We start from the raw sequence: 264,055 nt of genomic DNA on the forward strand, positions 1-264,055 counted from the left end.
AGGAGCTGAGACAGCACTGAGTTTTGCACCCTCTCTCACTGTTCATGCAACTCTGCAATCAAGTATAGGAGGCTGACTGGACACAGGGGACGCTGGCCAAGGCTCTTGTTATTTGATGGCGGAAGATACAGATTGGCTCCCGAGGAAGTCCCGACTGCGATGGGACGAAACGCAGTGAGCAGAAATATTCTGCAAATGGACTTTGGCACTTTCACAACCACGAAATTCTGCATTCTAAGGTATTAGTAGCCTCCAGAAGTTGCGACCAGTGGGGCTTACTACTGTAGTTGTTCCAGGACAGTAATGGTTGGTTTGGGATTTTGGTTCCCTAGTGGAATTATTTAAACTAATATTTTTGGTTTGTGGTTTTTACATTGATTCGGTGTTATAGTTTTTCTTTTTAATTCTTTAATTCGTGGATAAAGCATGGTGGTTACATTATCACATGTTAGCATAACTTTGAACAAATAACATTAGTCTGAGAAACAGTTATAACATGTTTGCGGGCCTATCCAATTTTTTAATGTTGGTAGCCTTTTCTGCCCTCTCGTTCCAGGGAGGGGGGGGTCAGTGATGTGCTGGGGGGGGGCGCATGTTTATTGCGGTGGGTGCCCATTAGCTCAAGAGGTTGCACACGGCATTATTAAAAGGCACATCTAGGGGGGGGGGGTAAGGTGCTGGAGGGCGCTCGCTTAATGCTGTCAGTGCCCATGTGCTTTTTGGCTAAGGGCACGTCTGGGTGGGTCCTGCTGGACCTGGGCGGAGCATACACTCAATACCATAGCCTTGTGATGTGGCCTAGCTCGCTAGCCAAGTGTGTGAGTGGCTATCGATTTTAAAACTTGTTTTCACACTCATAGTACGTGGGGGGGAGGGGAATTAACTTGACCGAGTAATTTGGACAGTAGCTTGCGGAGCCAGTGGGGGAGGTTATATAAAAAAATTTACATCTTTGGGAACTATTAGTGCGCCTGTTGTAACAGGTAAAAGTACATGGAACTTGCGCAGCTGTGCCTGTATCAGGTAGGTAGGGCAGCCATTTGCAGAACCTCTCCTCTGGGCACGAAGGGGGTAATATATGCAACAGTCCAGGGTGGTCGGGCTGTTGCTTGAGTCGTCTATACCTGTGTGCCTAGAGATTGAAGGAAGATCGGTATTTCAGACGTATGTGTTAGCTTGTGTATCGTGCCAGCCTTGTCCGCTTGCAGGCGGCGTGGTCCCCACTTGTATGGGATGGTTGTTCCCATAGAAGTTGCGTGACCTGGTGAAAAGATTTCCTGGTGTGTCTTGAATAGTCTCCGTAAAAGGCTAGTTGTGCTCCTTCAAACTGCACTGTGGGAGAACCTCTTGTGGCCCCCATAAGTATTCCCCGGTTTGAGTCTCTCACAAATCTTATCAGTACATCACAGGCTCCTACACGCGGCATGGAAGGTGCCCTGGAGAGTCTGAAGCAGGAATCAATGGTTACTTGCTTAGCTTGCCGTGGTGTCAGCAATGTGGCTTTGAGCCTGCGGCAGTAATAAGGCAGTTCGGTGCCAGAGATTGTCTCCGGTATTCCCCGGACTTTTAAATTCTGTGCCTTATGCCTGTCTTCAATATCAGCTAGTTGGCCTTGTTGATCGGCACATTGCTGGCACAGGGAGCTTAATGCAGCATCCATGGCGTTTTGCGCTTGGTAGTACCCCTTATGCCTTCCTCCGCCGCCGCCACTCTGTTGGTAAGTGTAGCAACGTCTTCCCTCACAAGCGCCATGTCTGCTTGGAACATGGTCTTTATTTCCTTTACCAGGGCTTTTATATCAGTTTTGGTGGATGGTCCTGAGTCCCCCGGATCCTGGAGTCCCTGGGGTGTCCGTCGCACTTGGTGCAGTGTAGAGGGCTTTGTGTAGCTGCTACCTTCATCCGAGGATTGTGAGGCATAGGCCTCGGGTGACCTCTTGGGAGGTACCTGCTGTGAGGCTGCACAGAGAAAAGCCCCGATATCTCCGGATCCCGCGCTTGGATCTGCCTGTTGTTTTTTGCTCTTTTTCCCCATGTTGTGGGGAGCCCGTGTGCCGTTGGTAACGCTCGGTAAGTCGGGTTTATGGCGTCTCCGGACGGCCGGTTTCGGTCCAGTGCACGGAGCTGCAGTGATGTGCGACTATCCTGCTTGGGTGCTGGCTCCGCCCCCTCGGTGTTATAGTTTATGCAATTGTGAATAAATTGTGTGAGTTCCATTTTAACCTCCGTTTCCTTAGTTTCTTTATTTTTAAGTGTGATTTAACAGCACAGCTTCAAGATTGATAACTATTCTTTTATGCCGGGTATCAAGCGCCATTTAGTGTTTTTTTTTTTTTTTTAACGATAATGCTTAAGGCCTGTTTGGAATGGAAGTATTTACCTAGGCAGTCACTTGTGTTATTTCCACCTTTTTGTTTCCTATTTACTCTGTTCATCTTGATTGAGTTATTTAGTGTTTATCCACTTTTTAAATTTTTCATCCTTCCTTATTATGATTAAAAGAAGGCCTCTAGTTAGCACTGTATGAACAATTTTTCTAATGCCCCTTCCCTGCTCTGGGCAGTTGCTGCCTCTTGAGTTTAGCTCCACGGATCTGTTATGGATGACTAACTACCTTGTGTAACAAGATGGCGCTGGAATCCGGAGTAAAATCCCGTGATAACAGTGACATCACGCCTTGTAGGATGTGCATTAGATAAAACACTTAACACCTAACCAATTATTGATGTATTTTCTCTGTTATCTATAATTTTGCATATGATGTATTCTTGCTTTTTAAGGGGCATGCCGCCCCCCTGAATAAACATTCCTGAAGTTCTTTCATCAACCAGAAACTTGTGTCCGGTGTGAATTTACTTTAGAAGCGTGCACGCATTAAATAGCAATAATTTGGCTAAGGGCAGATATTCAAATCATCAAACACTTGGTTTGGTCCACAACATTTGGCGCCCAACGTGGGGCATCGAGCTGTGTCCCAACGGACAGCCGTCCTCGAGGACACCGGAGAGCAGACCTCCAGAGATGGGACAGAGATTGATCAACTCTGCATATACTGTAATGATCGCGGTAGCACCTTGCCTATATCTCCTGTCTTTGTGATTGGCCTGGCTCCGTGTCTACGCCGGCTGCCGGAGGGCACCAAAGACAGGTAAATAGCTTGCTTGATGTCCCCTTAAAAGAACCTATAAATTGACTATCTGCCTCCTAAGTGTGAATGTATTTTGCATGAGAGGAAGGAATTTTGTATTTGTGTTTTTTTATTAGCTTCTACTGTCCGGTGAGAGACAGTGTACGCAGTTTTATTAGCTTTTACTGTCCGGTGAGAGACAGGGAACATAGTTTTTTATTAGCTTTTACTGTCCGGTGAGAGACAGGGTATGCAGATTTATTAGCTTTTACTGTCCGGTGAGAGACAGGGAACATAGTTTTTATTAGCTTTTACTTTCCGGTGAGAGACACATTATTAATAGCTTTTACTGTCCGGAGAGAGACAGGGACCGCAGATTTTATAATTGTTATGCAGGATTCGTTGTTAACCTTTGTTGTAGTGTGGTGGTTGCTCAGTTGGGATTTCATTGTTTGTGACATGATTGCATCCGCGTGCGTGGTGTGGTTTATCCTTGATTCGTGTTTGTGTGCACGTATTTTTGTTTGTGATTCTTGTAAGTGCTTTCTCATTGACATTTTCAATTTCTCTTTCTCTCTCTTCCTCCTTTCCTCCTGTACCCTTTGTCCGGAGAAGTGTTAGTCATGCACTACTTGCCTCGTTCCAATCAGTGGCCACCTCGGGTGGGCGGACTTAGTGACTAGTCTACGTTTCAGGAAGACGCACGCAGATTAACCATCTCGTGGCAGTCGAGTACTGTAGACGTTCTTTTCCTGTTTATCTCTATTAAATGACGACTTGTGTAGTGAGAATGGGACAGGAACATGTGAAGCCCTCTAAGGGCCAATTGGCTTGTGATATTGTGCAGGAAAGAGCTGGCGAGGAAGCTGTGAGTAAGGTGAAGAAGATTGCTAAGATATGTGGCGTTACTATGTCTCCAAGCGGGCGATTACAGCCATAGAGTTGGAGAAAATTGTTGAAAGACAATGGAAGGATTACTTGATAATGGGTTAATGAAGGCAGCAGAAGCTTGGTATTGAGTAGCCAAAGGGATTAAGCGAGAGGGGTGGATAGAGGAAGAACTAGAAATAGAAGGACAGAAAGTTTATGTGTATCATGAAAATGTTTGTACTGTTGAATCCACTGCAAGTGTGTTCCAGCCACCGCCCTATGATTGCACCTGGCACAAAGAGAAGGGGGCTAGTCCAACCCCCGTTAGCCCCGCCCAAATACCAGCTCCTAATAATTCAGCCCCATCAGTCCCCGCCCCCTTATATCCCATCCTCGGAGCAGACGGATCTTACTATTATCCTGCCCCCATTTTGCCTTCCCTATCCGCCCAGTCACACCTCCCCTCCCTGTCTCTGACATACTGTCCCCTGGTTTGCCCACTTCCTATCCGCCTGTCACTCCTACCCTTGCTCCACACCCATTTCCGGTTAGTGCTACCTCCACCCTCACCCCTTCCCCTGTCACTTCCGCCCTGGTTGTTCCTCCCCCCGATCCTGTCACTTCTGCCCTTACCCCACCCTTCCGGCATCCGTCCCACCTACTCCTACCTTTGTTGTCACTTCCCCTCCTGGCATCCCTCTGGCCGCTTCCTCCATCACCTCTACATCCGCTTCCGTCCCCGCCCCTATCATGGCCGCCCCCAGTCGGTCTCTTCCTATTATGACTGTTGGCTCGGGAGAATCCGTAGTCTTGTCCCATTCCCCAAGCCTCCCACAAGCACCTCACCAGTCACCGTCCCAAGCTCAACCAGCCCTTCCTGCACAAGATATCGTTGCTAGCGCAGCGTAAGCTCCGGGTTCCTCTGATACAGTTAGTTTCCATGCACCACAGACTGTGTCCCCTGATGTTAGCAGTGTACATGGGGAAAGCCCACCACTGCCCCTGGCAAATAATGTTCCTCGAGCACCTCCGACTGACAGCGAAGTTGCCCAACTTACCACAGATGGTGCACCTTTAATGTACGTCACATTCTAACACATCCCAGGACGCAACCTTGGTGGCCTCCCTCCCAGACCCAGAGAGACAACCCATGCCCTTCTTCCGAAGGATCGCTCAAATCCGTAAAACATACTAAATAGGGCTCTCTTTACAGGAAGTGTTTATGGAAGGCTGTGCAAGTCACATGCAGGGAGGTGTGACTAGGGTTCATAAACAAAGGGATTTAACTCCTAAATGGCAGAGGATTGAGCAGTGAGGCAGCAGGGGCATGTTCTATACACCAAAACTGCTTCATTAAGCTAAAGTTGTTCAGGTGACTATAGTGTCCCTTTAAGGGGTTTAAAGCCTATTATATGCTGAACGTCAGAGAACGCTGTAACAGCGTTAAAGGGTTAAACTGTAGCTGTTCTGGTTACTACATTGGCCTTTTAAATCAGATTTAGAAAAAAAAATCATGAAATATAAAAATGCTAAGCAGATTTCCCCCATCTGTCTCACATTTTCTTTTTCAACATTTTCTATACAAGCTTTAAGAGATAATACACTTTTACTGCTGAGTCAGCTGACCCTTTTACTATGTAAAAAAAAAAAAAAAAGAATGTGACCCTTAAACTGTGTGGAAGGGATTAAGTCCTAGAAAATAGTCCTTTGTCTAAGCCCTTGTTTAGATGAAATAGAAGCTAGCGTCCTGAAGGCCTCAACAATTCATAGGACACCCAATACTGCGTGGCCTCTGTTTGGTAATCAATACTGCATCATTGCTTGGCTTAGTGTGCTTGATAAATTATTGTTCCCACAAATCACAGATATTATGGAAATAGGTTTTGTCATTCAGAGTTTTTATTCAGCACACTTTTTCATGCAACCATTTTGGATTAATGCTGCAATAGCAGATGATGGCAGCAGTACCATATAAAATTTGGTATTTTGGCAGCCTGTTTCCACTTCTAACTTTAGGGAAAATGCTTTTTACTCCTTACTTAAAGAAGGGAAACACCGTTGCAAAGTAATTTCATGATACTATAGCAGAAAATAAAACAGAGAGAGGGTGAATAGATAGGGAAGAAAGAGACAGTGGGAGAATAGAGAGAGACAGAGGGGGAGGGAGCGTGCCACAGGGAAAGGAGGGAGAAAGAGACAGAGGGGGGGAGTGAGACACAAGGGGAGAAAGAGGGGGAATAGAGAGATGGTAGAGAGGGAGAGAGAGACAGGGGAAAGGGGGAAAAAGAGACAGAGGGGAAGTGAGAGATACACAAGGGGAGGGGGAGAAAGAGGCAGAGGGGGAAGAGAGGGGCTCTATATATGACTGGTGGATCCAGGGGGGGGCAACGGGCAATTGCCCCTGCTGGCCAATGCAGGGCTGGCACTGTCCAAGCACCATGTGCCTTCACAGACCGGAGGGGAGATCAGAGATCTCCCTCCCCGTTCTGGAGGCACCATGCAGGCAGCCGGCAGGGGAGGTAGGAAGAGAGGACCCGGGAGCTCAGCCTGCAGCTCCTCAGTCCTTCTTGCGCAAATACAGAGCGTTGCCGCGGTTACAGTGGCAACGCTCCAGCTCTCGCGAGAGTGAACTCTAGCGCTGGAGCTACGGGCTAGAGTTCACTCTCACCACTGCAACCTCTAGCCCCATACATACACTGCCCCCACATACACACACACAGACCCCCCATACACACATTGCCCCCCCCACACACACAGCCACCCAAACACACATTGCCCCACACACCCTACACACTGAACCTTTCACACAAACTGCACCCCTCACAGATTGCACCACTGCTCCTATACCCTACTACAGCCCCATACCCCAGGTAAGTTGTCAAACTGTTCTTAAACGGTTTGACTACTTACTCTGGGAGCGGATCCCGGCACTCCTGGCACCATAACCACTACACAGAGCAGTAGTGGTTATTGTGCATGGATTATTTATTTAAATAATCTATAAGTGCCCCTCCCGAGATCAGGCTCTGGATCCGCCACTGGTGTGTGTGTGTGTGTGTATATATATATATATATATATATATATATATATATATATATATATATATATTTGTGTACGGGGCAATTTGAGGACGTACAATTAAAGGTATGTAGTTCAATAAAGACCAAAGTCGGTTGAGGTGTGCCGAAACCGACGAGAGGTCAGGCCTGCAAAAGAGGGCAAAAATATAAGACAAGATTAATTTCACAATTAGTAATCATTTAATCATATTATCGAAAGACAGTCTGATTAGTTATATACCGTATATACTCGAGTATAAGCCGACCCGAATATAAGCCGAGGCCCCTAATTTTACCCCAGAAAACTGGGAAAACGTATTGACTCGAGTATAAGACTAGGGTGGGAAATGCAGCAGCTACTGGTAAATTTCTAAATAAAATTAGATCCTAAAAAAATTATATTAATTGAATATTTATTTACAGTGTGTGTATGAGTGCAGCGTGTGTGTATGAGTGCAGCGTGTGTGTGTATGAGTGCAGCGTGTGTATGAGTGCAGCGTGTGTATGAGTGCAGCGTGTGTATGAGTGCAGCGTGTGTATGAGTGCAGCGTGTGTATGAATGCAGCATGTGTGTATGAGTGCAGTGTGTGTGTGTGCGTGTGTGTATGTGTGTATGAGTATGTGTGCAGTGTGTGTATGAATGCAGTGTGTGTGTGTGTGTGTGTGTGTTGCAGAGCCTTGGTGGGGAGTGGGCAATTTTTTATTTTTTTTTTGAAAATTATTGTAATTTTTTTATGATTCATTTGTATTATTTTATTTAATTACTATTATTTTTTTTAATATTTATTTTTTTATTATTTTATTTGTAATATTTATTTATTTATTTATTTTCGTCCCCCCCTCCCTGCTTTATACATAGCAGGGAGGGGGGCTCCTTCCCTGGTGGTCTAGTGGCATTGGTAGTTCAGTGGGGGGGGAGGAGGGGTCTGTCAGAGAGTTTACTTACCTCTCCTGCAGCTCCTGTCAGCTTCCTCCTCCTCTGCGCCAGTCCGGTCAGCTCCTCTATCAGCTCCCACTGTAAGTCTCGCGAGAGCCGCGGCTCTCGCGAGACTTACAGTGGGAGCTGACCGAGGTGCTGAACGGACGGCGCGGAGGAGGAGGAAGCGGACAGGAGCTGCAGGAGAGGTAAGTAAACTCTCTGACAGCCCCCACAGCCCCAGTCTGTATTATGGCAATGCAAATTGCCATAATACAGACTATTGACTCGAGTATAAGCCGAGTTGGGGTTTTTCAGCACAAAAAATGTGCTGAAAAACTCGGCTTATACTCGAGTATATACGGTAATAATTATGCCTATTATATTTACACATATATTAATGTACATTTATATATGCGTAATACACAGAGAAATGTAATTGATATGTACCATGTGTAATGAGCAGATATTGGCCCAGTCTTGTTGCTTGGTGCATACTCCAGCACAATAACATATTTAAAGTGAAGAGCGCACCCACAGGACTTCAAAATAAACAAGATACCGTCATTTTTTACAGTTGTGCCCTACATACATTCACCATTTCAGTCCCATTACCAAGCTTTTCTTAATATGTCAAGGTAGTTGGACTGAAACATTTGTTATATGCAAAGGCACGTCTGCTTAAAATAAATCTGCACTCTTTTTTTTTTTAAGCCTATATGTCCTTTTTTTCACGTTGGAGTAATAATTTTTAATCTTAAGTTATCTTTTCTAACTCTGTATTTGCACACTATGCTGGCACGACGCATTATGGGGCTGGTAAATAATTTTTTTCCAGGGCTGCTTTTAATTCCAAGTCCGGCCCTGGGCTGCAGGGGCATGTTCTATACACCAAAACTGCTTCATTAAGCTAAAGTTGTTCAGGTTACTACAGTGTCCCTTTAATCTGGAAGACAAGGGGTTTCCTTACAGCGACGGGCACGCCAATCAAACATGGTACAGCTATCAAAGAGCTAATGGATGCCCTGCTGCTTCCTGAAGTGGTGGCCATACTGAAGGTAAAGGCCCACGGGAGACTGAATTCAGAGAAAGCGTGTGGCAACTACCTGGCTTACCAAGCTGCTGAGGATGCTGCTTGTGCGCCAAGGGAAGTGGACAGAAGAGTGTCCGCTGAGGAAAACCCCATATTCACTATGCAGACTTTGCCTACAGACCTCAAATTCCTGAAAGAACGGCAAGCGTCTGCTAACCCCGAGGAAGGACAGAGCTGGAAATAGAAAGCAGCAACTCTCCAAGATTGAAAATATACCATTAACCTCAAGTTCTGTTTACCTAAAAACAGCAGTGGTCCAGTGGGCCCATGGAGCAGCACATCTGTCCAAGAACCTTATGAACTCCCTGATCAACAAATACATTGAAGCACCAGGCATAACTTCCCTAACCAAGAAATACTGCAAGTCCTGTACCATCTGTGCCAAGTGCAACTCCGGGAGAACGGAAACAGCTCCCCTCAAGCATCTTGCCAAGCCTCAATATCCCTTTCAGAGGATCCAAATTGACCATATTCAGATGCCTAAAAGTGGCCGGTACGAATATGCACTAGTTATAGTGGACATGTTCTCAGGATGGCCAGAAGCTTTTCCCGTCACCAACATGACAGCCAAAACTACAGCCAAACGTCTACTCACTGAAGTTGTGTGCAGATATGGAGTCCCAGAATTGATAGAAAGTGACCAGGGCCCATCCTTTACTGCATTGATGACTAAAGAAATCTGGGCAGCCCTAGGGGTGACCCTTGCATTCCACACACCCTATCACTCACAGAGTAGTGGCAAGGTAGAACGCATGAATGGCACCTTAAAAGCCAGAGTGCTTAAAATGGCCCAAGAAGCTAACTTACCCTGGCCAGAGAGTCTCCCCATAGCTTTATTTAGTGTGAGGTATGCACCAAGAGGGAAGTTTGGCCTATCCCCATACAAAATCTTGTTTGGTTCAGCCCCCAGACTAGGCTGCTATTTCCCTCAACAGCTCCAACTCCAGTCAGATGTGTTGGTTGAATATATAACTGCTCTCTCTCGGGCTTTGACCAAAATCCATACACAAGTGTTTTCTTCCATTCCAGATCCAGAGTCTGATACGGGCACCCACAAGCTACTTCCTGGTGATTGGGTCCTGGTTAAGAGGTTCCTGAGGAAAAGCTCTCTTGAGCCAAGATATGATGGTCCTTTCCAAGTCTTGCTGACCACATCTACCTCAGTGAAATTGGCTGGGAAAAAGACTTGGATACATGCTTCACACTGCAAGAAAGTTCCAGCTCCAGAGGAAGCAGATCACGCTGAGTCATGAGCTTCCTGTGCCTTTTTCTGCTGCTAGGTCTTATAGAGGCCCAACAAGTTGCTATCACTAAAGATAATCATGTTTACACATTTTGGTATAAGTCTTCCAACACACATGTAGCTACATTTACATTTGACTACTGTGATATTGTCACTTGTACATTCCAACAATCATTGCTGTCAACAATCTACGAAGATATACCTACTAAAAAGGACCTATACATATGTGTGACAGATGACTATTGGGGACATGACTGTAGTTCCTAGAAGGCGGCAGGTTGGAACACAGGATTAGCATGGGGTTATAAGCCACGAAGTGCCCTAAACAGAGTGGACAAGAATGGGGAATCTTTACTACACCCCAATGAAACTTACCTTAAATATAGAGCGCCCCAGCCCCGGAGATACTGGTGAATACGTAATGAGAATGTACAACAAATTGGGAACTTTCTATCTACAAGAAATGTATCAATCACCTGAGTGGGTAGACACACAACACATCACGGTTAACCCTCTTAAACCACACATCAAGACCCTCAAAGACATGGTAGCCATAGCTAACCTCACATTCGAAGACACTATGGCGGTAGAAACAGGCTTCTCAGACACTAACCTATGGCTTGAATGGATGAGATATAATGCTAACTCTCATAATAGAACTAATTGTTATGTATGTGGAGGAGCACAACCCCATTTGGGTACCATGCCTTTAGACTTACCCCCCGAAGGGGATACTTGTTTTTTGAGTCTTTATGTTTAGCAGAAAACTACGGTAATTGGTCAGCATGTGACTCGTGGAAAAAGGAATATCCCCTAAGTACCAGGAATGTTAGGCCGCCTGAAGGTGTTACCATATATCCCGGGAATTACATCTGCTACACTATACCCAGTGGGCCAGGTACATTTCTAGGACATCTCCCTAAAGGCTTTGGTGCTACATATAGAACATCACCTCCAGTTGACCTCTTAACGAGACAAGTCAGATCACTGGGAGACATATTTTGGCTGTGTGGGGACATGCAACTCAGATCCAGATTGGAAGGTCTCTGGTGGGGGAAAGGTACCCTAGCTAAAGTTATCATGCCCATACACATAATATCAGATAACCATCAAGGTCCTCTCGACACACCACATGCCTATCTCAGAGCCAAGAGGAGCACATCTGTTAGAGGCAGTTTTGACCCACACATATATATAGATGCCATAGGAGTGCCTAGGGGAGTGCCAAATGAATTCAAAGCAAGAGATGAAGTTGCAGCAGGTTTTGAATCAATCATTCCACTACTCACTGCCAACAAGAATTTTAATTGGATTAATTATATCCAACATTTTGTTAATTATACCAGAGATGCCCTTTAAGGGCTGGCTGAGCAATTACAAGCCACTTCCCAGATGACCTTCCAGAATAGGATGGCCCTAGATATGATGTTGGCAGAAAAAGGAGGAGTATGTAAAATACTTCCAGACACTATGACATGTTGTACCTTCATCCCTGACAATACAGGCCCTAATGGAAAGGTGACCCTGGCAATAGAAAAATTAGAAAACCTCTCAGAAGAGCTAAAGAGAAATCAGGGGTCACTAACTCATGGGATAGATGGTTCGGATAGGTGAGTGACTGCCAGAAAGTGCTTATCCAAGTGGGTATGGCTGTCTTAATCATGATGCTTCTCCTTGTAATTTTCGTCTGTTGTGTGTTACCATGTGTTCAGAAATACCTGCAGAAGACAGTCGACTAGACAATTGACCGAACTACCCCAACCTTCCTCCACCAGGAGTTAGATGATGAAGATTGTGATAAACTTCACTCACCCCACTCTCCCTTGCAGTCCCTCCGCACCAATCATACAACTACTTCCTTTTAGGGACAGTAGGGATAGCGTCTGTCTTTACGGGTAAAGTCTGTAGCGGGGGAGGTAGTGGACAAGTCACTGCCTGCCTAATGCGCAGCACCCAGAAGAGTTTGAGAGGCCTGTGGGACAGATGTGCAGCAGCCTATTAGGGACAGTATTAGGGATAGTTGACTTGCTGCTTATTGTAGTTGTTTAGTAAATAGTCATTTTAAGGGGGGACTGTTATGGACGTAAATTAGAATTAGTAAAATGCCTATTTACTCATACATACTCATATTCAATATTTACTCAATATGGCTACTAGAGGCAACCCCTCCGATCGACTAACTACCTTGTGTAACAAGATGGCGCTGGAATCCGGAATAAAATCCTGTGATAACAGTGACATCACACCTTGTAGGATGTGCATTAGATAAAACACTTAACACCTAACCAATTATTGATGTATTTTCTCTGTTATCTATAATTTTGCATATGATGTATTCTTGCTTTATAAGGGGCATGCCGGCCCCCTGAATAAACATTCCTGAAGTTCTTTTATCAACCAGAAACTTGTGTCCGGTGTGAATTTACTTTAGGAGCGTGCACGCATTAAATATCAATAATTTGACTAGGGGCAGATATTCAAATCATCAAACACTTGGTTTGGTCCACAACAGATCTAAACAAACCAGAAAGAAACATAACTTGTTTTCTCCTTGAAGGGAGTGTGATCCTAAATTTATAAAAGTGTTGATTTCTTTTGAAATCTGCACTTTGTGCAAATGAAAGAAGAGGACAGATTCTATACACATAAAACACTGCAACAAGCTTAAGTGTTTTAGGGGTCTGTAGTGTCTTTTTAAATTTTAAAATGACTTCCCCTACTAAATTTCCTTGTGAATAGGAATACAGGGCTATGTGGGTTTATTGCCTTACATTTATTTATTTATTTGCTGAAGATGGTACACCGATCATCACAGAGACAAGATGTTACTGTCAATTAACCAGTGGGCAATCAAAATTCCAATCCCTGGCATACTTTTTCACATTAACAATGTAGAACATGGAATATATATATATATATGCAAGTGTAGGTTAAGAAGAGAAAAGGTAGGAAAAGCATACAACAGAGGGTGGGTAGAGAGGGCGCCCACAAGAAAATTCCAGTGTCCACAAGGGCATAAATCAGGACCCAAGACTCTGCTCCCAGGGCCCACAAACCTTATGAAAAGTTGTCATGGTATGCCTTACATAGGTAGTTAGTTTATGCATGAGATAGGTGTTTTTGATTTTAAGTATGACCATATCCTCTGAGGGTACTCCATTCCCACTTCAGCTCTGGGCTAAAACTTGAGTAGCTGCTAGGAGTGTTTTGTTGAATAATTTGTGATTGGAACGGAGGCTGTAGCGGTTACCCCGTGTAGCAGAGGGGTTTCAACCGCTGGAGGGTGTCCTTTTCCCGATTAGTGAGGAGGATTCTCAGCATCCAGTTGTGATCCAAGTGAAGAAGCTCTTACAAGAGCTAGTGTAAATAGCTGTATAGCGGTTACCCCAATAAGAGACAGGACTCTAGATTGAGGGTGAAGTAGAACTGATTTTTAATGGCAGGTAATCTCCTTTTATGCAGTGCTCCCATGCAAGGGAGACACCCACAATCAACGGTAAGGTACATCCTACATATTCCCTCATCTTAGATAAACAGTTAACCCAATTAAAAAGTACACAGTTTTCTCAAGTTTCTGGATGTACCCCAAATATATGGGGTACACCCCTAACACCGACCTGGGTAAACAACATATTCAAAAATCACCCAGATCGGACCAGGGGTTCGGGAGTTACAGGGACTTAAAGTTTTGACCGACCGCACAGGCAACAGTAGCCGAAAACAGTTCCATAAGTTTTGGCCTTGCGGTCGGTCTCTGTTCGTGGAATACAAAGTCCCTAATGGCTTGCTATCCGTGGATATCCTGGTGTTCGTTAGAATCCCCATGTTTAGCTTAGTCTTTCCTTCCATCGGTTCTGGCACTCTGGAGGTTTCAGCGGTGTTTGCTTGGTCGAGTGTCCGATTTGAATTCCAGACACTCGACGACCAAACACCGCTGTTCAGGAGATTAAGATGGCCGCCGCCACGTGTTCGTCTCCCGAAATGGCGGCCACCCAGAGAACAAAGCATACGTGGAATTAAGTACTAATTATGAACCGGCAACATTGTTGCAAACATTAATGGGGAACACACTTATCATCAGGGTGGTTGGTACGTTCGGGTGATAATTCGGGACTTTTAAATAGATTGTATGGTAGTCTATGGCAGTCAGTTCATACGAAGGTTTTGAAACAAATGAGCAGTTCACATACAGATCCCGCAGTACAGATCCCGCAAACGAAGACAGAGGGGATATGTTACAACATATATTACAGATCCAACGAAAAAGCAAGGGGGATCTGTTACAGAGGCAATCCCTCTATTGGCTTGGAATGCAGAAAGGACAAAGGCTAATCGGTTTCTAAAGCTTTGCTACTTTACCAACAAGATTGAATAGCTAAAGAAAGAATTCTCCCCTCCTTGCCATTCTCTTTCTCAACCACACGTAGATCATGCCTTTCCTACCCTTCAGACTTTCTCCCCAGCTACTGAACAAGAGGTGGCTGCCCTTCTCTAATCCTCTTGCCCCACCACTTGCCTGCTCGATCCTGTCCCTTCTCACCTCATGAGATCTCTCTCCCCTTGTCTTGTGCCTTCCCTAACACACATCTTCAACTGCTCTCTCTCTTCTGGCATTGTCCCTGCTGACCTTAAATGTGCCACTGTAGTACCTACCCTGAAAAAAACATCTCTTGACCCATCCTCCCCTTCTAACTACCGTCCCATATCCCTGCTCCCTTTTTCCTCAAAACTTCTGGAAAGACTTGTCTTTACCCATGTGTCTCGCTTCCTTAATTCCAACTCTCTCCTTGACCCTCTTCAGTCTGGCTTCCACCCTCTCCACTCTACTGAGACTGCTCTTATCAAAGTTACTAATGACCTAATCGCTTGACCTCTCTGCTGCCTTTGACACCGTTGTTCATGCTCTCCTCCTTCAAACTCTTCAATCGCTCGGTCTCTGTGACTCTGTCCTCTCGTGGTTTTCCTCTTATCTCTCCCAACGCTCATTCAGTGTCTCCTTTTCCAAGGATACCTCCTCCCCTCGCCCTGTCTTGGTTGGAGTTCCCCAAGGCTCTGTCCTTGGTCCCCTTCTATTTTCTCTTTATACTGCCTCTGTTGGCAAACGTATTGCCTCTTTTGGATTCCACTACCACCTGTACGCTGATGACACCCAAATATATCTCTCCTCCCCGTACCTCTCCCCTGCCATCCTGCAACGTGTCACTGCTTACCTTTCTTCCATCTCTGACTGGATGTACTCCCGCTTTCTGAAAATCTCTCTAAAACTGAACTCCTTGTCTTTCCTCCTCGTAATACTGATCGTCCTCTCTCCTTCTACCTTCAAGTCAGTGGTATCCACATAAGTCCATCCTTGCAAGCACGCTCTTTTGGCGTCATACTTGACTCTGGCCTCACCTTTGAGCCTCACATTCAGTTTGTTGCCAAATCCTATAGACTCCAACTTAAAAACATAGACCGCATTCATCCCTTTCTTACAAAATATGCTACCAAGGAGCTTGTCCATGCTCTAGTAATTTCCCGCATGGATTATTGTAACCCTCTTCTGATTGGTCTTCCCAAAAGCCGTATCGCCCCACTACAGTCTGTAATGAATACCGCCGCCAGACTGATTTTCCTCTCTAGTCGGTCCTTTCACACCTCACCCCTCTGTCAGTCCTTACATTGGCTTCCTGTATCCTATAGAAGTCAATTCAAAGTGCTAACCCATACATGTAAAGCACTGAACAATTCTAGCCCCTCTTATATCTCTTCACAGATCCACAGGTATGCCCCTCCTTGTTCCCTCCGCTCTGCCCGTGACCACCTCTTGACCGCTGCTCGCACCTGTAAGGCCAACTCGCGCTTGCAGGACTTCTCGCCGGCGGCTCCCTTCCTGTGGAATAGCCTGCCTACCCCCATCATACTCTACCCTAGTCTTCAATCCTTTAAGAAGTGCCTTAAAACCAATCTCTTTAGGAAAGCTTAAGGCACATTTATAGAGTATGCAAGGCGTTTTTACCAAATCTGAAATGCACATACAGGAAATGAGAATAAAGTTTGCACGAAGGATGGGGGGGCGAGTTCCCCAAAAAATCAATAGAATAGAAAGCCTAAAAAATGACACTATTACGCACATAACATGCGAGCATGAGATGTCACTTCTGCTCTTTGGTTTGAAGCACTCTGACCATCTCCACCTGGTGGGTTAGCCTTTGTGTATTGTTTTAATTGATTAAATATTTTCACTATAAATATATGGGTTTTAAAAGGGTAATTAGGCTTGATAAAGGCTCATGTATTGAACCAAAAGTTTGCTGTATTTATTCATAAAATAACTTCTGCTATTATGGATACCACCCAGTGTGCCCATGCTCTCTATTCTAATCAACTCAAAAAGGTTGGAGTGGAGCAGCATTTTTCTTCTTCACATATCCGCTAGTGCCAAACTGAGCAGTCAGCACTAACAGTGATTGTTGCTCATGGTGGATGGTCCTCCATCCACTTGTGACAATGCTGGGAGGAAGTGACGTTAGATTATTTCCTTCCAGCACTTGGCCCTTTCCTTCCAGAACTGGCACTTTACCTGGCCAGTTCTGGAACCCAAGGAAGCCCCACACTCATGTTGCTAAATGGTTAGCAAGTATGTGTGTTTAGCAGTGTGATTGTGTATATAGCAATATGTTTAGCTTTGTGCTTGTGTGTAGCAGTTTGTGTGTGTCTATTGTTTGTGTGCAGGGCCAGCTCTTGGCAGGTGCAGAAGGTGCACGGTACCCGGCCTCATGGTTGACTGCCCCCAAGGCAGGAGGGCCACAAAACAGCCACACCACCCCAACCACATCATGCACACAGTAGCATGGAATAACAGCTGTACTGCTGTGTGATTTTGTTTGCAGGGAACTGTCTTCAGCCTGGTAACAGTAGCTCTAAGTTTCTCTGTCTTCCCTCTTCCACTACAACACTGGGAGGAAGTGATCTAACATGTCACCTCTATAGTAGCCATGAAAGAGGAGAGAGGCAGCAGACCAACTAAGCTCATAACACAAATAGCTTGGCTGCAGTGGACAAGTGGACCTTTGTCATTCTGAGGTTGAGCGTGAAGCCAGTAGGAACTCTCCCATATCCCCCATATCTGCAACATCATGGTGATGATACGGGACACAGTTTGGGTTATTTCACAGTCTCTTTGGGATTTTCTGCTACATGGTTTTATTTGAGTGTACACTGCCCTCAAAATCCCTTTGATGTTGAGAAGTGTACTGCAGATAATAAGGTTTGTAATAATTACTATCTATATATATCCCCCCTACTACACTACAGCCCCCTGCACCCTCTATAGCTCATATTCCACCTGCACCTATCATAGAATCTACCCCCTGCGACCACTAGAGCAACTAACCTCCATGCACTAACCCCCATAGCCCCTGCACCCACTACTTGCCTTAACCCACACAGACACCTGTTACAGTCCCTTTCCGTCACCTGCATCCACTATTCTTAATGTACTTGGCATCCAATAGCTCGCATTTGCCAGCATTGGTATGAAAAATGGTTTCTAAGAAAATGAAAACAAGAACGTGGCCCCATATTTTATCTTCCACCTAGCCCATAAACACTAGAGCCGGCCCTGTGTATGTGGCAATGTGTAACTGTGGCAGTATGCATTTGTGGGTCTGGATAATGCATCAGGCAGTGTGTATCAGAGTGTGCAAGCGTGTATCCCATGATGTGTCTGCAATGTACACCCTGTTCCAAATTATTATGCAAATTCTATTTAAGTGTCACAAAGATTAAATATTTAGTTTTTCAGTTTAACTCATGGATGGCATTCTGTCTCAGACAGCCACTAGAGGAGGACTTAACCCTGCAAGGTAAATATTGCAGTTTATGAAAACTGTAATAATTACACTTGCAGGGTTAAGTGTGATGGTAGTTGGCACCAAGACCACTCCAATGGGCAGAAGTGGTCTGGGTGCCTGGAGTATCCCTTTAATACCATTGTTAAATATTGCAATATATTTGGCGACCACTAGAGGTTGCACACTACATCTATGAAACTCTATGGCACATATACAGCCGTTTTGATATCTGTGGCTCACATCACTCAGCAAATGGAACGCGGAAGTGTTCAATGGAACACACTTCTGGTTCCGGTTTCCGGCAGATGTCTAATTACCAGCCGAGACATGGGAGATAATTCTTTAAAGATCTACAGGTGATCCAGTGCAAGAAGGGAACCAGTAGGACCACGGAGGAGAAACAACGCCATCTGAACCACCAATGAACTTTTTAAAGGGACTCTAGGGTGGGACTTATTAGGCTGTTATCTTTGTATAACCATCTGCAATTTACTTTGATTTAATGGTCTCTGAGAAAGTTCCAAGAGTGGGACGAAACGTGTAATACAACAACTACTGCTGTTTTACCAATTTTATTTGATTTATAATAAAAGCTGCTATTTTATACTACCATCCGGAGTCCTGCTATCCTGCAGACAGCAGCGAGGCTTTTACATCGATTACATTGGGGGATGGCGAAGCACCCTTTGAGCGCATAATATGTCTACATCTTGCATTTTTGCACAACGCACATTATTTGTTAAAATTGTATTACACTATGTTTTATCTATGTTCTTTTTAGATTCCACAGCTGTATCCCATATGTGTTTTGCTTGTATTCTGGTCTAAAGATCACTACCTGGGAAGTGATCCTTGGGAGGCTGTCCACTTGATTTACCCGATAAGTATATTGCATACTTATTTCACACTATTCATATGTGATTGTGGTGATAGTATTGTTTTGTAATGAGCAGCTACAGGCTGCTCATTGTTTAGTAGACATGCCCCTACTCGCGGCATAGCGAGTAGGGGCATTCGAGAGATTTCAATCTCCCTTATGCTAATATGGGGGTCATATTGAAAAGACACATCCAACATATTACGATTCGCAGATCTAAACAGGAGACCACTATATTTTAACCCTACAACAGTCTAAAACAAATCCAATGGGACCACCTATAGACATACAAATATTCCCCACAGGTAACAAGTTGTGCCCTGTTCATTTACTTGACCAGTATCGACTAACTCTGATAGGTTATGCAAAAAATGCTCCTCTAGTGAGCTTACATGGTAACCCGTTAAAAACATCAAAATTCATTCTATATGCAAGGACTCTGTTTACAAAAATTGGTTCCGATCCCTTGGTTTTCACTGGCCATTCATTTAAAAATAGTTTCAGAAACAGCAGACTTGAATTAAAAAATTTACCTGTACACATTATTTTTTTGTCAATCTTTCTTTTATTATGGCATATGCGTTATGGGGTACAGAACAGAAAAGGGAGGTACATAGGGATAACATATGTAAATGTCAACAAGATGGTTCACATTACACTCCCAAGAAAACCTGCCATATTTTTCTTTTTTCTTCAACATGAATAATTGTGGTGGAATCTCGGTAAAAATAAATTTAGTAGGCCGAGATTACCACGTGGCATGTGTACGTGCATATGCTGACGTATCGATCAGTTGGTTGCACGTGGCAAGATACGATCAGTAGTGTACGGAGCATGTGCAAGAATACAGGATATAGTATTCCCCCTCCTCCATTGTGCTGGACAAGCCATGCGGTCAAACAGGAAGTTAATTCTTATTTGTGTTGATTGGTTAAGAGAATGTGCGGGTGGAGCTTAATATGGGAGGAGTTATATGCCTATATAAGGAGCCTGCACTATTGTCCGGGGCTCAGACTTTGCTGTATTTTGGTGACGCTAGTCCCTCTGAGTCCCGATCGGTGATCCAATAAAGAATCTCTTCCTTCCTGAAGAAACCTGTGTCCATCTCTCTGTGCTTGGCTTCCGTCAGTTTCTCCGGTATCATTTGGTGCATTGGCCGGGAAGCTCATCGTTCAACGGTAGCTGAGAGGCAGAGGCGTGAGACGGTCTATCTTTGCCCACGTTCTCTACGGCTGCACCCCTGAACTTCTGCGTGGACCTCCCTTCGTCTCGGCGCCACTGGTCTGTTGTCCAGGAGATCATCGGCCTCTACGTGAGAAGTGCTGGGGTGTCCCCGTCGATGAGTGTGAACTCAGGTTCAGGAACGAGGAGGTAAGATAACTGCTGTTTTAGACGGCAGGACCCGCTAGGGGTATACCGATTGTGCGGTAGGCCCAAAGGGGTTTTTGAATCTGTATCTGCCCCCTCTGTCGGAGGGAAGGAGCGAAGGCGCACCGCTCGATCGAACGCTCTTTAGTCAGACCGTTTGATTTGGTTAGTCAGGCAGGGCGCTCTGGTGTAAAATAAGCCCTAGCCGGACACCGGTGTCTTGTCTAGACTAGCGTTCTAGGGTGTATATTTTGTTCGCTAGGTCGGAGGGACCGGGAGACTAAGCGGCGTCTGTGTAAATCCGGTTCGCTAGTTCTCATCCTATCTGGGCTAAGTGGGAAGGCGTGTAAATTTGGAACCCACTAGACTTTTGATAGTGCGACTAAGAGGCGTCTGTGTAAATTCGGTTCTCTAGCTCGCTATATATGTGGTGATTGGGCAGTGTGGCTAACCAAAACGTATGTAGATTGTTTTTAGGTAGTCCATTCAAGGTACTGGCCAATAGTTTAGTTGGGAATTGTAAATGTGTTAACGATTGTTTTAGTAAAGTGTATATCTTGTTAGATAGCGCGAGCTCAGCCGTCTAGCGAGAGTGTTAATAGTGTGTTGCTGTATTATAGTGCACGGTACCATAACCCTGTATATTTACTGACATTGTATAATAAGTACTAATCATTGTCGTCCATTGCATGTTTAACACCATAACCACTAATAATTGTATTGTGACCTTAACTTGTGCTTTGACCTATGCTAACCGTACTGTAACCGCTATTTGTAAAAGACGATGTTACTGGGGTGTGTTATAGACGGGTAATTCGTATATAGAGAATTATAGCGTGGGTGACTGTATAGTTACGCCAAAGGGCATAATATTGATTATATAGTGACTGGTGTAACAGCTGTGTGTGTACGGGAATTCCCTGAGTGATTATTGTTATTGTGTACGTTTCACTTGGTAACCGTACCACGTGGTGCTGTTGCCAGAGGAAACGGGTGTGACTGTTGAATAAGTACGCGTGTATAGTATTCGTTGTCGACGACGTTCCATTGTTAAATATGGGTGCGTCGCAGTCAACGATTCCGGATCCCTTAGGATGTATGGTTAAGAATTTTAAAAAGGGATTCAAAGTTTGTGATTTTGGGGTAAAGATGTCTCCTGTACGTTTGGTCACTTTGTGTACTAGGGAGTGGCCTACTTTGGTTGCGGCATGGCCGCCACGTGGCAGTTTGGATCCAACTCTGGTACAGCGCTTACACGTGGCTGTATCAGGTAGGCCTGAACTTTACGGCCAGTTTCCTTATATTGACTGTTGGAGACAGGCCGTAAATGACTCGCCAAAATGGCTCCAGACATGCCACGAGGAGCAGTGTCGCCTCATGGTAGCTAGGACTTGTTCGTCCACTAGGACTGGTGTTAGGCCCATTTTGGACACGCCCCCTGAGTCCGAGATCCCTTTGCCGCCCCCTTACTTTCCGTTAAGAAGAAGTGACGCAAACGCAGGAAGTCCTGCACCCCTCCCCTCATTACCCTCATCCACTTCCGCTTCCTCCTCCAGTACAGGATCCACCCCCCCTCGTACTAAATCTCCCCTTCCGGAACCAGAACCCACCCCCATTAGAAACGAATATCCTGATTTGGCGCCACTTCAGACTTCCGGTCAAGCTTCATCTAGCTCGGCCCGAAGTGTTCTATTCACTACCTTTTCCCAAAACCAACCTCCCACATCCCCATACCCTATCTCTCCCCGACCGGAACCCATGACTGACGCTTCCCTACGTAGCCCCATCCAAACCCGACAGTTGACTGGTGCCCAACAATTAAAGCACTATCAGATGCCTCTTCGCTTAAATCCCGGGTCAGCTTATATCGATGCCGCAGGACAAATGGCACACGCTGACCCAGTCTTCGTATATGTCCCATTTACCACTACTGACCTTTTAAACTGGAAGACCCATAATTCCTCGTATACTGAGAAACCACAAGCCATGACTGATCTGTTCACCTCAATAGTACAGACGCACAATCCGACATGGGCTGATTGCCAGCAGTTACTAATGACTTTATTTAACAATGAGGAAAGGACAAGAATAAATCAAGCAGCCATTAAAGCATTAGAAGATAGAGCCCGTGCTTTGAACCAAGCTAATCCAGCAGCATGGGCCGCAACACACTATCCCAACACTGATCCCGATTGGAACGTAAATGGTGCTGATATGGTTCAACTTAGAGCCTATAGAGACGCTATAATTGCTGGCATGAAAGCCGGAGGAAAGAAAGCCATTAACATGTCGAAGACAGTTGAGGTGATTCAGAAAAGCGATGAAGCGCCCAGTGTCTTTTATGACCGATTATTGGAGGCGTACCGCTTGTACACCCCCTTTAATCCGGAAGACGCAGACAATTCCCGAATGGTTAACTCCGCCTTTGTCAGCCAAGCATACGGAGATATTAAGCGCAAGCTACAAAAGTTAGAAGGGTTTGCAGGTATGTCCATCACCCAACTAATGGAGGTAGCAAATAAGGTCTATATGAACAGGGATACAGAAAGTAAGAAAGAGGAAGAGCGCAAGATGCGTAAAAAGGCTGATATGCTAGCGGTAGCGATCGCAGGCGTAGATAGACGGGGCCCAGATAGAGGCGATAGTAGATGGAATGAGGAACCTCTAAGTAGAAATCAGTGCGCTTACTGTAGGGAAGAAGGGCATTGGAGAAATGAGTGTCCGCGAAGGGAACAGTCTGAGAAAGACAGACCTAGGACAGGTTATGGAAACTTTAGAGGCAGAGCGAGAGGTAGAGGAGGCCCCGGAGGGAGTAATGGTTATAGAGGGAGTAATGGGAACAGAGGAAGTGTTAGGGAAGACAGGTATATTCCAGCAGCGCAAAGGTCCCGCGATAGAGAAGGTAGGGACTTCGTAGGATTGGCTGACACGGTCATGGAGGACTATTGATACCGACCGGGCTCCATCCCCCTTGGTCGAGCGGAGCCTATGGTCGATGTATCAATAGGGGGAAAAAGGAGCGCGTTCATGATCGACACTGGTGCTGAACATTCAGTGGTGACTAATCTAGTTGCTCCTCCATCTGGAAGGACTATTACTGTGATAGGAGCAACTGGAAGAAGTGCTGAAAGACCGGTTCTTAAAAGTCGACTCTGTACATTGGGAGGCCACGTAGTAAAACACCAATTCCTTTATATGCCTGAATGTCCAGTCCAATTGCTGGGACGTGATATGCTATCAAAATTACAAGCACAGATTACGTTCCTACCAAATGGAACAACATCCTTAAAGTTTAATGGACCTTCAGGTATTATGACTTTATCCGTACCAAAGGAAGAAGAGTGGCGACTTTATACAGTGTTGACTAGCCAAAACCCTAGGAGTGATGAGACATTATTTAACATACCAGGAGTTTGGGCAGAGAACAACCCACCAGGACTGGCCCGCAATATTCCACCTATAAAAATTGAACTAAAACTTGGGGTTTATCCAGTAAGCCTAAGACAATACCACATCCCGCAGAAGGCTAAGAAGAACATCCAATCCTATCTGGATAAGTTCATACGGTATGGTATCCTAAAATTCTGTACTTCCCCCTGGAACACCCCATTGCTGCCTGTTCAAAAGCCCGGTACAGATGAGTATCGACCTGTGCAGGACTTGAGAGCAGTCAATGATGCGGTTGTTAGCATACATCCAGTTGTACCCAATCCATATAACCTGCTTGCTTTAATTCCGGGCGGGGCTACTTACTTCACAGTCTTAGATCTCAAAGATGCCTTCTTTTGCCTCCGAATTGCCGCAGAAAGTCAATGTATTTTCGCTTTCCAATGGGAGAACGCTGTAACGGGCTCAAAACGCCAAATGACTTGGACAAGACTGCCCCAAGGGTTTAAAAATTCACCTACCCTATTTGGTTCAGCCCTAAGTCAAGATCTATTGGATTTCGAGTCCATCCCAGGAGAGTGTGTCTTGTTACAATATGTAGATGACTTGTTGATAGCAGCAGTTACAAAAGAAATCTGTCAGCAAGCAACGCACGATCTACTACACATTCTCTGGAAGGCAGGATACAAGGTGTCCAGAAAGAAGGCTCAGTTGTGTTTGCCAACTGTCAAGTATCTGGGATTCCATATCTCTGAAGGTCAAAGGATTATGGGGCCAGAGAGAAAAGAAGCTGTCTGCCAAATACCAATACCCAAGAATAGAAGACAAGTGCGAGAATTCTTGGGGGCAGCAGGCTTCTGTAGGATATGGATTCCCAGCTATGCGATACTAGCAAAACCTCTGTACGCAGCTATCAAAGGTACAGAGCACGACCCCTTCTTATGGACCCAAGAACAGCAAACGGCATTTGAAGATGTGAAGAAGGCTTTGATGAGTGCCCCAGCATTAGGTCTACCTGATCACACACGACCATTCTACTTATATGTACACGAGCAAAGAAGAATGGCTGTGGGAGTATTGACACAGTACTTGGGATCATGGCAAAGACCTGTTGCCTACATGTCTAAGCAACTGGATGCAGTGGCCAGCGGACTTCCACCTTGTCTAAGAGCCGTAGCTGCAGCCGCCCTGCTAGTAGCTGAAGCCGATAAACTCACTCTGGGTCAAGAACTTTATGTACGAGTCCCACATGCAGTACAGACGTTGTTGGATTACAAAGGAAATCATTGGTTTAGTAACAGCCGTATGACCAAGTATCAAGCAATGTTGTGTGAAAACCCAAGAGTGCATTTAGAGACTGTAAACACCTTAAATCCAGCTACCCTTTTGCCACAACCTACTGAAAGTCAACATGATTGTTTGGAAGTAATGGATGAAGTATTTTCAAGTAGACCCGATCTTCGTGATTTTCCCATCCAGAACCCCGATGTTCAATATTACACCGACGGCAGTAGTTATGTGAAAGAAGGGATCCGCTATGCAGGATATGCAGTAACAACAATAGACAAGGTGATAGAAGCTCGGCCACTGGCGAAAGGAACATCAGCACAAAAGGCAGAATTGATAGCACTAACACGAGCGTTACAATTGGCTGAAGGTTTAAGAGTAAATATCTATACGGACTCTAAGTATGCGTTTTTAACCACTCATGCCCACGGAGCTTTGTATAAAGAAAGAGGACTACTGAATTCAGAAGGCAAAGAAATCAAGTACGCAGCTGAAATCCTACAACTATTGGAAGCAGTGTGGGAGCCGAAAGAAGTCGGTATCATACATTGTCGAGCGCATCTGAGAGGAGATGGTGATGTAACCAAAGGAAATCGGATGGCAGATAGTGCAGCTAAGCGTGCTGCTGAATCAGGAAGACAGGAGTATGTGGGGCATATAGCTGCTCTAATACCAACTCCACTGTCCCAATGGACTCCAGTTTATACAGCTCAAGAAGAGGAGTGGTTAAAGACTGAACCGGGAAAGTATCTGGAGAACAAGTGGTATCAGCTAGAAGATGGAAGAATAGTCATACCAGCATCACTAGCGGTAGAAATTGTCCAAAATTATCACAACGGGACACATTCTGGGAGAGACAGTACTGAAGAATCTCTCAGGAAACATTTCTACATACCAAGATTGTCCAACTTGACTCAGGCCATTGTACGCAGATGTGTAACGTGTGCTAAGAATAATGCAAGACAAGGACCAGTAAAGCCACCAGGAGTCCAGTTTATGGGGGGACTCCCCATGTCCGATCTACAAATAGACTTTACAGTGATGCCTAAATCGGGTGGACATCGTTACCTGCTGGTAATTGTGTGCACCTATTCAGGCTGGGTAGAAGCATGTCCTACTCGTACAGAGAAAGCAGGAGAAGTTGTAAGATTCCTGCTACGAGAAATAATACCTCGATATGGACTACCCTGTTCTATAGGATCGGACAATGGTCCAGCTTTTGTTCACCAGTGCCTACAACAACTGACTCATATGCTTGGTATAAAGTGGAGGCTTCATACTGCATATAGACCCCAGAGTTCTGGTAAGGTAGAGAGAATGAATAGAACTATAAAGAACCAGTTGGCTAAAATGTGTCAGGAAACCCAACTTAAGTGGAACGTTCTCTTACCTATAGCTCTATTGCGAATCCGCAGTACCCCTACCAGAAGGATGGGCCTCTCTCCTTTTGAAATTATGTATGGGCGGCCACCTCCCGTACTTGGTAACTTAAGGGGGGATTTGAGTCAGTTGGGAGAAGGAATTACCCGGCAGCAGGTTGTAGAATTGGGTAAGACTATGGAGGAGGTACAGAAATGGGTACAAGATAGATTACCTGTGAATATTTATCCCCCTGTTCATAGTTATCATCCAGGAGACCAAGTGTGGATTAAAGAGTGGAATAATGTACCGTTAGGGCCCAAGTGGAGAGGTCCTTATGTTGTTCTTTTGTCTACCCCTACAGCGATAAAAGTAGCAGAAGTGACTCCGTGGATACATCACTCCAGGGTTAAACCAGCAGCAGTCGATTCTTGGCAAGTTACAGCAGATCCAGAGAATCCCTGCAAGATCCGGTTGAAACGCACTACTCAGTCGGAGTAACGAGGAATTATTGTGGATTACAAATTTTATTGTTACAGGTGTGAGTGAGAAGGCCATAATAAAGCCTGTCCTCTTACCAACACATAGTGTATAAGCCAGGAAAGTCTCGAAGGGACACCTGTGAAGACGAGCAGGACTCCATTCCCTGCAGCCCTCACATCCTGGAAGCTGAGGTTCCATCGCACGGACGAAGACTGAGGATGACGGCGAAAGATGTGCTTTTGATTGTGTTTATTTACATGTGTTTTTATATTCAGGAAGGTAGAGGTACCGACACTCCTAGCTGTGAGGTATGCATTAAGACTACGAGAACAGGTAACCATATTTCCCAAACCCTAATTTGGCATTCACAATACGAGTGTAAAGGAGATGTATCGAGATGTAGATACTTAAATATAGACTATAGTGTGTGCCATTTAGGAGTAGGAGAACCTAAGTGCTTCAGTCCGGAGTATCAACCTCGTACAATTTGGTTGACTCTCAGGAATGGAGATCCTCAGGGGACCCTAATTAACAAGACGGTGTTAGAATCCGTACATTCTTCGGGTGTTCTGCTATTTGATGCGTGCAAAGCGATATCGAGTGGTAGAAAGCCGTGGAATGTATGTGGGGATCTTAGATGGGAGAGGACGTATGGGTCTAATGATAAATATATTTGTCCCAGTAGTAAAAATAAATATGTGAGTCCTAGATGCCCAAATAAAGACTATAACTTTTGCCCATATTGGTCTTGTGTGGGGTGGGCGACTTGGGGACAGACAGTAGACAAAGACATGATAGTGACTAAGTTGCCGACTAGCCCTTATTGTAAGTCTATGGAATGCAACCCAGTCCATATACTTATTAATAACCCCGACAAGTTCCTAGATAAGTATGGCAATTTATTTGGGTTTCAGATATACGGGACGGGTTTAGATCCTGGGACATTATTGTTTATAGGAATAGAGACTGATACGGTATCCTCCCAGACTCATCAAGTATACCATTCCTTTTATGAAGAGATGAGTATAGATAATAAGATCCCCCATAACGCTAAAAACCTGTTCATTGATCTAGCTGAAAGTATTGCCGGTAGTCTTAATGTTACCAACTGCTATGTGTGTGGAGGTACTAACATGGGAGACCAATGGCCTTGGGAAGCAAAGGAGGTAATGTCCGGTTCTGAGGCAGTTGACCAATTAATATCTACACAAGCCGATTATCATATGAGTGTTAGAGGTAAATCTGAGTGGAGATTAAAGACCTCCATCATAGGTTATGTTTGCATAGCAAGGAAAGGAATAATGTATAATACTTCTGTAGGAGAATTAACTTGTCTAGGGCAAAAAGCTTATGATGATGATACAAAGAATACAACTTGGTGGTCGGCTTCAAATGTCTCAGAACCATCTAACCCGTTTGCTAGATACGCCAATTTAAAGGATGTGTGGTTTGATCTATCCATCACATCTACCTGGAGAGCCCCAGCAAATTTGTACTGGATCTGTGGTAAGAAAGCCTATTCGGAGCTGCCACAGGACTGGGAAGGGGCATGTGTGTTGGGTATGCTCAAACCATCCTTCTTCTTGTTACCGATTGAAACAGGTGAGACTTTAGGTGTTAAAGTGTATGATGTGAATCATAGGAAGAAAAGGGGACCCATAGAGATAGGTACCTGGGAAGATAATGAATGGCCTCCCCAGCGTATCATAGACTATTATGGGCCAGCCACGTGGGCTGAGGATGGTACCTTTGGTTATAGAACCCCTATTTATATGCTCAACCGTATTATAAGATTACAGGCGGTGGTTGAGATTATCACAAATGAGACATCACAAGCGCTCAATCTTCTAGCGAAGCATAACACCAGGATGAGGACAGCAGTCTACCAAAATAGATTAGCCTTGGATTACCTTTTGGCAGTAGAGGGAGGTGTATGTGGGAAGTTTAACCTAAGCAATTGCTGTCTTCAAATAGACAACGAAGGGCAAGCAATAGCTGAGCTTACTAGCCATATGGTTAAACTAGCGCATGTGCCTACTCAGGTATGGAAAGGGTACAATCCAAGTAGTTGGTTTGGTAGCTGGTATGAGTGGTTTGGAGGGCTTAAGGCAGTGGTAGGTGGAGTCCTACTGATTTTACTGTTGTGTCTACTCCTACCGTGTCTTATACCCTTAGTAGTTAGGTCTGTGCAAAGCCTGATAGGAAGTATAGCAGAGAGGAAGGCTGCTGCACAGATAATGGCGATATATAAGTATAAGGCTCTAGATCAAGGAGAACCAATGCAGGAAGATGAGTGTTAAAAGATTCACATCAGAAGATAAGTCTGGTCTGGTTCAAGGTAACTTGCGGTGTAAGCAAAACTAAGGTTATGTGATGCCTCAAGTAATTGTAAAATATCAAGAGGCATCAAAGGGGGGAATGTGGTGGAATCTCGGTAAAAATAAATTTAGTAGGCCGAGATTACCACGTGGCATGTGTACGTGCATATGCTGACGTATCGATCAGTTGGTTGCACGTGGCAAGATACGATCAGTAGTGTACGGAGCATGTGCAAGAATACAGGATATAGTATTCCCCCTCCTCCATTGTGCTGGACAAGCCATGCGGTCAAACAGGAAGTTAATTCTTATTTGTGTTGATTGGTTAAGAGAATGTGCGGGTGGAGCTTAATATGGGAGGAGTTATATGCCTATATAAGGAGCCTGCACTATTGTCCGGGGCTCAGACTTTGCTGTATTTTGGTGACGCTAGTCCCTCTGAGTCCCGATCGGTGATCCAATAAAGAATCTCTTCCTTCCTGAAGAAACCTGTGTCCATCTCTCTGTGCTTGGCTTCCGTCAGTTTCTCCGGTATCATAATCACAGCGTTTCAGGTTAGGTTAAGCGTCACAAAGTAAAACATCATAAACTAAGGTAAAAGAGTGAAGTTTAGCAGGTATCATTATAACATACGTTAATGTTGACAAGCCGGTTAGTGTTTCACACTTAGGAAGGTCTGCGATCGTTACTTATTAAAACATGAAGAGACATAGCGTTACTGACAATACGGGGAAACTGTTAGCATACAATGATGCATTCGATTAATTATAAGAGATTTATAGGCTATTCAAGCATCACAGTGTTCCTAAGCTATGCATGGATTTACAGGCTTTAAACAAACATTCCCAGTACATATACAAGATTACGATTAGTTACAAGCTGGAGACCAAATGCATGGGGGATAATCCCCTTTAAATGCTAGGGTCAGGCTAGGGACACTCAGCAGAGGCCAGACAACGGCCCTTATGAGATCTGCCCAGGGCTTAGAGTGCTTACCGGGCTATAGCGTGTCTAAAAAGAGGGGAAAAGCCAGGGTGTGGATATGGTACAGTGTGGGTCCATGTGTAATGTGACAAGGTCACTAAGAGTCTATGTCCGCCCGGGTGTTAGGCAGTACTCAGCTGTGGAGGAGCTTGTCTCTCCTGCCGGCCGTCCGTGTAAGATGGTGAGAGGTCTCGTGTGCCGGCCTGGTGTTCAGGTTCTCTGTTTCATCCAATACCTGAGGTAGGAAGCGTGGCGGTCGAGGCATGGGTGATCTGGATTGAGCAGGGTCGTCGCGAGGGAGGAGGGACCTCTCCCCAGCCCCAAGCTTCTTGGTGGGTCGGCTTCGGTGTGCCACAGGCTCGGGAACGCAATTGGACCGGGCCTTTCCCTAAACGGGCGCTGCAGATAGCCCCGGTGTTTCGCCGCCGCCAGCGGCGGGCGGGCTTCCGGCGAGGTGGCAGAAGCTTTAGAGGGAGCCCCCTAGTGACCCGCAGCTTGGGTGGGCAAAAAGCGGCAGTTGCAGACATATGGGTACAAGCGTTACCCGGGGTCGGTCTGCTCCGTCTCCTCATCGCCATCCCCGCTGTCTGTACTTCGTGGACAGGGGAGGCTCTGGCGAGGCGTTTTTCCAGCCGATCCCAGAACCTCTGAAAAATCAGATCCAGGCTGGTAAGTTGGGATTGTGTCGGTGGAGGCCTTGGTGTGTCGTCCGCCAGGTTGTTGGGCTCTATATTGGCAGGGCCCCAGCCAGGGTGGGCAGTCGTAGGCCTTGTTGCAGAGTGTGTCAGATTGGTGAGGACCGGGATAACCCCCGCCGGTCCATAGGGGGGGGAACGGTGGCTTGAGCCTTGTCTCCCACCGCGGTGGGATGGCGGGAGAGCGGCCGTCTCCCCCGCCTCCGCCACGTGTGTAGGCCTCAACGGCTGTGTGAGCGGGAGCAGTGCGGTGAGCCTCGAGAGTGGTATCATTGTGCAGGTCTCGGTGCCCCAAGTCGTTTGGGAGTCAAGAGGGTTCGGTTCACGGGTTCTGCTCCGCTGGAACCGGTTCTTGGCGCTGTAGAGTGCGGGAGCAGCAGAGACCTGCGTCCGTCCCGCTCTGCAGTCAGGCCCCGCCCCCCCCCCCTGTACACATTATTAAAAGACTGGGACGATGGAAGTCGTCAGCATACAAGCGATACATACCCCAACCTGAAAAAGAACTTAGACAATCTCTTTTTGCCCTCCTAATTTATAGGCCTGATAAAACGTCGGTTTCAGCACATCACAAGCGACTTATAATGTACATATAATGGTTAATACTTACGTAGCCTTACTTGCCTGACCACAAATGGGAAGGCGGAACCTGGAGTTGTGGGACGGGTTGAACCCGGCATATAGAAACCCAAACCTACCTCCATAACTGGCTGACGTCAATTGGTCACCCCACCCACCTCTCCCAATATTACAAATTCCATCTTGGTGGGGCCTCTTTATTCACAGGCCTGCCCAAACGTCAGTTTCAGCACACCACAACCGACTTTAGCACATATAATGGTTAATACTTACTTACATACTCGGCTGTCTTCCCTGACCACAAATATACATTAAAACCACTGACAGGAGGGAGGAGCCTAACCTCGAGCCGGAGCGGTCGCCATCTCCCAACGCTCCGTTCCCGACACGGAAAAACTGCCGATTCTCGGGGGAATCACCCCACACTGGAGCATAGAAACGCCGGCTCTACCAGGGGAGCCCACCAAGAGGCGACCTATGCCATTTTTACAAGCCGCCAAACCGAAACGCCAGAAGCGGAGATCTGGGGCCTACAGACCGCACACAGGCCTGGACCTGTCGGCGCTGCTCCAAGGCCTTGAACCCCTGGCTGACTCAGACTCTGAAGCTTACCTGCCCACCCCGCCACCTACCCGGACACCGACTATGGGGCGTCGGACGCAGAAGCAGAACCCAGAGGCACCCACGGGGTCCAGAGACATTGGGTCCATGCTCCAACGGCAGCCACTGACAAAAATGGCGGCAAGGGAGCCTGAAGTCGAGCAGGCCGTAACGGATGGGATACAGGCCGACCCGGCCCCTGACCAGGTACCTCACCCTGCAGGGGACACAGAGGGATCAGCCGCGGTCACACAACGCGACTTCCGTAACTTGGTCGCAGAGATAAAAGGCCTATTAGCAGCCGATGTGGCAGGAATAAAGAAAGACCTACAAGCGGTAAATGACAGGGTGGCAGTGTCAGAGGGCGACATCACCGACCTCCGTAGGGATCTGACGGTCCTATCGGACACGGTTTCCAACATGCACGCGACTCAACAAGCCCTGGCACTCCATTTCACAGCATTAGATGATAGGTCAAGGCGCAATCATCTTAAAATTCGGGGCATACCCGACCCAATCACGCCTGACGAACTCCCGCATTATCTCCGGAGGCTGGTAGCCTCGGTGCTCCCACCAAGCCAGGCAAAGAAGTTCTCCCTTGACGGAACATATCGCCTGCCGTTATCGAGCAACGCACGCTTGCCTGGGACAAGAGATGTCATAGTCCGCTGTTCAACCGCGCAAGATAAGCAAAGCCTGCTGACAGCACTACGAGGAAAGACACCGCTAGCATTCGAAGGCGCCACACTCTCCTTTTATCAAGACCTTACCAGGTCGACTCTGCAGTGGAGAAGATCTCTGAATCCTGTTACCAGCCAGCTGCGAACAGCCGGGATGGAATATCACTGGAGATCACCTAGGTTCCTGGTGGTGTCTCACGAAGGGACGGTACATAAAATATCTACTCTGGCAGAAGCACCACAATTCCTGCGGAAACTGGGCTTAACGGCCCCGAAGACAACTCCTGCTCAACAATCAAGCATTCCAGCACGGGACCTACAGAACACCGACCCCTCCACCTCAAGGAGGCCTCAGACCCCCTCAGCGGGGACTTGAATATAGTGGACTACGTCAATCACGATGATGTAGTCTGAACTCTTAGTGATTTGTGCCACAGCGCACACAGTATGTCTCCCATGTTTCACTAGCAAAGTTTTATTGGACTATAGTTTGACCAGAAATAGCTCCATTGCCCACCCCAGTCCAGAACGCTTAAAGGTGCCTAAACACCCTCCCACCCATAGTGAGAAGCTCCGGCTCCCTGAAGCTAGAGTGCCCACCCGTACGGTGGAGTGCACTCCCACAATAAAAAATCCCCCGCTCTCCCCCCCGCTGCCCCGTAGGTTAGGGGTACATTTAGAAGGCAGCTGAACCACTCATTTGATCCTTACTCGCAAAACCGTAGATACGGACTATGCTGCTGCTCTCCCTAAGCTATATTACCCTCATGTCAAAATGTCAATGTATGGTTGTTGTTTATTACTCTTTTCACCAAATTGTCTTTTCATGACATATGTTGTCTCATGTAACGTATTATGCACCCTACCCCTCTTTTATTTTTGTATCCAACCAAACGCTGACATAACAAAAAGAAAACCTTCAATAAAAATTGATTGACAAAAAAAAAAAAAAAAAAAAAAAAACCACTGACAGGTAAGGTGAAAAACATTGACAGGTGAGGTGAAAAACATTGAGTATACTGCTACAATGGCACCTGTGTCAAGATTGGGATATATTAAAGCGGCACTGTCATGCCGAATCCCGTTTTTTTTTTTAAACCCCCTCCCGCCTCCACTACATCCAATCGACCCCCTAGTCACCCCCAAATGCCCCTAAGCCCCCCACATTACCAATTTTTTATTCTTTATCTTCTGCCCCGATCTATATTCAGGGCGCGGCCATCTTTGTGTGGGTAGGTGAAGTCCCTGTGGGACACGTCATCTACCCACACTACACAGACTGTAAGATTCCCGCACATGCCCAGTGAAACACCTGGACATGCGAACGGGAATTTCATCTATTCATTCATTCATCAGACAGACGAATGAATGAATAGAAAAAAAATCAGATGAACAAACTAACACTGAGTATCAGTGTTCGTTTGTTCGTTCAGTTTATTACAAGGAGGGAGCTACCGGCGTGCAGCTCCCTCCTTGTAATATGTAACTATAGAAGCGGCAGGGAGCAGAGCTCCCCACCACTTCATAAGCCCCCCAGGTCCCCCCCTCACTCTATGGGGGTCAATATGACCCCCATAATAGCACAAGGGAGATTAAAATCTCCCCAATGCCCCTACTCGCTATACCGCGAGTAGGGGCATGTCCACTAAACAGTGAGCATCAAACCATCAAACCATCCAATCACAGTGCTCTGTGTCATTTTACAAGCGTGGGAAAGTTCTTTGGAATTTTCTCATGCTTGTAAAATGACACAGAGCACTGTGATTGGATGGCTTGAAAACCATCCAATCACAGTGATCTGTCATTTTACACAGCGTGGGAAAGTTCTTTTGAATTTTCCCACACTGTGTAAAATGACACAGAGCACTCTGATTGGCTTAAACCAACCAATCAGTGTGTTCTAAGCCTAATTGCAGGGCGGAGCAAGGCTTTATAAGCCTTGACCCGCCCTGCGGAGCTCAGTACGCGGCGTGCCCTCCATGGGTGAACATGGATTAATTTTTGTTTGCGCTCGTTTTTTTTTTTTTTTTTTAAAGTGCGACGGGTATGATGGATTTTTATTTGGCCTTTTGGGGGGCGGAAGAAAGAAGAATTTAGAAAAAAGAAGACGTCAAATGGTAAGTTTAATTTTTTTTTTTTTACAGGTTAGCTATTTTATTCCCCCCTCACTATTTTTAGGGTGAGGGGGGTAGGTAGGGGATAGAATGTTTTGGGTGGGGGGATGACTAGGGGCTTGGGACCCCTAGTCACCTTGATGGGGGGGTGGTTCATTTAGGGCCCCCACCCACCGCGCAGGGGTGGGGGCCAGGGGGGGAGGACAGTAGGTCCCCCCCCTTATTGTTTTATTAGGGCCCCCACCCACCGCTCAGGGGTGGGGGCCAGGGGGGAGGACAGTAGGTCCCCCCCCTTATTGTTTTATTAGGGCCCCACCCACCGCACAGGGGTGGGGGCCAGGGGGAAGGACAGTAGGTCCCCCCCATCTTTAACCCCCGCGCGGGGGGGGTTTATTAGGTTTTGTGTTTTTTTTTACAGTGAGCAGCCACAGGCTGCTCACTGCTTACTAGACATGCCCCTACTCGCGGTATAGCGAGTAGGGGCATATTATTTACTAATACTAAGTAATCTTTACTTAGTATTAGTAAAGTTGGCTGAAAGACCAATTTAGGTCTTTCATCCTTTTAGTAGATAGCTCCCTGATACCGTGGGAATTAGGGAGTTATCTACTAAGCGGCTGCAAGATGCAGCCGCGGCAATGAATAGGATCGGAGTTTCATTCATTAGATCAAAGTACCGAATTGCATCCTAACACCAATGGAGAAACAGTGCTCATTCTGTTAGGATGCAATTCGGCAGTTTTGCCTGCGTTCTGTCTAAGTGACAGGACGTTCGGCAATACTGACAGGAAGCATTGTGGGAACAGGGAGGAAAGCTAGGGATCATGGGAAAATTGCTCTGACCAGCGGAAATGAAGCACACTTTGCTCCTCCGCTGGTCTGAGCTGGTCAAGCGGAGAAATCCTTCATAAGACAAAGAGTCCCTACTTTGTCTTATGATTTTAAAGAAAACTAAAGAAGACAGGAAGAAAAGAAGAACAGATCCTGAGAGAAGGGGAGAAGAGGAAGAGATTGAGGAAAGGTAAGTTCGGCATGACAGTGCCGCTTTAAGCAGCAAATAAGCAAAAAAGTTTTTGAATTTCATGTGTTGGAAACAGGAAAAATTGGCAAGCAAAAAGATCTGAGTGACTGTCAGGATTACAATTGATCCAACACGCAGTATTAGTATCACACTTAGGAATAAGGATAACGTTTAACCGGACCTTAGAATGGACAGACTTAATGTACCAGAGAATAGTCGTAATACGAGCCAAGGTCAGGAACAAAGAACGAAACACAGTTGCAAGGAATAGCCAATAGTCAGGGATACCAGAATTCAGGGAAGTTAGAACAAAGCCAAAGTCAATAACCAAAGAAACACGATCAGGAACACACTCTTGGATAACCAGCAAAGGGAAACCACGACAGGGCAATGAGTAGAAGAAATGAGTGAGTTTAACCCCTTAAGGACCAAACTTCTGGAATAAAAGGGAATCATGACGTGTCAGACACGTCATGTGTCCTTAAGGGGTTAAATATCCCTCTTGTGAATCCGATTGCCCGTACCTGGCCTTTGACCCCAAAACGTCTGCGTGACCCTCTGCGTGACGTCACACGCACGTCGACATCGCTACCACAGTGGAAAGACATGGGTCTACATAACAGTGTGGATCTGCAGCGGCCGGCGTCCCACCAGCATGTTGCAAAATCCCAGCCTTATGGCATAGGACCGCCGAGCAGCACTTCTCCTACTACTGGAAAGGTGATTTATGTTATGCATAGCATATGGAGAGGATGTATACTTGACAGTGACTTTGATAAATACTATTACGCAGAGTGGATAGTGGGAACCGCACTCAATCCCAACGGCTAAGGGTGCTCCAGATCAGGACCAGCAATCCCAGGATAATGTACAAAAAAGAGAAGACCACAGGCACTCCAAATTAAAGCCGTATGCAGATTTATTGGGAAAAAAATGCCAAGCAACGAAAAAGTCCTCTGTTGGTCGAAACGTTGCTTGGCGTTGCATTTTTCCCCAATAAATCTGCATACGGCTTTAATTTGGAGTGCCTGTGGTCTTCTCTTTTTAGTGACTTTGATAAAGGCCAAAGTGATGTCTAGACTAGTAGGTCTTGTGGACTGTTCCGTATACATTGGTTAGTACCTACTAAAAGTGGTGCAAGGAAGGACAATTGGTGAACCAGCACCAAGGGGTGTGTGTGTATATATATATATATATATATATATATATATATATATATATGGCGGGACCGCTACCTGCTAGTGAATTGCTGTGTGACAGTCCCCGTGTTTTCCCCTATATTGTGTGTATTCTTATGTTTTACCTATTCGCCTCCCGAACGGGGACCACCTCGATACCCCATTTAGAATGTTTGTTTGGAACGTTTACACCTAGTTAGAATGTTCGCACCTAGTTAACGAGGTGTGAAAACCACAAACCAAAAGGGAAGCCTTGGCGTTTGCTGACCCTGCTTCCCCAAACGGGGACCTCCCCAGTGCCCCTTGGAGTGTTCACGCCAAGCAATTAGAACGTTGGCAATGTGCAACATAAATGCTGGATGGCCGCCGTTCGTATAGACGGACGGCGGCCACAGGGGGAATGTGTCCCGAACGAGGATGCTTCCCTTGCCTGGTTTCACCCAGGGATCCCACGAACGGAGGCAGTTATCGTTCGGGGGGGATCCCTAAAATTGGTGGGGACACTCTCTTGGGGACAATGGCGGTTTGGCGGGCTTTCTGGGCCTGGCGGGAACAAGGGACAAAGAGACTGGGGTTCCGGCTCTGTTGTGCGACCCCCGGGAGTGGGAGGACCCTGGGAGGGAACATTGTATTCATGTATGTTCCACCCCTTGCATGGGAAAAGTATAAAGCCGCCTGTGGCAAATAAAGTTGTTGTTGTACCCCTGTGTGCCGTCCAGTTACTGGGGAAAATGGGTCTCTCCCTTCCTTACTAGCAAGGGTAACCAGCCGGGTTACCCAGGGCCCGCTACAATATATATCAATATATATACACACACATAAACACCACTCACTGGTGGTTTTTCATGTGAATCATGCTGCTTTTATTCAAGCAGACTTCGTGACAAAGCAAACAAGTCAACGTTTCAGTCATATGTTGGGCTATTATGTCTTGATAAAAGTCCAGCATATGACTAAAACGTCAACCCGTGAGTGCTCCCTTTATTTGTTTATTTATTTATTTACTGTCCGGAGTTAAGTATCCAGGGAAGGAAAAATAGCAGACTGATCAAGTGCCCTGCTTGTCATTTGTATATAAACAAACATATTTGCTGCTATTTTATATATATATATATATATATATATATATATATATATATATATAAAAAGATAAGAAGGTCATGCACTACCTTTAAATGTATCAGCTCAAATTGACCCCGGTACTGCATAGCGTAGATGAATATGCAAATCGATGAAGATATTTAAAGATACATTTCTGTAGAGGCAGATTCACAGCCAATGTTGCCAGACTCATCATGTATTCCTGGACACACATCATGCCTGCATGCTGATATACAATAATAGCATGCAGATAAACAGTGTATGAAATGTGCTGCCCTACATAAAGTACAATACATAGGATGCAGAGAACAAATTAATTAATCCAGAAAATAGCCTTATAAATTAGATTAATCCAAAAATCATCATAGTAAATCTGGCAACCTTGCACTGCCCAATATCAATCAGCTAGTTAAAGGTTACAAGTATCAACAGAGCCAGCACAGGAATGAATTGGGTCAATTTAAAGACGTCAATAAACAGCTCAATGGTAATCAGAGGCTGAAAAGGATCTCCTACCACCCTTATCACACTGAGTGCCAGGAATGTCTTATAATAATTGAGTTACATATGTCTATCACGGTGTCTTGGCATGAAGGTTACATGGAAGCTGTATGTTTTCATGCACCGGTCACAATACTGTGTGAGATCCCTGAGCGTGCGCAACCCCGCATGTATCGCGCCCGCGCCTTTAACACAGAGGGGGAACGAGCACTCACACGTCTGCCGCGTACACGAGGATTTTTCAGAACCAACCAATCGAAATGCAAGACAGCCGGGGGCTGAGCTGTCAACTTGCTCAGTGTTCGGCGGCGCAGAGGGATTAAAAGGATTTACCAATCGGAGGAAAGCAGCATGCATATTAATGAAGGCTCTCCAGGACGCAATTCTGCAGGTAAAAAATAAGAAAAATCACAAAATCTAGAGCACCGGCAATAACTTTTTTCACGACTGCGTAATAAGGAAGTGATGTAGGACCGGTAAAGCTGTTATCGCGATTTTTCACTGTAGTGTTAAAGGGACAGCCTGACAGGAGACATATATAGCGAGCGGGCTCCTTTAGAGAGTTGGATGTGAGGGCGATCTGGCTGCGACATCTGTCACCCCATTGATCGCTAGGGTTGATTCGGCTGATCTGGCTGGCTAGGCGGGTGTCCCCTTCCTCCCTCACCGCTCCATGTGCGTCCCTCCCGAAGCTGTGCGCTCGGTCGAAGAGGATGGCCATCCCCGGTAGAGAAGCACCGATCTTCGGTCCAGGGTATACGAGTAGCTGCGCTCCCCTGCTAGAACCTCCAAACAAGCACCAAGGTCCCATTGTAGGAGAGAAACGTAGGGTAGTCAAGCTCCAACAAGACTTCAGACACATCCAAGTGTGGCGCTGCATGTGGCAGTATGCCTTTCTTTTATCATTTTTTTTTATTCATTTGTTAAGTGAGAGAAAGTTTCCTTGGTTTAGCATTTAGCACTTTTTTAGCATGACTAAGATGAATGATAAAGTAACGTTCTGTCAGTTTTCTGCTACTGACAATTGCACTTTCCCTCAACACCAATAAATGTCGCTATTTACTGGCTTGAGTAATATATCCCCACAGCACTTAAAAGACAACTGTCACCTAAATGTTTGGCTTAGCACAATGTTTTCCCTAATTATCAAAAAATAAAAACTGTAGTGTGACCTGGCTAGAAATTCCCTTTGGTTAGGATAGGTCAGACCCATTTCCCCAGTAACTGGACGGCACACATTTCAGGATACAATGTTTATTTGGGCACTGCCTTTTATGCACAGACACCCGCAGGGGGTCTCCATCCAACCCAACACAAACATATCCAGGAGAGGGCTGGGAAACAGATAACCATCTCCCGCTCTGGGAGATATTAACAGGACACAGGGACACGCATGAGTACATTACATACAGGGGAATAAACTTTGGTTACATTTTATATAGATGAATAGCCCCGGGTCCCCCCTAGAACCTCTGCATAAAGCGGGGTGATCGGATGTACAGAGCCGGAGATATCAGCGTAGAAAATCTGGGTCTCAAGGCTCTGTACATACCTGAAATCAGTTCCATGGTGTTGCTTGGTTTAGTCCGGCGAATTCAAACTTTGCGCCTAAACCAAGCAACAACCAATCAGCCGAAATGGCGCAAGCCAATCAGCGTTAGGGGGGAGGAAGGAGTTTCGCCGTCCAATCCGAAGAAAGGCCGTGAAACTTGGCTACACCAATCAGTGCTCAGGAAGGATAGGGGTTTCGCGGCCCAATCTGAAGATAGGGTGCAAAACTTATTCGCGCCAATCAGCGCCCAGGGACAAGAGGGGTATCGCCGCCCAACCAGACGGAAGGGCGCGAAAACCCAGTTTGAATAAGCACTCCTTCTCAGATTGGTCGCTCGCTCCCTGCGGCGACCAATCAGCGCTTTACTCATGCTGACCAACCAAGAGAATGGCATGAACACAGTGTGAATAGGCGCTCCTCCCATTGGTCGGCACGGACTTCAGGGACTTTCAGCCCCAGGTACTTTCTGCTGGCACGCTCTGGGGACTCTCTGCTGGCACGCCTCTCTCCGGGGGATATCCCCACACAGGTATCCACTGGAGAGAGTGCTCTCCTGGGCAGCCACAAGTGTAGCCTCGTAGCTCTCAGGTAAGGGAAAGGGATAAGGGATTATAGCTCCATTGGGAAGCAAGGGAAAAGGGATGAGTGATTATAGCTCAGTTGGGGAACAGGTAGGATGATCCCTGTGACCGGGATCGAAGACAGTGTACACAGGCCAGTTCGGGAAACGAATGCTCCCCCTGGTGGGCATTCGGTGATACGAACAGCGGCCACCCAGCAGAAGCACGCGCCACTCGTTCCCTTGTGGTCTACGGTTTTCACACCTCTTTAGCGAGGTGTGCATGTTCTAAATGAAATGCCAGGGTGGTCCCTAGTCAAAAGGTATATTGCAGGATTTTATGGTCAAAATTACAGAAAGAGGAATATGAAAGAGGGGAAACACACATTCTAGGAGGGCACATCCACTCGTATAAAACAAGGCAATTCACAGTTTAGACAGTCCCGCCACAAAAACTATGGAAGACAGTATTCAGTGTGAGGTAGAAAATAGAGATGAAGCCAATGTAGACAGGATGCACTATGGACCTACATGGCCTCAGAAAAATAGAAGAGGATGAGGGAGGTAAGTATTTTTACTAATCTTTTACATACACAGGATTAAAAAATAAACCAGCGTTTGTTTTGTTAGTTATAAAATTTATTGTAATAAACTAAACTTCATTTTAGGTGGCAGTTGTCATTTAAGGGTCCATCTTCCCATGATTCTCTGGATATGTTCATGTATAATCTTCTGAAGTGCCACAGGAGAACATGCATTCTTGGGCTTGAATTTTGCCATTCGGATATTAATGTGGTAATGTTTTGGACTACATCTCCCATAATGCTCTTACACCTATAATGCTGGCAAAGCATCATGGGAGGTGTAGTCCAAAACATCTGAAGTGCTGAAGGTTGCCTATGCCTGCACTAGAATAAATTTAGTGTAGGGGAGAATAACACCCTTTATTGTCACCAAGGCATGTTTATATAGGCAACACATCAGCAAAGGGCCACAAGAACAATGGGTTACTGCCTTGGAATCTGGAAGGGCTGCCGAATAATAAAACAATAAAAAAAACATAACCTAAACATAACCTAGACACATAAATCATACATCACCAGATAAGTCTTTCCCCCAAGCAAAATGTCCAGTACCCGAATACGATGTACCTAGTCCTAGAAATTAGCAAATTAAGTTTGACCAAGCTGAGGCGACATCGCAATCCAGTGTGGAGTTCTAGGCTGTTCGCGCCTAAGTGCTGGTCACTGAAATAGTCAGTTTACTTCTTGGAAAAGGGGTCTTTCACTGAAGTGTGTGTGTATATAATGACTGCAGAGTGTGTGTGTGTGTAGAGTGTGTGTGCATTTGTGTAGTTTGTGTATATAATGAATGCAGAGTGTGTGTGTAGTGTGTGTGCGTTTGTGTAGTGTGTGTATATAGTGAATGCAGAGTGTGTGTGTGTGTGTGTTTGTGTAGTGTGTGTATATAATGCAGAGTGTGTGTGCGTTTGTGTAGTGTGTGTATATAATGCAGAGTACGTTTGTGTAGTGTGTGTATATAATGCAGTGTGTGCGTTTGTGTAGTGAGTGTGTTTGTGTAGGTATGTAGTGTGTGTAAAATGGGGGTCATTTACTTTTTTGACTTTTCAAAAAAAAATAATTAAAATATTTTTTTAATTGTTTTTTTGTCCCCCCCTTACCTGGCCAGGGAGGGGGGATATGGCATTCCCTGGCGGTCCGGTGGCATGGACTGTGCAGTGGGAGCCTGCAGCGAGCTCTTACTTACCTTCCCAGAAGCTCCCTTTAGCTCCCCTGTCTAACCCGTGGCAACGCTCTGATGGCCACGGGACTCGTGAGATTTAGACAGGGGAGCTGAAGTGAGCTGCTGGGAAGGTAAGTAAGAGCTTGCTGGGCCCCCCCAAGACCTCCGGGCTTGTCATGGGCCCGGCGGTCCTGATCGGCAATATCGGGATCTTTATTTGCCGATACCGATATTGCTGAAAATACAGAATATCGGCTGATAATATCGACCAGACCGATAATAGGCCAATCCCTATCACTCATCCAAACAGCCGAAAGGAGCTAAAGTTATTCCTTCACACTGCTCCTCCCTTGCTCACAGCTCCAGCAGACACGGTTGTACCCTTTTCGGGTCAACTTGGGGCTGTCCAGACACACAAGAAACAGGTCAACCTGCCAGCTCAGTCTGGCGGGATAGTCCATCTGCATTCCCGTTCTGTTTGCCAAGTCGGTAATGTATGGTGAAGTCGTAGGACTGTAGTGCTAGACTCCACCTCAGAAGACGGGCATTATCTCCAGCGACTTAATTGAGCCAAACAAGGGGATTGTGGTCAGTGACGAGGGTGAATGCGCAGCCATACAGATAGGGGGTTCATTTCTTCAGTGCCCACACTAGGGCTAAGCACTTTTTTTTGCATTGGCCATGTAACTGACCTTCCGAGGTAGTAGCTTCCGACTCAAACAGGCAACTGTGTGCTCGCCTCAGTCCTCACCGACCTGGTTTAGAACTGCCCCTAGTCCAAATATTGAAGCATCTGTGTGGACAATAAAGCGTTTGTCAGGATCTGGGGCAGCCAGGATAGGTGCGTTTACAAGAGTTTGCTTCAGAGATTGGAAAGCACCTCACCTTCTGGGGACCACAAGACCTGTCTCAGTCTCTTTAGTCAGGTCAGTCAGGGGTTTGGCCATGGCCATGGTTTTACCCATAGTCGGGTACAAAGCATCTATAGTAGCTGGCTGTCCCTAAAAAAAGCCATGACTAGCGTCTTGGTACGGTGAGTGGGCCAGTTAGCAATGGCCTCGCTCTTAGCAGGCTCTGGCTGTTGCTTACCACATCCTACACGGTGTCCCAGATACTGTACCTCCGCCATGCCAATGTGACACTCGTCTGGCTTCAAAGTTAAGCCGGCTACCCTAATCCTGTCTAACACTATCCCTATGTGGTCTAGGTGAGCCTCCCAGGTGTCGCTATAAATTGCAATGTCATCAAGGTATGCACAGGCATAATCCTGGAGACCATCTACGAGGGGGTTCACCATCCGTTGGAAGGTGGCTGGGGCGTTCTTCACCCCGAACGGCATTACCCTGAACTGGTATAGGCCGAACGGGGTGACGAAGGCCGACTTGGGTATGGCCTCCTCGGCTAGGGGAATTTGCCAATAGCCTTTACATAGGTCTATAGTGGTCAGATACCATCCCCTAGCTATCTGGTCTAACAATTTGTCTACCCTTGGCATCAGGTAGGCGTCAGTGACCGTTTTTCGCTGCATCTCCTGTAATCCACACAAAAACAGGTTGTACCATGCCGTTTTGGCACGAGAACTACAGGAGAAGCCCAAGGACTTTTGGAATGCTCAGTGACCCCTAATCAAAGCATCTCGTATTTCTCTTTCCGGATTCCTTACCGGACGGCCTTGGGAATGCGATAGGGGGGCTGTCTCAAGGGGGCCTGACCTGGGGTGTCTACCTTGTGGGTTGCTAGGGAAGTATACACCAGCTCTTGGGAGAAGGTGGCTTGTTTGGCCTCCAGCAGTTGGATCGCTTGAGCCCACTCCTGCGGTCCCAGTCGCTCCCCTAGCTTGACCAACTCTATGGCCCCTTCTCTAGGGTCACCTCCTAGCAATAGGGCATCTGGGTCCTCGGATGCTGGGGCACACACGGAAGCTACCTATTCCTCTCTAGCCTTATACTCTTTGAGCATGTTGATGTGAAATGACCCTCTGTGCGTCTTCCTCCCTCTTTCAGTCCTCTGTGTGCCTCTTCCTACCCTCAATTCTCTGTGTGCCTCTTCCTCCCTCAGCCCTCTGTATGCCTCTTCCTTCTTCAGCCTTCTGAATGCCTCTTCCCCCGTCAGCCACCTGTGTGCCTCTTCCCACCCTAAAACCTCTGTGGGCCTTTTGCCCCCTCTCAGCCCTCTGAGTGCCTCTTTCTCCCCTTAGCCCTCTTTATGCCTCTTCCCCCCCTCAACCCTCTGTGCCTCTTCCTCTCTCTTTCAGTCGTCCGTGTGTCTCTTCCTCCCTCAGTCCTCTGTATGCCTCTCCCTCAGCCACCTGTGTGCCTCTTCCCCCCTCAAACATCTGTGTTCCTCTTGCTCCCTCTCAGCCTTCTGTGTGCCTCTTTCCTCTTCAGCTCTCTTTGTGCCTCCCTCTCCCCCATGGTCTCTCCTCCCTGTCCCATCTAACCTCCTTCATGTAGTGTGATCGAGCCACTACATATGCACAGTCATATACTCAGATACAGACATACAATCACACACAGTCACAACAAATAATTACATGATTATACACACAGTCACTTACACATACCTAGACACACAGATGCACACAGTCACATGTACAAGCATATAGTCAAACAAAAATACACAGTCACATACGCACGTACATAGTTACATACACACATAGTCACACTTCCAGATGCACAGAGTCAGATAGACACGTCACCATAGTCAGGAACACACCATTAGGCATACACTATGTTACATATAGCAGACACATGCACACACCACACACATTAAAGGGCACACAGTCATACACCCAATTACAAGCACACACACATTCACAGGCACACAGTTACTAACATAGTCACAGTCACTGGTACAAGGACACACAATTACAGAATGGTAAAAACGAATATATATATATGTGACGAAAGTAACCTTGTCACTGGCTTTTGGAGGGGCTGTTTGCCAGCCTCCTACCCTGTGATTGTGGCCCTGTGACAAACTGAACCTCGTCAAGGGTTCTTGGAGGGGCCTGCTGGTCAGCCTATCCAGGCGATCTTACCATCGAAAGACAAGCAAAGATGGACCAAAAGTTCCTGCTGGCTAAAGCGAGGAAAAGAAGTCTCCAACAAAAGGAGAGAGGCAGCCGGAGGTACCCGAAGTAGGGGACCTCATAGACTGGTCCTGTGAGGAACCCCAACAGGCAGGTGGAGAAGTCTCTCCACCGGCCCCACAGGGATGCTGGGCAGCCGGCCAGATCCCCAGCTGCAGCCAGAGCTACCGGGAGAGGATGCAGGTGGTTCTTATTTCCAAGTCCTGGGGGACTGCCATTTGGGAGGAACCTCAAATGGCAGGTGGAGATGGGACCGAGGTCTCTCTACAGGCCCTACAGGGATGCTGGGCAGCTGGCCCAGATTCCAAGCAGCAGCTGGAGTTACAGGGAGAGGAGACAACTGGTCTCTCTCCCCAGCAGCAGGGCAAGTTATAGGGAGTGATGACGGGCGGTCTCACTCCCCAGCGGCAGGGTGAGTTACAGGGAGTGGAGACGGTCGGTCTCACTCCCCAGCGGCAGTGTGCAACACAGGGAGTGGAGACAGGTGGTCTCTCTCCCCAGCGGCAGCCGGATATACCAGAAGGGGTGACAGCTGGTCCCTCGCCTCAACTACAGAGGGACAGCCCTCCTGACCCCAATGGTGCAGATGGGACCGTGGTCTCTCCACCAGACCTACAGGGCAGGGCAATTCCTCCTCTCCACAGCGGAGCCTCAACCAGGTCCTGGGGGTAGTATTCACTGACCCCATCCAAGCAGAGCTGGCATCAGGGCAGAGCAATGCTGGCCTTTGCCCTCCTCTTTCCCTTTGTTCCAGGCCTGCATACCCACAGGCCACCCCAGCAGAAGTGCTGGCAACAGGGCAGAGCGCAGTTGGCCTCTGCCCTCCCCTTGTCCCCAACTGCAAACCGAAAAGCAAACGAGAGACCAGGAGTACCAGACGCCCCCTCTGCAGCATGGGACAGGCAGGACAAAGCTGGACACCCGAGAGCTACAGGTCAAGTACTTGGTTGTGGGTGGGTTGCTCAACTAACTCAGGTACCGACCGACAGGAGGTCAGGTACCTGGTTAGTCTCCCCTTGGGAGGGAAGATATGTGACGAAAGTAACCTCGTCACTGGATTTTGGAAGGGCCTGTTTGCCAGCCTCCTACCCTGTGATTATGGCCCTGTGACAAACGGAACCTCGTCAAGGGCTCTTGGAGGGGTCTACTGGCCAGCCTATTGCCTCAGGACTATGGGCCCTACAATATACCTTGCCCAATGCACTTTAAAAGGCTCTGTTCATGTGAAGTATGTACTTTTGTACTCCAGACAGAGAGACCGACTTTTAGCCCTAATTCTCTGGAACTGTTTTGGGCATGGGACCATGTGCACGGTGGGTCAAAAATAAGACTTCCAGGAATTTCCTGAACCCTGCTCTGATCTGGGTTATTTTTGGATATTTTGTTTACCCAGATCAGGGCTATCAGGGGATGTAAGATGTGGGGATATGTGTTTGTAAAATATGTGTTTTTATGCTTGGGGATAATTACGTTAATACATTACCTACCTTAATTGTATCACAGGCAGAGGGGAGGGATTGTGTGCTCTATGTGGGAGTGTCAGGCATTGTTACATTGTTTCTATTGGTCTGTACAATTTGTGTCTAGTGGGTGTTCCTCTGGCCTGAAAAGTTGTATAAAAACCCAACCTGTACCATTAAACTCTGAGATTATCTTGCACCTTCATGAAGTCTTGGCTCATGTTTGGGGAATTGGAGAACTAAACTCTGGGGATTTCTATATCACAATACTGAGTATAATCCCCAGCTCTTCTAAGAGCTGTTCCTGCTACGCTTTCAGGACTAGGAGAGGTCTACCTACTGGAAGCTGGATCCTGGTCTTGGGTCTGGATCCTGGTCTTGGGTCCAGGGTGGGTGGAGGACTGCAAGATCCCAACCAAGCTGCGGCAGTTCGGGGGGTTTACGGTGGTTATGGTGTTCCAGTACAGTGCTTATGGTACTCACAAGTACTAGGAAGCAGCGATTGATGGAGGTAGCCGGTTGGGGTGCAGGCGGTCCATCACAATATATATATATGTACACACACACATATATACACTGATCAGCTACAACATGCCTACTATTGTGTGTAGGTCCACCTCATGTTGCTAAAACAGCTCTGATGCAGCAAGGCATGTACTCCACAAAACCTCTGAACGTGTCCTGTGGTTTCTGGCACATTAGCAGCCGATGCTTCAACCCCTTAAGGACACATGACGGAAATATTCCGTCATGATTCCCTTTTATTCCAGAAGTTGTGTCCTAAAGGGGTTAAAACCTGTAAATTGTAAGGGGGGGGCCTCCATGTATCGGATTTGTTAATCTAGCAAATCCAACAGATGCTCAAAAGGATTGAGATGTGAGGGATTTGGAGACCAAGGCAACACCATGAACTCTTTGTCCTGTTTCTCAAACCATTCCTTAACAATGTTGTAGTGTGAATGGCAGGACCCAATATTTCCCAGCAGAACATTGCCAAGAATATAACACTGTCTCCTCTAGCCTGACTTCTTCCCATAGTCCATTCTGCTGCCATCTCTTCCCCAGGTAAACGACACATATGCACCCGGCCATCCACCTGATTTAAAAGTAAATTTGATTTATCAGACCAGGCTACCATTTTCCACTGTTCTTGAGGAAAGGGATAATGAAAGGGAAAAAAAAACATGCATGGGGGCTGGGAAAGAGATACACAAAGGGGCTGGGGGGAGAGACACAAAAAGGGACTGGAATTATAAAGAGACACAAAAAGGAGCTGGGAGGAGAAAGATACACACAAAGGAGGTGGGCGAAAAAAAGAGACACACAAATGGGCTGGGGAAAGAAAGGGACACACAAAGTTGGCTATGCTACAATGCTCGCCATGCTACATGTAGGTAAAAAGGTGGGGGACAGATGGACAAAGAGACATACTGAAGGGCTGCGGGGGACATAGACACACAGGGGTTGGGAGGGCATAGAAACATACAGAGGTGCTAAGGGGGACAAAGAGACATAAAGAGGGACTGGGGAGGACAAATAGATACGCAGAGGCCTTGGTGGACAAAAAGAACATAGTGGAGCTGGGGGAGAGACAAAAAAGGGCTGGGGAGAGACACACAAAGAGAGACGGAGGAAGAAAGAGACATACAAAGGGGCTGCGTGAGAATAAGAGACACACAAAGGAGCTGGGGGGAGACCCAAAAGGGTGCTAGGGGAAAAAGACCCACAAAGGTGGGGTGTGTGGGATGGGAGAGAGAGACCCACAGAGGGCCTGGCGGGGGGAAACACACAAAAAGGGTCTAGTAAAATAAAGGAACCAACAAAGGTACTAGGTGGGAAGAGACACACAGAGAGACTGGAAAGGAAGAGACACACCCCTATGGGGCTGGGGAGGAGGAGAGACATACAGACGGGCTGGGGGAGAGAAGACACACAGGTGCTGGGGGAGAGGAGAGACACAAAGAGGGACTGGGGCGGAGGAGAGACACACAGGGGCTGGGGAAGAGGAAAATGAGATATACAAATGGGTTGAGGGAGACACACAAATTAAATGGGGAAGAGACACACAAAGGTGCTGAGGGAGATAGAGAAACAGAGTGGCTGGGGGAGAAAGAGACACACTGCCAATATTTGTTGGGGGGGTGCAAGTAGGTGATCTTACCAAGGACGCAAAATCGTCTAGCACCAGCCCTGCTGTCAGAGCAGGTAGATGAAGCAGAAGATCCTCCACTGCGGTCTACACTACATGTAGGTAAACAGACGGAGGCCGCCGGACAAAGAGACACAAAGAGGGGCAGGGGGGATAAAGAGAACCACAGAGGGGCTGGGGAGGGCAAACAGAACCACAGAAGGTCTGGTGGAACAAAGGGGCACAATGAGGAGTTGGGGGGGCAAATAGCACAGAGGGGCTGGGGGTTATAGAGAAACACAGAAGAGCTGGGGGAACAAAGCAACACAGGGGGTCTGGAGGGGCAAAGATACAAATATGCTATATAGCTGGAAAAGGGAGCTGTGATACACACAGATGAGCTGGGGAAGGGGAAAAAGAGACATGTAAAGAGGCTGGGGGGAAAAGACACCAGAAGGGGCTGGGAAAGAAACACACAAAGGGCATGGGGTATAAGCATACAAAGGGGCTGGGGTAGAGCTTTAAAGAGGGGCAGAGGTGGAGAAAGATACACACAAAAGGACTGGAAGGGGAAACACACAAATTAACTGGGGAAGATACACACAAAGGGGCTGAGGCAGAAAGAAACAAAGTGGCTGGGAGAGAAAGAGACACACAAAATTGGCAATTTTTCTTTGAGGTGGGAGTGCAAGTAGGTGATCTTACCAAAGGCGCAAAATCGTCTAGCACCAGCCCTGCTGTCAGAGCAGGTAGATAAAACAGAAGATCCTCCACCACGGTCTACACTACATGTAGGTAAACAGGTGGAAGCCGCCGGACAAAAAGACACAAAGTGGGGCAGGGGGGACAAAGAGAACCACAGAAGGGCAGGGGAAACAAAGAGGCACAATGAGGGGTTGGGGGACAAAATGCACAGAGGGACTGGGGGTCATAGAGAAACACAGAAGGACTGGGGGGACAAAGAGACACATGGAGGGACTAAATATACAAATACACTGTATGGCCACCAGAAGGGGGCTGTGACACACACAGAGGGGCTGGGGAAGGGGAAAAAGTGACATCCAAAGAGGCTGGGGGCAAAACACCAGGAGGGGCTGGGGGAGAGACACACAAAGGGGGTGGATATAAGCATGCAAAGGGGCCGGGGTAGAGCCTTAAAGAGGGGCAGAGGTAGAGAAAGATACACACAAAAGGACTGGGGGAGAAAGACATATAGAGGGGCCAGGATGGAAGAGAGACACAAAGAGGGGTTGGGGAAGAGACCCACAAAGGTGCTGGGGGAAAGACACAGAGGAGCAGGGGAAGGGGAAAAAGAAGCACACAAGGGGGTTGGGGAAGAAAAAGACACACAAAATAGTTTTTGGGAGGTGCAAGTAGCTGGTCTTATCTAGGAAACAAAATACTCTAGCACCGGCCCTGCATACAGAAAACACCCCACTAGACTTGCCGTTTTGAGATGCTCCGACCCAGTCATCTAGCCATCACTATATGGTCTTTGTCAATGTCACTCAGATCTTTTTACTTGCCCATTTTTCCTGCATCATGAAATTCAAGAACTGACTGTTCACTTGCTGCTTAATATATTCCACCCCTTGATAGGTGACATTATAACAATATAATCAATGTTATTTACTTCACCTATGTTGTTTTTTTATTTTTTTTAAATGTTTAATACAGAAAAAAAGACACACCCCCAAAAAGACCCCAAAGTAATAAAAAAAATACATAATTTTACAACACTCATACAAAACAATACTATACAAATATACATAAGGATTTGGGAAAGAGCGCAGGTAAAAAAATTTCTTTAGTTTTTACTATATGTATTTTGGCTGATGTGTACTATGGTCATTGCTGCCGCCCAAGATTAGTGGGAGTTTGAGAGCAGGACTTGGTTTTTTGTATTTGTATTCACTTTTTGTATTTGTATCACACAGCTATGTTACAATTCTGCCGCCCACCCCACGTGTTCCCTATTAAGGGTTAATAAGCATGTAGGGGGTGTATATAAAAAATACCCCTCTCTGTCTCATTAAATATATATTTGCCAGAAGCTCAAGGAAGCAAGGTGAATGGTTAGTGTAGGACCCACCTAAGAGGTTTGCCTTGACGTAGCAGGTGGGCATTTCAGAGGTAGGGGTCGGTCCATTTCGGGAGTTCCAAACCGAACAAAACCACGAACGATTCTCCTAGCTCATGGGCAACGTTTGTTCACCTGGTTCGTGTGAACAAACCCGCCGAACAGCGAAAATGTTGTTAAAGTGGCTAAAATGTTTGTCCTCATTAGGTGTTTAATCAATATATAACACTCTTTTGAAAATTGCCTTTTACCACTCCCACTATTGCCTGGCAAACAATATTCCATAAATATAGTGCATAAAGTGCACATTGTGGAACAATGTTCAAAGTACACATTGTGCCATCCCATGAAATTAGTCTCTCTAGGCAAATTATAATCTTACACTTCTTGGCTACATAGTTAAAGGGAATCTCCAGTGCCAGGAAAACGATCCGTTTTCCTGGCACTGGAGGGTCCCTCTCCCTCCCACCCACCAATCCCCAGGTACTGAAGGGGTGAAAACCCCTTCAGTCACTTACCTAAGGCAGCGGCGATGTCCCTCGCTGCTGTCTCCTCCTCTGCGACGCTCCTCCTCTCCATTGCGTCGGCCGGTGGGCGAGACTGATCCCGCCCACCGGCCGAGGAGACCTAATGCGTATGCGCGGCAATGCCGCGCATGAGCATTAGCGCTCCCCATAGGAAAGCATTCAAAAATAATTTCAATGCTTTCCTATGGGGATTTGAGCGACGCTGAAGGTCCTCACACAGCGTGAGGACGTCCAGCGACGCTCTAGCACAGGTTTCCTGTGCTATAGAGCAGGAAGTGACCTCTAGTGGCTGTCTAGCAGACAGCCACTAGAGGTGGAGTTAACCATGCAAGGTAATTATTGCAGTTTATAAAAAACTGCAATAATTACACTTGCAGGGTTAGGAGTAGTGGGAGTTGGCACCCAGACCACTCCAATGGGCAGAAGTGGTCTGGGTGCCTGGAGTGTCCCTTTAAGTAAAGAGCTCTTGGCTAATCCAGAGGTTATGATGCTTTAGGCTGTCCCTAGAGACAATGTTAAAGGGAACCTGTAGCCACTTACCTTGACCTCCGCTCCCCTGCCTGCTCTCTGGTACGGCTCTGCTCCTCCTCAGACTATCATTGATTTACCCTGCATGAGGACACTTCCTCCTGATGGAGGTCTCTTCTGCCCTCTCGGTCTCTCAATTCCTAAGCATTTAGTGTCTGCTGAAGAATTGAGAGATAAATGCGAGATAACACTATTTTTAAAAAGGTTATTCTCCCAATCTATACATTTGCTAGCAAAACTGCTAGCACAATGTAAAGATGGAATAAAATGCTTTCTTTAACCCCTTAAGGACCAAACTTCTGGAATAAAAGGGAATCATGACGTGTCACACACGTCATGTGTCCTTAAGGGGTTAAAGAGCTAAAGTTGTTTTTGGCTCTACACGTGCCCTTTTTTTAAATCATTCTTTATTTATTGGTTTTGTATATATACCAATATTCAGGGTAAGGGATACAGAAAAGAAGAGGGGGGGTGGGGGTGGGGTATAACAGTGCCATCCGTTCAAATTTGTACCATCGCAGGGTACGCTTTAAAATATTGTAGTACAATGGTATATGTTAGCAGTTTGACAATGGGTATCAGTCCAGATTTCAGACGTTGTCCCGTTGTCATTTATGTGTCTGTGGCTGTGTATACCTGTATTACCTCAGTGTGAGGATACTTTTGGGGTGGGGAGGGGGGAGTCTGTTCGGGTCATATGTTCGAGTGGGGTGAAGGTGTATTGTCCCGTCAAAGTTGCTATTGATCTCTGATCTATCGCTTCATTCTAGGCTAGTTGGCTTGTTCGAAGGTGTGTCTCCGGGTTGTGCCCGTTGATTCACCAGGTTTGGTGGTGTGCTCTATGGGTGTCGGGAATGGGTCCCGAAGGCGGTCCAGTTGTAGGTCCTATTGTCGGGTCCGTCAGTCTCCCGTTGTATGGGGGGTACCCAGGGGGGTCTCTTTTGTGTTCTATCCATTGAACCCCAGTGTTGGGCCCCTTGTTTCGGGCTTGTTTTTCAGGTGTTGGTTAAGTGTTCGTCTATGTGTCTCCCTGGTTCTTGGGTGTGCGTTGCTTCTGATTGTGTTGTGAGTGGCTGGAGTAGTAGGGCTGGGTAGGTTAACTGGCGTGAACGTAGGTAGCCTAAGTTTGGGGGGTTGGGGTTTAGGTTAGGGTTGCAGCCTGTGGACCGCCCGGGCTGCGGCGTCCCCATTCTCGGACCGAAGGGGGACCGAGGGTGTGTGGAGTTGAATGTTAGGGTTGTGGTGTGTCTGTTAAGAATCGTGTGTTAGCCTCTTAGGTATTTGTCGTAGTATCGACTGATTCCCTGTCAATGTGGGCAGGTTACTAGGGGATGGTTGTGTTTCCCTCTAACCATGGGTCCCAGACTTTGTGGAATTGTTTGGGGGTTTCTCTGAGTTGTGCTGTCAGTTTGTCCATCTGTGAGCTCTCTACTATCTTTCTTGTTATTTCTTGTGACGGAATGCGGGTCGTGGACCAGAGCTCCGCTATGGCTCTGCGAGTTGCTAGCACGATGCGGGAAAGATGATAGGTCGTATTTGTCTTTCGTCTTATCCCACAGGTCTAGTGCGTGGTTGATTGCGGGTGCCGTTGGCGGTGGTAGGGGTCTATGTGGTCTGGGTGTCCACATGTATAGGGACGGGTGGTCCCATCCAAAGTTCAGGTGTTCCAAATTTACCCATCTTTTCTTCCCAGGTGGTACATGCCAGTGCTAGGTGTGCTGCTGTATGATAGTGTATGAAGTTCGGTAGGCCTAAGCCTCCACCGATTGTAGGGCTTTGAAATCTGGTTTATGTAATGGGATTGGGAGGGTTTGGAAGAGGTAAAGGAATCTAGGGAGGAATCTAGGGAGGAGATTCATCTTAATGGAGGTTACGCGTCCTATCCACGATATTCCTAGGGGTTTCCATTTGATCAGGTCCTCATGTGCCTTAAGTAGTAGGGGGGCGTAGTTCTAGGGATGAAACATCCGCTGGCAATTGAATCCCAAGGTATGGAATTGCCAAGTGGCAGATCCTGAGTGGGAATGTTTGACGTATCCTCTCTAGGCTCACGGAGTCTATTTGTATAGGGAGTAGTTCAGATTTATTTAAGTTGAGCTTATAGCCCGAGATTTCGGAGTATTCTCGTACAATGCTTAAGAAGGGACTTAGTGAGTGTTCCGGGTTGATCAGAGTCAGTAGGATATCGTTGGCATATGCAGAGACCTTGAATGTTTCTCCCCGTACCGTGATCCCCTCCACCTCTCCGCTGGCGCGTACCGCCTGGAACAGGGGTTCCAGGGAGAGGGCAAACAGCAGGGGTGACAAAGGGCACCCCTGGCGCGTGCCATTGGTAATGGGGAAGCGCGGGGGTGGTATGTTGGGCAGTAGGAGTGCTCCTTGGTGGGCGTAGTACACCGCCTTTAAGAATGAGATGAATTCTGGCGGTAGTCCTATGTGTGTTAGGGTTTGATGTAACACACATAGGCGATCGAAGGCCTTTTCGGCATCGAGTGATATAACTGCAGTTGGAATTTGTCTATGGTTGGCGAGCCATATGAGGGCTATGGCTCGTCAAGTGTTATCCGCGGCCTGTCTATGGGGGATGAATCCCACCTGGTCCGGGTGTATGAGTGATCCTAGGTGCGGATTCAGTCTATTCGCCATGACCTTGGTCATGAGTTTAAGGTCGACGTTGAGTAGCGAGATCGGCCTATAGTTAGAGGGTTCTAAATGGTCTTTTCCGGGTTTGGGTAGGAGGCAGATATGTGCGCTAGTCATGTCAGATGGGAGGGTTTCCCCCCTTAGTGTTGCATTGAATACCTTGCATAGGTGGGGGAGTAGGAGAGGGCTAAATTCCTTATAGTATAAGGTTGAGTAGCCATCAGGACCCGGGCTCTTGTTGGGTTTGAAGGATCCGAGAGCCAATGCCATCTCCTCCACTGTAACCTCTTGTCCCATTGCGGCTTTCGCCTCCTGAGTCATAGAGGGGAGTGTCGCATTTTGTAGGAATTTGTCTATGCGAGTGCGTAGGGACTCTACGTTATGTTGGGAGTGTCAGGTATGGTTGTATAGGTCAGTGTAATAATCTTGAAAAATGCTACCTATTCGTGTTTGACAATCGCTAATATCGCCTTCTGTGGTGCGTATAGCTGAGATGCGTTTGGCTTCGATTCGTTGTTTGAGGCGGCGGGCCAGCATGGTATCAGCCTTGTTCCCTTTTTCATAAAATGTTCGTTTTAGCCACATCAAAGCTTTGGAGGTGTTTTTCTGTGTGAGGCTTTTAAGTAGGTCCCTAAGTGCTGTCAGTTCAGTTAGCGTGGTGGGGTGAGGACTTTTTGAGTGTAGGGTTTCTAGACGGCGGAGTTCCGTCATCGCATCGGTGAATTGCTGTTGTGCGCGTTTTTTCTTATAGGAGGCTAAGCTGATGAGAGTACCCCTAATGACCGCTTTATGTGCGGCCCACAATGTCGTGGGTGCAGTATCTACCTGTGTGTTTAGGTCAAAATAGTCTTTTAGCGCCTTGGTGATTTTATCCTTAATTAGTTTGTCATGTAAGAGGAGAGGATTCAGCCTCCATGTCCATTGTTTGTATATTGTCGGTAGGGTCAGGGTAATAGCTATCTCCGCATGGTCAGACCATGAGATGGAGCCAATTTCTGATTTGGTAATCTGGGGCACTAGGTTAGGGGTTACAAGGAAGTGGTCTATGCGTGAGTACGTGCCGTGTGGATGGGAATAGAACGTGTAATCCCTGGTTGTTGGGTGTTGTGCCCTCCATATGTCGATTAGGTTTTGTGATGTCAAGAATTGATAGAATAGAGTGTCGTTCTGTGATGGGTGGGTGCGCGTGGAATTGAGAGTTGTCCTGTCAATGAGAGGGGTGTGGACTGCATTGCAGTCTCCTCCTACTACGAGGCGCGCAGTGGAGGAGGTGTTAAGGTGTGTTGTCAGTTGTTGCCAAAACGAGGCGTCTGGTATCGTAGGTGCGTAGATAGAGGAGAAGGCGTAGGCTGTGGTGCCCACCTTCCCCTGTATTGTGACGTAGCGTCCCTGTGGGTCCCTGTTGCATACAACGTCTGAGAGGGGACAGTTGGCTTTCAGAATGATGGTGACCCCCTTTGTTTTGGAGTCTGGGGAGGGAGCCATGTAGCTTTTCGTCTAGTACCTGTTTCTCAGGGGGAAAGCGCGGTGGGTCGTGAAGTGGGTTTCCTGGATAAGTAGGATGTCTATGTTTTGTTTGTGTGCCCATCTTAGTATGCCGTGTCTCTTGGTGGGTGAGTTCAACCCTTTTGCGTTAATGGATACGCAGTGTAAGTGCGTTGGCATTGCGTCATGCAGGGGTAGGAGGTGTGGGCGAATGTTGGCCGCGCACCCGAGCGGTCCAAGGCTGTGGGGCTGAAGGGAGGAGAGGGGAGGGAGGGGGTATCAGCGTCCTTGTCCGAGGGGGAAAAAGGTGGGGAGGGAGGACCGGTATGTACAATAAGGGGAAGGCAAGAAATTAGAGGGGGTGGGCTACTGGGCTTATCTCGTGGCCAGTAGTAAGTGGGGGTGAGCGTCTAGCCGCTCCATGGGTAGTCTCTTCCGAGTGGTGTTGTGTCGTCAGGGGTTGGCGGTCTCTCCAACAGAGTCGCCAGCAGACATTTTTGATGCTGGTATGTATACTTTGGAAGGTATTGGTCGGTCCGTGTCTCTTGTGTTGCTGTTGGTTCTAGTGTCTCTCACCTTGTGTGAAGGTTCGGGTGTAGTGGGTCAATGCCGCCAGGTCGTGGTTAGATAGGTGAAGCGTCAAAGAGGTATCTGTCAGATCTGCTGTCTATGTTGTCCCTTGTGTGTTGTTAGTGGTCACCGTCCATGGTTTGGTCTTTGTGTATTCCAGGAGGGAGGGTGCGTCACAGGAAATAAAACAGTTATATCATAACAAACATAACATTAAAAACATGAGTATACCATAACTCGGTTTGGCTTCATAATCACTGTGTCCTAGTCGTTAAAGGATCCTTCAGGGGGTTGTGAAAATGGGGAGAATGGTATGCAGGGTTGTCAGGTGGTAGGTTCCCAAGCGTCTGCTCAGCTTACACCGTGTGGGGCAATATCTAGTTTGTGTAGGTTATATTGGGTTATGCATTGGTCAATGTGTTCATGCATTCCCCAGCCTGGGGTCAGCGGTAATTCGCTTGCCTGTCTACTCTTTTGTCTGGATGGAAATCTTTATGTATGCCGGGGATCGGGGATCCACCCTGAAACCCGTTACTCGTTTGCCTACTTGGGTCTAGTCACTTGCAAGGAGTTATTGATGTGCTTCATGTCTTCGTGTGTGAACCTCTATGCATATAACCATGTGTATGTGTGGGGTCATCAGTGTACATTATCCTTAGTGGTGCATTTAGCTATGCGGCACTCTGGCCCCATGTATGGGATCCGCGACTCACATTGCGTCTGTTTGCCCGTTTGAATGTGTGCAGTTTGAGTCGCACATCTGGGGTCAGTGGAGGACCTTGTCTCTAGGTGCTTGTTTGCTTATGGGTATACTAGTGTCCACGCACGGGGCCAGATGGGCGTGCTCCTTCTGGTCGTTCGGTTGTTACCTTTGTTATCTGTTTCCATCTATGGGGTCAGTGACATATGTTGTCTGTGTGTGCATAGGTCTGTGCCTGCACCCATTGGGGTGTGTAGGGTTAACGGGGCCTAATACACCATGTTGCTAGGTAATTTAGGCACGTACTAATTTCCACTGGTGGGGTCAGTGATGGATATGGATCTGTACCTGTGAACTTGGACATTGTATGTATAAATATATATTTTTTTATTTTTTCTCTTTTTTTTTTTGCCTTTCTTCTCCCTATCTTTCCCCCTCACTTCTGAAGGAGATGCGGGGGGGGGGGGGGGAGAGGGGTTCAGAGAGGAGTTTTAGGGATGGTGTGTGTAGCTATTGGTGATGACTGAGTAGGGTGTCCCTATTCTAGGAGTCAGTGTTGCATATGTGAGGCCTAAGAGAAGCCAAAAGGAGCGGTTGGGGCGTCCTAATTGGTATACAACATTAAGATGAAAACTTGGATTCAAACATGTTACTAAAAACTGTTACATATTCAGGAGAAATGTATATATGGTTGGGTTAAGGTTATATGTTATTTGTTGTTTCTTGGTGGTAGTCATTTCAGCTAGTTCGTAGCCATCTGGTGGGTGAGTCCATGGTCTCGGCAGTATCAAAGGTGTGTCTCCAGTTGTCCTGGCGGCAAGCATGGCGTGGGTGAGGGTTGTGATGAGAGTAGCAGTATTTCCCATAATTCTGTGTTCATCTAATCGTATTTAATTGCTAGTTGGAGGGCGAGGTCTGCTGGAAGCTGAGGCCCCATTCATGTGCGGTGATGGGCCTCTGGTTGATGGTCTCCCGTTAGGTCACCTGTCGGTCGGTTCGGCGGTAATGTCAATTGTGGGTAGGCCCAGATGTTCCGCGAAGTCAGCCGCTTCTGAGATATTGTGCAGGGTGAGTATGCAGTTGTTCTGTCTGACTTGTAGCTTGAAGGGATGCCCCCAGGAATATCTTATGTGTCTTCTGGCGAGTTCCAGGGTGAGGGGTCTTAGTTCCCTCCTTTTGCGAAAGGTGCTTGGGGCTAGATCTTGATAGAAGAATACTTGGTGCCCCTCTATCTGAAACGTCTCTGGCCGCTCGCATAAGTGCTTCCTTAATGTGGAAGTAATGCATTCGAATAATGATATCCCTGGGCTGGGCAGCGTTAGGGCGGGGGGCTTTAAGGGCCCTGTGGGCTCTGTCTAGTAGGAGCTCTGCTGGTGAGGCTTCTGGGAGTAGGCAGCAAAATAATTCTCTCAATGTGGAGGTCAGTGTGTCTATTCCAACTGTCTCTGGCACGCCGCAAATCCGTATGTTATTACGGCGAGAGCGGTTATTGAGGTCTTTTTGGGCCTCTTCTAGCTGGCGTACCTGCTCTTGTAGGGCTGCAATTGCATTCTCATTTGCCTGTGACCGCGTGGAGGTTCGGTCTAGGTGCTCTTCAATGGCGGTAGTTCTGTGTGTGAGGTCATTGAGGCTTTCTTTAATGGGTGCCAGGTGTCTGGTGAACTCAGCTGCCATATTCAATTTGATCTCCTGCAGCAGGTGCCAGAGGTCTTCCTTTGTGAGAGGTGTTGGGGCGGCTATGCGGCTTGCCGCCGAGTCAGAGTCCTCATCGCGGCCATCTTCCCCACGTGTGGAGCTCTCTTCCCTGCGGGCACTGAATATCGGCGCTACCTCCGCTCCGTGCTTTGTTTTTTGTCCCCCTCCATGTCAGGTCGGTTGAGCGCCGTGGCGGGAGTGTTGTGGACCGAGTGGGGAGTTTTTTGGTCGGGTATACTTGCTTTTAGTAGCTAATTATTTGCCTGCTGGTACGGAGCTCTAGAAGAAAGCAGCCATCCGCACTGGAAGTCAGGTGCCGCCCCCTACACGTGCCCTTTCAAGAGACACTGTACCACTACAGCTTAATGTTGTGGTTCTGGGGCAAGGAGTCTTTTCTCAAAGTTTGCAGGATGATAGTTCAAAGTTCACCTTTAACCCCTTAAGGACACATGACATGTGTGACATGTCTTGATTCCCTTTTATTCCAGAAGTTTGGTCCTTAAGGGGTTAAAGATTATTGATCATACATTACTGATATTTCACCTGTGACATGTAAAAAATACAATAAAAAAATGTCTACTGCAGTAAATTGTTTGCCTTAAGATAGGTAATCTTTGAAACATTGGATTGTCCTATCCTCTTGTGTACTCATGTGAGTTGCAAATTCAGATTTCTGTAAATAATCTTTCAAAAATGTAATCCACCCTCCTCAAGGTACTCAGCCTGGTCTTTACTCATTCGGCTTGCTTCCTCAAATCCAACTCTCTCCTCGACCCTCTTCAATCTGATTTATGCCCCCTACACTCTACTGAGAGTGTTTGACAAAACTTAAAAATGACCTAATTGTAAGCTAAATCCAAGGGCCACTTCTCCATATTAATTCTTCTTGACCTCTCTGCCGCTTTTGACTCTGTTGCACTGTTGATCAAGTTCTTTTCAAGACTCTTTAATCCCTGTGTCTGTGACACTATCCTCTCCCAACATTCGTTCAGTGTCTCCTTTCCCAATGACACCTCCTCCCCTCGTCCTGTCTCGGTTGGAGCCCACCAAGGATCTATTCTTGGTCCTCTTCTGTTCTCTCTTTACACTGCTTCTCTTGGCAAATGTATTAATTCCTTTGGATTCTGCTACCACCTGTATGCCGATGACACCCAGATATATCTATCCTAATCTCTCCCCTGCTGTCCTACAACGTGTCACTGCTTGCCTTTCTTCTATCTCTTACTGGATGTCCTCCCGCTTTCTGAAACTCAATCACTTTAACAGAGCTTTTTAATTTTCCTACTCAGAAAGCTGATCCTTTTGCATTGTCTTGGTGTTGTCTTTGATCCTGGATGCACCTTATATCCAGTATGTTGCTAAAACCTTCCATCTTAAAAACATTTTCCGCATCCGCTCCTTTCTTACACAAGATGCTGCCAAGGGGCTTGTTTATGCTCTGGTAATCTCTGGATTACTGTAATTCTCACCTAGTTGGTCTCACCAGAAGCCGAACTCCCCCGCTACAATTGGTAATGAATGCTGCTGCCAGGCTATTCTTTTTCACCTAGCGCTCCTCCCATTCCTCTCCCCTCTGTCGATCCTTACACTGGTTTCCTTTATCCTTTTAGGCATCGATTCAAAATGCTAATCCTTACCTATAAGGCTCTAAACAACTCTAGCCCCGGTTAAATTTCTTCACTGATTTGTAGATATGCCCCATCTCGGTCTCTCCGCTCTGCCAGTGACCTTCTTGTATCCGCTGCTTACACCCTTACTGCTAACTCACGCATACAGCCTGCCTACCCCAATCTCTACTAGCAGGCCCGGACTGGCCATCGGGCACACCGGGCAAATGCCCGGTGGGCCGCGATGGCCGTGGGGCCGAGGCCGGCAGGGGAAGGTCCCAGGACTTCCCCTGCCGGTTTATGCAGGGCCGGCACTATCCGAGCGCCGGCCCCGCTGTATTCCATGTCGGGCCGGTGGGGAGATCAAAGATCTCCCTCACCGGCCCACATGCTATCCAATGCGGCCGCCGGCGGGGAGAGAGGGTGGGAGCCAGCCTGCACGGAGAGAGGACCCGGCGGAGCTCTAACTTGCAGCTCCGCCGGGTTCCTCTCGCGAGATCCGGAGCGTTGCCATGGCAACGACCGGATCTCGCGAGAGTGAGCTCTAGCCCCAGGCTAGAGTTCACTCACCACGAGGACCACCAGGGAACACTGCCACTCTGCCTCCCAGTCCCAGGAACCAGTCCCCCCCTCCCAGGCTAAAGGTAAGAAGGGAGGGGGGACATAATGCCTGTTATTTTATTTGTTTACCCCCCCCCCTACACACAAAATCCATTCTAACATTTATACATCACTCACACCCATCACACTCAGCACTCTCACACCCATCACACTCAGCACTCTCACACCCATCACACTCAGCACTCTCACACCCATCACCCACAGCACTCACCCACAGCACTCACCCACAGCACTCTCACCCACAGCACTCTCACCCACAGCATACACAGCACTCTCACACCCATCACACACAGCACTCTCACACCCATCACACACAGCACTCTCACCCACATCGTACACAGCACTCTCACACCCATCACACACAGCACTCTCACACCCATCACACACAGCACTCTCACACCCATCACACACTCACACCCATCACACACAGCACTCTCACACCCATCACACTCAGCACTCACACCCATCACACTCAGCACTCACACCCATCACACTCAGCACTCTCACACCCATCACACTCAGCACTCTCACACCCATCACACTCAGCACTCACACACCCATCACACTCAGCACTCACACACCCATCACACTCAGCACTCACACACCCATCACACTCAGCACTCTCACCCACATCACACACAGTACTCTTACACACATCACACTCAGCACTCGCACATTCAGCACTCTCACACACAGCACTATCACACTCGGCACTCTCACACCCATCACACACAGCACTCACACCCATCACACTCAGCACTCACTCAGCACTCTCACCCACATAACACACAGCACTCTCACAACTATCACACACAGCATTCTCACACACAGCACTCTCACACACAGCACTCTCACACCCATCACACAAAGCATTCTCACACACATCACTCTCACACACATCATACACAGCACTCTCACACACAGCACTCTCTAACCCATCACACACAGCACTCTCACACACATCGTACACAGTACTCTTACACACATCACACTCAGCACTCTCACACACAGCACTATCACACTCAGCACTCTCACACCCATCATACACAGCACTATCATACACAGCACTCTCACACACATTACAAACAGCACTGTCACACACAACACTCTCACACACCACATTCTTACACACATCACACACAGCATTCTCACACACACCACTTACCGCACCCTCACATACTGCACCCTCACACACAGCATCCCTCACACACAGCATCCATCACGCACACATACTGCACCCCTCACATACACACAGAACCCCCCCAACACACTGCACCACACACATACACAATAGTTCCAAACACACACATATATATACATACACACAGCACCCCTCACACATACTGCACCCCTAAACACATTACATTCCAGACACACACTAGATCCCTTACCCAACTCTGGATCATCTACACACATATAAACACTAGATCCCTATATACACTCTGAATCCGTTATAAACACACACTCACTAGATCTCCTACACATTCTGGGTCCTTCAAACACACACTAGACTCCTATACATATACACATACACACACACACACACACACACACACACCACTCTTAACATATACACTCTGAATCCCCTATATACACACACACACACACACTAGATTCCTTGTAAGCAAACACATACTACACCCCTAAACACACACTTTCTACAAACACTACATCACCTATACACACACTCTATAGCCTGTTTGCACACATGCTACATCCCCTTTACATACATTCTCTACAGCCCCTAGCCACATATGCATCACATTACACCACAGGCACAACATGTCTAAAACTAACCTTATTACACAATACCACACCACAATCAGCTCACTCTACACACACGCAATACCACAAGCAGACTCCAAACACATGCACAATACTCTTTCCTAGCATTTTTGTCTCCTGATATCCAGTTATAGAGACACCAGATACAAGTTGCAAGGAAACACAGTGCAAGCATGTTATTAAATTTGCTTGCACTGTGCAGAACAAATACAGTTTTTTTTTTCTCATGCTAGAGCTCTTCAGCAGAGCTCTGCGCATGGTCTGCCCTGGAAGAGCATTGAACCAACATGCTCACTTTGAGAGGGGGCGTGCTTGTCATTAGTGATGACAAAACACACCTCCTCTGACCCGCCCCCTTCTTAGTGGGCCGCTGGGATAAAAAAATGCCCGGGCCGAATTTTTCTCCCAGTCCGGCCCTGTCTACTAGTCTTCAATCATTTAAGAAGTCCCTCAAAACTCATCTGTTTAGATATGCTTATGGCCTCCCAGAGTAACTTCTATGTCACATATCTGTCTCTTGCTCTCTCCTAAAGAGCCACACTACACTCTCACCTCCAGTTCTGCTACTTTTCCACCTTGTTTGGTTGCGGTCCCCTTTGCTGCCCTATTGTGTTTTTATACTCCACCTCCTGTAGACTGTAAGCTTGTTTGAGCAGGGTCCTCCTTTACCTATTGTATCATTTTGTAAATGTCTCATTTATTGTTACATTTCCCCCCTTTCATATTATTGGTGCTATATAAATACCAATAATAATCCAGGAGCATATTTTAAGTGTTCAGTTCATTATGGGATTTTTTTCAATTCAATTGCTTCCACACAGGCTACAGTCAAAATTCTGTCTCAAAGCCAGCACTGCAAAATCATGATATTGGTTAATAGCATGGACAAAGTGCTGATTTTGTGATCTGGGCGACCTTGGATGGATTCACATGACTTTTACACTTGAATTAATATCCCTACAAATGTATTCTATGCAACCTGTGATCAATTTAGAAGTGTCTAAATGCCATTCTGATCTCATTTGTAGTGTTTGTCAGTGCAATTCCTGTGACTAATGTGTACAGCATTATAGTACAATGTAATTTACTCTGGATGCCTTCATAAAACAAACATATCCAGTATTATTTATTAAAGGGACATCTGAAGCACTGGAATAACTTATGCATGTTGCATAGATCACTGTGCAAGGCAGGTGCTTATAACTGCAGCAGTTCCTTTTAGTCCTAATGAACAAGTAAAATTTCAGACTTTGAGAAGAATATTTGATAATTCAATTGCATTTCATCCTTTCCTTTTGAACAAGGAATATTGCTAATCAAAAAATATGTACACTATTGGGCATACTCCCGGAACACAACGTTGCAGTGAAAGGAAAACCCTCTGGCAAATTTCAGGCTAAAAAGAGCTTGTTGTGACAGTAGGTGGACATGCATTTAAAAAAAATAAAAATAAAAATAAACAAATTTAGTCTAAAAGCTTTTCAGATTCATATTTAAGTTCTATACAATTTGCTATGAAATTAATAGTATAGGCACCAGAACTGCTGCAGTCTAATGTAGTAGTTCTGGGGCAAATAGCCTGTCCCTAAAGCCTCAGTAATGTAAACACTGCTTTTTCTGAGGAAAGGCAGTGTTTATACTGCTGCCTTATAACTTCCTTGTTTTTGTCGTCAAACATTGCAGTAACGATGTTCAGAGTCTCAATGCGCTGCATGACGCTGAACGCTCTTCATAGGTTTTGACAGAGTCAATACACCTCTATGAGGAGATGCTGAGGGGAGCACTTTATGCATTTGCATCCCAATGCTTCCTTATGGTGAAGCATTGCTTTGGCCGTGACCATCAGGCTTGAGGCAGGCATGGCAGGGCAGCAAACATAAGTAAAAAGTTTTCATTTTATTAGTTCAGGTGGAGCCCAATAATATAAGTCTTTAATATAACATCAAAGCATTAGGAATACATGCTATATTGTCTTTAGAGGACAATACCATAAATGTCTTTTTAAAAGTATGTACGTTTACTACCGGAAAAAAAAAAAAAAAAAGTGCATTTCATAAATACAACAAGGGACTGAAATAGAAAACTATTCAAGGCTACATAGAATAAACCAGAAAAATAGAACTTTTAAATACAGAGTTCATATGACCGAGTTTAAAAACTAAACACAGGGTGGCTAGAACAGAAATCCATTCTAAGTGCTCCTGACCTAAACAGATTAAATATGTTACAACTTTTAGAATATACCCAATTAAACACAATAAGAAAATACGAGAAATAAAAATAAATTAGCAAAATGGCAACCATTTGATCGTATACAACATTTAATGTTTGTTCAAAGCATAACCATTTTACAAACTAGTAAAAGTATGAAGAACGGTTTTAAAATAATGGAAATCATTTTGTGCTCTACTTCTTCCATCAAATATGCCGCTGTTGGATATGAATTTGCACAAACTGAATGCGACCTTAGTACATGCGGAGGACCTCCCTCACGGTTGTCACGTATGTATCATCGGGTTGGTGTTTCCGCTTACTCCCAGGCTGCAGGAAGGCCTTGATAGTTGGGATTTCACTTATTCTCTCTTTAAAGGCCTAGTTGATCAGATGTATATTTAAAAGAATGAGAGACTAGATCAGTAAAATAAAGTACATTACTCTCTGCAGGGTCAGTAAATGGACATTTACATCTAAAAAAAAAATAATCTTTAGTGTTATTGGAAAGTTTGGAAAGTTGAAAAGACCACCATGAATAAGCAAACATTACAAAAAATTATGCATGATGATATTTAGAAAACCACTGCTGCACATAATGCAACATCAACACGACTTAACATGTACATTTTTTAATACAATAAAATGCTGATTTACAATCATGGGAAAACGAAAGTACACCCCCTTTAAATTCTATGGTTTATCATATCAGGACATAATAACAATCATCTGTTCCTAAGCAGGTCTTAAAATTATGTAAATACAACCTCAGATGAAAAACAACACATGACATATTACACGGTGTCATGACTTATTTAGCAAAAATAAAGCTAAAATGGTAAACGCCATGTATTGAAAACTAAGTACACCTTATGATTCAATAGCTTGTAGAACCACCGTTAGCAGCAATAAAGCAGTGACGTTTTCTGTATGACTTTATTAGTATCTCACATCGTTGTGGAGGAAATTTTGCCCACTCTTCTTTACAACGTTGCTTCAGTTCATTGAGGTTTGTTGGCATTTATTTATGCAGAGCTCTCATACTGTGAAAAACACTATCTAACCCCCCCCCTGCCGCCTCTAAATATAGTAAACTCAACTTTATTCCAGTCTGACAGCTATTGGCTCTACCCCTGATCTGCCTCCTTGCTTGCCTATAGGAAAGCATTTAGTTGGCCAATATTGTCAATTCTGATGATCTCAGACAAAAAGGCAGGATGAGGGCAGAGCCAAACACCGCCCTCGCCAATCAGCATCTTCTCATAGAGATGCATTGAATCAATGCACCTCTATGAGGAATGTTCAGTGTCTCCATGCAGAAGGTGGAGACACTTCATGTCAGTGCCCCAGCAAGAGCCTCAAGAAGCCATCTAAGGAGTGGTCATTGGAAGTGTACCTACCTCAGATGAACAACAACACATGACATATTACACGGTGTCATGACTTATTTAACAAAAATAAAGCTAAAATGGTAAACGCCATGTATTGAAAACTAAGTACACCTTATGATTCAATAGCTTGTAGAACCACCTTTAGCAGCAATAAAGCAGTGACGTTTTCTGTATGACTTTATTAGTATCTCACATCGTTGTGGAGGAGTTTTTGCCACTTCCAATGATATGGTCATTGGAAGTGGTGAATTTGTTGGGGCATCCACTCCTGGAAAAATTGGCAACTGTCTTGAATGTTTTCTACTTTTGAATAATCTTTCTCACCATAGAATGTTGGACTTTCCTTAAGGACCGTGGACGCTTGAGGTACGTCCAACAAAGAACAGTCCTTAACCCCTTAAGGACCAAACTTCTGGAATAAAAGGGAATCATGACATGTCACACATGTCATGTGTCCTTAAGGGGTTAAGAACCACGGACGTACCTCATACATCCGCGGCTAATTTGGGCAATTGGTCCCCCTGCTGGTGAAAAAAGTAAAAAAAAAACACCAAAAATAAAGTTAATAAATATATATATACAATGTACCCCCATCTTAGCCTTGTACTGCAGAGAACTTGAGATGGAAGGATTTCCCCAAGTGAGTAGCTCATTTAGTAGACAGTTGGTTGTTAGAGTAGGACCTGCCAAAGATGGGGTACATTGACATTGTGGCAGGCTTATGCAATGTATAATCATTTAATGTAACTAAACCCCCATTATTTTTTGCCTAGATTAGGTGTTTTTAATAAAACTAGCAAAATCTGTCAGCACCAAAGTAGCCGTTTAGTAGATAAGGGAGTGCGCTGGATTTTCATTTTTACTGCACTTATTGGCCCCCAGTAGCACCCCATTTAAGCATGTTCATGTGAGTGCAGCCAGCCCCTTGTTTTCCCTAAAATTTTATTCCAATCCATCCACACTTGGAGCCAGTATTCTATGGGCTCCAAAACCAGGTGAGCAACTTTTCCTTTAAATTACTAGTTGTGAACCTTTATCAACACTCTACACTATCGTTTTTTGCACTTTATGTCTCCTGTATATAAATACTACATTGGAGTCTGTGAAAGAGTACAAGGAAGAAGGTCTCTGATGCTACCTTAAAGGCACAGGAAGCGAGTACGTTCAGAGCCATAAAGTTGAAAAGGCTCTTGACTTGTGAGCATTCCCTCTTTTACATTTTTGCTTTATTTATATCAATTTACAAACGATATTGTACTATTGTGTATTTCTTTTTATCTTGTTTTTCCGGGAAATATATGAAAATGCCCCATGCTGTATGGGTAAGCCTTTGAGTTTCTTTAGCGCTGCACTATACACTGCTGTGTGTGAGGGGTAATATCACCTAAACCTGGTTTTAGCACATTGCGTGTTCATTTTCTCACTATTGGTTTTCTGTGTAAATAGGAGAACCCAAAGAGTGCTACAGCTGCTAGTAGATAGACAAACATCTCCTTTTTTCTATATAATCATATTAAGCGCCCGAGTATCACACTAAACACTTTTTTTTTTACTAAAATCTATTCTCAGTGATTTTCGTTTCTGTTCTCCCTTATTTAGATAATTTGTAGTGTATAGTATCTGTATAGTGAATTTTTACTAATTTCCCTCACTGGTTTAGAGGTCATTTACCTCAACTTTGTAATCATACTTAATAAATGTTATATTTTGTATCTTTATTATAACAGTGATATTATTAGGTCAGATCACATTCTCTTTATGGCATTTATGTTAATTTAGATAAGTCCCAAGAGTGCTGACCGGTCTTGAAATTCTCTTGGCACTGTAAATAATTGATCCCCATAATTGCAAGCCCAAATTGTATTATTAGAGATTGAGGATACTGGATAATGTTAAACATATATTAATCATTTGTTGTAGGGTGTGTGGAGACTATTGAGATAATGCAATAATTTCCATATAACTGTTCTGTCATATCTAGGATTTCACTACAACTATGGCCATTTTCACATTTCCCCCAAAAAATGTTTTCAGCATAGCATACCTGGAGCGAAGGGAACTCAGAGAGGATATCAGCAGATTTTTCTTCCACCATTAAGATTGCCTCCAACAATTGTACATCTGCAGAGCTCAACTTCTTGCCAACTAGAAAGTTTTCTCTGTGATCTTGTAACACCTGCAACATGGACACACAGAGGTTTACTTATATTTATTATACAGATATATTCGCTCTGCATTGCACAACATTTTTATGTTTTTCCAGGAAATATGAAATTACTGGAAAACAGAACAATGGAGCAACGCTGACCACACTGATATGGAAACACAGCTACTGAGCAACAAGTAGGAGAGCCAGTCTTTAATATACAAGGGTCCAAATTTGTACAGTCATTTTACATCCGTGATATATGCAGAAAGTGTCTCACCAAAAAATGTCACGTACTGCTTTAGTTTAAGACATGGACCAGGCATTTAAGATCATGGGATGTTGCTGAATGATAATGGCAGAATTAGGAACTTTACAAGCATAATACTGATAAAAAGGATCAAAAGATTGCCAATTGAGTCCCACCAATAAGAGCAGGATCATTCATATTGTGACCGCCTTCAACCAATGATTTAAGCTTACAGGCAGAGTGTGCCCCGGTCTTGCCCAGCTCATAATTCAGCCAGTTCTAGGCAAACTGGATTGTAATTTCTGAAGAGAGGTCATATTTAGGTCAACTGAAAAGTAAACATTGATTTAAGTGTTATAAGCATAGTAATTGCACACCAGTCCTAATCAAGCCTAAAGTCTTCCAACTTTGAACAATAGTGATCATAACAAGGAGGAGTCTGATTCCTGAACATTATGAAAACTTTACCATCTGTTGTTGAGGTTTGCTACAGTTTCAGTAACATACCAAAATACCAAAAAGCAGCATGGGCAAGAACACGGTCAATACCATGAGGTTACCTGGACCTGGTAATCCCAATCAATAAATAAATATATAATCTTAATCATAATAATAATAGTGACAGAAGTCACCATCAGTGGGTGCATAAGACCGACACTTCATATAGGTGCCCGAAATTATTTTATCATGAAGTCACCCTGTGCCCATTATATGTGCATGACTTGTATTATTGTTATTTGTTAAAAGTTTGTGTGCTCTTCCGTTTTGCTGATGCTCTCTACTAACTAGGTGAATTTGTCTGTACAGTGTCATCTGTTGGTTGCAACTGTTATGTGCACTAGCTGAATAGCAAGGCTGGTAATTTGCATATTCCATTAGATTTACATATTATGGTTTCTGCAGGCTTGGGAGATATTTCTTGTAGATATTGTCTTCCCCAACCCTTTATAAATGTTTTATTGTGTTATTATGAGTGTCTGTATGATTTCCCATAAGATTTGGTTACATGTATTGGACTGAGTGTGTCACCATGGGTTTAATATAATACGGATAGGGGCTAGTCTTGAGTGAAAATAAAGGATTGTGTGTTAGTTCCATAGGAAACTGTGTGTCCTGTGTGGTTTATCAAGGGATGCCATTAACAGTTTCTTTACCAGTTGACTGGCTGCACACGTCCCTGATTTCCCAGACGAATTAACAAAGAGTTAGGCCTGAGAGTCATAAATGCCTTCGTCAAGACAGTAGTTGGAGACATTATAGGCAGAGGTGTCAATACCTAGCAGTAGAACAGAAGTGGAAAGGCAGAGGAAACGATACCAGCCTGGAAGAAGAGAGCTGCAGCCCGGCACGGTGGAAGAGGTCTTCAGAGTTCCAAGTCAAACTTCACTTAGTGGGTCTAAAGTGCTCCGAGATCGCTGGTAGCAGAGAGGAAGGTGACTTGGCAGAGGTACTCTGTCAGAGTACAGGAGCTCCGTCACAAAGAATAATCAGGGTAACTGATTTCTTTCTTCATGTAGGATGAGAACTATTTCATGAACATTGCCAAAGGGAAGCTCATACCAGGGCTAAACAAATGCCAGGTGCCAGGTTGCCATGGCGACCATTAAATATTTCCTGATATCTGGAGCCTCCGATGTGACTGGCTGTCTCAGAGCAGAGGGGGGCAGTCGGCTCACGGAGGGCTGAAGCAGTGGGAGAGAGGCAGGCGGCTAACTTACTGCGCTGCGAGGGAGCTGTAATCTCCCTGCTCTGCTCCCTCGCTCGTCTTGCAGTGATGCTGAGAGCCTATGATGTCACTCCGGCACAGCATCACTAAACAGTGCACGAGAGGGAGCTAACAGAAACCCCGCTGGACCCCAAGGTAGCTGATACACTTCAGCTCTCCCAAAGGTAGGAAGTGTTTGTGGATTTAAATTAAAATAAAAAAGTAATTATTTGTGAGTGTATGTGTTGGTCTGTGGGTGTGTGTGTCTGTGAGTGTGTGTATCAAATCAGTACGTTTGTCTGTCAGTGAGAGAGGTGACCTGCCCCTCTCCAATAAAATGGGAAAGGTGTTTTTACTCAACCTTTTTCCTACGCCATGCTGGTGACAGTGTGCAGCACTGACATGAAGTGTCTCCACTCTCTGCATGGAGACACTGAACTTTCCTCATAGAGATGCATTGATTCAATGCATTTCTATGAGGAAATGCTCATTGACCAGGGTAGCGTTTGGCTGTCCAACCTCCTTGGCAATCTCATCCGATCCAATGCTTTCCTATAAGAAAGCATTGTGATTTGCTCAGCTCTTCACTTTTGATAAAGTCAGCCAAGGAGGCAGATCAAGGACAGAGCCAGCAACAGCAGACTAGAATAATGGTAAGATTTTGCTATATTTAGGGGCAAGGGGGGCCACGAGAGCTAGATAACGATTTTAGCTTTACAGGTTTGTGTTCCTGACCATATAGTGTTCCTTTAAATCGTTGGCATATCTTAAATCCACATAAATATACGTAAACTGGTTTTAGAAAAAGAAAAGTTAAACCACGCATCTGTGATTCAAGACAAAACTAAAATAAGACTTTGGGAGACTGAACTGCCTATATATATAGCATGTGCCTCCAGATACCTTGTGTATATATGTTTCAATGAGATTAAAGTGTGTACAATATTACACCAACATCACATAAGCAGCCATAAATAGTATTAAAGAAGAGTCACCTTTTCATAGACTGGGAAGTATCTTTTCTTTGCCTTCTCTATAATGAGCTCAATGTTCTTCTCTTTGTCCTCTGGTAGTAGGAATGGATGAGACATCATCAACTCCATGAGATCAGTGGTCCCTTCTACATACATATCAATTCTCAAAAAAACAAAAACAAAAAATGAAATTAAATTCTGGTTTCAAGGGTAGAACCTAAAATGCGTTCATGCTTGTGTTTACTAAGCCAGTTCCATTCTGTAGTGTAACATGCAACACGGTACCAAGATACTGTTTTTTTTGTTTATTTTTGAGTGTCATAGGAGTAAACAAAAGAATACACTTGTCATCCCTTTGGGACTTAACTAGCTTACTTGGTGTTTTCTAAAAACACTGACCACCATTGTAACTCATGCATTCAACCCTGTGCATTTTAATGCATTTGTAACCTGCATAACAAAACTCATATTGTGTATGCAGCCTGACAGCCACTGCAAATGAAGTTAACTTAACTCACAAACATGAACATACAGAGGCTACTATTGATCGGTCAAAACTAGTCAATTAATCTCTTTGAGTGTGAATCTTATTGCTATCCTCCCCCAGTCTGGAATGGACGGAGGAAAAACGGTAAAAGTACAATCCAGTTCAATAAAATGCATCCAAGAAAATGTATCATTAGATGCAGGTTTACTTTAAATAAAAACAAAACAAAACAAAAAAAAAACCTCTTGCAACATAGCTTCAGCCATTGTGTCTCATTTATAGAAGGAAGCTGTGAGATATCAAGCAGAAGTTGTATAGCTGTACATTTCCCAAAACACCGTGCTCAGTGTTCAGATTCAGTGATACATGTGTGTATTCACAATACAGCTCCTCGCAGCCTCCAACTTGGAAAATTAAAAATAATAAAATTAAGAGAGATTTTCAAGTCAAGCAAACTTATATGCTCACTATCTACTCACAGATAGCTTTGGGGGATGCAGGCATTTCTCAAATCAAATTTCAGGGGAAGCAAAAAAAAAAAAAGTTTACTTTTCAGAAGAAAATGTTTTTCATATTATTTAGTGCATTGCGGAGTATCTGTCACCACACAGATTCCACAGCTGACATCCAAGGGACCTGTGCTTCCATAGCCCCTGATGCACTCACACAACCATTTTCAGACGCTGGCTTTGCTTAGAGCTATTTACGGGGGCTGGTTCCTCCACATCTTCTATGCGCTGTCATCATCCAGAAATGAATACTCTGCGAATAACTGGATGTGCGCTATCTGAAAGGGGCGTGCTGCTGCGCAGGGGCGGACTGACCGGTCGGGCACTTCGGAGTTTCTGTTTCCTGTACCCGGCCGGACTGACAGGAAGGTGCACACTCAGTGTGCACCTTTCTATCACTCCGGCCGGGCACCGCGGACCGGAGTGCAGCTCGGCCACGCTACAGGGGAGGGGGTAAGAACAAAGAGGGGGGGGGAGGGGGTAAGAACAAAGAGAGGGGGTAAGAACAAAGAGGGGGGAGGGGGTAAGAACAAAGAGGGGGGAGGAGGGGGTAAGAACAAAGAGGGGGGAGGAGGGGGTAAGAACAAAGAGGGGGGAGGAGGGGGTAAGAACAAAGAGGGGGGAGGGGGTAAGAACAAAGAGGGGGGGAGGGGGTAAGAACAAAGAGGGGGGAAGTAAGAACAAAGAGGGAGGGGGGTAAGAACAAAGAGGGAGGGGGGTGGTAAGAACAAAGGGGGGGTGGTAAGAACAAAGAGGGAGGGGGGTAAGAACAAAGAGAGAGGGAGGGGGGTAAGAACAAAGAGGGAGGGGGGTAAGAACAAAGAGTGGGGGGTAAGAACAAAGAGGGATGGGGGTAAGAACAGAAAGGGCTGGGGGTAAGAAGAAGGAGGGAGGGGGTAAGAAGAGGGAGGGGGTAAGAAGAAAGAGGGGGGGGTAAGAAGAGAAAGGGAGGGGGGTAAGAAGAAAGAGGGAGGGGGTAAGAAGAGGGAGGGGGGTAAGAAGAGAAAGGGAGGGGGTAAGAAGAGAAAGGGAGGTGGGGTAAGAAGAGAGAGGGAGGGTGGTAAGAAGAGAGGGGGGTAAGAAGAGAAAGGGAGGGGGTAAGAAGAGAGAGGGAGGGGGGGTAAGAAGAGAGAGGGAGGGGGGTAAGAAGAGAGAGGGAGGGGGGTAAGAAGAGAGAGGGATGGGGGTAAGAAGAGAGGAGGGGGGGAGTAAGAAGAGAGGAGGGGGTAAGAAGAGGGGGAGGGGGGAGTAAGAAGGGAGGGGGGAGTAAAAAGAGGAAGGGGGAGTAAGAAGAGGGGGAGGGGGGAGTAAGAAGAGGGGGGAGGGGGGTAAGAAGAGGGGGTAGGGGGTAAGAAGAGGGGGGAGGGGAGTAAGGAGAGGGGGGAGTAAGAAGAGGGAGGAGTAAGAAGAGGTGGGAGTAAGAAGAGGGGGAGGGGGGAGTAAGAAGAGGGGAAGAGTAAGAAGGGGGAGTAAGAAGAGGGGGAGGGGGAGTAAGAAGAGGGGGAGAGTAAGAATGGGGGTAAGAAGAGAGTGAGGGGGGATTAAGAAGGGGGGTATGAAGAGGGGGAGGGGGGAGTAAGAGGAGGGCAATTGCCCCCTCCCCTGTCCGCAGGCACCGTGCGGGTAGGGGAGGGAGGAAGAGAGGACCCGGGAGCTCAGCCTTCAGCTCCTCTGGGTCCTTCTTGCGCGAGCACAGATCGTTGCCGCGGTTACCACGGCAACATTACGGCTCTTGCGAGAGTAAACTCTAGCCCTGGAGCTACGGGCTAGAGTTCACTCTCAACACTGTGACCACCAGGGATTCCTGGTGGTCGCAGTGGTGAGAGTGAACTCTAGCCCCATAAACACACTGCCCCCACACACCATACACATTCACACACTGCCCCCATACACCCACACACACCATACACATTTACACACATTGCCTCACACACACACACACACATACACTGCCCACCCATACACACACAGCCCCCCATACTAACATTACCACACACATACACAGCCCCCTCATACACACATTGCCCCACACACCCTACACCCCCTCACACACACTGAACCTTTCACACACACTGCACCCCTTACACATTGCACCACTGCTCCTATACCCTACTACAGCCTCATATCCCAGCAGACCCCAGGTAAGTTGTCAAACTGTTATTAAACGGTTTGACTACTTACTCTGAAAGGGGGGCCCGGCCCTCCTGGCACCATAACGACTACACAGAGCAGTAGTGGTTATTGTGCATGGATTATTTCTTTAAATAATCTACAAGTGCCCCAGTAGCCAGCAAGCCAGCCAGCCCACAGGCCGGCCAGCCAGCCCACAGGCTGGCCAGTAGCCAGCCAGCCCACAGGCCACCAGTTAGGCTTACAGCCAGCAAGCCCACAGCCTGCCAACCACAGCCAGCAAGCCACAGCCTGCCAGCCAGCAAGCCACAGCCAGCAAGCCAACAGCCTGCCAGCCGCAGCCAGCAAGCCCACAGCCTGCCGGCAGTAGCCAGCAAGCCCACAGCCTGCCAGCTGCAGCCAGTAAGCCCACAGCCTTCCAGCAAGCCCACAGACTACCACCCAGCAACAGTAATTAAGGTAAGAGGAGCCAACTTGGCCTAGGTATCAGCGAGCTATGTTGTGTTGCTATATTGTGAATAGGAACCAGAGTGTTGGAGAGACCCCCCTCCAGGCCCCATTAGACTCCATTGTAGTCTCTAATGGGACCTGGAGGAAATTCTTTCTAACACACTCTCTAAAGGACACTGAGATAGCCTCTGCTAGAATGCTCCCCCCCCTCCATGGCCCATTATCCCTCAATTGTAGTCTCTACTGGGGCCTGGAGGCGACTGTTTCCAGCAGGGACACTGAGATGGCCTCTGTTAGAAAGACCCCCTTCCAAGCCTATTAGACTCCATTGTAGTCTCTAATAGGGCCTGGAGGGGATTCTTTCTAACACACTCTCTAAAGGACACTGAGATAGCCTCTGCTAGAAATACCCCCCTCCATGGCCCATTAGCCCTCAATTGTAGTCTCTACTGGGGCCTCAAAGGGATTATTGCACTTTTGTTCCTTGTGTCTAAAGATTGTGTAGGGTGTGGTTGGAGGCGGTGCATGGAGGCGGGACATGGGTGGCGCTTGCTGCGGAGTATGGGTGGGACCTGTAAGGTGGCCCTTGATTTATTTTGCCCGGGGGCCCTGAGGGTTCTCAGTCCGCCCCTGCTTTAACCCTTTGTGTCACTATACCCCACTCCCTCTAGCATGTGAGCTCATCGAGCAGGGCCCTCAACCCCTTCTGTTCCTGTACATCCAGTGGTCTGATCTCAATTATGTGTCTGTTAGTCCACCCATTGTACAGCGCTACGGAATTTGTTGGCGCTATATAAATAATAATAATAATAATAATACCCATAACTAGGGACAGTGGAACTGGTTGTAGGTAATAGGAGCTGTCCAATAATCTAGTACTAATTAATACAATGGTCACGCAAGACCAACCCCTAGGTCAATCGCCCCAAATCATCGCTAGTGCCTTGCCTCACCCTCTCGCAGGGATTATCACCTCACCTTTTACATCCAATGATATATGGATCTTGAACAGTCACTGAAAGGTCAACACCCTGCCACAATGATTAGTGGCAACAACAACACGGCCCAAATCATAGATAGAGCCTCTCTCAGCCACTTGGCACCTGATAAGGCATCACTTTCCTCCTGGCACAGTTAGTTTTTTGCCACTATGCAATAGCTATTAATCCAATTCCATCCTACTAATGGTGTGTTTTAATTTCCAGTTCTCATTTCAGGTACCTTACTTAACACCTTAAGGACCGCCGACGTACTAGGTATGTCTGACAAAAAAACGGTCCTAAAGGACCGAGAACTTACCTAGTACATCCACGACATTCCTTATTACTTACACGATCGCCGACGTTCCCCCGCCGGTGATCGGTGTTGCTCCATGTCTGGGGGGGACTGCCTGACAGCCCAGACAGTCCCCCCTCGGCAAATTAGGCCACGTGATCGCTCTAAAAGAGCGGTCACATGGCTGCAATAGGCGTCCATAGTGCTGCCTGCAGGTGGACTGCCTGAATGGACATGTTAATAAAAAAATATATATATAAAATATGTCATACTAAGTGTATTTTTATATTAATATATACATATATGAATATAAAAAAATACACTTATAATTAAATCACACACACACACATATATATTATTATTAAATATAAATAATAAGTAAATAAAACTAAAAAAAGCATACACCCCACGAAACCGACACCTCTCCCACACAACTCACCCACACAACTAAGTGCCTGAGTCGGCTGGACCATTAAGCTCCACAGAGTGATTTCCCAGCCCACACCACTCAAAGCCTTAAGCAGGACGCACAGCATGGCGACACCCCCACGACATAACTCACTTACCCCTTATCACCCTTAGGTACTTTGTAAAGCAACATTGCTCACCTTCACTAATATCAGTACCTAACGGCACGTAATGTGGTTTTTAACCCCTCAGAGCTGTATAGAACAACCACAATCACTGCAACTCTTACAGACTTGCTACACAGCTTGGTCCCCACCCATTGCAAAGGAAACAGCTAGTCCGCATTATATGTTTAACTGCAATATAAAATGGTGCACGCTATTCAAACCACATGTATTGTACAACTAAGATGTCTTAAGAGAATCACACATGTGATAAAATGTGTATAATCCCCTGCATTTGCACTACAAAAATAAAGAATTTATAAATAAATGTGTTTTTCATTTGTAGTACATCACAGGCACGTAACAAGGTAAGGGTTTATTACTTATCGTACAGTTACTTCATAAGCCTAGACTCTCTATAAGCATACCAAGAACATCAAACAAAACTATTAAAGAATTTCACAGACTTTCCGATTAATGTATATTTATCAGGACTAGGGTGGCATTCGCTCCTTTTTTTTTCACATTAATTAAATTAATAACATAATACTACAAACTTTAATGGATAGGCATTTAACATAATTATTATATTTTCTAAACGCAACTATTGCCTATTTAACCAAACAAACGTTCAAGGGCATACAACAAGTAGACCATTCCTTAATACCTTGATAACCACTCACACCATTCAGAAATATTAAGTCACCTGTTGAAAGTCATACTAATAAGGCAGCCATGTACATGTATTTTGGTTTCTTACGCCAAAGGAATTACAATAATCATGTCATCGGTTTCATCCAGTGAAGCGAATATCAATGACCTTATCACTATGTGGGATCATCAAGTATCATATTAAGACCAATGATCCTCCAGTAAAATTCCACATTATCCCACTAAAATATATGGTACCCAGTAAACAAGAGAACATTATTGCTGCTAATTACAGATTATACAGGGTATGCGCCCTTGCAGTCATACGCTGGAAGCCACTCACGTCAGCTAATTCACATAACGTCTCTCTTATTGGGACTTAGCTTTTACTCTTCTACGCTGCAGGACATTCTGTATCAGTGCAGCATTGGCTGATTCTAGCGCAGAATTTCAGTACGTATCATTAACGTTTAGGGCGCTTGTTATTAAGTCCGGATATGTAAAACCACAGAATTTACATATAAAAAGAGACTGTACATTTTTTTCCCCCATGACTATAAAACATTATATATATACACACACACATAAATACATACACACACACATATATATATATAAATAAAAATGGATAATCAAGATAGCACTCACAGGATTTGAATAAATATAAAACTTAACTTTTAATCTTCCAAATCAATTTTTTTTTTTTAAATTGACGTTTCAGTCTGTTACACACAGACTTTCATCAGGACTAACAAGTAAAATGCACAAACATACATACCGTGTTTCTCCGAAAATAAGACCGGGTCTTATATTAATTTTAGTCACACAAAACACACTAGGGCTTATTTTCAGGGTAGGGCTTATTTATTTACGGTACCGGTATGTACATTGAACCCCCACTTTAATTAATCCACCCCCTTTAATAAATCCACCCCCCTCTAATTAATCCACCCCCCCTTTAATTAATCCACCCCCCCTCTTTAATAAATCCACCCCCTCTAATTAATCCACCCCCTTTAATTAATCCACACCCCCTCTAATTAATTCACCCCCCTTTAATTAATTAAGTCCCAGACATAAAATACCGGTATCTACTCACAGTTCAAAGAGTCCGACCACTGGGTGCCTCACCGCCCGGAATGGATCCTTCCGCTGAAGATCCGTGAAGGCAGACTGACGGCGCTGCCCACGTCGTCATCACGCTGCGGACGTCGTCATCACGCTGCGCGATGCCGCGGCCCGCAACGCTCCTCCCCCTCCTCATTGAAGAAGTAAGTCCCGCCGGGCCGCAAAGGTAAGATGCCTAGGTCTTATTTTCGGGGTAGGGCTTATATTGCAGTCCACCCCGAAAATTCGGCTAGGGCTTATTTTCGGGGTAGGTCCTATTTTCGGGGAAACACGGTATATATATACACCAAAATACAAATATACAATTAACTTACCCACCATCGGAATAAACTGTTACTCCCTGATGATAAGCATTAAATCCAATGAACACTTGTTCAATACTGAGATCCATCTTCTACAGACCTGTGGTTTAAGTCTGCCAATAGTGGGAATATTTCTTACACAAAATCCTCTTGGGATCTGTAATTTCCGATGATACTCAGATAAAAAAAAAGGCCATGTAGATCTAAATCAGTCTCTCGTTTTCTTAAACGCAATAACTCAAAATATACGTCCCTAAGGGATGTAGTGCTAGGCAATTCCGATGTAGATGCTGCCCAGCTTTGGAATTATGCAGTACTTATGAGAGAGTTTGATTTGGGCTGTATATTATTATATATTGATTGCCATGTTTCTGTGCTTTCAGTCAAGGGGTTAATGTGTTTTGTTTTAACTAGGTGGCTATGGGTTACCATAGCGACGAACTCCCAATGAGGCCGTCTGACGGGCGATCACGTGACGTGGTAATGACACTGACGCAACGTGATGACGTCACGTACGCACACGCTGACGTCAGCTGGAACCCGCACGATTTTCGGACCGGGCTGACAGGGAGTAACAGTTTATTCCGGTGGTGAGTAAGTTAATTGTATATTTGTATATATATGAATGTTTGTGCATCTTACTTGTTAGTCCTGATGAAAGTCTGTGTGTAACAGTCTGAAACGTTGATTTTTTGATTTGGAAGATTAAAAGTTAAGTTTTATATTTATTCAAGTCCTGTGAGTGCTATCTTGATTACCCATTTTTGTATTTTCGCCTGACAAGCACCGGGCAAATATTTATTTTTGTATGGAGTGCAGGATTATTTTATATATATATATATATATATTTATTTTTAAACACATACACACGCAAACACACATGTTGGCTTCTAAAAAGTCAGCCATATTAAGTAGAATAAACACATCTAATAATTTCATACATAAATTTAACAATCATTTAAAATTAGTCACAACAACATTTTAGTAAATGGACAGGACATACAATACTCTCTCCTTTAGATCCTTCCCATAAAGGTTATGCTTCCTAGCAATATACTGCAGAATGGCTTTAGATTGTACCAACTTCATGCCATCAATTTCCACCATTGGCACTTGCTGGAAAAGCAAAGCTCTCTCTGGGAATAAGAATCAAACAAAAAAACGTCATTCTCCTATTGACTGTATATTTATATGTCACATAATTACATTATAAGTCACATTAATGAAGACGACATACCTAATTTAGTACATTTTGCATATGAATGAGTCATTGTGAAAAGGAATTGTAACTGAGAATTTTTAATATTCTGTTAATTAATCCCCTATAATTCGCACATTTGTTTTTGTGAGGTCTGAAAAATAAAATTAAATGTGCAAATCCACACAGAAGACGTGTTCACTGCTATCCTGAACTCGGCAACTTCATTTTGGCATCCAACCATCAATGTAAATGTTGCCCTCTTCTTCAACTGACATTTTTTGTTTTATTTGCACTGTGTGCCCTAGCTGTGCCTGAACGGAACTGGATTATGATGCTTTGAAGGGCATTTGTACACTGAGGAAGAGATAGGGGTCCCAAAATGTTTGTCTTTCATATTCTCTTCAAATAAAAGTATGGTTCCACACATGGGCCTGATCTACTAAGCTGCTCATTGAGTTACCTCCTACTTTTGCTAACCCTGTACATTAGGGTGTGTAAACCCAGCTGTTGAGTGACATGCTAAGCTAGATGGGTTAATCTATCTCTGTGCCTGTTGTGGCAGAAGACGTGTAAATGATGACAGTGCAAACATGCAGTATTTCCACCATGTACAATGCTAAGCATCTTAAAATTTAAAGCTGCATAAAACTGGGAGAGTGGCTTACAATTGGATCGATAAAATAAACCTGCAAATCTAAGACGGCCTCTCAGAAAGTTTTGGATTTCCTATATCAGGTTTGTCCAAGTACAGACACTGCATGCAAAAACGTTGGCTGATCTCACTAAGCATGCAAATTAGTGGTAATTCCACCAAGCCTATGCATGAGTGAAACATTTTTTGTTTATGAAGAACCTCTCCCATTAACATCAGTCCAGCAGATATTTATGGGATAAGAACAGCCCCTCATAGTCCAGAATGAGATCCTCTTTATTTAAGGATTCGTCCTAAATTATGATTTGGCTGGAAAATTCTGTAAGTATATTTTTAGTTTTATTATTTTATTTGTTGAATATTTTTATGCTTTATCAACATGATATAAAAAAAAAAAAAAGTTGGTCTAGGGTGTTACTACCATACCTTTAAGCAGAGCTTCATACTGTTCCCTCTTTTCTAAAAACACTTCTTCAAACTGCAAAAGAAATCATAAGATTTTTTGACATTTTTTGTAAAGGTTTTTACAATTACAAAGTGTCGGAAACAGTAGGAAACAAAATGATAACAATTCCAGCTTAACATCTAAAAACAGGCTCATAACTACAAATGTATAAGATCAATGGGCAGAAAACAACCATAGGAACTGTAGAGGATCTTCAATAAATCATAAGATAACACTGAGTAACACTTTATAAACAATATAAATTATAGAGCCCCCACACAAAACAAACAAACACAAAAAGCTGATCTAATAAGGAACAAAGCTTAAGCTATTCACTTATGTTCTTTCTCTGCTTTAAACCTGAATTATACAACAGACCTACTCATTGAAAAATGCATTGTAGTTTCTCTTGTGCAATGCAGTCACAAGGTTACATACTTAACCCCTTAAGGACACAGCTTCAGAAGCTTGTCTTACCCTTAAGGACACAAGCACTTTTTACATTATTTGTTGTTTGTGTTCAACTGAAATTTGCATCTCTCTTATTTTTGTACCAACACATATTATATACCGTTTTATTTAGACGACAAGAAGGGCTTTAATTTGATGTGACATATACATATATAAATCCTCATTTATTACAAAAAAATATAAAATAATAGGGGGGGGGGGCAGGGGGAGAAATGCATTTTTTCAAAGTTTTGGCAATAATCACAAGTGGATAATATGTCCAGCTTAGAAAAAGTAATTCAAAATCAAATCACTTATGTTTCTTGATTTACAGAGTACATAATATGTGTAGGATTTTAGTTTACTTTGAAAGTTACAGGTCACAAACTACAAGGTCTAAAATAAAATTTCAATGAAACTATTTTAGAAGTTGGTAGATTTGTCTTGGAAGTTTAAAACCCATCACAGAATACAAAATTGCCACACAAAAGTATATATTTATATAAAGTAGACATCACAGGCTTTTTACCTAAGGTTATTTTAACACTTTTTACGTAGCCATTTCACCGCCAATCTCTTCTAAATATTGGAGTAAAATTTTGTTTTTTTCCCCTCTATTTTGGCATGTACACATATAACAAGGTTTTTGTAATATGTATTTCGTAAAGCTGGTGTGTACTATTCCTGCACATAACCCCATATGGTGTATAGCTATATCAACAGAGTACAACGTACCCCCATTGTATGCATTTGCCACTATTCTGTGAAGCTACAATGTCATATAGGAGACCATGCTATTTCTGTTTCTATAGTTCGAATTTTCATAGATGGTCCTATGTCTGATTTTGTGGCATTATAGCAGTTTGACTTTTCAAATAACCCCACAAAGGCCCTTCATTTGAGAAAGCAGACACACTCCAGGGTATCTGTATTTATTTATATACATTTTTTTGGTTTTCAAAATATAAATACATACATTATTCATTATCATATATTATATCAAGGTTACATATAAAATGTACACTTAGACATACAGTGTGAAGATAACTACATTACTTAAATTACCTAAGTGCTGTGTGGGAGGGCAGGGCTGTATGATGGGAGGAAAGGAGAATATTATATACTCAACTCAGGTCATCTCAGGGTCTCAACTAACCTTTATCACGTCGCTCCCAAGATCTTTAACCAGTTGTCCTAAATACAGTATTTAGCTTGATTAATACAAAAATTAGAGGCAATTTCTCGTCCCATTCTACACTGGAATTTGGCACGTTCTTTAATTTGTTGCCACGATTCAACCTTAGAGGTTTTCTAGTTTATGGCCATAGAGCTTTTAAAGGCCATTAAAATATGGATCAAAAAACATCTTTAGCTTTTCGGTAAAGATGGTAAATTCAGATGTAATATTGCCATCTCTTCCATCCACACCCGGTTCAATCATAGGGAAATATTGATATAATTTCGAAAAGTGTTTCCCACCCAGATTTAACAAGAGGACATTCCCACCATATATGTATTTCATCGGCTATTTCAGCGCCACATCTCCAGCAGAAATATCTATCCTGGGGGTACATCTTTAGTTTTTGCGGTGTTAAATGCCACCTTTTTAAGATCTTATAATGGGATTCCATTATATCAAGGCAATGAATTGATGAGTATACTGTTGGTAATTCAGCTTACCACTCTGTGATAATTTCTTTTTTGAGATCTCTAGTCCACCTGTCTTTTGCCTTGGGGATAGTGACACCTTTAATAGCTTGTATTATAGCTATAGATTTTGAAAGTAATTTTGTATCCTTTCCAAGTTCAATTATATTGTTTAATTTGTCCACTATTTCGTTTAATTTTTTTTCTATATATTGAGGTCTTTAAATAACTTTTGATTCTAATATAATTAAATATCTCCTGCTGTGGAATATTATAATATTGCTGTAAATTTTGGAAGGTTTTAAAGCTTGATTGATTCCAGAGAATGGAGATTTTGGTAATACCATGTTGGACCCATAGTGACAATTCCAAATTTTCTAACATTCATCAGGTGTGTAAGTGGAAACGTTTTTCCCCTGCTAATTTGTTTATCCATGGAAGGATCTTGCACACAATTAAAATCACTCATGAGTAACACTAATCCCAGTTTCATTTTTTCTAATCTTAATACAAATCTATCATGGTATCTGACCGGTGCGTGATTTGGGGCATAAATGTTGGCAATCGTGTATTTACCTTTTATTTCACATATTATAATCCATCTTCCCTCTTTGTCAATATCCTGATATTTAATAATTGGATCAATATCCTTTGAAAAGAAAACAGCCACCCCTCTTTTCTTTTTATCTAGCAAAGAGGATGTGATAATAAATGGGAAATTCTTACTTTTTACATTAATCTTATCCTTTACACTCCAATGAGTTTCTTGAATACATCCTATCTGGACCCTTTTTTTAAAATTAAAAATTCAAAAAAGATTTCCTTTTTTTGAGGGGAGTTGAGACTCTGAGTGTTAAGAGACAACAATCTCACCATTGCCTCTTTTTCTCCTCCCCCTAAAACCGTACACCCCCACCTTCTGCCTCCAAATAGCTTGTATCTTCATACACATACAAAAGACAAACAAAACAAACAGTCCGACTATCATTTTCCACATCTAAAAGATAGGAATTTAGAAATGGATTCTGAGGCCATCCCCAGCCTCTGAAGCCTTTTGATAGTATCTTCTTTACTGTGATACTATTGGTGTGGTGTTGCAGCCCAGTAGTAAAATAACATTACGGCGTTAGATAAAATTAGGCACGTATATGAGTGAGAAAAAAAAATAAAACAATTCTAACCAAATGAAAGAGAGGGAAATATACAACTTGCCCCTAACATGTAAATAGTCGTAGTATATTAAGGTTTCTCAACTTAAGTTACTTGGAAAATGATTTGACCAATAATGCTACACATTATCCAATATCTTAGTAGTTTTCAAAAGCGATATCGATTGATAAAAAAAATATATACCATGACCATTGTTCTAATGTGTCTCATAATACATTTCTATTCCTATTACAATCCATTCAAAGTTTCCTTCCTTTTTTTAACGGGAACGGAGAAGAAGGGGAGCGGGAAAAAAATTTAAATCTGTGAAATCCCCATTTTTTTTTATTTCTTTAACCCTTATTTTTCATTAGTATCTTGTCATGATTTCTTTCTTTCAAATTATATTTATCACTGTGCCCTTTATTCATTATAAATAGTAGTAATTACCTTTTTGTTAATCAAACTTGATGCAGGGGAATGAGATAAAAACCATCTCACAACTGCTGCCTACCCAGCCAGCTACGGGAACCCAACATCTACACCATGCCCAACTTATCAATTTCATACGTAGCACCAACCTCATCCCAAAGGGGAATAGGGACCTCACGAAATTCGAATTGATATGTCAGGAACACACATTAAAAAGGAAAATTCTACCAATTATGTTCTCTCTTCTGGTAAATGCGAATTCCCAGGCCATACCACACTTTGCCGTGAGGTGGGTGGAGGAATTACAGGTGGAAATCACTCCGAGTCAGTGGAAAGCCATTCTCTTAAGGGCACATAAATCTTCAACTAACTTAGGCACACAAGAAAGCAACTATAAACGCATCTCGAGATGGCACTATACGCCCGCGAAAATCCACAAACTTCACAATAACGCCACAGACGAATGCTGGAGATGTTACCAACATAATGCCCACACAACACATATATGGTGGCAATGCCCAGAGATCCAAAAATACTGGAAACGTATCCACGCAATGATCTAGACAATCTCATCCACAAATATCCCTCTCTCTCCTGAATATATCATACTCCTAGCGCCCATCCCAAATCTCAAGACCAACCCAGCCAGGTTGATAGTCCACCTACTGACAGCAGCGAACCAGCTGATACCCATACTATGGAAACAGGAACCAATACCCACATTCAGGGACTGGATACACAGGGTAGAACTTGTCAGACAAATGGAGGAGATCACCTTCTCGATTAGTAAGTTACTCAAAATATGCCCAAACACAAACCTTTATCCAAACACAAACAATCCCCCCCCCAGGAAAATCAGCTCAGAACCAGATACATGCAGGACAGTACACTGACGTAATACAGGTATCCAGCTACAGAGATGTCCTACCTTCTCTTAAGCAGTGATGTTGGGCGGTAGGGCTAGCAAGTTTATCTTTGAGATACATCAGAGGCGGACCCATACGAGCCCGGAGGTGACAGAGTATTTGTACAACCCTGAGCTACTAAAGACCATGTCAGGTTATCCCACAGCTAGTACGGAGACCGCCCCCCCCTCAAATACTTGCCAAATCCTTTGTAACCCTGTTTAGTCACTGTTACTGAGACATGGTATAATGAAAAAAATGACTGGGACATAGAAATACCAGGGTACTCTTTATATAGAAAAGACAGGGAAGGCAAGAAAGGGGGAGGGGTGGCCCTGTATGTGAAGGATAGCATAAAATCTAGCCTAATAAAGGTTAGTGAGACAAACATAGAGTCCATTTGGGTTACGTTAGAATTTGGTAATCACACAGTAGTTCGTGTAGGTGTGATTTATAGGCCCCCAGGACAAATTGAAGAGTTAGATAATCTACTAGTTGAAGAAATAGCTAAAATGACAATGAAGGGGGAAGTTATCACCATGGGTGACTTTAATCTTCCTGATGTGAATTGGAAAACAAAAATAGCTACTTGTGCCAGAAGCACACATATTCTAAACTCCCTACTGGGATTGTCTCTAAAACAAGTCGTTGAGGAGCCAACTCGTAAAGAGGCCATACTAGATTTAGTGTTAAAAAATGGAGATTTGGTATCAGATATTACTGTAGGTGAAAGTTTAGGATCCAGTGATCATCAGTCAGTGTGGTTTAATATAAGAACAGTGACTGAGTCACACCACACAAAAACAAAAGTTTTAGACTTTAGAAAAACAGACTTTTCTAAAATTAGAATATGTGTAAAGGAGTCATTATCAGACTGGAGCAACTTAAATGGAGTCCAAAATAAATGGGATTATTTAAAAGCTGCACTACTGAAGGCAACAGAAAATTGCATTAGGCTTGTCAGTAAAAGCAAAAAATTCAAGAAACCACTGTGGTACTCCGCAGATGTGGCCAAAATAGTAAAAAACAAAAAGTTAGCATTTAGTAATTATAAAAAAACCCAGAGTGAGGAAGACAGAATGACCTATAAGATTAGGCAGAAAGAGGCTAAGCAAGTTATAAGAGCTTCCAAATCACACACAGAAGAGAAAATAGCACAGTCAGTAAAAAAGGGGGACAAAACTTTTTTTAGATACATAAATGAGAAAAGAAAAGTAAAACAAGGATTAGTTAGATTAAAAACAAAAGAAGGAAGGTATGTAGATGAGGATAAAGGTCTAGCTGACTGCCTCAATGAATATTTTTGTTCGGTATTTACAGCTGAAAATGAAGGAAAGGGACCTCTGTTAAAAAAAAGGATAAATGAGTCATTTATTACATGTGAGTTTACAGAGGAAGAGGTTCTATTGCAACTGTCAAAAGTAAAGACAAATAAGTCAATGGGACCTGATGGAATACACCCAAAGCTATTAAAAGAGCTTAGTGGTGTACTAGCAAAATCATTAACAGATTTATTTAACCAATCATTGTTAACAGGAGTAGTCCCAGAAGATTGGAAGTTAGCGAATGTTGTGCCCATTCACAAGAAAGGTAATAAGGAGGAGTCGGGCAACTATAGGCCAGTAAGCCTTACTTCAGTAGTGGGGAAAGTGATGGAAACCATGTTAAAGGATAGGATTGTTGAACATCTAAAAACACATGGATTTCAAGATCAGAGACAACATGGGTTTACTTCAGGGAGATCATGCCAAACTAATCTTATTGATTTTTTTGATTGGGTAACTAAAATTATAGATCAGGGTGGTGCAGTAGACATTGCTTACCTAGATTTCAGTAAGGCTTTTGACACTGTTGCACATAGAAGGCTTATCAATAAACTGCAATCTTTGAGTTTAGATTCCAATATTGTTGAATGGGTAAGGCAGTGGCTGAGTGACAGGCAACAGAGGGTTGTAGTCAATGGAGTATATTCGAAGCTTGGGCTTGTCACCAGTGGGGTACCTCAGGGATCTGTACTTGGACCCATTCTCTTTAATATTTTTATTAGTGATATTGCAGAAGGTCTTGATGGTAAGGTGTGTCTTTTTGCGGATGATACTAAGATATGTAACAGGGTTGATGTTCCAGGAGGGATAAGCCAAATGGCAAATGATTTAGGTAAACTAGAAAAATGGTCAGAGTTGTGGCAACTGACATTTAATGTGGATAAGTGCAATATAATGCATCTTGGACGTAAAAACCCAAGGGCAGAGTACAGAATATTTGATAGAGTCCTAACCTCAACATCTGAGGAAAGGGATTTAGGGGAGATTATTTCTGAGGACTTAAAGGTAGGCAGACAATGTAATAGAGCAGCAGGAAATGCTAGCAGAATGCTTGGTTGTATAGGGAGAGGTATTAGCAGTAGAAAGAGGGAAGTGCTCATGCCATTGTACAGAACACTGGTGAGACCTCACTTGGAGTACTGTACACAGTACTGGAGACCATATCTTCAGAAGGATATTGATACCTTAGAAAGAGTTCAAAGAAGGGCTACTAAACTGGTTCATGGATTGCAGGATAAAACTTACCAGGAAAGGTTAAAGGATCTTAACATGTATAGCTTGGAGGAAAGACGAGACAGGGGGGATATGATAGAAACATTTAAATACATAAAGGGAATCAACACAGTAAAGGAGGAGACTATATTTAAAAGAAGAAAAACTACCACAACCAGAGGACATAGTCTTAAATTAGAGGGACAAAGGTTTAAAAATAATATCAGGAAGTATTACTTTACTGAGAGGGTAGTGGATGCTAGGAATAGCCTTCCAGCTGAACTGGTAGAGGTTAACACAGTAAAGGAGTTTAAGCATGCGTGGGATAGGCATAAGGCTATCCTAACTATAAGATAATGCCAGGGACTAATGAAAGTATTTAGAAAACTGGGCAGACTAGATGGGCCGAATGGTTCTTATCTGCCGTCACATTCTATGTTTCTATGTTTCTATGTTTCTATGTGCCTAAAATATCGGGCGTTCATAACGGGAATGAAGGCTCTAGTTCTTAAATAAGGCATAAGAGGTGAGGGTGTGGAAGCAAGCGCGTATTTCTGCAGAGATGCGTCCCAGATCCTGAGGGAGTTCAGAATCACCGGGCAATTCGTCCGCAACAGCGGTCTATGTTCCTTTAGGACCCATATAACACATTGTGGCAGATCTGCTCCCATGAGGAGAGACTCTAAGTCTATCCATTTACTTTCCTCCAGTGGGGCGCTGCCAGGTAATAGTAATAAAGGCTGGGCAGTCTCAGTCCCCTCCTTATTTTTGGCCTGTACAGTATGTTGCGTGATATCCTAAGGTGTTTTTTTTTTGCCATATAAACTATCGATCGCTGTAAGGCGGCCAATCTGGCTTTAGTTCTGGGAATCGGCAACGCTTGAAATAAGAAGAGGATACGCTGAAAGAGACATTCATCTTGACGGTAAGTACCCTTCCTATCCAGGAGATAGGTTTATCCACCCACTGTTCCAGATTTCTACTCAGTTGGTTCAGTAGTGGAGTATAATTGGGTTTGTATAGTTTGGTTGGGTCCGCTGGTAATTGGATCCCTGAGTAAGTGATTGATCTGTGCGCTATATGTATTCCGTAGGCTCCCTGTATGGATGTCGTATCAGCCGCAGACATCACAATCGGCAGGGCGCTAGATTTGGACATATTTGCCTTGTATCCGCATATAGTGTTCCATAGTGGGTCAAAACCTCACACAATGCAGCCATCGATGTTGTGGGGCTCGTGACAGTCAGCAAGACGTCGCCCGCGTAGGCGGAGATTAGGAATTCCTGTCCCCCCACTTTTACCCCCTGAATAAATCGGGGTGTAAACACACCACCTGCAGTAGGGGTTCAAGAGACTAGACAAAATGGTGAGGGATCAGGGGGTACCCCTGTCTAAAAGGTCGGGGAGGGGCTCCTGTAATCCTCCCCTATGCCATAACATTGCTACACATGGCTTTGATTGCAGTTTTGCAAGGGTCAGGGAAGCCAAGATGTGCTAGAAGAGTAAAGAGATAGGGCTATTTGACCCTATCAAGAGCTTTTTCCGTGTCAAGGAAAACTACCATAGTGGGGGTGTAATTTGTCGCCTGTCACCATATCACATCAATATTCCTGCATGTATTTTCGAACCACTGCTTACCTGGTATAAAACCAACTTGGTTGGTGTTGATTCATTTACCCAACAGGGGTGACTGTCTGCTAATATTTTTGCAAAAATCTGTGTGTCATGGTTAATGAGTGATATGGGTCTGTAATGTTCTGGAAGTAGTGGATCCTTGACGGGCTTAGGAATCAGCACTATGGTAGCTAAAGACATCTCTCTCTCTGGGAGGCCCCCCTTCACTGAAGTCGTTAAAAAGGATTACTAGTTGTGGAGTCAGGTCCTCCCTGAAGGATTTACAGTAACTGTGGTCGAAACTGTCTGGTCCCGGAACTTTATTTCCTTTAAGACCAGGTATCGCTACGTCAGTTTCCTCACTGGTTATACTAGAGTTTAACACCTCTGTCGCTTCTGCACTTCCTAGCTTAACAAGGAACATGCACGTCCTGTCCTCTTCGGTCGTCCGTTGGGCCTGGTCAGTAGGGGAGTTGTTGTACTACTATTTGTAAAAGTGAAGACTGAGGCGATCTCCATCGGTTCAGCTTTGACTGAGCTGTCCTTATGTTTAATGGATGTAATAGGTGTGTATCTGTGTCTAGGTCGCAGTGACCGTGCTAACAATGTATCCATTTTATTTGCTTTGTCATAAAAAGCACGCTTAGACCATGTGATGGACTGTGCCGTGTCATCTAACAGTAATTCTTTAATAGTTCGCCTCACTACTTCTAATTAGTGTTGTAGTTCGCTGTTGGGGTTCGTCTTGTGTCTCTGTTTTAAGGACCTCAGGGGACTTTTTCTTAGTCGCTAGTCTAATGAGTGTGCCCCGTATCACTGCTTTATGTGTGGCCCATACAGTGCTCAGGCTCACGCCTGTGGTGTAATTTCTAATGAAATAATCTTGGATTTTCTTCTTAACAGTTGTCATTTTGTGAGGGTCCTGCAAGAGGGATACGTTACGCTTCAACGTCCATGGGGACGCTATGCATAGGTTGCCTAATGTTATACTTGCCTCCGCGTAGTCAGACCAGGTAATAGATCCCACCGCCGACCCAGTGACCCTAGCCATTCCCACTGTGATCACTAAGAAAAGGTCAATACACGAGTACGTACCGTGTGGCGCCGAATAGAACATGAAGTCCTCGTCGCTCGGATGATGTGCTCTCCACATATCAATGAGCCCCGTTTCCGTCATTCAGTTATGTAATAACTTGTCTTGCCTACCTCTCCCTTAGGACCTGAGTTGTCCACTCCGAGAGCGCCTGTCTACGGCCAGACACGGCACCGCATTGAGATCTGCATTGAGAGTGCCAATATCTACGATTTCAACTTCCTCCAGAACTCCTCATCCGGTTCATTAGGTCCATACACGTTAATGAAGTGGATGGTATGTGAATAAAGGGTACCGGACAGGACAATATACCGTCCTTTTGGATCAAGGTTAGTCGCCGTGACCTGTAAGGGGCATCGTTTATGGACTAGGATTGCCACGCCATTGCGCTTGCAGTGTGTTCTAGCCTCCCACGAGTTATTGTAGGTATGAGCCTACCCTTTTCAATTCTTGAAACACAAGGCGCCGCTTTTTAGGGTTTTTTAGGCCTTTGACGTTTAATGTAGTGATTTTCATAGCCATCGCTTCTGACGTCTAGAGCTATTGTCAACTCTCCCCTCCCTCAGAGAAGACCCCCCACACCGATGACCTTTAACCAGGTTTGCCTCTAGACTCTGGTCCTCATGGAGGGCCCCTCTGCGCCACCGTCGTTTGCTTAGTGTGGCTGGTAGCATTACCCGTGGATTGTACAGTACTTTCAGCACCCCCTCCAACTTTCCTGCCCCCCTTCAACTTTTAAAAACGAGAGATAAACACGTTAGGTACGTTGGGACCCTTCTGAACCGTGGGTAGTCTAATACCCTGTAAGTGGTTGTTGTAACTGGTTGCGGAGGGGTACAGTCTCTGTGAGTCCCGGTTGTGCCCTATGCTGGGCAGGTAGGTGTCCCACTCGGGTAGGAGCTTTTCCTTGGGCTGGAGTGGGAAGCTAGTCCCCTGGCTATTTGTATGCATCCGGGGGGGGGGGATGTTTGGCAGCATGATACTAGTTCCCCTTATTGTTGGTACACCCCTCCATGGGCCCAACTGTCCCTTCAGTAGTAGCCAGCCCTCCATGCCCCTATCAAAAGGTCCCGTGACCCCTTTCCTCCACCCCAACAGCATGTGTCTGTACCCCTGTTACTGCCGATTTCTCAAAGATGTGGACCCGGGTTCTGAGTTATCGCATCATACCACCCTCTGAGTAGCAGTCAGAGTTCTTTCCTTGTAAGTACAGCGGGTTAATTGAGCGTTGGTTGAATACTCGGATCCCGAAACAGCAAATCAGCGTCTCCGCCTGATTGAAGCACATGGGTGCGGTTCTCCTTGAAAATCACAAGCTTGAAAAGGGACCCCATGCTTATCTCAAGTTTGCCCACCGTAAGGCATCTGTGATCGGCTTCCACTCCCTGCGCCGTTGACGGTGCCAGATCTTGATATAAGTGAATGTCCCTGCCCTCATGTTGAATGGGACCCTCTCTTCTATTCTTCATTATTGCTTCTTTAGTCTGAAAGTAGAAGAACCGAATCACAATATCTCTAGGGACGTTAGGGTCGGTCCTCCTGGTGCACAAGACTCTATGGGCCCTTTCAATGTGCCATAGGTGGTCAGGCAGGTCTGGTAAGAGAGGCCGCAGGATCTTTAACACCATCTCTGTTGCAGGGCCCTCGCCCGGTCTCTCGGGTAAACCCCGCATGTGTAAGTTGTTCCGGCGTGATCTATTCTCAGCACCTTCCAGCGTCAGCTCTGATGCGAACATGCGTGCCGCTAGGTGATTTACTTGCATGGTGGCTATACTATGTGCCATCGTGATGGCCTCTAACCACTGCTCTAATCTCTTGGTTCCCTGTTCCAGTATTTCACCCCGCAGGACGTTGGTAGATTTGAAAATCTTCCCTGCCAGTTAGGTTCGGACCTCGGCCAGTTTTGAAAGGATTTGTGCTAGGTCACCCAGCTGGCTATCCGTTACGGTCTCGTCATGCTGTGGAGTATCGGGGACTGATACTCCATAAGCCAGGGATTTCTGTCACAGAGCCCTTTAATGTTATTCATAAAACCACAGCGATCGCTTGGCCATGGTTTTTCTGGGCTGCAGACTTGTCAATGGGGACATCACCCTCCCCCCCCTCCCCTGGGAAACAGGACTCCATTGATAATTTAATGAGTGACAGACTGCTATTTACTGTGTAGAATTGGAAACCCATTTTCTAATCTCAGGATTGCTATAAGCACAGGGTTTCGTTAGGGTTCGGGTTAGATTTAGGTGTAAGAGTAGGGTAGGGTTATTGTAAGGTAAGGGTTAATGGCTCACTGCTATTGCAGCGTTAGGGATAGTGTAGGGTTAAGGTTATGATTATGGTAGGCATATGGTTAGAGTCAGTGTAAGTAGTGGGTAAGGGATATGGTTGGTATAGCGTTAGTGTGAGGGTTGGTATAAGGTCAGCATTAACTATCAATAACTAATTTATATCCTAGACAGATTATGCATTTAACATTCAGAACTGATCTATGAATCTATTTTGAGTTTGTTTTAATTAGTTGCAGTGGACGTGTAAAACTTATTATAAGAAAATAATTTTTTTTTAAATTAAAAAGTTCCTCTTGTTAACATTTTATGCACACATAATGTTGTGTTAGGTATACATATAAGATACTAAATAAAAATACTTCTTTCCTTAAAAAAATTAAACACAATATACAATACTTATAGGACCCTTGAAGAGAAACCCTTATATTACGGTGGAACAAGCCTCAAGGTTTTGGTTCCGAATGTGAACAATTATTGCCTCTGTCCTTAAGGGGTTAAATGCACACTCCACTGCAAAATACAAAATAAATTAAAATCACAGTTTAGAAGATTTAACCCAAATTAAAACTTGCATATATTTAATTATGCATTATATTAATTGGTGGGTATATATAAAGCAGCTAGCAAAACCTGAAGCTCTCTTGTCTGCTGCCTTAAACCCTCTCCTTGTAACCTCGCTCGGAGTTTCTGTGGCTGTCCAATCACAGACTCTGCAATGCTGCTGCAGCAATTGCTGCCTCGAGTTTAGCGAACAAAAATAGGAAGTAACAGGACCGGTTGTCTAATTTAAAGCCAAGGGGGTGTAATCAACTTAAGTTAGAAAAGTGTCAGCTTCTATTGAAATCAGCACTTTTTTGCAAAAAAAACCCCAACAACCTGTAACCGACTGTGTGTGTAACGGTCTGCCTATAACTGTGTGTGAATGTCTGCATGTAACTATGTGACTGTGTGATGCTGCCTGTAACTGTGTGTGTGTGACTGTAACTATGTGTATGGCTGTCTGCATGTAGCAGTGTGCGTGACTGTCTGCCTGTAGCAGTGTGCGTGACTGTCTGGCTACGAGTGTGTGTGTGTGTGTGTGTGTGTAACTCTCTGCCTGTAACTATATGTGTGACTGTATGCTTGTAACTGTGTGTAAGAGGGTGCAGGGATTTTGTAGAAGGGGCAGAGGTTTTGTATTGGGACAGGGGTCTTGTATAAGGGGGGCTGAGCATGGGGATTTGTAGAAGGGGGGCAGGACAGCGGGTTTAAAAATCTGTGCAATACATTTAAAAAAAAAAAAAAGAGAAACACCTTTTCAAATTTGGTAGGTTTTTTTTTTTGGGAGGGGGTGCCAAACTCAAGATCCGCCTGGGTGCCACATGCTCTAGGAACACCCATGATCTGAAGTATTCCTTTAAATTGCATGTTTTCATTTGAAGTATATATAACTAAACAGTGATTATTTTTATTTAGGCAGTGGAGTGCCCTTTTAACTAAGTCCAAACAATTTTTGTCCTGCAAAATATGTTGGATAGAGATAGATATAGATATAGATATAATAAAAAGCATAATAATGCTAACAGTATTTGTTGACATGCTATTTAAAATCAAACTAGTTCTGCTGCAATACAATCGTGACATAATGTGCATTTTAGTGCGGACTGTGTTATGTGCAGTTAGAAATGACAGACACAACAGAAGCCCGAACAATCCCCCCCCCCCCCCCCCACAAAAAATAAAAAAAAAACAGAATATAATTTTCTAACTATATCTTGTTATCTAAAACCATTGATCTTTTAACAAACCTCAACACCAACTGTAGCCAGGAGCCAGCGTATGGATTCCATTTTCCCTCTTCCATTGAAATAATATAACTTTGGTTTTCCAGCCATATTTAGGATTCTAAAAATAAAACATATGCTAAGTGAATCATACATAATGAATGTAGTTGCAGATTGTAGTACAGTATAGACCCCCCCAAAAATGATACATTTATTAACCTGATGGTTTGCAATATAGAGGACACAAAATCCTTATTTTAGGAATATGCTTTTTTTAAAAAAAAATTATAATTTTTTTTTTTTAGCAATTTACTCCTTGCACCCACGAGTAAGCTTTTCAAGCAAGCCACAATAAATATGGAAAGTTTGTTGCTCCCTGCGCTGCATTTAATGTGGCACTGTCATGCCGAACTTACCTTTCTTTAATCGATTCCTCTTCTCTCAGGATCTGTTCTCCGTTTCTTCCTGTCTGCTCTAGTTTTCTTTAAAAAACACAAGACAAAGTAGGGACTACTTTGTCTTATGTATTTTTCCTATGCCTGACCAGCTAAAACCAGCAATGTGTGCTCCATTTCCTGTGGTCAGAGCAATTTCCCACAATTCTCAAATGTTTTTTTTTTTAAATAGCCCGACCACCCCCACAATAAATGGCCCCATGGTGGCGCATCTATTAACTAGCAGGGGGGGCATAGTGCTCCCCTACCCCCCTCCCCAGGCCTCCATCCGTGCCCCGCGAGTGGGGGCTATTCAACTAAACGGGGACATAGGGTCATGGCTTGGAATCCAACCAATCAGAGGGTTATGAGTCAAATTAGACAGCATGGAAAAATTCCAAAGAACTTTCCCACGCTGTGTAAAATGACTCGGAGCACTATGATTGGTTGGATTCCAAGCCAATCAGAGTGCCGTGACAGGTAAATGTAGGGTCCCCCCCCTTATTGTAGTTTAGGGCCCCCATCCACCGCTCAGGATGGGGGACAATATGTTCCCCTCCCCATTTTGACTTAGGGCCCCCACCTGTTGAACATGGGTGGGGGTAGGGGACAATAGGTTCCCCCATTTTCCTTTATGGCCCCCACCGACAGCTCATGGGTGGGGGCAGGAGAGAGCGGGAGCTGTCTCCCCCCCCCCCCCTTTTTTCATTTTGAGCCCTCACCCGTCACTCATGGGTGGGGGCACAATAGGTTCCCTCCTCCCCCCCATTGTCTTTTAGCGCCCCTATCCGCCGCTCATATTGACCCCCATAGAGTGAGGGAAGACGTGGGGGGGTGGGGAGGAGAGGGCTTTGTAAAAAGCGGGGAGCACTGCACCTACCTGCTGCATCTATTTTCCCCATTTTACAAGGAGGGAGCTGCGCGCCGGTAATAAACTCCTTGCAATAAACTGAATTAACGAACAAACGAACACCGATATTCTGAGTTTGTTTGTTTGTCTGAAATTTCTATTCATTCGTCTTTCTGACAAATTAATGAATAGACGAAATACACAGTGCTATCTAGTGTGAGCAGATGACGTGTCCCATAGGGACTTCATCTACCCACACAAAGATGGCGGCGCCCAGGACCTAGGTCCGGGCACAAAATAAAGATTAAATAATAAGTAATATGGGGGGCTTACAGGCATTTGGGGGTGACTAGGGGAACAATTAGATGTAGTGGAGTCGGGAGGGGGGTTAAAAAAAACAAAAAGGGGGGCGGAGTCTGACCGCCGAGGCGAACAGACGTGCGGGGAAGGAGCTCCCAACGAGCGAGGAAAACTAAAGGCAATATTGGCAACTATAACTTGATTTACAAAAAAAAAAAAAAAAAATATTGGCAACTATATGGCCCACCAACCCCCCAAGGGGTGCTACCCACGTCGGGGGCACATCGGGGAAACGGGAGATACCCGTCCGAAGTCGATTGGGGCATCCGGCCCAAAAAGCGAACTGAGGCCTGCGGGAGCTGAGGCCGGGGAGAGGCGGCCGCTCTCTCCGGCGCCGGACACCCCAGCAACCACAACTGATCTCCGAACCCCCCCCCCCTGGACCGGTGGGGGTCATCCCGGTCCCCGCAAGACATGCGGATAAGCGACAACAACCGAGCAGGTACACAAACCTGAAAGAACCACGAGGCAGGCGGAACGCGTCCAAGATGGCCGCCAGGCGCAGCTCACAGAAAGGAGCCACGAGCAACCATACACAGCCTCCCTCCCTAGAGGCCCTGGACCGGCTTTGCTCAGCCTTCTACGAACTGCAGTGCAGCAGGGGTATGCCCAACCTTCAAGCGGCTCGAGCGGTGGCCGGGTGGATCCGACCGACGACCCGCAGGCGCCACTATGGTGTCCCCCTACAGGTATTTCAGGCGGGCATCCGTACACACAAGCACCGACATGTGCGCGCCAACCCAGGCGCAGGCTCCTGCGCTCACCCAAGCGACAAGGAGAACGCCAGACAACCCCAAAGCCCTAGCAGCACTCCAGAGCACTGCACGTCTGTCTGGCTGACCACCGAGCGCCAAACAGCAACACGCGAGACAACCAGGCTACACGGAGCCGGGAGCAGCCGCCATAATGGGCTGAAGGCCAGACGGGTTCAATCCCGAAAGCATCACCCACTCCAACGGAGGTTCAATCGCCGCAAGAAGAAGCATGCCATCAGACCTCGCGCTACCCCCACGTGGGGGGATATACCGGACTGTATTAAGCGCCGAGTATGCGATCAAGAGATGCAGACCTACCTACCAGCCTGGGGCAAGGAGGATACCCTCACGAGGCCTGGTGAATCAGCGGCCTCCCGCGGACCACTAGCGGGCACCAACATACTCCCACCAAAAGGCGTTGGCTGAAAGAATCACTGACAAGTTCATCGAGTTCTCATAGCTCCAGTAGTGAACAACCAATGCAGCGGAGCTGTCTGGAAGGACGAGAACTATTTAGATTCAAGAGTAGACTAACCTGCTTTATCACTGTTACAGCAAGCTGTTTATATCAATGTTTATAAGTTATTGGTTCGTAGCTGTCATATCTGACTTGCATTTTTTTTTTTTTTTTTTTGTGTTTTTTTTTTTTTTACAAGTACCTAAGACGATAACACAACCTAACAGATTACAAGTTTAGCTTACATACACTGTTAGATTGCAAAGCGATGCTGCCTTATTTAACAGCATGACATAGTAATGTCTCTTATTTTTCGGAGCCCTGCGGCCTATGTAGGTACAGCATACCATACCTATCACTAGCCCAGCAGGCCTTACACAAGCGAGACACACGATAACTCTAATGTCACAAAACACTAGACATGCAACATAATGCTTTCTTTATAATATATGCACGACAAGTTAACCCCGTCTATCCCCATACTACCAGCTTAGGTACAATCTTATACATGCCCGAGGGAACTACTGATTGTTTAAACTATATGCATAACCGTATTAACTTGCGCCTATCTCATGTACTCATTTTTTGCATAAACTACTCGCAATAGACATGATCCCGCATATTAATATAAAAAGGTGCAAGTGTTCCATGTACCCCATTGTTATTACTGTCGTTGATACTCATGTGGATTGCCGTTGGGGTACCACATAAGCGCTGTCAAACTTTCTGCACTACAAAAATAAAGAATAAAAAAAATATAAAAAATAAATAAAAATAAAAACTTTATTAAAAATAAATACATAAAAACCAAACATATGCTCAAAATAAAAATAATATTTTTTAACCCCTTAAGGACTGAGCCAAATGTACACTTGCCAAAGTTAACGTTAATATTTGTTGTGTGTGAAAAATGCAAAAAAAACTTATTTGAACGCCAATTTTGCCCAGTGTTTGTGGCTACTAAAAAAGACTGGACATACCCCATTTGCAATACCTTGGGTTGTCTACTTTTGCAAATGGTATGCCATCGTGGGGGTAATTCTCATTCCTGGGCTACCATACGGTCTCAAAGGCAACGTAACCAATCTGGCGAATTTCAATGTGAAAAAAAGTGAAACACAAGCTTTATATTTGTGTCAGGGTACCTGCTGTCTCTACCTCTGTGGAGGTGAGACACTTGGACGTTCTTCCTCGCAAAAGGGTTGAATCACTCGTTCCTCGCGGTTCCCTCGGTCGTTTACACGCCGGCCGCGAGGGATCCACTTCCTTTTATGACGCGGCGTTCAGTAGCCGACGTCATGACGACAACCCAACCCGATCTGTCAATCAAGCCCCAAGCACGAATGAGGATTCGTCGGGGGCGTGATTACCTGTTTAGAATCAGGGTATAAAAGAGGGCTTTCTACGTTTGTTCATTGCCCTGTCGTGGTTCTAGCTTGTCTAGTCACTCAGTGCTCTTGTATTCTGTTTGTTTCTTTGGTTTTGACCCGGCTTGTCTGTTCTACCTCGTTTACCTCTATTACCCTTTGACTCGGCTTGTCTCTCGTTTACCTGCTCTCTCGTTCCCTCGACCTCGGCTTGTCTCTAGACCATTCTTTACTACTACTTACGTTAGTCCGGCCATTCTAAGGTCCGGTATACGTACCCTGTACCTGTTTGTACTCTGCGTGTTGGATCCCTGTCCCGATCCTGACATTACGACAGGGCCATGGATCCTGCAGGTACAAACACTCAGGTTGGTCCTTCCAATTCTAGATTTTATGCCATGGATCACAGAATGGACCAGATGGCTCTAGCGCTGCAAGCTTTATTATCTCGATCTAGTAATCCACCGGAAGAGATGCGAGCTACGTCCATCTCCCCTGTAAGTTCAGGTCTAGAAGTAGCCACTGTAGGTGCTTCTTCCCGTATTACACCTCCTGTACGTTATGGTGGTTCTCCGGAGAAGTGCCGTGGTTTCTTAAACCAAATTGGTATTCATTTTGAACTACAACCTCGCTCTTACCCTACAGATAGGGCAAAGGTTGGATTCATTATTACACTCCTCATTGATAAGGCTCTGAGATGGGCCAATCCTCTGTGGGAGAATGAGAATCCGTTAGTCTATAATTATAATGCCTTTGTCGCTGCTTTTAGAAGAACTTTTGACCCTCCAGGTAGAAAGGTCAATGCAGCTAGATTACTATTGCGCCTTAGACAAGATAACCAAACCCTTGTGGATTATGCACTAGAGTTCAGGTCTTTGGCGGCAGAAGTGGAATGAACAGGCCTATATAGACGTATTTGTAAACGGATTATCTGATGTAATTCTAGACGAGGTGGCTACTAGAGAGCTCCCTGAAAATTTGGAGGATTTAATTTCTTTTTTTTCTCGTATTGACGAACGTTTAAGAGAGAGACAGAACACTCTCTTAAACTATTCGTAGACCTTCCTTTAAACTAGCTCCTTTATTTCAAAGTCCTCAAACCACTATCCCAGTTTTTTCTGAACCTATGCAAATAGGCAATACTCGCCTCTCAGAAGAGGAGAGACAGTACAGAAGAAAGGAGGGATTGTGTATGTATTGTGGAGTAAGAGGGCACCTTCGCCTAAATTGTCCTAATCGTCCGGGAAACGCTCGCACCTAAGTTTCTCTAGAGGACAGGCCTTGGGTGTTTCTATTTTGTCCTCTATACACAATTATAAAGATCACAGGCTTCTACTACCGGTTTCTTTAGCATGGGAGAAGGGAGTAATAAAGACTATGGCATTGATAGACTCCGGAGCTGCTGAGAGCTTTATCGACCAAGTTTTTGTTTCTAAACACTCTATCCCATCTCAGCTAAGAGATACTCCCTTGGCCGTTGAGGCCATAGATGGTAGACCATTATCTGAACCTGTGATTTCTCATGAGACTATACCTGTTATTTTGACTGTTGGTATCTTACACGAGGAGGATATATCCCTTATGCTTATCTCTTCCCCTTCTGTTCCTATAGTTCTGGGGTATCCATGGTTAAAGAAACATAACCCTATTATTGATTGGGAGCTAGGGGAGATAACTTCATGGGGTCAGGGTTGCCAGGACAGGTGTTTACAGAAAGTCTCACCACTTTGCGTAGGTAATACACCGGTTAACTCCACCCAGTCTACAGACTTACAAATACCATCTCGATACATAGATTTAAAGGCAGCCTTTGACAAGAAGAATGCTGATACTTTACCTCCACACAGGTCCTTTGATTGCAAGATTAATCTCCTACCTGGTACTATGCCTCCGAGGGGCAATGTATATCCTTTATCCACTAAGGAGAACTTAGTCTTAGAGGAGTATATCCGTGAGAATCTAGACAAGGGATTCATTAGGAGATCATCCTCGCCTGCCGGGGCCGGTTTTTTTTTTGTGAATAAAAAGGATGGCACGTTAAGGCCTTGCATTGATTACCGAGGTTTGAATAAAATAACTATCAGAAATGCATACCCAATTCCCTTGATTACTGAGCTCTTTGATCGTTTAAAGGGTTCCAAGATTTTCACCAAGTTAGATCTCAGAGGGGCGTATAACTTGGTGAGAATTCAGCAGGGAGACGAGTGGAAAACAGCGTTCAATACTCGATATGGGCACTATGAGTACACGGTAATGCCTTTTGGGCTCTGTAATGCACCGGCAGTATTTCAGGATCTGATCAATGAAGTTCTTAGGGAATTTCAACAGGATTGTGTTATTGTATATTTAGATGATATACTAATACACTCTAGAGAAATTGAGACCCACCACAGACAAGTCAGAAGGGTATTGCGCAAACTCCTACAACATGGGTTGTACTGCAAATTGGAGAAATTTAGTTTTGATCAATCTCAGATAAACTTTCTTGGTTACGTGATTTCTGGGGAGGGCTTTAAAATGGATCCGGATAAACTCCAGTCTATTTTAGATTGGCCATTACCTAGGGGTCTCAAGGCCATTCAGAGGTTTATTGGATTCTCCAATTATTATAGGCGCTTCATTAAAGGATACTCTTCCATTATTGCTCCTATTACCAATATGACCAGACAGGGGGCTGACACTAAGACTTGGTCTACTGAAGCTCTCGTTGCCTTCAAGACACTTAAGGAACTTTTTGCTTCTGCACCAATTTTAGTTCACCCCGATACAACTTTACCTTTCCTACTCGAGGTAGACGCCTCAGAGACAGGTATAGGTGCCATCTTGTCTCAAAGGTTAGGCGTGGATAAACCATTACATCCATGTGTTTTTTTTTCCAAGAAACTATCTGGGACTGAAAGCAGATATGATATTGGTGACAGGGAACTACTAGCTGTTATCATGGCCTTAAAGGAGTGGAGACATTTATTGGAGGGGACCTTGCATCCTGTTACTATTCTGACGGATCACAAGAACTTGTCTTATATTGGGGAGGCCAAGCGCTTATCCGCCAGACAAGCTCGTTGGTCCTTGTTCCTCACCCATTTCAATTACGTGCTCACTTATAGACCTGGTTCTAAGAACTCTAAGGCCGATGCTTTGTCTCGCCAACATGAACCTTCTACTATATCTGAGACGGTTTTCTCTTCTATAGTTCCCAAGTGCAATATTATCGCCAACACTAGCCTCAGGATTCATTCTCCGTTGCTTGCCGAGATTATGAAGCTACAACATCTGGCTCCTAGACAGAGTCCTGAGTCACGGCATTTTGTTCCTGCTGAACTCCAACTAGAACTGCTACAGTGCTTTACAATAGTAAGGTGGCTGGGCATCCTGGCATTCGTAAGACATGTTCCTTAATAGCCAAAAATTTCTGGTGGCCCACCTTACGTAAAGATATTAGGGATTTCGTCGAAGCATGTGAGGTCTGTATGAAGACTAAACGACCTCAGACGCTTCCATGTGGGCTTTTGCATCCCTTGGAAATTCCCGAGAAACCATGGACCTGTTTGGCTATGGACTTCATTGTCGATTTACCTGTTTCTAAAAAACAGACTGTGATTCTCACGGTGGTTGACAGGTTTACTAAGATGGCTCATTTCGTGCCCTTACCTAAACTTCCATCTTCTCCTGAATTGGCTGAGATATTCGCTAAAGAGATATTTCGTTTACATGGGATACCTTCCGAAATTGTTTCTGATAGAGGTTCCCAATTTGTTTCCCGTTTTTGGAAGTCATTCTGCTCTCAAATGGGTATCAAATTGAATTTCTCTTCTGCCTATCATCCCCAGTCTAACGGAGCTGCTGAACGCACTAATCAAAAGATCGAACAATATTTGCGTTGTTTCGTTTCCGAACACCAGGACGATTGGGTTGGTCTGATTCCTTGGGCAGAGTTCGCACACAACAATCTCGTTTGTGATTCTACTCGTTCTAGCCCCTTTTTCATGAATTATGGCTTTCATCCCTCCATTCTTCCCTCGGTTTTTCCTTCCCAAGGAGTACCGTCGGTTGATGTTCATGTTGCCAATCTGAGGAAGTTGTGGGATCAGACTCGACAAATTCTTCTGCATAATTCCATGTTGTTCAAGAAACACGCTGATAAACATAGAAGGGCGGCTCCAGTCTTTGTTCCAGGGGACAGGGTATGGTTGAGTACCAAAAACATTCGCTTGAAGGTTCCTTCTCTGAAATTCGCTCCTCGTTACATTGGACCTTACAGGGTCCTGACTCGAATTAACCCTGTTGCGTATCGTCTGGCTCTTCCATCTGCCTTACGCATTCCAAACTCCTTTCATGTTTCCTTGTTAAAACCCCTAATATGTAACAAGTTTTCCTCCACTGCATCCTCTCCTCGCTCTGTTCAGGTTGAGGGACAAGAGGAGTATGAAATCAATTCCATCATCGATTCTCGTATCTCCCGGGGGAGGTTACAATATTTGGTTGATTGGAAGGGATATGGTCCTGAGGAGAGGTCTTGGATACCCCAGGAGGATGTGCATGCGCCTCGCCTCCGCAGGGCTTTTCACTCCCGTTTTCCATCTCGTCCCGGTTCCTTCCGCCCGGTGGGCGTTTCTATGGGGGGGGGGGGTACTGTCAGGGTACCTGCTGTCTCTACCTCTGTGGAGGTGAGACACTTGGACGTTCTTCCTCGCAAAAGGGTTGAATCACTCGTTCCTCGCGGTTCCCTCGGTTGTTTACACGCCGGCCGCGAGGGATCCACTTCCTTTTATGACGCGGCGTTCAGTAGCCGACGTCATGACGACAACCCAACCCGATCTGTCAATCAAGCCCCAAGCACGAATGAGGATTCGTCGGGGGCGTGATTACCTGTTTAGAATCAGGGTATAAAAGAGGGCTTTCTACGTTTGTTCATTGCCCTGTCGTGGTTCTAGCTTGTCTAGTCACTCAGTGCTCTTGTATTCTGTTTGTTTCTTTGGTTTTGACCCGGCTTGTCTGTTCTACCTTGTTTACCTCTATTACCCTTTGACTCGGCTTGTCTCTCGTTTACCTGCTCTCTCGTTCCCTCGACCTCGGCTTGTCTCTAGACCATTCTTTACTACTACTTACGTTAGTCCGGCCATTCTAAGGTCCGGTATACGTACCCTGTACCTGTTTGTACTCTGCGTGTTGGATCCCTGTCCCGATCCTGACAATTTGACTCTGTAACTTTTAAAAAATACCATAAAACCTGTAAATGAGGGGTACTGTAATACTCAGGTGACTTCGCTGAACACAAACATTAGGGTTTCAAAACCGTAAAAATGTATCACAACAATTAGATTGCCAGTACAAGTACAGTTTGTGTGTAAAAAATGCAAAAAAAAAGCAAAAAATAAATAAAAAAAAAACACCACTGCATTTTACTGATGATATCATTGTTGTAATACATTTTAAAGGACCACTATAGGCACCCAGACCACTTCAGCTTACACTGCTTTCCTATGGACGCTGGCGTCTTCTCACTGTGATTTTCACAGTGAGAAGCACGCAAGCGCCTCTAGCGGCTGTCAATGAGACAGCCACTAGAGGTTTTGGAGGCTGGATTAACCCTCAGTATAAACATAGCAGTTTCTCTGAAACTGCTATGTTTATAAAAAAAAAAGGGTTAATCCTAGAGGGACCAGGCACCCAGACCACTTCATTAAGCTGAAGTGGTCTGGGTGCCTAGAGTGGTACTTTAATGTAGCCTCTACCGGCTGTCTCATTGACAGCCGCTAGAGGCACTTCTCACTGTGATTTTCACAGTGAGAAGACGCCAGCGTCCATAGGAAAGCATTGAGAATGCTTTCCTATGGGCTCGCTGAAGGCGCGCGGATTTTGCCGCGCATGAGCATTCAGCCGATGACGGCCAAAAGAGGAGGAGAGTCACCAGCGCCGAGGGAGCCCGGTGCTGGAGAAAGGTGAGTTTTTAACCCCCTTCCTCTCCGTTCAGCCCGGCGGGAGGGGGCACCCTCAGGGCACTAGAGTGCCAGGAAAACAAGTTTGTTTTCCTGGCACTATAGTGGTCCTTTAATGTATTGAAACACTAATATTAGTGTTCTGCGAAGTCTCCAGAGTAAAACAGTACCCCCCATGTACAGGTTTTAACCCCTTCAGGACCGGCCTGTTTTTGCGATGTTTGTACGTTAAGGACCAGAGCAGTTTTAACACTTTTGTGGTGTTTGTGTTTAGCTGTAATTTTCCGCTCTCTCATTTACGGTTCCCATACAAGTTATATATTGTTTTTTTCAAGACAAGAAGGGCTTTCTTTACATACCAGTATTTATATTATGTCATATATTGTATTTAAAAAAAATAATGAAATATGGTGAAAAATAAAAAAAAAAACATGTTTTTGGACTTTTACTTGAAAAATCTTTTACTTATCTACAAAAGCTAATGAAAAAAACTGCTAAATAGATTCAAAATTTTGTCCCGAGTTTAAAAACACCCAGTGTTTACATGCTTTATTGCTTTTTTTTGCAAGTTATAGGCCTATAAATACAAGTAGGAAATTGCTGTTTCAATATATATATATTTTAAATGTATCAATAGTGACATTGTTACACCGTTATCTGTCATAAATCCCCGAAACACACCTAACATGTACATATTTTTTAAAGTAGACAACCCAGGGTATTTACAATGGGGTATGTCCAGTCTTTTTTAGTAGCCACCTAGTCACAAACACTGGCCAAAGTTAGCATTTATATTTGTTTGTGTGTTAAAAATGCAAAAACCGCTAACTTTGGCCGGTGTTTGTGACTAAGTGGCTACTAAAAAAGGCTGAACATACCCCATTTGCAATACCTTGGGTTGTCTTCTTTTGTAAATGGTATGCCATCATGGGGCTAATTCTCATTCCTTGGCTACCATACGCTGTCAAAGGCAACCTAACCAATCTGACAAATTTCAATAAAAAAAATCAAGCCTTATATTTGACCCTGTAACTTTCACAAACACTATAAAACCTCTACATGTGGGGTACTGTTATACTCAGGAGACTTCGCTGAACACAAATATTAGTGTATCAGAACAGTAAAATATATCACAGCAATAATATCCTCAGTGAAAGAGCTGTTTGTGTGTGAAAAATGCAAAAAACTTCACTTTCACTGACAATATCATCGCTGTGATATGTTTTACTGTTTTGAAACACTAATATTTGTGTTCAGCGAAGTCTCCCGAGTAAAACAGTACCCCCATGTACAGGATTTAGGGTGTCATAGAAAGTTACAGGGTTAAGCACAGTGCTAGCAAATTAAATTATCTGGACTTTTGGCCTGGGTTGGCAGGCAGGTCCCTCAAATTGCAATCATTAAAATTACTTAATTAGGTAAAAATATTACATAAATATGCCCGTAGAATTTTAATATATATACATATTTATATATTTGACGTCTACGTGTATATTTATGAAATTAATAATGTAATTTTGTATGTGGACATATGTATATTTCGTATTATTTTTATTTATTTATTTATACATAGATATATATATCATTACATTCTAAGTGTATTTTGATATAAATATATATATATCAATATCAAAATACTGTTAGAATAAAATTGAATATATATATATAATTTTTTTTTAATTATTAAAAATTATTTTTATTTTTTGTTATTTATTTTTATTAACATATTATTTGTATTTTATAATAATATATATATACCATATATATAGTTATTATATATATTGTATATATTCGTGTGTAATTTAAATATAAATGTATTTTTATATTAATATACGTATATATAAATATAAAAATACACTTAGTGTGACATTATATATATGATACATATACATATATTATATATATAGATATAATACATGTATATATATCATATATATACACATATTATAATTTTTTTTACACTGATTGTTTTTTTTTTTACTTTATTTTATGATTTTACACTTGCAGGGAGACTGCCTGTCAGCACAGACAGTCCCCCTGCAGGCAGATACAAAGACCCCTATTGCGGTCATGTGATCGAGTGATCACATGGCCGTGGGGTCCTGATCTGCCGAGGGGGGACTGCCCGGGCAGACAGGCAGTCCCCCTGGACCGGGAGGAGAGCTGATCGCCGCCGTGGGACCGACGGCGATCAGGTAAGTAGCCCAAAACCGTTATGACGGTTCAGGACCGTCAGCGGTCCAAACGCACGTTTTACCGCTGACGGTCCTGAACCGTCAGCGGTCCTGAAGGGGTTAAGTTACAGGGTAAATTAATTTATTATTTTTCCATATATATATATATATATATATATAAATAAAATACAAGGTAGTAAAAGCACTGAAAAAAAAAAAGTGTAAAACTGTCTCCTTTAGAAATGAACATAGAGGTGTAGTAATATAGTTATAAACACACTATTGTAGAAGTCTATTCAATAATGCAGCTACACACTTAAGTGCTAAAACCCCCATAGGTGATCAGCACAAATATAGGTAAAATACAGATGGAAGATATAAGTGGAGCGCATAAGTGGATAATATTCACAGACCCATAGTGCAGGTAAAGTAAAAATATAAATAAAAATACTTAATATTACTGAGATGAAGTCACATGTAGAGTCATGTACATAGAAAAGAATCAAAGGGTAGATAGTAGTATAGTCTGTATGGCAGATATACAAATATTTAAAAATGTATAATAACAATTTATTCAAAACAAAGATAAAAAGCAAGTAAAAACATCAACTGTGCAGCTGTTTACAGAATGAAAGTTAGTAAGTGTATGCGGTTTTAAGACACCACTACTCACACAAGCCGATATGGCAAATAGCCAAGTGCAGAAGGATGTCACCAGCGATGTACACCCTGTCTAAACATGGAAAAAGGATTCCATGTGCTTGTGTGAGTACCCTCTCTGCTCCTCAGTCAGCAAACAGCTTATTCAGATGACAGACTCTCAGTGAAACGTTTGCGGGATTCAAGCTCCACCCACAGCGTGACGTCAGTGCATCTACGCGTTTCGCCTTTGTCAGGACGTTGGTGAGTATCGGCCATTAAACAATTGGGCATAATTTTTCCTTGACAAATGAGTCGCTTGATAGTAGTTCAGGAACAATGGTAGTCCCAGGCCTCCTTCATGCTTAGAGGTCATCAACTGCTTCATACATAGCCGAGGTCTACGTCCCTTCCAGACGAAGGCCACCAACGCTGAGTTCAGGGGCTTAAAGAGGGCTGGTGGGAGAGTGATAGGAAGCGTCCGACATAGTTAGAGTATCCTTGGAAGCACATTCATTTTGACAGCGCTTATACGCCCCATCCATGAAAGATGTGGGGCCATCCAGGCTTTCATATCCACTGTTAGGCGGGACAGCAATGGTTGGAAATTGAGATTGTATAGTTGCCGAAGGTGTCGGGAATCCAAAAGCCAAGGTATATTATGCAGTTGGCGCACCACCGAAATTTAAAGCTGTCCGAAAGGTGTTCCAGGTCTCGTGGAGCTCCTGTGATGTTGAGGGCCTCCGACTTATCAACATTCAGTTTAAAGCTGCTCAGCACGACATACTTCCTAAATTCCTCGATGATATTTGGAAGTGTGATTAGTGGTTGTGTCACGTAGAACAGTAGATTGTCCGCAAGCGCTGATATTTTGTGTTCTTGTCCGGGATATCGGAATCTGCGGATGGAGGGGTTGGTTCTGACCACCGGACAATCAGGGAGGGAGACCACTGAGACACCAGGAGATCAATTACTACATAAAAAAGACTGACACTCGCCTGTCAGATAAGTAGAACTTACCTTTACTTGCCCCCATACTTCCAGCGGTGATGTCAAAATGGTAACAGTGCCGCTTTAACTTATCCTAGTTAAAGCACAAAAATTGTGAAATTCTTGCCCCTCGTGAGGTCTGGTTAAAAAAAACCACAGCAATATATGAGTATCAATCCCTTCCCCTCAAAGCAGGTTCCAGGACTTTTTTTCCTCCCTTCTGTGTTAGAAGGCTGACTGTATCATCATACAAAGCACAACAGAAAAGGCAAAATCACCATGGAAACAACTGCAATCCTTGCCAGATTGCAAACAAGAGCACTAAGAACTTTGACTAGGTAGGTGACTGTGCCAACAATTAATGTACTAAATTAAACGGCAATCCACAAACATATCCAAAAAAAACTTACTTCTCTCCTGTCTAAAATTCTCCAACACGGTCTATCAATACTTTAACATTGATAAACTAAAGGTTTTAACAAATTAGCAGAAACACTGTCTTGTTGTCTATATTAATCAACCACAGGAGCCTCCGAGTTTATATCTCTTATCAAACAATGAAAGATCTCTTGTATTCCAGGCAGCTGGCCAACTCTGGCTGGAGGTTTTCAATACTCAGCACTAACTGCAAAGTACAAACAAGGACTTGGATATAAGAGTGGCATACAATCACGGGGATATTGCAGCTCAGCTATGTAAAAAGTGCCATTTTTACCAATAAGAGACGTTCCTGCTTTTCGGCACCCCACACTTCCAGAAACTCAATAGAAGAAGCAGGATGCCAGTGGGGAAAGAAAGATCCAGCACCTGAAGCAATTTTTGGGGTTAAAGGACCACTATAGGCACCCAGACCACTTCAGGTCCATCTAGGATTAACCCTGCCTGCTCTAAACATGGCAGTTTCTGCTACGTTTACTTTAGGGTTAATCCAGCCTCTAGTGGCTGTCTCGCTAAAGGCGCTTCCGCGCTTCTCACTGTGATTTTCACAGTGAGAAGACGCCAGCGTCCGTAGGAAAGCATTGAGAATGCTTTCCTATGGACTGGCTGAACGCGCGCACGGCTATTGCCGCGCATGCAGCCGATGACGACCGAAGGAGGAGGAGAGACTCCAGCGCCAAGGGAGCCTGGCGCTGGAGAAAGGTGAGTGTTTAACCCCCTTCAGCCCGGCGGGAGTGGAACCCTGAGGGTGGGGGCACCCTCAGGGCACTATAGTGGTCCTTTAAATCGCCCTAGAAAAATAAATAAAATACATTTTTTAAAATGGCAAGTTGAAGAATTTTTCTAGTTCAGCGATTTTGGTATCACGGGGATAGATTGTGAGAGAGAAATATATGGCAGTACATGAAGAGAACATTACCAAATAGCTGCAGAATTCATGAATGAGTCATTCTCCCTCCCACATCAATTTAATTTTACACACAAGAGCACTCTGGCATTAAACCGTTTGTAAAAAGACCAGTTGGGGCAACATAACATTTTCATTAAAATTAAGTTGTTATGGTGCCAGGAGGTCCCAGGCGCGGCAGATGTAAAAGTGAACCTCTCATGACAGGTTCACTTTAATTGCACCAAGGACCGGCAGACATCATTGAGATGCAGTCATTATGGTTCCAAGTTTATGCCTTTAGTACTGCCTGGTTCACTAAATAGTAAACAAGGCTATGGTTACAATGACAGCAGTAGTAATAGGGTTGCTATCAGCATTCAGAGCAGTTCCACTCACCTTAAGTAATGAGTGGAAATTCTTTTTGAGGTAAACCTGTTGTGTAGAGAGATGTATGGGGTATGAATTATTCTTGATGAAGAAAGGGCAGACCCACTAAATAATGTACCAAGGACCATTTTATTTTTGTTAAAATATATTATCTTTCAATGCGCTAAAAAAATGGGGCTTTATCCCCCCTACTCCATTTTCGTTTTAAGGAACACTATAGCGTCAGGAATACAAACGTAAAGGTCCCTGGGCTTTGAACCTACCTTTTTTACAGCGATGTGCGGGATTGCCGGTGCTGGCTCTTCCCACGTTCTGCCTCCTTGGCAGAGATTGTCAGGAAATCATTGGGAGGCGATTGCGCATGCGTGGCAAAACGTAGCGCTGGCCAATCAGCATCACCTCATAGAGATGCATTAAACCAATGCAACTCTTTGGGGAATGTTCAGCACCTTCATGAAGAGTTTCGAGAAGCTGAATGTCAGTACCCAGAAACCAGTATTCTAGTGGCCATCCGAGTGACTGCCAATGTATATCTTATGGGTTATGGAGCAACACAATTTCAAAAAGCAACTAATAATACAGAAATGAGCGTAGCAAAATACAAAGAAAAATTTAATAAATAATACCTCTTCTAAGTTAAGAATTTCTCTATTTGTAATAAAATATAGGATTTCTTCCATACCTAAAAAGTTGTCTTTTTCACAGCCTCAAATGATATAACAGCAAGTGTTCCTTGCAGCCAGTCATTTCAAGTTAACCCCTTGTTCAGTCTCCATGCTACTTTCACACAGTTTTTAATTAAAGCCAAATGCCCCAATTTAACCAAATTTTTCTGATCTGAACTGCATTCATATTTTAGTGAATATCCTTAAGTTTAAAACCATATTAAAAAAAAAATGTAGGCCAAAATAGCAGTTTTCATTCAAATTCTCTAACTCGACTATATTAAAGTCACTGCTTGGCTATTTTAGCCTAAAACGTATAATCTAGTCTACATTCACTATTTAGTAAATAAACACTTTAGCATGCATTACAGTTGTTCTCTAACATTGTGAATTAAAAGCAAATATCAGACCAGGCTAGAACAGCAAAAACTGAAACAATTCTCACAGATGGCTATATCTCTGGAATTCATTCTTCATTCTCAAAACTAACACTATGGCCAGGGTGTCCAAAATACTGATGCCCAAATATTGTAAAACTACCTTAGGCTAGCATAATGGGAGTAGCAGATTTACAACTTGGGGGGAGGGGGGGTGAGAATCTACCTTGTGGTAGCTGTGCAAAATTAACAAGGAAAGTCAAAATGTAGGTAAAAAAAAAAAAAAAAAGCTGAGCTTGAAAAATGGCATAGTTTCAGAATATTTCCAGTTTGTATATTTTCTTCATGAAATGTGAATAAACCCCTTTACAGAATGCCAATGATGCCCGATTTGTTCCGTTTTCTTGAGTGCAGCCTCTGAGATTGAGAAAGTAGTGAGCGCAAACATTTTATCAGGGTTATTTACCAAAGTGAGAATTCCAAGTGAGTTTCAAAATCAAGGTGAAATTGGCCAAACTGGAAACATTCTCTAAATAAACTGATTCCAGTTTGGGGACATACTAAAAGGAATGACAGATTGGAATGCCCATAGACTTTAACAAGGCAGTGGAATGCCAATAGACAATAATGGAAACAAAATATTTCAATGAGAGACAAAACTATTTTGCTGACATACTCTCCAGATTCAGTGGCATTTTTTTAAATTGAGATTAGGTGGGATTATTAATATTTTCTATGGACTGAAAAGATTAATAATCCCACCTAATCTCAATTTCAAAAATTGCCACTGAACTCGTAGAGTATGCCTGCAAAATATTTACTTGATATGTTTCAGATTACCAGATTCCAAGTCACATATTGCTTCCCATTATACTGTATGGGCATTGTGTCAATTACCTGTCATTCCATAGAAAAGAGCTATAATCCCAGTTACTTTTAATTTTATAATCTGCTGCTGTACTTGGGGAACACCTGTGGTAAAGCTTAATTTGCTATGTAACACAGATTTACCGGCAAATGAGTTTATATTTTACGTCCCATTATACTCTATGGGCATTCTCTTCAGTCATTCACCCTTGTCAGTCCATAGAAAATATTAATAATCCCACCTAATCTCAATTTCAAAAATTGACACTGAATCTGGAGAGTATGTCAGCAAAATATTTATTTCATATGTCTAATAGTTTTGTCTCTCATTAAAATATTTTGTTTCCATTATTTTCTATGGGCATTCCTTTTACTTCCATTATTGTCTATGGGCATTCCAATCTGTCATTCCTTTTAGTATGTCCCCCAGTTTGGCTACTTTGGCCTTAAATCTGAAATTCACTTTGAATACTAACCTTAGTAAATAACTATATATATATTGTTGGAGCACCACCTCAGCAGACAGCGATTTTGCTCTCAATGTTTAGTAGGAAACACATATCAAGCAATCTATTTGAAGCATTCCAGTGTAAATGAAAATGGCAAGGCACTTACTTGAGCAGGGACTGTAGTTCTTCAGTATCGTCTTGAGAGATAAGATGGACTGCCAGTATATATACTGAGTACACGGTGCTGCCAGCAGGAGGGTCTGTGTGTGAGAGGCACAGACAGGGGGTGTGTCTCTCCAGCCATACAGATCATATTCACTCCTGGACAAAAGCTGATTTACCACAAGCTCTGCACAGCTAACACTGTGTTATAAAAATGGAGTAAACTGTGCCCCATACATAGAAGGCCTTCTGTGAAGCCATAGTTCCTAACATAAAGTGCTTGTTTTAGGACAGGAGGCAGACAACTGAGGAGAGATTTGTTAGAAATAGGGGTTAGTGTTAACAGTCAATGCAAATCAATTAAACATTTAACATCTCATACAGAGGGCTGAGGGGAGCAATTGCACACCTTTCAGCCATTTAAAGAGCTTATAACTATAATTATGTATGCAGTTGTCCCTCTGTTTTCCTTAAAAATAAAATAGTGATTTTACCCCTTCATGACTAAGGACAGATAGGGCTTTGCTAGTAAAGAAAAAAAAGGAATTGGGAGCATGCCCCGATCATGCATCTTGCAGGAATGGTGCTGGCCTAGAGACCACATTTTATATAATACAGATTAAGGAGCACTGCACACATAAAAATAAATTTTTACTTTTAATAAGGCTACTTAAAATCACCTATCTCAGCTAACAAATATGAGGATTCAGTTCCACCATATAACCATATTGTGTTATAGGGACACTGTATGCAGAATAATAACGATTCAGGCACCCCGGGATAACAAAAATAGCAGCTTTAGTGGGCAAAAACACTTTTGGGTGCCCCAATAAAGCTGCTATTTTTGTTATCCCGATGTGCCTGAACCGTTGTTAATTCTGTATAATTTGGAAGGGGGGCCTGCCCAGAGCACCTGGTTTACTTGGTGAGTGCGGTATCCAGTACGTCTTTACTATATAGGGACACTATAGACACCCAGACCACTTCTAACGTGTCCTTGGAGGGGGCTGCTTGCCCGCCTCTTGCCTTTAGACTATGGCCACTGTTCTTTTTCCATGCAGAAAGGCTGGTTTGTTCCTTTCTGTGGACTGTTAAAGCCATGCTACCCCAGACAGCTATGCCATGGAGCCCAGCCGTATACTGAAAGACTGTATGAAAGACTTTGGCTCCATGGCGATTGAACTGTATGTATGTGATCTGAGCGCCATCTGGTAATAATGTGCGCTCAGATCTAAGCTATCTGGGGATAGGTAGAATGTCTGTATTTTATGTAATAAATGTAACCTTGTGTATTTTATTGTATTTTTATGTCTTTTATTGTCCTTTGTCTGCCATGTGGCTAATGGAGTTTTGCCTCTGTCCTTGGAGATCATTGGATTACTTCTCAATTATCTCCAGGATAGAAGACTCTGTGGAACTGGTTTTGGGCAGTAAAGCCATGCTTCATTTGGTCACAAAGGACTTTGATCTATCTTTTGAACCAATGGACCAATTTGGATGATTTTGACACATGTTTGTATTTGCAGTATGCTGCTTATGAAAATGTGTGTGACATGTATATTTTAGAAGTTATAAATATTGTGTAAAAACTGTATTCCTCTGCCTGTGATAATGAGATTACCCATTGTGTTCAGTAATCATATCACATGCAGAGGGGAGGATTTTGTGTGGGAGTGTCTGTGTGTATTGTACGGATTGATTGGTTGTTCTGTAATACCCTGTGGGCTGTACTGTGGTTGTGGATTGGGAATAAAAGAGACTGTATGTGCCAGGACAGTCAGATTCTGCTTAACCCTCAAAACGAAGTGTCGTCTCGTTATTGGGGGAATTGGATTGTATGCTGACTGCCAGGAGTGTAAACCTTTCGTATGGTTTTTCCTGTTCAGATATTTCCAGCATTCGTGTAGTTTGCAGTTCGGGAGATTGGTGCTTACAGTAGCTGCCTGTGCATCTGGAAAGGGGAATATCACCTAAACGGTTTTTAACCTCTGGTGAGCAAAACGGTCCATTACATCGTCCTTATTGGGGTGGTCCTAAATGCTACAGGATGGCATAGAACGTCCCCACTGTCCCTAATACTTACCGGGTCCCCAACGATCCACCACCAGCAATCAGGATCCTGGGGACTGCCTGGAAGCTCAGGCCAACCCCTCTGTCTGATCCGGCCCTCCCGGGTCATGTGATCGCGGGGTCCTTGCCAGTGGTGTATTCTGTTTTTTTGCTGCCCTAGGCATGACAAAACTCGGACACCCCTCCCCACTTCCAAATTTTGCTTACTGACAGACACACGCCCTCACTGATGTATGCACTTTTATACACTCACTTACAGATACACAGTCATTGCCACACACACCGTTTAACCAACACACACTTTCACTGAAACATACACATTCACAGACAAGACACATATGCACACTCACAGACCGAAATGCATATACACACTCACTCAGTGTCAGATACACACACACTGAGACCAACATATACTCACTGACAGATACACACTGACAAACACGCATAAACACTCACTGACAGACATATAGACACTAAGTGTCAGATACACACATTCACTGACAGACACACATAAACTAGCTGACAGACACACATTGGCAGACATACACATTTACTGATAGCCACACACTCAGGGACAGACATGCATACACACACTAACAAACGCATACACACACTGACAGACACACTCAGTGACTGATACACACACACTGACAGACACACATACACACTCACTGACAAACACATATACACTCTCAGTGACAGACATGCACACTTTGTGACAGACACACACTCTCACTAACAGACAAACACACACTAACACTCACTAACAGTCACACACACTCCCTTACAGAAACACACACTAACACACTCACAATTTTTTTAAATTTTTGTTTGCATTTCAATCCACCCAACCTCCCTACCTTTGCGAGTGCTGGAGTGGATTCTTACCTAGGGTCCAGTGGGGCTAGCTGTAGCTCGGCAGGCACAGGCGGGCGGTCGGGCAGAAAGGCGAATGGTGGAGGCGAGTGGCGAGGGAGCTCTGATTCTCCAGCTCAGCTCCCTTGCGTGACTCTTAGTGGGGCCGGAGTGACATCATATTCCGGCTCCGGCATCACTGCGCACACGTACAAGGGAACTGAGCAGGAAGAGATCAGGGGACAGTGCGCCCTTGCCGACTGCCTCCTACATCAGTAGAGGCTAGCCTCGGGGGAGGCCCTGAGGTTGCCAGCCAGCCAGCTCCTGGGCCCCCCGGGACAAGAGGCTGGCAAAGCATCTGCCAGGGTGATTGGGGTGGCTTTTTTTGCCACCCTCCTGAAAGTGCCGCCCAAGGCAAATGCCTTGTCACCCTTGCGCTAAATACAGAGCTGGTCCTAGGGATCACATGGCCGGAATAGCCGATTTATGCAGTGTCTGCAGGGGGACTGTCTGAGCTCACAGGCTGTCCCCCTAGAGCCTGTAAAAAAGTTTAAAAAGTTAATAAAAGTTAGTAAAAAGTTTAATAAAGTAAAAGTATTTAGATCATATATATATGTATATCCCCTTAAGGACCAAACTTCTGGAATAAAAGGGAATCATGACATGTCACACATGTCATGTGTCCTTAAGGGGATATATATATATATAAATTTATATACAGGTGGTCCTCATTTAGCGACCTACCTGATTTACAACTGCTCGCACTTAGAAACAGGCGTAAGTGCGACATGCTCTGGTGCACATGTCTATGTTCGGGGAAAGTTCCCCGAACATGGATAAATGCGTGAGAGCAGGGAATCCGTGAAATTTTGGGGAAGATTCCCTGAACATAGAAGAACGCACCAGAGCAGGGAGTACCTTAACGCCTCACTTACTAACCAATTCGTTCTACGACCGAGTCATAGAAACGGAACCCGTCGGTAAGTAAGGAGTATCTTTATATGATTTTAAGTACTATTATGTGCATATATACATGCATACACCGTTATTAAAAGTGTAATTTAATATTAATATATATAATATATACTGACACTAAGATATTGGGAATTTAGAAGTGTTAATCTCTCTTTTTTCCTCTGGCTAATCAGATACTCTGTTTAGATGATTAATGTCTCTAAAAATGGAGACTTTGTTTCATATTCTATTTAACAGCATATAACATTGTAGCACATAGGGAATTAGACATTACCTTTTCTGTTTCTATTTAGTAGTATATCAGAGACAATACTTAATATACGTATTTGTCCTGAGCTAGGTATTTTTCCAGCTTTTTTAAATTTTGAATCTAATAAAAGTTAATTTTTAAGCACAATTTTGGTCACTGGACAGTTTAGTTTCCTTCTGTTTGTTAGTTCTATGGGTTAACCCCTTATATTTCTGTCCAGCTACTTTATATACTGCTTCATCAATTTTTCTCTAACCTATATAATATATATAACTTATTTTTTATCTCCCCTCCTCAAGACTATCCCCTAAATTTCCCCTTTTAATAATGTTTCTTAAGAAATCACCCCCCTTCACTTCAAATCGCATTCCTCTTTGTGGAGTCAGATCCTCATTCCTGGCGCTGCCATCTTCTAATGTAAAGTTGCTGACTTCTCTTGCCTACAGTATGCGACGGGGGAGCAATTTGAAGGTGGCCAAGCATGCTCAGTATGCCACGAGTGATGAAAATGCATTTCGGTATGCGCAGCGCTTGAAAATCTTGCGAGGCAACAGAGGAATGACAGGATGGAGGTAAGCATTGTGGAAAGTTACCTTAAGAGTTACTTCTTGGGGAGGTGCATCTCCTGCACAAACACTTTTTGTTTTTTTATTTCTCTTTAGAGAAGGCAAAACTTAGTGAATGAATTCCGCCCCACTGTGTTTAGTTAAGGACTTTTTAGAGTCATGCTGCTTATCTTTAGGGGGTATTGCTTACATCCCTGCCCCTTGTCTCAAAATTGTTATGCACTGAAAGATATCAAGCTGCCAGTGATTCCATTGTAGAGGCTACATCCCTCTTCCCGTTACCCAGTCCCCACAGCATGAAGAAAAAAAATAAGAGAAGAAAGTGAGACAGATTTAGAAGAAGAAATACAATCTAATATCTAGAACTTTACATTCAAACATTGAACGATTGGGCCATTGGTCCAAAGGTAACGGTTTCCTAACATGTACAAATTACACTAATGATATACAGAGTACAGCTTTTATTTAATTTGCTATTATTTACCTATTGCCCAAAGGCTTCACTGTCTATCTGGCATCACTCCATCTTGTTAGTCAGTTGACTCAGGGCAATACGATGCCAAGGGTCATAGTCCCTGCCGGCTGCAGGTATCTATCCTCCACAACATACATAAGTACACTGCTAAATTAAAGATAACTATGTACATTATTAAATTAAATCACAAACTGCTTTACAAAACACCCATTCGTGGGTTCTCATTTCAGGACACGGTGTGTTGGGCACAGCCAAGCACCAAACAATGCGGATGTAAGCCCAAACCACCTGGGGAGGCTCTAACCCCCCTCCCCCCCTTTAACCCCTTAAGGACACAGCTTCAGAAGCTTGTCTTATGCTTAATGACACAAGCAATTTTTGCATTTTCTTGCTGTATGCGTTCAACTTCAATTTGCATCTCTCTCGTTTATTGCACCGACGTATATTATATACTGTTTTTTAGAGGACAGAAAGGGCTTTAATTTGATGTAACATATATATATATATATATATATATATATATATATATATATATATATATATATATATATAATGCTTATTCATTATTAAAAAAAATACAGAAAAATGCAAAAAAAAGAAACATTTTGTGTTTTTTGTACAGTTTTTGCAATAATAATGTGGGCCTAATTTGTGCAGGTTAAAGAAAGTAATTAAAAATAAATTAATTTAGTTGTTCTGATTTACAGAATATATAATGTGTCTGGGATTTTCAGTTTTTTTTGGTAGTTACAGGTCACAAAGCACAAGGAGTAAAATAAACTTTTAATATGGAGCGATTTTAGAATTTGGTATGTTTGTCTTGTAAGCTTAATAGCCATAAAAGAAAACAAAAGTATATATTTATATAAAGTAGACATCACAGGCTATTGTCCTAAGGTTGTTTTGACACTTTCTAAGTAGCCATTTCACCGCCAATCTCTGCTAAATATTGGAGTAAAATTTAGTATTTTGGGGTTTTTGGCACACTAACTTATAACAAAGAATTTCTCATGTGTATTTTGTAAAGTTGGTGTATGCTATTCCTGTACAAAGTTTTATTATGTGTTCAGTTACTTCTGCTGAGTACAACGGTACCCCCATTGTATGTCTTTGGCACTATTTCGTGAAGCTACAGTGCCATATAGGAGACCTGTCCGTTTCAACATTTACAGTAGAATTTTGAGAGGCGGATTTAATGGGCCTATGCTTCAATTTGGGGTACTATAGCAGTTTGACTGTTCAAAAAAACCTCACAAAGGCCTACCATTTGTCAAAGTAGACACCTCAGGGTATCTCATATGGTGCATATTGTGCTTTAACATGCCCCCATTTTTTCACCAATATATGCCAAAGTATGTGGTAAAATATAATTTTGGGCATTTTTTACATATGGATTACATTTTTGCTGGGCATTTTGTACATTTCATATGTGCCACTAAGTTCAAACCCCCCAAATTATGCTCAGCTAAGCCTTCTGAGTAAAACAATATGCCCAATGTATGACCTAGACACTATTTTGTGAAGTTACACTGCTGTAAAAGAGACATCACAAGTTAAGTTTTTTAAGTGTGAATTTTCATGGAGGGTTTTGATGCGTCCGTGTCCCACTTTGGAGCACTTGAGCAGGCTACATATTACAACTACACTATAAAGGCATACCATTTCTTAAAGAAGACATCCCAGGGCAATTCAAAAGGCATATTTTGAACCTTAGCGTGGGATAATTTTTCTGCTAGCTTGTACCAAGTGTAGTGGTAAAACGCATTTTTTCTGCCTTTTTGGCACACAAAGTGAGTTTGCGCAGTATATTTTTCAAACCTTATGTGTACTACGACTGTATAATACTTAATATGTTGCTCAGCTATGTCGGCTGAGTACAGCAATATCCCCGTATGTACCTTTGCCAGGTATATGTGGACATTAAAGGGGCACATTTGAGACACAGCCATTCCAGTTTTTTTCAAACTTTGAATTTTTACGCTGTGTCCATGTCCCATTTTAGAGTATTTTACAAGGCTATATAATCCAATTACTCCATAAAGGCATACCATTTCTTAAAGAAGACATCCCAGGGTAATTCAAAAGGCATATTTTGAACCTTAGCGTGGGATCATTTTTCCGCTAGCTTGTACCAAGTGTAGTGGTAATGAGCATTTTTTAATGTATTTTTTAACTTTGTAAATCTTTTTTTTACTTTGGAAAACTTTTTTTACTTTGTAAAACCCGTTTTTAAACTTTTTTTTTTTACTTATTAAATGTTTTACATTTTCTTAACTTTTTTTACACTTTTACATTTTTTTCTAAACTTTTCTTTTACCGTAAACCCCAAACTAGCAGTAAGCAGCACTAACAGTAAATTCCCATAACTCCCACCCACCCCAGCTAGCAAAATATATAATTATAAAATATATAAATAAAATAAATAAATAAAAGTTAATCCTCAGGGGTTAAAAAAAATTAGATCACAGTATAATACTGCGATCTGTATGTTGATCACTGTAGGCAGTGATCAACTGGCAGGGAAGGGGTTAATTTTTATTTAGACTGGGTAAAGGGGGGTGGTATTTTTTTTTTTTTACTTAAACGTTACCAGGGGTCAAGTCCTGGGGAATAAAGTGTGGGAACTCACTCGAGTTCCACCCCCACCCCACCACCAAAAAAACCCCCAAAACTTGTATGCATATATAAACACGTACACACACACTCAGGTGCACACATACACTTACAGACACACACGTACACTCACAGACACACACAAACACACACACAGACACACACACACAAATTCACAGATAGACACACACACACTCACAGACACACACACTCCCAGACACACACACACACACACACACTCCCAGACACATACACACGCACTCCCAGACACATACACACACACACATACATACACTTACAGACACACACACTCCCAGGCACATACACACACTCACAGACACACACACTCCCAGACACATACACACACACACACACTCCCAGACACATACACATAGTTACATAGTTACATAGTTACATATTTACATAGTTAGATAGCTGAAAAGAGACTTGCGTCCATCAAGTTCAGCCTTCCTCACACCTGTTTTTTGCTGTTGATCCAAAAGAAAAGAAAAAAAAAAAAAACCCAGTTTGAAGCACAATTTTGCAACAAGCTAGGACAAAAAAATCCTTCTTGACCCCAGAATGGCAGTCAGATTTATCCTTGAATCAAGCAGTTATTACCCTACATTGAAAGATTATATCCTTGAATATTCTGTCTTTGCAAGTATGCATCTAGTAGCTGTTTGAACATCTGTATGGACTCTGATAAAACCACTTCTTCAGGCAGAGAATTCCACATCCTGATTGTTCTTACAGTAAAAAAACCTTTCCTTTGCCTTAGACGAAATCTTCTTTCTTCCAGTCTAAACGCATGGCCTCGTGTCCTATGTAAAGTCCGGTTTGTGAATAGATTTCCACACAATGGTTTGTATTGGCCCCGAATATATTTGTATAATGTTATCATATCCCCTCTCAGGCGACGTTTTTCTAAACTAAATAGGTTTAAATGTGTTAACCTTTCTTCATAGCTGATATGTTCCTTGAGTTTGAACACTAATCTTTTGTGTGGAACTGTATCAAATGCCTTGGCAAAATCCAAATAGATCACATCCACTGCAACACCCTGATCTATACTTCTACTTACTTCTTCGTAGAACGCAATCAAGTTAGTTTGACATGACCTGTGCTTCATAAAACCGTGCACATACATTCACTCACAGACACACTCACTCACAGACACATACACACACACACATACACTCACAGACACACACTCACTCCCAGACACACACATACACACACACACACACTCCCAGACACACACATACACACACACACACTCCCAGACACATACACACACACACACACACATACACTCACAGACACACACACTCCCAGACACATACACACATACACATACACTCACAGACACACACACACACTCCCAGACACATACACACACATACATACACTCCCAGACACACACACACACACTCCCAGACACACACACTCCCAGACACATACACACACACTCCCAGACACACACACTCCCAGACACATACACACACACATACATACACTCCCAGACACACACATATACACAAGAATTATTGCATATTTTTTTAAAAATTAAAAATGTCCACCCAGCCTCCCTACCTGGAGAGCTGGCGTGGACCTGTCCCTGGGGTCCAGTGGGGCTTCAGTGCGGCCGGCTCTTGTCTTGCTGTCAGACGCGGCGAGGGAGCTGTGTTCTCTCTGCTCCCTCTTGCCGCGCGGGCTGTCTACTGATGCCGGGAGCCGGAAATGACGTAATATTCCAGCTCTCAGCATCAGCAAACGGCGCGCGGCGAGAGGGAGCAGAGAGAACACAGCTCCCTCGCCGCGTCTGACAGCAAGACAAGAGCCGGCCGGGGGGGTCCTTCAGGTGGCCATTAGGCCACCTTTTGGGCCCCCCATGACAGGGGAAACACAGGGGCATTTGGGGGCGGCTCCCAAAAAGTGAATGAACCATATCTTGCAATTGAGGCCTGCGCGCCAAAAAGCTATACACCTAACCATGGACCTGCGAGTCCACTGTAAGCCAAAAATTAATGTATACCTATTCACATCTCATTGTTCTTAACCTTGTATTTTCAGTTATACTGCATATCCCTTCCTCCTACAATGATGTAATTGGAACTTACAAAAATGCTGATACACTATAAAAACAAAATCTTAATAAAAACGAAATTTACAACAAAAAAAAATCTACAGGTGGAGTTGAAATAAAGTTCATGGCATGCGCACAGTCGTTATTTGGCATGTGCAATACCCAACTCTAAACTCCCTTTAATAAGACTTGGACACCAGCTTTTATGTTGGAAATATATATAGTCCACAGCTTTATTTAATTATCATAAAATGTAACAAATTAGGGTCATTGCCCAAATAGTAATGATATTTAAAACCAATCTCACTTCATACATAAATACCCCTGGCAATCACCCCATACCAATATAACCAATATAACCTAAAAATAAACGAGATAGTGACACAGCAGAAACAACTCTAACCATCCCCAACCAACCCATATTACACCAGCCTGTCTGACCTCAGCTACGAACGGAACCGAATAGACTCCCACCTCCCGATTCGTTTAATCAGCTCCTCCACCAGACCAAGGCGTATTGCCTCAGTCGCCGCCCCTATCCAAAAGGAGTGGGTACCGAACTGCATCGGGTCCAAACTCAAACGGAAAATCCGAAAAAACTGACAATGCCGAACAATCAGCATGAATCAAACCCCAGGGCGGATTCCCAGAAAGCTGGCCGCACAAAAAACTGGGCAGACCTCCGACCCCGGCAAAGAAAACAGTACAACTGAACAACCCCTCTCAAAAACATCCGTCTTGGAGCAACCCAATTGGATCTCCACCTTATCCGACTACAATGTTCTCGCACTGAATCCCACTTATTCCCGCCCGATTAGCACTCACCAATTCCCCAATCCTAAAAGTCCCAAAAACGCCCAAATGAAGGCCACTGAAAATAACACCGCCTCATACAGAGAGAAACATACCGTCGGCAGTACCCCTACCAACTTCTGTAAAATAGCAAAGGAAACCGTCTTTCTCGTGTCTACCGACTTCCTCCCTGTACGGAAACCCCATAATGCCGGCCAAACTACTTGGTGACATCCTCCCAACCGTTCAATTTAAACAAAAACACAGAGGCCGACATATACCGGTCTATCACTGACAGTGACGCTAGTCGTGCAAACAAGCGACATAAGATCCACAAAAGAGCATCCAGTCGACCCGCAGGAGACTGCGCTACCCCTGCCTGCTCCACTATCCCATCCCACTCGTTCCAAACCTTTACGTAGGAAGCCCATGTGCACGGTGCCAAAGAACTTCTTATGAATCCCCCAAGCAAGATGTCCCGAGTTGCCACATCTCCTCCGGACAAGCCTGTCCCACGTCCTGCGCATCCGGAGCCACTTCCTGAAAATGTTACCACTGCAAATGAGATAAAGAATCAGTCATCACGTTCAGAAACCCAGGCACATGCCGTGACCTGAAAAAAATGTAAATGACATACATAATAGAACCGAACGCAGAAGTAACCACGCCACCGCTGTCGAGGATGCCGACAAACCATTAATCGTCTGAACCACTGCCATATTATCAGAGTAAAAGACCACTTTCTTATTCGCGAAATCCTCCCCCCACAATGCCACTGCCACCAGCACTGGAAAAAACTTGAGAAACGTCAAGTTCCTGATCTGGGAGCTAAACTTCAACGCCTCGGGCCATGGCTCCGTGCACCATCGGCCAACCATATAAGCCCCAAACCAGATGCTCCCAGGTGCATCCATGAACAACCCAATGCCCTCCGATGACGCAGCCGGATCCCAAAAGAAGACCCAGCCATTGAAATCCCACAAGAACCGTTCCCATACTTCCAAATCTGCCTTCATAGCCCCAGTCACTCTAACATAGTGAGTTGGGAACCGCACCCCGCCCGTCACCCGGGCTAATGAAAAACCCTACATGCAAAATTGAGGCTGCACAGCAGGGACTGCAATCACTGCAAAGTCACCTTCCTTGCACCCTTGTCCATAGGCAACTTGCATTCCCCATTCACAGAGTCAATTTCCAGCCCCAGAAAACGATGGCAATCGGTAGGGCCTACTGCCTTATCCACCGCCAAAGGAACCCTGAACGATCGAGCCACCCACTGTAAAACTCTCAACGTCTGGCCGCACCAGTCAGAACTAGCAGGGGCAACGCATAAAAAATCATCAAGGGGAGGGGGCATCAATGCCGGGGCATGGGGAATCCTGGGAGAACAAGAGCAGGAATACGTACCATTCCACAATGTCCTAGGCAACGCCACCCTGAAAACGCTCTCAGAACTCATCAATACACAAACCCCGACCCTACAGGAAGTCTTCCGCTATTCTCAACTAAAACATTTCTACCATTCATTCAGAGATAGAACAGCCTTACATAGGCCCCAACGCCATTTGAGAGATCTCATACCTTTACCAATACGTCCTCACAGGTGACCGCACAGAAATAGTCACATTCAAGACGCAATGGGAAAGTATCACAAATCAGGAATTTACCCCCACCCAGTGGGAAAAAATACTCATCTTACACCATAAATCTTCGGTCAGCACCCGATATCAAGAAGTCAATTACAAACTCTTATCACAATGGTACAAAACTCCAACACGTCTCCATAGGATATTTCCCAATGTCTCATCCATATGCTGGAGGTGTGCAGAGGAGGAAGGTACCCTCAGCCACATATGGTGGAACTGCTCAGTCATACAGCCGTTCTGGTCTCAGATCAGCACAAAAATCACTGAGATCCTCCGAGAACCATTCCCCCTCAACATGGAACAATACTTACTACACTCGTCACCACAACCAATCTCACAATACAAAAAATCCATACTGCGACATATGCTGGATGCAGCCAAAGCGCTCATACCCACGATGTGGAAACAGACACAGCCACCAACGTTAACCCAATGGTACGACAGGGTTGAGGAAATCCGCTGCGCAGAAAAGATGAGGGCATCCTCATGGGACAAAGCGAAAAATATGTGGAACGATGGGGGCCGTGGGTGAGGCATGTTGCCAAGAGACGGGAGAGCGGAGGCCCGAGCCGCTGCGCCGGCGGGGAGGGGGCGGGGGGGAGATAGGGGCCAGAAGACAGGACATCCACAAGGAAAACCACCACATGACCGACCAGACACTGGGAACCAAGCCCACTAACGGGCATTCAGGACCCGACCACATGGGGAGGACTAAGGGAAACGATCGACGCGAATATACACACAAGCCACCTCTAGAACATACTAAAACACACAGACGTTCATGGGCGATAACACAGCGCACGTGCCATACCCTTAGGTTAAAAAGACCCCAACGACCGGGACACAGTGAGCCAACCGCCTAGACAAGGGGGCACACACACGAGAAGTTATACTTACCCTGACTCTAGTACCTTCACCACGCATACCACGCCACCTCAAAGCAACTACCCGGGTCAAAGCAGAACTTTACTCCCACATGTTACACAATAAACACACAGGGAAGCTAAGTCAATACACCCCACAAACGAAGGGACACGGCCTTGCCCCAACCACACGGACACACGCATGCACCACAATATGATGGCTTAGGGCGCCCGCATGCTACTATATTCACCACCTGAACTCCGGCAAGCGACTGCAGACAGGATTGGGGACCGCCTGACGGCCGCAATCCCACTAGCCCGACATATTACACAACAAACTGACACTACTGTATCGAAACACAATGTTTTCCTGTCCACTCGATACTAGTTTTCTTATGATTGCTTACGTTTTCAAGTTATGGGTCACCTGACGGGGATACCTAGGGACCTTCGTATCTCATTTCATGCCTTTCTCTCGAGAATCTAGGCACTTCACAAGAACTAATAATGTAAAGCAGGTCGAAAACCTGCGAGTTTCCACCAACCTATTCACATGTTATGTTACGAAAACTGTAACAAATTATCAATGAAAAAAAAAAAAAAGCAACACAGGAGACAAAGGCACTCACTATTAGCTGTTTGACATGCTTGGGACCTGCGAATCCGCATCGTTCATTAGGGCCTACGAGCCCAAATGCAAATACTTTATGTTGTTGTTTCAAGGGACCTGCGAGTCCCCCCCCCCCCTTTTTTCTTTTCTTGTTGAAAAATACATTGCAAATACATTAATAAAAATCATATTTACAAAAAAAAAAAAAAAATCATCAAGGTAATGCACTACGGAACCCCCACCAGTTTCCGCCCGCACTACTCACTTCAAGAAGGTGCTAAACTTATCATAGTATAAACAAGAAATTGAACAGCCAATTGGCAAGCATAAATCCACAAAATAATGCCCCTCGTGAAAACAGCTCAAAAGATGATGACAGTCCGGGTGAATGGGAAGCAGCCGGAATGCCGCCTCCACATCCGCTTTTGCCATCAGCACCCAGTTCCCTGCCTTCCGAACCAGTTGAATCTCCTTAACCAATTTTTCCCGACACACCCCCGGGTGCTCCCTGACCGACTTAAGGTTCTTACACAAACACCCCGGCATTTTATTCTTAAACGGAGTAACAAAACCCTTTGAAAACCTGTCAAACAAAACCTTTGCGTCCCCTTGCATAGAGTACCACCTTAGCCAAGGCAACATCTCGACGACCCTCACTGGGGTTGCCCCCAGCGGAAGTCGAGGGGGCTGATACACCAGCAGCTCCCCCGGTGAAGGAAGTTTTTCCTCTCATGAAGCATCTGTTGACTCTATGCGTGCCACTGCAACCGGAACATTTGTGTCTAAACCTACACGACGCCCCCCATTTACATTGGCCCTCATTGAAGAGCCAACAAAACCCCCTCTAATGTCCGACCGACGCGGAGGCACCCGATCCCGCGCAGGCCCCACCTGGAAAGGGCGCAGCCTTCTGCGCCATCTTCAGCTTCATCCAGAACAGTAGGTCCATATGGTCCCACCACATACTAGGATTCGCCGACAACCTTTGGCGGAATTGTTCATCATACTTCCACCACGCTAACCCCCGTAAGTCCGATAAACCTCCCCTATCCCATCCAGGTAGCAAAATAATTGTGAGCAACGATAGGGGAACTTCTCCCCGAAAACACTAGCTAAAATACAAAATGCCCAGAGCCAATTCCCAAACGCTTTTCCTCCTCCTCCTTCTTGGCATCTTTTTTATCCTCCTCCTTCAGATCAATAAATTCTTCCAAAGCAAGGAGCGAAAAGATATTCCCCCTTCAAAATTTTCTCCTTGACCTCCGTTTCCAAATGACACCCCAGCGGCCCTGCGAAAGACACATGGACGTTTTGTCGCGAGTCCGGAATATCACCGTACAACTCTGCCTGCTTTCTAGCCACTCCCGACGGACCCAACACTGGGATGGGAACCACTGTCAAACTGGGCCCCAGCCTTACCCACTCCCCCCCCCCCGAGGGTCCCACACCCGGTCTGTCGCCAGAACCCCTCCAGGTGATCATGAATCTATAAATGATTTCAAGCAGTCCAACAGATTCCCTGAGACTCACCGCCAGAACCCACGGCCGAGGAAGACCGTGGGGCCACCGTCCGTCCCTCCACCTCTTGAGGTTCAGGACTATCCATGTCCCGCCGGCTCCCAGCTGCCTGGTCCTGCTTCAGAACCGTAAACAAAGAACTCCTCGACCTGCAGGGAGAAGACAACCTGGGTTGTCTGTTCACATGAACTCCCACCCGCCCTTCCTCCCTACGCCCCTGCCTGTGATCCCTGTCCACGCTGCGCCCGTCTGCCTGACCCGCATGGCCGTAAGGGGTAAGCCTCCACCCCCGCGAATTCCTACCAGGCGACCTAGATGCGCTGTGCCAACTCCTCCTACCCCTGCTGTCAGGATCTTCATTTATTCAGGTTCCTTTAAAGAAGTTACAGCTCTCCTCCACTAGTGGCCTCCCTAGCCACTAGTCAACTCAGTCCTCACCTGCTTCGGACTAATTACAGATCCTACAAAAGGCCACACCCGAGAATAGGAGAATCCTCCGGGCCACCATCCTTACCTGGCCAGCACTGCATCGAACAGACGGTGCCGCCCGCTCACCTGTACTCTCCGGTCCTCCTGCCGCTGAGCCAACAGCCCCTGCTCCTCCCACGGAAGGGCTCCAATGCCTCCTCAGGGCTGGCCGTCGCTCCGAAAGCAGAATTAGCTGCAGAAACTTACATCAGCAGGCAGTAGAACAGTTAAAGGCCGTTCTGTTTTCAGGGGATTGGAGGGATCAGAGTATTGCAGAGGTTTCGGTACACAGACATTTACAGTAGGGAGCACAGACGGCAACTTTGTATCGCTTTGCTACAAATTTACTGTGCGATTTCAACTACAACATAGCTGCATCTGACTTTAGATGCATGGGCAGAGTTCAGTCGGCGACACATAGGCACTTGCGTGTACATCGATTTGAGTCCAAGTTTGAGTGTTCAGGTAAGGTTGATGGCCATTTGTGTTTTCCTTCTATGCCTTGGGCTATTCAACATTGTATAAGTGGTGCTATTCATTAAAGGGGCAATGCAGACCCCTAAAGCACTAAAGCTTGCTGAAAATCTTTGTGTGAAGAGTGTGTCCTTTTTTTCCATTTTGCTAAATATGCAAATTTCAAATAGAAATTGAAACTTTTATAAATTAACGTGGATTTTTATCTATTTTGTATTTGTGCAGTGGAGTGTCCCTTTAATACTACATTGTTATGTTTGCTCCAGGGAGCTCCAGATCCATTGCTTTAGGTCCATGTCAATCAACTGGAGCATGCCAGTCTGTGCTCGAGAACACCCAGGCCAGCTGTCGGGCTATATGTGCCAACATAGAGGGAAAACTCAGTTGGCCTTTATCCAGAATAGTGTGCAGTACAGATATTAGTACAAAACAGCAGGCTTTCTTCAGTTAACATAACACAGGACAGAGTAGTCCATTACACATTAACTGGAGACTTACCAAATTGTGTAATGGGTACTTTCCGCACTGCAGTTTTACTTCTTCTCTTGTTTCTTCTCCTGTCAGTACTCTGGACACTGCTAATACACTACAATGTACTAACAAACAAAATAGCCTCTACTGTAGCATGATATAAATAAAGAAGGTTCAAGATACTAGATTATACAAAAAACTGAAAATGTGCAATTGCAATGGTGCTAAGAAGGTGCCGCCAATCCCTGGATGGGAATTAATCACCCAATTCCCCAAATACAGAATTCAAAACACAGAAAAAAACAGTGGGTGGCGCACTCCACATGCAATCAATAAGTGCAAGTGCAGAATAACAGGTGACGAAACTAATATCTATTCAGGTTTGTTCTCCACAAATGGCTGTAAGGAATAAATAAACTTGACATAGAGTAGTGTAGTCAAGGAACAACCAGTTCAATGTATATATAAGAAGATATATTCACATTCCACTCACATTTATTAGAGCCTGTAAGAACTGGCGTAAGTAAAAGCACTTGTGCGCCGCCCACTGTTTTTTCTGTGTTTTGCAACATACCAGACTCTTTTGAGCTAATGAAATGCCCTAGAACTAACTGAAATGGATGATGTGTCCATTTACTGAGGAACCTACTTTACATTTTCATTTATAAATGTGTTACAATTAAGTTTAATGACCTCCATGTTCTTAATATTTTTCTAGGCAACACTGTAAATCCACACACATACAGGGATGTATTTACCACAAGGCAAACAAGGCATTTGCCTAGGGCGGCACTTTCAGGGGGGGCGCCAAAAAATGCCACCCCAAGCTACCAGACAAATGCCTTGCTTGCCTTGTGTTCTGGGGCTGTCCACCTTACTGTGAGTGAGTGTAGCGGTCAGTGTGTGTCTGTGAGTGAGTGAAAGTGTGTGTGTCTTTCAGTGAGAATGGGTGTGCCTGTGAGTGTTTGTCAGTATGTGTATGTTATTTTATGTGTATCTGAGAGTGTATGCATGTCAGTGAGTGGGTGTGTCAGTGTGTGTCTGTCAGTGAAAGTGTGTGTTGGTTAAACAGTATGTGCTTATGACTGTATGTGTGTGCCAATGAATGTGTATCTGTCACTGAGTGTATATCAGTGCATGTATCAATGAGGGCATGTGTCTGTCAGTCGAAAAAGTGGCCTTGACACGAATTGGGGGGTCAAATTTAGATTTTGGGGGTGCACGAATTTAGTCGTGCCTAGGGCAGCACAAATCCAAAATACACCACTGCACACATACATGTAATAAATGCACATATCATGCTCATAGATTCAGGATTAAAGTGGTTTAGTTGAATAGAATGTACTTTGAAGATAAAAGTGAATAATGGGGGGGCGGGGCCGGGCCGCCGAGCTGAACAGCAGCCATCTTCCTCAGCTTCAGTCCCCACTCAGTAAAAACGAAGATATAGGGCCAAAAGAGCCCTACTAACAACCAAATACCGCTACACTCATCTGTGGGAACACATCAGTGGCCGGGGGATCCCGGCCCGGGAGCTGCAATACCGGAGGATCGGACCCGCCAGCACCTCAGGCCTACCTCCACGCTTCACGACGACGACAAGCTACACGCAACAGAGGAGGAAAAGGCCGGCCCACTTTTAAGCATGCCCATGGCCCTGCAGGGCAAGTAACTGCCGACGGACAGGGGCCCGGCCCCGCTCCCCCCCTCCCCCTCTTCCCGGACGAGGGGGTGCACAAAAGCCAAACGGTCGTAGCTGACCAGGAACCTGACCGCAGCCTAACTCACAGCCAAAGATGGCACTCTCCCTACCATATCTATAACATGCGCACTCAACCTGGATGTGGCGGTATGCAGGATCGCACTCACATGTAGGATTGCGGCGCGGCGGCCTCGGGCCCCGGGGAAACGATGCCCCGGAAAGGAGCCACCCGGAAAGTCTACCCACTGGAGGCATGCTACCCTCGACCACCGGGTTTGTGGGGGACCTGGGAGGACTTGTCCCCAAAGCCGTGAGCCCGGTGGAGCCAGTCTGTGTGAAGCAATGGAGTACCGGTGACCGTAAGTGAAACACGGCGGATCCACGTATGTGGCCAGAACTGGGAGAGACATTGGAGGGAGTGATGCCTCACTGAGCCTCTGAAGGTGCAGGGGAGGTGCAGGAGATAGATGGGCCATGGACCTTAGGTGGGGGGGCCCAGCGGACTGTCTCATTTTCCGAGTGCCCACTTCACCATAGGATACTCTGCCGGAGGGCTAGGACTGAAGGGGGGCCTGGAAGAGGGTCTTGGTGCCTCTGGGGGTGGAGGCTGCTGGGCTGCTGACAGCCTGCCATTGTTTGCCACCTTCTGTATACCAGCGACTGCCGTATCTGAATGGGATGAGCGGGGGGAAGACTCTATAACTTTCTTACCTTAGTTTAACTGCTCTTAATTTCTCCTACTATTTGAGCTTGTTATGCTCGGCTGCGCAAGCATTCGTCAGTTGACTAGTTTAACCACTCTATGTAACCTTGTTATAAAAATGAATACTCTGTTAACGCTACAGTTGTTATATATGGCCTATCGCTTAAACACAGCACAAGGATACGAGCTGAGACACACATTGTACGTAAAGATACACTGTTTGTTTACACCTGACTGTCATGGACGGCCATGCCTGAATGGGGAAGGGGGGGGGGGGGGGGAGGGGGGAGACCTGTTCCATATCTGTAATGCATCACCTTACTTTTTTCCTTTTACTACTTTACTTCAGGGTGTATTACTTTTCCCGGCCGCGCGTGCACGGCACAAGGCCCTTTTAAACCGCTGGGAGACACTCCCACTGGTGATTAAATGGGGACTTCATGTAGGCCCTTTCCCTTTTTATGTCTCCCCCTTTTGGAAGGAGGGAACAACTTTGTTAGTGACTACTACAACTTATCTAACACTTTAAAATTAAACAGAGGTTTCTACTGACTTAGGCTAACAAATCGAGGACGTTGACATAGACCGAGTAGGCTGGATATTCTAGATAGGCACCTTAAGATGTAATAGGCTCTGTTACAATGCCTAAATGTACCGTCTTACTATTATGAGCCAACAGCACCCAGCAAACAAAACATAATTAATCCCTAACTACATGTAACAGAATGCAACGGAACCTCTCACTTTTACCTCCACCAACACCAGAACTGCCTGACATAACTGGCTATTAAACCAATGCCACGATTTGACACTGCTGTGATATTCGGACCTAAATTAAAATAACGTATTGAGACTGACATACACGGAGACATACTCAGGTTAAATGTGCTGTAGCCTCATATTATTTTCTGTTATGTTATCAAATAATGTGCTATTCCGTGTCATTGTAAAGCTACAGATTACTCTTGATACACATATTTACCTTTACTGCTGTATGTAAAAACTATGACTTAAACTTGCTTGTAAACTGTCCATGCACGCTTAATAAAAAACCTTTGGAATGAAAAAAAAGAAAAGTGAATAATGGAATGTTTAAAGGGACACTCCAGGCACCCAGACTACTTCTGCCCATTGGAATGGTCTGGGTGCCAACTCCCACTACCCATAACCCTCGCCACCTCTAATGGACTTACAGCCGCCTGCCTCACTGCAACCCCACTGGACCCCAGGGACAGATCCACTCCAGCTCTCCAGGTAGGGAGGCTGGGTGGGCAAATTAAAATAATAATTTAATGTCTGTCATTGAGTGTGTGAGTGAGTGTCAGTGAATGTGTGTGTGTATCTGTATGTAGTGTGGGAATCTGTGTGTTTGTATGTGTGTAGTGTGTGTATCTGTGTTTGTATGTGTGTGTTTGTATATAGTGTGTCTATCTGTGTGTAGTTTGTGTATTTGTAGTGTGTGTATTGTGTGTGTGTCTGTATTTGTGTAGTGCGTAGTTTGTGTATACTGTATGTGTGTAAAGCAAAGTGAAGATGGGAAGCACTCCAAGGACTTCTTTAAAATATAACCTTTATTCGATCCAAAATAAAACGGTCAACGTTTCAGCCCGATATACTCAGGCTTTCCTCAGGACTGTATGTGTGTAATGTGTATCTGTGTGTGTATCTGTATATCTGTGTATCTACATGTGTGGCGGTGTGTGTATCTGTATGTGTCTGTGTGTACGTCTGTGTATCTGCAGGCGTATCAGTGTGTCTGTACATCTGTATGTGTGTCAGTATCTGCATGTGTTTCAGTTTTTGATATATATACTGACACACATACAGTTGCACAGACACACTGATACACGTGCAGATATATAGACACACAAACACTACCACACATGCAGATACATAGACAAACAAATACAATCACTGACACACATACAGATACAGACACACAGATACAAACACTGAGACGCATGCATATACACCGACACAGTGTATAGGTAAGTGTATTGGCTGCAGTGCACACACAGACACAAGCTACAACCCCAGCATACACACAGACACACGCTACATCCCCAGCACACACAGACATGTATTACATCCCCAGCACACACACAAACACATACTACATCCCTAGCACACACATAGACACACTACATCCCCAGTACACACAGGCACACACACTTCACTCCCAGCACACACACTTCATCCCCAGCACCCACAAAGATACACTACCATTTCAGAAGCATATATGTTTTTTATTTATTTATTTATTTTGGGGGAGGGGGGACAGCATTTCATATCTGGATCCAGGCAGCACAATGCCTTAGGCCAGTCTTGCTGGCTGAGACTGCAGTTTGCAGAGGGACTGAGGGAGCGAGCGGAACGGACACTTCAGACATTACTACTTGAAGTGAAGCTTTTGAGTGAGTTATACATATTTACCCAGGATTATATATTGTTTGCATGAGAATGATACAAGTCATTTTAGTTTTTGTTGTTCTAGGTCAAACTTTTTTTTTTTTTTTTGCGGCCCACATAAACGTAAGCCTTGTTTATTTGGCCCCAGTTAGCCTTTGAGTTTGACATGCTTGCTGTAGACATTAAAGGAACACAGTAGGGTCAGGAACACAAACATGTATTCCTGAACCTATAGTGAAAATCCACCATTTAGGTGGCTTGCCCCCTCCCCCCTTAATCCCCCTCAGAATGGGTTAAAACTCACCTAATTTCCAGCTCTCCACATATCCGCCGGCGCTGGCCCCGCCCTCTCGGTGACATAATCAGAATTGCAGATTTTTAGCCAATCCAATGCTTTCCCCTGGGGAAAGCATTGGATTGGCTAACATCGGCAAGGGGGAACAGCCAAACGCCGTTTTGGCAAATCAGCACCTCCGCATAGAGATGCATTGAATCAATGCATCTCTATGAGGAAAATTCAGCGTCCCCATGCAGAGAAAAGGCAGTGTTTGCATAAAAATGCCTGAAGGCAATGATTATACTCACCAGAACAAATACATTAAGCCGTAGTTGTTCTAGTGACTATAGTGTCCCTTTAAGCTGAGGTTGAATATTTAATTTTGTACACTCAGGTCATACTTGCCAAGCAGACAACAAACTTGAATATGGTTTCGTAATTAAATCTGCAGTTCATGGTCAATACCTAACAATAATTCACTGCTCAGCAAATAGCTGATAACGGTATTAGACAAAACAATTTGAAAGAAATTTCACTTTTAGTGAATCACCTGGTATAATGATCATGAGAATTGTATTAATGGTACTATTGGTACTTTGTTATTTAAAACATTTTGTATATGATAAGATGATTAGACTCTGAAATGTTTATCTACATTAAAATAATAGTTTTACGTATTTTCATGCATGTTTGTGACAACATTTCAAGATTTAAAACTGCTGTTTTGTTGGACACAAACTATTTTACACTGTCAATGCTGGTCATTTTCTTTCCTACATAACACACCACATCAAATTAATTCTCTGTTGTAGAAAAAAAAAATGGTGAACAGAACAGATATTGTTCTAAAAGGAGGTTCTAACATGTTTTATTCCAGTGTGGTACTTTGTGGATCCTTTATCACAGATTTTCACACTTACAGCAGCCCTGTCTTTTTTTTTTTTTATTCTTTTTTTTTGCTGTGCATGAATTAACATTCCCATATCAGCAATGCCACAACAGCATGTCTTTTTATTTTACCACCCTTTGTTTTTTCCTTTCCTTATGCCTCCTGTAACTTAATGATTTATACACCCTTCTTTGAAACTATATTTTATTTACTTTCTTTTGTTACTTGTGCCAGACTTCAATATCTGGGTGCTCATCTGCCCCTGATGACTGCTGTTTGCCCTTCTGTAGGACTGATTTTACTGATGGATTGTGGGTAAATGTGATTGGCAACTGAAAAAAAAATCTTGCTTTAAGCTCCACCCATTGTCAAGTTTTGTCATCTTGACTGCTAAACATACGGAACAGTAGCCATTACCTTTCTTTTTGTTTTTTTATGAAAACTAAAGCGCCCAGAGGAAAAAAATAAATAAATAAAGAGATTCGGACACAGAGAGCTATGTAGTAGCAGGTTAGATGGAAGTTTCATTTATGGTGACAGAGTTGCTTTAATTGATGAGTTTCTGGACCTTATATTTTCCTCTTTTGTTGATTACCATGACTGCATTGGTAGGTCAGAAGACGAAATACTGCACAGACTAATTACTTACTGTCAGGGCCGGCGCTTCCTATAGGCCAACTAGGCGGCCCCCTAGGGCGCTGTTTAAAGGGGTGCACCGGCAGTAGCTTTACTGCTCTGCTCGTTTAGCCTCTATGTTTTAATAATTATACAAATCATGCCGCCGGCCATGTTACCGGGCGCTAGGGAACACTAACATGGATGCTAACTAGCGCCCGGTGTAACACTGGTCTAGCGCCATCCATGTCTGCCTGCTTAGCCACTCCATCCACAAAGACTCCCATTACCGAAACAGTGCGATGGCGCTTCAATTTCTCGCTCCCGCCCCTTGCCCTGTACATGTGGACAAGTAGGCGGGAGCATAGCAGGGGCGGGGCTGAGACAGCGTGAAGGAGCGACCAGGGACACATGAAAAGCAGTCAAATATGAAGAAAGGTAAGTGGGTCAATGGGCCATCACAATGTGTATATGTGAAGAATTTGTGTTTGTGCATGTCAGTCTGTATGGGTCAGGAAAATTAATGTAGTAAGAAGGGGAGAGGAGAAATGAGAAATCCAAAAATGGCACCGCGAGCCGTGTCACATGATCGGCACGGAAACACTGTCAACCTAAATAGAATAGCACCAAAATTCATCATGAAATAGAGACTAGGAGAAGCTCACTAACTAGCTAGGACCACAAAAGGAGTTCCCAGTGGCGGAGGCAAGCCTCTAAAAAACAGGCGCAGCTCCAATAAAATGGTGTCCCATAACAATGGATATGGAAACCAAAAAAATGGCACCCGGACCGACTGAATACAAGGTCTGCAAAGGGTCAAAACAGGTCTTGGATGAGAAAAAAACATATGTGAATAATAGGAAGCAAAAAGGTTGAGATAGGAAAAATATAGAGCAGATTGTACAAATTGAGATGGCATTAAGCAATCCTCATTATGTTAACTGATATATAAAAGGCACATTAATATATACATATCAGAGACAAAGTATGATAATTAGTAACCAAAAAAATAATAAGATATAAATAAATGAAAAAATATAAGAAAAAAGCTAATATATTACTTGATAAAACAAGTAAGTATGAGAAATCATAAAAAGATATATGAATCAAAATCGGCATTGAGACCATTGGGAAATAAAGTTTTTAAATTTAAAAAAAAAAACATTTCATTGCCATAGGATTTTGGTAATATTGCCATCACGCCATGGTACTGCGTGTGTGTGTAATGCATAAGATTTTAATAGATTAGGATTTTTATTGTGTATTAAAAAGTGTTTTGACACTGTGTGATTAATAAAAACTTTTAAAATGTTTCTACAATGTTTGGCTATTTTTGTTTTGAGACATCTAGTGGTCATCCGAAAGTATTGGAAGCCACAAGGGCACTCCAAACGTAAACTAAGTTTTTTGTATTACATCTAATAAAACTGTTAATTACATATTCTTTTTCAGGAATATTAGAATTAAATTTGGTTATAGTATTACAAAATTTGTTCAAAAACTACTAAATGGAGTCAGGATAACTACTCACAAATATGTGGGTAGAACCTCTAAACGAATTAAGTATCCATAAATATGGTATAAGCCTTTGGTATAGAGGAAAAATAAAGCAGGAATGGTGACGACCGCCCACTTAAAGTTTGCGGACTCCCACTCCACCAAAAGAAGTTGCTTAAAAGTAAAAATTCGTATAGGGGGTATAAACCCTTATTAAAGCCGAATACTAGGATATTAAAATATAAAGAGCCTAACTAGAACAGTAGGTTCTATGTGGAAAAAAAAAATCCAAACAAATGTGACATTGTGAATAAACAGAGTGATAATACACCTTTAAATTTCTGGGTAAAGTAGTCTCAAAGGCCACTTCAAGTAGTAAGAGGATTTAAATAGCTATTATAAGCATTCTCAAATTTTTAGTAATCTAATAGTTCAGTAAGTCGATACCTCCAGAGTATCAAGGTACAAATAATTAGTGGCAGTAGTGTGTAGAGGTTGTAAAAAATTGAACCAAAACTAAGGAATAAACTGAATATGGTCAGACAGACAAATCAACAATAGACAGTGATATACACTGTATCACGTTTGAATTGATACCTAACTTCCAGTAAATGGAGTCTATTAGCCACCGCACACTAATGGATACATAGTTGTTCTAATTAGATAGTGTTGCTAAGTGGACTTTATCCACAGTTTACAAAGTATAGGTATTCTTGTCCATCCCTTAATTAGACCATAATAATCAAAGGTTTCACTGTGGCTTGGACACAATGTACCCAACTCCAAACAAAGTAGAGGAGGGGATGGTAAAAAAAACAAAAAAAAAACGCCAACATTTGTGTTTTTACAGACTGAACACATTTTACACTTAAAGAAACCTTGTTTAGGAAACGTGGCCATAGCATTAATTGGATTTTTACGTGTAGTTTTTGGTTAAAATTATCTTAAATTAGAGGCTCCTCTAAAAACAATGTTAGGTTTAGGTGGTAAGATGTCCTTAGTATCTCATCTTTTTTAAAAATATCCCAATATTTATTAAAACATTTTTTTCATTTCATGACTCTTATTATCGTAGTCAAAAACCTTGGGAAGGATCATGTCTTTTTTAGTTTTTGGTTTGTAGTTTAAAAGAGCATTTCGATCAAGACCTCCAATTTTGTTAATTAGTAAATTAATAGATTAAGATTACTGGTGTCATAGTTTTTTTTAAACTAAAATAACAAGACTAAAGAGATAGGACAATCCTGACCTAGAAGTCAAGAGGAGGACTAAGTGGGTAATATGGGCATAGCCCAGACAAATCAGTCAAAAGAAAAACTAGAGCACTTTTTCAAGGGTGAAACCCAAGTGCCGAAATCACCTGGGATATCAACTATCAAACCCACTAGAGGTTACCCACCAAGAGAGTTAACAACTCAGTATAAATTTTCCCAGCGCTGGAGAAAGGTAAATGGCTGAAGGGGTTAGGTCTACGTACTGGAAGCTGGATCCTGGTCTTGGGTCCAGAGTGGGTGGAAGACGGCGAGACCCCAACCAAGCTGTGGCGGTTTGTGGGGTCTGCGGTGGTTATGGTGTTTATTGGAGTGCTTGGAGCCCTCGGAAAGCACTAGGAGCATCCTTCAACGGAGGTACCCAGTCAGGGTGCCAGGCGATCCGTTACAGGGAGTATATATATCGATTGGATTTTGAGACCCTTTGTTGAGGGGCTTCCATCCTACCTCAGGGACACCAAACCAGCTCTTGCCCTTCTCTCAAATTTACAGGTACCCCCTTCAGCCAATCTCTGTAGTCTGGACATTGAGGCACTCTACTCCTCCATCCAACATTCTAATGGTATTCGGCACATTGGCCACTTCCTGGAACAGAGGGGAGAAAAATATGCCCCACACACCAGATTCTGTCTTGAACTCCTCAAGTATATACTTATCCACAATTACTTTATATTTAAAAATAAGTTCTACCACCACGTGAGAGGTAACGCGATGGGGATAGCTTGTGCCCCATTGTATGCTAACCTCCACCTGGGTTGGTGGGAGGAAAACCTTGTACACTTGGAAATCATTTCCAAGTACCTCCCTTTTATCTTTCTGTGGAGTCGGCATATAGATGAAGTCCTTATTGTGTGACAGGGCAACCTCGAGGAGTTCAATGATTTTGTAAAAATCCTCAACATCAATGATGAGAACTTGAGGTTCACTAGCGAATTCGGCGGGTCCAGTCTCAATTTTTTGGACCTGACAATTCCATCACAGACCAAAACACTATACATGCTACCTTGTACAGAAAACCGTCAGCCTCTAACAATCTCCTCAGATGGGACAGTTTCCACCCTAAACCCTTGAGGCAGGGTATCCCTCAGGGTCAGACGAAACTACCTTCGAGGAATTTATCATCAAAGCAAGGGACCTCAGAAACCAATTTAGGGAGAAAGGATACCCCAATAAATGCTTGAAACGCACCTATAAGAGGGCCTTTGAGTCTGACCGTAATGTACCGATAAATGAGACTGCAACTAATGTGGCATTAAAAGACTCTAAGGGGATCATTAGATTGATAGCCACCTACAATGCAGGATGGGGAAGCGTGAAAGAATCACTCCAGCGCTTCTGGCCATTCCTCACCAGCGATGAGCACTTAAAATAGGTACTTGTCCCCAATGTGACGATTACAGCATGCAGGGGAAAAACCTTCGAGACATTTTGACCCCAACTCACCTACAACAAAGACAGTCTTCTTCACAACATGGCTTCATAACCCTCTAATTGGTACCTTCAGATGTGAAAGGTGTGTTGTATGCAAAAACATCAAGAGGGACTCTAAAAATGTGAAGGATAGTAAAGAAAAGGAGGAGTTCAAAATAACTTTTTTTTTCAACTGTAACACGGCAGGCTTAGTATACTTGCTTACCTGCCAGTGTATCCTTAAATATGTTGGAAAGACTTTTCGCCCGTTTAACCAAAGTATTCAAGAACATATTACGTCTCCAAAAAACCCAGTAGACAACCCCATTTTGAGACATCTAAGGTAATGTCACAGAGGCGATTCGAAAGGTCTCTGTTTTTGTGGCTTGGAATTGGTGAAGAAAAGTGTAAGGCAGTGTGATTATGATAAATATTTAAGGCAACGAGAGTGCTTTTGGATATACAGATTGAAAACACTGAGTCCAAAAGGACTTAATAAAGGATTTTCCTTCTCCTCTTCCTTCTTTAATAATTCCCCCCCCCCCCCCAATAATAATTATGATTTCCTCCATCTGTACACAAAATGCATTTAATCTATTTAAACTAGATCGATTGGAAAAACATTGACTCTAATGTAAAGGTATTTCTCATAATCTTTGTTATAAGATTCCTGGGCAATGTAATGCATCTATTCACAAGGCAGGACCTATATCTATCAATGAACTCATTGACCTCATCACAAGGGTATTTCTGCTTTGTGTGTTTGCATTATTATATTCATACATAAGGCAGTGTCAGGATTACAAGTTGATCCATCACGCAGAACTGTGTCACACCTAGGACTAGGGATAATGTATAACAGGAACGCACGCTCGGATTACCATCAGGATGAAGCCACGACAGGGCAATGAGCAAAAGGAGAATTGGGTTTAAATACCCCTCCTGTGGATGCGATTGGCTGTAACCGGCCTTTGACCCCAAAAGCAATTACCAGGTTTCCAGGTGCATGATTGCTGCTCAGCACAAACCCTCCTGTGGATCTGACTGGCCATGACAGGCCTTTGACCCCAAAAGCAATTACCAGGTTTCCATGTGCATGATTGCTGCTCGGCACAACTTTTCCTGTCAGGATGGTAATGCTGCTCGGCACAACTTTTCCTGTCAGAACGGTAAGTGCCATTAACCACATTTTTATGTATGGACGAATATGTGACAGGCAGACCTGTATTGAAATAAGTAAATCTGGTTGCAGTTGCTATCTACTAAGTTGTTATTCAACTTTCTAACAACAGAATATCCTTCAGTAAAGGGATGTGTATAAGTGTTATCTTTTGACATCCGAGCCACATATCATTCTAATTATTTTACTCTCTCCCTGAACACATCTCCAGGTATACTATACTATGTGTACTTATTGCTATATTAGTACTTTTTATTGCCATCAAACTTTAAAGCACATAATATTCTACAATGTACTTTACACTGTAATAGTATGTTATTGCTTTGGAGCCTTGTTGTGAGTCATCCAAATCTATGGATGCTTTCAAGCCCTTAGGGGTTAACCTGGTTTTAATATACAGGCTGTCTTAATGCCTGCGGGTCAAACGCCAGGTCCCCCTGTACCCCCTCTTCGGGCCTTGACATCACGGCCTCAGATTGGCCTCGTGACATTGCGGCATCAGATTGGCCGCATGATGTCACTGATGTTTGGCTATCTCCGCCCCTGTGACGTCACGGCATCGGATTGGCCGCATGACATCACCTGGGGGGGTGGACCTCTACCATTTAAATATCCGGCGGGCTCCCTTTGCTCTAACGCTCTTGATAAAGGCACAACAAAGCGCTGAAATGCGCGTTGAGCAAGACGCTGCCATTAGGCTAGTTTTTTTTAATAGAGTTTTCTATGTGGCCCAATATTCTAAACTTAGAGCTGCCTTGAAGCAGCTAGCTATCTGTAGGGTAAGCATAGGGAGCTAGTGCTTTATTCGCTAACACTAACACTTATTGCAGTATTAGATTATGAAGCTGGGGACAGACTAGAAATTTGAATATCAGTCAGTGTGGGGAGGATAGCTCTTAAAATAGCACTGTAGTATCTTAATGGGGAAATTGCATGCTTAGGTCCTGGGGTACTACTTTAACATAACACCAACTCAGGCTTTATGCTGTCTGTTCTTATCTCAGATACTTTCTCTATTTTCATGTTACATTTAAGGGGCTCTTTTTACCCTCACCTCTCACACTTTGAGTAGTGAGTTCTCTGACCGATAAGGTAGGGGTGGGTTAATTACTATTGTTCCTTATCCCCCTTTCTTTCTTACTTTAATTCAAACTACTATATTTGGCTGGAACTAATCTCAAATAGCCCCAGCTTTGTCTAAATATTGCTATCTGTCTCCCTTTCTTATACCTACTCCGGATATACTTTTATAGTGGATATTCAATTATCCTGTGAACATATTGACCTGTTTCCTTTCGTTATGATATTGCTCTGCTAGCTATATCATTTGGAGTTGGGAGTTGCCACAATCCAGGGGCAATATGGGAGCTGCCCCGCGACCCGTAGCTGCAGACCACAAGGCCCACAGATTGGGACCAGGGCGTCTGCTCCTGTAGGGGGCCATGTGTAACATATTCATCCTCACCTTGCAGTATCTGCGGTCAGCGGCCATGCGTCAGCGTACCTGACTCCTGCAACATGTTGATGGACACTGGCCGCTGCGGATCCACGCCAAATTATAGCCCCACGTCCGCTTATGGGAGCAGGTGGCGCCGTGGCGCCATGCGCCCCACACAGCTCACACATGGCCGGCCGGGATTATACAAAACAAATCCCCCTCTACCCCAATATTGCGGTGGGGGCGGAGCTTATCGTGCGGCGGGGCTTCCCGGGCGGCGGATGCAGAGCTAAACTTGCGATGGGGCGGAGCTAAACGTGCCGGGTAACTGCTGCAGGAGAAGCAGAAAGGAGTTCCTACTTCCCCAACAACCAGTCTCCAGGAGCTGCACTGGCTCCACTCCTCCATAATGAACAGAGGTAACTATGTGTGATTGTCTGCCTGTGTGTGTGACTGTCTGCCTGTGTGTGTGTCTGTGACTGTGTGTCTGACTGTCTGCCTTTGTGTGTCCCCATGACTGTGTGTCTGTCTGCCTGTGTGTGTGTGTGACGGTCTGTCTGCGTGTGTGTGTGTGTGACTCTGTGTGTGGCTGTCTGTGTATGTGTGTGTGGCTGTGTGTTTGACTGTCTGCCTGTGTGTATGTCTGTGACTGTGTGTAAGACTGTCTGCCTGTTTGTGTGTGACTATCTGCAGGTGTGTGTGTGACTGCCTGTGTGTGACTGTCTGCCTGTGTGTGTGTGACTGCCTGCCTGTGTGTGTCTGTCTGCCTGTGTGTGAGTGTGTATGTCTGCCTGTGTGTATATGTGTGGCTGTCTGCCATGTCTGCATGTAAGTGTGTGTGTGTAAGACTGAATGTGTGGCTGTATGTATGTTACTGTCTGTCCCTGTGTGTATGACTGTCTGCCTGTAATTGTGTGTGTGTGTTTATCTGCCTGTAACTATGTGTGTGTGACTGCCTGTACCTGTGTGTTTCTGCCTGATCCTGTGTATGTGACTATCTGCCTGCGACTGTGTACTTGTGGTGGATTTGACATTGTATATGTATAATTGTGTGCACATATCTCTGCAAAAATATACACCTGCATTTACACATAGGCCTAAATGCATATTTTTATCTGAATTAAATACCCATCACACACAGCACAAATATCACATACAACCAATACATGCATATCACACACAGTTAATACACCCATTACAAATATCACACACAGTCAACACATAGCATACATATCACACACGGTCATCACACCTATCACTTGCACAGACAACACAAACATTACATCATATTATAGTAAGATGTATTACAGTGGAGCTCTGGTATATAAAATACACATTACTCTGTGTTTTATAGTTAGGGAGCTTGGTGATACACTAATAGACACATTACTTAGAGTTGTATTGTTGTGTAGTGTATGATCTTGTCACAGAGCTCCACATTACTGGGAGTTTTATTGTTGTGGAGCTCTGTGGTAAATAGAGAACCAGCACATTACTACAAATTTTTATTCCAAAGAAGTCAAGGTAAATAAGTATAATTCAGAACTCCAAAGCAAAACCACTCACCGTATTATGTGACATACTTAGTCTGCTCATCTGTAATGTAGGGGAGGCAGTCTGGCACTTCTGGCCCTTACTTTTATTGGCTGCAGACCATAAGTAGCTGTCTTCCTAGCTCGGGATAGTCAGAGCGCTGCCGCAGATTACTAGAGGACACTGCAAGTCCCTGAGCTTGCGAGACAGTTACGCATGGTCTGTACCCGGTTGAGGGGCAGTGTGTGTGTGTCTGTTAGTGTGTGTATGTATGTCTGTTAGTGTGTGTATGTATGTCTGTTAGTGTGTGTGTATCTGTTAGTGTGTGTGTCTGTTAGTGTGTGTATGTATGTCTGTTAGTGTGTGTGTGTCTGTTTATGTGTGTGTGTCTGTTAGTGTGTGTGTGTCTGTTAGTGTGTGTATGTATGTCTGTTAGTGTGTGTATGTATGTCTGTTAGTGTGTGTGTGTCTGCTAGTGTGTATGTATGTCTGTTAGTGTGTGTGTGTCTGCTAGTGTGTATGTATGTCTGTTAGTGTGTGTGTGTGTATGTATGTCTGTTAGTGTGTGTGTCTGTTAGTGTGTGTGTGTGTGTGTCTGTTAGTGTGTGTGTGTGTCTGTCTGTTAGTGTGTGTGTCTGTTAGTGTATGTGTGTGTTAGTTTGTGTGTGTATGTGTGTCTGTTAGTGTGTGTGTCTGTTAGTGTGTGTGTTTCTGTTAGCTAGTGTATGCGTATCTGTCAGCGAATGTGTGTGTGTGTATTTAGAAGGCGGGGGAAGGGTTGGGTGGGGGTGGCGCAGGGGAAGGGTTGGGTGGGGTGGCGCGGGCGGGAGGGGGGCACCTGAGTTTTGTCCTGCCTAGGGCAGCACAAAACCAGGATACACCACTGGCCTATGGGCATGCTTGTCCCCCCTCTTAGGAGACACTACCCTACCTCCTCTTATTCTAAGAAGACCCCACCTAGTAATGCCCCCTAGATAAGCTTTAGAGCAATGATTTTGTGACGAAAGTAACCTCGTCACTGGCTTTTGGAGGAGCCTGTTTGCCAGCCTCTTACCCTGTGATTATGGCCCTGTGACAAACTGAACCTCGTCAAGGGTTCTTGGAGGGGCCTGCTGGCCAGCCTCTTGCCTCAGGACTGTGGGCCCTGCAATATACCTTGCCCAATGCACTTTAAAAGGCTCTGTTCCTGTGAAGTATATATCGTTAGCCCTAATTCTCTGGAACTGTTTTGGGCATGGGACCAAAATAAGGCTTCCAGGAAATTCCTGAACCCCTGAACCGATCTGGGTGATTTTTGGATATGTTGTTCACCCAGATCGGGGCTACCAGGGGATGTAACTTATAGGCTTTTATGTGTTTTAAGGTACTTTTGGGGGTTTCATAAAAATGTATGGTTTTCTGTGCTTGGAGATAATTGGGTTAGATTAGTACAGTTCCTGATTCAATTATCTCCCAAGCACAGAGGAGGGCTTCTATTGTTTACGTATGGGAGTGTCTCACTCTATGCCTCTGTTTTTATTGGTTTATTCACTTTGTGTCCCTGTGCCCAACAAGGTCCACCTGGTTCTCACCCTTGTTGGGAAATTTCCATAAAAGGCCAGCTGTGGCTTCCATTAAACAGAATGCATTACCTCTTCATGAAGTCTTGGCTCATGTTTGGGGGATTGGAGAACTACATTCACTCTGGGGATTGCTATAATCACTATACTCCCCTGAGTATAATCACTAGCTCTTATAAGAGCTGTTCCTGCTACGCTCTCTGGACTAGGATAGGTCTACCCACTGGAAGCTGGATCCTGGTCTTGGGTCCAGAGATATCTATGCCAGAAGCTCAAGGAAGCAAGGTGAAAGGTCAGTGTAGGACCCACATGAGGGGGTTTGCTTTGACGTGGCAGGCGGGCATTCCCTCCAATGGCCCTTGGAGTAACTAAATAACCTCAATTTGTTTAAATATACATAGGGATTTAGGAAAGAGCGCAGGTAACTTTTTCTCTGGCTTTTACAGAAAGAGAATGAAGGACAAAGTTAATTTAAGCATAAAGCATTACATGAGTCCAAGTTAGCCATTTTTAATATAGGCTAGCCATTTATGGCACCTACAAGCTTGAGCCTTGGAATCAATGCATTTCTTCACAATATGATAGAAATTCAGTGTGACAATTACCATTATTCATATAATATTACATATTACAGTTAGTCTACTGTGCATGTCTAACACATCTTTTCTAAACTATGCAAAGGTTATCTTGATCTGTGAGAAAGAAAAGGGAGTATGTGTGAAACTGCAACAGATTGCAAACAGGGGAGAAAAAAATTCTTGCTTTTAACCCCTGCAGATGTGGAAAGACTTAACTAAGGCAAATACATTTTAAACTCTTTATTTACCTGTATCTATGACAAGTCCCCTTTTCTCTGGTACTGCAGGGGAGAGTTAGGCAAGGTTTTTCCATTTGTACTAATTGCACCTGTGGGACTTTTAATTAGCGATTCACCTCTATTCCCTCGCTCCCCCTCCAGAGCCTTCTTTAACGTGGGGCAAATGGGGCAGCTGCCCCAGGTCCTGTCACTGCTGGGGGGCCCAAGGCAGCTGCCCCGTTTGCCCTCTGCCCTCAACAATGTATATTGGGGTCGCCGATCCCAAAATAAATTGTTGTGGGCAGAGGGTCGCACACGATGGGTGCCCATGCACATAGGGCCACCCGATGGGCCTGTCAGCAGGCACCCGGTCGGGTGCTGTGGCGCTTTAACAGTGCGACCGGGCCCCTTGCTTTTCGGCAGCCGGCTGGGAGGAAGTGACAGCCGTGCAACCATGTTGCTTGCACGAGCTGTCCATATGATTAGACTAGACTCCCCTTTACTAGTTGTTATTATAAAACCTCTGTACTGTTTAATAAACATTGAACATTCTTTGCATTGACTCCGTTGTATAGTCTAATTATTGATTTTTCCACGAGTACTCCCTGTGTGTCTCAGTCTCGATAAAACAATAAGGCCATGGCAGGTAATTCTGGTGATCATCAAGGACAGAACAGGCATAGTATTTATAAAATGAATGTTGGTTATAAACGTTTGTATCTGGGTACGTTACGAATGTATCGCGTTGCCGTGGTCATCTAGGAGGTAAGATTCATTTCTAAATATTGTCCTGTGTGATTAGTGTTTATTATTACCATGATATCTTTTAACAAACTGAAGGCAAATTTAAAAGGGACACTATAGGCACCAAACAACTTTAGCATAAGGAAGCAGTCATGTCCCTTCAGTTTCTACTACTCAATTCTCTTACACTTAGGAGTTAAGTCACTTGGTTTATACATCTCCCTGCATGTTACAAAAACAGCCTTCCTAAACACTTCCCGTAAAGAGATATTTAAAGAGACACTATAGTCACCAGAACAACTACAGCTTAATGGGGATATCGAGGGATTGTGTTCCGATACTCACACGGGCCGCAGCAGTTGTTCCCGCCAGGTCCTCGTGTGCAGAGGCCATTTTGGAATCTCGGAGACCGCGGTACTTACAAAGCGGCCATCTCCACATATTATTGAAGGCAGTCTGATAGTACTACAGGAGTTCAACCAGACCTGCCTGTTGGTTAACCCTGTGCAGCCATGAAGGACTCCCCTACCCTCCACAGGAGTTCTACTACTACAAGATTGTGTACTTTACCACAAGTTAGGATTTGAATTACTGTATTATGCTTGCATTCTGTCAGCATGTGTATTTATATATACTAAGCAACCTGCATCTACACAATCACACACACAGGGGTGGACCCTGCCCTACTATCTGGGTGAGCCCTTATTACTAAGATGGCCAGGGCATTACTAGGTACCATAACCCCTTTGGGGAACGCCTATTATTACCTTGGACAGACTAGCTCCGCTTACCTGGTACCTCCCTACAAGGGGATGCATAGGGTTAACCCCTGCACTACTTCCAGGGCTTCCAGGGCATCCCCCTACTTCAGGGTGCCAATCCGTGACACATTAGTTGCTCTCCTCGACCGGCAGTGAATGGTGACGCCTCACACTATCCTATTGATACTATCACCTACAGAGTGTCGTGGTGGTTGGCGCAATGCCTATTGGGCATACCCCGATTGTACTAACAGGGGAATCCCCATCAGACAGGTCTAAGAAGTCTGCACAGATGTTAATTTATGCCCTCTCCTCCGCAGGGCTACCCGACAATAGGATGAGTGACACGCCACCACAAACCCAGGACTTTCTGTCCATGATTAACGCTGCAGTGGCAGCATCGGTGGAGAAAGCCCTATCTAAAATACTCAACCAACTTCCTGACCAAACAGGTGACAAGACTTGAACCCCCTCCCCCAATGCTATCCTCATACGCTGGGTATACTAGATGAGTGGAAAGCAGTTGAATCCGCATCTGAGGTCGGGGACGATTGGCAAGACTTACCCCCACATGACTCCAAGTGAAGGAGTCCTTTGCAGGCGACCCCTCATCACAAGGCATATTACATGACCTCTTGTCCCAGGAGGCAGATGGCCTGTTTCTGGTCACCCACGGTTGTCCTTTGTTCCCGAACCACCTAGCACAATTCGTGCATTTCTGGATGCGTAAACCTCTAGACAGAGAGGTCAGGGCAAGACTACTGGCGGAATGCCCATGGCCCATCCTGCCCGAAAAAATGGCAGTGACACCGGAATTGGGACATGACCCCAGGAAAGGAGCCGAGAGAGGGTTGAAATCCACACAGGATAAGTTGCTCGACATCCTGGGACCCTTGGCGAAGATCTTGTATTTCGCTGACCTGGCGCTGGCCCAAGGCATGCAGCTTGACGTCGTACGTGAATATGTTACTGCTTCTCTTCGTCGTTCCCCTTCGGGACAATTACTCGTATCTTACGTGCAACCGCATGGACCGTTTTCAGCTACGACCCTCGCTGGATGGGTACGTTGGCTTCTTTTACTGGCAGGCGTTGAATACTACATACATGGTGCACTACATATGTGGTGCAGCGGCTACGCAAGCCTTTTGTCGGGTGCCTCCCTGTGTTCTGCTTTTTGGTCTCGCGAAAATAAGTTTCGGCTTTTTTATTTTCGGCCTGCTTCTCATGCTTATTCCGCTCTTCTTCCATAAGCGTTAAAAATGCAAATATGAAGCCTCCTGTCATGTGGGTGGTAAAATTTTAGATTATGCCAACGTTATGAAATTGATCAAATCTAACTTGCCCTAACTCTGCAACCTTACTATACAACTCAACTCTATCCTCTCAACTCGACATCATGGCACCTCCTACAATTAAACGCAGCAACCCCCCCCCAATTACAACCCTGGCACACCAAGCTGACCTGTCACCTCCAAAAATCTTCCAGAACTGCTGAACGCTGCTGGAGAAAGTCTCACTTTGCATCTAACTTCCTCCTCTAAATCTTGCAGCCATTACTCTATCCTAATTCTTCTTGATCTTTTTGCTGCCTTTGACAATGTTGATCATCAACAGCTTCTTCGCTTTCTCCATAATTTTGGTCTATGGGATACTACTCTCTCCTGGTGCTCCTCGTACCTCTCCCAGCGCTCTTTCAGTGTTTCTTTCTCTGACTCTGCCTCTTCCCCCCAACCACTCTCTGTTGGCGTCCCCCAAGGTTCTGTCCTTGGTCCCCTACTGTTCTCTATCTATACTGCCTCCCCTGGTAAACGCATTAGCTCCTTTGACTTCCGTTATCATTTCTATGCAGATGACACGCAAATCTACCTGTCCTCTCCTGATCTCTCTCCGCCCATCTTGACTCGTGTCTCTGACTGCCTCTCTGCGATTTCCAACTAGATGGCTGCTCACTTCCTTAAACTCAACCTGTCCAAAACCGGATTTCTGGTCTTTACTCCCTCAAGTGTTGCTACTCCCGTGTCTGTCTCCCTCCAAGTCAACGGCGCTACCATCACCTATACCTCGCAGTATCCCTCCCTGGGTGTTTTTTTTACTCCAACCTCTCCTTTACCCATCATTTCCAATCAATCGCCAAATCCTGTCGCTTCCATCTCAAAAACATAGCGTGCATCTGCCCCTATTTAATGCCGGATGCGGCTAAGGTGCTGGTCCATGCTGTTGTTCTCTCTCGCCTTGACTACTACAATCCCCTTCTCAGTGGTTTTACCTGTTCCCAGCTTGCACCGCTGCAATCTATAATTAATGCAGCGGTGTGGCTCATTTTCCTGTCCGCTCGCACCTCCCACTCCTCCCCGCTCTGTCAGTCCCTACATTGGCTTCCAGTTAGATATAGGGCTCAATTTAGAAATCTGGTGCTTGCTTACAAGACCCTACATAATGCTGCTCCAACCTACCTAACCTCCCTAATACACAAGTATGTCCTGTCGAGACCCCTGTGCTCTGCCAAAGAGCTACCTCTATCCTCTGTCCGTACTCCCACCTCTGATGCTCGCCTCCAAGACTTCTCCAGGGCTGCACCTCTTCTGTGGAACTCCCTTCCCTTCTCTGTAAGACTTTCACCCAGTCTCCATTCCTTCAAAAAATCATTGAAAACTAACTTCTTCAAAAAAGCATATCAATTAAACTGTTAGCAGGGTTATATCCCCCAGCCCCCATGACTCCTCTCCTGCAACTTTCAAAAATTACCTACTAAGCCCTCAGTGAATACTTTTCTAACAAACTACTTTGTACCCCTACTTTTACTCTTTGTGTCACTCTACCCTACTCCTTTTAGCATGTTCCTGTACGTCCAGTTGTCTGGTTACAATTACATGTCTGTTAGTCCACCCATTGTACAGCGCTACAGAATCTGATGGTGCTATATAAATAATTAAATAATAACAATAATGAATAAAGTGTATTTTTATGCTTGATTGTGGCGAGCAAATCATTAAATACATAATGTTAGATCACACCAGATAGACTAAATTAAAATGTAATCATGTAGAAGAAGCATGTCAACTTCAAAAGCTAAGACGGGCCAAACAAACAAGTTTTATGTGGGCTGCAAAAAAACAAAAACTTCAGTTTTCATAGAAACGTAGGTTTATTTAAAAGTACAGTATAAAAAAAATTGTCTAACTGACACTGGACATCCTCACGCGTGTAGGGCTTCAAAGTAAACAAAAGAGCAAATTTATTTTAAGGAGACCTGCATTTGCATATAACCAACGTTTCAGTCCAACTACCTTGACATATTAAGAAATGTTTGGTAATAGGACTAAAATGGTGAATGTATGCTGTTGCACAGTTGTAAAAAACAAATGCCATTATCTTATTTATTTTGAAGTTATATGAGTGTGTTCTTCACTTTGGCTGAGATCCTCAAACTTGATATAGGAAATCATTGGGAGACTATTGTGCATGTGTGGCAAAAAGCTGCACGACCAAACAGCATCTCCATGGGGAGCGTTCAACGCCTCCATGCAGACCCAATCTAACACACTGCCCACAAATTCAATACATTGCCTCCCCTCTAACTGAATAGACTGCTCCCACTCCATTTTAATACACTGCCCTCCATTACTCTAAAACACTGGCCCCCTCACTCAAATAAACAAAATACACTGCCCCCCTCCCTTCCCCAAATAAATACAGTGCCCCCTACCTCCCTCAAAGTAATACACTGTCCCGCTCCCTCCCATTAATACACTGTCCCGCTCCCTCCCATTAATACACTGCCCCCTCCCTCCCATTAATGCACTGCCACCCCTCCCCAATTGAATACACTGGCCCTTCCCTCTCTTAAATTAATACACTACTCCCCCCACCACCACTCTAATACACTGGCCCCTTCCCTCCCCCAAATAAATACACTGTCCCCTCCTTCCTTCAAATACACTGCTCCTCTTCCCCAAGCACCTCTTGCTGTCCATCCTCCAGCTCCAGCCCTGCTGAAGCAGGCCAGATGCTCCTTCTAGCACTGTGAGCAGGAGGGAAGGGGGAATGGATGCTCTGGTCTGCTCACTCTGCCCTCTTGTGACTGGGCTAGCAAGAATCAGGAAATATTTTTCCTGTCTTGTGGCTGGTCGCAGCCACAGCTGAAAGCGGCCCAGGGCAGACAGGCCACAAAAATATTCATTGTGGCCTGCGGGCCGCATGTTTGATATGCTTGATGTAGAAAATGTTTTTAGTGTGCCAAGATTGACTGGAAGATCTCTACAATGACAAGAGCTTTATTTGCTAGTTAGTTAGTAAAGTCAGCATTGAGGGGGGCATGGCAATGACTAGTGGGTGAGTGAAACATTTGAACCTAATACATAATATAAAAATATTATAATACAGTAATATACAGTCATGTTTTTGGAGCTGCTTCTGTAAGTGGAGCTAAATGAACCTTCTGACCCATTACTTTTTTTTAAATGATGGGGTATAATTAACAGCTGATCCACTGCTCCCACTATCACCTGAAAGACAGAAAAGTAGAATGTATGTTCTGACTAACCATCATAAAGGAACGCTCTTACTTTAAAGGGACATGCATCACTTGCTTTAGCTTTGAACTAGACAGTGGTCTCACTCTGCAGTCTGAATAAAGCACATTTGGTTTCCCATATTTACCTTCTTCTTTCTTATGTTTCAATAGCCATTCTTGAGTGGAGGACTGAGAGATAACCAATCAGCGCCCTAGCCATAGGGCTGCTTGAAAAGTTTATTGAGCATGCCTGACAGATTTAAACATGTGAAGTTAGAAGATCACTTCACCTTGCAACGTCCTCACACAAGGAGAAGAGAGAAAGTCTGATCAGTGCGATTCATGCAAGTCAGGCTCCCATGTCTTGTTTCTCTCCCCTGCTGCACAATGATGCCCTGTTTTCGTTATTAGTGGACTGGTCTGAAACCAAGTAGGGTGGGTAAAGAGGGAGCCTGAAGAAACTACCCTAGCTAAGAGTTGTGCCCAATAATGCAGTCTGACCAAGTTTATAAACTTTTATTACATGATAATTTTAAAGTTTTTCTTGCTCTATGTTGGCTTGTATACATGTTTAAAAATGTTTTCTTGCTGATTTAAAAAAAACAATTGTCAAGTGATCTGCGGCATGCCCCTTACAAATCTGTATATCTAATGGTTGAGTGATCAAGACCTGATTTATATTGAAGACCCCACCCAATAAGTAAATATTTTTACTTACCCTTTTGTCCTTTGCCATGGTCGATGCTCCATTCTCACTTGAGATCATAAATACTGATGATCTCAGCCATTCCAATGCTTTCATGTTGTGGCAATCAGCATCTCCTCATAGAGAAGCATTATACCAAAGCATCTCTATGAGGAGCGTTCAGCATCTTCATGCAGAGTGTGCAGGACCACAATAGGAACTGCCTCTAGTGGCTGTATGAGTGACAGCCACTAGATGTGTTTTTTGCAGCTCAATGTAAACACCACCTTTTCTCAGAAAAGTAATTTTACTGTCTAGCAAAGCATGTGTATTTTCACTATTGATCTAATGCTTTCTTTCCTTTTCGGTAATGATTCTTCCTGTCCGTTTCCAGCTCTAGATGTTTGGAGCTGCACCAACTTGATCTAAGGAATAAATAGAAGTAAACTGAAAATTTTGGACTGATAGTAACACATAGCTAAAATTCATAATACGCCTTTAAATTAATTTAAAGCTTTTCCTTTAATTTCATAGAGCAGGAGATCATACATTCCATGGGTTACGATACCAGATATCTCATCGTAAATCTTGCTGCTCATGTCTGAGGCCGAATCAAGAGGTTTTAGAGGCTTACGCACATTTGGCCAATGATTGTTGGAATTTATAGTTTCTTGACTTATGTCCAAACCACCATTTTTGATAGTGAGACCTACGAACATACAAAAACAGCTGCTTACCACTGAACCAGAAACAAGAATACATTTATGGCACCATGTAAAAATTACATATAATCAGACTGAATCCGCTTTAAAAATAAGATGTTTTGCAATAGACACTTTGCAATATATACAAATGTATGACTTTGCCAAACTGCATAAATACATCATAGTACATATGAGTACCCTGATTCAATTTAATTGAATACAAGGGATTTTAATTGTGTCTTCAAAGGAAATAATGAAGAACTAACATGGAATCATTCTGTAAGTTAGAGTCTTCCATAATCTAATAAATATTGTCCCATTTCCTGATGGCCAGAAATGAAATCAACGGATATTGCAATTATCTAATTTTAATGAGCAATTTCTACAGAAGATGGTATAACTTGATAAGATACAACTTTAGTTACATAATGAAACAGTTTAAAATAGACAGAAATGATAAATGTATACACACACATCAGGTTTTAAAACCTGGTTTTGCAGCACGATGTGGCTCTGTGCAATAGGAGGTAACCACAGCTCTCAATCTTAAAGGAGCTATACACCGGCTCCTTGCTCTCCATGAGAGCCATCAGTTAGTGCTATTATAACACGAGCTGCTGAACATCTACAAGTGGTTGAATGGGGGAAAAAGTGTGCCACAGTGCAGAATTCCAGGCACCAGATCCATTTTTAACCTCTGAGTTTTAATACTTTCCCAACATCTCCACAACATTCAATTATTAATAGTGCCTTAAAATGTACCAGAATGCACACAGGTAGAGACCCCCTGGTCAAGCACACCTTAGGTAAATCCCATATCCCATCCCCGAGGCAGTCTAGGAAGGGATGTGGAAAGAATTAAATGAAATGCTATGCTGGAGAGTCATTGAAGGTTCCGATAGCCCATGGGCCTTGCTTGTGCTTCTGTGTCGACTACAGGCGACTGAATAATAGGACAGTAACCAATGCCTATCCGATACCCCGAGTAGATGAGCTGCTGGACTGCATGGCTATGGGACGTTACCTGATCACCATTGACCTCTGTAAGGGTATCAGAAAATTCCCCTAGCTGAGGAGGCTATCCCCAAGTCTGCCTTCGTCACACCGTTCGACTTTTCTGTTTAGACCAATTTTGGGTCATGTTGTTTGGGATAAAGATTTCCCCAACTACCTTCCAATATATGGTGGATAGGCTCCTCGACGGCTTCCAGGACTATGATACCTGGATGACATAGCGTTCTAAAGCGATACCTGAGAGGCTCACTTAGAGCATGTGGTGATGGTCCTGGACAGGATTAAGGATGCTGGCTTAACCTTGAAGCCAGACAAGTGTCCCATTGGTATGGCTGAAGTACTATCTATGCCACTGAGCAGGGTGTAGGAAGCAATGGCCAGAACTGGTCAAGATCGAAGCCGTAGCTAACTGGCTCACATCCGTTCCAAATCACGAGTCATGGCCTTCCTTGGGACGGCTTGCTACTTCCGATACTTCGTCCCCGACTTGTCAGATATTAACATCTGACAGACTACAGCACCATTGCAAAACCCCTGACGGACCTGAGTAAGAAAAATTGACCTAGGCTGCGAGACAGCCTTCCAGTCACTAAAACAAGCACTGATAAATGCTCCCTTCCTGTCAGCCCCAGATCCATACAGACGGTTTAATGTTTGGACTTGGAGCAGTTCTGAGCCAGGTCGGTGAGGACTGTGAGTATAGCGGAGAACACACAATCGCCTACCTCAGTAGGAAGCTTCTACCCTGGGAAGTAAGCTATGCTGTGGTGGAAAAGGAGTGCTTAGCATTGGTCTGGGCCTTGAAGAAACTGACTCCCTACTTGTATAGACAAGCATTTATACTTAACACCGACCACAGCCCGTTAGTTTGTGCTGAACCAGGTTGCTGGGGACAACATGTGGTTATTGAGGTGGAGCCTAGCCCTGCAACTGTATGACTTTACAATCCATTATCGACCTGGTAAGCAGAATGGAAACACGGACAGGTTGTCCCAGCAGACTGAGCTCGTGAACACGGACAGCTTTCCCGGATATCTCCAAGTTGACCTGAAAAGGGTCAAGCCAAGTTTGCCAGGTCAGGATAAAAAGGGGGAGCAGTATGACAGACCACCTAGTCACCCATGGATTGTACTTGGTTTGTAGCCCTCCAGCTCACCCCAAAATCACCTTAGTTTTCCTCCCAGCCGAGTCTACCCTTAAGTGCCCTTCCTAGCAACCGTCAGGAGCATTGTACCAGCGCAGGAAGGCTCCAGAGGCACAGTGTGACCAGGAGCAACCTCCAAACACTCTGGAACTCTGTCTCGGATCGCGGATCAGTCGTGTTCTGCTAAAGCTTTATTCAGAGCAATCTAGGTCCAAAGACCACCTAGCAGGGTGCTTTTTGGAGGGATGTTAGTGGAGAGGGTGAGTCATCCAATGGTACCATGGACTTTGGGAAATTACAAACATTTGTCGAAAGAGCTGTAGTTTTGGATGACTGGGACTTTCCACCCAGTGGTAGCCATGGCCCACTGAAACCTTGACTTCCATCTAAATTTGGCTAGCCACCTACAATCTGAGTGCTTTTTGGACAGAGTGGGCGCTCCAAAACAAGCTTCCTGTGGACACCAATTGTTTGGGGATGTGGGCACGGGAACTAGAGTTATTATATTCTTTGTTATCCCGGTGCCAAGGTGTCTGGCCGCTACTTAAATAATCTGCTCAGGCGCAGACACCAAGGGTTCTCCCTGGGGACCTAATGTTGACACCCCAGGTATAAAAGAGTGACCTGCGTGACAATAAACCAGTTCTATTTCACCCTACACTAAGTCTCGGCTAGTGCGTGTGGTTGATCTGCTACACAGCTATAATAAGTGAAGATACCCTGGGAGCTATAAACACCATGGGAAAGGGTATCCTTGGTGACAACATCCTGGTGGGTCTTCCAGAAAAAACAAACTTGTATTCTTTATTAGAAAAGTAAGACAAGCCTCTTAAGATGTGGGGAATTTGGAGGCCAACACAATACCTTTAACTCTTTGTCATGTTCTTCAAACCATTCCTGAACAATTTTGCAGTTCAGCATTATTCTGTTGAAAGAGGCCACTGCTACCAGTGAACACACTTGCCATGAAGGGTTGTACGCAGTCCGCAACAATCTCTAGGTAGGTGGCATGTGTCAAAGTAACATTTACATGAATGCCAGGACCTAAGGTTTCCCAGCAGAACATTGCCCAGAGCATAATACTGCCTCAGCCGGCCTGCCTTCTTCAAATAGTGCATTCTGTTGCCATCTCTTCCCCGGGTAAATGACACATATGCACCCAGCCATCCAAATTACCTAAAAGAAAAAGTGATTAATCAGACAAGGCAACCTTCTTCCATTGCTCTTTGTTCCAGTTAAAGGCATTTTTGGTGGCAGACAGGGGTCATCATGTGCACTCTGACCGGGCTGCAGCAAGGCAGCCGATACACAGCAAACTGCAATGCACTGTATGTTCTGACACCTTTCTACCATGGTCAGCATCACATTTTCAGCAAATTGAGCTACTGCAGCTTTCAGGTCCCCTGCCCCCGTGACGCTCGTGGCGACCTTGCTTACCTCATCACAGTGTGACGCTGCACGCTCCAGAGCAGCTTCCTTATATGTGTGCTGCCCGCGGTCATGTGACCCGGCCCACAGTGATGACCTCAGAATAATCTCAGTTTATACTGAGACAGATATTTATGTATTTATTACCATTTATAAAGTGCCAGCTGATTCCGCAGCGCTGTACAATTTGTGGAAAACATACAATATACACAGACAAATAAAAAAAAAAGGTAGAGAGGGCCCTGTCCGTAAGCTGAAATCTTGCCATTCAAGCACTTTTATACAAAGTGCATAGGTAGATAGCCCATGATCTTACAATCTAAAGGATACCGTGGGGATTTGAGACTAGGGGTGGCAGGGGAAATTTGGAAGTGATGGCTAAATAAGGAAACCGAGTTGCAGCTATTGGTAGAATATAGAGGGAATGAATGAGGTAAGTTAGTGAGAATTTTAAACAGCTGGAGGAGCATGCTATAAATTTAGAGGGAACCTGGGTGGGGGAGAGGGGGGGTTGAGCCCAGTAGAGACTTGCAGTAGAGATGGTATGGGAAATGGGCCTACGGAGGGAGTAGAGAAACAGTTATATCAAGGTATTTACAGCTAGGAGTGGCAAACATGGGTGAATTACAATTTTGACAATCAAATCCTAACAGCCAGATTATTAATTAATTAAATGGATTGTAGCTGCAAGTACAAGATACTACAGCAGTACACTATAGATAACAATGATATTTGTATCGCCGGTATTACTGCAATACCGGCACCGTCTAGGCAGAAATACCGGCCAGGTGGCAACCCTAATAGTAGTGTGTAAAAAAAATAAATAAAAAAAAATACACAACAATGGGCCTATTCCTATGCATGGGCCTGGAGCTGCAGCTCCATCAGCCCCTATGTTAATCCGACCCTGTCTATATGAAGTCATACCCAAAGTTGGCAAAAAAATTCTAACGATCTACGATCTATTCAATTTTCTCTGCACTCTTACCAACGGTTTTACAACACTTACTTTTACCAAGCAGTGCCATGGAATAATTTCCGACCAGATAAAACGAACATATTGAAATATTTGCGTTATGAAAACCAAATCTAATTTAATCTCTTGCAGCAAATTACTGAATTTATTGAACCAATATAGTTACCTCCCAATTGAACTATTATCACATCTGGATAAGCAAAACTTAGCATACATTGCTGTATTATCTCCAATAATTGAGACCACTTGGCCCCACAAATTCCTTTCCCAAAAAAAAAGCAGCAGCCCTTTGCAAGATTTTCACCATCTGTCCACTCCTTTGCCCTCTTCTGGGTTCAAACTCTAAACAAGTGACCAGTTACCCAGGCAATCGCTGGCTTCTTATTACCTAACAAAATACATTTATTAATATATACACGGATATTTATAGTCATCAATAAACTTTAATAACATTAAACAGATAAAAAAATAAAAAAAAAATAATAAACTTTGTTTTAACAAGTGAGGCCTATATGGAGCTTTTCTACCACACAATTTATTTTAATTTTTTCTTATGTTCTTAACCCTCAATTGCCTCTTTTGATGTTCCAACGCTACCTAAAGTTGCATTTAAACTTGTTTTGTTTAATTGTATAAAAACCTTGACAGAACAGAACCGCATAAGAAGAAACTAATGTTGCATCAACAGATAACAACCCTTTCTCTTCAAACTTTTGTGTATAATGATGTACTGTCGAAATGTTTGAAATTTGTCTTTTGCATAAGCCCATGCATTACCTTTGCGCAACACACATGTGCCTTTCAATTCTGTCATTTGAAAATAAAGAATAAAAAAAAAAAAAAAAAACAAGAGGCGCAAAATATAATTGAAATCTGTTAGACTCCCATCCTCCCAACCTTTGAATTATTTAATCACTTAAACCACACCTTGCTGCTTCCGTTGCCACTCCAATTCTAAATGAATGAGATGAATAACGCTTATCTCCTAAATTTAACCTATCCATGCATATCTTTAAGACCTTTGTAAACTGAAACTTGGTCAAAGGAATGGCGTCAAAATGCATAAAAAAAAATTGACCTTCCACCCTCGGCCTTACTGACAAATATTCTTCAGTCACTTTCACTGGCCCAAAAGGGGGATCCTTAAATCTCCAGCAATGATAACCATCTGCCTTTGCTTTCTTGATCTGTTTTGGATTTGCTTATAAATACCATCACATCGCTAACTATAATATCCTCCCATTGCAAACCTGATAAATAAAACTTACTCCTAGCAACCAACTCACAAATTCTTAAAGCTGCAAAAAATGCCATTATAAACTAACATCTAAATAAAAGTAACCTTGCACGAAGAAGAGCATACCTCTTCCAAAACTTCAAACAACTGAAAGAACTGCAAACGATATAGGTTTCCTATAGCCTCGAACTAACTGATTTACTATGAAATACCATTTGATTGGCTTACAAATCGCACAGTTTCCGAAAGAAATCCACCCCAGCTAAACTACAGGCAAACAGACTTATAAAAACCTTTCTGCATGGAAACCAATGTAAATTGTATTGCACTTTCTTTATCCTCTACAAAACGTATCTTTTCCATTTCCATTATTACAATTGAACCACTCATTCCATGCCCTAACATATGCACTCTAAGTAGAGGCTGCTACCGAATTCAGTAAAGAAATGAATAGATTGGGTAGCGTCTCCCCCTTAGAAAAAGAGGGGGGAAAAAAGCTCCCAATCAACCTGGTATAGAGTAGAAAAAGGACAGTTATGGTGCTATACCTATAGATGTGTCCAAATAAGGATAAAGGTATCAAAAATAACGCATACTCGTATTAAGAAACTAGTGAGATGTGTATCCTGGCAAACACAGTGAACACACTGTAACTTTATTAAATCAATTAAACAAAGGATACAAAATCTCAATTCCTAGGAGATGCTTAGTTACTGAGCGAATTTCCTGTGGATGTATCTTAATATCCAGCTAAGCCGTAAGGCATATTGAACACTGGAAACTCCAGGTGTGCCTTTTGGACAATCCACGTAGGAAAAAACCAAAAAAGTCGAGGTTGATACCTTTAAATTTTAAGGAGGTTCAGCAGGTGGGACATAGACAGACTTTGCACATTATAGAGAGGGACATGAAAGTGTCCATAAATAAATGTCTAAAGGATAGACTCTAAACTTATCAAGAAAAGACAGGATAGAGTATATAAAAATATATACAATATATATATATATATATATATATATATATATATATGGAGGGTCAGCAGGATACTGATAATAGGTAAAAGATTAGATTGATAGTAGGATAAGGAGTATAAATCCCCACAAGTAAACACTGTATCTAATCTTTCCTATACACTCCCCCCAACACCTTCGTGGGTGTTCTATCCTTATTCTGTTGCTAAGCTCTGTCCCATAAGACACTGCCGTTACTGCACTGGTACTACTTATTTGAACAGGTACATGAACGTCAGTCTAAACAACGAAAAGAAGAAAAAATAATAAATGAATAAGTGATGTATCAAAAATGGAATCCCTCGTGCATAGTGCCGGGTGAGTGCTCAGTGAGAGAGGGATCCAGTGTGGAGACCCGACGCGCGTTTCGGAGTACTAGACTCCTTCGTCAGGGGTTGAAAATTGCCGCCCGATCCCCCCCCGGTATTTAAATGTAGGCTGGCCAATCAGAGGTCCATCATTGGTGACGTATCGCTATTGCGGTCACGTGGGGTGGCTGTGGGCGGGATGAACCGCATCAAAATGATTGGTAGCTCGATTAACTCCCTCTATGCCATGACTCCCAATGTATCCAAGTATGGACTCCGGAGAGTAATTATGGGGCACTGACATATACTTAGGGGATTAGACTAATATAAGAAAAGACGGCTCTTTGGTTTACATCATGCTTATCAATCAGCATGAAACAAGATTTGGAGCCTATAATCTCTATGGGTTGGAAAGACCAAGTAGTGTGCGCCCTTAACCCTTATTACGTAGAAGTGTAAAGAGGGTTGACTAATTCACTTGCTTGTCAATCACAGTAAGTGTATATATGTAGTTATTTTGCAAATTCCCCATACACTTCGAAGATATGAACTAAGTAGTCTTAAGAAGATCGGCTCTTTAGTATGCATAATGCTTTTCAGTCAGCATAAGGAAATCTAGAGCATATGATCTTTGTAGATTAGAGAGACAAAATAGTGTTCATCCTTATTATTTTGTTATGTGTAAGTTTGGGAAAGGTTAACTGCAGATGGTTAACTGCAAAGGCAGATGGTTAACTGCTACCGAATTCATCAGCATGACACTTAACTGTCACCAATCAATTCCCAAAGGTCTGACGGAAACTGGATTCCTTCCTAAGCTGCTCTCGGTGCCATTTCCCGAAATTCCTGCAATTGTAATCGTGAAAGAGCATCAGTCAGCCTATTCATCTTGCCTGGTATATTTCTAACTTTCACCCAAATGTTCAATTGTAAACACCTTAACACCAAATGTCTAAGTAAATTGATAACCCTCTTACACCTAGACTGTAAAGAATTCATTACCATCACTACACTTAGATCTTTGCATGTGACAATCAGCCGCCTATTTTTCCATGCATCTCCCCATAAATATATTGCTGCTACAATTGGAAATAATTCCAACAAAGTTCAATTTTTGGTTAAGCCTTCCTGTACCCAAAGATCCGGCCATTCTTGTGCACACCATTGCCCATCCCAATATATGCCAAAACCAATAGCACCTGATGCATCTGTAAACAGCTCCAAACTATCAGAATCTATGAACCCTTTTGCCACATTGATCTTCCATTAAAAACTTTTAGAAAAACTTTCCATACCTTTTTTTTTATTTACATTTTACGGCATGCAAAGATTTGTACATACATGCCTGAGGTACCCCAACGGCATTCCTCTGGCTTGGTTTCAAGAGTCACAATAGGGCAATAGATAGGCGTGTACATTTTATATACCGTATATACTCGAGTATAAGCCGACCCGAATATAAGCCGAGGCCCCTAATTTTACCCCAAAAAACTGGGAAAACTTATTGACTCGAGTATAAGACTAGGGTGGGAAATGCAGCAGCTACTGGTAAATTTCTAAATAAAATTAGATCCTAAAAAAATTATATTAATTGAATATTTATTTACAGTGTGTGTATATAATGAATGCAGTGTGTGCGTATGAATGCAGTGTGTGCGTATGAATGCAGTGTGTGCGTATGAGTGCAGTGTGTGTATGAGTGCAGTGTGTGTGTATATATTAATTGAATATTTATTTACAGTGTGTGTATATAATGAATGCAGTGTGTGCGTATGAGTGCAGTGCGTGTGTATGAGTGCAGTGTGTGTGTGTGTGTATAAGCATGACTCTATAAGCATTGGTATCAGTGACAAGTCTCTTCAGCTGTGTCTGGTCATGTGTCTGGTTCTTGGCCTATAAAAGCCACTTCCTGTCTCTGTACCTTTGCCAGATTATTGTGGTTCCTGTACTCTCTAATCAAGCTTGTTCCTGTTTCTCCTACCTGTTGCTGATTTTGGACCGTTTTGACTTTGCTGCTTCTCTTTCCCACTGACCTCGGCTTGCCTCACTACGATTATCATCTCTCTGTTCCAGTCTCCCATCTCTGCTTAAGACCAGAAGGCCACTCAAGGCTCAGGGGCTCAACCACCTGGGTAACGAGTGGCTACCTCTGGCAGAAAACATTGCTGATCTGGCTACTGGACTCCAAAACTTTGTAACATCAATATCATTACAGGGGCTGTCAGAGCTGTTACTTACCTCTCCTGCAGCTCCTGTCAGCTCCCTCCTCCTCCGCGCCGTCCGTTCAGCTCTTCTGTCAGCTCGCACTGTAAGTCTCGCGAGAGCCGCGGCTCTTGCAAGATTTACACTGGGAGCTGACCGAGGTGCTGAACGGACAGCGCGGAGGAGGAGGGAGCTGACAGGAGCTGCAGGAGAGGTAAGTAACAGCTCTGACAGCCCCCACAGCCCCTGTCTGTATTATGGCAATGCAAATTGCCATAATATAGACTATTGACTCGAGTATAAGCCGAGTTGGGGTTTTTCAGCACAAAAAATGTGCTGAAAAACTCTGCTTATACTCAAGTATATACGGTATATTGAATGTTGAACAAACATAACGACATTCAGCTTGGTTAAGTAGTTAATGTGTTATAGCTGTACACTGCTTAGTTTCTGTAGATAATCAAGTTACTAGCTCACTCCAGGTTAACATTGAAATGCAGGTATACATGTTTGACAAAATGGTCCTAAGCAGCTTGTCAGAGTAGTATAGTCAAGTTAACGGGCTGGTTAACTAACGCTGATTTTACCCTCAGCTTGTGTATAGTATTTAACTTGCCCTTAGTCTAGCATGCTAAAGGGATTATCTAGTTGAGGCCCTTTACACAAGGAGGCTTAAGGGCTATGAGCAGCAGGGAACACACGTTATCGACGATATCCTAATATTATGGAGGGATGATGAGGAATCATTTACGTCTATGATGTATACAGCAAATATGATGAACTCTCCAGTGAAATTCACATTCCAATGTAGCAAGTTTCAAATCGATTTTTTGGATGTTCGAATCTTTGTTAAAGATAACATACTCGGATATACACCGTATTCTAAGGAGATTGATAGAAATATTATTTTGCATGCGTCCAGTTTCCACCCGAAGAGATTGAAGGAATCATTACCCATTTCCCAATTTTTGAGGGTAATACGTAATAACTCAGACCCTACACTAGCAACAAACCAATTAAATCTAATGTATAAGAAATTCTTAGAAAGGGGTTATTCAAAAATGGTGTTAAATCGTGCACTGGAGCAGGCAAAAAAAAAATCAACTACAGAGCAACTGATACCATCAAGAGTCGACAATCATTTGATCTTTCCTCAATCTTTTCATACTAAATCATCTCAAGTAGCTTCTGCGGTGCGTGAGAATTGTAGAATATTAAGCAAAGATACAACATTACCAATTTCATTTTCACAAAGCCCAATTATGAGTTACAGAAGAGACAGAGATTTAAGGAACTTTTTAGTTCATACGGATCAGTTTACTAAAATCGTACAGAAAGCGGATAATACTAATCTTGGTTGCTACAGATGTCTCAATTGCACTGCGTGCAATTCTATGACCCCTGGCAAAGAGTTCTCACACCCAAGAACTGGAAGTACAAAATTAGATACAGAATTACTTGTATAACAACTCATGTGGTATATCAGATTGTGTGCCCATGTGGCTTAGTCTATGTGGGAAAAACTTGAAATGATTTGAGAGAGAGGATGAGGGGACATCGGTTCGCTATACGTTTGGCTATTTAGAATAATACAGCAAATACCCCTGTGGCAAGGCATTTTTTTGTAGGCTGGACATACACTTCCCTCCCTTAGATTCATGGGCATTGATCATGTCCCTGCCCTATCCAGAGGAGGTGACAGATATACATGTTTATTACAGAGGGAAGAGTATTGGATCTACACCCTTGACACTGTCACGGTAATATACCCCAACACGCAGGAATAGTTCATAGTCAAGAGACAAGAAACAGTGTACCTTAGAATGGCCGGACTAGGACGAGAGAAAGACAGAGTCAGAACAAGCCGAGGTCAAGGGAACTGAGAGACAGCGTAACGTAGAACAAGCCGAGGACTGGTACACAGAGGACAAACAGCGGATAAGCAAGCAAGGATAAAGAGAGAGCGGAGTCAGGAACAAAGCCAAGGTCAAGCACCAAAAAACCAACTGAACGAAACAAGCACTAAAGGGAACTGGACAGAAACCACGATAGGGCAAGGAGCAAGGGGAAACAGGTGAGTATAAAAACCCTAAGGTTCACTTTGATTGGCTCCTGTCATATCCACGCCCCCAAAACGTGAGTGAATGGGGAATGTGGCCTGACAGGGGCCAATGGGAGACTGATTCTAATTTAGTCTCCCACTGTCCCTTTAAGAGCGCGCCCGAGACGCGCGGCGCGCTCTTAGTGTCGGGCGGGACATGTGACCGCTTCTCGCGGTCACTGCCCGCCAGACTGATCCCATCGTTGGCTGAGCCGCGCGCGGCTCGTGCAGGAGCAGGACCGCGCGCGGCGAGAAGGGAGGACCCCGGCCGGCCCCTGGAGAGGGTAAGTACCGCTACAGTACCCCCCCCTGAAGACACGCCCACCGGGCGGGGAGGAGCAGGCCTGGCAGGAAAACGAGCGTGGAAAGAACGCACAAGGCGAGGAGCGTGAACAGCGTCAGCGGAAATCCAACTGCGTTCCTCAGGCCCATAGCCCTTCCAATGTACCAGATATTGGAGGCGACCCCGAAGCAAGCGAGAGTCAATTACAGCCGCCACTTCAAACTCCTCATGGCCCTCCACCGAAACCGGAGGAGGAGGGGAAACATGCCGAGTAAAACGGTTGCACAGGAGGGGTTTTAACAAGGAGGTATGAAACACGTTAGGAATGCGTAGATTTTTTGGAAGATCCAATGCATACGAGACAGGATTAACCACATGCAAGATACGAAAAGGACCAATAAACCAACTGAACGAAACAAGCACTAAAGGGAACTGGACAGAAACCACGATAGGGCAAGGAGCAAGGGGAAACAAGTGAGTATAAAAACCCTAAGGTTCACTTTGATTGGCTCCTGTCATATCCACGCCCCCAAAACGTGAGTGAATGGGGAATGTGGCCTGACAGGGGCCAATGGGAGACTGATTCTAATTTAGTCTCCCACTGTCCCTTTAAGAGCGCGCCCGAGACGCGCGGCGCGCTCTTAGTGTCGGGCGGGACATGTGACCGCTTCTCGCGGTCACTGCCCGCCAGACTGATCCCATCGTTGGCTGAGCCGCGCGCGGCTCGTGCAGGAGCAGGACCGCGCGCGGCGAGAAGGGAGGACCCCGGCCGGCCCCTGGAGAGGGTAAGTACCGCTACAGACACTATGTCCCCACATGGACTCAATGAAAAAAATCCATTATATTGCTTTCTACCTAAAAGATAAATATTTTTATCATTACTATAATATATAGTTACGTACAATACATCAGTGGTAAAAATGTCTTTAACATATTTTGTATATATCCGTGATATTTTCTAGGAGTTTGTATATCTAGTTCATTATAGATTATGATTTAGTTATTTTCGGCTTTATGTTGAGTAATCTTAGCTGATTTCTAATTAGATTATAACAACTTTAACCATGTATGGTTCCATTAATTATGAATTGAAAATGGTGAACTCTGTGTATTAATGAATTGACTATGTAATTATCAAGACAGGATTAAGTATTATCTACTTGCAGCAGCTAAAAGTAGTCACATTTCAGATTAATGAGGGCTACAATTAAGCTAGCCACTGATATTATAACTTAAAGACAATAAGCCATTACATTGAGTCTAATGTGCATCAACGGCCTGGCGTGGGAGTCCTTAGTGATGGGAGTGATACTCCCTGGTTATTTGGGATTATTTAGCTATGTGGCACTTTAATTACTAGCCAAAGATTTTATATAACTCCCTTTACTCCTGAGTAATTTAGCATACATGCTGGTGCCATGGTATTATCCCTATAACAATTTGTATACTATGTATATAGGATGTATTTATGTTATTATGTACTATTATGTGTTGTTTGTATTTTTTATTATTTTCCATCTATCGACATACCAATTATCCCGATTACGTTATTTACAAACAGACACGTCAATTATCACCTCACTCCACCTTGTTTTCACCTTCCAATGAACATCTGATCACTGCATATTTAAAAGGCGTTTTTTTTTCACTGTTTAATTGTCTTGATAAAAGTCCAGATGGGACTGAAACGTTGACACTTTTTACTTGAAATTTTTGCTGCAATAAAGAAGCACTATTTTTGAACCATATCAAGTCCTGTGAGCACTTTCATACAAGGTATTCTATATAATGGCCAGGATTAGCACCAAGGCATTACAAGACCGGGAGCAGTGAGTGCAGGACACGAGGAGTATATATATATAAAAAAAAAAACTTAAAGAAAAACAAGGAAAAAAATACCGCTGGTTAAAATGAACTAAAGAGCATATATAAAAGCTTGTTCCTATATTGGAAACATGAGTGGAGTCACTTAGCCAAAAGAGTAGTCGGGTGAGGTATTTCTCATATTTTATGCTTCGGCAACTTGGTGGCAGTCAGTTTCCCCTCTTGGGCACTTCACCCAATGCCTTGGCTGGGCACAGCTCGGGGGTTGCTGTTGGATCCACCAGGTGCTGCGTATGGGTGCCTCTTTCCAGGGCGTGGAAGCAATTGCCTGTCAGGCCTCTGTGGTGGCCCGGGCCCGACCTGCTGCTGCTGTGGCCCCTTCACCGTCAGGTGGTCAGTGCGAGACGGGGGTCGGCTCCGGGGGGCTCTCACCGGCATGCTTCCCGATCTGCCTTCTCTGCCGGGTGTGTGTGCGGCCTCCCGAGGGTGCCGATGGCCTTTTTTGCTGCTTCGCTCTCTTGGGTGCCCTCGTTAGCGTCGGTGGGGTTGAGGGAGCATGTGGGTGCTTCTGCATACTAGGTCAGTACCTGTGGGCTTGATCTGCTCGGAGCCTCAGCCACTCCCAGAAGGCTTCGCATATTTTGTCGAATGCTGTCATGAAGTCCTGAGCAGTATTCGCCGGCTTCTCGGTGCCGTGTTCCAGCGCCATTTTGAGAGCCCGTGGATTTTGGCGGGATGTATGCAGGGCAGACCCCGATGTGGATCAGTGGCTGGGGTTGCCGGGATAACCCTCACCGGTGGGGGGTAAGCAGGCCAGTCCGCCGTGGGTCCGAACGGATCGTGGGCTGGGGGATCGGCAGTCTCTCCCAGACCCGCGCAGCCAGGCCGCCACTAGGCCACCGTGTGGTCTCTGTGGGTCGTCCTGCGGGAGTTACCTTGCGGACCGTCAGATAGGTGAGCTGGGAGTTTGATGACTTTAGATAAACCCAGGTGTGGGTATGAGAGGCGTTAAAGTCGGTATATTTGCTCTGTTTTATCAAGATTGCTCCCGGAGCTCTGGTAGTGTGCGACTGTTCGCCATGTTGGGCAAGCCCCGCCCCCGACTTTCCATACTTTTAGGTCTTGCTTTAATTCCTTTGTTACTCTAATGTGTGCAAATGGGGACTTAATGTTAGCCATTGCCATACCCAACTTCCTAGAGAAAGCTCGCACCATTGTGATAACCCTTGATGCGAATTTCAACAGACCTAATAACGATTGTAGCACCTTTAGGGTCACCTTCTCACAGCCCATTACCTGCTGGATCGGCGTCTTCATTTGCAGTATCTTATCCTCTGGCAACCTAAATTCCATTTTTTTTTTTTAAATTTTTTTATTCTTTATTTTTGTTGTGCTCAGATCAACATTACAGGTTTGTCTAGCCACAACAGCATCCACAAGCTTAATTACAACAAATATTGGTGGTAGTATGGCATTTTTTTTACATAAGAAAAATCAGTCGTGCATTAAGTAGCATATAGGTAAATAATAACATGTCTGCAAGAGTGCCCAGTACAGGCAGCGTGTCATATAGTGATAAGAGACCGTTCGAGGCATCCCAAGTTGTACAAGAAACTATGAATAAAACTGCGAGCTGTGTGCTTGCCATATACTCTATGCTAGACCTGGATGTCATGAGTTAAGAGTTAAGCTAGTATGGTGTGACAAGTAGTAGATTATTTTAAAAGAGTAAATTAGCCTAAGCATATGTAGCAGACTAGGCAGAGAAAGCAGGTTAGGTAGGAAAGCATATAGAGTGCCATTGGTTACTGGACAAGAAACAGATTGAGACATAGATTAGTATGGTTCAACTCTGTGGGAGACACCCCTGTGGGGGACATGGGGAAAGCCAATACTCTGTGTTGGCCACTGGGTAGCAGTTATAGGAGTTGGAGTCAGAGTCCGACCCAGAGTGTTGTGCTGGCAGGGTATTGTCCAGTAAGATCATTAGGACTGTGAAGTTCCTGCTGTCTGTCGACAGGGTCCTTTAGCCGCTGCCTGCGGAGGGTAGTGTGTTGGCCCCCAGGTATGGTAGTTTAAGGCAGTGGGAAGAGGTGTTGCTGTGTTGGTGTTCCAATGGGTGTTCCAATGGGCCATTGATTTCTCCATGCCATCTCACCCTCTCTAGCCTTGGTCGGGCAGGATCCTGTGCCTCTCTTGGAAGGATCCACCGTCGTGTCGCTGTGAGGCATAAATCTCGGGCGGCAGTGTATGCGTTCTGCAGGCTGGTACTCGGAGCCTCTTGATCCTCCGCCTGGGAGTGGGGAACCAAGCCAGAGCTCTGCCTGGCGTTTGCACCTTGGGAGCGTGTGTAGTCGGTCACCGACTCCGTGCCTCCACTCTCCTCCAGAACCGCTGGCAGATTTAGTTGAATGCCATCAGGAACTTAAGTTTCCCAGTCCTGGGCAGTGGCCCATTCAACATACTGAGTAGCGGGGTTGTCGGCAGCCATATTGGACCGTGTGGGTGCTTCTTTCACCAGGTGAGTTTATGCTTGTCTCAGTGTGGACCAGGATAACCCCCACCAGTCTGGGGGGGAGGGGGGGGGGAACTGGTGCCCTTACCAAGAGGCTTTGTTGATTGCCTCGGCGGGAGAGCGGCCGTCTCTCCCACGCTGGCCAGGCTTGTAGGCCCCAGAAGTTGCGTGGTTGACAAGAAGTTAGTATTTGGCATGAGTGGGTAGTTTATGCTGTCCCCTGGTACCCTGCTGGCCTTGGGTCAGTGGGTGCTTGTTTCGACCAGTAATTGGTAAAAAAAAAAAAAAAAAAAAAAAGTCTCCGGGAGCAGGAGCTGCGATACCATGAGACTGCTCTGTTCCGAGGTCAGGGCCCGCCCCCTAAATTCCATTTTTGATGAATCAATAATTATACCAAGGAATTGCAAACAAAAAGTTGTTAAAACCGTTTTAGCCTCTGCTAACGGAATACCTAACCTGCAAGTCACTTTTTGGAACGTTTCTACGTTTTTACAAATTGTCACTATCCTCAAAGCCCACAAATAAAAAAATAATCCAAATAATGCATTATTTGACTCCGCCCTGATTCATACAGAACAATCCATTCAATAAAAATCGCAAATTACTCAAAATAAGAACATGCTAGAGCACAACCCATAGGCAAGCACTTATCAAAAAAATACTTTCATTCGAACTGAAAACCTAGCGTATTGAAAGATTCAGGATGAATCGGTAAGAGTCGAAAGGCAGCTTCTATATCTCCTTTTGCCATCAATGCACCCCTTCCACATTTTCTTACTAAGTTTAAAGCGTTATCAAAAGTTGATTAGGACACTGAACTTTTTTCTTTAAAAATCATGTAATTTAAAGATCCTCCCTTAGGGTATGATAGATCTATTAGCCTATATGGCTCTGGCTCTTTCTTTGGCATTAAACCCAGAGGAGATAACCGAAAACTCCTAAATGGTGGAACATTGAAAGGGCCTTTGACCTACCTAATTCTAACTCTTTACAAATCTTTTCCAAAGCTAAACTTGTAATTCTAAAACAGATTTAAAATTTTCAACCAAACAATTCAACAGAACTATATACAGGTAACCGGAAACCATTTTCAAAGCCTTCTTTAATTAACTCTGCCTTCTGCCGATCTGGATAAGTTTCGAAATAAGGTAGTAATCTTTCCAGTTTTCCTGAGCTTTTTGACAATGTACTACTTTGCTAACCTCATTTATAGCAATGAAAATTAGGGTGTGTACCTGAACAGGTAGCGCATTCGTGACGGAATCTGCAATTATTTAGCCACTTACATGGAGATTCATAATAAGCCCAGCAAAAACCTTTTTTCTGTGTAGCACTGTAGTACTGACCTGTTTATTAACATAAGTTGGCTGTCTGAGGCAACATCATGCTCACCCAAAGTCCGACATCTTTCATACCCCATTTAAGGTTGCTATGAACCGCTAATTTCTGTTGGAATTGTTTTTATAAATTCTTTATTTTTTTTTCTGTGCATAGCATAACAATACGCTTGTGAAAGCCACGACAGCTGTAAAAAGCCAGACAGTAAACAGTGTTAAACATCATTGTGGCATAGAGTTGACTGCACAATTTTATAATAAAATAATAATAACATGCTTCGACATTTTGTGAAGAGAACTTGCTGACATGTGACATGAAATGCTTCTCCCTATTGCTCATTACCGTTAGTGTTGCAAGCGATGCTTCAAAGGACAGGTGTGTACAAAAAGGCTAGGCTAGACATGTCTACAACAGCAAAATTAATGTTTAAAGTTATGTTTGTTAGGCAGTGTTTTTCAAGAGATTAAACATACGTACAGCTTTAGTCTGGTTAGCCTTGCATTATATAAATGAACTACGTTTGCCTAACAGTGTTGCGCTTTTTTTAAAGAAAAAAAAAAAAAAGGAAAGATTTTAAGGCAGTTTGCATAGACGCTTCTTTTGCCGCCCTCGTTAGTGGGCGCTTAATGAAGGCTCATAGTAAAGGTAACTAGCGAGGTGACAACATATATAACATAAATGGCTTAATATACCACTGGAGTTACATTTTAACAGGAAATATACCATTGCAAGTAAGGGTTAATATGGGCATAGGAACGGTATAAACATGCGACATGTAATCATTATCAGAGTCTGGGTATTTAACCGTAATGGTGGTTGGTAACTTTCCAGGCTAAGTATACCCTTATACGGCAGTATGATGGGTGCTTCAGCCTATGCCCAAACTCGGTAAGTCCCGGTTGCTGTCATTGGGTTTCCCTCCTGTGTTGCCCCTGGGCATGGTGTCTCTGCGTCGGGCGGCAGCTCCGGTAGAGCTCTGTGGGGTGTTCTGCCACACAGCCCCAGGTTTTGTAGCTTTGTCTGAAGGCCGATCAATCCTGTGATACTGGATGCCTTGGTTTTGGCCGCGTGAAGTGCTCATATGTGTCGCTCGGTTTGTGGTTCCCTTGTAGTCGGTCAGTGAGTGGGAGCGTGCGCTGGAGGAACATGGCGCCTTTTCCCGCCTTGAAGATCTCAGGTACCTGCTCCGTCGGACGGCCTCTCTGGATGTCAGGGGTACTCGCCTGTAGTAGCGGCGGCGCTTCGTTGGTCGGATCCAGGAGGCTACCGTTAGTTCTGCCCGGCGGTAGGTTACTCCGCGGCTAAGCAGCACTTCTTTGAAGATAGTGCAGAGCCGATCAAGGAACCCCAGGTGTGTCATGGGTGGTTGGTTGAGTGTGCTTCGCTCCTTAGCCCTCCGTTTGGTAGCCATTTTCGGTGCGCCTTTGTGGCCTGGTGCCCTCGTTTGCCGTCTAGTCAGCATATCTGCTTTCCGTTGCGGTCGATTTGTCCAGTGGGGACCGGGATGACCCCCGCCGGTCCAGGGGGTGGGGGGGGTTATGCCGTGGTGCAGTTGCTTACGGGGCTCTGTGCCGAGGACAGCGGCCGCCTCTCCCCGGCTTTCTCCCCAGTAGGCCGCATTTGGTTGTCCGCTCTCCTGGCTCTGACAGGACCCGGAGTGGCATCAATTGGTTCAGGGGGGCACCCCCGACGTGGGTGGTGCACCCTCAAGGATTTTTTGCCCATATAGCCCCCGCTTTTGTCCTGGGTTTTGCTGGTCAGACAGGAGCTCGTGCCAGACATGTCTGCACAGCTTGGCGGTCAGGCTCTGCCCCCCCCAGTTGAAATTGTTAGTCATAATAAAACCATGAAAAAAAAAAAATCTTCTGCATGTTGAAAAAGACCACAGCACAATTCCACATATTTTTCACCCAACATGCTAGAATAAACGCAAAAAGCTTGCAGCCAATTATTGAATGACCTAGGTAAAACATTTCTTTCATCGTCCCCTTTTTCCTTATCCGGTTTAATAAGTTATTTTGCTGTGGGCAACAATGACAAGATATTTATATAATCCCCTTCCTATACAATCTTTTATTGTTTTGCTCAAATGAAAACTCAAAGGTAAGCTTTCACAGCCCAACGCTTCTTTCATGCATGTCTCTTTAACTCTAACTTCTTCCCTCAGAGAATGTGTCACTTTCGGATTAACTGCGACCACTTCTGTACCCTGCTCCCACACTCTTGCTAATTTAGGAGTCTGCAATAATTTAGTACGTGTTTCAAGTGAAGCCACCACTTCACCTAAAACAGTATTATTCACAGTTGTTTGTAACTCACCCTGCTCATGACTGTGACCCACGATATCCTGAGCAGCTTCACCTTCTTCCAACAGCCTAGGATCTGTCCTCAGCCTCTTTATACTTCTTCTTTTGTTCGCCTTTTCTGCTTTGTTTCCACATCCTCTTCTTGCTCAACGGTGAGAAAGTTTCCCTGGACCTTCTTGTTCTCGCCTCATGAATCCTGCAGGAGTAACTCTCACCAGATTTTTTCGTTTGAACTGGCGCTTTGTCAGAGGATAATATCCTGCTCCCTCCTCCATTACTAACTCATCCTGTAAATCAGCCCCCTCTTCTTCCACTTCAATCAGACCAGAAGTACCAGGGGCGGACTCCAAATATGCTTGCAGCCATTCAGTATCACAACAGCCAATGGCCTTCTGTTTAAGCTGTTCTAACAAAGCCTCAAATGTGCCAGACATCTCCACAGGTAAAAAGCAGCAGCTCAAATATTTAAAACAGTCAACCTTCAGATTTGTCTGGCACAAGCGGAGGTAAATAATTTTGGTGCCTTTAAATTTATACTCCCGAATTTCCCTCCACTGTGAACCTCACGCTGCGAACTACCAATCAGGGCTCTTGCCCTGGCCGCGAGCTTCCCGCTTTGGTAGCGCAAGCTGCCCTGCACCTTAACCCTAGCGTGCGCTGCCCTTACCGCGAACTATACTTACAAACGAACTCCGCTCCATCAAACCTCATGAGACTGCTCCTTATTCAGTCCGCGTGCCCAACATTCCGTTCACATATGTAGTGTTTCATGTCAGTAACATTCCTGTGACTGTAGTGCAGTGGCGTACTAAAAGGGGGGGGGGGGGGGGGGGAGGAAAGAGTCCGCCCCGGGTGCCACTCACTAGGGGGTGCCCGGGGCAGACTGTGTTGGGTCCTGGGTCACTAACTGTACCCGACACCAAGAGGGGGCCCGGCGACTTGCTCGATACGCGGCCGGGTAAGATGCCCCTCCTGCGCTCATCGCAGACACTGGTCTGCAGCTCCGTGAGATCTGATCAGAGCGTTGCCATGGGTTACCGAGATTCATGGTCTACAGAACGGATATTAAGGCCACCGGACAACCAAGGAGCCCACACTGGACCACCAGTGAATAAAAAGGTATTTAGATCATTGTGCAAGACAGGTGCTTAGAACAAGTAAATGTTACAGACTTTCAAAGAATGTATTTCCTTCTTGCCTTGTAAACAAGGAATATTGCAACTCACAAATTCGCACACTATTGGGGTTTAACCCCTTAAGGACACGACGTGTCTGACATGTCATGATTCCCTTTTATTCCAGAAGTTCGGTCCTTAAGGGGTTAAATCGCCTGGGCTTCATGGCGGCTGGACGTGCATCGTGGGAGCTCCGAGCTCAATTTGCTAATCGAGACCAAATAAAAGCACTCCAGCCAGCCAGAATACACAGAACACCGAGGAGACTGAATCGACTTACCCCAGAAGCCAGACGAGGTGCCCCGGGTCTGCCGCCCGTGGGTGCACGGAGCGTCCGACGGGAGTGAGGCCTAGTAGTATTGCCAGACGGGTGAGGCGGCCGATCCCCCGCTCTGCGCGACCTAGTACCCTCCCAAACGCACAACACAGCCCTGCTCCCCCCCCACCCGGACCGGTGGGGGAGATCCCGGTCCGCACCAGCTTGTACCAAAACCGGTGGGGGTTAACCCGGTCCCCACTGAACGGACCTGCCCCTATTCCAAGCGCCAAACGCCCGACCGGCGAACAACGAACCCCACAAGATGGCGGATGACAATGCCACTAAGGTGCAGGGCCGACAATGGAACCAAGGCAAACAACCAAACCGCATTGAGAAACAGCCTGACGACAACTATCGGTGCCCCATAGAGCGATTCCTGCAGAGGCTCGATGAGCACCTCCAGCACTTCTGGGAAGCTCTGGACAACCACAGAGCCAGATCACCACCTCAAACACCGGTGGACGTACAGGAGGGTGAGAGTCGGGGGATGAAGGGTGCCCCCTCGGGCCTAGCCAACACCCGCATACAGACACCTCCTACAGGCCTACCCGGGCTGAGGGCCATCAGGGGTGTAACCCCAAGACATCGGCCACACCGACGGAGGGCGCCCCGCCGCAGGCGGCGGTACACCACCAGAGCCCCCCGCCACCCCCGTTCCAGGGGGGGCCCGGCCCATCAAGGTTCCCGGGTCCCCAATGTGCCGCCACCTCCGACTGTTACCAGGCAGAAGAAACCACGGAGCCCAGAGAGAGCAGGACGCCACTCTGTACCATATACAGTAGGCGCAGCAGAACACCCTCTGGAGGACCCAACAGCTACTCCCAGGTGGTACCCAGACGGGGGGTAGGGTGAAGAGTCTCAGCTAAAGAAACAGCCTGCATACCCGCCGCCGACCCCTGCTACCCCAAGGGACTACCAGAAACCAACTGATACCCAAGCCCCAGAGGAGGCAACCAAAGACCCAATGGGACTATCATGTACTTTCGGAACGCAAACGCATAGGAACCTACAGATCATCTTCTAACCTAGCCTGTTTCACGCTACGAATTTTATGATGCTCTATAATATAAGGTGTGCCACTAAACATATAGTTGCTTTGTGATGAGGGTAAATGTAAGCTTTTGGTAAACTCACACAGCCATATATGTCTAGCCTTGAGCACAGCCACCACTGTATGCACGTTCAGCATAGATATCTCCTTACAAATTGTTTACTTTTATAAGCATAAGTGTGACCATAGCCCATGTGTTGTGCCTACACCTACTACCCGCTTTATCCCTTTACCCCTTATCTAAAGCTACTGTTCCGTCTTGTTAACTGTGTTACAAAACGAACCTTGTTAGAATGTGACCCCAGTGGTAACCAACTCATAGCCTAATTAACTCTTAACACAGCAAAATAATCACTTGTCTAAAAAAGTTAAGCGGAACCACTCTGCTATGTTATGCAAATGCCTAAACAAAGTAAAGCTACTCTGCTTCTAACCTTATATATAAAATTGTGCTTGATCTAACTTGTACCTCTATGTTCAAATGTTAGTAGTATGCTAGAGGATTGCCTTTGGGGTACCTCATATGCAAATGCTATATGCTTACGCACTACAAAAATAAAGAATAAAAAAAAAAAAAAAAAAAAAAAAAAAATCACCGAACACAGCATTGTAGTGAATGGAAATCCCTGGCAAACCATCTCTAGTGGCAGTTGCTCAGACAGCCACAAGAGGGACACCCAGGGTTTTATCCTTCAAAAGATTGCAGTAATGATGATCAGGGTCTTGTATGTACTGCATGTGCTACATAGGTATTGACCGAGTCAATGCATCTCAAAGAGGAAATGCGGATTGGAGCAAGGATTTATCACACACATGCACTTGTCTCCCAATGCTTCCTTATGGGGTAGCATTGGATTGGCTGAGTTCATCAGGATTGTTGATCTCAGTGGGGAGGCAGGCATGCCAGGGGACTGGAGTAAACGCAAGTATATAAAAAAAATAAAATAAAAAGAGTTTTGTTAGTTCTGGTGGAGCTCATTAATATAAATCTTGAGTCTAACACAATAGCATTAGGAATATGTTTGTATTCCTAAACCTATAGGGTTCCTTTAAGGGACTAAACCCTTAATGTCTTTTTAAAAGTATGTAAGTGTACATACTAAAAAAAAAAATATATATAAAAATAAATAAAAGCGTTTCTTGAATACAGCAGGGGACTGAAATGGAAAACTATTCGAGGCTACATACCCAGAAAACCAGAACTTTTAAATGCAGAGTTCATACAACCGAGTTTAAAAACTAAAGGTACACAGGATGGCTAGAATATGAATCCAATCCACGAGATCCTGATTGCACAGTTTCCCTTAAACAGATGACATGAGTTAAAACGGTTATATCACAACTTTTAGAATAAACCCAATTAAACAATATGAAAACAAAACAAAAAAAATTATATATATAAAAATGACAGCAATTTGTTTGTATACAACAACATTTAATGTTTGTGCAAAGCAGGACAATTTAACAAACTATGAAGAAGGGATTCAAAATACGGAATGAATTGTGTGCTATACTTCTTCCATCAAACAGGCCGCTGTTGGATATAAATTTGCTTTAATTGAATGCGACCTTGTAGTACATACTGAAGACCTTCCTCACGGTTGTCACGTATGTATCATCGGGTTGGGGTTTCCGCTTACTCCCAGGCTGCAGGAAGGCCTTGATAGTTGGGATTTCACTTATTCGCTCTTTAAAGGCCTAGTTGATCAGATGAGTATTTAGAAGGGATGAAAAAGACTAGATCAGTAATATAACGTACTTTACGCTCTGCAGTGTCAGTAAATGGACATTTTTCAATTAAAATATTAGTCTTAAGTGTAAATGGAAAGCATGAAAAGACCACATGGATAACAACATTTATTTTAATATTTGCTTGTTCAATTTGTTTAGCATGATGATATATAGAAGACTACCACTGCACACAATGCAACATCCAACATGACATCACATGTAAATTAATTATTTATAATAAACAATATTCTGCAGATGTATATAGGCTGGGGTAAAACCCCCATTATAAATATATGTACATAAATGTATGTGCAAGGAATGCCATTTACAAACTTAATATATCTCTATATCAATGTATCCAAGACCCATAGTGTGCACTTTAAAGAGTCCACATGCAGATATCTACTGCTGTGCTCAGTGAAGTGAATTGCTTGAGTGCCAGCTCACGATCAAGGTCTCCCACCGGATGTACCACAGTTAGCCCGCCTCCTGTGCTCCAACTACTCCATATGGAGGATTCTCCACTATTATTCTGCCCAACACATTTCATGAGGATGACTTCACTTCAGGAAGCTGCGAGCACACACTTCAGACACTTGAGCTAATTCACAGTGGCCAATACCTGCATGTGATCTCTATCAATTACTCTAGATGGGATGCTCAGTTCTGTAAGTTTAAACTTTTTGCATGTGATACTAAAAGTTTTATTACAGTGTGCACTATGGGTCTGTTTTTTTTTTTTCACACCCAGTGGCTACTTGTGTGAAGCAATATTTGGAACCAGCATTATTGGACTTTAAAATAGACTTTCCTGGCTAATCATGGCAGCATCACTTATGGGTAGTTTCGTCCCCCAGCAAAAAAATAAAAAATTAAACAATTAGGAAAAACCTTTAGGCAAAAAAGGCCCCTCCTCCTTCCAGTTTGAGTTGGCTCTCACACCTCCCTCCAGCAGCTTGTGCGCTTCATTCTGACGGAGGGTTCACAGTAGCGTCAGTGAGTTTTGTCTGAGCATGTGCTCGGCTTGATCCCACTTAAAAGGAGGGTGAGAATTAGTTTTTTTCTTGCGGTCTATTCTTCTGCTTGGCTCCTTCAGAGAATCTGCTTAAGTGTGCTGCCAAGTGTCTCTTCCAAGTGTTCAGAAGTAATTATTAACATAGTTCTCTATTTTATTTCTGTTGTAAGAATGATTATACTTCCTTTTTGATTTCCATTCAGCATCTAGAAGAACTAGGTGAGTCAATAAATGTTTGGGGTGTCTAAAAAGAGCCAATTGGGCACATACTATATCAGAAATGGCCTTTTACAGCCCCAGCAAAACATGATCTGTCGCCCAGAAAACATATGGAAAAGTCAAATCGGTGTATAAACTGCAATCAAATTGAACCAGAATAAAAAAAATAAATACAAAATAAATAAATAAAAAATGGCTGAAGCAATTGACCCAAGTAAAAGGAGCTCCACCCAGGAGGACCTCAAGAAATTGATATCTCAGGCTATAGTCGAAAGGTTTTAAATACACTACAGAAGAGTTAATCCCAACAAAACACACCAGAATTGTACCAGCATCTTCGGATTCAAACGGAAATTATGATATTCTGGAAGAAATATCAGTAGAGGAATATGACGAAATGAATTACTCTTCCAGATCTCTAGATCCTATTTATAGTTAAATCCCCTCTCATAATATTGTAAAGCGCTACGGAATCTGTTGGCGCTATATAAATTGCAATAATAATAATAATAGATTCGAGGTCAGTGAACAAATTAATAGCAATGATAAGGGATACATTAAGGATTTCAGAAGACTACTAATGAATCTGACAGATTTTGAGGACCTCAAATCGAGCAGGCCTACATTTCCAGTTCACTCTACCAATGAAGAGGTGATTTATCAAGAATGGAACATACCAGAGAAAAAGGGAACGCTTAAAACAAAGCTGCTAGGGCATATCCCAATGCGCCAAATGACTGCAAGTCAGAACTCTGTTCAAAAAAATTATACTAGTCACAGCAGTAACGTGTATGGCAAAAATAACTACTCTGTAGTCCTGTCGATTATAAAAGAGGGATACAGGATAGAATTTGTAACATTTACAGCAGAGAATTTCTTCAAACTATCCTGAATAGTAAAAGGAGAGGGTTGTTGTAGAATTATTAAATTACCTATTATTGATTTTCCTAACAGTATTTAGAATATTAGAAGGAAATGCTTTTCTAGAAGGTTATGAGCAGCACCGGAACAGTCAAGTTCCTGTAGTATGAAACATTGTATGCCATAGTTAGATCATGAGAACTGTACTAATAAAATGTCTATTCACGAAAGCTTGAGAAACTAACCTTGAAGCTAAATGGTGCCAAGTACTCAAAATGGCTGGCTGCCAGATTCCCCCTCCCATTGAGCGAGCCTCGTGCTAAACAACAATGGCGCTTGTATCTTATGTCCACTCCCGTGTCAAAGATGACGACATCCCATGATGGGAGGATGCCCAACTAGCCACTTAACACCTAGACCAATTAATAATATTGATGGGAGGGTATTGACTTAACCACTTAACACCTAATCCAATTAATAATGTTTATTTGTTGTTATCTTGATATTCTATGATGATGTAATATTGCTTTTATAAGGGTCTGCGAGCCCGCTTTTTAACCAGATGCCATTAAATTCTCTCGAAGTTCTTTTAACCTGAACTCCATGTGTCAGTGTGAATTTACTTCTGCGTATACGCAATTTAATCATCTCTAATTTGGACAGGAACAGATAGTCATTCAAACTTATTTGTTTGCTTAAAAGAATCTATATCAGGGTCATGAGAGATTGGCCACTATTCTACTGTGCTCCTGGCGCCACAACCTCTAGGCAAATGGACTTATTAGATCTAAAAATAAAATAAAAAAAATCTGAACTCCATGTTGAAAATATCGAGCATTTAATATTTAATCAATCTCCAGCATACTTCCAAATGGAAGAAAGAAGATTGGACGAAGTACATAAATCTCAAGGATGCATATTATCAGATTTCAGTTCACAAAAAGTCACATCAAGTTCCTGCGATTCTGGATCTTAGGGAAACACTATCAATTCAGATGTCTCCTCTTTAGGTTGAGTCTGGCTCAAGGACCTTTTCAAAGATACGCATTACTCTGGTTGCTTTTCTTCGGAAACATTCCACCACCTAGACAATTTCCTGATAATAGTTTTGTCTTGTCATACATTATTGCTACATAGCCACACGGCCTTCAATTGTCTTCAAGATCACGGGTGGAAGATAAATATGGAGAAGAGTTTGTTACTTCCGTCTCAAAAGAGGAGACAGTGATAGACACTATTGGGGAAAACTGTGACATTATCTCCAGAGAGAATGAAGAGAATTCAAGTAGAAAATTTTGAATCTTCACAACAAGACATTCCTAACCGCAAAGGACTTTTTAAAGAGTCTTTTGGGCTCACTCACATCCACCATAGGACTAGTAAGATGAGCCCAGTTGAAAACATGTCCAATTCAGATGAAGTTCTTGAAGGCAATTCATCAATAAAAGGTACCCAACAGGGAACAGAGAATACTACTCCTTACATTCATAAGGGAACATTGGACGTGGTGGGTCAAAAAGATGCACCTCTCTTCAGGCTTCCCTATTAGAGGAACCAAGATGGTGCACCATTACCACAGATGTGAACCTACATGGATGGGGGCCCATTATGGCATGGGATCAGTGGATATTGTCACACAAGAAGAGGAAGTTTTTTCCAATCTCAGAGAATTGAGAGCAATATCAAGGCTCTACAGGTATTTATACCCTATCTTACAAACTCGTAAGTACTGATCCAAACAGACAGAGCAGTGGCATCTTATGTGAACCACCAAGGTGGCACTCAAACCAAAAATCTATTAAAGAGAATTGCCTCCACGAATGGTTCTCAGATCAGTCGTCAGGTTCTGGAAGCAGTATTACTGCCAGGTCCAGAGAAATTATCTCAGCATTCACCCAGGAGAGTGGAAGTTACATCCAGAAGTATTTTGAGCAATATGTCTAAAGTGGGGCACACACCAGATCGAATTGATGGCCTCCAACAATACCCAAGTTTCCATATAACGCTCACTCCAACCAGATTCTTTCAGCAGGAAAAGATGCTCTCTCAGCCATGGGAATCTAATCTGAGGTATGCATTTCCTGCCCCACCGATAATACAAGGGAGAGGCTCCTACACCAAGGGTTGTCAGAAGCAGTTGTAGACTCTTCTGAAATCTAGGACAAAATCCATGTCGGATTGCCATCATATGATTTCATATGAAACCTTGTCATCTTGGGCTAAGGATACATCTGTTGGCTACCTTCATACTGCTCAATCACATATACTGGAATTTCTTTATGCAGGTCTGGAAAAGCGATTGAGCCTTCGTACTTTAAAAGTTCAAACGTCAGCTTTACCTGGCTTCTCATGGGCATAAGATCCTCCTATAACAAGATCTTTCTAGGATGGCATTTGCATCAGGCCTCCTACTAGGAATTATGCACCTCCTTGGAATCATCTAAAGGTTTTAGATGTGCTGATTGATTTCCCCTTTGCCCCATTACATGAACGGAGCCTAATTTTGTTAACATACAAAACGCCATTTCTGGTGGCGGTCACTTCACCTAAACGGATATTTGAAATACAGTCTCCTATGATGACAATCAAACCCAAGTGGATTACTACAGAGTAGTTTTGAGACCTAGACAAGATTTCTAATTTTCATCTTCATCAAGACGTTGTTTTAGCTGAATCCTTCCTTGTAATTGGAAAATAAACTCCATCAATTAGATGTGAGAGAAGGTGTGATAAAATACCGGTTGGTTGTCAGTGGCTAAGAAATGTTGTAACAGAGCTACCCATAAGTAATGCTGTGATGAGAAATAGCCAGGAAAAAAAAAAAATGGTAAATATATACATTTTCCATAGCCAAAAAGGTATTAATTACCCACATTGAAATTTATGGCAATAGACCATGTGCCACCCTAAAAATATAATCATAAATAAACCCATTTAATTGTATTTATTCAACATCTCTGTTGCGGTTTACCCTGGCTCCAGTACTGTTCAGATTACTTGGCCGTGAAGGGCTTCTACATTGATCTACTTACACTTACAAAAGGTAAGATAAAAAAATAGTACGTGCATATTTCCATTAAATTCTTTTGTACCTATAATATTGCACTATTTATGGTCTTTTTTTGTACACCACACTTTAATATATACACTTCAGAGGTGGAGCATAAATTCACACCATCTTCAATCTTGAATTGATTAATTACTCCTGTTTGTGGAGATGGGCCTGCATTCCAGTTCCATCTCATGTGCTTTCCTTCCCCCACCTGGTGTCCATTTTCTGTACATATTACACCATTATATTCAACATTTGTTTCTAGATATTATTCTGTACATCTTTGAAGGAGAAATTATATATTTTATTTATTTTTCTATACACTTAGGTGTGTCTTTTTGTTATACATTATTGTATACTTGTATAGGTTTATTTTATTTTGGGTGTTCGTGAGACACTTTCAGGAGAGACTCTTTTTAATATCCAAGTATGTGGTTTGATAATGATGACAACCGATGGGATCCAACAGACTTAAAGGAATATTTGTGATAGGTGTTTGGCATTGCAGACTATAGGTCTGTGTTAGGGAGGTCTGAGTTAATGGGAGCTAAAAAAAATAAAAATTATGGTACCTGTACCTGATAATGCGGTGTAGCCAGTTAGTCTGAGGAAAGCAAAGCTTAATGCATTTTGTATTAGTTTTAGTGATTGCAGTGAGAAAAGCTGCTATACAGAACTTCTTGCTGGAAATGAGGCTTTGGACCCAAGTTACACAGATACAAAAAGAGAAAGAGGGACTTTATTCACTACAATGGGAGTGGTCCAACCTGGTGATGGTAGGATCCCTCCAGATTATCTAAATTATAAATGTTCAAAGACATAAGTGAATGCCTAGATAACAGTCATACACATTGTCTATTAAATCAATACCCAGTGATCTGTCCTCTATTCCCTATATGTCTGCATGCAAAAAAGGGGGGAGATCACCTAAATAGTTTGTAATAGGCTTTATAATTCTCCGGCCAAACTCTCCCACCTGGTATGTGTAACAAAAAAAAGTCCCGATATACAGTGCATTGCCTACATTTGAACAGAAGGGTGGGAATATATCTGTGTAATGTTAACTAGTAATGAATACAAATTATATCAGGTTTATTACTAGCTAGAGGGGGAAAGCGCATTAAAAATAAATAAATAGTAAATCCCCCCTAAAATAAGGAATTTAACCAAATGCTCACAGTATCAACTCATTCCTGTATGTAAATTGTAACAGTGCCATAGCAAAAAAAAAAACTTAATTACACCTAACTTAATAAGCAATAGGTACATAGTATAGGTAAAATAGTCAAGCAACATATGCAAACACCAAGATAGGTGAAAGGGACAAGGAAACCACAGCTAACAGGGCACACACGCTGTCAGCTTACATACCAGCCCTCTTTCCCTTAGAATCTAGCAAAATACTGGGAACAAGTTAAATAAAAACACAGTATTAAAGTGATGTGTGTTTTTTAGGGAGATTTATTACCTCTAACAACAATTACTATTTATGCTTTTCTCTCCCTCTAGCTAGCAATATACCTGATATACTTTGCTAGTCAACATTACAAATATGTATTGCCGCCTTCTGTTATTATTGTGTTATTTATATAGCGCCAACAAAGTCCGCAGCGCTTTACAGTGGGTGGACGAACAGACATGTAGTTGTAACCAGACAAGTTGGACACACAGAAACAGAGGGGTTGAAGGCCCTGCTCAATGAGCTTACATGCTAGAGGGAGTGGGGTAGAGTGACAAAAGGTGAGGATAGTATTAGACTAATGACAGTTGCAAGAGAGGAATCAGTCAGGAGCTATTAACAGTTTAATTGATATGCTTTTATGAAGTGGGCTTTTAATGATTTTTTGAAAGAGTGGAGACTGAGTGAGGATCTTACGGTATAGACAATGCACTGTATATAGAGATTTATTTTTGTGAGTGTATATACACACACATTAAAGTCTATTAGAATTACTGGGTATTGATATATTAGACAAGTTGTATAAGGGAGTCAGTCACTTTCTTTTTCTGTAAGTGATACCCACGTTTCCTGCTTCCTTGGTTTTGATTGCATTGCTAAATTCTGGTGGGGAAGGAGTACATTGCTTTATGGGGTGTGTGTGTGTGTGTGTATATATATATATGATTCTAACATGTAATTGTCCTGATGAAAACTTATGATTTTTAAACTGAAACGTTAATCATGGTAAAATAAAAGTTCTGTTTTAGCTGATAAGTCCCAGGAAGGCATACTGAATACTGTTAAAATTATATTAATAATTTGTTATTGGGTGTGTGGGGACTATTGAGATAATGCAATATTTTGCATATAAGCATTTTCTCTGTCATCTCTAGAATTTCACTACGACCATGGCCATTTTATACATTTCCAAAAAATAGGTTTTAAGCATAGCATACCTGGAGCAGAGGGAACTCCGATAGGATGTCAGCAGATATTTCCTCCACCATTAAGATTGCCTCCAATAATTGCACATCTGCCCAGCTAAACTGATTGCCAACTAGAAAGTTCTCTCCATGATCTTGTAACACCTGCAACATGGACACAGGTTTTCTTACATTTAATTACACAGGTACATTGGTTCAGCATCGCATAAAGAAAGAAAAGAAAAAATTCCCCAACACATTTTTTCCCAAGAAACTTTAAAATTATTGGTAAACAGAACACTGGATCCACGCTGACTACACCAGTATGGGGACTAAACTACTCAACAACCAGTAGACAAACAAAAAGGAATCTACAGGAAAAGAAAAAACAAAAACAAAACTCAGTAGTACACTAAAAACACACTTTCTAGTGGTAGTTTCAAGGTTGCACTCACAAACGTATATTGATTGTAGGCGTACCAAGTGTTTTAGAGATGATACAGAAACCTCAACACAAGAATAGGCATGTAGGAGAAAGCATAAAACAGAACAAAGAAGTGTAGACGGTTTAAAAGCTGTATTTTGCTTTGGAGTATGGAGATTAACCTGTGGGCTACAATTGATGGAAGATACCTTTTTAGATTTTAAAATGGCTGAATATCACTTACATTTTGTAAGGGTTATCTAATAAAGCGCAAAATACAGCTTTTAAACCGTTTACACTTATTTGTTCTTTTTTATACTTTCTCCTACATGCCTATTCTCTTGTTGAGGATTCTGTATCATCTCTAAAACACTTGATATGCCTACAATCAACATTGTAGACGGTTTAAAAGCTGTATTTTGCGCTTTACTAGATAACCCTTACAAAATTTAAGTGATATTCAGCCATATCAAAATCTAAAAGGTAAGGGTTATCTAGTAAAGCGCAAAATACAGCTTTTAAACCGTCTACAATGTTGATTGTAGGCATATCAAGTGTTTTAGAGATGATACAGAATCTTCAACAAGAGAATAGGCATGTAGGAGAAAGTATAAAAAAGAACAAATAAGTGTAAACGGTTTAAAAGCTGTATTTTGCGCTTTACTAGATAACCCTTACAAAATGTAAGTGATATTCAGCCATTTTAAAATCTAAAAAGGTATCTTCCATCAATTGTAGCCCACAGGTTAATCTCCATACTCCAAAGCAAAATACAGCTTTTAAAACGGTCTACACTTATTTGTTCTGTTTTATACACTTTCTCCTACATGCCTATTCTCTTTTAGAGATGATACAGAATCCTCAACAACACTTGATATGCCAACAATCAACATACGTTTGTGAGTGCACCCTTGAAATTACCACTAGAAAGTTTTTTTTACTGTACTACTCTGAGTTTTTGTTCTCTTTTACTGTAGATTCTTTTTTGTTTGTATACATTGTGAGGTCTGGGAGGAGTTCTGTTACATATTCTACAGTTTTGAAGATTGCCCTATAGGTAAATTACCCTGTAAGGTTTTATCCACATATGGTGTGTTATTTCCACTTTACTAAATAGGGTGTCACTTTATATGAAATATCAACAGTAGGATTGCCAGTTTTTTTTTGTTTTATCAGTCATAACGTTTTCATTTTGACAAAAAGAGGTATTGCAGGACTCGCAGGTCCAGAGTAAAACAAGTAAAGATAAGTGAAGCAGTCTTGCAGATCCACAGTTTTTATGTAGGCACGCAGGCCCCAAGCGTAAATGGACTTGCAGGTCCCATAATCAGATCAATTTACTAAAACAGCAATAATAGCAGTTACATATCAGGGTCTTGATATTCTCTTCCCTTACATTGCATACGGTACAATCAGAGGCCCACGGAAATGGGCTTCAGGGCCCATCATAGTGGCTCATGTGTGTAATCTGACTAGCAGCTGTGAGATCACAAAAAGAAAGGGGACAGGGGGGCGGGTGGGTGTGAAGTTGTCAAGATTGTTGTTGGTGTCCTGGCATGTGTTGTCAATACTGTAGTTTATCAGTGTCCAGGTATTCACGTAGCATTGATGGGTGTCAGCTGCCTTAGCTTGTAGGTCTTCCACTGTCCGTATTTCCTCCATCAGGGATAACCATGAGGTCAGTGGTTGTATCACTGTCTGCCACACTTGTAGTGAAGCTCTGACAAATACGGACCCGTTCCCCACCCTCCCTGCCTCTCCTGGTGGTAGCCAGGGCAACTGAGCAATGGGTTTACCGGCCTCTTTCTCCTCTGCCTGTTTCCATAATTTGTGCACATTTTGTTTGGACCACTTCATCACCCGTAGGATATAGCAGGCCGTGTAGTAAAGATAGAAATCCGGCATCGCCAGACCACCTCTATCCTTAGGTTGCATAAGTAAGAGTGTATTTTAGCCGGGGTCTCTTGCCATTACATACATAAGCTCCCAGGGCCATGCGCAGAGAGATGAAAAAGGTTAGTGGAATAGATATGGGAATGGTCTGGAATACATACAGCAGACGTGGAAGGAAGTTAATCTTAGCCACCTGTATCCTACACAGCCAGGATATGTGTGGGTAGGACCACTCCTGCATTTCCGTACAGAATGCAGCAAGCATCGGGGAGAAATTTTCTTTAAATAAATCTCCATCTTTCCATGTTAGCTATATGCTCACATATCTGATTTTATGGTCGACCCATTGAAAGTTGTAGTTCTGTCGTATTATGTCAGCCCTGTCTTTTGGGACGTCTACGTTTACAGTGAACGAGTTGGAAAAGTTAATTAAGATTAGACAAGGCTCTGAAGACCGTAGACCGTGGTCAGAGCACCGTTAACCATCACCTGCGCAGTGGGTTGCACGTACAGGGCCTCTATCCATCCCCTCATCTTGGGACCCAACCCCACATGTGCTAATGTCCAAAATAGGTATTTCCAACAGACCCGATCGAAGGCCTTCTCCGTGTCCGTGGATAGCAGAAGGCCTCCAGGTCCCTCCCTCCGTCCGTGCATCAATGTAAGGGTACGTATTGTGTTGTCTCTCGCCTCTCTCCCCATCACAAACCCAACCTTTTCCGGGTGCACAAGTGTAGGTATGTGAGGCTATAGCCTGGAGGCGAGGGTCTTGGCCATCAATTAAAGGTCACAATTTATCAATGAAATGGGTATGTAGTTCCCACTGTGCGCTCAGACCTTGTCCTCCTTGGCCATAATCTGCAGTCAGGGATTGCTTGGGGAAGCAGTGACCATTTCAAATTGCGTTATATGTTTCTAGTAATGGTGCATATAAGACGTCTGCAAAGCATTTGTAATAACAGTGCTATGGCCAGTTCTTCTGGAGTGATAGGGTATTTCAGCATTTCCCCCGTGGTACTGTCTAGGGAGGGTAGTGAGCGTTCGGCAAGGTATGTGTTGATAGAGTCTAGTAGGCAGCTGTCCGTCGTCGGTGACTTGGGCTGCGGGAGAGAGTAGAGATCTGAGTAATAGAACCGTATCATGTTTTGTATTGTCGTATGAAGTCGGTGAAAAATGTCGAGTTTATCCCTTATACGGTCAATGTATGTCACCCGTCTGCGTTTGTTCAACATCCGGGCCACTAACCTGCCGCTTTTGTTCCCGTGTAGAGAGAAAGACACCTTATGTCTCAGAGTGTCCCTATGGTACTGAGCCTGAACCAGTAGTCAGTTACGTCCTCCGCTGTAGTAATTTGGCTTTGTGTGTGGGGTGCGGTTTATCTTTGTTATGGTTATCTGTTGGATTTCCGCGAAAAGAGAAAGCATTGCGACCACTTTTGTGTGCTTCCCAAAGAATTGTCGGGGAAGTTTGGGTCTGTGTGTGGTTGTGAAATATTCTCTTAATACTATGCCGATGTCCGATATTACGTCTGTTGTGAAAGAAAATATTTGTTAAGGCGCCACTTATAAAGGGGTGATGAGAGTGTATTAGTCACCGCGGCGTGGTCAGACCATGTAGCAGTGCCCTGTTCAGCTTGTAGTACTAAGGGAATATGGTAGTGAGACATGAAGAAATAGTCTATGCACGTGCATGTATTATGCGGGTGTGAGAAGAATGTGTAGTCTTGTTTGTCACGGTGAAATGCTCTCCAGCAGTCTACTAGCATGGCCTTTGCTAGAAGTGATTTGATCGTCGAGAGATGTTGGGTGGGGACTTGGGATGTGCCTGAGGAAGAGCCCATTTTGGGTCTAGTGCAAGGTTAAAGTCCCCTCCTAGGATCAAAACCGCTTCTGCAAATTTTTGTAGTTTGTGGAGCATATGGGAAAAATCTATAGTGTCTTTGGTTCGTGGCATAAAGGTTAGTGAAGGTGCAAGTCCTCCCAGCACTCAGGAACAGGAACCTGCCTTCCCTGTCCGTCTGAACCTCCACCTCTGAACGGTACCTTCTTGTTAATTAAGATTGCTGTGCCTGGGGCGTGGCTTGGAGGCCGAGGAAGATGGCGGCGTAAACCCGGAGCTCCCTCGCAGGCTCTGCTAAAATCCTCGTTCCAGCACCACTAATCTAGCTACCATGGGCAAAACTCACCGGGCAACACACTCTGCCAAGTCTGCCGACACACCGAAAGGTGCCACTTCATCCTCCATGCGGCAATACCTGCTAACCCACGCCGACACGGCATCTCAGGCCTCTAACGGCTCAGAGGCATCTGGCGCCTCCCGCCCAGCCTCACCACGCGGTGACCGCCAAACCTTGCCGACCCAGGCACCCCTGGACTCCCAACCAGACTGGGTGCAACTCATCCGAGCGCTCCCGACTAAGCAAGACCTTAGGGAGGCTAACTCCGAACTGCGGACCTCCATTACAGCGGAGCTGCACTCCCTCAGGGAGGACATACAAGGCCTACACACCAAAGTGGCACAATTGGAAGCGGACTGTGACCACCTAACGGCCACTCAGTCTGCCACAACGAACACCATGCGGAGCCACACGGGCCTGTTGCAACAAATGGCCCTACATTTGGAGGACTTGGATAACCGTGGCCGACGACAGAATATCAGGGTAAGGGGCATCCCTGAGGATACAGATCAAACGGCACCAATCCTGGACACTCTCAAAGAACTATTTAACAAAATACTGGGCCGCCCTGCAGCCACTAAGATTGATTTTATCAGAGCACACCGGGCACTACGACCGAGAGGCCCACCGGAGGCCCCCCCCAGGGACGCGATCTGCTGCCTGGCAGACTTCCAGCTCAAGGAGGACATACTGCGCAAAGCACGCGGCATGGAGAAGATCGTACTACACGGGGTGGAGGTACAGCTTTATCCTGACCTATCCCCGGCTACCCTGGCCTACCGGAGGGCGATGAGGCCCCTTACCAGAGCTCTCCAAGCTCACAAGATTAGATATCGGTGGAACTTCCCGACCGGGCTACAAGCCATCACTGCCGAGGGCACCTTCACGGTCCGCCAACCTGAGGACTTATCTGACCTACTTGTGGAACTGCAACTCCCTCCCATCCACATGGCCTGGCCGGACCCCGCTGCCTTCTACATAGCGAACTCCGACACTCGGGGGCCCCCACCCCCTTCCTGCAGGAGCAGGGGAACCCGCCAACAGGCCACCAGGCTCTCCGGGACTGCAGCCTAAGCGGCCCGGAGGCGAATGCAACGCACAACCGCAAGTAAAACCCCATGGGACTCTCTCTTCATCCGGGTCTGCAACTGTATACTGACTTTCTGAGGCCTACACCGGCCGACATGTGGTAACCGAAGTACTTCTGGGGGGGAGGGTGGGGGGGTGGGAGGTGGTCAGGTTACTCAACTATTGTTGCTCTGGTTCCCAGCGTGGCGCCAGGCCACTTTTCACTGACCAAGCAGAGGGCCTGGGGAGCCCCCAGGGGGGGGAGGAGGCACACATGGGCAGACAGGGCTAGGTTGAACGGCCTATTCTGGCCACATGGGGGGGGGGGGGGGGGGGGAGCTCAGACTGGGCCACGCCGCTGGGGCCCCTGCAGGCCTGTGATGACCCGGGCGAGCAGGCCGGGGGGGCCCACTCAATCACCCACAGCCCGAAAACACCTGTGACCCTCAGGGGGGGAGAGTTGACGCAACAGGCGAACTGACAAAACAGCCCTGACCACCACCTCCGCAGCACGCGGACATCGGATGACTCATCCCTCACGCCACACACCCCTCCTCAGCACCTGGGGAGACTTAGAGATGAGGGGACTGCCCCATGGGGAACCCGGGAACCATACAGAGTTAGGGTCATGCTCGCCTGGGGGAGGGGGGAGGGGGGGATGGGAGACAGGGAGCAACCGCCCGAACACTCTGGAAGGGACTCCTGTAATGTGGAATATGCTGTTTATATATGTATAGGTTTATATGTTGTTGCATTTGTTTTTGTGCACAGTTATGATGTTTCTCACCTGCCCACTCTCAAGGCAGACACCCACGGCCAGCCCATGGCCACATGACCCGGAAAACACACAGACGAGGATCATACTATGAGCACGACCCTCACATATAGAGCCGACCAGGGAACTCACAGGGACCCGACGAACAGGGACCGAGACACTACTCTCAGGTAATTGCCGACTACATAGACACGGGGAGGGCTGGACCCACCCGGACTCACCTCACCTCCTCCTACACCCTTGTAGGACACAGCGACTCACAAAAAGGTGAGTGGCACCCGCGGACCACAGGTGGCCGCGGGCCTCCCACTCCCCGTCGCTGACTCCTCCTTGTCGCCCACAGGGGACAAGTCCACATACACACATACACTTCCCATCCCCACCGTTTCCTCACCCACTGACCCCACATAGACAGACACACCCAACGTTCCACTCCCTGACACCCTCGACCGGACCGGGACACATAGACCCACCGACGTACACACCACCCCACTACGGCGCAAATGGCTCTCACACCGGACGACCTCACCGTCCTCACTATTAACGCCAGAGGCCTCAACAAACCAGAGAGACGCTCTGGGGCGCTGAGGGACTTCCACGCTCACAGAGCATCCATTGTACTGATACAAGAGACACATTTTAGAGAGGGGTGTAGACTGAAACTGACTGACCACCACTTCCCGACAGGATACTATAGTGACTACCATACAGGGAAATCCAGGGGCACAGCTATTCTGATCAATAAACGAATTCCTTTCGTGGAGGGGGGTCAGATGACGGACAGGGAAGGGAGATACCTGTTCATAAGGGGCACAATAGCAGGCCAGACTTATACTATCGCGAACATCTATGCTCCTAACCACGGGCAGCATCGATTCCTCGCAACTACACTTAAAAAACTGCAATCTTTCATGGAGGGGATCCTCATAGTGGGGGGCGACTTAAATGTCGCACTTCACCCACACTGGGACACATCCTCCGGCACCTCCCGCATACCGACACAACAACTCAACCAACTCAACTCACTCCTGACCCGCCACAAGTTGGTAGACTGCTGGAGGGCGCACCACCCCGACGAGAAGGACTACACCTTCTTCTCACACCCCCATAACACATACACTAGACTGGATTAGATCTTTACCACGCACTATCACCTGCCACTAACTCGTAGCGCGGAACACGGCACAGCGACTTGGTCTGATCACGCCCCCGTGACCCTGACGCTCGCATCCCCTCTCTACAGACCGAGGTTCACTAAGTGGAGACTAAACGACTATCTTCTCACCAGACCGGACCTGACAGCTGACATAGGAGACACACTTAAGGAATACTTCGAGACGAACACGGCCGAACACACATCGCCGACCATTAGATGGGAGGCGCACAAAAGTGTAGTCCGCGTACACTTTATCAGACAGAGCGCTGCCCTCAGAAAACAGACTGACTGCCGTATGAAGGAACTGTTGACAGAAATACAAACCTTCGATTCCCTCAATAAAACTTCGCAACACCAGACACACCAGGCAACGTTGCTGCAACTGCGACGTGAATTGACCAGCCTCCTCCACAGGAAACACCACAGAGATGTGGTCAGACAAAGCCTTTTTCCTACTCCATGGCAATAAGAGCGGGAGACTACTGGCCAGAATGCTCGCCAAAAAGAGACAGACGACATATATAGACAAAATGAGGGACACTAGTGGCACCCTGCAACGCCTGCCCTCTAAAATCGCAGACATAATACGGGGCTACTACTCAGACCTGTACGCCCTCCCACAGCCCCAATCGGACAAGGCGAAAGCCGATCTCAAGACGAAAATCGTTGACTACTTGACGTCACACCCCCTCCCGACAATAGATACCGACGCCACTAACCAACTGGACGAACCCATCTCAATGGACGAACTAGCCCTGGCCATTAAAATGACAAAGAAAGGCAAAAGCCCAGGCCCAGACGGGTTACCACTGAAATACTACACAACGTTCGCCGAACACCTCTACACCCCCCTGCTAGACGCACTAAACACACTACGAGAGGGACATCGCCTCCCCAAACAAGCACTGACCGCTCACATCACACTCATTCCAAAAGGGGACAAGGACAGGGAACACTGCGGTAATTTTAGACCGATCTCACTAATCAATAGTGATGGTAAATTACTGGCGAAAATTCTTGCCACACGCCTCCAAACACACGTCCCACACCTGATACACCCGGACCAGGTGGGATTCGTAATGGGCCGGGAGGCGAGGGACAACACGGTTAGGGCACTGACTCTTGTTCACGGTCGGGGGGGCAGCGACGGAGGCCTTCTCCTGCTGTCCACAGACGCGGAGAAGGCCTTCGACAGGGTTAACTGGCAATACATGTTCCATACACTGAATCACATCGGACTGGGACCCCACTTTAGAAACTGGATTGAGGCACTATACGACGGGCCCACGGCACACGTCATTGTCAACGGGGCTGTGACACAAGCACTAACGATACAAAACGGCACGAGGCAGGGATGCCCCCTGTCCCCCCTACTATTCGTGCTGGCACTCGAGCCATTTTTAGCCCATGTGCGGCACAACGCGGATATAGGGGGCATTACAAAGGGTGGCACACAGCATAAGGTAGCGGCATACGCCGATGACCTCTTGTTTTTTGTCACCAACCCTGAGATCACGCTACCAAACATCTTGAGAGCGTTCAGGGAGTACGGGGCAATCTCCAACCTTAAAATCAACTTTTCTAAGTCCTATGTCCTTAATATTAGCGTACCCGAAGCTAGGGCCGTCCCACTGAGACAGAGCCACACGTTCCAATGGGCGGGCCGCAAGATCCAATACCTTGGTACGTGGCTGACCAAGAAGGCTACAGACATCTACAAAGAAAACTTTGCCCCATTATTGGATAGATTCAGACGAGACTTATCAGATTGGGCGCACCCACATATCTCCTGGTTAGGCAGGATCCAAGTTATAAAAATGAATTTTCTCCCGCGCTTACTCTACCTTCTGCAGGCCCTCCCGACCATTGTTCCCAGACACTTCTTCTCCACCCTGAGACAAGCAATGGGCAGATATGTCTGGAACCAACGCAGGCCAAGAGTCAGGATGTCCACGCTGACGCTACCTAAAGACAGGGGAGGCCTGGCTATGCCAGACCTTACCCTGTACTACGAATCTTGCCACCTCCAGAGAGTCATGGAGTGGTCCAAAGAGAAAGTTCTCAAACCTTGGAAAGAGGCGGAAGAAGCAGAGGCCGGGAGGCCACTGTCCACGCTACCATGGCAGGTGGGGGGGGGGGGGGGGGAGGGGAGGACAATGCTCTCCCTACACGGCGGCAACGCTGCAGGTGTGGAGAAGGGTGGCAAAAAGATACAGACTAGCGCCGTACCCGTCCCCACTCCTCCCTTTGACTTACAACGACAGCTTCCCACCAGGCTCAGACCCCAACGCATTCAGAGACCTGCTACACCATGTCAACCCCAAACTACACCACCTACTTGACGGGACGGACTGCAAACCACTCCCTGACTTAATGGAGGGAACCACCCCCACACTATTGCACCACCTCAAATACAGTCAGCTACGCAGTTATGTACGTACACTTCCAGGAGGCACGGCCCTGACGAGAAACCCCACCACGTTTGAACGCCTTTGCATGGACCCAGACCCCCAACCACACGGGATCTCCCTCCTCTACTCCACACTTCAGAGGGAAACCCCGACAGAACTACCGAAGTTCAAGGGGACATGGGAACAGACACTCGGCAAAACATTCACTGAGGGAGACTGGGAGAAGATGTGTTACTTAACGCATCACTGCTCAGTCTTCAGCAAGACACAGGAAACGGCATTTAAGCTCCTTACAAACTGGTACTGCACCCCGACCACACTCCACGCCATTAACCCAGAGCACTCAGAACTCTGCTGGAGATGCAACACTGCACCAGGCACTACACTTCACCTCTGGTGGGACTGTGAGGCAATCCGACCCTTCTGGAAGGGCATACACGGTCTCCTCCAAACATTTTCCGACGCACCACCACCCTTCCTACCCGAGGCCATGCTCCTACACCACACACAGACCCCCAGATCACGCTACAAGAAATCACTAACCATACGAATCCTAAACGTAGCCAAACAGGTGCTCCCACAGTTCTGGAGCAGACAGTTACGCCCCCACTGACGACCTGGTTCTCCCAAATGGAGGAACTTAGAGCAGTGGAAGAACTCAACATGTGCGCCACCAACGCCTCCGACAAGTACCTAGAAATCTGGACACACTGGCTCCTGACGACTTCCAAACCGGACTTTGCACATAGGCTCAGATATGAGGCCCAAGTGACTGCAGACGATGACACACCCCGACAGAGACCCGACCCCCTACAGACAGAACCCCCACCCTAAACCCTCACACACTACACACACACACACACACCGCTACAGCCCACACTATCCAACACTTAGATCTGGTGTACGACCAACTACGACTTCCACCAGCACACAAAGTGACACACGCAGGTCCACAACATCACGCAGAAGCGTTACCCACAGAAAGGGGTCACACACGAGGGCAGAACTGACAAGTAGGACCCCAGCCGCACACACACGGCACCGTAACAGGTATGACGCCACACGGCAGTAAGTGGCGAAGCAGACACGGTCCGAGCACCGTGTACCCATCAATCACAATCACCGACAAACACGCGCAGGAGACCCGAGACTAGAAGTGACCCTCACCAACCCAGACACCTGAGACACACCTAAACATAGTACCCAGGCCAACTGGCCACTGCGACACTGGTCTACGAGCCATGCAACACTATCATACCCTACAAACATACACCTCACGACAGGCGACAGATACGAGACCCACAAAGCATGAGGCCTTGGACTGCTGTGCCGCACAGAAACCTGACAGCCTCGCTAGCCCCCGCACCCGCCCCACAGGTAACCCTACCATACCACCGCATACCGTCCACAGGCCAACGAGCCAAGTCGACAAACACATGCACCTGCAACGACGCTTGAATAGGACTTGTAGTACCTCACTAAGACCTCCAACCCTGGGTACAAAGGGACCTGCGTGTCCACACTATCTACCAATTTATCATAGCAAAAAACTGCTAACTACTTTGGGTGTATGGGACCTGCGAGTCCAACAAGTAACCGCCATTGTTGACAATACGTGACCTGCGTGTCACCACTTTGTGCTTACATGTTCAAATGTATATCTAAAAGTTTTGGATCTTACCCTTTGGGACCTGCGCGTCCGCACTGTTTGCTAGCGCTAAAAATTGAAAATAATTGAAAATACCTAATAAAAATATATTTACACAAAAAAAAAAAAAAAGATTGCTGTGCCTCTAGCCTTGCCCCCATGATAGTCGCTAAAGTATCCCTTGGGGTAGTGATGGTTATGGAGCTTGGGCCGCATCCCTTCCCTAAAGTGTGTTTCTTGGATAAAAACTATGGTGGCCCTGGGAGGACTGAAATTCCCGCAGGGCACTCAACCTTTTCTCTGGTTTATTCAGCCCTCGAGCGTTGATGGAAACTATAGTGAGGTTGGCTGGCGCCAGGGACATGTTTGGTGCTGGTCTGTGTCTGAGGGTCGTCAACGGTCAAACGTCTGAAGGGTGATGGGGAAGGAAGTGTGGTAGGGGACAGAAGTAAAATAAAGTGTAGTATATGTAGTCACAAGGAAAGATAGCGTTTGGGTAGAGACTAAGCCCGAGGCCACCTGTGGGCCTGGGATCCTGCCCACCTATCAAGGACGCACGGTCCCGTGGAAGAAGACCAAGAGTACCCGATTGAACCGAGGTCAGGCGACCAGTGAACACTCGCAATCAGGTCGTCGTGGGAACACCAGCAGTCTCACAAGACTCAATCCAATCAGTACCTCACGTCTCCCCTGAGTGGCTCTGATGATTATGGGTGTGTAGCTGGTATCCTCGCCTAGAGTTGCATGGGTCGCTCGTGGTTGGTTCTTACGCTTATGTGGCATGTGCAATATACTGTAAATGGGGAAACTTATACATGGCTAGGGAGAGGGAGAGGGAGACACACAAACAGGTCTTCTTTAGAAACAGTGGAAATCTGCCTTCATTAAGGTAAAAGTTGACAATTTGCACCTGTAGTGGAAACATTAAGCCAACCAAATAAGTGGATACCTACATAGAGACTAGCTCTATAAAAAGGGAAACCATAATGGGCAAAACATGCAACTGTGATTGAAGTATGTTGAAGAACACACACACACACACAAACACCTTTGGCGACAGGGCTGCCTGTTTGGCGTGTGCTTCCACATACCTAGTGTATAACTTCAGTGACAGTCAAGTTTTAACATTTCACCAATAGGCAGTCATAAATACAGTATTAAAGAAAAGAGTCACCTTTTCATAAATTGGGAAGTATCTTTTCTTTGCCTTCTCTATAATAACCTCAATGTGCTTTGCTTTATCCTCTGGCAGTAGGAATGGATGAGACATAATCAACTCCATGAGATCAGTGGTCCCTTCCACATACATATCAATACTAAAAAAATAAAAATATTGCAATTCAATTCAGATTTCAAGGGTGGAAAATAAAAAGCATAAAATGCTTGCATTTACCAAGCCAGATATGTTTTGTAGTGTAATAAACAATCTGGTATCAATATACGGTCTTTTCATCCTGTTGAGTGTCAAACTAGTAAACAAAAGAATGCACTGGTCTACCCTCTGGGACTCAACTAGTTTATTTGGGGTTTGATGAAAAAGTTGACTACATTTTAGAACTCATGTGCATATTAATACATTTGTAACCTGTATAACAAAAAAAAACTCTTGATCTGTACGCAGACAGACCACCATTGTAAGTTAAGTGCAGTTTTATATTAAATAAATAAGTTTACCAAAAACCTAACTCTCAAAAACGAAGATACAGAGACTACAGGCAATTCTAGTCAACGTGAATCTTATTAACTTTCTCCCCAGGCTAGTATGTCATGGAGTCAAACAGTAACAGGACTATTCACAATACAGCTCCTTGCAGCCTTTACATTGGAAAATAGAAATGAATAAAGAGATTTTTAAATGAAGACACATACATGCTCACTACCCACTCACAGATATATATGGGGGAAGAATGCAAACATGTCACAAATCATATTCTGTGAATTGCAAGGGAGAATTTTGTTTTGTTTTGTTTTTATTTACCATCAGAAGGAAAAAGTTTTTCATATTATCCTCTCCCACATCATTATTTAAAGTTCCAGGCAGACATGGGATCTGGCAGTCGGGAACATCAAAGCAGATGGTGAAAAGTGTGTGTGTCCTGAGAAAAGTTCTCATTAAGAACGGAAACGTCAACTTTTTTTTTTATGTAAAAGTTTTTGGATACCAAATGAAGATTATGAAAGAAAATCTCTGGAGCGCTGGCTTAAATTGGAATTTTATAGCACCGGTGATATACTTACATTTACACAACTGGAGTGCAAGACTACTAGGACTTTTATACACACACAAACAAATACAACATAAGAACGGCACTCCAGGGACTTCTTTGTAAAGAAGAAAAAAAAAAAAAAAAAAACCCTGCTATTTATTTGATCAACGTTTCTGTTTGACAGCATAAACTTTATTCAGGATAGATACTCACACACGCTGGCTTCTAAAAACTCAAAGTCAGCCACATTAAGTAGAATGAGCAAACCTAATAATTTCAAACATACATTTAACAATCATTTACAATTAGTGACAACTCAACATTTTAGTAAATCAACAGGACATACAATACCCTCTCCTTTAGATCCTTCCCATAAAGGTTGTACTTCCCAGCAATATACTGCAGAATGGCTTTAGTTTGTTCCAACTTCATGCCATCAATTTCCACCATTGGCACTAGGTGGAAAAGCAAAGCGCCCTCTGGGAAGAAAAAAAATAAATAAAAATATACCAGGACATAAAACAGCGGTCTCCTGTTGACTGTATATTTATATGTCACATGTTTGGATTGCCTTTAGCAGTTTTGTCTAAGTACAGGCTCTGCCTTCACAGACTTAAGCTGATCTCATGGAGCATGCACAATGCCAAGAGATGCACAGAGTTTATAAATCGCAAGGTCCACAGTTTAGTGAACCAGACTAATAGGAGCCACAATATAGATGCTATCGGTTTTTAAAGTACCGTAGTTCCACTCAGCCTAAGCAAGGAGTGGAAATGTTTTTTGTGGATAAAATACATCTCCCATTAACATCAGACCAGCAGATATGTATGGAATAATAGCAGACCCCATACACCAGAACGAGACATTTCTTATGGAAGGGCACATTCTGAACTAGGATTTGGCTGGGAAGTTCTGAAATCATATTTTTAGTTTTTATTATTTTATTTTTTTATTACTATTTTAATGCATTATCAACGGGATAAAATATAAAAGATTGTCTATAGTGTTACTGCCATACCTTTAAGCAGACCGTCATACTGTTCTCGGTTTTCTAAAAACACTTCTTCAAACTGCAAAATAAATCATAAAAGAACACATTATAAAGTACCGTATATAAATTAAACAGCCCCCCCACCCTCCACCAAAGAAACCACAACACAAAAGAAAAGCAGGTCTAATAAGGAACAAAAGCTTAATCCATTCATATACCGTATGTACTCCCTCTGCTTTAAACATGAAATTATATGACAGACTTACTTATTGAAAAATGCATTGTTGTTTCTCTTGTGCTCAAAATTGAGATCACAGGCAATGCAGTCACAAGGTTGCATATTTAAACTGAAATTTAATTGAAATTATTTCACGTGTATTACTTTCATTTTTGATAGTAGCAATGAAAGGAGTAGAAACTCTTCATTCATGTTAAAAGGAACACTCTTGGTACCATAACCACAACAGCACAGTTTAGTGGTTATGGTGCCTAGAGTGCCCAGGCTCCCCCATTATAAGTATAATTACCGAAATGGATACCGCACTCTCCTGGATCCCAGGGTGCAACCAGGCCGGAGGTTGGCCAATCCTCACAATATAATTTGCAGAAAAGTAATAAGGATGGTCCAGACACTCAAGTTAAATTCAGTGAGCAAATTTAATTTATTGAAGCAGATGTAAAGCAACGTTTCAGCTCACAACAGGGCCTTTGTCAAACCCCATTATAAGTAGTCATACTTTCACTTCTTATCTGGGGTCAACTAGCCACCCCTCCCAAATCCCTCTACAGCTACAAGAGAGGTGGAACGTCTTTGTTCAATGAATTACATAGTTATGCGTTAAGGGACAACTATAGTGCCAGGAAAACACTCGTTTTCCTGGCACTATAGTGCCCTGAGGGTGCCCCCACCCTCAGGGACCCCCTCCCGCCGGGCTGGATGGTGAGGAAGGGGTTTAAACTTACCTTTATTCCAGCGCCGGGCGGGGAGCTCTCCTCCTCCGATCCTCCCTTTTGGCTGAATGCGCATGCGCGGCAAGAGCTGCGCGCGCATTCAGCCGGTCTCATAGGAAAGCATTTACAATGCTTTCCTATGGACGCTTGCGTGCTCTCACTGTGATTTTCACAGTGAGAATCACGCAAGCGCCTCTAGCGGCTGTCAGTGAGACAGCCACTAGAGGATTTGGAGGCTGCATTAACCCATTTATAAACATAGCAGTTTCTCTGAAACTGCTATGTTTATAAAAAATAAAAGGGTTAATCCTAGAGTGGTCCTTTAACAGAGTGCCAGATCTGAGGTTTGTATATATATATATATATATATATATATATATATATATATATATATATATATATATATATATACATATACACACACACACACATATATACACATATATACACACACACACACACACACACACACACGGGTCAAAATGAGATGTCAGAGTCTGGCCAATTCCCATGACAATGTGCTGAAATGCCTTGTTTGTGTGCGCCCTTTCATTTTACAAAAAGTGAAGATTTCAGTAGAAATTGGCACTTTTATGGATAAAACCTGGCTACACCCCCGTAGACTTATATTAGACAAACTTGCAGGTTTAGTTAGCTCACTGAACACCCTGCAGATTTGGTGTGAGCACCAGTTTTTAGTGGCTCCAGACATTTTGATAAGCTACTTGCAGTGCTGAAACCCAATAAAAGATTCTGGCACAGTCCTGATCTGGTGAACAGCTCAACAGCCTCCAGGCTGGCGCTCGATATGCAGGGAGGTAGAATAAGCATCCAGTGCCTTTTAGGGGCTCATGGGACCAAGCCCTTATTCAGTGGACAGGAGGCTGGCCTCCAAGCCCCTCCACGAGCCAGGGTCTTCTGTCAAAGAGACCTTTAACTCCATTCATAAAAAAATAAACAAACACAAAACCGCATGATCGCTCAGCCGGAAGGAGAGAAGCTTGCTGTTCGTTATAGTTCTGCTGCAATACAACATGATGTGCACACCTTAGTGTGGACTGTGTTATGTGCACAGTAAGAACTGACAAGCACAACAGAAGCCAATCCCCTACCTCTCACTCCACACACACAGAATACAATTTCCTATCTATATATCTTCTCTAAAAGCAATGATCTTTTAACAAACCTCAACACCAACTGTAGCCAGGAGCCAGCGTATGGATTCCATTTTCCCTCTTCCATTGAAGTAATATAACTTTGGTTTTTCAGCCATATTTAGGATTCTAAAAATAAAATATGTGCGCGTGAATCATACATACCGAATGTAGTTTCAGATTGTAGTACAGTATAGAACCAAAAACATTGCTACATTTATTAACATAAAGGTTTGCAATACAGAGGACACAGCTGTAATCCCTATTTTAGGCATATTAAAAATGGTTTTCAGCAAGTCACTCCTTGCACACACACACACACACACACACACACGTAAGCTTTTCAGGCAAGCCAGAATAAATATGGTATGGTTTTCACTCCTCATGTTGCAAAAACAAAACAAAAAATACTTTAAATTAATATTTAAAAGGTAGGGATGTGGGGCTCAGTGATAACAATAACTCCAATGGAGCATGGACAAGCAAAAACTGCTTCACCCCTCCTTCCAGGAGCATACCATACCAACGACGACAGCCTCCAAGATCTGCCTCCTACTTCATCCGAGGTACACTCCGTGCCCCGGGCATCTCTGTAGGAGGGTGATTCTGCCTGCTCTACTAAATCAGACATACAAGCATTGAAGCAGGATATCAAAGACATGTTTCAGGCAGATATGGCGCTAATCCGGGAGGAAGTTACCACACTCACTAGCAGAGTGGAAGCGGTAGAGGGAGACATGGGAAGGACCAAACTGGCCCAATCTGCCACAAATGCTGCTCTAGGCTCATTACAGAAGAAATGCGACGACCTGACAGCACAACTGGCTAGCATAGAAGACAGGGCTAAAGCAAGCAATGTAAGAATACGTTCCTGAAACCATCTCAAACGCTGAATTACTGCAGGAGGCTTATTGCCACACTCCTGCCGCCAAAACAGCTTGTGGTGGATGCCTGCTTCCATCTCCTAAAGGCTGCCCCAAGACGCACTAACGGATATATTTCTCAAGTTTGTATAGGACTTTGACCAAGGGGCCCTCATGGGCGCTGTTAAAGGCTCTCCCACACTACCCTTCGAGGGAGCACACCTGGTCTTTTACAGAGACTTTTCTAGAAGTACCCTCACATGGCGGAGGTCGTTCCGACCTGTTACACAACTACTACAAGAACATTCCATCCCATACAAGTGGGGCCCGCACCGACACGTTTCAGAGGCAACAACATTCCTTCAGTCCCTAGGTCTACCAACGGAGATCGTTCAAAAGGACACACGGACATTTTGGACGGTGGAGACAATTACTCCCTTTGGTCCCAGAAGAGCAGCACCGGAGACTACCAACTCTGACGCCTAGGGCGGTTAATATCAATGTCAAATATATTATTTTTTATTTTTTTGTAAATATACTTTTTATTTCCTGCATCTGGGAAAGAAAAACATGTAACTTGTAGACTCGCAGGTCTAGTCTTAAGTCAACAGGTGGGTAATAACATTCATAATGCGGGCACGCAGGCCCCTCAACAAGTCGGACACGCAGGTCCCGTGTATCAACAGTTGTAATAGCTTACTGCGGGTGGTCTCTCTAGTTCTTTTTCTTTTTGAGTACTTAGTGTTCTCTTATTCCCTGTATTATGTATTTTATGTAGGTACCCTCTTCTGCTTCATCTCCCTAACTACCTAGGTATGGGCTCCCAGGTTGTCTCTCTCTATGTTGCCTGTCCCTCTCTCCGCTATTGTCCCCCCCATGTCACGGGTGGTATGATTATGCGTGCTGGAGAGGCGGATATGTTTCAGCCCTTCTGTATGCTATTGGCATCTCGGCCATTCATGATCCTGATTGCCGGCTGACAGTGGTGTTGGAGTGGAGAGGTGTCACATTTTACTGGGGAATACGATTAGAGGTACTCTTACCCACAGTGCCTGTTTAACAGTTGGGACCCCTGTTCGGTGTCTCTTGCTTTTAGGAGTTGGGAATGGGGGGTAGGGTAGGATAGGGAAGGAGGACGAGGGTCTGTCTACCGTCTACGCGTCAGTCCTGCCCGTGACCTATCCTGTCATCAGTTTTGGAGTTGCGTCAAAAAGTCAGGTTTCGTCGTGGTCAGTATCCAGTGTGTCCAGATATCTAAGTATGTCTGGCGTTGCTTATCGTTCGCCAACATGGTAAGCTCTTCTATTGCTCGCAGTTCTTCCATCTGGGCGAACCACTTAAGCATTGAGGGAGTCTCGTTTTTCTTCCAATATTGTGGTATGGTTTGCTTAGCTATGTTTAGTATCCGAATTGTGAGTGATTTTTTGTATTTTGATGTCGGGGTTGTCGTGTGGTGGAGCAGCATTGCTGCCGGTTCTAGCGGTGGTGGGTTGTCCGTGAAGCGGGAGGCTATTTTATGGATAGTCCTCCAGAATGTTTGTACAAGTTCGCATTCCCAACAGATGTGTATAGGTGTGCCCGTTGCCCATGCGCACCTCCAGCAGAGGCTGGACCCATGAGCGTGTATGTAGTGTGTAGTGTCCGGTGTGCAGTACCAGTGCGTTAGCACCTTGTACGCCGTTTCTTGGCTTTTGCTGAATACGGAGCAGTGGTGCGTGATATCACATATCTTTTCCCATTCTGCGCTACTAAAGGTTTGATTAAGGGCCTCCTCCCATTTCCCCATAAATCATGGCGGGGCCGTGGGCGTGTGTGTTTGCAGTAGGGAGTAGAGGTGCGAGATGCCATGTGGCAGCGGGTCAGGGTCCGCACAGAGTTGTTCAAAGGTGGTAAGCGCCCGAATTCGGGCCCTAGTGTGCGGTAGGGTCCTGACGTAGCTCGTCAGCTGCGCGTAGCGGAAGTGAGTCGAGAATGGTTGGTCTGGACCTCCACATAAGTCAGCCAAGGTTCGCAACCCCTGTCCAGAGCCCACGTGTCTCAGCCTTGGCAGGGGGTCCTGCTCCAAAGCCTGCATTGCTCTAGGGTCCTTGCCCGGTGGGAATTCTTGATTGTGTGTAAGGGGAAGCAATGGGGATGGGCATGTGGAGAGTGCGTATCTACTGGCGTTACCACGCCAGATCCGCAGTGTCGCCTTCATGTATGTAGTGTAGTGTTTCTCCCTGCCATCTGTCCCCCCGGGATGAGGGCGGCTGGGAGCCCTGCCTCTCCCTCTTCTGCCTGCTTCCATAATTTGCTTACCCAGGTCTTGGACCATTCCACTACGCGTTGCAGGTGGCACGCTTTATAGTATAGTCGGAAGTCGGGCAAGGCTAGACCTCCCTTGTTCTTGGGTTGTGTGAGTAGTGCATATTTCAATTGGGGTCTCCTCCCGTCCCAGACAAATGTCCCCAGTGCCCTTCGGAGTGCGATGAAAAACGAGGATGGGATTGCAATGGGCAGGGCTTGGAAGAGATAGAGTAGTCTTGGTAGGAAGTTCATTTTTACAACTTGGATTCTACCTAGCCAAGATATGTGCGGAAGGGCCCACTCCCTCATCTCCGCACTAAAAGTAGCTAGCATCGGGGTGAAATTTGCAGAAAAAAGCTCAGATTCCTTTACAGTCAGCCAAGTGCCAAGGTATCGGATTTTATCTGTGGCCCATTGGAATGCAAAACTCCTGCGGAGTTGAGCGGTTCTCCTTGGGGGTAGGCTGACGTTTAGGATATAAGACTTTGAGAAGTTGATCTTAAAGCCCGAGAACCCTCCAAAGGTCTGGAATGCCTGCACCAGGTTAGGGAGGGAGACTTCCGGGGTCGTCACAAAAAACAATAGGTCGTCCGCATATGCGGCTAGTTTATGTTGTGTATAGAAACATAGAAACATAGAAACATAGAATGTGACGGCAGATAAGAACCATTCGGCCCATCTAGTCTGCCCAGTTTTCTAAATACTTTCATTAGTCCCTGGCCTTATCTTATAGTTAGGATAGCCTTATGCCTATCCCACGCATGCTTAAACTCCTTTACTGTGTTAACCTCTACCACTTCAGCTGGAAGGCTATTCCATGCATCCACTACCCTCTCAGTAAAGTAATACTTCCTGATATTATTTTTAAACCTTTGTCCCTCTAATTTAAGACTATGTCCTCTTGTTGTGGCAGTTTTTCTTCTTTTAAATATAGTCTCCTCCTTTACTGTGTTGATTCCCTTTATGTATTTAAATGTTTCTATCATATCCCCCCTGTCTCGTCTTTCCTCCATGCTATACATGTTAAGATCCTTTAACCTTTCCTGGTAAGTTTTATCCTGCAATCCATGAACCAGTTTAGTAGCCCTTCTTTGAACTCTCTCTAAGGTATCAATATCCTTCTGAAGATAGGGTCTCCAGTACTGTGTACAGTACTCCAAGTGAGGTCTCACCAGTGTTCTGTACAATGGCATGAGCACTTCCCTCTTTCTACTGCTAATACCTCTCCCTATACAACCAAGCATTCTGCTAGCATTTCCTGCTGCTCTATTACATTGTCTGCCTACCTTTAAGTCATCAGAAATAATCACCCCTAAATCCCTTTCCTCAGATGTTGAGGTTAGGACTCTATCAAATATTCTGTACTCTGCCCTTGGGTTTTTACGTCCAAGATGCATTATCTTGCACTTATCCACATTAAATGTCAGTTGCCACAACTCTGACCATTTTTCTAGTCTACCTAAATCATTTTCCATTTGGCTTATCCCTCCTGGAACATCAACCCTGTTACATATCTTAGTATCATCCGCAAAAAGACACACCTTACCATCAAGACCTTCTGCAATATCACTAATAAAAATATTAAAGAGAATGGGTCCAAGTACAGATCCCTGAGGTACCCCACTGGTGACAAGCCCAAGCTTCGAATATACTCCATTGACTACAACCCTCTGTTGCCTGTCACTCAGCCACTGCCTTACCCATTCAACAATATTGGAATCCAAACTCAAAGATTGTAGTTTGTTGATAAGCCTTCTATGTGCAACAGTGTCAAAAGCCTTACTGAAATCGAGGTAAGCAATGTCTACTGCACCACCCTGATCTATAATTTTAGTTACCCAATCAAAAAAATCAATAAGATTAGTTTGGCATGATCTCCCTGAAGTAAACCCATGTTGTCTCTGATCTTGAAATCCATGTGTTTTTAGATGTTCAACAATCCTATCCTTTAACATGGTTTCCATCACTTTCCCCACTACTGAAGTTAGGCTTACTGGCCTATAGTTGCCCGACTCCTCCCTATTACCTTTCTTGTGAATGGGCACAACATTCGCTAACTTCCAATCTTCTGGGACTACTCCTGTTATCAATGATTGGTTAAATAAATCTGTTAATGGTTTTGCTAGTACACCACTAAGCTCTTTTAATAGCTTTGGGTGTATTCCATCAGGTCCCATTGACTTATTTGTCTTTACTTTTGACAGTTGAAATAGAACCTCTTCCTCTGTAAACTCACGTGTAATAAATGACTCATTTATCCTTTTTCTTAACTGAGGTCCCTTTCCTTCATTTTCATCTGTAAATACCGAACAAAAATATTCATTGAGGCAGTCAGCTAGACCTTTATCCTCATCTACATACCTTCCTTCTTTTGTTTTTAATCTAACTAATCCTTGTTTTACTTTTCTTTTCTCATTTATGTATCTAAAAAAGGTTTTGTCCCCCTTTTTTACTGACTGTGCTATTTTCTCTTCTGTGTGTGATTTGGAAGCTCTTATAACTTGCTTAGCCTCTTTCTGCCTAATCTTATAGGTCATTCTGTCTTCCTCACTCTGGGTTTTTTTATAATTACTAAATGCTAACTTTTTGTTTTTTACTATTTTGGCTACATCTGTGGAGTACCACAGTGGTTTCTTGAATTTTTTGCTTTTACTGACAAGCCTAATGCAATTTTCTGTTGCCTTCAGTAGTGCAACTTTTAAATAATCCCATTTCTTTTGGACTCCATTTAAATTGCTCCAGTCTGATAATGACTCCTTTACACATATTCTAATTTTGGAAAAGTCTGTTTTTCTAAAGTCTAAAACTTTTGTTTTTGTGTGGTGTGACTCAGTCACTGTTCTTATATTAAACCACACTGACTGATGATCACTGGATCCTAAACTTTCACCTACAGTAATATCTGATACCAAATCTCCATTTGTTAACACTAAATCTAGTATGGCCTCTTTACGAGTTGGCTCCTCAACGACTTGTTTTAGAGACAATCCCAGTAGGGAGTTTAGAATATGTGTGCTCCTGGCACAAGTAGCTATTTTTGTTTTCCAATTTATATCAGGAAGATTAAAGTCACCCATGATGATAACTTCCCCCTTCATTGTCATTTTAGCTATTTCTTCAACTAGTAGATTATCTAACTCTTCAATTTGTCCTGGGGGCCTATAAATCACACCTACACGAGTTACTGTGTGATTACCAAATTCTAACGTAACCCAAACTGACTCTATGTTCGCCTCACTAACCTTTATTAGGCTAGATTTTATGCTATTCTTTACATACAGGGCCACCCCTCCCCCTTTCTTGCCTTCCCTGTCTTTTCTATATAAAGAGTACCCTGGTATTGCTATGTCCCAGTCATTTTTCTCATTATACCATGTCTCAGTAACAGCGACTAAATCTACACTATCAGTTGCCATTATTGCCACAAGTTCATGGATCTTATTCCCTAAACTGCGAGCATTTGTAGACATGACTCTAAGCTTATCATTTTTTAACACACTTGCTACAGGCACCTTCTGTCCTTGTTTTGGGGGACAATTGGATTGATGTTTTATCACCCTTTTGCCCCCCCCTCCTAGTTTAAATACATCCTAGCAAAACCTCTGAACTGCTCACTGAGAACATTTGTTCCCTTTTGAGAAAGATGCAAACCATCTTTTTTGTACAGTTTATTTCCATTCCAAACAGAGCTACCATGAGCAATAAAGCCAAATCCTTGCTCCCGACACCATTCACCAAGCCACAAGTTAAAGTCCCTAATACGCATCCGCCTGTCATTCTGAGTGTTATGCACAGGCAGAACTTCAGAGAATGACAATGTGGAAGCAACCTGCCGTATATCATTGGCAAAAACACTAAAAACTTCCTTAACCTCTGAAACCTCATTGCAAGCCAAGTCATTTGTCCCTAAATGGACAAGTACATCCAATTCCCCTTCCTGCTTTGCTTGCTTAACAATATTACCGATACGTCTCCTGTCTCTGTGAGCAGTAGCTCCGGGAAGACACCTCACAAGACCACCATTGTCCATCTCCACACCTCTTATGATGGAATCCCCCACCAACAACTGCTTTCTATTAGGCCTCACCAAGCCTCTCTGCACAACACCACTAGCCTCAGTGCCTCTCTGCACAACACCACTAGCCTCAGTGCCTCTCTGCACAACACCACTAGCCTCAGTGCCTCTCTGCACAACACCACTAGCCTCAGTGCCTCTCTGCACAACACCACTAGCCTCAGTGCCTCTCTGCACAACACCACTAGCCTCAGTGCCTCTCTGCACAACACCACTAGCCTCAGTGCCTCTCTCCACGACACCACTACACTCTGAAAGTGCAGAAAATGAATTATGTAGAGCAACAGACTGTGCAATATGCCTTTTATCCACAACTCCAAGTCTACCAGATCCTACAGTAATCCATCTGCCATTCCTAGTATGTCTCTGCGGCAGTGGCTTTGCAGCAGTTCCAGCCTGAGTTTGTTTACCAGATAATTTACAAATCTCAGACTTCAAAAATACAATCTCCTGCCGCAAAATAGAGAACTGTCTACAGATTAGACAACAACCAAACCTCCAAAAAGTGGAACGTGAAACAAATGCAAAGCAACTATTACACTGAACTAAGTCTGCCATTCCAATGAGGTGAATAATTTAAATCAAACAAACCTTAACTTTTTATTTATCCTCCTGAATACCTCGGATTACCTCCTGTTTATCTCCAGAATATCTCCAACCACACACACACTTAGAAGCAACACTCTCCAGAATATCTCCAACCACACACACACTTAGAAGCAACACTTAGATGAAGCAACCAAGCTCTATTAGCCAAGCTAATGACAACTACCCTTATATACTCCTAAAATCACCTCCCACTAGGAATGTTTAACACCTGGGTAGGCCTCTGCTTATTAGCAAACAATAGCTAATTTAAATAGCAATCAATAGCAAGTAGCTACCTAATCCAATCAAATGCCTTATAATTACCAACAGGAAATCAAACCTTGTGCAGTCAGTAACCTTTTCCTACAGATGAATCTTACCTGTAACAGTAAAAAAGAACTCTTAGCACAGCTCTTAGACAGTTGAAGCTTCTGTAAAACTCTCCAGAATATCTCCAACCACACACACACTTAGAAGCAACACTTAGATGAAGCAACCAACCAACCAAGTATCCCCTATGTGTACTCCCTTGATGTCCGGGTGGTGTCTGATGGCGTTTAGCAGGGGTTCCAGCGCTAGGACGAATAGCAACGGGGACAGGGGACACCCCTGCCGGGTGCCGTTATGTATTGGGAACGCTTCTGTGGGTGCCCCGTTGACCAAAATATGTGCTGTCGGATGAGTGTATAGGGCCTCAATCCATCCTCTCAGGTATGGCCCCATACCCATATGTGTCAGCGTCTGAAACATGTATGCCCAGCAAACCCTGTCGAAAGCCTTCTCCGCGTCCGTAGACAGCAGGAGAAGGCCCGTATCCGCCCCCGATTTCCTGTGCATGATTGTAAGGGCCCTAATAGTATCGTTCCTGGCCTCGCATCCCATCACGAATCCCACCTGATCCGCGTGAACCAAGGAGGGTATGTACAGCTGGAGCCGGGTCGCCAAGACCTTCGCCAGCAGTTTGATGTCATTATTTATGAGGGAGATGGGACGATAGCTCCCACAGTGTTCCCGGTCCCTGCCCTCTTTCGGAATTATGGTAATGTGAGTCGTAAGCGCCTGTGTAGGAAGTGCGTGTCCCTCCCTGATGGCGTTGAACATGTCTAGTAGTGGGGGGTACAGGGTCTCAGCGTAGCATTTATAGTATTTGATGGGCAGGCCGTCGGGACCCGGGCTCCTACCTGGCTTTGTGGTTTTGATTGCGAGTGCTAATTCCTCCATGGATATGGGCTCGTCAAGTTGGTCGGCCGTTGCCGCCGCTAGGGAAGGCAATGTCAAATATATTATTGTTCAGTTCAGGTGTTATACTTTAGGTCTCCCAGACACCCTGGCTTCGTAAGCATTTGGCTTGCACATTAGTCTAGCGATTAACCCCTCCTCAAGCCACGTTTGAATGTGTCAAGCTGCCCCTTTACTGAAGTGCACGTTTCATTACGCGTTCAGCCTAAGCTCAGAACCTTTTTCTTATATAACCCCATGGACAGTCGGCCACAGTTACAAGCTACTTTAACCCCTTAAGGACACATGACATGTCTGACACGTCATGATTCCCTTTTATTCCAGAAGTTTGGTCCTTAAGGGGTTAAGCTTACTTACAGTAATTTAACACAAACCGTTGCCGTATGAGCAACACGCAGTCAGTACACTACTTTGTCAAGCCGCAGGCACATAATGCCTTGTACCAGTCCCCCTAATTCACCTTTACAATTTGGCACGCAGGGTTTTGCAGTTAATATACAGTTTTTTTAAAAATAGGTCGATTCTATACTTGTGATTGTTGTAGCATTTATATATGCACTGATATTTTCGCTTTACACTTGAGATGTGCCAAGATGTTAACACTGACTGCAAACAAAGAGTTTAAAAAAAAAAAAAGTTTTGGGAGGATCATCTTGGCAGCGCTAATTTAACCAAATCATGATAATTATGCATGCTTCCAGGAAAGTATATCCTGTTTGACTTGAGAAATAAGAGGCAAACAATAGTTTATACAGAGCCTACCATTTTTGACATGATCTTTGTCCCCAAATATTTAACACAAAGAATTCTCCAATCATATAGATATGCCAACTTTAAATGCCACCATTTGTTCCTGTGGTAATGCTATGGGTGGTAATTGTGTTTTAGGGGGTGTTTAGTTTGTAATAGGAAAGACTGCCAAATATGTTGAGCAAAGTATGCAAAGCTTGTAGTGATAATATCATCTGCAAATAGATTGAGAAGATGGCGGTGCCCAGAACCTAGCTCTGCGCAGAAAATAAAGTTTAAAACGTAGGTAATATGGGCAGCTGAGGGGCATTTGGGAGTGACTAGGTGGTCAATTAGGTGTAGTGGAGTTGAGAGGAGGGTAAAAACACTGCATTCGGCCATGACAGTGTCGCTTTAAGAGGCTAAACACAAAAGTTGTGTTCCAGCACCAAATCTCCCTGCTGCTCTGTCCTGTTTTCTCAAAATCTTCAAACTGGAAGGCTCTTGCATAATTAAGCAGTGACGCCACCTATTGGCTCAGAGAGTTCAGTTTACACAATCAACCAAATCGATGACTCCCGCATAAAAAAAAAAAAAAAAATATATAGCTTCAACAATACACGTTTCTTTTCAAGTGACTTTTATTAACCCCTTAAGGACGGAGCCAAATTGTTTTAAATAGTTTTTATTTCGTTGGTAACAGTCTAACCAGCATATAACAAGGGTGCAATTTGTTGCACTGTAGCCTATGCAGAGTCTTATCATGGAATTTTATGGTGAGATTACATGTGCCTTCGCAGAGGCCAAGTATTGCATCGCCATATAGCAGTAATCATCAACACAACATAAGACTATAAGTACAAATTTACGTATGTTTAATTGTTTGTTACCCGAGGTATAGGCGACGGAGCCAAATTGTACAAGTTGTAATCAAAACAAAACATAAACCTTATGTAGTCCTTGAGACAATGTTCCAACACAATATACCATTACATGGTCGGATACTGTATATTGACAAGGAAGAACATATACCGTATATACTCGAGTATAAGCCGACCCGAATATAAGCCGAGGCCCCTAATTTTACCCCAAAAAACTGGGAAAACGTATTGACTCGAGTATAAGACTAGGGTGGGAAATGAGGCAGCTACTGGTAAAATTTCTAAATAAAATTAGATCCTAAAAAAAAAAAATATATTAATTGAATATTTATTTACAGTGTGTGTATATAATGAATGCAGTGTGTGCGTATGAATGCAGTGCGTGTATGAATGAAGTGTGAGTGTGTGTGATGCATGTGTTGGTGGGGGTGGGCATTTTGATTGTTATATTATTAATTATTATTATTTATTTTTTTTCGTCCCCCCTCCCTGCTTGCTAGCTGGCCAGGGAGGGGGGCTCTTACTCCCTGGTGGTCCAGTGGCATTGGTAGTTCAGTGGGGGGGAGGGAGGGGCTGGCAGGGAGCTGTAACTTACCTCTCCTGCAGCTCCTGTCAGCTCTCTCCTCCTCCGCGCCGTCCGTTCAGTTCTTCTGTCAGCTCCCACTGTAAGTCTCGCGAGAGCCGCATTATGACCCCGCGGTTCTCGCGAGACTTACACTGGGAGCTGACCAAGGTGCTGAACGGACGGCGCGGAGGAGGAGGGAGCTGACAGGAGAGGTAAGTAACTGCTCTGCCAGCCCCCACAGCCCCCTGTCTGTATTATGGCAATGCAAATTGCCATAATACAGACTATTGACTCGAGTATAAGCCGAGTTGGGGTTTTTCGAGTATATACGGTACCTATTTTTTTACTATCCTTTATAGGTTATAGTACATCAGCCTCTGATGTTACTATATAACAGGAGTCGTCTATCCTGATAGGGGAGACATATTTACATAAGACATTGCTACCCTCATTTCCACAGACTGTTATTACACGAACTATCCTTTGATGTGGACTATCACCTCTACCCTTTCGTTCCAGTGACATATGAAGTAGTATTTTATTATTTCAATGCCGGAAAGATTTTTATATTTTTTTAGTTCACTGTTTAGTTAACAGTGCCCCTTTGCACCACTGTGGGCATGACTTTTCCTGGATATCCCTCCATCTATACTATTTTTAGATTTCTTTACTGAATTAATTACTTCATCTTTCTCACAAGTAATTTCCTGGTACGTTTCGGATCAGGTATCCTTATTACCCACTTTACAATGTAAACAAAACCTGGAATTTGCGCTATATGTGGTTCAACCATATTTCACCTCTTTCATATTAATTGCACCCACACTACTTATACATCATTTTGTTCAGGAGAAACAGGGATTTCATGTACTTTCAAATATTTATATTTGAAACATAATTGAATATGAATAAAATCAAAAGTATGAGAAATTAAGAAAATGTGTTAGATTTCAAGTTCTGCATGACATTTTACCTCTGAATGTCATAATACCGTTAGTTTTTACTGCAATAAAATACACATTTTTGAATTCAGCAATGTCTCACGAGTACCACAGTACCCCCCCATGTACAGGTTTTATGAGTTTTAGGAAACTTATAGGGGTCAAATATAGGGCTTTTCCATTGAAACTTGCCAGATTGGTTTGCTGGGTTAAAATCCCTTCAGCCACTTACCTTAATCCAGCGCCAGGCTCCCTATGTGCTGGTGACCTCTCCTCCTCTGGAGCCGAATGCGCATGCACAGTAAGAGGCACACGTGCATTCAAACCCGCCCATAGGAAAGCATTACTCAATATTTTTTTTTTTGTGTGCAAAAAAGTTACAGACAGGCTTTTCATGCCACGACAGTAAAAACAGGCATATGATAGTACTGCACTTTTTTTTTTTTTTTTAACGATAATCAGGCAATGAGGTTTCATATACAGTGTACATTTGTTATAGTAAAGGATTATTTTATAAACCACAGGTACCAGTCTAGATTATGCAGGTCATACATATTTACTCGAGGGTGTGCCATCTAGACAGACAGTAGATTATAACAAATGGAAAAATAAAGTAAAATACAACGTGCTTGAATTAGAGTAATACTACGCTTGGGCGCAAGGCGCATTTAGGTATGAGAAAACAGGATTATACTGTTCGTTGTTATGAGTAACCAATATAATATTATAAAATCGCCTGAGGGTGCTTTAAGTAGGATTGCTAGTTTCAACAGGGGCAATATATATAAAAAAAAAAAAAAAAAAAAAATGTAATCAACGTTAAATCATGTTGGTAGAATATAACTGGCTGATACCCTGGTTATACTGGGTCTGGTGTGAGTCTGTTTATGGCGTTTAGCCTATGCCGCTTAAAGTCCAAGTACAGGGAGGACGCCTGATACCACTCTCTCTGTTTCCCCCACCTGCTCTCTCTCTGTGTGCGGTGTAGAGGCATGAGCAGGTGTGTCCTCCGTGTGCCGTCGGTCTCATCTGCCATGTGGCTTAAGGGGACTTTCTATGGGTCGCGCTGCCCCTGACGGGTGAGTCTGGAGCTCTGTGGTCGGGGTGGGTAGAAAGGTCCACGCTGCTGGGCTTTTCGGTAAAGCGTTGCCCGCCGCTGAGGTTTCTTGTGCCTTCTTCTTTTGGTAGTCATGCGGGGAGGGATGTTTGTTCTTGTCGCTGTGTGTAGCAGGGTGGCCCCCGGTAGCTGCCGGGCTTTCCGCGAGCTTATAGGGTAGCTCTTTGGGCTGCTCTCCCTCAGGATGTCGGTCGTTGTGATACGAGCCTCCAACGTGGCCCAGAAGTTAGCAAAGATCTCGTCCAAGCGCTCCAGCACCAGTTCAGCAGCCCATCCTCGTGGCTCCATCGGCTGTTTCAGGCTTGTTTGGTGGGGCAGAGGTATGGCTGGCATCTCAGATTAGTCAGCCGCGATTAGGAGTCGTGGGGTGATAGTCGCTTAGGGTCGGTATAGGCTTCAGCCAGTGGATACTGGGATAACCCACGCCGGTCCAGAGGGGGGGGGGGAGAATTTATTCCAGAGTCCCTTCCATTCGTCCGAGGAGCTAGGAGAGCGGCCGTCTCCCCCAGTTCAGGCTCGTGTAGGCCGCAAACCACTACCAGGATGGACCGGGGACGGACAGGCTCACAGCGGGGATCCTCCGGTGCACCGAGGACCCCTTAGCAAGATGCGTGCTTTTTGCAGCTTGATCGCTGGGTAGCCGGGCGTAAAACTCTATTAGCTCGGGCCAGAAGCAGGAGCTCTTACAGAGCACGTCTGGCTGCCTCTGCTGTCAGGCTCCGCCCCCTGGGGATCTTTTTTGACACTGGACTCTGTGAGGACGTCCAGCGTCAAATAAGTGTGAAGCACCTTGAGTGGCTGTCAGGGAGACAGCTACTAGAGGCTGGATTAACCCTGCAGTGTAAACTGCTATGTTTTCAGCTGCAGGGTTAAAACTAAGGGGGACCTGGCACCCAGACCACTTCATTGAGGTTAAGTGGTCCTTTAAATAGAATATCTTTTAAAAACTGGGGAGTATCCCCCAGCCAGTTTTCTTTTAATGATCATAAGGCCCCACCGGTATCCAAAATTCCCATTTGCACATCTTATGGACTGTGGAGCAACTCAATTTCCAGAAGCAGCGGATTTTAATAAATTTCTCTAACTTGGTTATATTAACCCCTTAAGGACCAAACTTCTGGAATAAAAGGGAATCATGACATGTCACACATGTCATGTGTCCTTCATTCTTAATTCACGGTTTAGTAAATAACATTTTGGCATGCATTATAGTTATTCTCTAAATTGTTAATTCAAAGCAAATTTTAGACTTCAGGTCAACATTTCAAAAACGTGAAACTTTTTCAAAGACTGCTAGATCTCTGAATTCCATTTTAAATTCTCAACTACTAACACTATGGCCAGGATGTCCAAATGACTTGTGACCAAAAGTTGTAGATCTATGCTAGGCTAGAAGGTAGTTTTACAACTTTTGGGAAAAAGCTATGCAAAAATAACAAGAAATTTCAAAATGTAGGTCAAAATATCTGAGCAGGAAAAATAGCAAAGTTTCAGATATTTTCCAGTTTGCAAATTTTATGAAAAATAAATTAATTATTTTTCTTTAGTGCAACCTGAGAAGGTACTCAGGCAAAGAGCAGACATTTTAATCAAGGTTATTAAATAAAACGAGAATTTGAGTAAATTTTAAAATCAAGGTGAAAATAGCCCAACTGGAAACATTTTCTAAATAAACTATGATTCCAGTTTGGCTACTTTAGCCTTAAATTTGAAATTCACTTTGAATACTAACTTTAGTAAATCATTGTTTATCTTTTTGGAGCACCGCCTCAGCAGACAGCGATTTTGCTCTCAATGTTTAGTAGGAAACACATATCAAGCAATCTATTTGAAGCATTCCAGTGTAAATGAAAATGGCAAGGCACTTACTTGAGCAGGGACTGTAGTTCTTCAGTATCGTCTTGAGAGATAAGATGGACTGCCAGTATATATACTGAGTACACGGTGCTGCCAGCAGGAGGGTCTGTGTGTGAGAGGCACAGACAGGGGGTGTGTCTCTCCAGCCATACAGATCATATTCACTCCTGGACAAAAGCTGATTTACCACAAGCTCTGCACAGCTAACACCGTGTTATAAAAATGGAGTAAACTGTGCCCCATACATAGAAGGCCTTCTGTGAAGCCATAGTTCCTAACATAAAGTGCTTGTTTTAGGACAGGAGGCAGACAACTGAGGAGAGATTTGTTAGAAATAGGGGTTAGTGTTAACAGTCAATGCAAATCAATTAAACATTTAACATCTCATACAGAGGGCTGAGGGGAGCAATTGCACACCTTTCAGCCATTTAAAGAGCCTATAACTATAATTATGTATGCAGTTGTCCCTCTGTTTTCCTTAAAAATAAAATAGAGTGATTTTACCCCTTTATGACTAAGGACAGATAGGGCTTTGTTCAGACACACTACATACACGATGACAAATATGAAAAAAATAGCAAAAATTGGGGGGAAAAACACACAGTTCACTGCTTTGCTAATAATAATTGCTATAGCACTACTGCAACTAAATAAAAATAATTCAAAATAGATTTTATTAGTATTGAGTGTTAAATTGTCACAGATACAAAAAGAGTTGTTTTCTAATAAAGCATATAGATTTATATTTTTGGAGGGGTAAATAATGTGTTGAGACCTATTCGCAGGGGACCCACATGTCGCCACCAAGGACTCCCTTTACTTTTGTGATTATAGCTGTGTAGCAGCAAGCTCATCCAAACATTAGCTGAGACTTAGTGAAGGGTGAAGAAGAAGTGATTTATTTGGGACAAATGCCACTCTTTTATACCTGGGTCCCCAACAGGGGCCACCAGGGGAAAAAAGGGTGCTACAAAAAACCTCGCACCTAGGGTTCTGTACCTGACCAGATCATTTTATTAGTGACAAGACACCTCAGCGCCGATTAACATTTTTATAATAAAAACAGGATTCCCGTGCCCACATCCCCAAACAAACTCCATCCTTGAAAAGCACTCTCCTGATTGCTCACTCTGTCCAAAAAGTGCTCGGATTGGAGGTGTCTACCCGAGTTAGCTAGAAGTAATATTTTGCCTGGGCCGCAACTGTCCTCCAATCCAGCACAAAGTTCCACAGCGCTAGGTGGACAATCCTGGCCACTTGAAATGATTGCACTTTTTGTCAGTGATGCCTGAAAGGGGACTGCCTAACTGACAAGCAGTCTCCTTGCTTCTGAAAAATAAAAAATAAAAAGTTAATGAATCAAAATATAATTATATATGTATATATATATATATATATATATATATATATATATATTTATATATACACACGTATATAATTATATTTTGATTCATTAACTTTTTGTATATATGAATATAAAAATACACTTAGTATGACATTATATATATATATATATATATATATATATATATATATATATATATATATACGATATATAGAATCGTATATCGGAAATTTGTATATATATATTATATATAAATATATATATATATTTATATATAAAATATATATACATATATTATATCTATATAATAAATATCTATATATTTTATATATATATATATATATATATTACACACACACACACACACACATATATATATATATATACACATATATTAACTATATATATATATATATATATATATTATTATTATTATTATTATAAAATATAAATAATAAGTAAATAAAAATAAATTATATATATATATATGTAATTTTATTCTAACTGTATTTTGATAATATATATATTTATATCAAAATACACTTAGAATGAAATTATATATCTATGTATATATAAATAGATAAAAATAATACAAAATATATATATCCATATACAGAATTACATAAATAATTTCATAAAAATACACATAGACTTAAAATATATAAATATGTACATATATTTAAATTCTACATGCATATTTATGTAATATTTTTACATAATTAAGTAATTTTATTGATTGCAATTTGAGGGACCTTCCTGACAACCCAGGCCGAAAGTCCAGAGAATTTAATTTACTAGCACTATATTTAAAAACCAAAGAAAAAAAAAGATTTTTTTTTTTTACCTGCGCTCTCTCCTTAATCCCTATGTATATTTAAACAAATGGAGGTCATTTAGTTACTCCAATGGTCATTGGAGGGAATGCCCACCTGCCAACATCAAGGCAGACCCCCCCTAAGGGGGTCCTACACTGACCCTTCAGCTTGCTTCCTTGAGCTTCTGGCAAAGATATCTCTAATGAGACAGATAGGGGTATTTTTTATACACACCCCTATATACTTATTAACCCTTAATAGGGAACACATGGGATGGGCGGCAGCATTGTAACAAAGCTGTGTGATACAAAAAGTGAACACAAATATAGAAAGATAAGTCCTGCGCTCACTCCCATCACTCCTGGGCGGCAGCAACAACCACAGTACACATCAGCCCCAATATATATATATATATATATATATAGTAAAAAAAAATAATAAAGACGCTCAAGGAAGCAAGGTGAAGGGTCAGTGTAGGACCCGCTTAGGGGGGGTCTGCCTTGACGTTGGCAGGCGGGCATTCCCTCCAATAGCTATTGGAGTAACTAAATTACCTCCATTTGTTTAAATATACATAGGGATTAAGGAGAGAGCATTATATTTAACCCTATAACTTCCCATGACAACCTAAAACCTGTACATGGGGGGTACTGTTTTACTCGGTAGACTTTGCTGAACACAAATATTAGTGTTTCAAAACAGTAAAACATATCACAGCGATGATATTGTCAGTGAAAGTAAAGTTTTTTTTAATTTTTCACACACAAACGGCCAGGGCCGTCTTTAATATTGATTGGAACCTATGCAAGAATTTGCTTGGGCTCCCTGCCCCCACCCCACTCCCTGGGATGCAGTCATGCCCTCTGTAATGCCTTAACTATGGTATCCTCTTACTTCCTGGTTCCACGGAGCCTAGCCACACCCCTGTATGACACGGTCTGCCTATTTAATCTGACTGCACCAGCTGATCAAGGCTGGATTATTGAACTACGTTCCTTACTCACAACCCGGCTACAACTTCGTTGTGACAGCCTCTGCTACCAGACCGGACTGAAGGACTCTGCAAAAGTTCCCTTCACCTCTCCTCATCCACGACTAAAGATTAAACACTCTTCATCCGCCTCTGAGGAGATCTCGGGAACCAGTGTTCTATGTGCCGGAAGCTAAGTCGGTAAAAACAATCCCGTTACAGCTAACTTCAACTCATACTTCATATCAGTTATCTGCATCTGTCTTGCTTCAGTTAAAGTATGGAACAGCTATTGTAATTACTTATCACCTAAACTGTTAACTCTACTAAGAGACTCTTTATTAATTCAGTGTCTGCAATTTACTATCGTTTACTCCTTAAAGCTACAGTGCTTATAATTGTGGACTTCAGTTATCGTTTACTCCTTAAAGCTACAGTGCCTATAATTGTGGACTTCAGTTATCGTTTACTCCTTAAGGCTACAGTGCCTATAATTGTGGACTTCAGTTATCGTTTACTCCTTAAAGCTACAGTGCCTGTAACTGTGGACTTCAGTTATCATTTACTACTTAAAGCTACAGTGCCTGTAATTGTGGACTTCAGTTATCATTTACTACTTAAAGCTACAGTACCTGTAAATTGGAATTAAAGTCAATACCTTTTACTTTTTATAATAAATATTCAAACTATACGAAATCTGCAGTTGTGTTCCTTCATAACAAATGTTTAGACGTGACAGAATAATCCAGCCATTGTAATGGATCCAGCAGATTTCGATTCTACTATAACTACGCTGAATCAAAGAGTTGATACACTAGCCCAAGGTTTGCAAGACCTTCAAGTTACTAATGAAAGACTTCTCACTTATGTCAAAGACTTACAGACACATCCTCCTCATACTGTTCTGCAATCACTTAGCGATCCTGCTGTATGTAACCCTGAAAAATTCTATGGTGATCGTTCCAAATATAAGGAGTTTTTTATTCCTGCAAATTATTGATTGCTTTAAAACCTAGATCTTATCCCACAGAAAGATCTAAGGTTTATTCAATTATCTCGTTTCTGAGAGGTGAACCTATGTCCTGGGCCCATACCTTTTTGGACAATGATGACCCCATCTTAGATTCACTGGAGGAATTCCTTAAAGCCATGTCTCTTCTTTATGAAGATCCATACAAACAAAATACTGCTGAATTAACAATTAGAACCTTGTTACAAAACCATAGACCCGTTGAAGATTATATTGCTGAATTTAAAAGATGGGCAGTAGAAACGCAATGGAATGACATCGCATTGCGCAACCAGTTTCGAATCGGCTTATCTGAAGCTGTAAAAGATGAACTATCCAGAATAGAACTCCCTACTACTTTGAATGCTCTGATTCATCTATCGATCAACATTGACAGAAGGCTTAGAGAAAGAGACCGAAAAGGCTCTCTCAACTTCAACTGGGAAAAAATCATTTCATCCTCCAAAGCCTCCTGACAACCCATCCGAACCAATCGAACCTATGGAAAAAGGGATAATAAGAAGTCCCCTCACTCCTGAAGAGAAAAATCGAAGACGTACATTAAACCTCTGCATGTATTGTGCCTCTCAAGTTCATTTAGTCTCTGATTGTCCTTCATTGAAACGGATAAAAGGCAGTAGGCAGTCTCATGCCTCTTCCATCCTAAGTGTACTTCCCTCTACAGCAAATACTCAAATGTCCCCTATCGTTCTTGTATTACAGTGGGACAATAAAAGAATTATGACTGAAGCTATCATCGATTCTGGTGCAAATGGAGTATTCATCGACTCAGCCTTTGTAACCAAGAATAAAATTCCTTGTGTTCGTAAAAGAACTTCTGTACCTGTTAAAGTGATTGACGGGTCCCTCATTTCATCGGGACCAATACTTAATGAATCCATCCCTCTAAAAGTAACCATCAATCATACTCATACTGAAAGTCTTATATTTGATGTTGTCTCATCACCATTTTTTCCTATTATATTAGGGATCAACTGGTTAAGGAACCACAACCCTCAAATCTCATGGTTTCCCTTCTCGCTTGCCTTTAATTCCGATTATTGCAAGAAAACATGCTTGCAACGTATTCCAATTCTTCAGTCTACTAAAGAACCAGCTAAAACCTCATGTTGTTCTGACACCGAACTGGAGTTTCCTCCTCCTACAGTCATTGGAATCTTATCTTCTCTTATTGACGACATTAAAGATCTCAGTGAAGATGCTCTTGAACTTCCTAAATCAATGAAATTATCCAAGAAAAACAGTCTCTACTATTTTAAAGACCGGATTTATGTACCTCCCTCTTTCAGAATTAAAGTACTTGAATTTATTCATGATTCTCCTCTGGCAGGTCATCCAGGTATGAAAAAGACCCTTGAATTGTCTAAGAGATACTATTGGTGGCCTCGTCAAGACCGAACTATTGAATCTTATGTCAAATCTTGTTCTATATGCCAAAGATCCAAACATGTCCATCATCGACCATTCGGTCAATTACTGAAATTACCGATTCCTGAACAGCCTTGGCAATCCATTTCTATGGACTTCTTGGTGGAACAACCTTCACCCTCTTATGAAATCGGTGATCTTGTCTGGCTTTCCTCAAAGAACATCTCTACAAACCGTCCATCAAAGAAGTTAAGTTCCCTTTTTCTTGGTCCTTTTCCAATAATATCGGTTATCAACCGTAATGTTGTTAAATTGAAACTTCCACCTACTTTAAAGCTACATCCTGTTTTTCATGTGTCCTTGCTGAAGCCTCATCATCCTGACCCTTTCCAAAGAAATGTCACTACTTCTCCTGATCCCATATTGGTCCAGGGTGAAGAAGAATACGAAATTCAAAGTATACTGGATTCAAGGATCCATCGTGGCTCCTTACAATACCTCATCAGATGGAAAGGATATGGTGTTGATGAAGATACATGGGAAAACTCCTCTGTTGTTCATGCTAATAAATTGATTTCCAAATTTCACAAGCATAACCCTTCTAAGCCAAATCAATAGCACCCAGAGGTTGCTCATTAGAGAGGGGGTACTGTAATGCCTTAACTATGGTATCCTCTTACTTCCTGGTTCCACGGAGCCTAGCCACACCCCTGTATGACACGGTCTGCCTATTTAATCTGACTGCACCAGCTGATCAAGGCTGGATTATTGAACTACGTTCCTTACTCACAACCCGGCTACAACTTCGTTGTGACAGCCTCTGCTACCAGACCGGACTGAAGGACTCTGCAAAAGTTCCCTTCACCTCTCCTCATCCACGACTAAAGATTAAACACTCTTCATCCGCCTCTGAGGAGATCTCGGGAACCAGTGTTCTATGTGCCGGAAGCTAAGTCGGTAAAAACAATCCCGTTACAGCTAACTTCAACTCATACTTCATATCAGTTATCTGCATCTGTCTTGCTTCAGTTAAAGTATGGAACAGCTATTGTAATTACTTATCACCTAAACTGTTAACTCTACTAAGAGACTCTTTATTCATTCAGTGTCTGCAATTTACTATCGTTTACTCCTTATAGCTACAGTGCTTATAATTGTGGACTTCAGTTATCGTTTACTCCTTAAAGCTACAGTGCCTATAATTGTGGACTTCAGTTATCGTTTACTCCTTAAGGCTACAGTGCCTATAATTGTGGACTTCAGTTATCGTTTACTCCTTAAAGCTACAGTGCCTGTAACTGTGGACTTCAGTTATCATTTACTACTTAAAGCTACAGTGCCTGTAATTGTGGACTTCAGTTATCATTTACTACTTAAAGCTACAGTACCTGTAAATTGGAATTAAAGTCAATACCTTTTACTTTTTATAATAAATATTCAAACTATACGAAATCTGCAGTTGTGTTCCTTCATAACAAATGTTTAGACGTGACACCCTCTACCACCATGTAGTGGCGGAACTAAACTAGAAAAGGTATTGGTGCAATGCTTTTTTTGGGCCCCGCTATCGCAAGGGTGGCCATACGGTAGATCCCCAACTGTCATACAATTCCAACAATGCTTTGACAGCTGGGGATCTATCATTGTCCCATGCTTTCAGGTTTGTATTTAGCAATGAGCAGTGTTTGTGTGTTAGAATGTAAGCATGTTTTGTATGGAGTATGTTTGTGTGAATGTAGGGGTGTGTTCGTATGTGATGCTGGCATTTGAATGCAAGCATGGATTTATGTGTATAAAGGGGTGTTTTTATATATAATTTTGGTGTTTTTAACACAGAGGTGTGTTTGTATGTAGTGTTAGTGTTTCATTGCAGGAGTGTGTTTGAATACTGAGATGTATGCACATATACACATACACTGCGCACACACTGTGATACACATGTATGTATACAGATACACAGACGGACACATATACACAACCTGAAACACACATGCAGATACACAGATACAAACAATAACACACACTGACTACATATAGATACACAGATACATACACTGACACCCATGCAGACAGATACACAAACTGACACATGCAGATACACAGGCACACAGATACACACAATGAGAACATACAGAAACACAATGACACACATACAGATACAGACAGACAGATACAAACAATAATACACATATACACACACTGACAAATGCAGATACAGATATACACACTGATCGCATGTAGATACATACAGATACACACACTGACACACATGCCGATACAAAGATACACACACTGACTACAAATAGATACACTGATAGACACAATGAGAATATACAGATACACACACTGACACACATACAGATACATAGACACATGGATACCATCACTGACACACATTCAGATACACAGACAAACCGATACAAACGATGGCACACAGATACACACACTGACACATGCAGATATACACTGACCGCATATAGATACACACATACATACAATGAGAACATACAATGCATACAGATACACACACACACACACACACACAGATACAACAATACATACACTGACCACATATAGATGCACACAAACAGACACACAAATACACTACTTGACACACATGCAGATACACAATGACCGCATATAGACACATACACACAACAAGAACATACAGATACACACAGACTACATATAGATACACTGACACACACGCACTGACACACTGACACACAGATACAAACACTGACATATATGCAGATACACAGATACAAACACTGACATACATGCAGATACAAAGGTACACACACTGACTACATATAGATACACCGATACACACACTGACACACATAAAGACACACAGATACACAACCTGACACACATGCAGATATACAGATACAAACACTGACTCACATACAGATACACAAACTGACAATGTACAGATACACACACATATATACACACTGACACATAAACACATACGGACAACATACAGATACACAGACACATACTGCCAGATGTACTGACACAGAGACACACACAGACAGCCATACTGAAACACACATACACACAGACATACTGAACCACACAGAAACTGACAGACTCACATGCACAGACATACTGGCACACATACACACGGACAGACAGACATACTGAAACACACAGACACTGACAGACATACAGACATATTGACACACACAGACCGCCATACTAAAACACACATACACAGACATGCTCACAAACACACAGACATACTGGCATACATACACACAGGCAGACATACTGGCACACATACACACAGAAGGACAGACATACTGAAACACACAAACACTGACAGACATATTGACACACACAGACAGCCATACTGAACCACACAGACACTGACAGACTCACACACACAGACATACTGGCACACATACACACAGACAGACATACTGAAACACACATACACACAGACACTGACAGACATACACATATACAGACATATTGACACACACAGACAGTTATACTGAAACACACATACACAGACATACTTACACACTGACAGACATACTGGCACACATACAAACAGACAGACATACTGAAACACACATACGCACAGACACTGACAGACATACACACATACAGCCATACTGAAACACACACACACATAGACATACTGAAACACACAGACACTGACAGAATCATACACACACAGACATACTGACACACTGACAGACATACTGAAACACATACATACAAACTGATACTCACACACTGAGGCACTCATGCAAAATTTGATAACCACCCTCCAGTTTCTTACCTTTTCCTGGAGGGTAGCTTCCCTGGGGTCCAGTGGGCTGGCTGGGAGTTAAGCTCTCACTCTCTCCCAGCTTGGCCCCCTCCGGAACAGCTGGTGCTCCTTCCTCCTGTCCTTCTGTGCGGCTGTCCCTTCCTCCCAGCCGGCTGCCAAAAAGCAAGGGACCTGGTCGCACGTTTAAAGTGCCACAGCGCCCGACAGGGCCTCTGCTGACACAGGTCCACTGGGTGGCCCTAAGTGCATGGGACACCCGTTGGGCCCCCATCAGTGGCGTACACACAACCCATGGGGCCCCGGTGCGAAAACTGATCCGGGGCCCCCTCCTCCCCCCGCGCGAGCGCTTACTCTGCGCAGGCTGGGGCCGCAACACATGACAGCGGGCACCTGGTCGCAGGGCTGCGACCCGTGCGACAGCGGTATGTATGCCAGTGCATGCATAAACACATACACTTAAAGGACCACTACAGACACCCAGATCACATCAGCTCAATGAAGTGGTCTGGGTGCCAGGTCTCTCTAGTTTTAACCCTGCAGCTGTTTCACCGAGGGTTAATCCAGCCTCTAGTGGCTGTCTCATTGACAGCCGCTAGAGGATTTTCTGCGATTCTCACTGTGAAAATCACAGTGAGAAGACGCTGAACGTCCATAGGAAAGCATTGAGTCATGCTTTCCTATGGGCGGTTTGAATGCGCGCGTGGCTCTTGCCACGCATGTGCATTCGGAGCTGAGAGGCGGATGGGGACGGAGAGATCCCCAGCGTTAAGGGAGTCCGGCGCTGGAGAAAGGTAAGTGCTTAAGACACACACACACACACTCTCATGAACAGACGCACACATTTACTGACAGACACACACTCAGTGACAGACGCACACAAACATACACAGTAACAGACACACACACTAACACACACACTCTAACACTAACACACACACTAACACACACACACACTCACTAACACTAACACACACACTCACTAACACTAACACACACACGCACTAACACTAACACACTCACTAACACTAACACACTCACTAACACACACACTCACTAACACTAACACTCACTAACACTAACACACACACACACTCACTAACACACACACTCACTAACACTAACACACTCACTAACACACACTCACTAACACACTCACTAACACACACACTCACTAACACTAACACACTCACTCACTAACACACACACTCACTAACACTAACACACACACTCACTAACACTCACACACACACTCACTAACACACTCACTCACTAACACTAACACACTCACTCACTAACACTAACACACTCACTAACACACACACTCACTCACACACTCACTAACACACACACTCACTAACACTAACACACTCACTAACACACACACTCACTAACACACACACTCACTAACACACACACACACACTCACTAACACACACACTCAGAGGTGGCCGGCTCCTGGTCCCCCAGCAGAAGAGGCTGGCAATGTGGGTACATACCTGGGTCGCAGGGCCCGGTCGCAGCCACGACCCCTGCGACCCTGGTATGTACGCCACTGGCCCCCATAGTGTGCGGGCCCGCTGCCCACAACAATTTATTTTGGGATCGGCGACCCCATAAGACATTGTTGCAGTTAGAGAGCAAACGGGGCAGCTGCCTTGGGCCCCCCAGCAGACAATGGCCCGGGGCAGCTGTCCCGTTTGCACAGCGTTAAAGATGTCCATGCAAACAGCACTTTCATTGATGATATCATTATTGTGATACGTTTTACTGTTTTAAAACATGAATATTTGTGTTCATCGAAGTCTCCAGAGCATAGTACCCGCCATGTACAGGTTTTATAGTGTATAAAATAAACTGCAAACTTATTTGATATGTCAAGCATGATAATTTTATGTAAAATCAAGTTATATATATGTTCCTCAAGTATAAAATGTAAAGGTACTTTTTTTTCCTACCCTGTATAGTATGTCTTACAGTGCATGCTTGTTACCTTTAATTGACAGTCAGCAGTTAATCCTTGAATCAACACCACCTAACACCACCATATTACCCACTAATCACGGGCACGGTCGGGTGAGGGCCCTTTAAGAGCCGACCAAGCCCCTGGGAAGTGATAGCAACTTCCTCCCTGCTTCACAGAGAACCACCAGGGAGGACTGTAGGGAGGAGGCAGCAGAGGCGAAGAGAGCAGCATGGATGTACAGGAGAGGCTGGAGTGAGCTGCTGCTGCATGCTCACCCCCATCAGCCGCAGCCACCATCATAACTTCAAGCAAGCCACCCTCCTGGACACAAAGGTAAGCTAACAGGAGGGTGACTACAAATATATAAAGTGTGACGTGTGTCAGATTGTGTGTGTGTATCTGAGTGTATGTGCCAGTGTGTGTTTGTGTGTATATCTGAGTGTGCCAATGCCTGTATGTGCCAGTTTGTGTTAGTATATCTGAGTGTATGTGTCAGTGTGTGTGTTTCACTGTGTGTATCTGAGTGTATGTGCCAGTATGTGTATCTGAGTTTAATTGTGTGTATCTGTGTAAGTGTGTGTATGTGTTAGTGTGTGTCAATGTGTTTCTGAGTGATGTGCCAATGTGTGTTTCAATGTGTGTATCTGTATGTCAGTGTGTATGTGCCATAGTGTGTGTATGCGCCAGTATATGTATGTATGTGTGTATGTGTGTGTGTGTGTGTGTGTGTGTGTGAGGGGGGAGGAGGGGGGCAGTATCTTGTGAAGAAACCTCCCTGAAATGCATTTTTGCATGTTGGGATGTCTGCACTATAGTATTAGGAATATAAACATTGATCTTGGGTTTATTTTGCAATTTCTCTGTGCACATTCTGACCTTGGAGTGAATTTGCTGGGATGTCCTCTCCTGGGATGATTGGCAACTGTCTTGAATGATCCACTTTTGACTAATCTTTCTCACTGTAGAATGATGAACTTTAAATTGTTTGTAAATGGCCTTATAACCCTTCCCAGTTTGAGGGTTAGCAAGAATTGCTTCTCTAAGATCATTGCTCATGTCTTTCCTCCTTGGTATTGTATTAACACCCACCCAGGACTATATAGCACTCTAGCGAAGACCAGCTACTTCTACCCCCCTCCCCCTGAACAAAAATGATCAACTTTGTGTGTCTTTTTCTCCCCAAGCCCCTCTGTGTGTTTCTTTGACCCCCCCAGCCCATCTGTGTGTCTCTTTGATCCCTCAAGCCTTCTGTGTGCCCCTCTCTCCCCCCCAGCTCCTGTGTTGCGCGTGGCTCTCTCTTTCCCCCCCAGCCTCTGTGTGCCTCTTTCTCTCCCCCTAGCCTATGTGTGTCTTTTTCTCCCCCCCAACCCCTGTGTGCCTCTTTCTCCCACCCTAGCCCCTGTGTGTCATTCTCCCCCCCAGCCCCTGTGTGTCATTCTCCCCCCCCAGCCCCTGTGTGCCTCTTTCTCCCCCCCCCCCCCCAGCCCCTGTGTTGCTCTTTCTCCCCCCGGTCCATGTGTGTCTCTTTTTTCCCCTTAGCCTTTATGTGATTTTTTTATGTCCCCCCCCCCCCCCCCGTTAGCTCACCTCCATTGCTCACCACTTTCTGATGATCAATTAAGCAAGGGCATTTGATTAGCAGCACCTCTCTGCACTCATGGAAGCAATAAGGGTCTGATGGGATTTCAGCTAGGCCCAAAATTTAGTAGGCCTAAAATCTCCATGTGGCATAAACAAGTACAGGTATCTGTTAGTTACGTGTAGCTAAGATACTGTCATCAATGTACTGAGCATGTGTATGATTTGAAAAACAACATTCCATTCTCCTCAAGTGCCATACTGTCTATCCATATAAGGTAATGCTGTAAATGCTGTTTGCTGATTGGTGTAAGGGTACAGATGGGGGATGTATAGTCTATAAAAAGCCTGTACTCCATGTGCTTAGTGCTCAGACATTTTGAACATGAGTTCAGCTGAGACCCGATCGGTGAGAATAAAGACCTTTGCTTCATGAACTGACCTGTGTCCGGACTCTCTGTGCGTGGCTTCTTCAGAATTCTCCTATAACATTTCTGGTGCTTATTGGTCGGGAAGTCATCGCAGAAACCGCCAAGACGGTATAAATTTTACCCACCTCTGGACCGATACTGCATGGACTTCCTTACATCTCGGCGCCATTGGTCCTTCTTGTCCAAAAGACCATAGTTCTGTTTAGTGGGTATTGGGGTGTCCCATCGATGAATTCCAATCTATGGTCCAGGAACTGAAGGTAAACCCATTAGGGGTTGAAACTGTATCTGGTATCTGACCTTTCCCAATTGGAAAGAAGAGTGGGCCGATCACTTACTTAAGCTAAACGCTCTGTAGCTAGCCCGTTCAGCATAGGATCTGTTGAATTCTGGCCAGTCTGGCAGAATTCTGGTGCATATATGCAGTGGTGTATCCTGGTTTTGTGCTGCCCTAGGCAGGACAAAACTCAGGCGCCCCTCTCCCCCCTCCTCGCGCCATCCCCACCCAACCCTTCCCCCGCCCCGCCTTCTAAATACACACACACAAATTCACTGACCGATACGCATACACTAACAGAAACAGACACACACTAACAGACACACACACTAACAGACACACACTAACAGACACACACACACTAACAGACACACACACTCACACTAACAGACACACACACACTAACAGACACACACACACACACACACACACACTAACAGACACACACTAACAGACACACACACACTCACATTAACACTTTTTTTACTTTAACCCTCCCAGCCTCCTTACCTTTGGGAATGCTGGGGGGGTCATCTTTCTCCCTGGTGGTCCAGTGGCTGCTAGGCGGTCGGGGGGCGCTGGCGGGCGGCTGGCGAGGGAGCACTTCCTCTGAGCACTCTGCTCAGCTCCCTCGCGCGCCGCAGAGTGAGGCTGGGAGCCGGAATATGACGTCATATTCCGGCTCCCAGCCTCACTCTGCGGCGCGCGAGGGAGCTGAGCAGACAGCTCAGAGGAATTGCTCCCTCGCCCAGCAGCCCGCCGTCATGTCTGTTAGCCGCAAGGCTAACAAGACATTTGGGGCGGCTTTTTTTTGCCGCCCCCTGGAAAATGCTGCCCAAGGCAAATGCCTTGTTTGCCTTGCGGCTAAAGCGTCCCTGCATATATGTTCAGTTGGATTCCGGTTTCTGAACTAGTTGAACTCTGTTGTAAATTCTGTTCACTAGATTGCAGATTCTGGAGTGAGCAGACTGATTGAATTCTTTTGTAAGTTTAGTTCACTAGCAGTGGTGTCGCTGGGGGGGGGCAATGGCCTACATCATGCTGTGCCCCCCCAAATGCCGGCAACTTGCTGGCCATGTTCTTAAATTCTATTCCCTCGGACTGTAACAGCCCGAGGGAATGCAGTGCTGGGTATTGTCTGTGGAGAGATGCTGGGGCACTGACAGGCTCCCTGGAACAGGCCCCGCCCTCAAACCAAGCCCCGCCGTTAAGCAGCACACCTTGCTGCTGTTGGGAAGGCCAGAAGATGGCTGTCTGACCACCCAGAAACAGCCTCCAGTGAGAGGTAGGCTTGAAATGCTTGTTTGTGGGTGTGTGTATGTATGGACTCAGCAGTCTGTGTGTGTGTGTGTGTGGACTCAGCAGTCTGTGTGTGTGTGTGTGTGTATGTACTCAGCAGTCTCTGTGTGTGTATGGACTCAGCAGTCTGTGGATGTGTGTGTATGGACTCAGCAGTGTGTGTGTGTGTGTGTGTGTATGGACTCAGCAGTCTGTGTGTCTGTGTATGGACTCAGCAGTCTGTGTGTCTGTATGGACTCAGCAGTCTATGTGTGTCTGTGTGTGTGTGTGTGTGTGTGTATGGACTCAGCAGTCTGTGTGTCTGTGTGTATGGACTCAGCAGTGTGTGTGTATGGATTCAGCAGTCTGTGTGTGTGTGTGTGTGTGTGTGTGTCTGCTAGTGAGGAAGCTTCTGTGTGTGTGTATGGACTCAGCAGTCTGTGTGTGTGTGTGTGTGTGTGTGTATGGACTCAGCAGTCTGTGTGTGTGTGTGTGTGTGTGTGTGTGTGTGTGTGTGTATGGACTGTGTTTGGTTTTTAATAATCCCTGGTGGAAAATAATGAATCCTCCACCAGGGAATATAAAAAAGCAAAACAAAACACATTGTGTCGGGGGTGGGGCTTAACATGCGGCAGGGGCGGGGTCAAATTGCGGCGAGGACGGGGTTAGATGTGCCCCCCTACTTTTGTCCCTGGCCCACCATGTGCCCCCCCTAAAAAATGAATCCTAGAGACGCCACTGTTCACTAGATCTCGAAGTGTGGATCGATTTGATTAACTGAACTCCAGTATAAGCTCTGTTCAGTTTAGAACATAGTCTCCAAAAATACTGTTTAGTTAAACCCTGATTTATATATATTGTTTATCTAGATTCAGGTGTAAATATTGTCTAGCTAAGCTTTGGTTAATAATGTGTATGTCTTGCTAAATTTTGATGTATATGCTGTTTAGCGGACTTTAGCGGAGTGTAGATAGTGGAGTGTAGATAGTGTTTAATTACGCACAACACCCTAACCACCAACACCATAATCACTGACACCATAACCACCAACATCATAACCACGGGCACCATAACCACTGGCACCATAACCACTGATCATTGATACGGGGATGTAGTCATATTAGGTGATCAGTTGGTTTAGATGTTGATTAACTGTATGGATAATTGTATAGCTTTTGGTGGGTTTTGACTTTGTTCTGTATGTGTGAGACATCATTAATATTGTGAAACGTGTGAGGATCCTGTGTGTGTGTATGTGTGTGTTCTGGCCTGTGGTGTTACTGACAAGAAGCCTTGTGTGTCGATTATAATTGTATTTGTATATTTGTACTGTTTTGAATCAGACTCCATTGAAATCATGGGTGCGTCTGATTCAAAGATTGTTGATCCTTTGTCTTGCATGGTAAAAACTTTGCTAAGGGATATGCTGTTTGTGATTATGGTGTAACACTGTCCCCCAAAATATTAAATACTCTGTGTATCAGAGGATGGCCTGTTCTGGTAACCAGTGGCCCTCCTGTGGTAGCCTTGATCCAGATTTAATACAGCAGGTCACAATGTTATAACTAGTATGCCGGATGATCTGTTTCCGTATATAGATAGTTGGAAACAAATTGTTGAAAACCAGCCTAAATGGATCAAGCTGTGCCACGAGGAACAATGTCGCCTCATGGTTGCCAGAACTCGTTTGTTCACTAAGGCCTCAACTTCACCTAGTTTGGACACCCAGCCCCCTGAATCTGATCTCCCCTTCACCAACCCCCTACTCTGACTTCTGAGCTAGAACTGGTGTAACTGGTGTTTCCACTTCCCCTGCCCCATTGTGTCTACCTACCCACTCACCCACCGCAGATACCAGCTCATCTGTCCTGGGCACACCTATTCCTGTGCCTACCCACACTGGCTCTTTGTACCCTGACCTTATGTTCTATTTGGTAGGAGTGTATTTTAGCGTATTTTATTATTGTTAAATTTTATTATTAGTCAAAATTGTGAGGAGAATTCTTAACTCCATTAAACCAGATAATTCTCAGCAGTGACATAGTACCATAACCACTGACACAGCACTATAACTACTGAGCCCTGTGTGCGTTCGGTAACAGTAACTGAGTCTAAAATAGACCTGGACGAAATGGTCAATGGTATAAAACGCTAGAATACACTTTTACCCTTTTTTTTTTTGTTACCAGACGGGCCCCTCCCAGCCCTGTCCGAGATATTCCCCTTACTAATTTACAAACTGATATGATTGATTTGCCTTCCTCTACCCACCTGACAACCCCCAACAGGTGCTTGTTAGACCGCAATATTCTACAAATATCCGTAGTCCTGTTTTAACACATATGACTACTGGTACCCTCCAACCTGGCATTTACAGATGCCTCTCCGACTTACTCCTGGCCCAACACACATTGATGGCAATGTCCAGTTGCAATTGGGAGACCCTGTATTTGTATACCGTATATACCAATCTCATATACGGAAAAACCATAAGCTATGACTGATTTGGTCACATCGATCATACAAACGCACAACCCTACTTGGGCTTATTGTCAACATTTACTATTAACTCTATTTAATTCTGAGCAAAGGACGTGTATTAATCAAGTGGCCCTTAAAGCTCTTGAGGAGGCTGACCGTACCCAAAACTAAGCAAATCCAGCAGCTTGGGGCTGCTGCCAATTTGCCCAATACAGATCCTAATTGGAACATGAATGGTGCTGATATTACTCATTTGAAAGCCTACCAACAAGCTATTATTATGGGTATGAAAGCAGGTGGGAAAAAGGCTATATATATGTCGGAAACAGCTGAAGTATTAAAAAAAACTGATGAATCTCCCAGTGCCTTTTATGAGAGACTGCTTGAATCAGAAAGAGATTATACCCCTTTTTAATCCCTAAGCCTCTGAAAATTCTCGTATGATTAATTTGGCATTCGTCAGCCAGCCCCAGAGTGACATTAAAAGGAAACTGCAAAAGTTAGAGGGATTTGCAGAGATGTCCATAACACAGCTAATGAAAGTTGCAAATAGGATTTATATGAATAGGGAAGGTGAAACGAAGAGAGAGGAGGAACGCAGGATGAAAAAGAAAGTAAATATGCTAGCAGTAGCTATTACAGGCATGGGTAGACAGGGACGAAAGATAGGAAGGGGAGGTGAGAATAGGATTAACAGGCTAACATTAAGCAGAAATCAATGTGCGTATTGCAGAGAGGAAGGACATTGGAAAAGTGACTGCCCACAGAGGGAATATAAAGCAAGTTTTAGACAAGAGGAGAAAAGGGGACAAGGTGGTTAGAGAGGAAGAGAAAGAGGAAGTCAACGTTTCATAGCCAGAGTGTCTCGAAGGGACCTCTGTGAAGGGAAGAGGGTATCGGATGGACAACATTCCCTGCAGCCTTCACAAGCAGGAAGCTGAGGTGCCGTCGTGTGGTTGAAAATGTGGATGAAGACTTCCATCATAGTGTATTTCTTTGTGTGTTTTAGTGTTTTTACTATATATACAGAATGCAAAGGTGATGACATACAAGGCTGTGATAGTTGTATTAAGACTACAAAAACAGGTAACCAGATATCCCAAACTCTTTTTTATTTGGCACTCACATTATATAAAGGATCTGTGTCTAAATGCAGACATTGATTATAGTGTGTGTCAGCCAGTTTCAGATGAACCCAAGTGCTTTGATACCCAATTCCAACCCCATACAATCTGGCTGGTTCTTCGAAATGCTTACTCTCAGGGGGCATTGATAAATAAAACTTTGTTAAGTACCACCTCTTCCCTAGGCATCCTACAATTCGATGCATGCAAAGCAATTTCTGGTAGTGGAAAACCTTGGAACATATATGGTAATCTTAAGTGGGAACGAACCTATGCCCTAGTAAAAGAACCACTGACCCCGATTGTCCAAATAGGGACTTCAACATTTGCCAATACTAGTCATGTGTAGGTTGGGCGACGTGGGGAAAAACAGTAGAGAAATACCTGAAAATTCAGAGGTTACCTACTACTACTCATTGTAAATCAATAGAGTGTAATCTGCGTAATCCTGTACACATAACCCACAGCAATGTATTAATACATTTAGGAATCTTTTCGGTTTCCAAATATATGGTACAGGGACAGACCCAGGAGCCATTCTATATAAAGGTCTTGAAACTGAGACCATGAATGCCCAAACTCATCAGGTATTCCATTCCTTTTATGAGTAGATGAGTGTTCAAGATGAAGTTCCCCAAACTGTTAAAAACCTGTTCATCGGTCTGGCTGAAAGTATTGCAAGTAGTCTTAATATAGCCAAATGCTTTGTATGTGGAGGTACAAATATGGGAGACCAATGGCCATGGGAAGTGAGAGAAGTAGGGTATGGAAGATGCCTTCTCACTCCAGTAATCAAGCAACCATACGGGAAAAAGCATGCATGCTTAGCTAGGGCAGGCCCAATGTATAACACAACTGTAGGCAAGTTTACTTGTCTAGGGCAGAAAGCAAATAATGCTAGTAGCCATAATACTACCTGGTGGTCAGCTTCAAATGTCTCAGAGCCTACCAATCCTTTTGTTAATTACACCAATTAAGGAGTGGTATGGTTCGATCTATCGGCTACATCTAACTGGAGAGCCCCAGAAAATTTATACTGGATTTGTGGTAAGAAGGAATATTCAAAATGAACACAAGATTGGGCAGGGGCATGTGTGCTAGGCTCAAACCATCCTACTTTTTGTTACCAATCCAAACAGGAGAGACCTTGGGAGTTAAGGTCTATGATGTAAACCACAGGAAGAAGCGAGTACCATTAAATATAGGTAATTGGGAAGATGATGAATGGCCATCCCAGCGAATTAATTACTATGGACCTGCTACTTGGGCTGAAGATGGTACTTATGGTTATCAAACCCCCATATACATGCTCAACCGCATCATAAGATTACAGGCGGCGGTTGAGATCATAACCAATGAGACAGCTGACGTACTTAACCTCCTGGCAAAACAGAATACCCGTATGAGGTCAGCCATTTACCAAAATAGGTTGCTCCTTCACTATTTATTAGCGGTAGAAGGAGGTGTGTGCGGAAAATTTTATTTTAGTAATCGCTGTCTGCAAATAAGCTGTGGTTGACCTTACTAGCCACATGGTTAAATTAACGCACGTACCTACTCAGATCTGGAACGGGTATAATCCAGGCAGTTGGTTTGGAAGCTGGTTACAAACAGTTTGGAGAGATAAAAGCACTGGTAGGAGGAGTGGTATTTATTATTATCTTATGCCTCTTACTACCCTGCTTGATTCCATTAATAATTTGGTCCATACGTAGTGTTATTGAGAGCACTATAGAAAGGAAGACAGCAGCTCACGTAATGGCCATCTGGAGATATGAACCTCTAGCCCAAAGAGACATAATTTGTAACATTCAGCTAGAATGCTCACAGGTCTCTCCTGTTTTGTAATTACCTGAGTGGTATTGGCAAAGTATGGTAAGTGATGCATCTGGAGTACTCAGTATCAGAAGCGTCAAATGGGGGGGGGGGGGGGGGGGAGGAGGGGGTCGAAATGTGATGGGATTTCAGCTAGGCCCAAAATTTAGTAGACCTAAAATCTCCATGTGGCATATACAAGTACAGGTATCTGTTAGTTAGTTAGTTACGTGTAGCTAAGATACTGTCATCAATGTGTAACGGACCGTTTCACTTACAAGAGGATAAAACCCAGTTTAGGCGATAATCCCCTTTTTCCTAGACCAGCAGCTACAGCAATCACCAATCTCCCGAACTGCAAACTGTACGAATTCTGGAAACTCCTGAACTGGAAACACACGAACCCTGGAATCAGCCGAACAGGAAAAGCATACAATCTGCTTACACATCTTCCTGGCAGTCAGCATACAATCCAATTCCCCCCAAAACGAGACGACACATTGGTTTGAGGGTCAAGCAGAATCTGAGGTCCTGGCACACCCAGCCTGGTTTTTAATACGGTTGTGCACATACAGGACACACCCAGGGGGAGGCATAAAATAACCAATCAAGTAACAGTACAACCCACACATCCCCTCCCCTCAGATAAGCAGTTAACATAATTTATTACATACAGTAAAAATACAGTTTCCACACATACTCTGTAACTTTAAAACCATACATCACATTCACATAAAAATACATATCCACAATCAATCCATTCAGGGGAACAACATATTAAAAATTGGCATTAATCAGACCAGGGGTTCAAAAGTTAGTAAAAGTATCTTTTGGGCCCTGGCTGGCAGCATGGCAAAATCTGGCTCAAACAGTAAAAGTAAAACATCCCCACAATGCATCCTGGCTTCCTCCCTTCTGCCCTGTAGATAATTGGAGAAGTAATCCAATTATCTCCCAGGTCAAAGACAAAACTCCATTACACATGTGGGGACCTAAATACAGGATTATGTTTTAAAATATATAAAGTCACTTTTTATACATTAAACACAGACATGTAACATATCCCCAGATAGCTCAGGTCTGCGTGCACATTATTAGGTGAATGGCACGCAGACCACACAAATACAGTTTAATTGCCATGGAGCCAAAGTCTTTCCCATAGTCTTTCATTATATGAATAGGCTCCATGGCATAGCTATCTGGGGGTATCACTGCTCACACAGGGCAAGTACCGAATGGCCCCACTGTGTTTAAAGGGCCAGAATGAGTGACATGCACTCTGTTAGGGCCGAATACGTTTTGTAAAAGGGCCCAATCTCCCAAGGCCATAGTCCAAAGGCAAGAGGCGGGCAAGCAGCCCCCTCCAAGGACACGTGGCGAGGTCGGTTTCGCCACACAATGTACTGAGCATGTGCTGCATTTGAAAAAAACACATTCCATTCTCCTCAAGTGCCATACTGCCTATCCATATAAGGTAATGCTGTAAATGCGGTTTGCTGATTGCCGATTGGTGTACGGGTACAGATGGGGGATGTGTAGTCTATAAAAAGCCTGTACTCCATGTGCTCAGACATTTTGAACATGAGTTCAGCTGAGACCCAATCGGTGAGAATAAAGACCTTTGCTTCCTGAACTTACCCGTGTCCGGACTCTCTGTGCATGGCTTCTTCAGAATCCTCCTATAACAAGGGTGTCCTTTGTTTTTCACACATGGCTTCTCCATTTTGGCTTTATTTTTGTAAAATAAATCATGACATGGTGTTATATGTCATGTGTTGCTGTTCATCTGAGATTGTATTTACCTAATTTTAAGACCTGCTAAGGAACAGATTAGTGTTGTTATGTCCTGATCTGTAAAACCATAAAATTCAAAGAGGTGTACTTTCTTTTTCCCATGACTGTATCCACATTTTATAATTGCCCCCCTACTTTTGTCCCTGGACCCTTATGAGCCCTCCCTAAATATGAATCCTGGAGACAGTTAAAAGGAAACTGCAGGAAACCAGCATTCCATTCCTGATAGCAATTTCTTTCAGATTCTCAATAACTTCCACATTTCTATTTTTATCTATCACAAATATTTAGAGAATGCAATTGTTTTCACAAAATGTTTTCCACAGGTATGGCATTGTTCCCTCACCATGTTCCTTAGCTGTTTATGTAACGATACACTTGCAAAATAATATTCTAAATCTTACTCCTTCCCACCCTCCCCTGGGCCATAAGTTTAAATAGTTCACTTAAGCTACTGCCAGGATCCTGGGGTTTTCAAACAAAACAGCAAGATTATCCACAGTAATATCATGTTGGTATGTCCGTAAAATATCCATCGCTGGAATCTGGAATTTTTATTGTTTTCCAAAAAGTAAAACATGTTAAATGGGACACAGAAAAGAAAAAGGGGGAAGGGGTAACATTGTACTGAAACAGCCAAATGTCAATACATCATTAATAACATGTGACATTGTCTTTAACACCTTTTATTTTCTAAACACCGTCAGGAACCACGGTAGTGGTCCTTCGGCTTGGCTAGACAATTAAATCTTTTCAGCTCATTTGAAACCTGTATGTACCGTCTAAGACTGAATCAGTTAGGTGCGGTTCAATGAAAGGTATAGCCTACTTACAAAGATTGGTTACACTATGCAGTATGAACAATATGTACAGATCTACCCGTGCTTACCTATTGTGTTTGGGGTGTTTGCCCCTGTTATTGTGCTGGCATGTTATTCCTGCTAGCTCCATGTTAATGAATGCATCTAAGGCGTCAGGCCCAGTGGTGTATCCTGGTTTTGTGCTGCCCTAGGCATGACAAAACTCAGGCACTTCCCCCCCTGCCCTTCTAAATACACATACACACTCAGTGTCAGACACACATACACTAGCTAAAAGATATACATACTCACTGACAGACACACACACTCTCACTAACAGACACGCATACACACTCACTGACACACATACTAACAACTAACAAAAGGCACCAACAGTGTTCTCAATAAGATAAAATACAGTATAAGATAAAATTATACTCACAAGTCTAGAGCAGGATACAATGCTCTATAGATAAGGCGTTGGTGGTATGATCCCCACTTCACATTGCTTGTGGGCAAGGAGGTAAAATAACTTCTCGTTTTCACAGGGCGTTACGTGATGGGAAGATTGGCCTCCTTGGTAACCTTGTCAGGACCCTAGACTGTCTCAGAGCATAAGAGGTGTTATCAGAATGCCCCATTAAATTGTGTGCTCCCTAAGGTTCCTTCCTAATGCACCAAAACATTGCAGGATATTTCCCTTGCAGAATAATAGTAAATATCTGAGCAGTGAGGGATTGCATATTATCCATTCCCAAACGATGTCATGTCTGCACCGTACTGCACAGCCTTAGATAGACTTGGTGCGAAGCAATGTTCTTTACGCTTCCTTATGAAGCAAAGTCCCAGGTGCGTAAGGAAAATGGGAATGTCTGCCTCAATCAGCTTTCACTGGACCTCTGCGACCCTGGGTGCTTTCGGATGTCGAACGGTCCCCCATTCTCGCCGGATCTCTGTGTGCCTTTTGTGACCCTCTCCCGCTGTTATGCTGCTGTAACACTGTTTGAGCTCGGCCGGGGAGCTCAAACCCTATGCGACCATTCAGCCAGCCCGAGCGCAGGTTCCGCCCCATTAGGCTACCTTTTGACATCAGTTACACTAATTTTGCACTCTGGCTGGAGTGGCTGCACTGTGAGACCATCTGGCACCTATTCAGCAAAAGATTTGATTCAGATTGCGGATAAACTGGGTAGAAAGCAAAGTTCATGGGATTGTGGCTTAGTCCACCTGGCATACTCAGAAAGCAGGAGTAGCACGATATACTGACCTGAAGAGGTCTGGTCTTTGAGACTCTGCTTGTGCCTTATCCCCACTTTGGACCGGTGGGGGCTATCCCAGACCCCACCAGAGAGGCTTGATTTTATGCTTACCTACTCAGTGAGTAATCTTCTACTTGGGAAATCTGGCTACATGAGGTGCACCCAAAATCGCATCTTCACCAATTACACCATCCATGCTAGCGGAGACTTCCCTGTGGGGATGCAAAGACACATTCTACATGGCATTTGACATGGTGTGTAAGTGGTTTTGGCAAAGAATATTTAGAAGTGAACCCAAACTAACCTCAACTGTCATCGTACTGAATCAAGGAGAAGTCTTAGCCCATTACTCTCTATGTGGGCCAGGAACCTGACGGGGTTCCACCTGGCATAGAGGGATCAGTGGACATGGTGTGCCAGTTCCTGTTATGGCCTGGAGGAGTGGAAAACAAAGGCGTGGTTGGGCCAACATACACAGCCCTTTCTTTTAAACTGGCAGAATGCAATTTCTGGCATCCCTTGGCACTTCACGTTGACTATAAAGCTCCCATGGTGGGCTTTATGCTTGCTTCCTGATCATTGGATGAAGGCTCATTCTTCTAGTAAGGGAAGAATCTTGCTGCTTAATTTATATGGCTGATGGAGGGGGGCTACTTTCTTATGTTTTAAATAAAGTTTTGTTAAGCAAATTTATGCTCTTTAGTTATAGAGTACCAATTACTAATATAGCAAAATTATATGCCCCTGTAATATGCATGCTAATTATAGCCTTGTTATATTATTTTATGGTTATCTTTAGTTTTAAGTGTAGTGTTATCGGTTCAACAGCTAAGCGGATAAGGCAGCCACCTAGGGTGCACCGGCCCTGGGGGTGCAGTCTTCAGGTGACCGACAGGAAGTGAGCACTCAGCACTCCCCTCCTGCCTATCACTGCATATAGCATGGCTGAGATGTGAACAACAATAAAGGAGCTTTTGCATCCCGAGCTCTGTCTGACGGGAAGTGGGTGCAGGTAGGGCACAACAAAGAAGGAGGGGAAGGGGGGGGAGGCAGACAGAGGACTGTGGGGGCAAAGGCGCACAGAAATGCTGTTAGGCAAGGAGACACGCAGAAGAGCTGGGAAGGAAAAAGAGATAAACAGAGGTGCTGGTAAGAAAGAGAGAGAGAGAAAGGGGCTGGTATTAAGAGACACACACATTTAAATGGCTTGGTCAATAAGCAATCTTGATGATCACAGCCAATGCTATGCTGGGAGGCTGTTGCACATGCGCAACAAAACACTGTGCTGCGCCATTCAGCATCTCCTCATAGAGATGTATTGAAACAATACATTTCTATGGGGAGCGTGGAGGTGCTGAATATAGGTGCAGTGCTACACTGACATATAAAGCCATCTGTGTGATTGTCACTAGAGGTGTTATTAGGCAGCAGTGTAAACACTGCACCTTTATCTGAAAATGCAACATTTACATTGAAAAACCTGCAGGGACAGGATATAGATGCCAGAACCTCTACATTAAGCTATAGTGGCTCGGTTGACTATGGTGCCTCTTTAAGATAAAAGTTAATAATGGAGATGCCTAATCTGTAGCTAAACTCGATGTTTTCATGTTTAAAAAATAAAATAAAATATGTGCTGTATCATAATGCCACTCATTGAAATGCCATGAATATGCCTGCAGTAGCTGTCGTGGCCCTGCACGCTTGTTTGTAACCTATATGCACATGCAAAAATAAAGAATTAAAAAAAAAAGTTAATAATGGAATATTTAATCACAAAAAGCTGTATGAAGTGAAAATTTTTCATTCCAGTCACAGAAAATGAGGTCCTTTGCCAGCCCGTGAATGGAGAAAACTGTACACATTGCAGCTGAAGTTGAATATTTCATTTTGCACACTCAGGTCTTAGTAAATCTAGCACTTTGTTATTCATCAGAGAATTGCAATATGTAATGAATTCTGCAGTTTATAGTCAAGACCTAACAATTCACTGTTCAGCAAAAAACTAATGATATGAAACAAAACTAAAAACAGTAACAATGATAACAATAACTTCTAAGTCCAACATCTGAAGGAGTAAACTTCCCCATGAATTCCACACAAACAACGAAAATGTGTTCAGGGACGAATCAAATCAGAAGGAGCAAAATTCCAAAGAGTTTCACACGGACAACTAAATGTCTTCAGAGACTAATCATACTAAAAAGAGAATATGTGACAGGTTTAGACACAGTCATGAACATGTAAGTCCAATTAACGCACCGTATACATCATCCCATAGAATAAAATTGTTAATTACAATCTGATAACTGAATAACGATTATGTAAAACTCCAATGACAAATTCAGATAAATGGAAATACAATCATCAATGTAAACACAAAACATTCAGAGCCAAACCTACCTTAGACCTGTGATACATACAAAGAAAAACGAACAGAAAGGGTGGGTTAGCGAAGCAGGGCAGGAAAATACTCGCCTCCTGTCATTACTAAAATTAAGATTATTAGTACAGAAAAGCTAGCATAATCTTCAATTTTACAACATGACAGGAGGCTTCGTATTTTGCATTTTTAACGCTGAGAAAGGAATAGAAAATTAATGAAAAATCCGAAACTGCGATGAGGTACCTAGCAAGTCGGGTCTACGGGAGAAAACCTTCTCGTCAAACGCCCGAACATCCGGTACCTTACAGCAAGCCACCAATCCAAGCATAAAAGTCGGTCAGTAGATGCCCAGTCCCGTAGAAAAAAAAAGAGAACAACCTCCACATCCCATAAGCGGGAGGTGGATGTCATTGGGTAGCTGGTACATAGGAGGGTCTTTGTCCATCGGGAGTCCCCAGACCGGGAACTAGGCCATTGAGCCATCCAAACCACCACATAATGGATCATGTACAGTTCCAAACAACAATCAGACCAGGAACGCCCAGATGGAGAGGTAGGATTGTCACGTCCCTGGGGCCCAGTGTAAGAGGTCCCTAGCAGTCTGCGATAGTCCACCGATCTGCCAAGAACCCCAGAAAGAGTCCCAGCCACCAGGGTCAGCTGACCCTCCAGGAATAGAAGATGCCGGTTTCCTTAGGATCCATGAGAATAGTAAGATATGAATGTAGGAGGAGGAGATCCTCACCAGTCAGTCCTGAAAGGTCCGGAACAAGGTTTACTCCGTCACAGTGGGACTGCCAAGGTGGTGTTATTCGCTGAACAACGAGATGGAGAAGTTTCGCAATCATCGCATGGGAGGGAAAAGCATACGTTCCCCTCTGATATGTGTTTCCTCTGGGAGATAGTCCGACCTCAGGGTTCTGCGAGGAAGGCAGGAATCGAAGATGTCTTTCATGATGTCTGATAGAAGACGGGAGTTAGTTCCGTCCAGGCGATTAGTATACCGGTCTGTCAAACCGTAGTAGGATGCAACCGATGGAGTACTCCTCTACCAGGCTGTGGATAGTGAAGTACTGCACAAAGAATTCTAGATCTGCAAAGTGAAGGGAGGATTCCTGAATTGTGAACCTGTTTTTGTGGGTGTGGTCTCGCAGGTTGTCCTCGCAGCCCCTTGCCCCACAAGCTAGTATCAGACTTCCGAACGAAGTCCGGTTGAACGTAGGGGTCAGGGTCTGTCTGAGTGAACCCGACCAGGCCTCACTGCATGTCCTGGTAACATAGCGAGTCTGGGAAGATAGCCCGGATGGAGGAGAGCAGTATCCCACGATCCGGGCGAGTGTATGTAGGGTCACGGTGTTGCAGTCAAGGACCGTGTCAAAATTCCTTGAGGATAGAGGAGACCTATGAAGGAATAAACTTTTGTGTGCAAGGAGCAGAGTTGCTTACTAATCATAAGAAGCAGGTCATCCAGCACGAAACACGACGATTCCAGCTGGACCACGGAGAATCTCGTGTGTTGGCGCAGTCTTGAGTTCCTTGAAATCGACCCGCAGGAGATTTTCCAGGAAGATCACGCCACTTCTTTCTCACACATAATTGATCACTGGTTTCGGTAGTTTCATTAAGCCCGAGCTGAGGGGCCAGGTGAAGAGCAGAGGTGATCGTGTCACAGGAGACCTAGATAATGTTGTCAAGAGGGATGGAAAAGGATCACCATGACGTCTCTTCATATCCAGTTTTGTCAGGCCAGTCATCCATGCGAAAGGTTCCTCATTAGGTTTGAATGCCTTCCGCATAGATACGATGGGAAATTTCTGTGGGTGAAGTAGAAAGTACAGTTGATGGTACCTTAGAGGCTTTAAACTGAGGAAAAACGGTATCTAGCGTATCTGTACGTTCTGTGTTCTCTGTCCGACTGTCTGGAGCCCAGAGGTTGACTCTCGCTCCTCCCGGGTAATGGAGTTAGTGATAGCGGGGTACGGGTTTAGATGTCCCGAAGTGGTTGGTGACGAAGCCCCACTGTCAGCCGGTCCCGAAGAACACCCCTTTGGGGGTTTACCACAACACCTTCCTCCTGGAGGTGTGGGTCTTGATGAGCGCCGCTGGACCATAAACATGTGTAATAAGTTCCCTGGGGAAAAGTGTACCTTGAGCTTGGGATCCCAATGATTTGGCGCCCAGATCCGCCAACCATCCGTCAATACGGAGGAGTGCTGCTATGCGCTTCCCATAAGAGAGGCGAACACTGGGGTTTCTAATGAAACAGACACATCTCTGAGTCCATTCACAAATATCGGGAGTCCATTCCCGGACTGTGTTGGCATTTACCGGTATTTTACCGATATTTTATGATAGGGTCAATAGAGTCCAGCAGTTAGTCTTCGGTGTCCCTGAGAACTCTCCTGACTCCCTTGCGGAGTCGCGGTCGCCCAGAGCCATGAAGGACATCATCTGCTGGTCAAATGCAGCCGTCTGTGTCACTTCGTCCGGTAGGGAAGGGCATGGGTCATCCGACCCAAAGCGTTTACAGACATCTTAGCTAGAGGCTACAAAGCCGCAGGTGCATAAAGTAGCCAGGCGATCGAGAGGAAACCAGTCTCTTGAACGTGGGTGAAGGATGTGTAGGTTACACAGCCATTGACCAGTTGGCGTGCATGGCACCGTCATCTTAGTTACCTGGGGATCCCCCAGAATGAAATAGGCAGGCAGTTTTTATCGTTATAGGATACCCCTGTAGAAGGCACAAACCAGTAGGCACTCTCAGGATGCAGGGCAAACAGATCAGCCTACCATTGTAGTAGGTAGTGTTCACAGAAACCCCTGAAGGGTTGTACTCTGAACAGTGGCCAAATAAAATAGACTGGGGCTCACCGAGTAAATAGAGGTTGCAATAGCATGCCTCCACTCAGCAGTACACATATAGTAGGGCCTCACCCTAGGAACACAGGGTATGAACCCTTAACCCCTTAAGGACTGGACTGTTTTTGCGATGTTGTACATTTGCGACCAGGCCTCTTTTTACACTTTTGTGGTGTTTGTGTTTAGCTGTAATTTTCCGCTCTCTCATTTACCGTTCCTATACAAATTATATGTTGTTTTTTTCAGGACAAAAAAAAGGCTTTCTTTACATACCATTATTTATATAATCTCATGTAATTTAATTTAAAAAAAATATGATGAAAAAAATACATGTTTTTTGACTTTTACTTGAAAAATCTTTTACTCATCTACAAAAGCGAATAAAAAAAAAAACTGCTAAATAGATTCGAAATTTTGTCCTGAGTTTTAAAATATCCAGTGTTTACATGCTTTTTTGCTTTTTTTTGCAAGTTATAGGGCTATAGGTACAAGTAGGATATTGTGGTTTCAAAACATACATTGTTTTCAAATTTATCAATAGTGACATTGTAACACTATTATCTGTCAAAATTCTCTGAATAACACCCCACATGTACATATTTTTTTTAAAGTAGACAACCCAGGGTATTCAATATGGGGTATGTCCAGTCTTTTTTAGAAGCGTCCAAGTTGCAAACACTGGCCAAAGTTAGCGTTCATATTTGTTTGTGTGTGAAAAAGTAAACAACGAAATTGAACGCTAATTTTGGCCAGTGTTTGTGACTAAGTGGCTACTAAAAAAGACTGGACATACCCCATTTGCAATACCTTGGGTTGTCTTCTTTTGCAAATGGTATGCCATCATGGGGGTAATTCTCATTCCTGGGCTACCATACACTCTCAAAGGCAACGTAACCAAACTGGCCATTTTCAATGTAAAAATATTTGACCCATATATTTGACCCTGTAACTTTCAAAAACGCTATAAAATCTGTACATGGGGGTACTGTTAAACTCGGGAGACTTTGCTGAACACAAATATTAGGGTTTCAAAACAGGAAAACGTATCACAACAATTATATCATCAGTAAAAGTGCTGTTTGTGTGTGAAAAATTTGAAAAAAGTCACTTTCACTGACAATATCATTGCTGTGATAGGTTTTACTGTTTGGAATCACTAATATTCGTGTTCAGCAAAGTCTACCGAGTAAAACGGTACCCCATATGTACAGGTTTTAGGGTGTCTTAGAAAGTTACAGGGTAAAATATAGTGCTAGCAAATTAAATTCTCTGCAATTTCGGCCTGGGTTGTCAGGAAGGTCCCTCAAATTGCAATTAATAAAATTATTTAATTATGTAAAAATATTACATAAATACGCACGTAGAATTTAAATATATATGCACATTTATATATTTGAAGTCTACGTGTATATTTATATAATTATTTATGTAATTTTGTATATAAACAAATGTATATTTCGTATTATTTTTATTTATTTATATATACATAGATATATATACAATTTCATTCTAAGTGTGTTTTGATATAAATGTATATATTTTAATATTAACCCCTTAAGGACCGCTGACGGTTCAGGACCGTCAGCGGTAAAACGTGCGTTTGGACCGCTGACGGTCCTGAACCGTCATAACGGTTTTGGGCAACTTACCTGATCGCCGTCGGTCCCACGGCGGCGATCAGCTCTCCTCCCGGTCCAGGGGGACTGCCTGTCTGCCCGGGCAGTCCCCCCTCGGCAGATCAGGACCCCACGGCCATGTGATCACTCGATCACATGACCGCAATAGGTGTCTGTGTATCTGCCTGCAGGGGGACTGTCTGTGCTGACAGGCAGTCTCCCTGCAAGTGTAAAATCATAAAATAAAGTAAAAAAAAAAAACAATCAGTGTAAAAAAAAAATATAATATGTATATATATATATATATATATATATATATATACACATGTATTATATCTATATATACCTATATATAATATGTGTATATATATCATATATATAATGTCATACTTAGTGTATTTTTATATTTATATATACGTATATTAATATAAAAATACACTTATATTTAAATTACACACGAATATATACAATATATATAATAACTATATATATGGTATATATATATATTATTATAAAATACAAATAATATGTTAATAAAAATAAATAACAAAAAATAAAAATAATTTTTAATAATTAAAAAAAAATTCTATATATATATGCAATTTTATTCTAACAGTATTTTGATATTGATATATATATATTTATATCAAAATACACTTAGAATGTAATGATATATATATCTATAGAGAGAATCAGGCGTATTCCCTGGCAGGAAAGGCCTAAGGAGCGCCGGAGGAAGGAGCTCTGCAGCTGTTGTGCTGCTTTAAATAAACGTCTAAAATTATTTAATCGCGGGTATCATTCAAAATATGATCCCAAATGAAAATAAATAAATACACAAATAAAACTTAGAATACCATCACCGTACTATACACATAAGGGTGGGTCTGAAAATAGAGAGTGGCCCGTAGGCAACCCGTAGTGTAGTTGGCGCTGGCAGGGGACGCAGCGACTGCTTACACAGTGTGGTGCATGAAGGACTGATAATCCTGAAAAGCACAACCAACCAGTAGCTGTCTAAGGTCCCTTTACAACAGCGTGTAGAAAACTCCCCGCTAGAGAGACAGATACAAATCAGGCTACCACCTCTAAGAGAATAGGGTATCTCTAATGAACAGGGAGACACCTTGTTACAACTTATTACACGTGAGACCCAGAGCGTCAGCCCAATGTGGATTAAGGACTAGCCGGGTAAAATAACTGCAAAAGTTGTCTTAATAATCATAAAGGTTGTAGTCGACCTGATTCATATTAGCCCAATTTCGAGCTATGTGGATTCTGTACTCACTAGTTAGTTCAAGTCAGGTTGCAGCCTATAGGGAACACAGTATCTTTCTGTGAACCAGGAGACACAAAGTTGCAACTTTCTGTATAAAGTACCTAACGTGTCAGCCCAATATAGGTTCAGGGCTAGCAGGATCAAATAGCTGCAAACGTTGCCTGTTTTCCCATAGAGGACTGTAGTGGACCTGTTAGGGAAGAAAAAAGATTTCTATACTCATATCTGCCTAAGCTCTGTGCAAATAACCTCAGCTTGGTGCGTTTGGTTGTTCAGAGAGTTAGCCAGGATGCTGCTGCTGAGAAAGAAAAGAGGATTTCTACACTTTACACTACAGCAAGATAACTCTGACGTGGGTTAGGCATCGCTAAACACCCTCAGCCCTCCCTCAGTGGTCACTTCAACCGTGCTGGTGAAACATTTTAAAAGAATGAAAACGAAAAAACGACCTAACGTCTGTTTCGGCGCTGTTAAATAAATAAATAAAAATAATACGAAATATACATATGTCCACATACATAATTACATAAATAATTTCATAAATATACACGTAGACGTCAAATATATAAATATGTATATATATTAAAATTATACGTGCATATTTATGTAATATTTTTACCTAATTAAGTAATTTTAATGATTGCAATTCGAGGGACCTGCCTGCCAACCCAGGCCGCAAGTCCAGATAATTTAATTTGCTAGCACTGTGTTTAACCCTGTAACTTTCTATGACACCCTAAATCCTGTACATGGGGGTACTGTTTTACTCGGGAGACTTCGCTGAACACAAATATTAGTGTTTCAAAACAGTAAAACATATCACAGTGATGATATTGTCAGTGAAAGTGAAGTTTTTTGCATTTTTCACAAACAGCTCTTTCACTAAGGATATTATTGCTGTGATATATTTTACTGTTCTGATACACTCATATTTGTATTCAGCGAAGTCTACTGAGTATAACAGTACCCCACATGTAGATGTTTTATAGTGTTTGTGAAAGTTACAGGGTCAAATATAAGGCTTGATTTTACTTTTTTTTTATTGAAATTTGTCAGATTGGTTAGGTTGCCTTTGAGAGCGTATGGTAGCCAAGGAATGAGAATTAGCCCCATGATGGCATACCATTTGCAAAAGAAGACAACCCAAGGTATTGCAAATGGGGTATGTTCAGCCTTTTTTAGTAGCCACCTAGTCACAAACACTGGCCAAAGTTAGCGTTTTTTGCATTTTTAACACACAAACAAATATAAATGCTAACTTTGGCCAATGTTTGTGACTAGGTGGCTACTAAAAAAGACTGGACATACCCCATTTTGAATACCCTGGGTTGTCTACTTTAAAAAAATATGTACATGTTAGGTGTGTTTCGGGCATTTATGACAGATAACGGTGTTACAATGTCACTATTGATACACTTAAAATATATATATATTGAAACAGCAATTTCCTACTTGTATTTATAGGCCTATAACTTGCAAAAAAAAGCAATAAAGCATGTAAACACTGGGTGTTTTTAAACTCGGGACAACATTTTGAATCAATTTAGCAGTTTTTTCATTAGCTTTTGTAGATAAGTAAAAGATTTTTCAAGTAAAAGTCCAAAAACATGTTTTTTTTTTAATTTTTCACCATATTTTTTAATTTTTTTTTAATACAATATATGACATAATACAAATAATGGTATGTAAAGAAAGCCCTTCTCGTCGTGAAAAAAACAATATATAACTTGTATGGGAACCGTAAATGAGAGAGCGGAAAATTACAGCTAAACACAAACACCACAAAAGTTTTAAAACTGCTCTGGTCCTGGCGGGCGTGGCTTGGACTCCGAGAGTGATGGCAGCCTGACTCCGGAGCTCCGCACCGAAGGCTCAGCAAACAGCCCTGTAATCAGCGATTAACGACAGCTCAGTCCCCCAAAAGTGAAGCCAGCACGAGCGGAACACCGGTGCTACCCTCACATCCTCCAACAATGTCACAGAGGAAAGCAGCGAAGAAACAGAGAGGGGATAATCCCTCCGTCGCGGACATGCTGTCCGCCATTAGACCTGCGCCACGTGGTACTCACGGAGCTGAAAGCCCGGCGGGCGCTTCCTCCCCGAGCCCCCCAGCAACTCCGGCATCGCTTTATGGGCATGCCGAGGACCCTCAAAGTGCGATCCTGCACTCACTGGAGGAGGTAAAGGGGTACTTGGCAGGAGAGATAGAGAGGACGGCCAGGGAAGTGAAGGCCGAAATACAGGCAATCGGCATCAGAACGGAGGCCCTGGAAAGCAGGTTAGAAACTGTGGTTACAGCACACAACGATAACACCACTGCCACCAATGCGATCCTGACCAGGGTAGCAGAGCTCGAAATGGAACTAGAAGACAGTTCCAATAGAACAAGGCGCAACAACATGAGAGTACGCGGCCTGCCAGAAGAGGTACAAGATGGCGACTTGGAGCGGGTAATGGCGGAGTGCTTTCGCGCCAGCCTGCCACAGATCACGGACAACTTATGGCACATCGACAGGATTCACAGAGCATTGCGTGCCAAGGGCCCACAAAATAGCCCACCCAGAGATATTATTATCAGATGGCACTTCTACTCCACGAAAGAAGCAATACTTAAGCAGAGCAGAAATCACCAATACAAGTACAAAGGAGTGGTGCTCCAGATCTATCAAGACATCGCCCCAGCAACTCTGGCAAGGAGAAGGGAATGGAAACCCATAGCAGACCTCGTCAGAGCAAAAGGCCTACGATTCGCCTGGGGATTCCCCTTTAAGATGCTAATATTCAATGGCCCGAGACCTACAGTCCTAACACCATCTATGGACCCCAGGGGAGCCCTTCGTGAACTGGGCATCCAAGTACCAGAAGACCTCATCCTGCCAACAAGAGGCCCCAGGGCACTAGACCTCCTCCCCAGGGACTGGTCGGAGCACAGGGCGCACCACGCTTGAGCAGCCGTGGCGGCGGTCCGCACTGGAGGGACTTAAACAGCGGACATTGGGACACGCAAGTTGATTCATAGTTTAATGTTGACTTTATTTGTTTTACATATTTGAGACACTAAGGCTGGCAATACAGCACTAAGGACATGGGGAACAGAAGTGGCATGGGGATCGCGACACGGGGGGGGGGGGGGAGGGAACAAAATACCGTAATGAGGGGGATAAAAAAAAACAAAACTAAAAAAAAAAACAAAACCAAAAAAAAAATAAAAAAAAAAAACACACACACTGGAAAGGGATATAGAAATATTTAGGTTGTGGTCCCACTCAGGGACAGACGTGAGTTGTCCTCCCTCGGCCGTGCATGGGTCTCGCCGGTAGTGGACGAGAAGGAGGCCCCCGTGGACCTGGGCTGGGGAGGAGCCGGCTCTATGCCACAATTTGGGGTGGGGCGGGGTGGGGGGGGGGCTCGTGGGACGGGGCGGGGGTGGGCACGCACAAGGGACCTCCCTGGGTAGAATGCGCCCTTTCCCCCCCCTCTCCTCCCTCCCCTCCTCCCCCCCCCTCCCTCCCCTCCTCCCCCCCCCTCCCCTCCCCGGAGACTGGGGGTCATGGGTCATTAGGCCGAGACAGTACCACAAGAACAGCACTCAAATGTCAGGATAAACGTCAGGAAAACATCCCCCCCCCTCCCCCCGAGAGGGATAACAATCTAATAGAGAGCCGGACTCTGGGGGCCAGAGGCCGGGACTACCCCACGCCATGTTCATACAACATTAGGTAGAAAGATGTTAAGAGCCTTGCCACGGTGCTCGATGGCTGTACACTCGCCCCGCCTGAGACTACCTCTCGACGCGGCGAGTGGCCACCCCCGATCGCCTGGCGGACAATAAGACCGGGATATTGGATTCGATGGGAAGGAGGTTGAGGAGGAAACGACCCAGGACAGGCCTGGGCCAAGGTTGTAAATGTTATGTTTCCTTGTTACAATGCAAGTTTTCTTACCCCATTTTGTGTCTTTCCCTACCCCCACCCTCACCCGCACGAAGACAAGGTTCACCCGACAACCACTCGGGGGGGACCGCCGGGACGCACGCCGCACAACGGAGAACGCACAGTACTACGAGCCGTCAGCAAGCACAAGGTACAAAAGCACACTATCCATAACACAACATGGAGCTTAAACTGACCTCAATAAATGTCAACGGTCTCAATGTCCCGAACAAACGTAGACTGCTACTACGGGAGCTACATAGACAGAGGGCAGATATAGCGTTCATTCAAGAGACCCACATACCGAACACATCTAAAATACAAATCACAGACCACATATACACAAGAGCATACGCAGCCAGAACACTCCGCAAAACAAGAGGAGTAGAAATAGTCATACACAAACGATGTCCAATGGTGATACAGGCCACACAAAAAGACCCAGAAGGCAGGTACATCATAATCACGGGAACAATCAACTCCACAACATACCACCTCATTAATATATACGCCCCCAACACCCCAGAAGCAACATTCTGGAAGACGCTAGAAACCCTAATAACCTCACTGACAGGGGGCATACTGATCCTGGGGGGGGACATGAACGCAGCGCCGTGTCCCGCGGTCGACCGCAGCGGTAGGGCGGGTCAGCCCAGATCGCACGGTATGGGCGGCCAGGACCGCCTCCTTAACAAATTTATCCAGAACACGGGGTTGTTGGACCCCTGGAGACTGCAACACCCGAGCTCGCTAGACTATACCCACTACTCAGCAGTACACTCCACATACTCTAGAATCGACCTATTCCTCACAAACCAGCAGGGCATGAGATGGGTTAAGTCAACAGCAATAAACCAAATTTCGTGGTCAGACCATGCCGATATAGCCATTACCCTGAAAACACCGGGGCCCTACACCCCAGGGAGATGGAGACTAAATAACTCCCTTCTTAAAAACCCAGAGGTCCTGGAGCAGCTCCAGACAGAAATAAATAACTACTTCCAGCTAAACACCACCGAGGACCTATCCCCAACCATAATATGGGCAGCCCATAAAGCAGTCCTGAGGGGGACATTAATTAAAATAGCAACTTACCACAAAAAACAAAAACTAGCAAAGCTCATAGACCTGAAGACGGCTTTACGCACAAAGGAAATGCAACATAAACAGAATCCCACACAAGACAAACTAGACGAAATACAGAACATCAGACGAACCCTGAGGGACCTCCTCTTAGACGAGGTGAGCAGGGACATCACCCGGTCGAGAAGACTTTTCTATGAAAAGTCCAACAAGATGGACACGTTATTAGCTAGGGCCCTCAGACCCAAACAAAAACATAAACACATTACGTCCATCACCAACGACAGGGGCCAAACCCTTACATCTCCGCAGGACATAGCTGAAGAATTCACTAACTTTTTACAAAAACTGTATAACCACTCCCCCGGAAAGGATGACACGAATAAACAACACGTTGAGGCAGTCGCAAAATTCCTAGAAGGGGTAAACCTCCCCAGGCCCAATAGGGAAGACCTAAATGACCTGGAGGCACCAATTACAATAGAAGAGGTGGAAAGGGCCATAGGGGCTATAGAGGGCAATAGGGCCCCGGGACCCGATGGGTTTGACGGGGCCTATTATAAAGCACTAAAGACAGAGCTAGTGCCAAACCTTACGGCTATGTACCAAGACTGGATGGAAGGGGGACGGCCCAATGCGGAGCTGGCCACGGCAGACCTGATACTAATCCCAAAGCCAGGGCGGGATGACAGGAAAGTAACCAATTACCGCCCCATTTCCCTCATCAATGTGGACACTAAAATCTACGCTAAACTCCTGGCCAACAGGCTGGGAAATATTCTGCCCAGACTGGTCCATGCAGACCAGGTGGGCTTCGTGCCAACCAGGCAACTGTACGAAAATACTAGACGGGCGGTGGACCTGATCTGGTGGGCCGGACAGACTCGAACGCCTTCTCTCGTCCTGTCTTTGGATGCAGAGAAGGCCTTCGACAGGATCCAATGGCATTACTTGTTCGCCCTCCTGCGCCATATAGGCCTACCAGACAACTACATCACAGCGGTAAGAGCACTGTACACATCCCCACAGGCTCAGATAGCCATACCAGGAGCGACCCCGAAACCATTCAAGTTAAGTAATGGCACAAGACAGGGCTGCCCGCTCTCGCCGCTTCTCTTCATATTGGCCCTAGAACCCCTCCTGCACAAGATCAGGGACCACCCTAAAATAAAAGGACTGACAATAGCAACAGAACAATATAAGGTCTCTGCATACGCAGACGACATCATGCTAACGATCACTGATTTGAAAAGTTCCCTCCCAAGCCTGATTAACCTACTAGAGGACTTCACACAGGTATCGGGGTATAAAATAAATCTAGAGAAGTCAGAGGCTATGCCGCTGGGGTTGACGGCAGAGGACGCGGCGCTGATAGGGACGACAACACATATCAAACTAAACCAACAACACATAAAATACTTAGGAGTACGACTGACGACGGACATCACACGACTATACCAGGAAAATTATACGCCAATGATAAAAACGCTAATCAAGGACTTAGAAAAATGGCATGAAAAGCCGATCTCCTGGATCGGTAGGCTTCACGCTATCAAAATGAATGTTTTGCCGAGGATGTTATTCCTGTTCCAGGCACTGCCCATCAAAGTCACGAAAGGGGATCTTCAACTCCTACAAACCACAATAGATAAGTTTGTTTGGGCACACAAAAGACACAGAATAGCCAGACGTACACTCTACAGACCAAAAGGACTGGGGGGATTGGGGCTGCCCAACTTCCATTTATACTATCTATCAGCACAATTAGCCCAAATAATAGAGTGGCATTCACCCCCCGAGACACGTAGATGGGCGGACTTGGAATCACTCATGATGGGATCGGACCTCCCCCAATACTGGATCTGGGTCCCAAAACCAGACAGACCAACAATACGCACAACCTGCCCAGCAATCACCAATTCCATCAGAATATGGAACGCCACCGCCCTTAAATACGCACTGACCAAAACACCCTCACCCCTCACCCCTTACTTGAGAAACAAAGCATTCCCACCCGGCATGAGGGCAAGCGACTTTAAAGGATTGGAACATACGGGCATACAAAGGTACCACCATTTATACAATGGGGACACATTTAAAACGTTTGAGGAGCTCAAACAAAATGCACCACTACAAACAAGAGACCTCTTCAGGTACATCCAATTACGCGATCTCGCAAAACACCCCGAAATAAGAAAGGCAGCTAGGGCCCCACTGACCAGCTATGAGAAATTATGCATCACAGAATCACCACGCAAGGGCTTGATCACCACACTATATGCACAACTCAGCGCCCCAGAAAGAGACGCAGAGCCCCTTACATACATCACCCAATGGGAAAAGGACCTACAACACACATTGGAAGGGGAGGATTGGAGGGACATCTGGGAAGCCGCAGCTAAGGTGTCCATATGTGTAACACTTCAGGAACAGGCTTACAAAACCCTCCTGAGGTGGTACACTACACCAGCCAAATTATATAGAATGGGGAAAACCACCACGGACACATGTTGGAGGGGATGTGGAGAGCGAGGATCCTACATCCACATGTGGTGGACATGCCCCAAAGTGGTAAGATACTGGTCGGACATTGAGACACTGTTGACGACAGTACTAGCTCGACCGATACACAAAGACCCATGGACCGATCTCCTAGCAAAACCACTAGACAACCTGACGGCAAGAGAACAGAAACTAATCAATAAAATTACCTTAGCAGCCAGAAGAGCGCTGACCCAGCAGTGGCTCAGCCCGGACACCCCTCCTATGCACAAAGTCATACACAAAATAAAAGACAACTGTTTGATGGACAAATTGACAGCACAAATACGGAACACCATGGGCACCTTCTCGAAAGTGTGGCAACCATGGGAGGACTATGTAGATAGGACGATACAGACACCATGAGACACACCAGACAGGCTTGACGACACAGTGTCTCATAAGTGCGGCGGGTGCACCCGGTGGGATCCCCTTTCCCCCCCCCCCCCCTCTCTCCCCCCCCCTCCTCCCTAATTACCCTAAAATCAAGTTCAGTCTGGAGCGACAGCCTAAACGGCCAAAAGCAAGACGCACTCTTTGTAACAGGGGCATCAAGTGAAATCAACAGACCCCTACTCATACGTTGATAGAATGGACCTACAGCAGTAGTAGGCTTCATGAACAAGGTTATACCTGGGCGTATGCTCACTAAAGCCAGATCTCTAACAATACAACGCAGGACATGGGCACGCCAGGTAGCTTATTAGCACATCGATAGATAATCCACCGGGGTACACACCTAGGAGTAACAGATCAACGGGAGAATGGCAGAGGAGGAGGGGTGGATTACACACTTGTATTGCTCGTAAAATCAGAATAACGCGATGTGTTAATGCAAAGGTACACAGTGATTGGTTGCCACTGTAATGTAAGGAAGATAATGAGCATGTGTGAAAATTGTAACGCTCCATACCTGAACTCAAAAATAAAGAATTTAAAAAAAAAAAAAAAAAAAACTGCTCTGGTCCTTAACGTACAAACATCGCAAAAACAGGCCGGTCCTTAAGGGGTTAAAATACAGTTAGAATAAAATTTCATATAGATATATAATTTTTTATTATTATTTTTAAAAAAAAAATGTTTCATTTACTTATTATTTGTATTTTATAATAATATATATATATAGTTATTATATATATTATATATATACACGTGTGTAATTTAATTATAAGTGTATTTTTATATTAATATATGTACATATTAATATAAAAATACACATAGTATGATATTATATATGATATATAGACATATATTATATAGATATAATATATGTCTATATATCATATATATACACACATATATATTTTTTTTATTATTAACATTAACTTTATTTTTTTCTTTGATTTTACACTAGCAGGGAGACTGCTAGTACTTTGTGTTTCTTTTTTTTTTTTTTTGCGTCAGATATTGGGACCGCTTTATGTCATTGCCAAATAACATTATCAAGATCCCATATCATCATTTGCTTAGAATAATCCCAAAAGGAGAAGAAAAGAGAAAAACAGAAAAAAAAAAAAAAAGAGAGAGAAAAAAAAGAAGGTTCTGCCAAAACTTCTCTATCATTAGTGGTCTGTTAGCTTGTCTTCATTATGTCTTAACGTAGTCTTACTATGGTATTGTCTTACTATGGTGTTTCTGCCCAGTACGTTAGCCATGGTTCCAATATCCTATCGTAATGGTCTTTCTTCCCCTGAGTGGCCCAATGAACTTCTTCGAATTCCCTTAAAGCTTCCACTCTAAGAATCCATTGTTCTTTAATCGGAATACTAGATTTAAGCCAAAACAGCGGGATCAGAGCATTTGCCTCATTCAATAAATAACTCAACAATATCTGTTTGTTATCCTCCTTAAAGGAAGCTGGCCAACCCAACAGAATCTTGGATGGGGATAATTGATCGAGCATTGGAAATTTTTTATAAATGACACACAATACCTGTAGCCAATAGCTCCCAATAATTTTGCACTCCCACCATATGTGTTCCATATTCGCTCCCCTCTCACCACATCTCCAACAACCAGAATGGGAAGTACAAGCGCTTATGTGTATAGGTTTACAATCTGGATAGTTCCAAAGATATATATTTTCGTGAGCTGCTATACCACCGTGCTTATCTTTCTATCAGAGATAGTGGGAAAAGAAAGGGATATCAGGTGTAGCGCTCTAATGGTAGTGGATATATAGAAATGACCAAAGGAAACCTTGCTGTACCTTGATAGGTCATATACACTTATGGGTAGTCTCAATATATTCAGGTCAACCTTAAACAAAAAACACAAATATACAGAACATAGTGTAACCTGTATACAGAGTGTAAATGAAAATAAATTGCGTTGATCACTAACTCACACTTTATAGAGCTATCACACTAGCTCAGGTATATACGCCTTAGGGTCCGTAGAGGCGACCCTCACCCTCCTTTAGGTCCAAGTTTTCTTCAGGTGCAGTGTCCTAGGTAATGGGTATAGGAGGGAACATATAGCGTAGTAAAGTCTATGTATATAGGGGGTATAGTAGGAGGTAATGTATATATACTCACAAACCCTGAGCCAATATATCGGCTCGCTTCATAAGGTGTATGTGGTTAAGGACCACATTCCTTCTTTGTAAAAGCAGGTAGGAATAAAAGCCGTAAGTGTGAAAAATATATATATGTAATTTATTATGTATAAAAAATAGTATAACATGTAACTTAAAAATAGTATACAAATAAAATAACACTAGTGGCTATAGTCCAAAAGGCAATTCTGTCTGCTCACTGTTCATCCAGGACGCGTTTCACCAAATTGGCTTCCTCAGCTGGAAAAATGTTCAGAAGACATTGTGGACTCCTTCCTGCTTATATACCTTTGTTGATTGTGGGCTTCAGGCTTGTATTTTTCGCGGGCAATCTCCATGGGAACGGAGATGCCCTGCGTTTCAAGCCTCCTCTTCGTTTGGCTGCTTCCGGGTATGATCACTTCCGGTTTCGGCTCCATTAGCATCATGCGTTCCACGGTGCGTTCCACTTATATGGCCATTTTAGAACTGTCCTGTGCCATGGAGATTGCCTGCGAAAAATACAAGCCTGAAGCCCACAATCAACAAAGGTATATAAGCAGGAAGGAGTCCACAATGTCTTCTGAACATTTTTCCAGCTGAGGAAGCCAATTTGGTGAAACGCGTCCTGGATGAACAGTGAGCAGAGAGAATTGCCTTTTGGACTATAGCCACTAGTGTTATTTTATTTGTATACTATTTTTTATACATAAATTACATATATATATTTTTCACACTTACGGCTTTTATTCCTACCTGCTTTTACAAAGAAGGAATGTGGTCCTTAACCACATACACCTTATGAAGCGAGCCGATATATTGGCTCAGGGTTTGTGAGTATATATACATTACCTCATACTATACCCCCTATATACATAGACTGTACTACGCTATATGTTCCCTCCTATACCCATTACCTAGGACACTGCACCTGAAGAAAACTTGGACCTAAAGGAGGGTGAGGGTCGCCTCTACGGACCCTAAGGCGTATATACCTGAGCTAGTGTGATAGCTCTATAAAGTGTGAGTTAGTGATCAACGCAATTTATTTTCATTTACACTCTGTATACAGGTTACACTATGTTCTGTATATTTGTGTTTTTTGTTTAAGGTTGACCTGAATATATTGAGACTACCCATAAGTGTATATGACCTATCAAGGTACAGCAAGGTTTCCTTTGATCATTTCTATATATCCACTACCATTAGAGCGCTACACCTGATATCCCTTTCTTTTTCCACATCTCCAACAACCATCCGAAGCCAGCACTCCGTATTTTTTAAGTCGAGCCGGAATATTGTACCATCTAGTAACTCTTTTAAAAAAAAAAATATTTTCCTAGAGGTGCTCACCTGTGCCTTCATCCCCAGTCATTGCTGTTTATTTGAATATTCAAACCTTGCGTCCATTTCAATTGGAATGAAGGGACAGTCTTCTCTATAGCACCCTTATGAATTAGACTATATATACTGGACAGATAACGCTTTGTGTTTCTTTGCTGCTGTGTGGAGTAGTAAAGAGAGATTATGCAAAATACAAAGCCTCCTGTCATTTTGTAAAATTCACAGATAAGGCCTCCTAGAATTGGAAACAAGTCTAAAAAATGTAATCAAAACGAAGATGTGCAAAATAGTTTTCACGGAATCAATATATTCTTTTTTTTTTTTTTCACGGGGTGTAGGAGGTTCTCAAGTGCCTAGCTACATTTATAAAAAGTTTTATATAGTGTAATTAGTTTTGTTTGTGACAATATTTCAAGGTTTAAAACTGCAGTTCTGTTGGACACAAACTACCCTAGACTTAAAGCCGTCAATGCTGGTCATCTCAATGCCGCTTCATCACATCAGAATTAATTCCTTGGTTGTCAAAAAAATTATGAAACAACCAATTAAAAAGGAGTATCTAATAGGTTTTTGTCCAGTGAAATACTTTGTGGATCCTTTATCATAGATTTTCACACATCGGCCGGGTCTTTTTTTTTTTCTCCTCCTTTTGGCTTTTCCTTTCCTTATGCCTCCTGTATCTTAATGGTTTATACACCCTCCCTTGTCACTGTTTTTTTACTTTATTTTTTCCTTGTGCCAGACTTCAATATCTGGGTGCAGCTGTTTTGCTCTCATCTTCCCATGACGGTTTGCCCTTCTGTGGGACTGATTTTACTGATGGATTGTGGGTAAATTTTATTGGCAACTGAAAGTTTTGTTTTAAGCTCCACCCATTGTCAAGTTTTGTCATCTTGACTGCTGAACATACAGCACAGTAGGCATTACCTTTCATTTTGATGAAAGGATGATACGTGGCAGAAGCATGTGTTCATAACATGTGGGATATAGGAAGTTGGATCAGAGACTTATTAAAGCGGCATCGTCCATTTTTTTTAAGCTGCCCATCCTCAGTACCGCCATACTTCTTTGGCTCTGCGCATAACCTAGTTCTCAATAGGTAGTATCTAACAAAAATATATCATTTATATTTATAGATGAAATTCTATAAAAGATTTCACTGTGTTCTAACTTATTCTGAATAAACAAAACCTAGTCACATGTAATGTATTGTAAACATACACTGCAATTTCAATATACAAAAGACCAAACAATACTTCATATTTTATATCATTTACATTCTCTTCTATATGTGGATTCCGGAGATATTCTAAATTTGCTTTAAGTGGAAACGTCACTTGTTTGTTTGAGACAGATTCTGGATAATACTGGAAGGACTTACTGGTATAACTAGTGCAGCAGCGGTAATGGGGTGAGGGGGCAGCACTTCCGTGCCATGGGCAAAGTCATCAACTCAGGATGCACCAGGCTAGCTGC

At 44.0% G+C, this 264,055-nt stretch overlaps 1 protein-coding gene across 3 annotated transcripts; it reads right to left on the reverse strand.

The window, feature by feature from the left end:
• Positions 1-65,749: 65,749 nt before the first annotated feature.
• Positions 65,750-218,988, reverse strand: LOC134586948 (glutathione S-transferase 3-like). 3 transcript variants are annotated; one of them, XM_063442918.1, is made up of 7 exons: positions 218,901-218,986; positions 203,780-203,876; positions 201,670-201,721; positions 200,998-201,130; positions 199,619-199,760; positions 186,927-187,058; positions 65,750-66,038 (listed from the first exon to the last, which is right to left on the reverse strand). In XM_063442918.1, the coding sequence occupies exons 2-7, from the start codon at positions 203,864-203,866 to the stop codon at positions 65,913-65,915; spliced, it is 672 nt and encodes a 223-aa protein (XP_063298988.1). In that variant the 5' UTR covers positions 203,867-203,876; positions 218,901-218,986; the 3' UTR covers positions 65,750-65,912. The 3 variants fall into 3 exon arrangements, with proteins under 3 accessions (XP_063298988.1, XP_063298987.1, XP_063298986.1); XM_063442917.1 differs by lacking the exons at positions 186,927-187,058; positions 199,619-199,760; positions 200,998-201,130; ... (1 more) ...; positions 203,780-203,876; positions 218,901-218,986 and adding exons at positions 69,093-69,224; positions 72,145-72,286; positions 80,631-80,763; ... (1 more) ...; positions 95,825-95,921; positions 114,004-114,091; XM_063442916.1 differs by lacking the exon at positions 65,750-66,038 and adding an exon at positions 179,062-179,349 and having other exon boundaries at positions 218,901-218,988.
• Between the last annotated feature and the right edge of the window lie 45,067 nt (positions 218,989-264,055).

This window comes from Pelobates fuscus, chromosome 2, assembly GCF_036172605.1.
Source record: "Pelobates fuscus isolate aPelFus1 chromosome 2, aPelFus1.pri, whole genome shotgun sequence".
NCBI lineage: Eukaryota > Metazoa > Chordata > Amphibia > Anura > Pelobatidae > Pelobates > Pelobates fuscus.

What these genes read in the sequence shown, in the direction of transcription:
- LOC134586948 (XM_063442916.1), bottom strand. Translation starts at nt 203,866, where the DNA reads ATGGCTGAAAAACCAAAGTTATATTACTTCAATGGAAGAGGGAAAATG. An exon ending in ACTTCCCAATTTATGAAAAG is followed by an intron (nt 187,059 to 199,618) that starts GTGACTCTTTTC and finishes TCCATGTTGCAG; the next exon opens with GTGTTACAAGATCATGGAGA. An exon ending in CGGAGTTCCCTCTGCTCCAG is followed by an intron (nt 179,350 to 186,926) that starts GTATGCTATGCT and finishes CTGATCAACTAG; the next exon opens with GCCTTTAAAGAGCGAATAAG.